We start from the raw sequence: 288358 nt of genomic DNA, 5'->3' as shown, positions 1-288358 counted from the left end.
GATATGGCCATGAGTTGGTTATTAGACAAAGGAAACAGAGCAGGAGAAAGCATGGCTCTCTCAGACAAGGCAAATAACTCCTGACATCTGGAGTATCACATGGAGGTAGACACTGAAACAAAGGAACACTAGGCATGGTGGCCAGGGACAGATCATGTAGGGCCGACGGCTCCCTACTAAGGGGCTGGATTTTATTGTAGTGTCAGTGATGCAGAGCCATGGAGGAGTCAGGCAAAAAAAAAAAATAAGACAATAAAAAGGGATGTCACCAAGTAGTAAGAGGTGGGGATAGAAGCAGTAGGGACAGCAGTGGCCCCCAGCTTGCCAGAAGCATGACGTAGCACAAGGTGCCCAAGCCTTTTATGTCTTGGTCTCATCATCAGCAAAACTGAAGATCAACGTTATAGAGAAGCTACGCGGGTTAATACAGAAAGTGCTTAGTGAGGGTTCAGTAGGAGGTAACTACTATTAGGAGGAGCGTCTGCACTGTAGCTTTAGTAGTTAGGGGACATCAGAGTTTTGTCACAAAGCAGATGGGATTTGAGCTGGCATTCCCACCAGTGAAGAAGAGCCTGTCTTTTCCATCAGCTTCTGAAGCAACAGTCGAAGCCTGGGCTGGTGTTGAATCTTGGCCTCCTACAGCATCAGCTGGGTTCTGTGAATCCTGTTTCTCCCCATTTCAGAGCCGTGGGAGGTGGCTCACTCTTTCTTTCTTTCTATCTTTCTTTCTTTCCTTCCTTCCTTTCTTTTCTTTTCTTTTTTTTTTTTTTTTTCTTAAGATTTTATTTGTTTATCTGACAGAGAAAGTCATGGCGAGAGGGAACACAAGCAGGGGGAGTGGGAGGGGAGAAGCAGGCTCCCCGTTGAGCAGGGAGCCCATTACAGGGCTCCATCCCAGGACCCTGGGATCATGAACTGAGCTGAAGGCAGACGCTTAATGACTGGGCCACTGAGGTGCCCATGGGAGGTGTTTCTAAAGCAGAGCCCCGTGAGGAATAGCATCTTCTTTTTGCCGTGCTGGGTCTTTGCTATGACCAGAGTCAGGAAATATGAATCCACGAAAGACCCTAGGCAAGTCAGTCATTTTACAGGTGGAGAAACTGAGTCATGGTCTTCCAAGTCTTCTCCTATGGTCACAGCTCCAGCTAATCTCAAGAGGATCTGGTCAGGAACCTGATGACTAGGTCGGTTTTCTTCGCAATGCTCCATGCTGGCTGGACCACGGAGGCTCCTTCCATCTTGGTTAGTATTTTATTGTTTTCTTCTGGGACATATCCACCTGGCCTAGTGAATGAATGCTCTTTGTATGATTCAGAATTAGAAAAAGACTTTTTTCCCAAGCCAAAGTCCTCCCAAGACACCTGTCTCTTCTAAGGAAAGGAAAAACAAACTTGTTCTTTTCTCAGAATCTTTGGATCCAAAGAATCCCTCAAATCCTTCCAGTAACCCCTTCAGAAGACATTCCGTCCTGCCTTTCCTACACTGATTGCTTTGGTTTTTATCTCTTCCTGTCCCAAACACTTGTTACCTCCACTGCTCTCTGTCTCCACCCCCCACCCCCAACGGCAGCCCTTTGAGAGTACACCCAACACCATCACCAAAGCAAGGCCCTCCGCTAGGAGGGGTAGGTACGGGGTGTCTTCTCACACACATGTTCTCCATGTACGGCACGTGGGAAGGATGCTTGGAAGAGAAGGGACGGATTGGTGGCCTTGAACAACCCCTAGTTTTCACACACATCAACAATGATACAGACTTTTTCCTTCTCCTCCAGAAAGATTGCTGACGATAACACTTCAGTATAATACCAGCAGGCCTAGCCCTGGTTTTATTGTCAAGCTGGATTCTGTTTGTACTGGAGCGCATTCCATTCTCAATTTAGTTTGGGACAAACCAGAAAGGGAATGCACCTCAAACATAATAAAATGTGACTCTCAGGAAAAAAGAGACTTAGTTTTAGGCCTCTGGCCAAATTAAACTCATTCTTTGCTACTACCACCTTTAGATTAGGCCTGACTCATTAACTGTTTGTTATGTTCAGCTTTAAAATGGTCAAAATAGGAAAAGTGGGAAACCAAGCTGTAATGTCAGGCAGCGTCTTGGTAACTTTCACATTCCCCTTGTTTGGCTGGGAATGATACAAGCCAAGTTCATTACCAAGAACATAGCCTTTTTTGTAAACCGTAAGAGAAATTATTAAATAATAGATAAGCATCATTATCATTAAACATATAAATAGATGTTTGTCTTGCTGTCTGACATTCCATGCACAGAGAACTTGAATTGCATTATGTGGCTAATTCTGTCTGAGAGTGTGGACAGCCTTATTAGGAAGAGGTAGTTCTTTGTTGTGAAGGGAGATGTCAGAGGAACACAGTTCTCTCTCTCTCTCTCTCCAAACCCCTCAGCAGAGAGAACTATGGTAAAGTGAAAAGGATGTTAACTAGTGAGCATTCCTTAACAGGCCAGCATGACAGTGGGGATACCATATTTTATGGTTCCTGAACCAGGCCCAGGTTTGAAATAACAAATAAAAGCTATGTGAGGTTATTTATTTATTATTATTATTATTATTATTATTATTATTTAGCTAGGGCCAGTCTTTTTAACAGTTGCAAACTCTTTTTCACAGTTGTCTGCTTAATTTCAAGGTTGAGCCCATCTTTGAAGACAGTGTTTTAAGTTTACCACCAAGAAAGAGGTTCACACAGAAGACCCTTTTCCAGGCTAGTTGGGCCAAAATAAAGCACAGAAAAAAAAAACCCCAAAAAACCAAAAAAAACAAGCCCCCAAAAAACAACAATAAAAAACCCCAAAATACAAAAAAACCTACAGATATTTTTTTCTAGTTCTTTACTATGTAAGACATACTTTTAAAAATATTTTTTAGATTTTGAAACAATCACAAACTTACAGAAAAGTTGCAAGTACAGTACAAATAACGTCTTCCCCCTAGATTATTTGAGAACAAATTCTTAATCTGATGCCCTATCTCCACTGAACAAGGACAAGAACATGCTTCTCCATAACCATTATATAACCATTCAAAGCAGGAAATCAAGTGATACATTGTTACCACCTAATCCTCAGACCCTATTAAATATTTGCCAATTTTTCTAATGTGTGGGATAGCAGAGGAAGTAAGTTCAGAAACACACACTGTTTTTTGTCATCATATCTCCTTAGTCTTCTTTAGTTTTGAATATCCCTCAGTCTGTTTTTGACTTTCATGGTCTTGATACCTTTGAAGATGACAGATCATTTATTTTATAAAAGATCCCTCAGTCTGGGTTTGTCTGGTGTTCTCTCATAATTCAATTCAGGTTATGTGTATTTGGCAAGAATATCACAGAAGCCATACTGTGTTCCCATCATGGCATCCTATCAATGGTCCATGATTTCAGTTTGTCCCATTACTGGGGATGTGTACTTTGATCATACGAGGAAGGCAATAACTGCCAGGCTTTTTCCTCTTTGTAATCAGTGAGTGTTTTAAGGGGAGTGACTTTAAATCTAAAGACATATTGTTTTTATGTTTGACAAAGAATCGGCATTTCAACTCAGCCAAGACTTTGGAGATAAAAGTTCCAGATCTGGTAGAAAAAAGAGGCAAAGGAGCTTTCCCCAAAGCAGAGTCCCATTGGGCAGGTGCTGGAATAATTTTTACCAGAAACTCCCAACAGTGGTGACAGGTTAACTCCTTTGGAGGTAAATAAAGCAGAGATTTTTTTAAAAAATTAATTTATTTTTTTCAGCGTAACAGTATTCATTGTTTTTGTACCACACCCAGTGCTCCATGCAATCCGTGCCCTCTCTAATACCCACCCTCTGGTTCCCCCAACCTCCCACCCCCCTGCCCCTTCAAAACCCTCTGATTTGTTTTTCAGAGTCCATAGTCTCTCATGGTTCATCTCCCCTTCCAATTTCCTTCAATTCCCTTCTCCTCTCCATCTCCTCTTGTCCTTCATGCTATTTGTTATGCTCCACAAATAAATGAAACCATATGATAATTGACTCTCTCTGCTTGACTTATTTCACTCAGCATAATCTCTTCCAGTCCCGTCCATGTTGCTACAAAAGTTGGGTATCCATCCTTTCTGATGGAGGCATAATATTCTTTAGTGAATATGGACCACATCTTCCTTATCCATTCGTCCGTTGAAGGGCATCTTGGTTCCTTCCACAGTTTGGCGACTGTGGCCATTGCTAATGCAGAGATTTTTGCAGGGGATGGAATCATTGGAAAACCTCTTCATCACTTTTAGTTTCTACCTGGACTTGTGGTACAATATGAGAGACTTTGTTTGATAGTGGAGTGCGACTAGTTTAAATGTGCCCTGTTCTTAGCTTACAACAGCCTTCTAGGAGTCAGAAACTGGACTTAAAGAATTTCAGGAGTATGTCTGAAATCAGAGGGCCAAGAATGGGTAAGTTTCTTGGCTAAGAATGACATAAAGAGCTCTATGTGGGTTATCTTTCTACTAGGAAGCAACTAGATACTGGATACAGTGCCATATCCTAGACAAGGGAGCCAGTGGTATAGGCTTTAATGTCCTATCATATATGGTATCCTAGATAAAGGTGATGCTAATATTATTTTCACTTCAGAAGTAAGGTCCACAGATGTTGAGTGACTAGCCCTTTAGCCCTAGAGTCAAAGCGTTGAAGCCAGCTCTTGGGAAAGGTCATGACTGTGGGAGTAAGAGAGCTAGGAGACCCACACTCACACCACCACCACTTTCCCTTGAGGAAAGAGTCCCTTGCTCTCTCTGAAATTGTCCCTATGTCCATAGTTGCTATAGTTCCTGATAGCAGAATTTCCTGCCTTGTTACTTAGTGTGTCATATATAATGGAGCTAAAACCCAAGCTTAGTCACCCCTGTGAATAAGACTAACTCTCAAAAAAACATACTGCATATGACTGATCAAATATATTAAATATAAGCCATCTTAGTTAATAAAATGCCTTTAAAACCAAGAACCATATTTCCCAGAATTTGTCTTATTTTGTTAGCTACTTTTTCTTACAAAAATATTTTGATAGGTCTATATTTCTAAAATTTTCAGGGGGTTCTTTATCTGCGATCTTATAATGAAAGTATAATGTTGAAACTTTCCCTGTTTTACCAGTCTCATTAGTCTTTAGGAACACTCGATACCTAACTTCGGGGTTCTGATAAGTCAGATCATTTCCTAAAGATCTTGAATAAATTGGAAGAGCTTTGCACATTTTCTGAGTTAAAATTATTTCTCCAATCTCCAGACCACTCTCAGGATTCTACCCTATAATGTGTGTGTGTGTGCGTGCGTGTGTGTGTGTGTGTGTGTGTATTCACACTGATATGTATATAAATATATGTTTACAATATTCAAGAGAATCTAGAAAGGCACCAACATTTGCCAGAAGGTATGATGGCCAAACAACCAAAATTGGGGGAGGTGAGAAGGAAACATCATGTTTCCTTGTCCTATCAGTTCAGGTTTTCCCCCCAGAAAATGTAATATTAAGCATAACATCAGACGGATGAAAAACATATGACAACCCCCTTTTTCTTTGAAACTGTAGTAACAATTAGGAAGAGAATTAGAACAAGTAAGGGCCAGTGGGGGTCGGGGTAAGCAGTCATGAAGAAAGGAAGACACAGTAGCTGACAAGTTGAAACAGATCAGACTAGGGATGGTGAGGAGGAGGGACTGGACAGGGAGGAGTCTAGAGAAACAGAAGTAGGTGCCAGAAAATCAGAGTTGGCCAAGCTGGAACTGGAAAAAAAATGAGCAGGGGCATCCTCTGGGCAGAATCCAGCTGGATTCCTGGCTGATCTTCCTGTTGACTTATTTATTCTCCCCTAAATTTTATCTTCTTACACACACACACACACACACACACACACACACACACACGGATTGTTCTTATCTTTTAGAGATACATACTGAAGTATTTGAGTAAAAATGAAATTATGCCTGGGATTTGCTTTAAAATACTCTAGCAGCAACTAAAAGAAGATGGAGAGGACAAGAGATGTAACAGGATTGGAGGAAATATTAATAATTATTCAACCTGAATGATAGGTATAAAAAGTTCATTATATGTTTCACTCTACCTCTGTGTATTTTTGAAATTTGACTTTAGAATTATTAAACAGGGACGCCTGGGTGGCTCAGTAGTTAAGCCTCTGCTTTCAGCTCAGGTCATGGTCTCAGGGTCCTTGGATGGAGCCCCACGTTAGGCTTTCTGCTCAGCAGGGAGGCTGCTTCTCCCCCCAACCCCACTTGTCTCTCTGCCTACTTGTGATCTCTCTCTCTATGTCAAATAATAAACAAAATCTTTAAAAAATAAAAAAAATAAAAATAAAGTTATTTAACAAATACTGATACATCGGATCCGAGGCAGACTAAATAAATTAGTACTCTGGTTGAGGAAGAAGGAGAAAACTCTTGGATTCGGTATTTTTAACCCACCCTCCAACCCCAGGTGATTCTAATATTGCAGTCAAGATTGAAAAACCACTCAATTATTAGGAATTATTTTTAATTCTACCAGAATATTTAATCAATGACACATATGGTGCCCATACATCTTATTTTGGGCTTTAAAAAAAACCTCCCTGAATAAAGCATCCCATAGAATTTTTACCTCCCCCTTACTCATATATGTTTTTTAATGAAAATTCTTATTTTGAGATAATTTTAGATTTACACACAGTTGTAAGAAGTGATACAAAGATTTCTCCTGTCCTCTTCACCCAGTTTCCTCTGATGGTAGCATCGTGCAAAACTATGGTACAATACCATAACTGAGATATTGATATTGATACAATCAAGATACAAAACATTTCCATCGCCACATGAAACCTTCACTTTGTTTCTTTCGTAGCCACACCCACTTCTCTCACATTCCCAGCCCTTCATTAACCTCAGGCAACCACTCACCTGTTTCTCATCTCTACAATTAGCTCATTTCAGGAATGTTACATGCATGGAATCATAAATCATGTAGCCCTTCTTGTTTGGTTTTTTAGAGAGAGTGCATGTGTGCGTGAGTGGTGGTGGGGAGAGGAGCAGAGGAAAGAGGGTGAATCCTGAGCAGGCTTCATGCCCAGAGAGGAGCAGGACTTGGGGGCTCAAGCTCACAACCCCGAAATCATGACCAGGGCCAAAATCAGGATTTGGATGCTCAACCGACTGACCCACCTAAGAGCGCCAAGCAGGTAACCCTTCTGATTGGCTTTTTCCCCCCACATGATGTAATTCTCTGGAAATTCATCCAGGTTATTGCATGTATCAATATTTCCTTTCTTTTTAGCGCTAAATAGTATTCCATGGTGTGGCTGTACTGGTTTCCTTAAGCTTTCATCTGTTGAAGGACAGCTGGATTGTTTCTGGGTTTGGGCTATTAGAAGTAAAGCAGCAATAACAATTTGTGTACAGGTTTTTGTGTGTGAACATAAGTTTGATCTCTCCAATATAAGTGTCCAGGAGTATAATTTCTACATAAATGATAGTTGCATGTTTAATTTTTTAAAAACAAACTGTAAAACTGTTTTCCACAGTAGCTATCCCATTTTACATTCTCATCAGGAAAATATCTGGGATCCAGTATTTTATATCCTTACCAACACTTGGTGTTGTCACTATTTTTTATTTTTACCCTTTTGATAGATGAATCTCTCACTGCGATTTCAGGTTGATTTCCTTGATGACTAATGATGTTAGACATCTTTTTAAGTGCTTATTTTCCCTCCGTGTGTACTCTGCAGTGAAATGTGTCTTCAGATATTTTGCCCGTTTTCTAAATGGATTGTTTGTTTTATGCTGTTAATTTACTAGACCTTTGTTGGCTATTTGGCTTGCAAATATTTTCTCTAAGTCTATAGCTTGTATTTTCCTTCTCATAATAGGCTGTCTCAAAAAGCAAAAGGTTTTAATTTTGAGGAAGTCCAATATATTGATATTTCTTTCTGTGGATCATGCTTTGGCTTGTATGGTCTAAGAACACTTTGCCAAGTCCTAAGTCCTAAAGATTTCTCCCATGTTTTCTTTTTTTTTTTTTTTTTAAAGATTTTATTTATTTACTTGAGAGAGAGACAGTGAGAGAGAGCATGAACGAGGAGAAGGTCAGAGAGAGAAGCAGACTCCCCATGGAGCTGGGAGTCCGATGCGGGACTCGATCCCGGGACTCCAGGATCATGACCTGAGCCGAAGGCAGTCATCCAACCAACTGAGCCACCCAGGCGTCCCTCTCCCATGTTTTCAAAAAGGTTTAGAAACTTTTTAAAACTCCCATGGTTTGGGGCACCTGGGTGGCTCAGTGGGTTAAGCCTCTGCCTTCGGCTCAGGTCATGATCCCAGGGTCCTGGGATCGAGCCCCTCATCTGGCTCTCTGCTCAGCGGGGAGCCTGCTTCCTCCTCTCTCTCTCTGCCTGCCTCTCTGCCTACTTGTGGTCTCTGTCTGTCAAATAAATAAATAAAATCTTTTAAAAAAAAAACCCCATGGTTTGACAGAATAGTAATTGTATGTTTCACATTAGAGTCCATTATCCTTTTGGAGTTTACTTTTGTGTAAGGTGTAAGACTTAGTTTGAAGTTCATCCTTTTGCTTTTGGATACCCAGTTGTTCCAGCATTGTTTGTAGAAAAGGCTAGTTCCCCGCCCCCCCCACCCCAATTGAATTGCTTTTGCACCTTTGTAAAAAAAAAAAAAAAAAGTATTTGTGTGAGCCTGTTTCTGCATACTCTACCATTGACCCACGTGTTTCACAGTCTTCATCTTTCTGCCTATATCACACAGTGTTCATCTTTCTGTTCCTATATGGTAAGTCTTGAAACCAGACAGATTGATTCCTCTTGCTATGTTCTTTTTTATTTTTCAAAATTATTTTAACTCATCTGTTTTTAGAATAATCTTTTCTATATTTACAAAAAAGACCCCTGTTGTTAGAAATCTGACAAGAATTTCATTAAACCTATATATTGGTTTGGGTAGAATTAACATTTTTATTGTGTTGAGTCTCCTAACTCAATACAGGATACATCTTTCCATTTAATTAGATCTTTGATTCATTTTATCAGCATGTGATAGTTTTCAGCATGCATATTCCATATGTATTTTAAATGTACATTAAATATACACCAAAGCATTTTGCCTTTTTTGAGCAATTGTAAATGATACTGTACTTTTAATATCAGTGTTCATGAATTCATTGGTAATATATTGAAAAATAATTGATTTTTTTAACTTTATCTTGTATCCTTAAGTCTTGGTGAACTCACTTATTAGTTCTAGCCAATATCATGTAGATTTTTTGTATTTTTCTGTATAGACAATTGTGTCATCTGAAATGGAAGCAGCGTTTTGTTTTTGCTTTGTTTTTGATCTGTATAACTTATACTTGATTTTCTTGTATTATTGCACTGGATAGAATGTCCAGCAATATACTGTATAAAAGTGATGAGAGTGGACATCCTTGCCTGGTTCTCAAACTTAGAGGGAAAATATCCAATCTTTCCTTATGAATATAATGGTATCGGCAGGTTTTTTTTTTTTAACAGATGTTCTATCAAGTTCAGAAAGTTCTCTATGTTTTCCTGAGCATTTTATCATGAATAGGTGTTGAATTTTGCCAAATATGTTTTTCTGTATCAGTTAATATGATCATGTGATTTTTATTCTTTACCCTGTTAATATTGCACATTACACTGATTGATTATTTTTAATTTATTTATTTATTAAAATATTTTATTTATTTATTTGACAGACAGAGATCACAAGTAGGTAGAGAGGCAGGCAGAGAGACGGGGGGATGCAGGCTCCCTGCCGAGCAGAGAGCCCGATGCGGGGCTCGATTCCAGGACCCAGAGATCATGACCCGAGCGGAAGGCAGAGGCTTTAACCCACTGAGCCACACAGGCTCCCCAACACTGATTTGAGTTTTGAATACTGAACCAGCTTTACATCACTGGGATAAACGTCATTTGATCATGTTGAATAAGTCTTTGTATATATTGCAGAATCCTATTTGGTAATGTTTGGTAAGGATTTTTGCATTTATATTCATGTGGGGTATTTGTCTGTGGATATCTTGTAATATCTTTTGTCTCATATCAAGATAATATTAGCTTCATAAAATACATTAGGAAGTGTTATTTTCTATTTTCTGAAATCAAGTTCATAGGATTGGGGTTAATTCTTCTTTAAACATTTGATCTAATTCTTATGGGAAATTCTCAAAGCCTAGAGGTATTTTTAAAAGAAGTTTTTAATTAAAAATTCAATTTCCTTAATAGTTTAGGGCTTTTCAAATCATCAATTTTATATTGGGTAAATTATGATAGCTTGTGTTTTTCAAGAAATTGATCCATTTAATCTAAGTTGTCAATTTTATGTATGTAGACTGGTTCATAGTTTTCCCTTATTATTATTCTTTTGATATCTGTAGGGTGTGGAGTGAGAACCTGTTTTAGTCCTAATATTATTAATCTGTGTCTTCTCACCTTTTTTTTTTTTTTTTTTTTGGTCAGTCTTACAAGAAGTTTGTCAGTTTTATTGATCTTCTCAAAGAACCAGTTCTTTCTTTCACTGATTTCCTCTATTGTTTTTCTTTTATTAATTTCTTTGCTATTTTCCTTTTTATTACTTTCTTCTGCTTTGGGTTTTTCTCTTTTTCTGCCAAGGTTCTTAACATCAAAGCTTAGGTTATTATCTGATATATTTACTATCTTTAAGGTTAACATTTAGTGTACTGTTCTAGCTATGTACAAATTTTTGTATATTTTATTTCCATATCTATTCAGTTTAATGTGTTTTTTTAATTTCCCTTGAGACCTCCTCTTAACCCATGCATTATTTAAAAATGTATTGTTTAGATTGTAAGCATTTGGAGATTTTTCTCTTATCTTTCTGTTATTGCTTTCTTGCTTGGTCCCATTGTGTTTGTAGGATACTTGGCATGACTTCAAATTTCTTAAATTTGTTAAGACTTGTTTTATGACCCAGGATATGGTCTTTGTGTATGTTCCTTGGGAACTTGAGAGAATGTGTATTAAACTGTTGGTGAGTGGAGTATTATTACCGTCTTGAGGGTCCCTCAAGATCTGTACATTTTGGGGACACCTGAGTGGTTCAGTCAGTTAAGGGCTGTCTTCAGCTCAGGTCATGGTCTCAGGGTCCTGGGATTGAGCCCCATGTTGGGCTCTCTGCTCAGTGGGGAGTCTGCTTCTCCTCCCACTGGTGCTGTCTCTCTCTCTTGTGCTTACTTTCCCTCTCTGTCTCAAATAAATAAATAAATAAATAAATAAATAAAATCTTTAAAAAAAAAAAAAGAAGAAGATCCATACATCTTTTCCTGTTTTCTCTCTGTTGTTCAGATTGCATAGTTTCTTTCCTTCTTTTTAAGATTTATTTATTTATTTGGGAGAGAGAGAGCACAACTGGGAAGGGAAGTGGGAGAGGGAGAAGGAACCTCAAGCAGACTCCATGCTGAGCACAGAGCCTGATACAGGGCTCAATCTCGTGACTCTGCGATCACCACCTAAGCTGAAACGAAGAATCGATGCTTAGCTGACTGTGCCTCCCAGGTGCCCAGACTGCGTAATTTCTATTCTCTCTTCAAATTCAATGAAACTCTTCTCTTTCCCTTCCATTCTGCTCTTGAGCCCAACCATTGACCTTTTGAATTTTAGGTCTTGTATTTTCTACCAAATTTTTTATGTGTTTTTTCTTTATATCTTTGACTTCTTTGCTGAGATGTTCTATTTCTTGTTAGACTTTCTATTTTTTTCATTTGTTTCAAGTGTGCATTTGCAATTACTTATTGAGGCACTTTTATGATGACTTCTTTAAAAAATCTTTGTTAAATAATTTGAACATCTCTCTTACCTTGGTGCTGATATCTGTTGATTGACTTTTCTCATTCATTTTACCATCTTCCTAGTTCTTGATACGAGAAGTAATGTTCTATTGAAATCTGGTTTTGGGGCCTATTTTGTTATGAACCTTATTTAACCCTTCTGTGTTCACTGACTTTTTCTGACATGTTCCTGGCAAGAGAATGGGTGAATGAATAATGCCTTATTAAGGCCAGCTGGGAGCTGAAGTCCAAGTTCTTCACTTGGCCTCTGTTGACACTGGAGTGCAGGTGTTTCTCACTACTGCTGGGTGGGTGTAAGTGTTCTGGCTTTCCACCAGGCCTCCCCTGATACCTCCCTGATGGGAGATGTAATAATCTTTCATTTCTTCTCCGCATGTGGCCTCCACTGATGCCACAGCTTCATTACCCCTGAGTAGTAGTAGCAGGGCTGACTCTCTGTTAAGTCTCCTCTGACACCTCCCCAGTGGGGTGGGGGGAGGGGCACCACATTATTACTGGGTAGAGTGTGAGGAGGAAAAATCCAGGCTCCTCACTCAAGACTTTGCTGTCCTGGGTATAAGTGGGACCACAATCTTTTCTGTGGGTTTGGCTATCATTGAGAGATTCTTGTCCAAAAGTTTTCTGTCTTCTAAGACTGTCTATTTCCCCATTGTTTGGCTGGAGAAAGCAGGCTCTGTTGAGGCTTTATTTTTGTTTATGCCTATTGTCGTTTTCAGATTGCCAGATGCTTCAGCTCCAAGTCTTGGAAATATGAAGGAGCAGACAACCCAGAGAATTTACTGATGTTTTATGCTTTGGGTCCTGAGCTTTCCAGCCTGTCTGCCTTCTTTCTACGTTTCAGGATCTTCTTTTATAGATTTTATATGTTATGTCCAGGGTTTTTAGTTGTACTTACTGGGAGGAATAGGAAACATACGGCTACTCTTAACTTCCCAGCACCTTATAATATTTTAATACAATATCTTATCCATACAAAAGAATGTGTGTAAGTATGTGTGTCTGTTATAAAGCATAATAGCATGGACACTAAATCTTTTAAATTTTAAATATACAATAGTGAATTGGACTTTTTCTTAGGGAAAAATGAAAACCACACTACTCATTCCCAAACTAACTCCCTTTGGCTGAGAATCTGTTAGACGTTTCTGTGCTCTGAAATGTCCTTTGGTTCTCAGAACCTGCTGAGGTTAGCATCTCGGCCTCATGACCTAGTTAGCATATCTCTGTTTTTGTTGTTATTTAAAAACTACCTTTCCTCTGTTCTGAAGTTTGGCCTCCCAGCCACATGTTGACATGGAGAGTGACACAGCCTTGCAGCTGGGACGCCTGTGCAGCTGATGACTCAGGATGACTAAAATAAACACACTTGGGAACTGAGGACTCCCCACTCACAGGCTACTCTGACCTTTTCTCCACTCCGTCCTGTGCCTTCTGCACTTTTGTCCTTCTCCTGGATCCTTTCTTACTCTCCAGTATAGCATGCTGTAGCTATCAGTCCAAAGCTGTCTGTAGTAACGAACATCAATTATCGAGGAGAAGCATGCCAACAGCTGTCTCATTCAAGAAGAACCAGAGCAGGCACACAAGGAAGGGATTATACAAACAGGGCTGGGGACCTTGACCAGGAGACAGGATCTCATAATTAATTGATGATGACTTGGGAGGGCTCCAGGTTGGCCACCACACTCTCCTTCTTCTCCAGGGAGAGGTTGGATAGCACATGGATTTTCCCTTCACTTCCCTCCATGACTTTTCTTCTTTCTCCTGGGAGCGCTCACCAAGCTTCAGGAAGGGATGCGGCACAGGAAGTGGACCCCCTACTATTATTGACCAGATGAGAGTCCCTGAGATCCGGAGAACACCACATGGAACCGTTCCCTCCCTGACAAGCAGTGTGAGCCTCCAAGCACCCCAACATACCGGAAGGCGAACCAGCAGGGGTTGTGTGTTCTGTCTACAATACGCTATTTGGGTTGATTCTGGGAAGAGATCTAAACAAATCTCACAAAGAACAAAGGATTGCAGCTGTAATATCTTACCTCCTGAGAAACAACAGCAGCTGGATCTTGCCTCTGAGGCTCGGTTTCTGCTTTCTACTTCTATTTCTCTGGCATGGGAGCTAGGGTGGAAAACACATTGGGCTTGTGGTCAGAGGACCTCGGTTTTGGTATAGAGCCCTTCCTTACAGCCACGTGACCTTGAACTAACCACTTTTGTCTTTGAGCCTCAGTGTTCTTGTGGATAAAAAAGAATAATGGGTAAGGATACTTATTCTCCAATCAATTATTTATTACTTGATGTAAAAGAACCATCTATACTTTTGTTGGATTGTGAAAATAATATCGTTGTCTTGGATTTGCTCTAGAATACTCCCATGAAAAAGAGAAGGAAGGTAGAGGACAAATGTAATAGGATTGGTAGAATGTGAATAATTGTTGAAGGAGAGTGTGGGGCTTGGGGACTGTTGGGGACAGTCAGCTCTCTACTTCCATGTTTGAAATTGTCCATAATTAAAAATTAAAAGAATAAAACTCAGCTTACATTCTAATAAGATCAATAAGGTAATGGACAGGAGCATCCTTTGGAAACAGATCTTACTATAGAAGAAGTTGTCTCTACTGGATACCCTTACCATGTGAACACCTGGTTTTCTCACCGTGTGAATGTCTGTGTGAGGGCGCACCTCTCTCACTGACAGAGTCTGACCGTAAGAGCTGTTAACATGTCAGGGCAGCAAACCCTTGGGGGATTCATTCTCACTGCCCCTGTCTCCCTCTGTCCAAGCGAAGAGATGATACTGAGAACCTCTTATGGGGCAGAAGGTAGAATAAGTTAATGGGTGTTAACTGCCTCTAACTGTTTTCCCTGTTTGGTGCATTTCCTGCTACAAGTTCATTGCTGCCCGTCACTTCCTGCTTAGGGGAGGTTTTTCCCATTTCCTCCTCTTCTGGATTCTCCTTGCCCTTGTCTTCAGATTCAAGAAGAAGCAGTGCAGGTGGAAAAGGAAGATACTCAGACATGGAGAGCTGAGTCAGCCCAAGGGTAGGGGCCAGTGGGCAAGTTGGTTGGCATCCCTATTCCTGGGATCTGGGATGGCTGCATGGTGGGTGCACAGATGACAAAGTCTGATTCATGTCCCAAGGACTCATGCCTAGTGGTGGAATAAGGCAGATGAGCAAATGGTTAGAAAACGAATTCAATTTCAGACATACATATGGAAGATTGTTAGAGTCTTAGAAAAGTTGTGCTAACCTTACGTTTGGGCATTTAGATGGTGGGCAGAGTGTATAGGGGAGCTATATAGTGATCAGGTAGCTTCCCAGAAAGGGTGACTCCTGAGCTCAGTGTTGAAGGATGAGCAGGTGGAAGGAAGAAGGAGTCACAACAAACCTATGGACGGATGCTCTTCTTCAACCTCCTGTTCCCTAGTCCTCCTCTTGGGAGAATTCTAAATCAAATTATATTTTTTAATTAGTTAAAAATTTAATTATAAAAAATAAAAATGAATTAAAAATTAAAAATTTTAATTTTTAAAATTCTTTATATAAATTCAGTTTAGTTAACATGTACTGTATTAGGAGTTTCAGGGGTAGAATTTAGTGATTCATGAGTTGCATAGAACACCCAGTGCTCATTTAATGAGAGCTTATTAACAAGTGACAAATGATTATAAAACCACAAAAAGGCCCAGGTGGATTTACAGAAGAATTTTGGCCACACTGAGCAGGAAGGAACCGGATAACCCTCAGACCATACCGTGGCTGGATGACTGAACTGTACCACCCCTCCAGGACAAAGGATATTTTCAAATATGTTTGATTCTTTTTGTTACTCTCTTCCACTAACAGGAAACTGAAACGGAAACTAGTGCCCATTACTTCTATTTCCTGTTTATTTGGGGTCATTGAGTCTTAGTTTATTATTCATAAGTTTTATAAAGGATAAGCTGAAGAGAGTCATCAAAAATATTAACACTTAATTATCAAATATGGCCCCTGCTTATTATCTGGCCCTGGGATAAGGTATGCTCACACAGAAGCTGTCTTTCCTTCCTGTTCCCTAGAAGCCTGTCCTTGGGCTTCCTCTCTATAGACACCCGACAAGAGTGGTCTCCTCTCCTCTCCTGACGCCATCTTGGTCCACGTCTCCCAGTGATAGGTCCTCAGTTTCCGCCTTTCTCCTCAACTCTAGACCTAGCTGTCCAACTGGCATTGGACATCTCCATCTGAATGTTCTAGGGACTCCCCAAATTTATGTTTCCTACCTCAGACTTGCTGCATTTATTTTATTTTCCAATACCAGGAATTCAGATATGTGGGAGCCATGCTGAGCTGCTTCCCTGCTGCTTGTCCCCCTCCCCCACTTCCAGTCCCTCACCAAGGCCATCCATTCGCTTCAGAATGGAGTGACTTTCTCTTGGGCAAAGACGGTTCTTACTTCTGCTTTTTGCCACTTGTTTCTCACCTCTTGACGTTATTGCTGCCACTATTTCCAACAATTCCTTAAAACTTTTGATATTACTCTTCTGCTTCAGATAAACCCATTGGCTTTCCATGGCTTCAGAATGAATCCAAATTCTTCACCACTATGCAAGGTCTTTCTCACGCAGGCACCATTCCAGTTCTCCAGGCTCACATCCCACCTTCCCACTTGGGAAGTCAGTCAATACTATCCTCACCTTCAACTCTCAAGTGTTCTCCAAGCTGCTCCGTTCTTTCTGACCCTCAGCTGTTACACACATTTCTCACTTCTTCCTAGAATGCCCTGTTCCTCTCAGTTTTGTCCCTTTGTAAGATAGATAATCCCAGGACTCCTGCCTATTTCATTCTTTCATTTATTCATAAATTCAACAAACCCTTACTGAGCATCTACCATGCCGGCTCGACGAAAAAACAAGCACAAAGAGCAAGTAACCCATTGGACTGTGATGAGTGTGGTGTGGGAGGGGAGGCAGAGGAAAGCAGTTTTATCATTTCTCCCCTTTCCACAACATGGGGACGTGTTCCCTTTTTCTGTTTGCACTAGTTGCATACTTTGGTGGCTTAAAGCCACAAAAATTTATTGTCTCACAGTTCTGGAGACTTGAAGTCCAAAATCAAGGTGTCTGCAGAGCCACACCCCCTCTGAAGGCTCGATGGAGGATACTTCCTTCCCTCTTCCAATTTTTGGTGGCGCCAGACATTCCTTGTCTTGTGGCAGATGGCACCACTCGGGTCTCTGCCATCGTCTTCCTATGGCTTTTCCCCACTTTGTCCCTCTGTCACCTCTCCTCTTCTAATAAGGACACCAGTCATTGGATTTAGGAATCAATTTCATCTTGGGGTCCTTAACTAATTATATCCACAAAGGAACTGCTCCAGATAAGGCCCCCATCTGAGACTCCAGGTGGACATAAATTCTGCAGACACTGTTCAACCCACTGTGCTGTCTAAACAGTGAGGGAGAAGTGGCTTCTTCTTAAGGACAATACCGAATTTAAAATGAAGCATAAACATGACCTGAGGTGATCCTGGTGTCAATCCAGACACTCCCCCAGCAGGCAGGAGCTGTTTCCTCTTTTCAACTACATTTTTGACCATGGAGGGAAAAAGGAGGGTAGAAACAGCTCAGTAGTTTAATAAGAGTGGCTGGTGGGACCTCAGCGTAGCTCTGGAAAGTATCTGAATTCATTCTCTTGCTTCCTCGAGCATGGCTGGGATGCCTCTTCCAACATCAACTCTTACAGAAGTGGTCAGAGAAAAGGGTTTGCAGGGATCACAAGCTGATTTTTAAAATATTTTATCCCTTCCATTTTTACTCCAAACACGAGAAAAAAATATCTTAGGTAATAATAGGTAACCAAACATAATGATTGACTGAGCACAGCACTGTATTTTATATGCCTTACCTTCTTTAATCCTCACAACTAATCTATGATGTAGATATTGTTATTATTCCCATTTAATAGGTGGAAAAAAATACTGAGACTCAGATAAGAGTTAGTTTAATCATTCCTACCATTGAACGCACGAGTCTGGGGGGAGATCACTGTGGTTACTAATTTATAAGCCGATGACAGAGGTGTACTGGTTCTTTAGAGGAAGTACTTATATTTTGAAGCATTTGTTTACTTCATGTCCTTTAATTTTAGGATTTTTACAACACCCATTTTCAACTTAATACAGCTCACGAAAGTGTTTATAACAGTTGCACTTGTTTCTGAGCCCTTATTTATGTAATTGGCAACTTTTACACATTTTTTTGAGTATGTGTTTGCTTAAAGGTTTAGAAGGTTTTTTTTTCCCTTTTCAACATAAACTTGGTTAAACAATGCACAAGACTCCGAAGAACCATAGAGGAAGTGCCTACGAAATAGTCGAGGATGATAAGATGGAGACCCAAACCAGCAGAGAACACGGAAGATTGAGAAGTAAAATGAGAAATGAGGCCAGGAGAGAAAACAATTTGAAATGATCACAGGCAAGTGTCACGGGAGACCAGACAATAAATAACCACCAGCCAGGAAAAGCCCTTGCTTAGGGATTATGGACTCTAAGTGTGAGATCACAGAGGGAAACACAGAGAACAGAGACGAGTAAGTTGCAGACGCTCATTGGAGGCTGTCACGTTGGTGAGCTTTCACCCACCCCTGGTTTGAGAACCATCGGAGAGCTGTTTATGCATCAAGCTATGAGAACAAAATCAATGATCATGCTCAGAAGTCCGCTTAGGACTGGCTTTCACATTGAAGACACCACGGTGGTCCTTAGATTCTTCCAATGTTTTATCTGAGAAATGTGTTTTTTGTGCTTGTGGCAAAATAAATGAACATCAGTTAGGTGCATTAATGCTGTTATAATGCCCGCTTGATCATCCTATGCTAATGTAGCATGGTCAGGAGTTTTCCACCTGCCCTTGACCAGGATGCCTTGAACTTGGGGATAAAGTCTGCTGGCACTGAGGTTGAGAGTCCTCTGCTAGTGTGTCTGTTTTCAATGTGTCTGCTAAGTCTGCTTTCCTCCCTAGTTAAATTTAGTTACCCTGATTGAATAATTTCCCACCTCCACAATTCAGATAACTGGCAAGACTAGTTAACTTCTTAAAGTATTTTTTGGGTAGGAATATTCTGGTACAGAAAAAAATGTCACAAATTTTCCAAAAGCAAAGCTTTCTCATTTTAGCTACCTACGTAGTAATCTATTTTTCTTTTTTGAAGTTCAATTTTGTAAAGAAGAAAGCATTCTACTTGATAGGATGCATGACAATGCATCTAAAAGTAGTTTAAAAATAAAGCATCCCCTTCCCAAAGAAAGAGACGCTTTATTAACAATATTAAGCATTTTAAAAAAATTTTAAACTACCGTAATAGCTGAAGGCGTGTGCTGAGTCATCTCACCCTGAGAGGTGACAAGGTAGCACAGATCAGCCATAGCTCCTTTGTGGGTGCCCTGCCCATACCTCCTTGTATTGCAAAGGCTTGACTTTTAGCTGTCAGCATCTGCAGGGATTTCTGCTGTCCTCCCACAAAACAGGCTATAATGTCTGAAGACTTAACAACCCTGGGAATAGACCTTGACCAGCCACTGATAGGAGGTGGTATATAAATACCCCAGCTCCCTCACCCCTGCGATGCTCTTACTCTGAGGAGTGTGTCTTGCACTGGCTCCCAGTGTCCCCAGTAGTATAATGTCCAGGGACTAATGGTCATGACCTGCCTGAAAACACATGCTTTCCCTCTTCTCTCACTTTCCTCTATTCCATTGGTCTCTCCTTCACCTTATAAACAAACTACCTGTCCTCAAATCCCTGTACTTCGGGTCAGTTTCTGGAGGAACCTAAACTTTGACAATATAGTATCTCTGGCTATTCAAGCTGAAATCTAAAAACTTCTAGTTCTTCTAAACCTGTACATCTAAGTGATTTTCAATCTCCTCAATTTTGGCAGAATTCTCAACTTAAATAGTCACTCTTAGCTCTTATTAAAATTTAACTGTGTGTGTTTAGACATTTCCATATTTTCTTCCTGACTGATTCCTTCATTAAATATCTCTGAGCACTGAAAACTCCCCTCATGCTACTTGATATCTTCACTGGTACTGTACCAATCAATAGAACAACAAAAAAAATCTGTGTGTAATTAAGTGGCTTCATAGTTAGAGGAAAATATAAAGATTGCACAGGACACAGACTTCTTGAGATTGGCTCACCTCTCTCTCTCTCTCTCTCTCTCTCCCTCTCCTTCCTACTCTTCCCTTTCCCCTCCCCATCCTCCTTCTCTCTCTCTCTCTCTCTCTCAATCTCTCTCTACCCCTCTCTGTTAGAATTAAGTCCTTTTCTTTCAGACTTGTACAAAACATCACATCACAGGGCCTGGAATCTGGCTTCTACAGTAACCACTGACACATGGGAAGTGTAGAGTATAAGCTCCCGGTGGATGAGATGATATCCAATGGGGGAAAAGAGGGAGAAGGGTGGACAGTCTCCTTCCCTGCCTCTCTTCCGTGGCCTGAGCCAGGGTGTGGTTTCTTTGCAGAGCCTTCCAGAAAATTCCAGAATGTTGGTGAGAGGGTTCCTATGCTACCTTCTTTCTCTGATTTGCTGTGCAACATCCCCCATATGATCCTGAATTCTTAGCTGTGTTGCTTCCCTTCTATCTCACCTCCCAAAGCTTTGGGTTTGCACTTCTCACATGTGTGTCAACACCTTAGTAATCCTACCTCAGGCTCTGCTTTCTAGAAGATCCAAAGGCTGTGGTCATGATCCATCCCCTTTGCATGGATTTTTTTCATGTCTGTTTTCAGTATGTTTTGTGTCCAGAGTTAATTTATATCATGCCTACTGCCTGTTTCTGCACTATATATATATATATATTTTTTTTTTTTGAGTCTATGTTTATTGGGGTTGAAGCATGGTTGGAAGGTGCTTTAAACACGTCTAGAAGGTTTACAGTGATGCTGATTTTTAGAAGTCCAGATTCATTTGGCCAAGTATTGTCTAGAAAGTTCAGATTCAGACCTATTGACCAGTTGACTATTGACAAATGTTTGGATGTTTGCGGATTCAATAGGAATCCTCACGGGAGCTTCTGATTCTCATGTAAGGTGAGAAATGGGATGATCAAATTTATCGTCAGGACCCCTATTCTTTCTGTGAGACTTAAAAGAATTAAATGGCACTTAAAAATATATAAACTGACTCTCATACACCCATGGGGTTGTTACTGGCATCATGCAATATATGCGGCATATCTTTTTGCAAATGCAGAGAAAATCTTTAATGTTTCATTACTACGTCTCAGCAACGCAAGATGTCAGAAGCATATTTGAAAATAATCATCTCCTGCTTTAAGCCTATAGATGAGTTTTTTATTTTTATTTATTTTTTTTAAAAGATTTTATTTATTTGACAGAGAGAGAGAGAGATCACAGGTAGGCAGAGAGGCAGGGGGAAGCAGGCTTCTTGCTGAGCAGAGAGCCCGATGTGGGCTCTATCCCAGGACCCTGAGATCATGACCTGAGCTGAAGGCAGAGGCTTAATCCACTGAGCCACCCAGGCGCCCCTATAGATGAGTTTTTACTCTGCTTTTTTGATGGCATTCTAATTGAGGCTGTTAACACCTTGATCCCCTCACCCATCTGGTCATCCTGCTGATCTAAGTCCTCTGTCCTCTTGCACTTTACCTTTATTCTCCAATTGTGCCCTTATTACTTGTTTGGAATGAAAGCATACCTCATTTCTTGAAACAATGGCAAAGAGCAGATGATAGGTTTTATTAATTTCTTTAATAAAAAATTCAACATTGCCAAACCTCTGCTGTCTTTCCTTTTTTTTTTTTAATGAATATTCTATTAGGTGTTAATGTCCAGGCATCACAGTTCAGGCTTTCTTCTTCGAACGGTGCCTTGGGTACTGGTTTCCACTGCTGTCAACCTGTTTGCCCATCCCTGTTAAGGTTTGTTAGCTTTGTGATAAGCAAGCTTCCCACAGCTGGTTAAAGATTCATTTTTAGGTGAGAGGCGCCGTGTGAATTTCTGCCACTCAGAATGGCTTGTTGTCTCTCATCAAGGACTCTGTTTGCCTTCAAGGTCCAATGATTTGAACTGTTCTGCCGTAAGACCTTCTTACCCCAAGGCTCTCTCTAGAGTCTGTATCTGTGCCTTAAAGACCTGCTATTGGAGTTCTTTCCTTAGATTGAATTATTCTGGCTCATGAAGTCTAAGTAGAAGATACAGGAACAATACAACATTCGATCTACTTCTTAAATCTTTGAGATGAGCTTGAATTCTGAAAATGAGCATAAAGTTTAGAATTCAGGATAGCTGAGCAAAGAGAAGAGGTTCCATACTGAAAACAAATAAAATTTGTCAGTTAATTCTCACATGATCCTATTTTCTACAGGGTGATATAGAAAAGAGGAGAGAATTGAGTCTTATATTCTATGCCAGGTGAGGACAGAAGGAAGAGAAAGGCCCAGATGGGAACCTTCAGAGTTTCAGTCCTCTTCGTCCAGCCTCAGGGGTGGGCTGCACACAACAAGACCATTCTCAATTCAAGAATGGGCATGAGAGGCCTCCTCCCTTCATGAGGATAGAAGCTTGCCCAAGCTTATGGTATGCTATCTCACGAAAGCCACCAAAGCTGTGTATAAGTGTCTGCGTCCATAAGCTCTCCTTCCCTCCCCAACTTTTTATTTATTTATGTATTTACTTATTTTTTTAAAAGATTTTATTTTTTTACCTGACAGATAGAGATCACAAGTAGGCAGAGAGGCAGGCAGAGAGAGAGGAGGAAGCAGGCTCCCTGCTGAGCAGAGAGCCCGATGCAGGGCTCGATCCCAGAATCCTGGGATCATGACCTGAGCCGAAGGCAGAGGCGTTAACCCACTGAACCACCCAGGCGCCCCCCTCCCTAACTTTTTATTTTATAATTTTTCAAACATACAGAAAGGTTGTAGAAAAAGTAGTACCAGTAACATCCAGGTAGCCTCTTCATAGACTCAACCTAGAACAACTTTCCACCTAGATTCAACAGTTAACACATTTGTTACAGTATTCTCTCTCTCTCACTCATATTCTCTCTCATCATTGGAAAATTGCCTCTATATATCATAATGCTTTACTCCTAATTACTTTGGCAGCAGATATTCCCTGGAAATAAGAACATGCTCCTGGTAACTGCAATGGCTTTATTGTGCCCAGAAAAATCAACAGGAATTACATAGTATCACTTAACAATCAGCCCCTCCCTCAATGTCTCCCATTGTCCCCAGATGTCTTTTATGGCTGGTCTCCTTTACTTTTTTGAACAAGGATCTAATTGAGGTTGTCACCTTGCTTTTGGGTTTATATCTCTTTAACCCTTTTCCATCTAGGACAGTGTCCCCTCTCTTCCTAGAATGTTGACTTTTTGAAGAATCCAGGCCAGTTTTCCTGCAGAATGTTTCATCATTAGGAAATTCTCCACTGTGAGCATCTTGGTGTACCTCACCTTCTTTGTCCTCTATATTTTCTATAGACTGTAAGTTGGGTCTGAGGCATAAGGTAAGCTTCAGTGCTATTGAACCTGTGCTTCTGGGAAGTTTCCTTCAGTCACATTCCCAGATTACATAACTCCTTTGAATTTACGATTTGTTATTTAACCAGATAACTAGATAACAACTACCCACACAGGGTAGTTATCTCTGTTCTTCACTGCCTCTGGGAGCAGATTAACTCTGCCCCCGATGGAAGGCACCCCATTAGAAAGAAATGATCTTGGGACTGGGGAACACGGCACAAATCACTGAAAAGCATTGTTGATTTCTGCTTCCTCTCCCTTATTACATGAACACAATTAATAACGAGCTTGGAAGCCAAGGGGAATATTGGATCCCAGGGGAAAATCTAATTCTTAAACTCAACCTGATCCTACCCAGGGAGCAGGGCATTCCCCCTGCTTCAGTTCCCACATCTGGACAGCATTTCCTCCGAGCTGCTTCATGAGTGTCACTGTCCCAAGTCCAGAACCACATTTGGTGGGCAGTATGGGAGAAACTGCTGCCGTGTGCAGTCAGTATTAGAACTCCATGATACTACTCAACTGAGTCTCATCACCTTTCCTCCTTGGTCCTGCTGCTAAAAGATGGAATACTTTACATGAAAAGTGATGACACAATAAACCAGATAAAGTAGGTCAAGAAAGACAAAGGGGTGGGGAGAAATATTCATCTTGTATGTGATTATCCCATTTGAAGCCATGTAGCCTCTGAGCTATGTGTGATAATCATCTGTAAATTTGAGGCACAGAGAGGTTAAGAAGTTTCTCTAAGACACACAGCAATTAATCAAATGAGCCGAGATTCAGACCCCAGCATATGAGATTCATGAACCTGACCATTAACTACTATGCGATGATTTTTCAATATGGCCCAAGAAAAGCATCTGGGAAAGAAAAGACTATTGCTGAGCCACTGTGTATCCAGGACCTACAAACCACCTCAAACACATCTGTTGTTTGGGGCACTGACCTGATGGACTTCTAAACTGTCCCAATATAGCTGGAGGCACATGGGGGAGCAAGCCCTTTGGAAGCAAATGACTTTTTGAAGATGACCAAGAGATGGGTCAAGCAGTTGGAAATCTGTGCACAGACTGACAGATTCATGTTCCTCCCCACTCATCCCTTCCCCTAGATCTGCTCCTTCTATACCTGCGATGGCACCCGCTAGGCTCACTCTGGGGGCAGGTGCAGTGAGATGCAAAAAATGAGCTCAATGTGAGTCCATGCTTTATTTATGAAACTCCAAACAAGCTGGTACCCCTTCCAGGCCCCCAGAAAGTGAAAACAAAGGGCTGCTTTAAGAGTGCATGCATCTGATGAAACTTGCTTTGCTCAGGTGCCAAGGTCAGGACAGTACTGGAGGCAGAGTGTTTCAGCCATCCACGACATCCGAGCAGTCAGCACCCCGCAGACCGGGTGAGAGGGCAGCAGGGTCACAAGTATGTCTGGACACTGGCATCAGCATTTCTGATTCGTTTATAAACAACCCATCTCTTACCCTGCCTTTGTGGATCTTGTCAAAAGTGACCTATTGAGTGAAAGTCTCTGGACGCTGGAAATAATTAGGCCAAAGGACACAAAACTCTGCTGAAAACAAACAAATCACCCCTTTTGCAGTTGCCATGATCTCTGCGTGACACCCTTTGCATTCTTTTTGCTAAAAGATTGAAATGGATATACTTAGGGAATAAATGCTAGTTGAAACAAAAAAGATATATTGTTTTTTTTTTGTTTTTTTCTTTTAATGTATCAGATTGGTAAATACTTAAAAGTTTAATAAAACCAGGGAAAGGTGAGGATGTAGGGAAAGAATCCCTTTCACACATTGTTAGCCAAATATAAGGACCTCTATGGAGGGCATGGTAATATCTGCAAAACTATTATGTACATGGCCCTTGACTTGGCAACCTCATTTCTAGGAATTTATCCTATAGCTACAGTTGCACAAGTATATAAAAAGCAAACAAATAAAAAATGTTCACTGCAACATTATAATTAAAAAAAATCTAGATATAACTTAAATGTCCATCAATAGATGACTGACATAGAAAGTATATCTTTAAAAATAATAATATATGACTATTAAAAAGAATAAAGCAAGCCTGTATGTATCAAAATAAAATTGCTGAGATATATTACTAAATATGTAAAAAAAATCACTTAAAAACCATGTCTCATAATAGTGCCTGCAAATGTTAAAATATGTATTTTCAGTGTTTGTGCATGCATGGAAAATTCTGGAAGGACATATAGGAAATTGGTTTTTTTCCCCCCTTTTGGAAAACAAGTCTAGTTTTTTTTTTATTAAGCAGTTTTACACAGCCAGCTGTTCACAATCTGCAGTTAAAACATTGTGCATTCACTGCTATTCAGTTACAAAATCTTCCAACAGGAGACATACAGGAAATTATTAGCATGGTTACCTTTAGGTAGAGGGGGTGTGTGAAGGAAATTTTTTTTTATTCCATCTTTCATATCCTTCCCTATTGTTGAAGTTTTTAAATGGGCATGTACTACATTTATAATTTATTAAATTGGCTTCCATTTTTTTAGACATAGGGACACTGTAAATTCCTGGGTCATGCTCAAAATTTCCACATTCCTCTTTTCTGTAGAACATACAGACCACATACACCACTCAAGGCTGAAGGAACACAGTTGCAAGAAAGAAAAAGGAACATAAGCTGTGTTATCCAAGAGCACCTGTTTTCCTACCATTCTCAAACATCTTTCTGTCCTTCTGGTTTTTCGATTTATTGCAGAAAGTTCTGCCATCCATTATGATCACCACCCCACTCCATCACCCTACCAATTCACCACCCAACCACCCACTAACACCCTACCACTACCATCCCAAGACCCGTCTTCCTTACCTTAGTAAACAGCACCACCATCCACTTAACTGCTCAAGCCAAAAATCCAGATTCCTTTATGTAGCAGAGAAAACATTGTTTCAGTGTATCCTACTGCAGTTTTTAAACTTAAAAAAAAAAAAGATTAATTATTTGAAAGAGAGAAAGAGTATGCACATACACATGTGTGAGAATGGGAGAGGGGCAGAGGGAGAGGAAGGGAATCTCAAGCAGGCTCCCCTCTATGCATGGAGCCCATCATAGGGCTTACCACGGGGCTTGACCCTACGACCCTGAGACCATGAACTGAGCCGAAACCAAGAGTTGGGACACTCAACCGACTGAGCCACCCAGCGTCCCTCCCAGCCATTTTTCAATTCCTGGGCACACAGAAAGATCATTTTTTCTAGCTTCTCTTGCAGTCAAGTGTGGGCCATGGAGTTATGGTGGGGGGGAACTATACTTCATATTTCTGCTTCTCCTGTGCTTTTGCAGACCCACCAACATTGTGTTGTGAATGCGAAAGCCACAAGATGAAGGAGGCTCTGTCTACTTTTGTCCCTGCTTGAGTGTATGCAACAGGGTGATCCTCTCCCTTCGACTTACCAACCAAAGTTGAGACATAATGTGAGCTAGAAATGAACTCTTGCTGTATTAAGTCACTGAGATTTGGGGTGTGGATACTACATGCCAGCCCAGCATTAAGTATTTAATATATTATCTTTTCTTCACCCCAGCCATTTAACTAATTCACAATCCTAGAGACTCTAACACATACCCTGAATGTTCCCTGCCCCCAGCAGGCCCAGTACCACCACCACAGCATGCTAGGTGACCCACTTACCAACAGCACTGGTGTCTTCCTTGTCATATAGTCCCACGTGTGGGATATCAATGTCTAAAAATCCTACTTTAAGGTGTGCTTTCTTGGATCATTTTTGCTGCCAATCCTCAGAGGCTGGGTTACCTGGGAAACTGATTCACAGACAGAAGTTGCTATACAGAAAGTATATTAGAGAGTGATCAAAGACTTGTATCTGTGGGTGAAGGGATTAGAATGGGATTGTGTGTTTAAGGGACCAGTAGTGTTCTGCTTCTTAAACTGAGTGATAGAGGGTGCCTGGGTGGCTCAGTGGGTTAAGTCTCTGCCTTCAGCTCAGGTCGTGATCTCAGGGTCGTGGAATGGAGCCCCACATAGCCTTCAGAAGGAACACAGAAAGCCCTGCTGAGCTCTCTGCTCAGCAGGGAGCCTACTCCCCACCCCCTTTTTCTGCCTGCCTCTCTGCCTACTTGTGATCTCTGTCTGTCAAATAAATAAATAAAATCTTTTTTAAAAAAACCTGAGTGATAGATAGGTATTCATTTTGTTGATATTCCTTAATCTGTACATTTATTTTCCATACACTATGGTAAATAAATGATATATTTCACAATTTTAAAAGTTGTGTTTTGTTTTTTAAGTTTTAAGAGAGGTGGATCACAGTGGGTACTCTGACAAAATGCTTTAACATCAGAATTCCTGGCATTTCTGGTATGTTTCTTTGGGCAACCATTTAAGTCCTCTATAATTTCTTCATGTATAAAATGGATATTGTAACAACACTTACTTCATATAATTGTGGTGAAAAGTAAATGAAATCATTCATGTATAGTGGGTTAAATAGCATCCCTCTAAAATTCACCTCCACCTGGAACCTCAGAATGTTACCTTATTTGGGGGCACCTGGGTGGCTCAGTAGGTTAAACATCTGCCTTCAGCTCAGGTCATGATCCCAGGGTCCTGGGATCAAGCCCTACCCTGGGCTCTCTGCTAGTGGGGAGCCTGCTTCTCCATCTCCCTCTGTCTCTCCCCTTACTTCTCCCCCTGCATGTGTTTGTGTTCTCTCTCATATAAATAAATAAACAAACAAATAAATAAATCTTTTTAATTAAAAAAAGAAAAGAATGTTACCTTATTTGGAAATAGAGCCTTAGCCGATGTAATCAATTAAGATGAGGTCCTACTAGATTAAGGCAGACCCTCAAGCCAACAACTGCTGCCACAAGAAAAGGAGGGGACACAGAGACCTGTACATACGCATAGGGAAGAGGGTCGTGTGATAGGGTCAGAGATGGGAGTAAAGCAGCTACAAGCCAAGGAACATGAGTAACTGCCAGAAACCACTGGAAGCTGGAAGCGAGAAGAGAGGAGTCTTCCCCATAGCCTTCAGAAGGAACACAGAAAGCCCTGCTGAAACCTTGATTGGGACTTCTAGCCTCCAGAACGGTGAGAGAATACATTTCTCTTGTTTCCAGCCACCCGGTTTGTCTCTATGTCACAGTAGCCCCAGGAAACTAATGCAACATGGACCAAACTGGTCTTCAGCCCGGGGAAAGTACTCACTAAAAATGAGCAAGTAGTAGATAAATTCAAACATCTGTACCAATTGTTGGACCTTCTCCCTTGCCACTCAATCCTGTTCAACATTTAAGCTAATATCTCACACTTTCCCTTGTATTACAGTTATGGGAGTGTTCAGCTGGCCTGCTGGCCGGCAAAGCTCCATGAGATAGAAGCCGAGCTTCCGCAGTATCTGTGTCCCTTACAGCACCAAGCACTGAGGTACTCATGACTTGAGTGCTTACTGTGGGTTAGGAGCAGTGCTTGGCACAGAAGGCATGAAAAATAAACATGCTGTTATCTCTGCCCTCGATAAGCTGGACATTTCTGTGGAGAGAGGGTCAGACAGTTGAGTCACTGCGGGATTGTGGTAGGTCCTATAACAGAGACAGGGAAAGAACTGAGCAAGGAGGCCGGCTGACTCAGGCTCACCTGAGTGCAGGCCAGAATTCACGCACGAGGGAACACTTCAGCTGAGGCTTGAAGTGTTACCAGGCAGATGAGGACAAGTGAGGGCGGGGACCTCAGATACAAAGACCAGGCTGTGATGGCCTGGTCGACAATGCTAAGGAGTTTGCACTCTACCTTGTAAAAGTAAGAACTAACCAAAAGTGCAATCACATTTAAATAGATTATTTGGGGGCAAATGGCTGACTGTTATGCCTCAAAGGAAGGTTTTACCGTGAAGTATCAACATGACAGGCATTGCCCTGATGGCTGCTGTCTCATGTGGGGCTATCCCATCCTTTTCTGAGTCCCTGGGTCACTCTGAAATCAAAGGGAAAGTCCTGATTCTTCTGTGCTACATCCCAGTGACATGGAGACGTGGAACCAAGGGATAGGAGCTAAGACCTGCAAAGACAGAGAGGTTTCAGCGGAATCCAATAGAAGTAGGATGCGATTTGGGGAAGTGGTGAGGGGAAGAGAAAAAAGGGCCAGTGAAGGCAAAAGTAGTTATATTGCCCCTCTCTGTGAAATTCGAAAAAAACCTTAGCTTCAGGTGAGAGTTGGTGGGGCAAGCATGAGTTTCTCCACTCGCTGGGAGCTCTGGGAAGATAGGAAACAAGAGACAGCAGCCTACAAAATCAGGCAGCAGACCAGAGCTAGGAAGAAGAGGTAAGATCCTTCAACCGAGTTCAGTCCCATGACTCAGTGCAAACAATGGGGTCTCGTGGTGGCCAAGATGCTGAACACCAGGTTAGGTGTTTGCCTATAGCCCGGAGGCAGATCCCACAAGCCCCTGGGGTCATCATCAAGATGAGGACCTTTTACAGGCTGGGGTTTCCCAGGAATTCTCTCTGTCTCTATGCAGGCTTCTCACAGCTCAATATTCGTGTAGCATAGTATCTTCTACTCACTAAATGTTTTTTTTTTTTTTCTGTTACGGCAACTTCACTGAGGCATAATTTTAATTCCATCAATGTACCTACTTAAAATGTACATTTTGATGAGTTCTGACATGTTTATACACCTAAGTAACCAGCGCTACCATCAAGATGCAGAACATTTGCCTCATCTCAGAAAATGCCCTGGGGAAACTTCCCAGTCAGCTCTTCAATCCCCAGCTCCAAGCAACCACTGATCTGCTTTCTGTTACTGTAGAGTAGATTTGTCTTTTCTGGAATTTCTTATAAATGGAACCATCCAGTATGTACTCCTTGGTGTGTCAGCGTAATGTTTTTGAGATCCAACCACGTCGCTGCATACAGGAAAAGTTCATCCTGGTTTCTGGCTGACCAGCATTCCAGCGTGTGACTATCCCTCATGTGTTTATCTACTCACCTATGGATGAAATTAGGGTCGTTTCCACTTTTTAACTGTTATGAATTAAGCTCCTATGAGCATTTGTCTACACGTCTTTCCGTGGACATATGTTTTCATTTCTCTTGGGTAAATATTAGGAATAGGATTTCTGGGTGTTATCCTTTAAAGTGTGTTTTTATAAGAAACTGCCAAACCCTTTTCCATAGTGGTTGCACAATTCTGCTTTCCCACCGGCAATGTATGAGTTCCACTGCTCCACATCCTTGCCAACACTGGCTTCCAAATTGGTATGTCTTTAATTTTAGAGATTCTAATGGGTGTGTAGCAGTTTTCTCTTGTGCCTTTAATTTGCATTTCCCTACTAATTAATGACAACGAGCATCTTTTCATGTGCTAATTGGCCATTCTTGTACAAAATGTCTCTTTAAATTTCTTTATCATTTTTAATCATTTCTTTATTGGATTGTTTTCCATTAATACGTTTGAAGAGTTCTTAAGTGTTCTGGCATAAGTACATTGTTGGATGCACTGCAAATACATATGTATGACTGGAACCCATACGAAATTACATTGACATTTTTGTTAAAAATCAATTGTGTATGTGTGGACCTATTTTTGGATTCTTGTCTGGTTTTTCAATCTCGATGTCTATTCATATACCAATACCAACTTGTCCTGATTCCAATATTTAAGATAAGTCTTGAAATTAGGTAGTGTAAGTCCTCCAACTTTACTCTTCTGTTTCAAAATTGTTTGAGGTATTACAGATCTCTTACATTTCTATCTAAAGGTTAAAATCAGCTAGTCAATATATATATATTTAAAATATATATTTTGGGGGATTTTTATTTTTATTTGTTGGAATTGCATTTTTATTGAGATTACATTAATTCCATAGGTCAATTTGGTAAAAGGCGAAAGATTTATGCGATCTGAAGAGAAACCAGAGTATAGGGCGCCTGGGTGGCTCGGTGGGTTAAGCCGCTGCCTTCGGCTCAGGTCATGATCTCAGGGTCCTGGGATCGAGTCCTGCATCGGGCTCTCTGCTCAGCAGGGAGCCTGCTTCCTCCTCTCTCTCTCTCTCTCTCTCTACCTGTCTCTCTGCCTACTTGTGATCTCTCTCTGTCAAATAAATAAATAAATAAAATCTTTAAAAAAAAAAAAAAAAAAAAAGAGAAACCAGAGTATATCCATAGGTCAATTTGGGAAGAACTAATATGAAAACAATATCTTCCAATTTGGGGACACAATATTTCTCTCCATTTATTTAGGTCTCCTTTATTTAGCCACAGCATGTAGCTTTCACTGATGTTACATATATTCCACTAAATTTGTGATGTTACATATATTTCACTAAATTTGTCCCTAAACTTATGGTTTTTGATGCCACTGTAAATGGTACTGTTGAGGACAGTTTCAAATACCAGTGGCTCATGGCTAGTTTAATAAATGTTCTAGTATGACTTTCTGCTAAAATTGTCCCATTTTGTAGTCATGGACAAAAGTACGGGGCAAAGGGTACATGCTATCTTCAAACTATCTCAAGAAATTCATGAAGAATGTGTATAGATGAAAATGCGGTCTAAGCCATGGTTTCCCCTAAGAGGTGGTCCTCAGACGGACGGTAGCCAAGATCACAAGGGGCTCCTGCATAGTAATTCAGTCATCCCGGAGAGCCAAATTCAGTTACTCTGACTCTGTAGAAAGAAGACTTAAGGGTTCTTGAGCAGTGGCTTACAAACCTGGGGGAAGAAGGAAGAAAAAAGTTCTTTCTCTAAGCTTCTCAATCCTTTTGGCAATTTTTCAGAATCACTGGAAGCTTTGGATACTTAAGCCTCAGGCATGTATCCTCCCTTCTATTCCCACTTTGATAACCACTGTGATCTCGAGCCAAGTTATTGATGGGAAGACAGTGTATCCCTCAGTGTGTGGGGGTGGAAAAGAGCTCTAAATGCCATGGGGTCATTTGCAATATGGGTACTTAGTGAGGGGCCCTGAAGAAAAGTCCTTCTGAACCTGTAATTCCTGCTACAAATCACAAGTCCCACAGTTTGCAACTGGTTCTGGTGGGACTGTTTCAATCCCTCATTACAATGGACATGACCCAGAGGTCATAACCCAAGTAAGTCATTATCAATCTGTCAACATCTGAACCAACAAGTAGTCACCTTGGAAACAGTCTATAGTGCCCTATCGTTTTGGAGTACTTTTGATGGGAGGAGCATTGCAGGAGAGAAAGAAGAACAACTCTGGAATGTTCATGCATTGCAGATAAAGTTCAAAATACACCCAATAAGGGAAAAGGGCAAAGAAAGACCATTTGGAGAACTGAAAATGCACTGCCTTCTTTCTGCTTGTAGAGCCCACGTAGTTGACCAACAACCACTGCCTGTTAGCAGGACTTGTAGGACTGACCTGGTTATCAGTTAAAGAGATATAAGAATATTCATGTAGATTGCCCTGGGGCGCCTGGGTGGCTCAGTGGGTTAAAGCCTCTGCCTTCGGCTTGGGTCATGATGCCAGGGTCCTGGGATCAAGCCCCACGTCGGGCTCTCTGCTCAGCAGGGAGCCTCCTTCCTCCTCTCTCTTTCCCTGCCTGTCTCTCTGCCAAGTTGTGATCTCTGTCTGTCAAATAAATAAATAAAATCTTAAAAAAAAAGAATATTCATGCAGATTGTCCAAAAATTCCTCTGCCCTAACCTAACAAACTCCTGCCCATCCTTCTAAGCTCATCTTGACAGCACTTTTTCTATGAAACCCATTCTCGGTTCCCCACATTAGTAGCTGCCCCTCCTTTCTGCTCATACAGGACTTTATTCATAACTCAAGTTTTGTACTTTCTAGGCTAAATCACAACTCTTCTGTTTGCCCGTCTCTCCCCCACTATTCTGGAGAATGATCATCATTCTGCTTCAATGATCATCATTTCTTTCCACCTCAGACTTTGCCTCCAAGCTTCATTCCCCTAAAATCCAAATGCCTTTTCTAACATCAACATTTGGGTCCATCAAAGGAAGCTCAGACTCAAGGTACCCAAGGCTGAGCTCACAACATCTCTACCCTTTTCAGTGTTTGCTCTCTCTTGGTGAATAACTTCTCTATTTCTCTGCTTGGGCAAGCCAGAAATGTACAGTCATTCTTAACACCCACGTCCTGGTCGATCTCCATACCCACATCTATTCATGACTACTTCCTAAATACCTCTAGACATAGTCATCCATTCTTGCTGTCACCACCGTAGACCAAGCTGGCAGCAGCCTCTCTCTTGTACGCTTGCAATATCTTTCTTACTGATCTCAGCATATATTCTAGGCTGCTGCTCACCCATTTATCCAACTGTAGCCGATATGGTCTCTCCCCTGCCTATAACCCTTCAGTGTGTTCCTTTGCTCTTGGGGCAAAGACTCAATCTCTAACGTCACCTAGAACATGAATTCCTGTGTAGTCTCAAGCTGCCCACCTCACCATCCACTTTTCACTTTCTGTGCTCTGGTGGCCCCAACCTTTTTCCTTTAGCTCCTTCTTTTTTTTTTTTTTAACTTTTTATTTTTAAATAATTTCAGACATACCAAAAAAAAAAAAAGGTTCAAAAACACTTACAAAGATTTTCCATGTACCTTTCACCCAGCTTCCCTAAATGTGAACATCTTACGTAACCAGAATATAATTATCAAAAACAGGAAATTAACGTTCATATGCAATACTAGGAACTAATCTATAGATTTTACTTGGATTTCCATGGTTGGTTCAGGATCTAGTCAATGACTCCTCACTGCATGGGAGTGTCCTGTCTCCTTTGTATCTGATCTGGAGAGGATCCCTATTCTTTCTTGTTGTTTATGACCTTGACAAGTCTTGAAGAACATAGGACAGTTATCTAGTAGCATAATTCTCAGTTTCGGTTTGTCTGATGTTTTCTCATGTTAGGATCAGGTGATACGTAATTTGGCAAGAATGTCATAGAGGCAATGTAGTCTTCTCAGTCTATTTTATCAGGAGGCGTGTGATGTTAATGTCTAACTATTGGTGATGTTAATTTCAAGCCCTTGTTAAGATAGTATCAGCCAAGTTTCTCCATTGTAAAGTTACTCTTCATTAAGGGGAAGGAGCGTGGGGAGAAGAGAAATTTTGAATCTATGTAAATATTCTGTTTCTCATTATAATTTTACTCACCAATTTTTTCATCAGTTGATGATTCTTGCATGCAATCATTATTACTGTGATTTTTTCAAATGGTGATGTTCTATTTTCATCCTCCCTTTAACATTTATAAGTTGGGAGTCTACTGTAAGGAAGAGCTTTTGTCCCCTGTTTATTTATTCAATTGCTGATTATCATTGTGGACTGACGGATATTTATTTTTTCTGTAAGTTATAATCTATTGCCATCATTATGTATTTTGTACCTCAAATTGTCCCCAATTTTAGACTTGACCCTTTTCATTGTCCTCAAAGTAGCAAGTATGCATGTGCTATAAGGGCTTTGATCATGCTGTTCTATTAGCCTGAAATAATCTTCTAGCTTTCCCCTGTCATCACTGTTCCATCCCCAATTTCTTTGTGCACTAAATCCCTTTAAAGCCTGAGAGTTCAGCTCCAATGCCCATCTTCAGGAAAGCCTTCCTCGAGCCTGCCAGAAGTGGTTAGGGTTGCCGTTATAAGTTTTCAAAGCACCATTTACTTTTTCTTCATAACGCCTAACATATTTCAAAATTAAACCCTTCTTGTGTGAATATTTCTAAGAGCAGGGATTGTATCTGTTTTAACCTAGGACATTAATAAGTCTTCAGTAAATTATTAAGATTGAATTAATAAATAAATGAACTAATACTAAAAGTCAGTGGGTTGAGATCTTTGCAGAAATGCCATACTGATGATTCATTTTTACTCCAAGATAAGTTTTTCTCCCGAATCTCATAGATCTGGATAAGATATGGCTGACAGTTTGACACAATGAAGATTCATTAAAAAAAAAAAATCATTGAAGTCTGACTCAATGACTTGGATCTTGGGTTTAAAGATTATTGCCTGTATGGTCTCAATTCCATGCACATTGTTTCATTTGTCTTTGTTTCTTGCAATGGTAAAAATACACTTGCACCATACTCCATGTATGACTTGTGATGTGAACTGTAGAGGAAAATGCATGACTTGGTGAAAAGAACTCTGTACACCCCATTGCTGTCTGACTCGTGATTGTCTGTCATAAGTTTGTTTCATTCATGACATGGTAGTTGACACATTTTAAGTTAGACGTTGAAGCTTAGACCAAACACTTAGAATCAGTTCCACTCTCTGTTCCAATAGGATTCTCACTGAGTGGATTTCATTTCTAATTTGGAAACCTGGGCAGTATCAGTCTCTTGATATTTGAAAACAGAAAGCAGGGACTACCAGAGTGGACCTTCATTTGGGCAATCTGAGAGTGATGCTCTGGGAAAGCATTCTGGTTTATTTTTACAAGCTGGTTACTTAGGTTCTCAGGTAGATGTGAAGATTCCAGAGAAAATTCTTCCAACAGGTGACAGCAGGTGAGAGTAATGGAGCACATCTGCAACCCAGCTCAAAGGCTGTACCTGACCTTGGGAGTTTGAATCATCTGAGTCTGCCAGGTTTAAGAAAGGAATATAAAGAAATTACTTGGAAAATGAATTTCTCTGGGCAAAGTCTTTGTAAACAAGGTTTCTCTCTAATGTCTATCTATATACTTAATTTGGAATGTTACCTATCCATAAACAACCACATATGTGATTTACCCCCATTTGCAAACTAGCAAGTTAGCCTATCACAGTTTTGTGAGTGCTTCCAGGGGACACAACACTCCTGGGTCAGAGACAGAGGGCACTCTGTTACCCATAGCTATAGCAGTAACTAGCATATCAGAATTTTTTTTTTTTTTTAAGATTTTATCTGACAGAGAGAGAGATCACAAGTAGGCAAAGAGGAAGGCACAGAGTAGGGGAAGTGCACTCCCTGCCAAGCAGAGAGCCCAATGTGGGGCTCAATCCTGGGACCCTGAGATCATGACCCAAGCCGAAGGCAGAGACTTAACCCACTGAGCCACCCAGGTGCCCTGTGTATCAGAATTTTTGCATCACAAGTATTAGTTCCCACAAAGTGATGACAGCTACATACAAAGAGGGTTGCATTCCAGGAGAGGAACCCTGTGCTTAAGGAAACTAACTCTTTTATAATGGGCACTTAAGCACACTCACTTTGCTGTGGAGGGAGATGTTATCTTTATTAAATTGGATTATAAATATACCTGCTTTTGCTTCGGGAAAAGATACTATCTCTACTTTTCAGGGTGGTGCTCTTTGCTCTAGGGAAGACATTATCTCTATCTTCCAAGCTGTTTGTATAAAAACATCCTCAAAGATAGTGGAATAAAATGTAGTCAGTGCATTGATTGTAAGATGTGCAGAAACAAAAGGTAATTTTATTCCAATAGCATATTTTCCCCTCTGGCCTCTTATTGAAGTCCCATCTTGTGTGTACACCCGAAGGTTCCTGATCTCTTTCTGAAGACCCCTAGACCACACACACACACACACACACACACACAAACTTGTTTTTTTTCTTCCCCCAAATCCCTAGAACAATCACCCATTGTATGGGGGGTAGGGAGCAATCCATACTTAGGTACAACCTAAGTAAGGGCCAGTTGGTACAAATGCTTAGGAATAGTTATTTTGGGGTTGTGGGTAAATGGTTGGTGCTCTACCCCTCCTGATGTCCCATCGCCATAGGAACTAGTGATAATGCCTTAATCACATGCCTAGAACACAGTAAACAGTGCATAGATGTTAGCTATTATATTGGTCAAAGTACGCAAGACTTTTGCGGTAGGAACAAACTAGCTCAAATATCTAAGCGTGTTTTTTTCTTTATCATGCCCCTTGTCCATTGCAAGTGGCCTGGAGGCTCTTCTCTGCCCTGTCGTGACTCCAGAGCACAGGCTAGTAGGGCAGCCATCATCTGAAGTGTTGCTGGTCCCTGGGGCAGAGGACAAGATCTATCGGTAGAAACTAGTTCAAAAGCCAAACATACCACTTCTGTTCTCAGGTCACTGGCCAGATCCAGTGACAGGACCCCACAAGAGGGTCAGGTTTTCCAATACTACCATGTGCTCGGAAGGCAAAGAGGCAGAAAATTTGGGGGCAGCATAACAATTACCACAGCTTTTATTACTGTCATTCAAAATTATAATAACAATATATCCTATGGCAGAGGACAGCGTAACTGCCTATTCAGCATTCTTTATTATTATTTTTTTATTTTTTATTTTTTTGGGTAATAGATCTCCAATTTTGTTTAGGCCTCTCTCCTTCCTCCCAGAGTCATGGAGCCCCATGGAGCCCTCGACACGAGGGCGAGGCCTAACTGGTTCAGGGGCATTGTCACCCTTCTTGCCAGTGACTGCCTTTGCAATGAGCACAAATAACTCAGGCCGTTGGTGTGCAAGGAGAGGTTTTAAATTTCCTGGTGGTTTAGGGGAAACTTACTTTTCAGTCTTCTCAAAAAGCTTCTAGAAAAGACTTCTCTTTCTTCTTTGGATATTGTCCAGCTCAGCTCTGAGGCCTGGGACCAGATGCAGCATCTTCTTGCCACCAACCTGAAGATGAAACTCACAAAAAGAACCCACAGGGCAGCAGAACTAGAGCCACTGGACAGAGTAAATCCTGAAGCCCTCTGGACTTCCCATAATGAAGCCCCATTCTGGAAGCTAAGAAAGAAAGGACTTTCTGTTACTTTTAGCTGAAAGCAACCTAACAGTACTGCTATCCTCCTGTTAACTTCAGGAAAGAAGGGCAGTGTGGAGTGAGGAAGGAACAGAGTCAGGACAGCTAGCACCGTGGGTGACAAGAAACTAGCAGTGGCAACAATCAGAAGATATACAGAATGTCTGAAGTCTGCCACCAAGCCTGTCTGCCACCCCCCAAAACCCTAGTTGGGAGCCCTGGCAACATAGGCATTTTGCTGTCCTGCTCTGCAATGGTAGCGTTCATTTCTTAGGAAAGATCTATTACACTGTCTGGAAGAAAGCACTAGTCTTAAGTCCTGTGTTAACTCCAGATTTTGATTTTCAGTGCAGATGAGCTGCTAGTTCTCTTTGAGCCCTTTGAAGGATGTGCCTTTGGATTCAACTACAATTTCTAAGACCAGGTTGTTAGACAGTCCTGTAGCTTGCCAGAAAGCCTCCCGACTGTATCCCTGACATATAGATGGTGTCAGATGTCATAAAAAAGATCTTTTGATCACCATAGGATCAAATCAGGTGTTTTTTGTTTGTTTGTTTTTTTAAAGATTTTATTTATTTATTTGACAGACAGAGATCACAAGTAGGCAGAGAGAGAGAGGAGGAAGCAGGCAGAGATCACAAGTAGGCAGAGAGAGAGGAGGAAGCAGAGCAGAAAGCCTGATGCGGGGCTCGATCCCAGGACCCTGGGATCATGACCTGAGCCAAAGGCAGAGGCTTTAACTCAGAGACACCCAGGCACCCCAAGTCCGGTGTTTTTATGGCTACGCAAGCCTCTTGGCTTTAATTTACTGGACTTTAGTTTCTTTATGTCTTTTCTCAGGTCATCTTCTCGAAGGCATATCAGGTTAGAGTCAGAAGGCATGTCTTAGATCAATATTCCCAGCAGGAAAAGGCTCTGTGAGCCTCTGACTGCGTGCCTAGTCTTTTATTTCCTGTGTTGTTCTAGTTCATCCTGAGGGGGAGAATTACTTGTTTTTTATCCTGCCATATTAAATAAAATTCTAGAGCTAGGCAAGGTTTTATAAGGAAGATAAAAGGGCTGTTTTTAATAAACAAGGTGGAATGATAAGAAATGCGTTCTCTCTGCAGCGGTTCAGGAACACAATAGAATCATGAGGACTCCAGCTCCGGGAAAGACTGTTGTCCACAGCGTGGCCTCATCCAGAAATAGAACTGGCGGGAACAGGCTTGAAGTGTGGCATATAGGCTTTGGGTGAGATCAGGTTTCAAAGAAGTTCAGGAAAATTTCCGAAACAACACGGGGTGTTGTTGGGTTGGGGTCTGTCCACGAGGCTTGCAGGGAGTGGCCTATCCCAGGGCGCTCATCTGTCTTGGGAAAGTAGAAACCATCCCCTGACCAAGGCTGCAGCAGGTAGAGATGATATTTCCAAGGTCACTCAGGTGGTTTTATGGTGGCATAAAAATGAATGTTGACTCTCTGAAGCAAACAGTTCGTGTAACAAGACTGTTCAAATACTAGCAGAATAGCTTCCCAAGGTTTTCTTTCTGTCATTTTTCACTGGCTAACTTCTAAGCAACTGTCATGATCTCACTTCTTTTTTATTATTATTATTTAAATTCAATTAGCCAACTTATAGTATATCAATAGTTTCAGATATAGAGTTCAGTAATTCATCTGTTGCATAAAACACCCAGTGCTTATCACATCACGTGCCCTCCTTAAGTCCCATCACCCATTTACTCTATCTCTCTACCCTCCCCCCCTCCAGCAACCCTCAGTTTGTTTCCTATAGTTAAGAGACTCTCATGGTTTTTTTCTCTCTCTGATGACTTCCCATTCAATTTTTCCTCCCCTACCCTATGATCCCCTGTGCTGTTTCTTATATTCCACATATGAGTGAAACAATATGATGATTTTCTTTCTCTGATTGACTTATTTCACTCAGCATAATACCCTCCAGTTCCATCCATGTTGATGTAAATGTAAATATTCATTCTTTCTGATGGTTGAGTAATATTCCATATATATATATATATATATGTATATATCTCACATCTTCTTTATCCATCAGTGGACCAATGATGGCTGAAGTTTTCACTTCCAAAAACTAAAAATAGTTGATTTAACACTTACCATGTTTGAAGTATCATCCAAAGTTCTTTACAACAGGCCTCAAAGGGAGGGGTTCTCTTATTATCTCCCTTTTGTAGGTGAGGAAGCTGAGGAACAGAGAGGTTAAATAACTAGCTCAAAGTAACACAGCTTTGAGTCCCATGGGGCTGGCTCTGCAACCTTCAGAGCCTGGAGAAGCAAGGAAACCGCAATGCTAGACTGGGAAACAGTCTGTAGCCAACAGGAGGCTAGAACGAGGAAGTGACCACGAGGCAGAGAGGAGACAAAATCAAGCAGGCAAAGGTTGAAGGTTCACTACTAATTTGAATCTTTAAAAAAGAGCTGCCAGTGTCCAAAGAGGCAACAGCATAAAGGAACTAAGCCCATGGTCCCCTAGAGCAGCTACTTTGAAGGAGGTGAGCAACTTCTGCTTAGTTCTGCCCCACCTCTACTTTCAATTTTTATTGGAAGGAAGGTCACATATTCCTCTGATAGTAACTACCAAAACTACTGCTGATTTTCAAGGTCTTAAATAGGGCTTTGTTAATGGTAAAATTACAAAAGATAAGGAAGGGCCGATTCAATATAGATAAAGAATCAATATAGATAAAGAATCTTCTCTGTATTTCAGGGAGAAAATTCGACTGGTGTCCAGTTGGACAGTTGAGAAATGACCAGTGTTATAAATAATATCAAAGAATACTTCAGCTCCAGAAACTTTTCTCTTTCTTTCTTTTTTTTTTTAAGAGTTTATTTATTTATTTATTTGACAGACAGAGATCACAAGTAGGCAGAGAGACAGGCAGAGAGCAAAGAGCCCGATGCAGGGCTCGATCCCAGGACCTGGGATCACGACCTGAGCTGAAGGCAGAGGCTTAACCCACTGAGTCACCCAGGTGCCCCTTCAGGAATTTTTCAAAGGCACATTTTCTTTTCCCCAATCCATCCTGCTGTGTTTATTTTGTTGTTTTGTTTTTTGTTTTTTCCCCAAGGCCAAAGAAGTAGAATTTGGAACTCATCTTAAAGTTTGGTTAAAACTCATGCTTGCCACAGTCTGATTCCTTTCGGATTTTTCCCATCTTCCGAATTCAAAATATAATTCTATAATGTTCATGGCCAAGTGTATTTCTACTTAGAAACGAGAGAGTAGAGAGTTGTCCTCTAGAATTTCTTCTTAATTATAATTTTGGCTTTCTCTGGTTTACCCTCTTTGTCTCTCCTTTTAAAAATCTTTTTGGGGTGCCTGGGTGGCTCAGTGGGTTAAGCCGCTGCCTTTGGCTCAGGTCATGATCTCAGGGTCCTGGGATCGAGTCCCGCATCGGGCTCTCTGCTCAGCAGGGAGCCTGCTTCCCTTTCTCTCTCTCTGCCTGCCTCTCCGACTACTTGTGATTTCTCTCTGTCAAATAAATAAATAAAATCTTTTAAAAAAAAAAAATAAAAATAAAAATCTTTTCTATCTTCCCCTGACCCAAATTTTTATTCTTCTATACTACTCGGGCTAGAATGACTTAAGCAATGAAAAAAAAAAAAAACTGAGTAGGAATATGTATTCTTTATTTACATGGCAACCTTCTTTTATAGATTCTAAACTTTAGACCAGGGAGTGAGAACATTGCCTTCTAAATATTTGTGGGCTGGATCTCGGTTCCTTGGTTAAAGGCATTCAAAATGGATGGAAATACTTGGCATAACTCTCAAGTTTATAGTTTTAGAAGGGCCATTTGTTATTTTCCTTTGTTACATAATCCTATCTCATTTCTGCCCTCTCTCAATAGGCTTTCTAGGCTAGTGGGCTATCAAGATGAGAAAATCTGACTCTTGAACTGAACACATTGCTTTGAGCCCCTGCAAATCACTCCAGGCTTCTTATATTTCCAACTCGAGCACAGAGAAATTGGTACTTTTATTTCAGCAAAGGCTCAGTTAATTACATACTTCTGATTTGGGAACATTCAGGATGGAAACCAGGTTAGGAAATCCCGTGTCATAGTACCTCTTGCTCATGTTTGGAAACCTCAGGGAACACCAGCAATGTCTGGCGACAAACCAGGCCTCTCCCCTCTTCTCTGTGACACTGATCTCATTTTTTCTTACTCCCTGTAAGACTCCAGCCAAAAGAACTTCCCACACACATCTTGCACGGTTTCGCCCATCTCCACGCATGCACCAGTCAATAAAAGCATTTAAGAGGCACCTACTGTGTGCAGAGGGAGGACAGTGTTTTGCTCTCCACTCTGCCAATTCCTTGATTAAAAGAGTGGCTCAGAATATCTTTCCAGAAAATGTTCTCTGCTTAACTCCACCTTCTCTAGTGTCTCCATAAATGTGTCCTCTGATGAACACAGATCCAACACTTCCTAAGGGAGTGTTCTACCAGTTTTTTTTTAATAAATTATGATACTACAACCACACACACACACACACACACACACACACACATGCACACACCTTGCAAATACAGTTAACCAAAATAAAAGTTTCATGAAAATAATATTTACTATATAGGATAAACTGGACTGTTTCAATTCTAATTTGATTTCATAAAACAAAGGTACTCATCTTTATCCACAAAACTGATCTCCTGACCAGCAGTTTGAAAAACCCTAGAGAATCCTAAGTATTAAGGAAGCATAGAAGTGGTGCATAAACAATGAATCTTGGAACACTGAAAAAATAAAATTAAATTAAAAAAAAAGGAAGCATAGAAGTTAATTTGAGATTCTAAAGGATAAATTAATAATTCAAACAGGGGATGACTTAAGAGTGTTCACCAAATATTATCAGAAAAGAGAAGATTGCTCTAGCTTAACAAACTTAACAAATGTTAAGTTTGACAGATCCTCTGAATTCCCAAGAATTAATTCATTGCTTAAAGCAAACTTTTTTTTTTTCCAAGCATCAAGTCCAATCTAGACTTCAAACCTACAAAAAATGGACGAGGTCTTGTCCTCCAGGAGCTCATGGTTTAATGGAGGACACAGAGAAGTGACCCAATAATCTTGCCCCAGTGTTCTAAGAGCTATGCCTGAACCCCACATGGGGTGCTGTGAGAGAAGCAAGGGGGCTCTTAATTCAGAGAGGGCTGAATGACATCTTCTCTCTAGACCAAGAATGTCCTACGTATTTGTGTTCCAAAAGCATAGGACCTCATGAAGCTGCAGGGCCCTGTGAGTGGTCCCTGGCTGCAGGAAAGGGCATCCATGGGCAAATGATTGAAGATGAACCTCTGGAGGGAGGTGAGCAAAGAAGCTTGAGTTTTCTCCTGAAACATAAAGGGAATCCATTGAGAAGTTTTAAGAAGGGCAGAGGATAATCAGGTTTCTGTTTTTGAAAGATGGTTGAAGACGGAGTAGAGAGGATGCTGGCTAAGAAGCCCAGTGGAGAAGAGAGTCAAACACCAGAAAAGAAATCGTTCAAAAGGGCTTGGCTGAGGCAATGGCGGTAGGAATGAATAGGGTTGGTCTCTTAAGAACATTAAGGACACAGTAGCAGATGGATTCAAGCAGGTCCCATCTTGGAGGGCTCCCAGGTTTCTGGATGGCATGAATGGCGTTGTGTTTGAGTCATTCACTCAGATGGCGAGTCCGTGCAGGAGGAGGACATGGCTGGGGGAAGAGTTCAATGATGGACATACTGAGTTTGGAGTGCTATGGTGTTCTAATAGCCATTTGGCTCTGGGGCTTGGGAAAGTCTGGCCTGGTGTTAGACAAAGCCACAAGGCAAAGATATGAAGTAGGGCAGAATCAGAAGAAGACTGGGGGGGGGGGCCTCCAAATTCAGGACAATTACTGATTTGCTGGAAATCAGTCTTTCCCATGACTCTGGTTAGTGTGGGAACAGTGCAGACAGCCCTTGTCTGTCCTTCCTTCCTTCCTTCCTTCCTGTCTTCTCCAGCTGTAAGTGCTGCCAGAGCTCTCACAGATAGCAGGAAGAATGAAGAGTCTTTAATATTTTTATTGAATACAGTCCTTCCTTCTGGAGACTTCTGGAGATGACACGGGTACTAGGTGGAAGTCACAGCCCCAACAAAGCAGAACAAAGATAAGGGTGACATGGACCTAGTCATGAGCAAAAAGTAAAGGGCTAATTCTGAAATGTTTGCTGGGTGGGGGTCCCAGATCCCTGATAGCTTCCCAATATTCATTTTGGAGTTTGGGTGTTATCTTCGGGAGGACCCTATGCTCTGCTGAGAGAATGGTTTCTTTACCAGGTTTTAAGTCCTTCCAGTTGTGTAGCACAGCACTCAGTTACGGCAATAGGAATCCACAGGCCAGCCTACATGGAGGGCACAGGGATAGAAGGCAGAAGCTCAGTTTCTGTTCTAGGCTCTTCGGGTCAGTGAAGCTCCCTGTTACCAGCTGAGTTGTATCCCCTCAAAATTCATCTGTTGAAGTCCTAACTCCCAGCACCTCAGAATGTGGCTATGTTTAGAGATGGGGTCTTTAAAGAAGAAAGTAAATTAAAATGGGGTCATCTAGGTGGGTCCAAAAATCCAACACAATTGGTGTCTTTATAAGAGATGATGGCCATCTACAAGCTAAGAAGAGAGGCTCCAGAAGCAATAATCATGCTGACATCTTGATTTTGGGCTTCTGGTCTCCAGAACTCTAAGTAAATAAATTTCTGTTGTTTAGGGCACCCAGACTGTGGTTGGTGTGTTGTTATGGCCCACCCAGCAAAGTAATATACTCGCCTTCTGCTTTTGTGATGGGGGCTGGGACACACAAAAGCTCAGTGCATACCCAAGAGGAAAAATAAGAATCTAGCATTTGGAGGGAAAGAAGTCAGGGTTGGAACGAAATGAAATGTGAGTGCTAGCTACTGAAACCGATAAATTGCACAAGTAGATTTAACAAGTATAAATGTGTCTATCTACTGCTTTGCTGATTACCATGTACTTGACAAACTTCAACTGACCTGATATTCACAACCGCCTCAGCATCACCTGGGAACCTGTTAGAAACGCAAATTCTCCGGTGCCTGTTAGACTAAAACAATCAGAGAAGGGAGGAGGAGGAGGAGTGAGGTGGGGGAGGCAACGACCAGCCCTGTTTTAACAAATCTCTGGGGACTGTGATTGGCTGAAGTGTAGAGTGTGAGAACCACTGAGATAGGGCATGGTCCCCTGTCCCGAGGAGCCTTTTGCGGGGGCGGGGTGGGGGTTGTGACAAGATTTCTGCACAGTTGTGCCTGGGCCACCAAGGGCGGTCTCCTTGACAACTGGCCCAGAGTTCTGGGGACAGCAACGTTCGCACGCGTTGGTGGGTTTTATACCGCGAACGGTTCAAACTCATAGCGACCGCTCCGGGTCTCTAAGGGTAAGCGGGGCCCCTCCGGGCCTCCGGGTAGCAGGGCTGGAGCCCAGCGAGAGTCCCGGGAGCCCCGGAGCCGCCAGGCGCGTGCGCGTGGGCGCGTCCCCGGGGCCGGGCCGGGGCGGGTACGCGCCGAGGGGGTGGGTGGTGCCGCCCAGCCGGCCTGGCTCGCCGTCCGAGCCACTCAGAGCGCCCGGCGGCCGACACCCGGGGGCCCTACAAGTAATACCCGGCGCCCGCTCGCCGCGCCGCGACTTGCGCGCCCACGCTCGGGAACAGAGGCTCCGGGTCGGCCCTGACCTGCCTCGCAACTTGCTCTGCTCCGGCTGCAGCGGCGAGTCGACTCGCCGGGCCCCTCGCGGAGAGCCAGCTGGTGTGGGGACGGTGCCGCCGTCCCCGAGGTCCCGCGCCGGTGTGCGCCTCCCCGCCCGGCGCTGCCGCGGAGCGACCGCCACCTTCGTCGCTGCCGAGAACTTTGTGCTGGGTGGGGGGGCCCGCCTGGCAGGTGGGCGACCGCGGCCGGCGAGCCGAACCGGTGAGTGGGCTTGGGAAGTTGGGGTGTGAGTGTGCAGGCGCCCCGTGGTGGGACGCGGGGCCCCGCGTGTAGTTTTCCTCTGCCCCTCCTCTTAGTCCCCCTGCAAAGTTTCACTCAGGACCGGGGGGAACAAAGGGAGGGAGAGAGGCTAACCTGCTGCGAGTGTGTTTACTCTGGCGAAAGCGCGAGTCATTGGGACAGCCACTCCTCCCGGCCGGGTGAATGACACGGCGGCGCCGGCCTCCAGCCCCAAGCCAGACCCAGGGCTCCACTGGCACCCAAGAACCCTGGTGGCCCGGGGCTGCGGATACGCCTGGAGCTCACGCCAAACCACTTCCTAGAACTAGGACCCTGGGGGTGTGACGGGCCACCGCCCTTCCCTCCGCCTCTTTAATTTGAGCAGGAGATGGCTACTGAGATACAAGACCCAAACTTTGTTTTCACTCGGTAAAACTGCCATTCCGGTGCTTTAAAACTAAATGTGCAGACGCTATTCATAGTGGTTTCTTAGGGACATCCCCGGGGGCGGGGCTGAACCGGCTGGCCGCAAGTGGGGGACTCTGGACGCGCCCAGTGGCCGGGGGGCTCGAGGACAGCTCTGGTCCTCTTCCCCCGGGGTCTGGCCTCAGCACTGCAACGGCGGCCAGGACTGCCCCGGCGCGCAGGCCAGTGCTCGGGACGCGATGTCCATCGGCGGTAGGTGCGGGGGCTCCTGTGCTCGAGTGGGCTTCAGGTTCCGACCCTCTGTCCTGCTCTTCGGTCCCTTTGGTTCCTCGGTGCTCCCGCTGGTGGCCCGGCAGAGGGCGCCAGCTCCCGATCGCTGCGCGGGCCGGCGGAGGGGAGGGGACTTGTTCGAGAGCCTCCAGGTAAGGAGCGTAGTGAATCATCCCGAGAGGGGGGACCCGATCCTCGCTCTATGAAAGGAAGCAGGGAGTGGCCGTGGCGCTTTTGAGAAGCGGGGGCTGCCGCGCCGCTGTCCGTCGGGAAGCGGCGATTCTGTCACCCAGAGGTCTGGGGGAGAGCTCGGGAAGGTGAGGAACTTCCCTCCGCGCGGTGGCCCCAGGGCAGGGAACGGCAGCGTAGACTAAGGCCGGCAGACCCTAGGACACGCAGCTGCGCGCCCTTCTCAGGGGCGGGAGGTGGGGCCAGTTTTACTCCAGGCGGTCCTGGGCGGTCCTGCTCCGGGCGGCGACGGGAACCTGGGAGCCGGCGGCCGATTGCCGGGCGGCTGCGACGGGGTGCTCCCGGCGGCCCGCGGGGTCCCGGAGCTGTAACAAAGGCGCGGCGCGGCGCGGCCACTGCTCCCACCCACTTCCGTCCCCGGCGCGCCCTGGCGCGCGCCCGCCCCGAGGTGCGGGCCGGGTCAGGATTTCCCTCTGTAGAGTTTCGGGAAGTTAGCTCCGCGGCCCGTTACGCTGGTAGGAGGGGCGGGGAAGGGGGTGACCCGCGGAGGTGCACGCCAGTGTTCAGAACTGCGACACTGCCTGTTTCCTCTCCGGACTGCACGGGCGAGTGGCAAGAGCTGCCGCGGCTCCCGCGCCCTTCCTCCGGTGCCAGGGTCGCGCCTCCGTAGGGCCCGCGCGGGTTTGAAGTCCCCGCGCGGCGCGCCCGGCCAGCCCGCCAGTCCACGCCCCTCCCTGCAGCCTCGGGTGGCGTGCGGGCTCCCGGAAGGGAGTGGTTTAGACCCCGGGGGACCGCCGGCACCCGCCGGCACCCTGAGCGGTGCTCCAGAAGGCGGTAATGGCATTACTGTGAGTTAGCGGCCGGGAGACTCTAGTCCAGGCCGCAGTCAGGGTCAGGTGCGGGGTGAAGCGCTTCTGGCGAAGGCATTACAGCTCTGGTGAAGTCTGACAGTTTATTGCACCAGGAAGTTCCTCGTGCGATAGGGGAGAAGGATGGCTGTGGGAATTAAGAGAGCTCCCTGTTTTCCCGGAGGTTGTGGGAACTTAGGCAAACCCAGTTTGCGCACAAGTCCGGTCACTGAAGTGGCCTGGGCAACATCTCCACCGCGCACAAGACGTTCAGGGCTCTGGATGCGAGACCAGAGGTGCTGCTAAGAAAAACCCAGGGCACTCTGCTCCGATGTGAAACCGTCCCCCAGTGATCAGTGGATAGAATCCATATGCTTTCTTATCTGCCTCCACTCCCTTCTGCGGCGAGGAAAGGGCAGGAACTGTTTTTTTTATAAAGTGCCTGGTTGGGGCGCCTGGGTGGCTCAGTGGGTTAAAGCCTCTGCCTTCGGCTCAGGTCATGATCTCAGGGTCCTGGGATCGAGCCCCGAGTCGGACTCTCTGCTCAGCGGGAAGCCTGCTTCTACCTCTCTCTCTGCCTGCCTCTCTGCCTACTTGTGATCTCTATCTGTCAAATGAATAAATAAAATCTTTAAAAAAAAAATAAAGTGCCTGGTGGATGAGAGACTCTTCACACACCCTTTGGAAGGATCTTCACCATTTCCCACCGAGGCGTTTTTTTTTTTTTTTTTTTTTTTTTTTTAACAGATGAGTAAACAAGCGTAGAGAGTCTGGCTTGCTCTAAAGAGTGCCGTTTGCTCATCCCTGTGTCTTTGACAAAGGCTGATACCTGATTCAAGAGTCACCGTATGTGCTCTAAGCCCAGGTTGGGATTTGGTGATGTTAGGCATTGGGGTTAGGCGGACTTTGTACAGCTTGCTGGCTTTTGTTAGGACCAAGTACCAAAATGAAACCAACTCTTCAAGTTGAAGGTGTATGGCGACAACCAAGGCTTCTTCCAAAGATGCTTAGAATTTTCTGGCAACTCCAAAGAGAGTCAGAAATAGCGGTCCTCTCTGTTGTGTCTCCTGAGGCAGGTGGGCCTGTGGTAGGAACTCTACATGGCATGAATCTCTGTTTGCCTTCCCCGTTGAAAGGAGCTGCAGTTCCTACTCTGTTTAAGTGGTGTGACTGGGTGGCGGTGCTGGCTACGTGTGTAACATCAAGTGTGCCTTGGAAATATGGCCAACCTTGATTAACTGCTTAATGAGTTGAAACTCAGATGCCTTTTCGGCATCTAACAACATGATTTTATCTGTGCACATGTATGCATCACTGAGCTCAAGTTTGTAATAGGGGCTATTGGTATTGTCTTGAACATACTTAAGATGGATTGCCTTTAAGAAAGATGTTGTTTTAAACTCTGGACTGACAGCCTGTGACTCAGAACATCCCAGGGCAGTGCCAGCTGTGGAGACAGGCACGATGGTTAAGGGCAAGCATCTGAAGTCACAATGGCAGGCTTGAAATGCCACCTCCACCATTTATAGCTCTGTAATATTGGGCAAGTTGCTCAGCCTCTCTGAACTTTGTTTTCCTCTTCTAGCACAGGGATAATAATAGCACCTCCTGATTTGAAGCTATAAGGGATAAATTTGATAATCCATAAAAAGTACTTAGTAGCACAGAGTCTAGCCTGTGGTAGCTATCCAACAAACACCGAGTATTAACCATGGTGTTTAAGAACAGATTCTTTCTTTCTTCCCTTGTCTCCTCCAAAGAGGTAAAATAGTTGGTTGTTCTTTGCCTTGAACTTGCTCTTCTTCTTAGTTAACACTGCTGTGCAATGCAGTGAGTGACTCCTCTTTTGGAATCAGTGGTTGGGGGGCAGGGCTGGTCGTGATGGAAAATTCTGTCTAGTTGCCCAAGGAATTTACCAGGGGCTCCGGAACTGTAGGGCTTTCTTCCTAATTTTACCGCTGTATAATTTTGTGGCCAGTCCTCTAGCCATTTATCTTTCCTTTAAATTTGAAGCCCGTAACCCTAATGGCCAGGATGACAGGACTTAAAGAAAAAAAAAAAAACACACTCAAAACCAGACACACTGGTGTGAAGAAGCAAGGATTCTCTTTGCTCATCCACTAGCTGTTTGTAACCCTGAAGAAAAATAAGAAAAATACCGCTTCTGTGGAACTTATGCTGGCCCAGCCTTGGCAAGAGCGAACATTTCTCTGGAAAACAGAATATTTTTCTGGAGTCTGTTTAAAGGTGAGCCACCAGATTGGTGGAAAGAGGAGGAGAGTTTGAGATACCATTTGATTGGAAAATGGCTAGACTGTAGCTTGAAAGTGGATACAAAGTCAGGCCATGCTCAGGCTCAATGACCAGTAGACAACCAGTAGAGCTAGTTCCTGTGTTGTAAAGCCAGAATGCTTTAAACTTAGCAGATACAAGTGGAGCAATCCTTTTTCATGCCAGCTTGTTTTGGAAAGACCTTTTTAACATTGCTAATTTGTAGCTGTGGATTTTTCTTGTGCATTTCTCTTTCAAACAATCAGTCATGGGGAAAAGCACAGAAACCCTATAATGTCATCAAACACCACCCTTTTGGGAAAGTTGTCAGCAAGAAGTGGCGCATGGGTCTGGAGTACAGGGAAGGGTTCCATTTAAAACATCAGAGAGGTTTTACATTTGGGTATAAAATGCAGCTTTCTCCCACACTGGAAAAAGAGCTGCACGCGTAACCCAGTGACAGCACGCAAAGGGTTAGGAGCAAGGTTTCCGCTTTTGTGCGTCTCACTCCATTTGTAGCCACTTGTTGGGCCCCTGCTGCAAAGAAAGAAGCAGCTGCAGGGCATGCGCCAGACCTGCCCTGGGCTGTCGCTTCCATTGTACGGGAAGATGAACAGGCTGGCGTTATTTTGGATCACATAGCAGCTTGTTCAAAAGCATCTTGCATTCCCCAGCTGTTTCACAACTTCTTCGCGTATGGAAGAGAACTTGCCAGCTGCTGGGGCAACTGTACTTACATTTGCTGCTTTTGTGCAGTAACCAAGGAAGGTAAAAATCCAGACGCCTTTGTTAAACTATAGCCATTGTCAATAGTCTTATCTGTTTCTGCAAAGTCAATGTTATTCTAGATACAGCCCTTCATGGGAGAAGGCTTAAAAGAAAATGTCAGAATTAACATTTTTTCTGAATAAATTTCTTCAGGGATCACCAGTATGTATAGTTTTTTCTTACTGAAAACCCACACAGCTTTTGTGTTTTGTTGATTAACAAAGGGATGGGTCTAATATTAAAAATGTTTTTTCAATTAGACATGTAAATCAGGTTTAACTACTTCCTTTTTTTTTTTTTTTTTTTTTTTGCATGAAGTATATAAAAAAGACTGTGTGTTCAGACAAGTGCTTTTTTTGTGTTCAGAAGATTGGGTTGTTTTGCACTGGCCAGAGATGGATGGTGTTTTGCCCACATCCCTTATCCATGACAAAACTTGAGTTTCGCACGTAGAAGCTGTTACTTATCCAAGACCTGGCTCTTTGGTTTAATTCAGCAAATCTTCTGTTGAGTGTTTACTGTGTGACAGGCCTGGAGAACACTTAAAGATGAGGAAGGGCTTGAGCCCAGCCCTGGCTGGATTCACAGTTCAGAAACCGCAGACTAGACCCATGCCGGGTGTGGGCTTTGGTGGGAGGCTGTACCTTTTTGTGTAATCCTGTTGGGAGTCAAGTGCCAGAGACACAAGGCCTTGTGTCTGTGCCCTGAACTTCTGTCCCGGCCTCAGAAGCCTTCTGCCCTCCTAATCACTGTGCACGGAAGTGGATGAATGCTCTCTAGGAGCAGCAGCATAAATCAGAGCCTTTTATTAGGATCGGTCAGCTGCAATCCCTTTGTTCTATAAAAGGTTATAAAATAGGCCATATTCACTTGGATGTGTATAAAACCCAGCCTGAAGCCCCTCTAACTCTTCGGGGCTTTTGCCCTGGAAACCACTGCTGCCTCAGATCCCCTGACGACCTGTAGTTGCTGAGTTAGACCCACGGTCCTAAGCCCTTAATCCCCTCTGCTCCATTTACACATCCGCGTGTCTCTTACTTGGTCTCTCACAGCCGTACTTGAACTGTGCAGTGTTTCAGCTTTCAGTGGGTTTTACTGTTGTTTGCATGGGCAATTCCAAGAGCTTGGTTTGGACCCGTTATCTGTCTTCTGCCAGGTCCACTCCTTTCAGAAGATGACAGTGCCCAAGTGGTTATTCCTGTTTAAGGGGGTGGAGTGCTACACTGGTCCCGGCAGATTCCAGATACAGATGGATGCTCAGAATTCACATGTCTGGTCTTTTCCACCGGGGGAACTATTGGAAGACGAGCCAGCAGCCTTGGTCACGGGGCCCATGTTTCCCCTTCACCACGGGGCTCCCTAGAGGTTAGAAATGACTCTCTCCCTGGAGGAGGAGAGGTGCTGGGCTGCCGAAGGCATCTCCTTTGGTCACAGGACTTCTCTAGTGTTTCTGCTGCCCCGGGCCTGTCCCCCACGCACATCCCCATAGCCGTCATCCAACCCCCAGACTTCGGCCCCTCTCTTCTCATCCTGGGACCCTGTGTTTCCTCTTTGACACGCTACCTCTCCTGCTCCTGCTCCTGGTGGCTGCCCAGCCATCTCCCCGCAGGCCTCGGTTTCAAGTGTCTTAGGGACACTTCGCCTTGGATGCCCTTATCTCCATCTGTCATTGGTGTTTAATTGCTTCCCCCACCAGCCAGCCTGCTCTTTGACACCGGGTAGGCTATCCCTTCTGATGACTTCTGTCAGCTTTTCATCCTGCTCATCAGGATGCCTTTTGTGTCTTCACTGCCCTGGACTTCTGATGCATGTCTTTGTCTCTCTGGGGGCGGCCCTGCTCTTTCTTGCTCTCTTCTCCTGGCCTCTCCCCCACCTCAGTTTTTTATTTAGGTATAATTGGCGTACAACACTACCTTACTTTCAGGTGTACGGCATAACGATTTGGTATTTGGATGGATTAAATGATGACCACAATAAGTCTAGTGAACCTTCATGACTGCATAGCTACAGAATTGCTTTCTCCTTGTGAGGAGACCTTTAAGGACTGACTCTCTAAGCAGTGTTCAGAGGTACAATTCTTCCTCCCCTTTTTTGATCGTGCTTCTTGAGTGGGCGATCCCTTCTTCCTCATTTGTTCTTGGCCATTCACAGGCTCTTTCTTCTGCCTTGTCGAGAGCCAGTCCCCTTTGGCTGTCACCTGCGTCAGGTGTAATAATCACATTAAATAGACTCAGTCACAGCTTTTTTTTTTTTTTTTAAAGATTTTATTTATTTGACACAGAGAGATCACAAGTCGGCAGAGAGAGAAGGGGGGAAGCAGGCTCCCTGCTGAGCAGAGAGCCCAATGAGGGACTCGATCCCAGGACCCTGAGATCATGATCTGAGCTGAAGGCAGAGGTTTAACCCACTGAGTCACCCAGGTGCCCTCAGTCACAGCTTTTTAGAGAAAACTTTCCCTTTAAGAAAAATGGTTCTTTGGAACTGAAACTTGGAAACACCAGTTTTGAAACTGGTCAGGTCAGGGCATTTCAAAGGCCAGAACTTTGGGGAAAATGGTTTGAAATTTATTTTGGCTTTTCTTACCCATGGCAGGACCTTGAAAGTAACTGAAACATGGGCTTGTTTTTGGATAACCTTTCCCTTGCAGATGGATATTGTTCCTACACAGAAAGAATTAATGTTTACTTTTTCCCCCCCAAAATTATATTTCTGAAGGATCTTGGAAGGTATTTTGGGCTTTGTGGCCAGAGTAGCTTATGTATAAGTCATGGGCGTATTAAGAATGTGCAGGGCCTCTTGTTCTAGAGGCTCCTCAGGGGTATTTCCAAGCAGTAATTCTGTGTCCATGAAAAGATACTGGAGAGGAAGTGTGAGGGGATCCTGGATTTGGGAATCTTTAGTTTTCTCTCTAAAGCTGTGAACGAGGAGGGGTATCTTCAGAGCAAGGAAAGGAGCGGGTTGGCTGTTGGGAGGCAGCCGGAAAGGATGTTCTTGCCCTGCCTTGAGCCAGAGCTTCAGGGATAACATCCCTGCCAGATGTTGCTCCTGCTTGATGGTGTTTGCTGTGAGTTCTGGAGTCCTTCCACCTGGTACTCACTGCAGGGAAATTGCTCTTTCTCTGAAATCGTGTGTGTGTGTGTGTGTGTGTGTGTGTGTGTGTGTGTGTATGCGAATGGCTTCATTTGCATTTATTCTTGCTCTCCTTTTTAAAAATTCCGAAAACAAGTGAAAGGATGCTTACCTGTGCCAAAATGGAGTTTGGTTCTAGAACTCCCCAATTAAAAAAGAGCACAGTTCTGGGAGTCCAGTCTACAGGAGTTAGATATGGGAATCTGTCTACAGCGCTGAGAGAGGAGCTTGTGCTAGTGCAGACTGTAGCTCACCCAGACGGAGGGATGCTGCTTTAGTTGGAATCCAGATGTGGTCAGTGGGTTCAGTTAACCTAGACAAGTTAACCGTCTCTGACAACATCTGGAGAAAAGGGTTTTAAAACTGGAATTACATAGAAATAAACAATGAAAGTAGCCCAACAGTCTGTTCATTCATTCACTTGTTTGTTCAGCAAACATTTGTTAACCTCGTAGTGGTGTGTGTGTGTGTGTGTGTGTGCGCACACACGCGGGGGGCATGTGCATGGAAACGTACGTGGGTATATGCACATGCTCATACTGAGAACACAGAATGAACCCTTACCCTCACAGCGCTTACAATCTGGAGACGCATTGTCAGCCCAAACACAAAGGAAAGCGTCAGAGGTGCTGTGTTGGGTGCATGGTCCAGGGGTAATGGAGACACAGAAGATGCAGTGGTGGGGGTGGGGCAGCTGCTGATGGGAGGATCATGGATTCGGTCCACCATGTGCCAGGCCCTGCGCTGAGGGCTTGACATGCCATGCCTCTCATCATTGGCACCGTCTTGTAAGTTAAAACCCTGGGGGTTAAGTACCTCAAATGACGTGAGACAGTAAGTGGTAGTATGTGGTTTTGAACTCCTATCCAAAGTCATAAACCTTCCACAATAAGTGAGAGGACATATCAGTATCTTCCTGGGTTTGCTGTCCCCTCTCCATCTGTCTCCATCACTGCTATACAAGAAGTAAGAAGGAAGCCTAGAGAGCCGTTTTGTTAAAGGATGTGCAGTGGGGGTCTAGTCTGCGCCACCGACATACAAACGACATACTATGGGGATCGAGTTTAGACAGTTACTCTAAGTCTGCAATTATGCAGTGTCTCAGAGTATCCTTTATATTCAGTGTTTTGCCAACTGTATTTCTAAAGAGGCTTTCTTTTCCCTCTGCCAAGCTCTGCAGAAACTGGTTGTCAGGCTTATTGTCACCCAGGAGGGACTGTGCCCCATGGCTCTCCTCCGTTTCTTGGTGCTGGGCATCGCAGCCAACAGCCTCTGGTTTCTGTCCTGCTGTTCTCAGCTGTGTCTGGGTGAGGGAAGTGGTTCGCTTTCAGGCCCGTTGAAGGAAAACGTAATTTCCTCACGAAGCAGCAGAAGCATATCTGCACAGTACAGGCTCTCAGGAGTCTCATCTTCCCATCCAGTGGGATGTGGGCTACCTGGCTTTATGTCCTCTTTTCCGCCTTTTAAGGATGACAAGTCTGTGTTTCTGATAAAACTCAAGTTTAATCGTAAAAATACCAGCTGGGCAGGTGGAGGAAACCTACCACTATTGAAGAAGAGGAGAAGCTCAAAGAAGAAGTTGGATCTGCCTTCTTCTAGAAAGAGTCTCTGAGGCCAATGGGCAGCCTTCTTTAGAGTGAATCACTCTGGGGCTCAAGAAGAACTGTTGACAAGCACACTCTGCTTTAGGGCTATGTCTGTATGTCCTGTTTCAGATGTAGCTCTTGATAGTGGAGCAAGTAGAAAGACAGAACTCTGTCCTTGAACTGTGTGCCGGAATGAGGAAATTCCATGGTTGAATATTTGGAAGTAAACATGCTTTTCCTTCCTTCCTTCCTTCCTTTCTTTCTTTCTTTCTTTCTTTCAAGACTGCAATTTTTGGATTTTAAGTCCAAAAGCTCTTAAGAAAAAAGTTAAGAACCTACATTCTTAGAAACATTGATAGACCATGAGCTCAAGTACAGAGACAATTTACTTCAAGCAATGCTAAGACTATTTCCATCCTGTTCCTAAAAATGAATTTGATATAAGACTTTTAAATAGGATTTATATATATATTTTTCATTCTGACCCCAGAATTATCCAATTATCTGTTGAAAAATGATCATCATTATCATAGACTTCTGACATTGAGTTTCCAGGAAAAAGAAAAATATATGCTTGACAAGAAAATTATATGGTAGAAAAATGTTTTGGTTGGTTATTTATGTAAACCCAACATGTGTGTGTGTGTTTTTTTTTTTTTTAAACTTCCTCATTACTTTATTTAAAAAAACTAAAAGTTTTCATCACATGGCATTTTTTGCCATACTTAATTCTCAGAGTGTTGGATGTAAACACAAGCTGGTTACAGCAGGCAGTGAAAGCGCTGTATTTTTTTTTTTTCCCATGGAAAAATTAGTTCTGTCTAGCGTTTAGGCTTCTTATACAGACACACACACACACACACACACACCTTAGAGGAAACTGCAAACGTACTATGGAAAACCCACTTTCACTCTGAGCACAGATACTGGTTCTAGGTTCAAATAATAGCATCTTATCTCCTTGTAGAACTAGTAACATTGATAAACCCACTCCTATTTCCTACCGGCATAACTGTGGTCTCCAGTACACATGTTCTTCTCGACTAATTCCCATTTCAGCTAGAAGCTGGCTTTCAGAATTCAGTGCTGTGTTTACATAATGATCACTCACACCTTTTTCTCCTCCAAGCTTTTTATCCTCTCTGATTGCCAAGTTCTCAGGGATTCCTGATAGTTCCTAAGAATGGTTTTTCTGTTTCATCTTGTATTTTCCAAATGGTATCCCCATTGTTATCAATTTTTAGGACAACGGGGGAGAATTGATGGGCTGTGGGAGAGTTGCCTCCATTGTGATTGGGCTTACCAAGTGTGGGAAATTGGAGGATGCCAGCCTGTGGATTTAATGTTTTAGTTTCAGTATAGACTGGAAAGTGGAGACAGTTTAAAAGATGAAAAGATTGCACAATATGACAGGATTTTTCCTTCTCAAGATTTTTGTTTTCTAGGATTGTTATGATTATGATTATTATTTCCTGAAGTACCATTCATAGTCTGGTAGAACATACAGCTCTTGCTAAGAGTAAAGTCTTCTTAACAGTGAATACTTGGAAGTTTCAGTTAAAGTACTACGAAAATGACTCATTGTGAATAATCGTCATTTAAATGTAAGAGATATCGCAGTTTATAAATATTTCTGAGCACTATTTTGGGCAGGACACTGTGCTAGGCACGTTCACGTAATTAATATCCACCATTAACACTACCACCATGTGTGGTAGGTAGTGTTACTTGGATTTTATGGAAGAGTTTCAAGGCTCATGGATGTACAATGACTGGGCAAAATCCTTTATCTAGTGGGTGATGGGATTGAGATTTCAATATCGATCTTCCAGCTCCAAGGTCACACTTACTTTCCAGTGCACTGAGCCAATAACTACATGGTAGTTAATCACAGTGAAGGTCACCCGTATAACAGAGGTTTCTGGAAGAGTAGCTTGATGCTAATGTAGTAACTTTTAAGGACTAATAATTAATTTAAGAATTAACTATCAGCTTCCTCTCTCTCTGCCTGCCTCTGCCTACTTGTGATCTCTGTCTGTCAAATAAATAAAAAAATCTTAAAAAAAAAAAAAAGAATTAACTATCAGTTTAGGGCTGGAGTTTTTAGTGCCCTTAGTCCATGTTGGGCTTGGAGAATCAGTTCAAGCATTTGCCTGCTTTTTGATGAAGACATTGATTGTTCCAGATTTGTGGCCAGCTCACTGTGAAAACACTGATTGTGGTTGTTGTTTTAATGCAGCATTGTCCAAAGGGCACAGCCACTATTTGTTTCTTTCTAGCATTATTAAGTATAATGTTGCCACTCTTTTCTTAACTTTCTAGTAAGGTTTCTTGGGGGGGGGGGGCAGTTTGGCCAGTGTAAGCCAAAATTTCTCAACTCCCGGGGCTTCATGATATAATCTTGGATAAGTTACTCAGACTTTTCTTGTTGCTACATTCCTTTATTACATGCAGAGAAAACTTCCAAGTAGTAATTTGGGAGATTATTGAATTTTAAAAACTCATGGTTGGTCACGCCATATTGAGTGCTTAAGTCTAAAAAGGAGAAAAAACTAGTAGCTTGGTGTTAAGCAGCTATCCCCCCTGCAATGACCTCCTAAGCTTCTATATTAATAGAAGGAACTGATGACAGTGAGCATTGGAAATAATACTTTGCATCTATGTACATGTTATGGTTTCACATGCATCTCCTTTTAAATTTCTTTATACTCTATAAGATGAACAGAGCTTGTCTTCTTATCCTTCTTGTATAGATGAGAAAATTAAGGCTCAGAAAGAAAAATGTTCTACTCAAGATGATAAAGGAAGCAGACAGCAGGGTTGGCTTGAAAGTCAGGTCTTCTGACTTCTCTCCCTGTTTTTACCATTCCCGATTTCAGTCAGTAACAAGTGATAGAGGTTTTGCAATAGGACTTAAAAAAAATATATATTAGTCATATTTACTCCTGATATAGTTGTCATAATTTGAAACTTTGTAATAAAGGTGTCCAACTCAACCTTTCTCTGTTAATCCATTCTGAGATGTAAGGCCACAGCTGTTGGAAGAACGTAAATTACCACCATAAATAAAGCTCTTCACTAAGATTAGAAGGAAAAGTATTGGCTAGATGAATGGTGTCTCAGAATTTTCAATGATCAGAATAGAGATACTGGTGTGCTTTGCTGGTGAAGATATTCCCTTCCCTATCCTTCCCGGGATGACTCCAGCAGATGTGCTGGAAAGCTTAGGTTTGCATCAGGAGTGTTCATACAGATTAGTCAGTGTGGTGGAAAAGGTAGGAAAAGCATGCGTTATTGTTCTGTGTTGGGCCACGTGCCAAGCATTGTCTACGTAATCCTTCAGAGTAGCTCTTAGTGTAGTCCTAGAGATGAGTCCCTTAAATCTCAAGGAGTTTAAATCCAAGTGGTGGGGCTGATATTTTTTCCAGCTCTTTAAGATGAAAACGTTAGGAGTTTTTCACCTCTACCATCTCAATTCTGTGGTTTGCTTTTCAAGATCAGCTTTCCTAGAAATACCTACTCTCACTCCTGTTTAGCCTAGAAGTCAGACACAAGAGCACCAGTTATGATATCAGAAGGAAGAAAAAAGAAAAATTTACCAGAAGTTGACCTGAATATGGACTGACTGTCCTTTGAGAGTAGTGTAGAACAGTGCTTCTCAGACTTTAGGATGCATTCTGATCACTGGAGGATCTCGTTCAGATCTCTTATGTATTCATTGATTTTTCTCTTTCTCTTATTAAATATTGACAGAGCAGTATTGAAGTATGTGAATGTGCTTGTGAATTTGTCCTTCTCCTTGCTGTTTGATCAGGTTTTGCTTCCTGTATTTGGAAGCATAGCTGTTAAAGTGAATAGATGTTTAGGGCTGTTATATCTTCCTGATGAACGAGTCACTTTATCATTGTGAAATGATCTTTTTTTTTTTTTAAGATTATTTATTTATTTATTTGACAGATCACAAGTAGGCAGAGAGGCAGGCAGAGAGAGAGGAAGGGAAGCAGGCTCCCTGCCAAGCAGAGAGCCCAATGTGGGGCTCAATCCCAGGACCCCGGGATCATGACTATCGCCCTCGCCCCGCAAGGACGACAAGACGCCCTGGTTCGGATGCATCTTCTTTCTCTTCTCTCTCTTTATTTCCACAAGTCTACACACTTATATACGCTTACATGACCAATCAGTGAGCAGGGTACAGGAGCGAGCGAATCAGGCTGTGCACCTAAATGAACAACTTCGCTAGCAACCAATGCTGTTTACTTCCTCTTTGGGCGTTCCGCTTAGTCTCACTAGGCAATCCTAACCTGGCAACTAGCCAGGCGCCATCTTTTAATGGCAGAGGCCCGCCCTGGCCAGGGGCCTGCCTCCAACACATGACCTGAGCCGAAGGCAGAGGCTTTAACCCACTGAGCCACCCAGGCGCCCCAAATGATCTTTTTTATACCAGGTGATGTTCTTTGCTCTAAAATCTCCTAATATTAATAAAACCTCTTCAGCTTTCTTTGGATGGGTGACATCATTGTATGTCATCTTCTATCCTTTTAATCTGTTTGTGTCTTTACGTTTCACTTCTTATAGGCAGTGTGTAATTGGCTCTTGCTTTTGTTTGCAATACAACAGTATCTGTTTTGTATTTATCCCATTCTCTATTCTCTTTGCCCGTTTGCTCCTTCTTTTGGATTATTTGAGTATTTATCATGTTTCCATTTCCTCTCCTTTGATGGGTTACCATACTGTATCTCTCTGTTCTGTTATTTTAATGGTGGCTTTAGGGTTTACAGTCTGCAGCTTTAACTTACCATAGTCTACACTTAATGAGGTTAAACCCCTTCGCATGTAAGAACCTTACAATAGTATGCTTCCATTTCGGCTGTATATTACCGTTGTCATGCACTTTACTTCTACATATTGTAATTAACTCCACATTAATTATTATTTTTGTTTTAAGAAGTTACTCCTATTTTAAAGATATTTAAATAATGAAAAATTTCAGTGTTAAGTAATTGCTATTTCCAGTGCTCTTCATGCCTTTCTTATCCATATTTGTATGAGATGTCTTTTTTTTCTGCTCAAAATGGCTTCCTTTAATATTTCTTTTTATGCAGGACTGCTGCTCATGAGCTCTTTTTGCTTTTATATATCTGATAAAGTCCTTATTTGCCTTTATATTTGAAAGCTGTTTTGCTGGATAGAGAATTCTAGATTGGCAGGGTTTTTTTTGGTTTTGTTTTGTTTTTTTTTTAATTCTTTAAAGATGTTGCTTCACTTTCTTGGCATTTGCACTATTTTTTTTCTTTTTTTTTTTAATTTTAAAATTTTATTTCTTATTTATTTTCAGCGTAACAGTATTCATTATTTTTGCACCACACCCAGTGCTCCATGCAATCCGTGCCCTCTATAATACCCACCACCTGGTTCCCCCAACCTCCCACCGCCCCGGCCCTGCCACTACACACCCCTCAGATTGTTTTTCAGAGTCCATAGTCTCTCGTGGTTCACCTCCCCTTCCAATTTCCCCCAACTCCCTTCTCCTCTCTAACTCCCCATGTCCTCCATGCCATTTGTTATGCTCCACAAATAAGTGAAGCCATATGATAATTGACTCTCTCTGCTTGACTTACTTCATTCAGCATAATCTCTTCCAGTCCCGTCCATGCTGCTATAAAAGTTGGGTATTCATCCTTTCTGATGGAGGCATAATACTCCATAGTGTATATGGACCACATCTTCCTTATCCATTCATCCGTTGAAGGGCATCTTGGTTCTTTCCACAGTTTGGTGACCATGGCCATTGCTGCTATAAACATTGGGGTACAGATGGCCCTTCTTTTCACTACATCTGTATCTTTGGGGTAAATACCCAGCAGTGCAATTGTAGGGTCATAGGGAAGTTCTATTTTTAATTTCTTGAGGAATCTCCACACTGTTCTCCAAAGAGGCTGCACCGACTTGCATTTCCACCAACAGTGTAAGAGGGTTCCCCATTCTTCACATCCCCTCCAACTCATGTTGTTTCCTGTATTGCTAATTTTGGCCATTCTAACTGGTGTAAGGTGATATCTCAATGTGGTTTTAATTTGAATCTCCCTTGCGCTGTTTTTGACAAAATCTGCTATCCTCTTTATTTTCATTCCTCTATAGTGTGTTCTTTTTCTCCATTTGCTTTTAAGATTTCTTTTTAACTGCTGGTTTTGAGCAATTTGATTATGCTGTGCCTTGGTATAGTTTTCTTCATGTTTCTTGTGCTTGGGTTAGTCAATCTCCCCTCCCTCTCCCTTTTTGGACTTTATATTTTTATTAGGTTTAGAAAATTTTTAGTAATTTTTTGCCCCTTCTCTGCCTAATGAATGCTACAGTTACATATATATTAAGTTGCTTTTGCTGTCTCCACAGCTCATTCATGTTCTAGTGAGGTTTTTTTGTTGTTTGTTTGATTGTTTTTTTAAATTCCTTTTTAATTTTTTTTATTTTGAATGTTTCTACTGCTATGTCTTCAAGTTCACTAATTTTTTTGTATGTGATGTCTACCTGTCATTAATTCCATCTAATATCTGTTCATCTCACACAATGGAGATTCATCTCTATTAACTGAATTTGTGTTTTTATATATTCATGTCTCTGCTAAAACTGTGAGTACCCATCCTTGTCTGCTCATTCTACTATCTGTCTTAATTCTGGGTCAGTTTCAATTGATTGTCATTTCTCCTCATTAGGGATTGAATTTTCCTGCCTGTGCCTGGAACTTTTTGACTGAATTGTAGATATTGTGATGTTATATTCTTGGGTGCTGGATATTTTTGTATTAATACAAATATTCTTAAGTTTTGTTTTGGGACATAGCTAAATTAGATGGAGACAGTTGATTCTTTTGTGTTTTGCTTTTTAAGTCTTATTAGGTGGGACTGAATTAATGCTCAGTGTGGGGCTAATTATTCCTCACTACAGAGGCAAGATCTTCCTGAGGACTGAATGCCTCTGAATTATGAGGTTTTCTAGTCTGTTTGGTAGAAACAGGTACTGTTCTTGGCCCTGTGTGAACACCAGTCAGTATTACCTCTAATCCTTTCAGGTATTTTTCCCCTAGCCACGGGTAGTTTACTCACACATGCACTGATCAGTACTCAGCTAAGTTCTCAGGGGTGACTGAGGATTCTGAAGTTCTCTCTGTGTACAGTTCCCTTCTGCCCTCCAAACTCTTTGTCTTCCAACTCTCTCAGTTCTGTATCCTCAACTCAGAAAGTCACTGGGCTCTTCCTCTGTTTTTCCTCCTATGTCATTGCCAGGAAATCTCTTAAGACAATAAGATGAGACAATCCTAGGTTTGCCTCATTTACTTTCTGATGTCCTGTTTCCTAAAAACCATTTTTTTACATACATTTTCTTCTTCCTTTCTTTCATTGTCTCAGACAAAAGCAAAAATCTGTTTTCTATTACTTCATCTTGGCCAAACATGGAATTTTTAATAAAATTTCGATTCTATTCAGTAGGTTTTGGTTGGGGCCTGAGAGTCTGCGTTTCTAAGAGATTTTCCAATGATATTGATGCTTCTGGGAATAGACTACTTGAGTAGTCAGTCTCTAACTATTCAACAGAAATATAATGTGAACCACATAGCCAATTTTACATTTTCTAGTAGTCACATTGAAAAAATTAAAAGAAACCAGGGGAAGTTAATTTCAACAATATATTTTCTTAACCCTTCAACCCCAAATGCTATCATTTCAACATGTAATCAAATAAAAATATTTGTGAGACTTTTTTTTATTGCACTGAGTCTTAAAATTTTGTGGGTATGTTAGAGTTATAGGAGATCTAAATTCAGATGCCACATTTTCATCTGAAATACTTGGTCTGTATTTAGATTTCATAAAATTCATAGTTGAAAAAGTAGATTTGTGTAACAAAGTTCCAAACATACTTAAGTTTTCCAGTAACTTAATCAGGTGCCAAAAACCATTTTCCTTTAATATTTGCCATTTTAATTGACTAATTAATGTTTTTTAGAAAAATTGATGTCATTTTTTGAAACAAAAGTTATCAGTTTTAAACCTGTGTCTATTTTTTTTTTAAGATTTTATTTTTATTTATTTGACAGACAGAGATCACAAGTAGGGCAGAGGCAGGCAGAGAGAGAGGAGGAAGCAGACTCCCTGCCGAGCAGAGAGCCTGATATGGGGTTCAATCCCAGGACCCTAAGACCATGACCTGAGCCGAAGGCAGAGGCCTTAACCCACTGAGCCACCCAGGTGCCCCAACCTGTGTCTGTTTAAGCTATATAAATTCATTAACTTTTATGCCAACTCAGAATTGTTAACATTAAATTCAAAGAGATATTGTAAAAATTAAAAATGAACTCTAAATTTAAAAATCTCCATAAAGTGTTCTTCAAGTTTTTCTTATGGATTTTGAAGACAATTTATATAACGCTTTTGCTTTCAATTAGATCTTCTGCATATTGATGCAAGTTAGAAAGATATATAAAAAATTATTTTTGATTTATGAAAAGTATCAATTTTGATTTACATTTTCATACTTCTTTGGCAAGGTCATAACTAAGCTTTTCCTTTTATTGGAGCTTCCAGTTTAGCTTGTTCATATGCAGTGTGATATCTCTTGAGAAAACAAAAATCACGCTGCCTTTTTATTTTCTTTGTTTTTATTGAGTGTTTGGCAAGATTCTTTTTGTTAAAAGAAAATCTTGAACTGGCATTAACTACAGGGTAAATCTTAGTAGAACTTTTCCATGACCCAACCAAAGATCTACTTGCAGAGAAAATATGATTATTGCATTAATTATTTTCCATTTCTTTCAGCAATTCTATAAACTGATGGTAATTCATTGCATTTTTGTGTATATACTAAACAACTTTACCAATGATATCCATGACAGTTTTCAGGCTGTGCTTTAGGAAACTAGCTACAAGTTAATATCAAATAGTAGAATGAAGCACTAAGAGAAAAACACCAGTCTGCTATTTTAAAAGATTAGTAAGTTTGGATTTTTGACTCAACATAGCTGGAGCACTTTTATGATAGAAGCTTTATGTTTTCATATCTAGTGAAAATTCTTCTTTGACAGATGGAAAAGATTCAAAAGTATCTATGCGATGAGTTCAGTTTTTTTCAGCTATGAATTGACAACATTTTTTATAAGTTGGAAGTCTTTTTGAGACAAAAATGTACCCAAAGTACTAATTTGGCAATGTCTCTTAAATTGTATGACTCATCCAAAGCTACAGAAAACTTCTTGTGATTTTTTAAATTTTGAATTTATTTATCTTTGATATTTTTAGAAAGATCTTGTTTTCTCTGGGCAGTTACTTGGTTGTTTAATTTAAAATCTTTCACTTTTTGTGCAGTATACTTTTTAAATTTTTTTCTCATAATTTTCCAACAGAATTTCCATATAAATTTTTTTACCATCTCTCCGTGTGTGTGTGTGTGTGTGTGTGTGTGTGTGTGTGTGTATGTATTTGTTGTTATTGTTTAAGAATCTGAGATGTTTTATAGCTGGCCAAAGTTATAAGCTCAGATTTTGTTAATCCTTTAAAATTTTTTTGTTGGTCATTTAATTCTGATTTCAGGAGACTAATTTCACTGCTCCCTTTTGATTATTGAAAGGAAATTTTGTATCACATTCACTGTGTCTTTGCTGAAATTGTCCTTTCTAACAATCTGCTTAATTATCTACTAAATTGTCTGCTTTATCATCTTTGATTGATAAAATTAACAGCCTTTTTCATTTTTCTCTGCTACAAAAAATTGCAGTTGGTATTGATCATGACATTTTTTATTTCTTCCAGTCCCTTTTTTCCCTTACTGTTCTAATTATAGTCCTAGCTTTTGTATCTCCACTTGGTTTTTTAATCAATAGAAAATTTGATTTAAATTGTTCTTGTCTTAAATTTGAAAATTTGATATTTACCTTATAAGCTAGAAAAGTAAATTATACATTTCATTAAAACACATTTTAATTTACTTACTAATTAGGAGTTACATAATTATCACTGTAACTTGTGCTGTCTGTATAAAATATTCACATAGACACATTACAGTGTATAGAAGTATATAGGGAAAAAAAATCATTTAAATGGAATCATCAGTTATCTTAACACCAGGTAGATCAGCAATGTGCTTATGGGTAGACTCACACAGGGCAATAGACCAATACCGTCTTAGGCAATAGAGCATTAAAAGTCAAATGAAATCTTATTAAGGTGATACATTTGTGCTTAATGCAGAAACGTTTTACACTACTTCAGTTTTTTAAAACAAAATTAATTAAAATGTTCAGTTCCTCAGTGGTTCTTGCCACATTTTAAACATTATGCAGAACAGTGCAGGCCAGGGGCTGGTTTGCATTTAAATCTAGAGACCTTGTAGCAACACCTAGATAGGCTCTCAACTTTCTTGCGCTGCAGCTGCTTCCTCCTTATCTGGCCCCATGGCACTGGGCATTTTAGGAGTGTAGCAAAGGAAGTCTTGGATAACTAGTGGTCTCCAAAGGATTTGATGACTATACTCCAAGGGTTGGATAGCCTCCCACCGTGTGAGGCTATTAGAACAAGTCTCAGAGCAGGAATTGTGACCTCAGGGACAGTCTGTGAGTTGTAATGTTGCGCCAGGGCCAGGGTGAGATTTGTAGGTCAGCTGAATTGGTCTTCCTCTTCCCGTGGGCTACTGACTGATGACCCCTGGAGCAATCTGACCTGGACGTGGTTGGACGGGAATTCTGTCAGCAGAGGTCGCTTTCCCATGGTTCTGGAAGGAACGGTTGCATTTTCCCACCATGAGTGAGAGTGGATAGGGGAAGCTTGCCCTTAGCTAAGTGGGCTAAGAATGTTTTCACAGCTCCATTCGCATGAGTGATCACGGGCTATGAAAGGACACCTGAAAAACATGAAGGAAATGGAATGGTTGATTCATGAATTAGAAGATGACGTAGGATGTTCTAAGAGTCAGAAACCACCTTGTGAACCAGGATGTTCTCAGAGCAGGTAGACCCGATGCTGCTGGAGGCCACCTTGCTAGCACCAACTGGCTAAATGCTGCAGTTCTCCTCTTTTTGTTTTTTGGGTTTTTTGTTTTGTTTTGTTTGGTTTTTGTTTTTGTTTTTGTTTTTGTTTTTCCAGTTTATATCCTGAACATCTCTGTTTGGGAGTGGGTTGGCTCTATTTTCTGTTTCAGTACTGTCATCACTGAAGTTAGGATTTCCCCACCCTCATCAGCTTGCTGTTACCTCCCACCTGCATGCTGTGTGCTTTGTATGGTGCTGTACATTGAGATAGGGCTTAATCAACAGGAACGTGTTACTTACATGACGTAACATGTATGCTCAGTACCACCAAATGACATGCTGGAATCACAAAAAAGTTGAGAGAAGAGTTTATTTTTATTTTCTATCATTTCTACTCCCCTCCCCCCATGTTAGAGATGAAGAAACAGATTCATAGTGAATGAAACTCATCATACACTTCAGCTCACCTCATGATGGTTCTAAAGAAAGTAATAAAATCTAGCCCAAAAGTCTTCAGCTTTTTGAGGTGTAAGTATTGTTGCATTGATGTGGTTACATTGTTTTGAAGTGTGTCCCCTGAAGTCACACAGGATAGAGATGTTACTAGCTTTGCGCTGATTTCTTCTGTAGGCACCCGATGGCCAGCCTTGTGGAGAGGCAGCAAGCACCCTGAGCTGGCTGGCCCCTGTCCCATTCTGACACCATCTGGTCACGTAGCCTTGGGCAAGTCACAGGCCACTTGCCCAGTCTTATTTGTTTATCAGGATAGGAATTAGATTATGACACTATTTCCTAGACCGTTCCCCTGAATATCCCTGGCCTTTGATGTTCCTCCAGTGTATTCCGATAAGTTGGAGGAATGTTGTGTACTCTAGATTACTTCCATGTTGGGTATTTAAAGCTCATCAGCACTTTTGGGGCTGTTGTTGTGGAGTAAAGAAGACTGATTAGGCTTATCTAACCTAGCATTTTCTAAAGTCTTTGATCATGGAATCTCTCTCCCTTTTTTTGGAGGAACACTCTTAAATATATTGGAGTTCCGTGTAGTATGTAGGTTGGGAAACAGTGGAATGAATCAGGGTTCGCAAACTATAGCCTGAAGGCGGAGGCTGGCTTGCCACCTGTTTGTATAAATAAAGTTTTATTGAAACAGTCCCACCTATTCATTTACAGATGGTTCACATTACAGTGGCAAAGTTAGAGAGCTGCCAGAGACCTCAGTGGCTCACAATATCTCAAATATTTGCCATCGGTTGCCACCTGCCAACTCTGGCACCAGATGATTATTTTCTAAACATCACAGTGATTGATGAATGTGGCTGAAACAAATCAGATGGTAGATAAGTGCTGATAATGAAAAAAAGAGTTTTGTTTTCCAGAGGCAACACATTTTTAATGGTTCCTGTTAATTCTGTTAGTGAGTATTACTTCTGTAACTCATTAATAGCATATTTGCTCAGCTGTTTTGATGTATCTACTTTGGGTTGACCCTGTCTGCTATATATAGATGAAGCGCACACACAAGGGGGCATGTGTAACTTCTTAATTTTATCACGGTATGAACTCTGTTCTTTACTATTGCAATTGTAACATTCATAAATCTCTATATTTTGTTCCACCTGCTTACCACCTTTTATCTCAAATTTTGTGACATGTGGATACTAAGTACTGCTACCCTTTTGTCTGCCTCTTTTTTTTCCACTTGTCCGTCTTTCAACTTTCTCAGCTATGTCTTTACTTTTTAAAGTGTTGACGTTGATAACATCTGCCTTCTCTGACTGGCACAATTTGCTTTTCTTATTTCCTAGGTTGAGTCTCAAGGTTACAAGCCAATGAGTGTGTTCATGTAAATACTGTTTGTGTCAGAGCCAAGTAGGGTACTATAATTGTACTTTCCACACTGTAATTCCAATATCACAACTATAGCATCACTCAAAGGAGGAAATTTCTAATGTTGATTTCAAATGGTTTCCTCTGATAAGTTTCACCAAGTGCTCAGAATCATGGCTCATTTGGATCACATCACATTTTGTTGTTGGCAGTTGTCCCGGAGTTTTTAATTGATCTGACTTTTTCCCCCTCCCTTTTGAGGGAAGACCCACGTTTCCTTTACTGTATCCCTAATAATCACTAGGTTTTAACTCATTTGTTTTTTGCTCAAAATAAATACATTTTTCTCAAAGATGCTTCCTAGATCTGCTCCTGCTCATTTTCCTGGAATGCTGGGCTTTGTTCTATCATTCTTGTATGCTATATTTCCCCTTGTTTTTTACTCTCATTTTGGTGGAATATAATCTCACATGACTTCCTCAGATTGGAGTAAATTTTCTGAGTCTTGTATGGTTGAAAATGCTCTTTACTATGATTGGTATGGACTTAGATATTTGAAATAATTTTTTTCTCTAAATGTCCAAAATTTTGCTGATGTGAAAAGCCCCGTGCTGGTCTGATTATTTTTTTTTTAAATCTTTTTTAATGATTCTTTTTTCCTTTTGGAAGCTCCTACAGTTCCTCTCTTTTTTTCTTCATTCCTTAATACTCTGGATTTCATAGTCTAGTATGAGCTTTTTCTCATTTATTGTATTTGTCTGGGTATGAGCTTTTTCTCATTTATTGTATTTGGTTGTCAGTGGTGTATCAGGTTCTTTTTGGGAGACAAAAATCAAACAGGAATTTGGGCAGGGGAAGTGTAAAGAAGTATTAATTAGTAGTGAGGGATTTACTACTAAGGGGTTAGCAGGGGATTAGCTACTAGGGGGAAAAGAGAATCAGTAAAGAATACAGGAGTGGCAGATACAGGGAACAGCTGCTCCCTCTAGGACTAATGCAAGATCAGATTGGCAAGTCACTGCCCCTTGCCTCTCCCCAAACAAAGCTGAGAGTCATCCCTTGGAGAGGGAGTGCCTCGTGGCCCACTGGTACCAGAGCAGGTAGATGAGGTCCAGGAAGTACCCCCAGGCCCCTGCCCCAGGGTGCCTACCAGCCTTGCTGGGTGCCTGCCTGCAAGTTCTCACTGGAACCCTCACAGGCATGCTGCTGTTACACCTCGTGGGAAGCCACCTGTGGGGTGCCTGCCAGACTCTGGAATCCACCTGCAAGGTGTTCAGACTGAGACTCATTGGTATGCATGTTCTAGGGCATTCTATGTGTTCTGGCCATTGGCACGGGAGGATCGTACCTAAGAGAAGTCCCTTCCTCCTGCCCGATGTCCACTGGCAAAGGAGAAACCTTTCCCATGTCCAGCTCCAGTATCATCAGGTAGGGAAATGGGGTGGACGGGTGGCTGAGTGGCAATGCAGGGACAACTGGCATGAGCTTGAAGTCCAAACACCCATCTGTCTTCCACTCTGGGAAGTGTTCTTATATTATTTCTTTGATCATTTCTTCTTTTCCTTTCTTTCTTTCTTTCTTTCTTTAAAGATTTTATTTATTTGACAGAGAGAGAAAAAGAGATCACAAGTAGGCAGGGAGGCAGGTGAAGGGGCGGGGGAGAAGGCTCCCCTCTGAGCAGAGAGGCTGATGCGGGACTTGATCCCAGGACCCTGAGATCATGACCTGAACCAAGGGCAGAGGCCTAACCCACTGAGCCACCCAGGCACCCCAGCTTCTTTTCCTTTCTTTCCTCACTTTCCTGTGGTCTTCAGAACTTCTCTTAGTCAGATGGTAAGCTTCTTGAATTAATCCTTCATCTTTTTAATCATGTCTTTCATTTTTTCATCTCTTTGTCCTTTTGCTCTGTGTTCTGAGAGATTTCCATAATTTTAACTTCTAACTCTCCTATTGCGGTTTCTACTTGGCAACAATATTTTTAAATACCAGTAGCTCTTTTTATTTGTTTGTTTTTGGATTGTGTATTTTTTAGGCATTCTGCATTCTGTTCTTTTTCTGGTTGCATGTTGTTCTGCTAATATTCATCCTCTCAAAATGTGTGCAAATCTTTTGTTTCCTGATGGCTGATTGCCTCTTTTCATGAATGTAAGTTTATACATTTGAGAAAGTTGGGTCAGACTACCTGAGTTCAAATCACAGCCCTGATAATATAGTAGTTATGTGACCGTTTTAAGCCTGAACTTCTGCATCTATAAGGAGGGAATTATGATAGTATCTATCTCAAGCATTAAGTGAGAAAAGACATGAAAAGAATTTAGCACAGTGGCTTTGGCTAGTATTATTTATAAATACGCCATGTTATTTTAAACTGGCCATAACCCATTTAATTATTGCTTTAAAATCACTTATGATCTGTAAAATACTCTTTCTTTTATTATTTTTTTTAAATAATTTTTTAAAAAGATTTTATTTATTTATTTGACAGAGAGAAATCACAAGTAGATGGAGAGGCAGGCAGAGAGAGAGGGAGAGGGAAGCAGGCTCCCTGCCGAGCAGAGAGCCCGATGCGGGACTCGATCCCAGGACCCTGAGATCATGACCTGAGCTGAAGGCAGCGGCTTAACCCACTGAGCCACCCAGGCGCCCCATTTCTTTTATTATTTTTTAAAAAAAGACTTTATTTATTTACTATAGAGAGAGAGAGAGCATGCGAATGTGAGTTGGGGGAGGGGCACAAGGAAGAGGGAGTGAGAGAATCAAGCAGACTCCCCACTGAGTGTGGAGCCTGGCAGTGGGACTAGACTTGCAACCCTGAGATCATGACCTGAGCTGATCAGACTGTTCCACCCAGGAGCCCCACTTTCTTTGATTCTTTAATACAGCTACTGTTGCTGCTACTGCCACCATAGATATCTTCAAGCAGACATAGTAATTAGCAGAAATCAATTTAGGACAAAATAATGACATGGGGTTTTGAAGGCATTTAAAATTCCCATTCCTTGGATTTTTTTCCCAACTTTTAAAATTTTGATAATGGGTAAGCTGACAGAAAAATGGGAAGAACAGTTCAGTGAATTGTACGCTTCCTTTTCATTCACCTAGATTGACTCTCCATTATTACATACAGTTTTTCCCATGTAGAGCCATTTCAATGTAAGTTGCAGATACCATGAAATTTATCCCTAAACATGTCAGGCATTTCCTAAGAATAAAGACAGTCCCCTCTTAACCACAATGCCAGTATCACCCTGCTGAAAATTGACATTTATTCAACAATATTATCTAACATACAGTCCCTTTACAAATTTTTCCAGTTGTCCAAAAATATTTTTTGTGCTCTCCCTGTCCATTTAGTGTTCATGCATTTCTTTTGGTTAATGCTTCTTCAGTCTCTGCTGCTCAAGAATAGTGCTTTTGCAGCTTTCTGTTTTTCAGGAAACTGTCCTTTCTTTCCAAACTCTGGACGAGTAGTCATGACCTATATCCCACATTCTGGGTTTGTCTCCTTGTCTCCTAATGATTAGATTCAGGTTGAATACCTTTGTTCAGAAGTGATGTTGTACACATAGTTAATCGCATCAGGAAGCAGGTATAATTAGGTCATTCCTCCTTGGGTACCTCCAAGTTTGGTCACTTGGGTGAAAATCTTAATATCTCTCTATTTTTTTTTAAGATTTTATTTATTTATTTGACAGAGAGAGAGAGCTCACAAGAAGGCAGAGAGAGAGGGGGAAGCAGGCTCCCCGCTGAGCAGAGAGCCCGATGCAGGGCTCGATCCCAGGACCCTGAGATAATGACCTGAGCCAAAGGCAGAGGCCTAACCCGCTGAGCCACCCAGGTGCCCCAACATCTCTCTATTTTTAAAGGGGCTTTATAATTTCCAGATTCATGGGCTTTCCTTGCCACAAATTTGGAACCCGGCATTTCTTCTGGACCCTAGTTCCTTTTTGTGGAACGGTGCTTAGATATCAGGATCTGGGTACCATGTGTGCTCTTTGCTGATGTGGTGTCCTCGTTTCGAGGCCTTTTCTGTAGACAGGTCTAGGAGATGAATTTAAGAAAAAAGTTACTAATTCATACCCATACTATCCCATTCAAATCCACCTTCACCGGGCCCTTCCTCATGTTTCCCTAATACTGCATTTATATCTCCCTTTCCCATGTTGAAAACCTGGGTTGCCAAGAGGACGTGAATGTTCAGGCATTTGCTTTACGCTACCTACAGACACATAAAAGAGCATCTGAATCTCAACACCAGTGGTGCCACCACCAGCAGACTAGGAAGTACGTGTAACCATTTCTTGTAGTTTTTTAATAATCGCTAGATCTACTCAAGGTGTATAATCCAAAAGCACTCTGCTACAAAGTTACTTGAATTTATTCTCTCTTTTCTTTCTTAGAATTTCAAGTTGTCACATATTATTCTGATTAAGCAAACATGGGGCTATTCTCTTTAGCTTTTTTATTACTCTTTTTGTAATTGCTTTGGATATTTTTAGGATAAATCACAGTTTAAGGTCCTGGGTAAGTTGGGGGAGCTAATGTGTTTACTCATTCTCTCAATTGATCAAACATCTCTTTATTGATCAAACATTGGTTTTTTATTACTGAAACAGTTTCTAGAAGTGGAGAGAAAGCAATGGGTATACAGTTAATAAAGTTAATTAACTTTGAGTTCTCCTTCAGACTTAAGCGTATATTAATCAGCTAACAAATACAGCCCGAGGCACAGAGTAGATCATAGACAAAATGTGTTCTTTAAAGTTTGGTGTGATGAATTGCTGTGTTTTTTATTCCTATTTTAAAATTAGAGTGGAGTCAATTCTGAAAGATTTATTTTTTTTAAGATTTATTTATTTGAGAGACAGCAAGAGCATACATGTGGGCGGGGGAAGAGGGAGAGACACTCAAGCCGACTCTTGGTTGAGCTGGGAGCGCAGTGAGGGGTCAAGCTCAGGACCTGAGATCATGACCTGAGCTGAAATCAAGAGTCAGATGTTTAATTGACTGAGCCACCCAGGCACCCCCCAAAAGATATTTTGAATCCTAATATGTAATAAGAATTATATCTATGAACTAAACACACTATAAGATTCAAGAAAACATGCTTTTATAATAGAATAAAAGTAAAATATAGATTTCCATTCCATCTTGAATATAATAATGACAGGAGGGTCTTGGGCTGAAATGGAACCAGAGCTCTAGCTTTCACAGAGAGAAAAGACACACAGCACACATTAGGTCAGACTTAGAAGTTTACATGTTTGAGTATGAGAATTTATAATTACTCATTTTTTAAAAAAGATTTTATTTATTTATTTGACAGAGAGATCACAAGTAGGCAGAGAGGGAGGGGGGAAGCAGGCTCCCTGCTGAGCAGAGAGCCCAATGTGGGGCTGAATCCCAGAACCCTGAGATCATGACCTGAGCTGAAGGCAGAAGCTTAACCCACTGAGCCACCCAGGTGCCCCTATAATTACTCATTTTCAACTAGCTGTATGACCAAGCAATTTAATCAAACCCTCATACTACAGTTTATGGTTGTCATTGTAACAAATTGCTATAGACTCAAATAGTTTTCATCTCTTACAGTCCTGGAAATCAGAAGTCCAAAATGAATTTCAGGGGGACTGAAATCAAGATGCCAGCCAGGCCCATTCCTCCTGGAGGCTCCTAGGAGGAATGTTTCCTTGTCTTCAGCTTCTAGTGTCTGCCTGCATTCCTTGGCTTGTGTTCCATTTTCAAAACATGTCACTTCAGTGTCTGTTCTCACCCTCACCCCACCTTTTCCTCTGGAGTCAGTCTCCCTTGGCCTCCCTCCTTTAAGGACACTGGAGATAATGTTGGGTTCATCCAAATAATGCAGGATCACTTCTCCATCTCAAGATCCTCAAGTTTATGACATTGGTGAAGTCCTTGCCATATTAGATGACGTTCACAGGTACCAGGGATGGAGACATGAATATCTTTGAGGGGACATTTGTAGCCTGCCATGCATCCCTTTTTCCTTTTGACCATGAATATTTATGCAGATTATGTTATCTTTGACTGTACTGCAAAATCTCTTTGGGAGAGTTGCAAATTGAAGGAGAAAATTCCCTCCTACCCCCCCCCCCATTTTCCTTCAATTACCAATATCCAGGGATAAAGAACTTCCAGCATTTTGTGATTTGTGATTTTGTGATTTGTATCAAAAATAAAATTGTGGGGTTGTCATTTCTACTCCCTTTGCATTTCAAAAGATAATAATACATTAAAAATCAGCACCACATTTACATGGTTTAAACAGATCCATAGCAGGTATCTCTGTTCAAGTATTAAATCTGTGCATAAGTGAGTGGTAATATTTTTAAAAAAATGTATTACACCCTACTCCCGCCCCAGGACTCCAGAGAGGTGCTTATGCATGTCTTTCGTTTTTGGAAGTTAGGTCTTAAATTCCTCTGGATTTTTCTCCCTGATGGAGGAAATGATGATGAATTGATGAACAGAGCAGTGAAATGGAATAATTACTTGAATGGCCGGTGGGAGGTTAAGTGTGGAACGCACCACAGCTCCCTGTTCTGCCCTGATCTGGTGTAAGCTGGAGCTTACATTCTGTTCATGGACTCCCCCTCCCTCCTTTCCTGCCACCCCCGCTCCCTCTGTTCCCACCCTCCTCGGTGACCTGGGCCCATTGGATTGTGCTGAGGAGGATTTTATGCTTCTCATGTGTCTGTTCTCTAGCTCACCTGGCTCAAGAGGAGAGGGGAGGAGGTGGTGGTAATTGCTCAGGCACTGAGTACCAGGCACCGTACTAGGACATTGACAGTGACCCCGTCCAGTGGCAGCTCTCCGTATTTTATGCAAGTGAAAGGAGGGAGCAGGATGAACCACTGGGGTGGGGCTGACTCTTCTTCTGTCCCTCTGGGTGGCTGTTTGCTCCCACGAACTTCCTTTGATGTAGGACAGCTTTTCTGCCTTCATCCACCTCCGACCATGGTGGTAGGACTGGCCCTCTTGGCATTGATTGGTTCACACACACGTTCTGTGCAGGACACTTAGCTATAAAGGGGAACAGAGAATAGGCCTGTTTCATGGAGCTTCTGTTCTAGAAAGACAGACATGAGCAGGGAACCAAGAAACTCAGGATCACGAATGCTCAGAAGTGTGCTGCGCGGAAAGGGGGAGGTGCTGGGAGAGATGCCTGCTTAAAGCTGAATTTGACATTGGCCGAGTGGCGCCACCAGCCGTGTGTGTGGGAGCCCACGTGGTTTTACATCCACAGCTCGCCTGGGACTTCAGTTCTGCCTTTCTGTTCATGCATTCTCTCTCCTCGGTTTATTGCGAGTCCTTGGGGACAGAGGTGATGCTTCGTCATTGTCCCTCCAAAGCGGAGTGTGTTTTGTGACCGCAGGATGAAATGTTAAGTTCTTGCACCTTCTCCTGGCATTCTCATTTGAAGAGCTTTGTTCGAGGATCATCCTTCCCACAGTCCCTCACGTGAAAGTAATCAGCAGTTCACTTTTCGGTTTTGCCAGTATATGACTGTCTTGGTCGCGAAGAAGGGGACAATGGAGGGAAATGAGCAATAACCTGAGCAATTAAACTTGAAAAGGAATTTGGGGGACGGATAATGGAGAACCTGCTACATGAGGACCTATGTCAGATGCTTTGGGATGCTTTGGGAGATTAAAAAAAAAAAAAAAAAAAAGAGGATGTGAGAAAATGGAATCTCTGCTATTGAAAGAGACATGGGGTGAGCGCTTCAAAAGTATTGTAGGACAGTCTGTTCACGTTACAGGTCCAGCGCGTGCTTTGCTGCGACGTGAACACACACGCGGGAAATGCTGTGCATGGAGGGACGAGTGTCGGCTCCTTGGAAACCTCGTGGGGAATTTCAAGTTTGGCCTTGGAAGAGTGGTTGGGATTTTGGGGGTGCTGGGAAGGATACACCAGCGCGCTTTAAAGGGTGACAAACATCTTAAGTCTGTTCTGGCGGCTCTAACGCGATCCTAGCGACTATACAGGTTTAAATAACAAACCTCGATTTCGTGCAGTTCTGGAGGCTGGAAGTCCCGGATCCAGGCGCAGGCCCACTTCCTCCTGGTCCTAAGCGGTTGTCTTGCTGCTGTGCCCTCACCTGGCGCAAGTGGGGAAGGAGCTCTCTGGCGTCTCTTTTTTTAAGGGAACGAAGCGCCTTCATGAGGGTTCTACCTTATGAATGAATTTCCTCTACAGGCCCCATCTCTGAATACAGTCACACTGGGGATTAGGCTGCAACACATGGATGTGGGATGACACGAACACTCAGGAAACAGCAGTAAATACACAGTACTTGAACACGCCTGACGGTTCCCTCGGGTGGGGGAGGGGTGCTCTGCCTTTTCTGGATTTCTTGGGGTCCTGGGGAATCCTGGTGGGACGAGAAAGCCAGTGTTGCAGGGTTTTCCCACTGTGTTTCCTCACCAGTTGGAGACCACTGACTTAGCAGAAGTCGCCTGCCTGGCTGCCCGGCTCATGTGTCTGCCCCCACAGGCCCCGAGCTGGGGTCTTTGTTCTGAGCCCAGAGCCCCAGGGGCTGCTGGAGTGCGGGTGGAGGACTGGCTGACAGAGGGGCCTGTGTTCTGTCCTCCTGCTCGTTCCCCGCTTCACTTGTCATGAATGAACAGCGCATGAGTGGAGAAAAGGAATGCGTTTGGGCTTGAAGATGTGATTTTTAAGAGGCGGGTTTCTGACAACAGGTGGCAGAGATGGCCGGAGGGTGACAGCTCCCTCTCAGCGAGGCCAGCCTGTGGGGAGGAAGAGCAGACAGGCTCCCTATCTGGTATTTGACCCCGAACTGACCCGAGTTACCTGACTTACCTTCATATTCAGTGTTAGGAGGGAACCTCCAATAACTGAACCCAGAGCAGTTTTTAAAATACCGATTAAAAACCATGAAGATGGGGGGAGAATCAGGATGGGTTAAAGTTAGAACTGTTTTCCTTCTATCAAAAACTAAGCTCTCTCTTTCTCTTGTATCAAGAACGAATGCCTAGATTATTTCATATTGCCCCTCAGCCTACCTTAGGCTCCCTCACATTTTTAGAATGTCTTTCTTGAGATCCTAGTAGGCAAGGACTTTTTTTTTTTAAATCATTTTCTTCCTTTTGCTTGTTTTTACAACAAAGTGACAGGAAATATGATTTATCCATTGAACGAATATTTATTTGTTCAGCAACCTGTCACGTTCCATTAGAATCCAGGCCAGGAATTGAGGCCAGTAAGGTTCCATTCCTGTTCTTCTAGAATTTGAGGCCACCCTAGGAGGCAGATTTGCAGAAAGGAAGGCGTCGAGTGGTCAGGCGGAAGGTGGGGGGTTTGTACCAGGAAGTGGAGCAGCCCAGAGGTAGCTCCATGAGGAGTTGAGGCGATGTGGGGAGCAGATTAGCTTCAGGCAATAGGTTTGAAAGTCAGGAGAGATCAAAGGTCTGTGAGCTTTGTTGGTTTAAGGATGTATTTTCTCTGTCTCCACTATACGTTTTGAACTGATCCCTGTCCGGGTTGCCATATTTATGAATGGCATAACCTCATTGATCATTTCTTCCACAGCTGATGAACCTCAGCTGTGTGGCCTGAGCTCACTTGCTGGTTCTGGCTGCGGCTGCACGAATGGCCCCCAGGGAGCAGGTGCAGAAGGCCCCTGCCTGCAGTGGCGGGGCGGGGTTGGGGGGGGGTGGTTGGTTGCTGCTTGTTGGACCGGGGCAGAGCTTAGCTCAGTGTAGAAGCCAGCAGGGAAGTTAGCATCCTGGTGGCTGGTCTCCAGAGAGGGTTTTGGCTTCCATCCCCCCAGGGACACGTAAATGCTTCATTTGGACTTTTGGTTGTGCAGTTGGGTGTGGAGTTTACGCTTTAAGTAGCTTTTCTTATTCTGATGGAACATTTATTCAGAGTTGGACCTCCTCTGTCCTTTCTACAAGTCTTTATGAGGCTTAAGCCTCGGAACAGATTGCTGTGAAGCACTTTTGGTGGTTATCATTATTATTTTTTTAATGCTACCATGTCCTGTCTGACAGGGTGTAATTCTTTAATAAGTATTTGATGTGATCCTTCAGAGACATTGAAGCATTACAGTATATAAAAGGATACCTTGGAACTTTATAATTAAACCATTTACTTATAAGATTTTAAGTATCAAGTTAGAATAGTTTTCTGCAAAACATAAGTGGCTGTTTTATGAATATATTTGTGACCAATTCCTGTCCAAAGAGGAATCTGTTTTTTTACTGGAAATGGTATCTGAGTACATTATTAGATGTAAAGTTTTTCTTACTTCTGTTTTAAAAAAAGAAACAGTTTTCTTGAAGAAAATTGGGGCTTGGTCATCTCCCCCCCAGCCCCCCAACTCAAAGTAGTTTGAGCCAAACATGGGATTTGTTGACTTACATAGTAGGGAATCCAAGGGGAAAGCTGGCTTCTGTGGGGACTTGAGTGTGCTCTGTATATTGGCCTCATTTTCTTTTGGGTCTGAAAGATGGCTACAGCAGCCCTTATAGTGTGGACCCAGCCCGAAAGGAGACCCTCTTTTTCCTGTTGTTGCTAAATCAGGTCTTAGGCATTCCTTTGGCCTGGGTCACGTGCTCAGTGCTGTGGACAGGGGAGTGGGCACCATGCTGGGCCTCTTCTTCCGGAGAAAGTGTGGGCCAAGCTGATGGGCCTTCTGTTGTTGGGGGAGGGGCCTTATGTTCAGGCTGAGGCCAGCGTATAGTAAGCACAACAGGAAGTCATGGTACCAACAGTGTCCCCTGCTTGTCTCCTTCCTCCTCTTGGTGGTATTCAAATGTGCCTTGAGGTTATGGGTTAAACTCAGCACTTCTCAAACTTGGTTTTATTCAAGTACCTCGTGGCCAAGAAGAATGAACTTAGGCTGGGGTTGTGGGGGCAGGGGTGAGCCATCAGCGCCCCACACAAATAATGGAGAGGAAATGACTTTCTTCACTACTTCCTAAGCTGTGGGAGGGGATTCACCAAGAGAGAAGGGGGAGCCCAGGATTCTTCCTGTGACATTTTCAGGCTCTTGATGGTGGAAAGATTTTGTAAGTGTGTCTTCTTGGTGAGAGGGTGACCCTGGGATTGCGTGGTAGCTTAGAGTGTTTTCGGGGAAATACTCATCAAAGGACTTTCTCAGTGAACAACTGGCTAATGACGATCTTGGTTTTATCTTGAGTTTCCATCACACACGAACAAAGCTAGAATCTCAGCATTCTCGCGAGCACTATCTTCATCTCACTCTCAAGCTCCCCCTCTTTGATCTCAACAGTTTTGTCTTAGGCACGGAACAGATCTGTATGGCCCAAATATCTGCTGAAGAAGCCTGCCTTTGGAGTCCCTATTTTATTTTATTTTTAAAGATTTTATTTATTTATTTGGCAGAGAGAGATACAGCGAGAGAACACAAGTAGAGAGAGTGGGAGAGGGTGAAGCAGGTCCCCTGCTGAGCAAGGAGCCAGACCTGGGGCTCTATCCCAGGACCCTGGGATCATGACCCGAGCTAAAGGCAGACGCTTAACAACTGAGCCACTGAGGCGCCCCTCCTCTTTATTTTAGGTGAATTCATTTACTTTATCTATATTTCTACTCTTCGTTGCATCATCTTTCTTCTTTTTGAAGGAAAATAGCAAATTCCACCATGAGTTTGGAAACCTCCTCTCCTTCCTTCATCTTCCCTTGGTAAGCCAGAGCCCAGTGGTGTTGATTAAGCCTTGAAAAATCATTTTCCAGTTCCTCACACATTTGTCTAAAGGGAGGGTTTAGAATCCAAACCAGGTTTGCTTTGTTTTTCCCAGAACTTAACATTTTCACCAGCCCGTAGTGCCCTGATGACATGGCCTGCGGGGACCCTCAGGGGAGCTGGAGCCTGGACCTGAGCCGCCTCCCACTGCCTGCCTGGAGATGTCCAAAGAGTGGACACTTCACATCCAGGGTCCCCCTAAGCTCCCCAGTACCACCCCCTAAAAAATTTAGCAAATCTTGCTGAAAAAAATCTGTCAGTTTGGCCTCAGCATGTCCTGAGCTATCATGAAAAATATAGTGACTGAACAGCAGTGGTTCAATTATTAAAATCCATTCTTTTATTCAGCTATCAGACAAAGAGAAAGGGCCGAGTTAAATCCAGCCTGTCGACCAGTTGTTCAAATTTGTCTTTCCGGCACATTAAAATACAGAGTTTTACGGTGTCATTTGATGAGAGCGCTTTCCCAGCCGGCCTGTCTGTCTCTTCTTTGCTTGAACAGGTGCGGCCACATCACATGGAGTTTTACCACCTTGTCGCCCCTTAAGCCGTTTCTTGATTCTGAAACAGAGCTTGAAGAAAACTTTAAGCAATTTTTAATTTGTTTGGATGAATGAGCTTCCCACTATTTACATCTAGCCACCTAGACTTTTTTAAAAAATACAAAATATGGGATTTATTTTTCTTCAAAATTTATTTTCCTTCAAAACTCCCTTTTTGAAGTAATGTGATCGAGGCCGCAGGGTTTTTTCACGGGAGACGTCAAGATTATTCACCTTCCCGAGTTACAAATTGGTTAGCATGTCAATTTTTCACATCCAGGTTTTCCACAGATTCCAAATTCTTCTTCAGTTTTCCCTTTTTCTTTGGGTTATAGGAAGAAAGCATTAAATTGTGTTTTGTGGGGGGCGCCTGGGTGTCTCCCAGGTTAAGCGTCTATCTTCAGCTCAGGTTGTGATCTCGGGGTTCTGAGATCCAGCCCCGCATCCGTCATCTGGCTCCTTGCTCTCTGGGGAGACTGCTTCCCCCTCTGCCCCTTCCCCTGTTCCTCCCTGTGCTTGTCTCTCTTGCACACGTGCTCTTTCTTTCATGAATAAATAAAATCTTAAAAAAAAAATTAAAAAATTATGTTTTGGGAACCACTTCCAAAACAGCTGCAATGTAACCACAACAGTAAATACATTAATATTCGTTATTCCCATCCTTGTGTACACAGGTATGCGTCTTCCTGCCTGGGTGCAGTGGTCACCCATCACAACTCTCAGGGGTCTCTCTACGCAACAGGGGAGATGAATGTCTTTCAGGGACCTCACTGGACTCCTTAACCTATCATAACATCTAGAAACTGGAATTTCAATTATATAATAAATTCAATTATATAATTCTGTGGCTTGGGGCAAAGCACTCTGTGTCTTAGACTTGCCTCTGAAAAGGGCATAGTATGGAGTGATGAATGAGGATTTGATGAATGTTGGTAATGAACTTGTGCAGCCCAAGCGCATGCATCTCGGTATGCGCTTCCATAGCCGCCCCTGCTCTTCTGGCTTTCCTCACGAGTGAAGATGTATTGAAGAAGAATACTTTGGGGATGGTTCGTACAGAGGGCGCTAAGTCTGGAATTCACAGGGTCTAGACTGCAGCAAGGTCTAGACCGCCCTTCTCTCCAAAGACAGCTCTGCCTAGTCTCATCTTTCTTTGCTACTGCATGACGACGCCATTCTCGTTTGGTGCCCAGGCTCCTCTTGTCCCCTACTTCTCCAAGTAGCTCTAGATAAAGACTGCCCTTTTAATAAGAAATTGAACATTTTTATTTGAAGAACCAGCCAGTGAGAATGGACTTGTTGATGTGTTCACAACTGAAATTTTCTTCCAAGTGTATGTGTGTGTGGGCTGGCAGACTCCTAGGAGGTTTGTGTGTGTGTGTGTGTGTGTGTGTGTGTGTGTGTGTGTGTGTGTTTCCCCCTTTCTACCTTCTCTGCATTTCCTCTCCCCATCTCCCAAATAAATTCACAAAACGGAGGTCCCATGTGGGCTCTGGAGCCTCCCTGCCTTACCTGAATCCTGACTTGACTCTGATGCCTGGACAAGTTGCTAAACGGCTCTGTGTTTCAGTTTCCTGATGTGTAAAATGCAGATAAGGACAGTTCTACCTCAGAGGGTTATTACGAATTTTAAATGCATTAACATACAGAAAACACTTCAGGTGCCTGGGACTATGTCTGTGTTAGTAATCATTAAACCCAAACCTGATGGGTGGTATCTATTCTGGATAACTGTTAGGAAAAAGGACTTTGGAAAGCTACATTCTGAAGTATTATGTTTTCTATATTTTCACAGAAAAACAATTCCTCATCACAGTTCTAGGTGGAAAAGATCAGCTGTAATTAGGGAAAACATCTAATGCAGCTTCCCTGAAATTTCAGCAAAAGTAGAAAGTTATTATACTCTGTACGTAGCAGGAAAATATGGTAACTAACCATCTGGATGTTTTGTTTCTGACAAGCGCTGTGCTGCATGCTTGACGCTTAATGCTGTGAGAATTGTATGAGTTTGTTCCTATACCCTTTTTACAAAAGAATAAAGTGGTTTGGAGAGGTGAGTGATTTGTCCTGGTTGGGAAGCGGCTGAGGATGTCTGGCAGATTCCTGAGCCCACCTGCTACCATGGCCGGGAAGGCTCTGTCTCCCTTGTGTCTTGGAACACTGCCCAGCAGAGCAGGGGATAGGGAGTCTGGTTTCTTCTCATCTTAATCACATCATCTCTTAGGGCTGATAGTAAGTCTAATAATACACTTCCTTTTAAAGGCAGCCTTCATGTTGATGAACATCTGGCTCCAAGTGAGCTGGCAAAATTAAGGAGCCAAATTCCTGTTTTCTTGTTTGCTGTGATTTGATCAAGCCCTCCCTGCACAAGCCACCCCCCCACCCCTGCACAAGCTGCCCTCCCCCTCCCCCCCATTAGACCCATAGAACAACTGAAGTTCTTCCCAACCGTTGATGGTAACTTGCCCGAGGGCAAGTTACTATAGAGCAAGGACTCCTCTGGCCCCTCAATTTCCAGTTGTACATTGGCCAACACACTTCCCACTGTCCGCTCCCTCCATTCCTGGCAGGGAACCCCTGCCAAAGGTTCATCTGATGTGTGACATGGGAGTCTCAATATCAGAGGTGATTTTGAGCTTATGCTTCACATTCTTAGATCACAGTCGTGACGTAATTCCTGTGTCTCCAGTAGAGCGTGGCAGGCTTTCCACAGCTTGCCTCTTCAGCCGCGGTGGCATTGGGAGCTGGGACTTTGTTGTTCTTCCCGGAAGGAACTTTAGTTGCAATCTTAACCTGAGCTGTTCATTTGTGCTCATTTGAGAGATAAGCACATTTAAGGAGTTGATAATCTTGGTCTTGACCTTTGAGACAAGATTAGTAAACAAACTGAATCATAAATTGTTTATTGTTTTGGTCACAGAAGCTGGAAAGTCCCTAGTAAGTGAATTTTGAACTTATCATCGCGCGTATTTTAAGTTGTTCCTCATCGATTATTTAGATTGTACTATTGTTACAGATTTAAAAAGTAAAAGAAAAAAATACTTTTCTGTTAAAGAATGTTGCAATTTTATTTAATGGGAGAAATATTCTCTTACTTTTCTTATTCTTCTAGAAGAAAATGTTCCACTGAATAATTGATGCTTCTAAAATAAAGCCTTGTGTTTTTATGAGACCAGAATAGCTTTCATTATCTAAGTGAATGTTAGACAGCCCTGAATATTAACTATTTTCATGTAATAAATATTTTGAACATAGGAAAACTCAACTAACTTGATTGTTCTCGGGTGAAGTTTGGACCACAAATTATGCAGCCCTACAGATAATTGCAGGTGATAGAACTAATCACAATATGCAAATCAGCTGCTATTAAGAAACTTGTGAAGGTTTTTCCATGGTTTTGTTCAAGTAAAATAAGATGTAAAACTAGAAACTTAATTATTAATTCAGGATGGTAAATACATCGTTGTATTTTCACACATTTTAGGAGAATTGTGATGGACGTAGTCATCACTCATTGGTGATTTTGTAACTTTTGTTTTTATTTTGTATAAAATAAGATATGAAATACTTTATTTTTGATGAGAGGGGGCAAAGTAAAAACACAGTGACCCCTAGTAGTTCATATTCTGGATCTGAACTTCTTGCTTCTAAAATGTAAAGCTTGGCTTGAAATGATATAAATATCCTTCACATTACCAATTTATATTTAAGAAATTCTTTCTGAAGATTCTACAGCAGGTTCTTGTTATCCAAGGATAATTAGAACCAGAAAAAGACCATTTAAAGTGAATCCAGTTAAGTGGGGACCAATATTTCATAATTTAATGAAAAGAAGCTTTGGGATTTTATTTTACAAAAACAAAAACCCTGAAAAATATGAAAATAGATTTATTTCAGTTTATATTTAACAAAATTTAGATTATCATTTTGACCACGGCTATCTCTTAGAATGAACAATGCAAAACTCAAATATTGAGTGTTTTGAGAGGAGTAAATTCTTGGACAGAATTGTATGACTGCATATTGTGGTACTTTTAAATCACATTTGACACTTACATCACATCTTCAAGATGGCTAGTTTTACAAAAATACTTGAGGTCTTAGTCATTTTCCTTTGGGCCTTTTAGACTCTTTAATATTAAACTCCCTCTGTATTAAAATTCCTATCTTACCAGCAACTTAAAAATTTTTCTCTGAAATGACTGTTTCCTCATCGAACGCTCAGTCGCCACTTGCCATTGTTTTACGTGTTACTGCAGAAGTTCTCTGATGTCATTTGGATTAACCTCATGAAATTCTGGATTTGTGGGGCAAGATTTGCAAACTTTGCAGCAGACGCATTTCCTTCGGTGGCAGGTACAAGATGCTCACTCACAGGCAGGACCAGGCATAGACACTGGCTGTGGACAAGGATGGAATTCTGAATGGGAACTCAAGTCATGAAATGGTTATTAGGAAGTATTTTAGTGTCTGGAAAGCATGCTTCCCTAAAAGAGCTCATGACCTCGTAGGGATTTGGATGGTGACTACTCAGAGAAGGAGGATCCCTGATTCATTTGCATGAGCCCCTTGCAATGTGCTGGGTAGAAAAGAGGACAGATTCATGAGTGAATCACGGGTCCCCGGGCTCATCTCCGTCCTGCCGATGAATGCACAAGTCACTCAATTACTTTTGTTATGAATTTACTAATCTGTAAAATCAGAAGGTTGGGTGAAGCTTCCTTCTAGTGACAACATTATGTGATTCTAAAGTGTCAGTTTTGTTTTTTTTTTTTCAGATTTATTTATTTATTTTAGAGAGAGAGTGTGTGTGCACCTGAGTTGGGGGAGGGGCAGAGGGAGAAGGAGAGAGAAGGTCTCCAGCAGACTCCCTGCTGAGCTTGGAGTCCCCAGTGTGGAGCTCCATCCCAGGACCCTGAGAACATGACCTGAGCTGAAATCAAGAGTCAGTTGCTTAACCGACTGAGCCACTCAGGCACCCCTAAAGTGTCAGGCGTTTTCAGGTTGGCAAGAGCTTTGCCACTGTTCTCATAGACTCCTAGAATGTAATAGTCAATGATAATCTTCCTTCAGTTTATTTGCACTATATACGTATGTATGTTCTGCTTTCAGAATTTCCACACCCACATCCATATGTAGAGATACTTCGGGTAAAGTTGTGATCAGCAACTCTGTAATCAGCAACAATGTGAAATTCTGTTCCTTTCAGTAGTTTTCTCTCTTCTCAGCTTTCATGTATATATTGGAATCTTAATATTTCTCTTTTTCATATTTTCCTGTTCTGATGGCTGCCTGATAGTCCATGGTTTAAAAATGTGTTAATATACTTAGGTATATCCTGACCGTTGGGCTCAATTGAGCATCTCCAGAGGCTAGAGTTTGGTGGGAGAGGGGGAGTGTTTGGGGCCATGTCACCATGGACATCTCTGTAGCCTAGTGAAAAGGGCTTCTCTCACGTGTAGCACATCTGTGTGCATTTCCGTATCTGAGCGCCCTTTGCTGCTGCTGTGAATGGGAAGAAACAAACTAAGGCAAAGCATCTGGCTTACGTGAAGCAGGATCTGGTGTGAAATGAGGAACACCGGGAAAGCATTGTCTTCTGCCGCTGCCAAGCAGGGCAAACGGAGATCCTGGGGAGTCTGGCATCAGATAAAGGAAGCAGGTAGAAGACACAGAAACCCGGGTTCTGAATAGCATCTTCAGATTCCAGGCTGCGGCAGGGGCAGCCATCCCACACTACATCTAGTGTTGGATCACCTGGGAAGGCTGGTGATTTCTGGCTTCTTGAAGCTGCTCTCTTTCTGGTCCAGAGAACAGGGCTGTCCAGTTGTCAGCAGTGGGGACACAGTCTCTAGGGGCAGATGTGCTCACAACAGTAAAGCACTCACAAATGGAACTAGCTAATCCCACAGTATTAAAAATCACAGCACTTTTCATTTTACAAGATCTTAGAAATTTTCAGTGCATCCTTGGATGGTAATAGCTTGTTTGTCTGTTATAATTTGATTTGCTGCCTTCTTATCAAGATAAAGGAGGCATAATTGGCACTGGAAAGATCTGCTTTGGTCTGGGGATGTTGTCGCTTCCTCTGCAGATGTGGGTGAACTGTTTGCAATGCTTGTGTGACGTAACTTTGCAACAGTACTGAGCTGGTTATTGGGCAAGAAAGGAAACTGTGTGCTGTAATTGGGGTTACCTTGGTTGCTGGCGGTAGCTCTTTGCAAATATTTCAAGTTAAGTCAGCTTAAAGTAGGTTCAATCAAGACAATTTTGGTCATGATTGAAATTACCAAGGTAAAAAAAAAACAGAGGATTATAGAAACTTGTGTGTCAATTTCAAGTTCTTCTGTGCAAGGTCACATGGGAATGAGGGATATTGGTAAAGTAGGGTGTGGTCCAGTATTTTCAGAGGTTAATATGAATGTAAACTGGCTTATTCGATCTCTCATGTGTATATGTTTCTCAGTTTTGGAAGTTGCATCCTATAATTTTTTTTAAAGATTTTATTTATTTGACAGACAGAGACCACAAGTAGGCAGAGAGGCAGGCAGAGAGAGAGGAGGAAGCAGGCTCCCTGCTGAGAAGAGAGCCCGATGCGGGGCTCGATCCCAGGACCCTGAGATCACGACCTGAGCGGAAGGCAGAGGCTTAAATTAACCCACTGAGCCACCCAGGCGCCCCCTGCATCCTATAATTTTTTAAACTACCCACCCCCTAGCCTTAGTGTAAGTTCACCGGAGACCAGAAGAAATGGTGAATTCTTTTTGAGTTTCGAGTACCACAATAAAAGGTCATTATTGATCATTTCAGAATGTGTTTGCAGTACTGGTTAGTACTGTGCAGGTCAGCAGCAAAAGCAGCAAAAAACCCCCAGAATTGTGAGTATTTTCTCTCACACGCAAAAAATAACTGGTACTGTACTAAGGTAGATACGTGATTAAAAAAAAAAAAAAACTCAGCATAATCTTTTTGGATCTGCTTTTCCAGATGGCCATACTTGTGGACGAATGTGTGAACCCGCTAAGCATTTACTCCTTCTTTTCTTGGACCGCCTGTGTGTTCCTTGGCCATTCTGTGCGACAACCCCACGTGTAGAGAGAGAACGTTGGAATTTTCAAGATGTGTTACAAATGCTTGCGAAAGTACAGGGACTGCTTTTAATCACACATAAATTTGATAAAACATAATAATCAGCTACCTTAGCCCCTTTCCTGGTCCTGACTCCTTGGAAGCCCCAGGACAAGCGATGGCCTCACCCCGATGAGACTCGTTTACTCTGAGGCTCTTTTCTCATTTACTGTTTTCCTACAGATTATCTTTCCAAAGTCCATTCACCATATTTTGTTCTTAGGGACAGTCACAATTCCTGCTTGCCAATTCTCATTTTATGTATCCTATCTTCTCAAAATTATTGGATTTACAGTTGAAAAGGAGGCATGTTTAAATTCATACTGATGTACTTTTTAAGTCCTATCAGTCCTAGGGCCAACGTGCTGAGGATATAAAGAAACATCTGGAGGGACGCCTGGGTGGCTCATTGGATTAATAATCTGACTCTGTTTTCGACTCAGGTCATGATCTCAGGGTTGTGAGCTCAAGCCCCACATTGGGCTCTGCGCTGGATGTGAGCCTGCCTAAGATTCTCTCCCTCTGCCCCACCCATTGCTCTCTGTAAGAAGAGGTAGAGAGAAAACATCTGGAGAATTGTTGAAACCCCTGACTGTCTAATGAATAGGTTGCTGGCCTTGAGGAAGATCTTCACTGATGGAGATATTTCAGTAGAAACTGCTCACCTGTCTGACAAGGACATTTTGGAAGGGGAGCCTGGCTGAACCGGGAAGAAGGTTTTCTAGGTTCATACATTCAAACCAAAAAGGGATTGATGCTACAATCTTGCAGTTGATGTCCCAAAGGAAGTGAAGTGTTTATTTTGCTTATTTTCTTTACACACATTTAAAAAATTAAGCAAAGATATTCAGCTTGATTATTGCACCTGGAATTTGGGGTGCATTTGTTATGCTTTGGGGGGTAACTTTCTTTAAACTCTCATTCTCAAACCGGTTTCCTAAATGGCTCACTCTTAGCCCTCCTGCTCTTGGGGGGTGCTCTGGAGAGCTGAGGGTTTTGTGGTTTTGTGCTTTCCATGGTGGTGAGGTGCTCAGGGTGCTTTCAGAGTGGTGGGCCTTGGACGGAGAGGGCCTGACAAGGCAAACAACACTCCGCCTTTGGCTCCCAGGGGAGGTCTTAGAGCAGGTGAATCAGGGATTTCACCTGATAACTGGGAGTGACCCAGGGGGACAGTGTGATAAAAAGCTGTCTGAAGTGGGCGGTATGTGTTTTACTAGGTTGGGAGGGATAAGATAACCATGAGTTGATTATAAACCCGAGTGTTAGGGATCTCAACAAGAATTTTGGACCCCACGTTCTCTGGCACTCTTGAAGCCCTAGTGTCTACCTCCCATAGCCAAGCTTCCTCACCATACCTTGGGGACAGAATTGGAGATAGTCATCAAACATGAGATAAAACACAATGTGGGGACCTTCTTTGAAAAATATCTGAATGGCCCAAGACCATACCTGGACATAATAATACATACAAGCCTGTAAAGGCATATTGAGTTTTAATGAAGTTTTTAGGCTCCTGTTTCCTCTTGAAACCTCCCTCACTCCAGCAAGAAACATTTCCTCCTCCCTTTTTCTAAAGGCAGCATCATGTTGTCCCTACCTTAGGCCACTGGTTTAGTTCCTTTTATTAATTATGTGTTGAAAAGTTGTGTCCTCACTTAGCACTGGAATGTTGGCTCCATGAGGCAAAGGATTTATTTTTGTTTCATTGGCTACTTACTGCTGAGAGCCTAGAACAGTGCCTAGTACACAGTAGGTGTTCCATAAACGTTGACTTAATAATATGATAAATGCATCTCCCTGACCGAAGCAGAAGTTCCTTGGTGATAGGACTAGTCTCTGGTGTACTGACTTAGCGGTTGTGTTCCCTGACTAGTGGTTTGTGGGCTGTCATACCCCAGTCTTGGAAGGTGAGACAGGGTGTGTTGTATGGTCACTAGCGAGGACCACAGGTTAAGCTATCTACTTAAAGATTCAGAGATTCTTTCTAAATAAACATGGAAGAAATGCAAAAGCCAAGACCATTGTTCGTGTCCATGGCAAGAGTTTTTTACTTGCTGGGTTCACCCGCCCCTCCCAGGAAACATCTCTGATAGGTTGTGGGGTGGGTGTGGTGGTGGGGGGGGACAGCAGGAAGGGTGTGTGCTGGTTGTCACCAGAGTCTTCCCCTCTGGTCAAGTCTGAGAGGAAGTGTGCGGTAAGTCATGTGGAGGCAGAACATCTGGCTTAGGGAGCCTGCCTCTTTTGAAATAAATGGATGAACTCAAAGGAGCACAGAGAGGAGAAGCTTTATTGCAAAGCGTCCAGTTTGATTTATAGCAGCCACGGAGTCTGGCTGATGGGAGAATCAAATCCAATTCCAGTGATCTAATAATATCTTTGAGTAGGTGCCCTGAGGGTAAGTTTTGGTTTTGTGGCTTTCCCCACCCAAGGTGATCCTAGGGAAGAAGGAGGTAGGCAGACTTTTCCAGAGCCGTGATGCTGAGGGAAATGATCCAGAAAGGAAATTTTAGGTACAAGGGTTTTAACTTTGAAGCACAGTTGTAGTTAACCTTTTGGTCAACTGATGAATGATTTTGAGACAATTGTGAGATATTCATTTAACGAAACTGTGTACTTAGGCTCCCTATCTTCTTTTCTGTCTGTCTTTCTCTTTCTCTCTCTCATGTAAGCATGCATGGACACCATTCTGACTTTAGAAATTGTCCTGCTTTTGCCTGTCAGATTTTTTTGTGCTGAAGCAGCTAGAGTCTACCTCCCCATCACGAAGTGCTTAGGAAGCTGTCATTCTGTGTCACACACTTGCTGCCAACTGTCTTCCCTGCCTTCCCGCACGTGCCTGAAGCCCGCCTCCCCCGCCCAACAGCCTGTCCTCTTGCAGCCATGCTGGTGGATTCCACCAGTTCCATTCTTCCCATGCCATCCCCTTTCTGGTTTTACCACCACCTGCTTCCGGCCCCGTGGTCCTCTCAGCCCTGCCTCCTGCCCTGTGACAGCTCCGGTGAGGGAACCGGCAGGTGATGTCTTAGCATCCTAGCCCAGTCAGGGGCCTCTAACCTCTTTTCCTTGCCTTGCTGTTCTTGATCTGGAAATGCATCACCCGTCTGAAAGGCCTCGGGTATTTGATAGAGTTGAAATCTTTGGCTGTAACCTCAGGGCTAACGTCTAGAGGCCCAGCGTGGGATAGAGGGCCTCGGGATGCGGGCTTCCATCTCCCGCCTGGTTGTACCATGTTCTAGTGATGCCTAATTACTCTCAGGCTTCTGGAAATCCCAGGCTCAGTTTCAACCTCGTGGCTTCGTACATGCCGTTCCTGCTATCTGGGATGCATTTCCCCTTCCTTTCCAATGGGATAACCCTGATTGGTCACTGAAGGGGTCCTTCAGGTGCCTCCTCCAAGAAGCCAGCTGGGTCAGGTGCACTTGCTAGAGTGGGAGAGGGCTTCTGGGCCCCACTGGACAAAATCCGTGTTCCAGCGTGTGTCAGACTGTGTATTTTAGAAGCTGGTCTCTCCTCAGGTAGCAGACTTCTAGATTAATGGGTCTGGACTCCTGGCCTGCAGCACTGCACCCAACACACAGTTGTCTAGAAAATGTCTGGTTTTCTCCTCATGTGTCCTTAGACCTTCCCACCTATACTCAACCCTTCTTATTTGAGGTTATTGTTTTTCTAACAAAATATTTAGTGAAAAATCCCATCTTTTTTAGGAATGCAGAGAGGAACAGAGCACATAGATTGTGGTCGCCACTCTTTCTTAAAGCATGGCTTCAGCGGCCTTAATAGCTGGTCCTATGCTCAATGAGGGTATCTATTCACCGCTATGTTTGAGAATCCCGTAAAAGTCAGCCCAGCAAGAGAATCCCCCCATTGCCTACAAACAGCGGTAAACCCAGGGTTTCTGATTTCACGCGTGGGCCGCTGCACGGAAACCACAGGCAGGAGATGGCCCGCATTCAGCCTCAGTCAACTCACAGTCCCTTCGTCCCAAGATGCAGAAGGAGAACCGCAGGAGAAACCGAGGAGGGCAAAGAGCGCGCTGGGGTTTCCACATTCACCAAGCTCTTGAGGCTTCTACTACATTCAGTTATTTCTGTTTGGACAAAAGCTCGTTGTCTGTACTCCGGGTTAGTGTGCTACATTGTGCTGCCCGGAACTCCTCTAGCTTCCCCGCACCGTGCGACTGTCACGCACAAATGCAGGTCTCCAGCAAGATCCCAGACCTGTGGTCTTCCATACGGGGTAGGCTCTGGCTTCCGATGGGGCATCTGTCCCGTAAGGACGACTAAATAAAGCCTTTCCAGGGCGTTAACCTGTTTCTCAGAAGCACGTCTTCTCCCATAGACTGAGGGGTCCAGGCGGGATGATCTCCGGGGTGTCTTCTTGTTGTGCATTTGGGGGTTCTCCAGATTGAAGGTAGAGCATTAAGAAATGAAGGTGGGCGCGGGCAGCCGGCATGACTGAGCTTCTGGCGGATTTCACCCGAGGGCACAGGTAACAACAGGAATGTTGTCGGAACGGGAAGCGCCGTTCTTTTCCCTCTGTCTTCATGGAATCTGGGCAGTTGACCATAAATTCCTAATGAAACTGTGTCCCAGGTGTTGCTCGGTGTAAGGGGCTGGGCAAGCATGGTTCGCCTGATAGAATTTTCTTTTCTTTGGTTTGGGGATTTTGCGGTGCATGGCAGAGAAAAGGAGCAAGAGAAATGGACATCTTATGGTAGTTTTCACTTCTTGTGCCTAGAAGAGTGCCGAGGGGCTGGAAAGTGAACATATTTTTTGACATCTGTGTCCTCAGGGTGGCAGCTGAGCTGAGGGGCGAAAGGGAGAGGGAGAATTTGTGGAACAGGATGCTGGGTATCTGAGACACATAGAGAGGGTCAGTACAGTTCGGTCTCTCAAGCTCACATTGGTTAGCTCTGATATTGTCAAAATGATCACAGTTAAATAGCAATTGTTAAACACTCCATTGATCAAGTATTCTATAACCCTTTGTTCAGAAGTATTCTTAAGGTAAGCGATCTCTAGCCTAGTGGACAAACGGGTTCCGATGACCTGGGATGAACTCCTGTGCAAGTAGCTCAATCTGATTCTCAGTAGATGCTTCCAATACCCGAAGGTCACAACCGTGTGCCGATAGGAAAACACGGAGTTGGAAAATCTGCTCCATACAGCCAAATGGGCACTCCGTCCTAGGGGGATGCCAATTGGATTGGAGCCTCCTGTGTGGCCAGATGCTGTTGTCAAAAACAGAAGAGCTGGCTCTGACTCTCCCCAGCCAGAAGGCAGCTCGGTATCCGAAGAGCCAGCTGCTGTGGCCCCCTAAGGTAACATCTCAGGGCCCAGAATGACCTCCCTTGCCCTACTTGAGCCAGCCACACCGCCCAGTTCTTTCCACTTACCTTCTATGACAGGAAATCTCTGCAGGATGCCAGGAACATGTCTTTGTTTTACTGTCATGGTCAAAGACTGCTCAGTCTTTGCTTAGCTGATGAGTGTCTACTAAGCATTTGTGTTTAGCAGGTGAGGCAGTCTTTGCTCTCAAGGGGTTTCTGATATGCACACGGACGCATACATCCACACGCACACACCCCTCTGTCCTTTGAACTTTAAACTTTATTTTAAAAATATTTATTTGACACAGAGAGAGAGAGTGAGCACAAGCAGGGGGAGCAGCAGGCAGAGGGAGAAGGAGAAGCAGGCTCCCCACTGAGCAGGGAGCCCAATGCGGTGCTCGATCCCAGGACCCTGGGATCATGACCTGAGCCAAAGGCAGAGGCTTAACTGACTAAGCCACCCAGGTGCCCCCACTGTTCTTTGGACTTTAAAAACAGTGAATGAATGTATGTATGTTGAGGTAACAGAAGTAACACAGCAACAGGACATAGATGAACACGTCTTTACTGTAATTAAGAAATCTTAGGGTAATGTGTGGGCAAAGGAGGGTTTTTATTCCTCACTAGAATAGAGGGATGGAAGACAGGGCATGGCTTTCTCTCCATTTGGGGGAGCGCGAGGCAGACCAGAGAAAGCTCATTAGCTTTATTATTAAAACAATCGAGGGGGTACCTGGAACCTAGTTTGATGAGTGGGAATGACAACTTTGTACAGTGGCTCATGTGGAGGGACAGAGGCCATGTGCTTCTGGGAGCTGCCGGAAGAAGCCACATTCCAGCAGGTGGGAGGACCGGTGTCTAGGAGTGATGGTGCTCCAGGTTTCACACGGGGTCCTACAGGTGAGCTGGCTTCATTGACCTGATTGCTAAAAAGCAGCGTGTGGTGGGAAGAATCTCATGGCTCCCTCAAGAATCATGTCCGAATCCCCGGAAGCCGTGACGGTGTTAGGTGACATCGCAAATAGGAATTAGGCTGCTGGTCAACTGATGTTGAGAGGGGAAGATTACCGTGGTGATCAAGGTGGGTCCGATGTAATCACAGGGTCCTCTGAAGTGAAGGAGGAAGGCAGGAGAATCAGTGTCAGAGTAATGTCATGTGGTAAATTCTGCAGTGTCTTTGCTGCTTTAAAGATGGAGGAAGGGGCCACAAGCCAAAGAATGCAGGTGAGCAAAGAAATGGATTCTGTCCATAGAGCCCCCAGAGGAATACGGGCCTGCCAATGCCTTGATTTTAGCTGACTGAGACCCACTTTAGGTTTCTAACCTCTAGAACTATAAGGTAATAAATTTGTGTTGTCTCAAGTCACCAGATAAGTAGTAATCTGTTGTAGCAGCACCAGGAAACCATCCAATATGGAAACCTGTCTGTATTTTGGAAACCCTTTTAGTTATTTATGGAATATAATATAATGGAAAACAAGTTACTCAAAGAAGAATCTTGTCAAAATTCTAAGATCTCTTTAAGCTCATTTTGTTTTATTAGAGTGAGGGCCAAAACTTTAGCTCATTCCTGTTCTATCTTCACTGCCTAGTTCAGGGCCTGACTCATAAATCTTCAAATGAGTGGATATTTTTTAACTAAATGCACGAAAAACCAAATGACTATCTTTTCAAAGACATCATTTTATGCTAAAGTATGTTACTAATATTAGAAATCTAAATTCAGGCTCTTGTTATAGACAAAGAAAATCATACTTTACATTGCCATTTAAAGATGAGAGGCTGGAGGGGCGCCTGGGTGGCTCAGTGGGTTAAGTGTCTGCCTTCAGCTCAGGTCATGATCTCCAGGTCCTGGAATTGAGCCCCAAGTTAGGCTCCCTGCTCAGTGGGGAGCCTGCATCTCCTTCTCCCTGTGCCCCTCCCCCACCACTTGTGCACTCTTTCTCAAATAAATAAAATCTTAAAAACCAAATGAGATGCTTGAGTAGCAATATATATTTTTAAGTTGTTGGATTTAAGCAAGATTCATTATTTCTTTCTTGGCTTCTAGGACTTCTTTGTACCTATACATGGTTGGAGTGTTAATTGTTACATATTCGGTAAAACTGCTGTAATATGTAGCATGTTGGGACCTTAAGTTGATGCCTCCCCCAAAATGTGCTCATTTTTTATAAAGCTCAGTTTGGAGAATTTGGTGTTATTATTATTATTTTTTAAAAAATACTTTATTTATTTATTTGACAGAGAGAGACACAAAGCAAGAGAGAAGTAGGGGGAATGAGAGAGGGAGAAGCAGGCTTCCTGAGGACCAGGGAGCCCAATGTGGGGCTCGATCCCAGGATCCTGGAATCATGACATGAGCAGAAGGCAGACACCTGACAACTAAGCCACCCAGGTGCCCCAGAGTACGGTTTTATTTACTAATGATACCATTAATGATCTTTGCATGGCATCTTTTAGAATTAAGACTATTTCTAGTGTTGATTTTGCTATTCCTTTACCCACTGTTTGAAAAAAATCTTTGCTAGGATTTTGCCAGGCCCCAGAGAAACAAAGGTAAATAAGATACGATGATTCATATTCTAGAATGGGAGGAAAGGCAAGTGAGTAATGAGCATATGGGATATTTGGTGTTAAAATAACTTACGGTGCTAAGAGGAGGGAACTCTCAACTCTGAAGGAGAATACCACAGCGAGGAGGAGGCATTTGAACCAGGAACTGAAGGACTGGGAGATGGTTGGTCAGTAGAAGAAGGGGACATATATTATTTGCCTACTGAATCTCAGGCACTGTAACAGGCACTTTTGCATGTAACTCTGTCATTTTAACTGAGGAAAATGATAATCTAGATAAGTAACTTTGCAACACCACACAGGTAGGATTTACATGCATTGTCTTCAAAGTCATTGGTTTTAAAAGCTGAGGTGGACAAACTTTCTGTACACAACCAGAAATAAACATTTCAGGCTCTATGGGTTCCTGTCAAAAATATTCAACTTTACACGGTAGCATGGAAACAGCTATCGATAATAGGGAAATGAATGAGCAGGGCTGTGTTCCAAGAAAACTTTGCCTAGAAAAATAGGCCGTGGTCCCCAGCTAGTCCATGGGCTGCTGTTTGTGGACTCATGTTCTAGAAAGGCAATTATAGCCACCATTTTGTTTTGCAATATTTCTAGAGAGGGAGCTTCTAAGTTCCATTAGTTTCTCAAGTGGGTCAGTGACAGTTTCAGAACGTGTTAATAGAATCTCACCAAGAAGTGATAGCAGACTGGATTAATAATGGAGGTACAGACTGACCCAGTTTTCTAACATTTCACATCATTGTGGTTAATACTTAGCAGACCTCTGAGAGTCCAGATATGATACATCTTTAGGTCATTACAGATGAATCCAAAGAGAAAACCACACTAATTCATTCTTGGCAGAGGATTTGACATTGTGTGGGTATGTGTGTGTTTTAGCTCTGAGATTTTTAAAAAACAGAGATAGAGAAGATATGTCTGGAACCATCGGGAAGAAATAAGGTGCATATCTGAATGGATGACCTGGGGTTAGGGTTAGGGTTAGGCTAAAGGCTCACTGCTGCTGTCTTCTGGAAAGAGGCAGAAACATCTGTTTATTGTAACAGTGAGGGGCTTTGTGAAGGAAGTCCTAAGTCAAGATTAGAAAAGCAGAATACATCTTGACATCTTAAAGCAACAAGCCAGGAAAAAATTTGTCTTAAGAGCTGATACTGTGGGAAAAGTCACTAAATTCAGAGATTTGAGTAAAAAAAATCTTGTAGAGCAAAACAGTGGATTGTTTTAGAACAGATCTTTCCAAGGATATATCTGAAGAGATATAAGGATCTAGGAAGACATCTGGAAAACCATGAAAGGACTTTCCAGAGGACTTTCCAGTGTCTACCAAGAGGAGACACTAGGGAGCTATGAAGTCCCTTGTCTGGCTCCTGTGTGTCCTGGGCCCTCCAGAAAGGACGTTTTTCTCTTGGCTGCTGATGAAGCTGAAGAGGTTATGGTGACTTTCGGGAGCTCATTTCTTTTTAGTAAAACCTTTAAAAAACCAAAAGCAGACTATGTTTATAAGATGGTTTCAAACTCAGATGGTTCCAATGGACTGAAACATTTTCTCACCAACAGCAACAGATTGAAAGTGAAGTCTATGCCTGGTGTCTGCAGAGGTTCCTGTGCTTGGCGTCCCTAAGTGTGTTTTGATCTGGTTTCTCATCAGGCTCTGTGCTGTTGAATTAGGGGTAAGAAGGAGGAAAAGATGGAAAATATGGGAGTGATATCTTCCTGGAAGGCCTTGTGTATATTAGCAGGCTACAGTTAGGCCAATCAAAACAATTTAAACTTTTCCTTGTGTTTTGGATCCCGGGCAGGAACCTCGTGTTGGATGAAACAGATGTGATCTGAGACGTGCGCAGGGTCCCGTAACATGGGAGCTGAGCCTCATGGGTCTTCCTGCCACGGCACCTCACTCCGGCTTGTGGACACCAACCTTGATCCCGTTGTGCATTTCTGTTCCTGGCCTCTTCCTAGGTTAGATCCAGTTTTGGCAAACTCAGCAAGAGCTTCCAAAACATAGAGCTCTTAGGGCAGGGTGTGTCTGGGTGGCTCAGGCCATTAAGTGTCTGCCTTCGGCTCCGGTCGTGATCCCAGGGTCCTGGGATTGAGCCCTGCATCTGGCTCCCTGCTCGGTGGTGGTGGTGGGGGCGGGGGTCGGTCCACCGCTCTCCCCTGCTCATGTTCTCTCTCTCTCTCAAATAAATACATAATCGTAGAAAAAAAAAATCTTGGGGCAGCTGAAGAACATAATCGGTGAAGCAGATAAATGCTTTGATGTGGGTTATGTCAAACAAACAGTGTTTATATAAAGGGCCTTAACATGTAAACTAATTAGAGTCTTCTAATTTGACTTCTGCTTCCCATCCGACGGAGGTCTTTTATACTGTGAGTGTGGTAAAGAATAACCATATTCTTCAATCTGGCCGACATTCTTTTCTTTTAGCGAGGATTAGATACAGGGGCTCTTCAAAGCGTTGTGGATATGTTTGGTAAAGCTTTGAAGTTTTTATTAGCTTCGCTGGAAATCTTTGTTTCCTGGAAAGTTCACTAATGGAATATATAGTCTCTTACAGAAATCCATTTCTTAGCTGTGTATAGTAAATAACCTCATCAGTGGGGATGCTATTGCAAGATAAAATTAATATCTAAACTGGTCCTGAGTCCATTCTTTTTTTCTTTTAAGATTTTTTATTTATTCATTTGACAGAGAGAGATCACAAGTAGGCAGAGAGGCAGGCAGAGAGGAAGGGAAGCAGACTCCCTGCTGAGCAGAGAGCCCGATGCGGGACTCGATCCCAGGACCCCAGGACCATAACCTGAGCCAAAGGCAGAGGCTTTAATCCACTGAGCCACCCAGGCGTCCCTCCTGAGTCCATTCTTAACCCAATAAAGCTTTTAACGTCTTAGGGACTAATGAGGTTTGGGTTAAAGTCACCTTTCCTTTGTCTGAATTTGCCTCTCTCACTCCCTGGTAGGAATGTCATATACATTTTCTATGGACTCGCTTGGCTGCTACTGAGGATACCGTCTTGGCACCTTGCGTCTCGGTCAGTGGCAGGTCATGCTCCTGGTTGCTCATGTGGTTTCTTCTCACCTCCTCCACTGTCCTCCCCTTGTCCACCCCTGCCTGGGTGGCTGGGGTGGCCTCCTATCAGTTTCTCCCATCTCCTTCTTTGGTCCACTTCCCCATCTGCCTGCCCCTAGAGCCCATTTTCCTTAGTGTAACTACAGTTAATCTTTAAAACTAAATCAAGCTCATGTCATTCCTTTCCCACACCCAACGGTGGCCTATGGTAACTCTGAACAAACCCAAAGTCCTTCTCTGGCACAGAGCCTGTCTGATCGGCACCGACTGTCTCTGACCAGCATTTCCTGCCGCCGCGCCCCCTCTCCTCACTCCCCTCCAGCCATACCAGACACCTACCTCACTTGTCTCTTGGACACCCACACACACTCCATCTCAAAACTCGAGGGTTTGCACTGTTTTCTCCTCTCCCCTGCCTGGCCATTCTCCTTTCCCAGGCTCACCATCTTGCTTCGCCCAGTTCTTCTAGGTCTCCCTAGAGACACCTCCTCAACTAAAGTAGAAGTCGCCCTTTCTCTTACCCTGCTCCCCGCAAGTGTTTATAAACCTATAGTCTATTATCAACTGATCGGGTGGTCTGTTTGTCCATTCATGTCCTTATAATTTGTCTATTACTCCTGAGTGAACGTGAGCTGCTTAATGACGGGGGTGTTTGTTTGTCATTGTATCTGTTGTGTCTAGCACACATGGACGGTCACCATGTATGTGCTGGGTATTGAATGAAGGAAAGAACCAGAATCGTGCATACTGTTTTTAGTCTGCGTATGTAGTACAGTGACATAGTTCATAGGACTGTGATGTTTGTGATTTTCCTACCTTGCTAAAGGTTTGCCGTGAAAGTCAAGATGTATTTTAGATTTGCTTCTTGCCTAAAGACTTTAGCAGAAACCTTGGTTTACCTTCAGTATAGTTCAGTGTGTAAGGGACGTAGTACTTGAACTTCCTGGCGATTTAATGCTTTTATATTGACCATCTGTGTAGATGGACAGAACCATTGGAGTCTTACCTGCCTATTTTCCCTCGGTGATCAGCAGACACATATTTAGCATGAGGACAAAGAGGCACTTACCCAAGTCTATTTTTTTTTTAAGATTTTATTTATTTATTTGACAGAGAGAGATCACAAGTAGGCAGAGAGGCAGGCAGAGAGAGAGAGGAGGAAGCAGGCTCCCCGCTGAGCAGAGAGCCCGACGCGGGACTCGATCCCAGGACCCTGAGATCATGACCTGAGCCGAAGGCAGCGGCTTAACCCACTGAGCCACCCAGGCGCCCCCAAGTCTATTTTTAATACAGGAGAGTTCCCATAATTTACCTAAAGACTCAGAGGTTACTTTAAGATATTTTATATGCCGAAAGGAGCTTTTTCTCCTACAGATGAACAACCAATAATCTTCTTATAAATGAGAAGAAATTGGGAAGGGAGTTAATAGAGGACGTTCAATAAGTGATTTGTAGAACTTTGTAGAAGATAATAAATAGCCCCATTCCATGAGAAAATGTTGTTGGCGTAATTGCTGAGTGCTGTTTTTTTTTTTTTTTTTTTTTTTTTAAAGATTTTATTTATTTATTTGACAGAGAGAGATCACAGGTAGGTAGAGAGACTAGCAGAGAGAGAGAGAGCGGGAAGCAGGCTCCCTGCTGAGCAGAGAGCCCGATGTGGGACTCGATCCCAGGACCCTGAGATCATGACCTGAGCCGAAGGCAGCGGCTTAACCCACTGAGCCACCCAGGTGCCCCTGTTTTTTTTTTTTTTTTAAAGTTAGACTTATTGATGTATAAAATACACACACTAATTTTCAGTCTTTTATGAGACTGATGCGCTACCTACTGCGCTAACGAGGCACCTTTTTCAGTCTTTTAAAAAGCATACAGCGATGTGTCTTGATAAGTACAAAGTTGTGTAACCACCACAATATAAATTTCCATCACCCTAAATTTCCATTGTGTCCCCCCCCACCCACCCACGTAATCAGTCTCTCCACTCAGTTCTCACCCCTGGCAACCCTTGGTCTGTTTTCTGTCCTTACAGTTCTGGCTTTTCCAAATGTCATAGAAATGGAATCATTCAGTCTATAGCTTTGTGAGTCTGGCTTCTCCCACTTAGCTTAAGGCACCTGAAATACAGTCTTGTCGATCAGTGATTTGTTTCTTCGTTGCTGACTAGTATTCCCTTGTGTAGAGAGTTTGCTTCTCCATGCACCAATTAAAGGCACGTGGGTCGTGTCCAGTTTGGGTTAATTATGAATAAAACTCCCATAACATTCACATACGGGTTTTTATGGGATCGTAAGTTTCCATTTTCTCTTGGATCAGTACCTCGGACTGGGATTACTGGGTCAGATGGTAAAGTATATGTTTAAACTTTCTAAGGAAAGCAACCAAACTGATCTCCAGAGTGGCTGGACTGTTTTCTAGTCCCACCACTAGGGTAGGCGGGTTTCATGAGCTGCTTTTTCAGCCTCAGGTGCTGATGCCGGAGTAGTTTTTCTTTCTTGAAGAGGGACCTCAGGTTTTATCCTTTCCCTTTATGCCCTTTCAATTTTATATTCCAATCTCTTCTACTTGGACCTTTAAATTACTTTTATTTAACAGTCTTTCAGTTCTTCACTGTTGCCTGAGTTTCTTTTTTTTTTTTTTTTTCCTTCACTGCACATGTCACAGGGCCTTATATCCAGTAGATGCTAAGTTCACGTCTGTCTGATTTGGTTGCCGTAAACCAAATTAAACTGATCTCAAAGGTAAGGAGTGCCCATTGTGGGACCTTGGTGCAAGTGTGGAGGGGTTGCAGGGTATCTGCAGGACAGATGGTACAGGACAGGCAGAACCCTATCCCAAGATCTGGGGAGAGGGTCCTTTCGTGTCTATTTTGGCAATAAGGCACCACTATCAGGTGTGGGATACAGACGTGCATCTGGACCACTTGTAGTGGTGAAGATCCATTTTGCCATAGGTAGAGAAGTCAGAAACTAATCTGTGTTATTCAAGTTTTTAGAATATTTATATTATATTTCTAGTAATTTCTACTAACCCTTGTTAGATTTATCATGGAGGTACTGACTATAAAGTGGGCAGAATCTTGTGAAAGGTTTTTAATCTCTCTTAAAGCTTTTAAATTACTTTCTGATCAGGGATGCAGCAAAGCCTGGTGAGTAAGAGTAAGGACTCAATAAGTGACTTCCTTGGTTAAAATTAAAAAAAAAGAGTGAACTCTGGAGCCCAAAATGCTACTAGCCACCTGTGTGACCTTGGATGACTTTTCTACTCCTTAGTTTCTTGATTTGTAGAATGGGGGCACTACTAGCACTCAGAATCTAGTAGTGGTGATGAAGTGGTTGGTATAGAGATAGTGCTCAGAACAGTGCCTAGTAAGTACTGAGCGCTCTGTGAGTATTAGTTGCTGTTGTCATTGTTATTAACTAAACTCCCCCCCAGTACTCTGAAAATGGGTATTTTTGACATATTTTTCATACTTCCACAGGTGTTAGATATGGGATACTGTTCAAAGAATGCTTAAAATTCTGTTAACAGTGAGGACCAGAGTTTTCTGACGTCGTGCTGAGTAATACCCAGTCATTGATTATCCTCACATGTGGGATTTATACGTGTGTATGTTGACTCAGGTCACACTTTAAAGCAAGTCTAGCTTGTTTATTTTACCTTTGGAGGCTCAGGAAGAAGTTGTGATTTCCCAAGTACACTGTCCTCCTCCATCAGACAGGACGTCCCTGCTTCCACCGTTGGAAGGGTTGAGCCCACCGTAGTTAGGTCAGTTAGAAGTTCCAGTACAAGATAGTCCTCTCTCTCTTCCTATTTCCTTTGGTTGCTATCTCCATTCAAAAATGGTTTCTCTCAGAGGTGCCTGGGTGGTGCAGTCATTAAGCAACTGACTCTTGATTTCTGCTCAGGTCCTGATCTCAGGGTCATGAGATCGAGCCCTGCATTGGGCTCTGCCCGCTCAGTGCAGTCTGTTTGAGATTCTCTCTCCCTCTCCTGCTCATGCTCTCTCTCTCTAAAGTAAATACATAACTGTTTTTTTTTTTTTTTTAAGGTTTCTTTTAGCACTGCTGAGCAACATCTCCCCTGATGTTTCCTAATAGTGGACATTTCTCCCAAGGAGCAGACCTGACCTGGTTTTCCCATTTAGGACCTGGGGTTTGTGGGAATCCACTACATTACCTCTGTGTTTGGGGGCCACACCGCAGGGCCAGAGCATGTGGTCCTGGGAGCCAGTGAGCTTGCACACAGCCAGCAAGCAGGTCCATCCGTGCCCACTCAGGGATGGGTTAGGTCTGCCCAGGTGTGCGCCCGGCTCTGACAGAGCCCTGCTTTTTTGCTCATGAACTTCAGACTTACCATGGGGGGGGGTGAAGGAATTTATGTCATTGTAAGCATTGTCTGCAGGCTACGTCATGCCTCACACATGTACTCTTAATTGACGTATGTATGTATCTATGTATTTATTTATATTTTAAATCCCCGTATGGTTAACATGCATTGTTATATTGGTTTCAGGTATATGGTATAGTAATTCAACAATTCTATATGTTAATCAGTGCTTGTCAGTTAAGGTAATTGTGATTATAATCCCCATCACCTGTTTCACCCATCCTCCTACCCACCTCCCCTCAGGGTCACTTTGTTCTCCATAGTTAAGAGTCTGTTTTTTGGTTGCTCCTTTCTCTCTCTCTCTTTCTTTCTTTCTTTTTATCTTTCCTTTGTTTTGTTTCCTAAAATCCACATATGGGTAAAATCATATGGTATGTCTTTCTCTGACTTATTTCACTCAGCATTAAACTCTAGAGCTATCCATGTTGTTGCAAATGGCAATTTTTCATTCATTTTTTATGGCTGAGTAATATTCCTCTGTGTGTGTGTGTGTGTGTGTGTGTGTGTGTGTGTGTGTGTGCGCGCCACATTGTCTCATTGTTTTTATCCATTTATCTATCGTTGGACACTTGGGCTGCTTCCATATCTTGCATATTGTCAGTAATGCTGCAATAAACATAGGGGAGCACATGTCTTTTCAAATTAGTGTTTTTGTATTCTTTGGACAAATACCAAGTAGTGGAGTTACTGGATCATGTGGTAGTTCTAATTTTAATTTTTTGAGGAACCTCTGTACTATTTCCCACAGTAGCTGCACCCATTTGCATTCCCATCAACAGAAACACCATTACTTTAAATGCTCCTAAGTGGCTGTGACTTATAAGATATAAGTCTGTGAGACATATTCATAGTAGCCTTTTGACATTGTCTTATTAGCCGTGCAACTGATGGCAGGGGGCGGGTACAAGAAAAAGGGGCTTCTTATCCGTGAAGTTCTGAGACCCACCGCGGTGACATGCACCCAGGATGAGGCTGTGACCCAGGGTAAGTTGGGACTGATCACTTCCCTCCCTATTACGAGGGGTTATAAGCCAAGTATCCAGACAGTGAACTCCAGCCCATAGTGCATATTTTTCTTATCAGATGCAGCTTGCATATCAGTACGCTTTTTATTTGGGAAAAAAGAGCAAAGCCTAGCATAATAATCTCTTTTTGTGAAGACATGCACGTATGAAGTCAGTGGAGAGCAATAGGAAAAATTTGTCTTCACCAAGTGCTGAATCATACAGATCAACTGTGAGTGTCTAGGAGTCCAAAGGAGGGTCATGATAATGTGGTTGCTTTGAGCCCACTACAATCCGCTGGGAAGCCCCATGTACCCCTGACAGGAGAAACAGTGATGCTTGGTTCTGTGAAGGGTCTTAGTACCTCTAGAGTGCCTCCTGGAACAGCCTATGGAAATATACCCAGGTGATGGTTTTCAGACTGTTCACGTTGAAGGACTTGGACACCTTGGAGAAAGTCATGGTGCTTTTTGAAGCAAACTTTGAAATGTTGACATGTTGCATCCTTTTTTTCTGTTTTGCAATTTAGCACATTATGTGTTTTGTCATTATATACACAATTATATAGTGTATATGTATACATAGGTGTACACACATATATATTTAATTACTAGATTTAAAGCTGGCTCTTACTATATATCTTAGTTTGCACTCTTGCAACAAGAGTACTATAGACTGGTTGTCTTAAATGATAGACACTTATCTCTCACAGTTCTGGAGGCTAGCAAGATCAAGGTGGTGGCAGGTTCAGTGCCTTGTGTGGGCCCTCTTCCTGGTTTGCAGACAGCCACCTTCTTGCTGTGTCCTCATAGGGTGGAGAGCAGAGAGAAGAAGCGAGCTCTCTCTGTTTGTTCTTATAAAAGCACTTATCCCATTATGAAGGCTCCACCTTCATGACCTAATCACCTCCCAAAAGGCCCCAACAGCAAATACCATCACCTTAGGGACTAGAACTTCAATGTATTCACTTCAGGGGACACAAACATGTGGTCCACAGGACTATATTTGGGAACTACAAACAGCATAAGATCATATTCACAAGTACATGTGTCCATCAAATAGCAAGCTGAACTTTTCTTTAATGTTTGTTTGCTACTTGTTTATGCATTTTGTGGTTGCTACAAGGCAAGTAGTAGAAGGCACCAGTGAGTTTGAAAAAAATACATGACAGAAGGTAAAATTGAGAATTGTGCCCCTTAACTTAATTTTTGTACGGGTGATTTTAGGTAATACCCACATCCTTTGGATTTTGAAGCATAACACCTCCCAAGGTTTTGTAGGAGCGTGTTTGAAAACATAAGTGGACCGGATGCTCTCTTTTAAGATCTGTTGCTATAATGGGATGTATGGCGTAATAGGAAACCTACTGAAGTAGCAGCAGAAAGCCCATCAAGTGGGAAATGTGTCCCCCTAGGAAGAGAGCCCCAAGGACAGGAGGGTGGTGGAGTTTCTGGATCTCACCGGAGAGGATTGAGATGCTTATTTTAACTCCCTCTCTTTCATGTGTCCCTGCGTCAGTTGCTATTTTGATGGTGAGCATCCTTCTGCAGCTGGTGGCGTGCTGACTGCCAGAGCGCTTGCAGGGGAATGAGCTGCCCTGTGTGCACTGGCCCTCCCGTCACTCTTTCAGAATCTATTGTTTGAGCACTGGCTTCATGCCTATGAAATACTAATGGGATGAGCCTTCATAATGGGATGAGTATTTCATGCCCATGAAATACTAAAAACATGTAAGATAAAAACCCACAGTCTCATTTTAGAGGGAAAAAGTGAATAAACATATGAAAGACATCTCTCTTGATCAAGAGGAGTACAAAAGATATCTACAGTTGAATTATACTTTAGGATGCATTTAGTATGCCATTACTCAGCAAAGACTACCAGCGTTTAGTTCTTGAAGGATCCAGTATTTAGGAAAACTTTCACCATTCTGTGGCTATTATCCTAATGTGCAAAAGTAGTACAAGCATAATAGTTCAGGATGACAAACTCTCCTATAAATTACTTGACAAATAAAAGGGGCCTTTAACCAAGATTTTTGTACGCCTTCCCCTATATTAAATGGAAACCTAGATGGACCAAGTGTGTCTTCAATACTTGTCCTTTCTTCTTTCTAATGTCATGTCAGTGGGCCCAGTGATCTTTGAAGCGAATCCCCCTCCCCCCGCAGTGTCCCTGCTGCCCTCTCTCCTGTGTCACCTTTCTCCTGTTGTCATTGCTCAATTGCCTCTAACCTTGGCTCCTGTGCATGACCAGTTCAGTCACTTACTAATGGTTTTTTCCATGAACTTGTGTGGTCCTGGAATTAATGCTGGCAGAATGACACCTCAGACACCAATATAGTAAGTACATATCTGTGAGGTGATGGAATGGGACTGTCCCCACACAGCTATAGACCCATGGTGAAGTCTACAGGTTATTGTGTAGTTCCAGTCAGTGGGTGCCTTCTAATAAGTACACGGTTTTGTTGATTTGGAGATATTTTATTATTTATAATGTTCTAATAATAACAATGATTATTATTATTATTTTGTTATATTATTGCTGCTCTGGCTAATCAAATCCTAGGTGGTTTAGAATTCACTATAGTGGTCATCTATAATTAGATAATTGACAGGAAGTGAAGAGACAGGAAGCTTACTGACGAAGGAGTAAGACAGTCGGAGAAGGGTCTCATGGAAATGGAGGCATTGAAGCTGAATCCTGAAAGGTATCTTGAGATTTGTATGGGGGTAAGGAGGAAATGCCCATGGTTCCTGAAAATATCTTTTTTTTTAAAGATTTTATTTATTTGAGAGAGGGAGAGAGAAAGAAAGAGAGAGTGAGCAGGAAGGAGAGGGAGAGAGAATCTGAAGCAGACTCCAGACGCCCTGCTCCTGAAAAGATCTTAAAGAGCCTCCTTCCCTTGCTGTAGGCATCCAGGAAAAGAAAGATGGGAGAAAGTAACCAGGGCGGAAGTGGGTCTCATGGAAGCCTCATCCCTAGGATCCGTAATTAGGGAGCCACTGTTGGATGCCTGCTGGAGGGGGAAGGGAGGAAGACCGAGATAAATTCTCTGGACCTTGAGGCACCTGACACTGTAGTAAAGTAGTACGTGAATAAAACTCACCAGAAGTGTCCCTTCACTGTGGACACCTCCATCGGCATGTTCTGTCTAACCTCTCTTTTGAAACGTAAGATAAAAGTATGGTTTTCTCTGGTATGTCTTCCCTCTAGACACAGGTGGTTGAGAATTGGTCACAAAGTCATGTGAGGAGTTTTGCACAGGGGTTGATACTCGTCCAAAAGCCAGGCGAAAGTTGGTTTTTGACCGGGAAGGAATACTTTAGAAGGATGGAGCGAGCCCTGGCAAGATGAGCTAAGACCTTGACTTGGGTTCCTCTGCCTGCTGCACACTGATTCTCCTTTCCCCATTGCCCTGTTTTCCTCTGGAAGTTTTGCTGCTGTTCTGCAGGTTTGACTAGTTTACTAAACATGAGCCTGTCACTTAATTTGGATCCTTTCCTGATTGTGGTTTTTCTTTCCCCAAGTTATCTCGAGTGCATGAAAGCTGATTTCTTGTTTCGTCTTCCTGTCAGTTGCTATATTACGAAGCTTAAGTACCTAGTGACTGTCCCTTGGTCTTTGGGCGAACCAGATTCCTGAAACTAGTGATGCAGGTCCATGCCTTTCAGACTCCTTCTTGGTCCTCGGGTTCATGATCTCCATGTAGAGTCTCTTTCTTCTTGAACTGCAGGTGTAGATTTCCAAGGGGACCCTTTTGCCCTCTCAAGCTTGAGAACCCCTGCTCTATAGAGTGCTTGAGGGACATGAGCCGAGGGCAGAACAGACATGGGAGTCTGGGGAGAGAGTTGGGCTCTCTAAGATTGAGAGATGAGGATTTATTCTCCTGTCCTTACCTCTTGGCTTCTTTTGGTTCTCTCGGCCCTTTTCCTTTGGAATAATTTCATTTTTCATTCTCTGTGGCCAGGACAGAAAGTGGGTCTCCTTTTCTGAAGCAGGCAAATTCCTCCTCAGTTTAGTATACTAAGGAGGGGCCCCCCGGGGAAAGGCAGGCTTAAATTGGTCTAGCCCAGTTCACAAGGCTCCAGAGCTTTTTAGTAATAAACAGATTTGTGGGGGAGAAGGGAAAAAGATTTTTTTTTTTTTTTTTGGCATGAAAAACAGTCTACTTAAACCCCATAGTTTGTCTGTGTTTACCACAACCGTCTTTGTGGCTTTAAGTAATGAGTTCATAGCTGTCTGAATTTTACTGGGCAGGGGTGACAGTAATGTTTTTTTTGCTTTGGGGGAACTTCACATGAGTTGGCTCCCCTGTGCCCCTTCGTCACTACAAGATGATTGCCTTACAAGTTGTCTCAGCATGAGCTTCTGGAGATGATCCCCATTCTCTCTACATGAGATAAGTAAGATAGGATCAGACACCATGTCTCCCCTGTGTTTCTAAAAACTGAGGACTGATGCCAGGTCTGGTCCTTTACAATGCTGGTGTGTCATTGTCTCCTGTCCCATCTGGTGCCTTCCGTGCTTGAGTGAATTCTTTGCTAAGATGACTTTTTCAGAATGTAGTACAAAGAAGTGCTGAACAGACATTGGGAGGAGCTAGGAGGAAGTGCCTTAGTAGTCCGAAACAAAAGGTTTTCCGAAGTCAATGCTGTTTTACCACTAACTCTGACCACTAAAAAACTAATGCATCTAGGGGCTTTCCTCTTTAGTCTGGGATCTCAGGGCTGAAGTCTTGCTTGTGTTTGGTATCCCTCTCCCAGGCTGAGTCATTGGGATGCCACACAGGCAGTCAGCCATTTTGAGTGTAAGGAATGAACCAAGCGAGTTATCTTGTATGCAGCTAGGAGAATCAGATGGAAAAATGTGCATATGCCGCAGTTCTCCTCTGTTGTACTTCCAGTGTGAGTGGGGTTTTTGCTCATTCCCAAGCCTGTGAGGAAAACAGATGTAGAAGATTTTCCCTGCTTGGATTAATGGCCATAGACCAAGTTCTAGCCCAGTCATTCACTCTGGATGCCCTAGAAGGGTTACACTAGTCTCTAGCTTCTTTATTCAGTATCTCTTTTTCTAAGAATTGGCCTTTGTCAGTTCCTTCAGGCTCTACATATCCAACTCCTTGATGAATTCCAACCCATCCTTCTCTGTTTTCTCAAGTCTCCCTTTGTTACAAGACTTCTTTCCCAAATCCCCTCATTAGGAGCTGTTGTAAATTTGTATTTTAGAAAGTGCTCGTGTTTACTCAAGATAATTCTTGTTGTTAGACCAAATGCATAAAATTTCAGTCTCTTTGGAAAAATTAGGGCTTTGGAGAACCATTGCATAGAAATGACTTTATTCACCAGGTTTAAGATGAAGGAAAACAGATTTTTATTGAGTATTTCTTATAAGAGGTTTTGAAGGATACTCTAACCTCTGCCTGTGATTTGTTGTAGCTGATGTAGATGACTAATTGAAAGAGTCAAAGCTCTTTAGAAGCAGAAAATGAATCACAGCAGTATATCCTGCTTTGCTCCTACGTGTGGTGTTTGCTATTTTCTTCCGTAGTTTCAACATTGAAATTTTTCTTTCTTTCCTCCTTTTCAGAGAGAGTTTGAATAGAAGACTTTGAAGACTTACAGAGCTGAGATACAAAGATTTTGAAGTCATTCTACATCTGAAGCTATGATTTAAATATCAGCATTACAGTAAGTATTTAGGAAAGAAATACAGAAACACATCATTGGCTTTGCTTACATCCTGAGAATGTAGATTAAAGTACATCATGCAGGGTGAATTTGTTTGAATCACATTCGAGAAACCAGAGCTCTGAGAAAATTAAAACTCTCTCTGTGGTAAATTACAGAACCACAAATATACACAGGAGATGAGCCTTTTTGATAGTTGGAAAAATCTTTATTTCTCCTTAGTGTCCTATGGGCCCTTTAGGAGTGGCAGGAAAGACAAGGAAAACTTAATTTTGGGGTTTTCTTTTTGTGTTGAGCTGAGGCTATGGCAGAGACATTTTAGACGACAGTGGAGCTGGACACAGGAAGGGGAACAGAAGCACCCTTCTGGGAACTGTACTTTCTAGACTGCCTCTCTGGGGCAATGGTTCTCGAATGGTTCCGTGGAACACAGTTCCCTATACTGTTAATGCAGTGGGGACAGAGGTGGTGAGAAGATGGGTCTGTGCTAAACACTGAATTAAAGTTAAGCAACCTTTCTTACTGAAGGATCTCAAAAACAAAGGAGCCTTGTGAATCTCCTGGGTGTGTATAGTCAGCAGTACTTACCAGAGTCCTCTCTTGTGGAGCATCTTGAGACCAGGGTTCCGTTTGTTCCTTAAATAGTTAATGAAAACCAGTCATGCATGGTATTAGATACTAAAAATATATCAATAAATGAGATTGGCAAATAAGGTAAGAAATAAGTAAGAGCAGTTACTGCTAGATAGGATAGCAAATGATAGCAAATGTTTAAGAGAATGATCTTAGGAGCTAGGGGACCTGGGTTTACAACCTGACTCGGCCACTTAAAAACTGTATAACCTTGAACAAGACACTTAAACTCTTCTTTCAACTTCCACGTGTACAAAATGGTGATAATAACATCTACCTAGTAAGGATTGTTGTGAGGATTAAGATGATAAACACATGCTGGCAAACACCGAACTTTATACGAGGGTTATCAGAATTTGCACTTATAATAATAATGGCTGAGTGCTTTGAGGTTTATATGATAGACAGGAGAAGAGATAGTGATGGATAGAGACTTTTGAATAGGATGGTCTAGGACTTCCTGAAGCAGACACCTGTAAAGATGAGAAATACTGAGCCTTGGAGATGGTGTACAGAGTGTATACGGCAGGAAACCTAAGTGTGAAAAGGTATGTCTTATGGAGAGAAAGCATTTGAAATTCTAACACCCCTTTAAGATGAAAACAACAACAACAACAACAAAGAATAACAGCAAAGTAGGAGTTGAAGGGATGTCCTTCAACCTGAAAAGGGCATCTATGAGAAACCCACAGTTAACATCACGCTTAATATGAAGTACTGAAAGCTTTCCCCCTAAGACCAGGAACAAGGCAAAGATGGCCACTCTCATCGAATTTCTATGCAGTATTGTACTGAAGTTCTAGCCAGGGCATCTAGGAAAGGATGTGGAATAAAAGGCTCCTGGATTGGAGAGGAAGAAGTGAAACTAACTCTGTTTGTAATGACATGATCATGGATATGGAAACAGCTAAGTGATGCACTACACTATCAGAACTAATAAACAAGTTCAAAAAATACTTCCTCCTCTAATAGTATGAAAAAAAGTAAAATACTTAGGAATAAATGTAATCAGAAGTATAAAATTTACTCTTAAAACTACAAAACATTATTGAGAAAAATTAAAGAAAATTTAAACAAATGATAAAACATCTCATGTCCATGGATTGGAAGATTTACTATTGTTAAAATAGCAGTACTCCCTAAATTGGTCCGTAGATTCAATGCAATCCCTATTAAAATCTCAGATGGATTCTTTGCAGAAATTGACAGACAGACCCTAAAATTCACATAGGCTTTTAAGGGATCTGGAATAGCCAAAATATCTTAGAAGAATTGAAATTCTTCTAAGAAGAATTGGAATTCTTCTAAGAAGAATTGGAATTCCTGATTTCAAAACTTAATATAAAGCCACAATAATCAGGCCAGTGTGGAACTGGCATAAGGATGGACATACAGATTTTTGTAATAGAATTTATAGATCAGAAATAAACCCATACATTTATGGTAACTGATATTTGACAGTTGTGCCAAGACAATTCTTTGGGAAATACTCTCTTCGACAAATGGTCTGGGACACTGGATATCAACATGAAAAGGAATAAAGTTGGATCACTACCTCACACAGTATACAAAAATTAATTCAAAGTGGATCAATGGCCTTAATGTAAGACCTAAAACTATAACACTCTTAGAAGACAACATGGGTATTAATCTTCATGACCTTGTTTTAGGCAATTTTTTTTTTTTTTTTTGAGATACAACACCAAAAGCACAAGTGAAAAAGAAAAACAGATAACTTGGACATCAACAAAATTAATCAAAAGATGCTATTAAGACAATGAAAAGACAACCCACAGAATGGGAAGAAGTGTTTGCAGATCATATCATGTGATATGGGACTTGTATGTCGCGTATATAAAGAACTCTTACACCTCAGTAATAAAAAGATAACCAAATTCAAAAATAGGCACAGATCTGAGTAGACATTTCTCCAAAGAAGATAGGCAAATGGCTAGTAAGCACATGAGAAGATTCTCAACGTCACTAGCCATTGGTGAAATGCAATCAAAACCATAATGTGACATTACTTCATGGCCACTATGAAAGACAGTAACAAGTGTTGGTGAAGATGTGGAGAAATTGGAACTCTCCTACACTCTTGGTGAGAATGCAAAATCTTTCCAAAGCAGCTGCTTTGGAAAACAGTCTGGCAATTCTTTGTCCAGTTAAACAGAGTTGTCTTATGATCCTGCATATATTTTTAAGGTAAATGAAAACATATATCTGCATAAAAACAAATATTCATGGCAGTATCATTCATAATTGCTGAAGAATGGAAAAAACCCAATGTCTGTCAACTGACAGATAAAATATTGTATATCCATGTGATAAGATGTTATTTAACTGTAAAAGATTATGAAGTACTGATACATGCTGCAATATGGATGAATCTTGAAAATATGCTCAGTCGAAAAAGCCAGACACAAAGACCATAATGCATAATTCCATTTATATGAAAGTTCTAGAAAGTTCTAGAGAGACAGAAAGATTAATAGTTGCCCAGCACTGGAGTATCTAGGGGAAAATTGAAAATGACTGCTAATGGAAACATGTTCTTTTTGGGGTGATGAAAATATCTAAAATTGCTTTGATAGTGGTCATACAGGTCTATAAATATTCTAAAACCATTAACTGATACACTTTAAATGGGTGGATTGTATGGTACATGAATGATATATCAATAAAGCTGTTGTATATATAAAAAGGGATAGCTTAGAGGTGTAACCATCAGCACTTGGTGGTAGCTGAGATAGGGAGTGAGGCCAAGGGAGGAATTAAGAATGATTCCCAGATTCTGGCCCTGGCGATGTCTGAAGGGAGTAAAAACTGGGGAGGAGGTTTTGTTTTGTTTTGTTCGAATGGGGAGGGCCAGCTTTGAGAGTCAAGAGTTCTGCTACAGTTGTACTAAGTTTGAGGTACTTGGTAAATATCCTGGTAGAGACCTTAGGTAGATAATTGAACTTGAGTCTGGAACTCAGAGGAGCAATCCTGAATGTAGGTAGCATTTAGATGATAGGTACATCCGTAAGAAAGGATGAAAACTCTGTGTGCGCACGTGCGCATTTGTATGTGTGTGTGTGTGTGTGTACACAAATGAGGCCCAGAATGAGATGGAAGATAGCCAGAAAGAAACCTGAGAAGGGGTCAGCAGGGAGGAAGGAAAGTGGAGGCGTAGAAGGTCCTGAAGCTCAGGTGAATGTAAGGAGGGTGGTGTCCACAGAGCTGGTGCTACTGGATAATCAGGAAGAGGAGGACGGAGGTGTCCATTGGAATTGCCAAGATGGATGCTGTCGATGACCTTGGCAAGAGTAGCTCAGTAGGGGTGACTCCAGAAAGTGGGTTGAAGAGGGAATGTGAAATGCTAGAGTTAAGAGAGGTGGGGCAACTGTTCTTAGAAGCTTGGCTGGAACTGCACTCTGGTGAAAATTGCTCTGGGATCCTTTCCTGCTCCACTGAATCGCCGGAGTGCTGGTAGGGTTTGAAGGCCATCTCTTCCCTTGGAGCCAGTAACTTCAGGTGTAAATCCTGCATCCAGGAAGCTGCCAACGTGTAGGTTGGGGTGGGGCAGGAGAGTAGAGCTAGGCTGGGGTCCAGGGAAGAGTGTCATTCTTTGCTTTGTTCTCTGATGGTTTTGATTTTCTTTTATTTCGATTGGGAGAAATCTGAGAGAAGAATTTCACGAATAATGGACTTTTTTTGAAGTTTGGAGTGAATCATTTAAAAATCATCATTTGACGTCAGAATAGAGAGAAAAGGCAGTCCATGGTTTTAGATGCAGCGAAGGTTCGGGCTCTCTATACATTGCTGCTTTGTGTGTCTTCAGACGTGGGGGAACTCAGTGCTGGGACCACTGAGACTATGCAAGGTGGGGAGAAACATGGGAACTTTCTCAAAAGGTCCCCATACCAGTGCCTGAGGAAGTTGTGCTTTGTAAACCTCAAAAGTGCATTGACTTTAGCATGTTCTTCCTCCATGCCTCTTTACTAGTCAAGATTGTGGAAAAGCACTTTTGAAAGATACATGTTCCATAACATGTTATAGAGCAACAACCCAGTCTTCACCTTCTCTTGAGAAAACCAGTTGCTACTTAGGCAATAAAGTCCATTTAATGTTTTGAGCAAACACATGTTTTAAGCACATGACTTTTTTTTTTTTTAAAGATTTTGTTTATTTATTTGACAGACAGAGATCCCAAGTAGGCAGAGAGGCAGGGAGAGAGAGAGGAGGGAAGCAGGCTCCCTGCTGAGCAGAGAGCCGGATTCGAAGCTCGATCCCAGGATCCTGAGATCATGACCTGAGCTGAAGGCAGAGGCTTAAACCACTGAGCCACCCAGGCGCATTTTGGATGAGACCAAATGGTGCTGTTTGTTTTTCTTTCACAAGATGTGCGCGCGTGTGTGTATGTGTGTGTGTGTGCGTGCCTGTGGAGTGCGTGTGCAAGTGTTCTTAGTTCACTTTCTGTCTTTTCTTATGTGGAATATAAATGATCTAACAGAAAACTATATATTTGAAATCCAGTGTGTTCTAACTGGCTTGGCATGAAATTAGAAACTTTTCAGGGCGCCTGGGTGGTTCAGTTGTTAAGCATCTACCTTCGGCTCAGGTCATGATCCCAGGGTCCTGGAATCAAGCCCCACATCGGTATCCTTGCTCAGTGGGGAGCCTGCTTCTCCCTCTCTCACTCCCCCTGCTTATGTTCCCTCTCTCGCTCTTTCTTTCTCTATCAAACAAACAAACAAAAAAAACCTTTTCAACTCTGCCCCCAGCAGGGAGCCTGTTGCGGGGTTTGATCTGATAACCCTGAGATCGTGACCCAAGAAGAAACCAAGAGTTGGTCACTCAACTGACTGAGCCTCTCAGACACTTCTGTGTGTGTGTGTGTGTGTGTGTGTGTGTGTGTGTGTGTTTTAAAGAAACTTTAATATGGTCCTTCTTGTTTGGTTGTGTTTCATTCTATTTGTAGGTGACAGGCTCTGGGAGATTTTGAAGGCAGAACATTTCAGTATTACTTTCATTCAAACATTCTTGTTCTGAAAGAAACATCTTTTTTTTTTTTTTTTTAAGATTTTATTTATTTGACAGAGACACAGCAAGAAAGGGAACACAAGCAGGGGGAGTGAGGGAGGGTGAAGCAGGCTTCCTGCTGAGCAGGGAGCCCGATGCGGGACGATTCTAGCAGGACCCTAGGATCATGATATGACGAAGGCAGATGCTTACAACTGAGCCACCCAGGCGCCCCAGAAAGAAACATCTTAATTTATTCCGGAGCACAGGGTTTTTCCATCAAGATTACAAGAAAACAACATAGTGGTGTGGGTCCTACTTGGTTAGAAGTGGATTTTCCTCCATGAGGAAATCAGCAGCTTCAGAGAAACCCTGACTTTACAAGCCTGTCTTTTCAGCGGCTCCCCACCCAGGTGTAGAGATTTTACTGACTTGCGGCAACTTCCAATCACCTCGAGAATTAGAGTGCTTATCTGAGACGAATCATTTGAACTTCAACCTATACTTTTGCCTGTAGGGCCATGCTAACAGAAGCTTTTTTTTTCCTTTGAGATGTATTTATTCATTTTAGAGAGGGAGAGAATGCGCGGGTGCGCAGCTGGGAGAGGCAGAAAGAGGGAGAGAGTTTTACACACAGACTCCCTGCTCAGCACAGAGCCCGACTTAGGGCTTAATCCTGTGACCCCGAGATCAGGACCTGGGCTGAAACCAAGAGTTGGATGCTTAACTGACTGCGTCAACCAGGTGCCCCTACCAGGTGCTTTGATAATCTTGATTTTAAAAAGAGCAGGAGAGAGTGACTGCAAATAGAGGGTTTGGTCTCTCCTCCCGACTGCTTCTTGAGAGAAGTTGGCCTTGTGTGATCACCATGACTCGGGGCAGACAGGTCAGATGACTGTGTTTTTAATGGTTTTTGGAGAATTGGACTGTATTAAGCAGGTGCTGCTGACCACGTTTCAGATCCTTTTACGGAGGGGGACTGATTCCGTTTCTTCCTGCTCGGGGTGGATCTGTGCACATTACTTTGTTTCTCAAAAACGTCTTGTTTGTCTTGGGAGGCGGCCAGGCCTCTAATGTGGGTGGTGTGGGCTGTGTCACCAACCTCAGGCCCCAAAGCCTGAATTTGGCTTTGTCAGATCAGACGAGTGTATGAAGCAGACGACTAGCCTTTGAGAGACGCAGGGAGGCAAACATAAAAGTGATGTTTGTGATCCGATGTAGACAGAGACTTGGGGCAGTTTTCTTTGAGATGTGGGAATGGAGGTGACAGGAAGAGAGAAGAACAGAAGAAGACAGGTAAGGGACTTCTGGATTTTCCGAAATAACCTTATATGGCTGCATTCAGAAACCTAGTTAGCATTTCATGGGCTGGGGAGGGCCTTATGCTCTCTTTTGGGGCATGCTGGGGAGCAATGATTTTTGAATGTTGATAATGTACTTAGCTTAGAGTATTACAGTGATGAATGCCACTGGTTTGACTCTTTTTTTTTTTTTAAGGATTATTTATTTATTTGACAGATCACAAGTAGGCAGAGAGGCAGGGGGAGGGGGGAAGCAGGCTCCCTGCTGAGCAGAGAGACCTATGTGGGGCTCGATCTTAGGACCCCGGGATCATGACCTGAGCCAAAGGCAGAGGCTTTAACCCACTGAGCCACCCACGCACCCCGGTTTGACTTTTTAAGTAAAAATATGTAAGTTCTTAAAAAACTGTTGTCCGACTTCCCAAAACTAGGAGGTATACAGCTCTCCAAATAGGAAAAACAAACAAGCACATAAAAATCCTAAAGGAATCTTTTTTGTGATCTTTTCTTAAACCCAGTGTAAGTAAGATGTAGGCCTTATTAAAAATAAAATTTGCCATAAAATAGGAAACAGAAACGGGGGGAATGTAAATACACCTTTGGTCTTCTGTTTCTTACTCACAGACACATGCACACCTATATTTGCATGAGAAATCTAGCAAACGTCTTGAAGGACAAACAGAAGGTATGATAGGATTAAGTAAGAGGTTGAATGTAAATTGGAAAGAGTCCTAACTTTTTATTTCACTTTCATTTGGATCCTTTTACTAATTCACTTTGCTGGGTTTAGGCTTTTCAAACATTCTTTGGCCCTGGGAGGGAGTTGTATAACCATAAAACTTGAGAATCCTGGCCCTAGAAGAAATGTTCCTTTAAAACCCCAAGGACAGAAAATTGAACACAGCTGTGCAAAAGAAAAAAGCGAGAACGCCAGTGATGGTTCAGGCCTGCGGGCACGCTGACCAGCTTCCCCAGTGCCCTGGGGCTGTGGTTTCTTGATGGTAGAGGGAGACCTTCCTTGATCTTTTTTTTTTTGCAAGTTTCAGGAAACGGCCAAGACCTTCCTTCAAAACTGTAGTTTCTTCTGTTGTCATCAGAAGAGTGTTCTGTGAGGCATTGTGACCTGTCGCTGTGCTTGTCCTATGTGCATCCTGTTGCTATCCCCTGGGGACGATGGGGGTTTCTGATAACTTTTGAGGTGCCGTGATTCTGCAGGCCTTTCGGTTCCTACCTAGAAGGAAACCCCAGAGCTTGAGAAGTTTACACCAGAGTCAGAAGACAGAATACACAAGGTCCCAGAGTCCCTCTCCTCTGCCTCTGAGAATAAAAAGCTTTGAAGTGTGGTCCTGGGAACCTAGCTCTGTCGTTCCTTGCTTTTCCGCCTTTGGGATGAAAACTGCCATGTTGCCTGTCTGATGTTGGCCTGGTGGGTCCCGCTGTTTGGTTTTAGCCCCTCCAAGGAGCTGTGGCCTTGGCCCCTAACCTCTGGTCCAGCCTGGGGTTGATCATTTTGCTCTTTGTCAGACCGTGTAATGATGATTCATACTTCTTCCTCTACAAGATTAGATTACCGTAATTTTCATATCCTGGACTGTTCACTAGGGATTTGAATTAATCCTCGTTGGTAGAGAAAGCAGTATCGTGTTTCTGGGGAGAAAGGACTGAACTTGCCTACTTGGCCACCATCAGAAAACATTCAGGGAGGGCCTGTTGTGAGTCTCACTCTGGAAGGTAATCCCAGTTTCAGGACTCATTACCATATCAATTAGTTCACCATAAAGGCCTGCAAGTGGGGCATTGGCATGCCCTTGGCCCAGGTGCAGTGGATTTGCATGCATGACGGACGCCTTGCCTCAAGGATCAGAATGTACGGAGAGCTTTGCAAAGAATCCTCTACGGACACCAGGCACTGCTTCATGAGGCAAAATCTTGCCCAGAGAAATGTTTGGGAAGGAGGTAGACTCATTCAGGTTTGTGGAATAGTCTACCCAAAGCCAGCAGGGATCACGATCACGGACTGCAGAGGGTAGAGGGGGTGGTGGTGGGAGCAATGAGGGGTAAACTAACCTTTGGGAATAACTCTGTTTTGGCAGTCTCCCTGTCACATACTTGTGATTCTGTCCCTTCAACAAATATTTATTGAGCACTTACTGTATATTAGGCACAACCGTGGGCACCCAGGGTCAATAGTAGTCTACAAAACAGACAAAAGTCTCGGACTTGGTAGAGGTCACGTTCTCAAGGCCATGACCCGCGGTGGGTTGGGGGGGCGCAGGTAGGAATGTGAGCGGAAGAATGCTGTAGCCAGGCCTTAGGAGCTCCTGCTACAACTAAACAAGCAAGGTGGTTTGGAGATGTGTTTGCATGTATATGCTCTCTTCTCTTCCCTCTGTGGACATTGTGCCCTCTGTCCCACTAAAAGGCTGCACCATCTTTAGCGGAGTCCCTGATGGGACTTCATGCATGCTAACACGCGGTCTGCTCTGGTCTAATGAGGCCAGCACATGACCGGCTGGGGACCGTCTGCTGCAGACTGAGCTTCTGCTGGAGGGGAGCTGCCTTGTGATCAAATATCTTTGTTTCTAAATCCTACTATGGAGTGACCCTGACTTCAGAATGCCTTGTGTTGACATGTGTTCTCTCTCCCTGGATCTCCTTCCTTTGGTCCCTCTTTTCTCTCTTAATCCTCTCCATTCTTCTTTGGCAACTCTGAGATGGCGCTTTGCCTCAGAATTGTAGAATCTGTTTTTCTGGAACTGGACGGGACCCTGGGAGTCTTTGTCTAAACTAGCGATTTTTGGTCCCCGGCCTAAAAACAAGGTCACCCGATGCAGTGACATGAGAAATCTAAGAAAATGAACTAAAGGTTTCATGAAGCTAAGCTTCAGTGTTCGATTCCTGTATCTTTCTATCACATTCCCTCGGACTTTTTGGTTTTTAGTATTTTCCACTTATCCTGGAAATTCTTCATCATCCTGAACTCTGCCCCTGTCCATCCGTTGACTCCTTCTCCCTACCCTCTTCTTTCACACTCTGGTTTTCAGCTGGTGTCACCTTCAATTTTGTAGCTCCTGACCCTAAAATCAGAGTCCGTGCCTAAACCTTAGGGTAGGAAGTCACCATTTGGATTGCCAGGGAGCTGGGTTTTAGGATCCCCCATTGGAAACACGGATACATTTTAAGCTACAACACGCAGTGGTTCAGTTTTATGGGATTATTGGTACTGTGGTTCTACTTGATTACCGGTTTATCAGACATGTTTGGGTTGGCCAAGGGTGCAGCCATCCCTTATAACCGTTTCTGGAGGAACATGAGAACGTACTTCTACAATATGAAGCTTACTGAGCTGGAGATGCAGACACACTTGCGCTTCCAATCAGGGGGTGTGGGGTCTCATGGTTTGTGGAGGCTGGAGGTCATCATGGGTGCAGAGAAAGGGGACCAAGTGCTCCCCATCCCCAGGGCGTCTCTGGCACCTGGGTGTTCTCCTTTGTAACACGGTATGGATGTTTGAATTTTCACAGTGCACCTTAAGGAGAAACGTGAGTTCTTTGTGTTTGTCATTCAAGAGGAACAATTGTCCATTCTCTCTTGGTGTTTGGCATCAGCAGAGGAAAGCACTTATAGCCCTAGGCTTTGTGATGCCCACAGGAACACGAAAAGGAACAAGCCCCCGGAGTCTTCTCTGGCTCTGGTATAGGAGGTCCTAACTGTGTCAGCTGTACAACTCTGGGCTCATGTTTCCACTTGAGAAGTGACTCCTGGGGTTCTGCCATGAATACATGGACCAAGATCCCATAGTTTTAGATAGATGTTGGCCAGAAGGAGTCTGTCCCAGTTTGTAGATCTCTGAATGCCCTCAGGAGTCAAGCCTGGTGTCCAGGAATGTGGTGTTGGTCCCGCCACGTGAGAGGCTGTGTCCCTGGAGCCAAAATTCAGAAGACCCGGTCCAGGTTTCCCCCCCACCCCCAACCCCAGGCAAACTCACATTTCATTTTGACCAGGAGGCCAGCAGCTCTGTGCACGCTGAGCATTACTCCACGCCCTTTGCTCTTGAAGCAGCAGCCTGGGAGAGAAGAGTTGGCTCGCTCATCTGTTGTTCAAGCCAGTGACCTACACTTGACCTTGGAGCTTGAAAGACTGTCAGCGAAAGCTGGCAAAGTCTCCATAGGCTTTGAGGGAGTGAGACAGAGAGACAGATATTCAGTTATTGATTGATTTAGGTCATCTGGGAGAGGGAGATAGGGTTGTTGAAAGACAAATGTTACCCCAAAATAATTTCCCCCTTTAAAAAAATCTACACCAAAACAAAATTATTTGTCCATGTTACAGAAGGCCACAATCTGAGACTCCTAGCAGTGTATCAGTGGAGATGTTAGGAAACTAAGGCACCACCCTGTCTTCGCTCACTGATGTCAAAATTCTAAGATTACTGCAAACATGGGCAAAAAAAATGAAATAGTTCCATATCTGGTCCTATTAGAGTAGAAATTACGACAGAATCCGAATCTGGTTGCCTTCTATTCATGCCCTGGAAATGAGCAGCTTGAAAAAGTGCTTCTCCTGATCCTTCAAGTTCATTGCCATTTAGAAAGCAGACCCTTTCAGAAGGCAGACACTGTTAGACGGAGAGCTCTGTTAACCTTGCTCTCTGCGCACACACGGTTTTGCTAACGACCTGATATCATCCTTCCTTCAGAAATAGGTGCTTCGTGGAAGGGAGAGTGGCCAGCAAGGTGCTCGTGCTGGCTTGCTATTTTATTTGCTGCCTATAAACTGAGGAGCCAACGTGTTCCTCTTGTCATTCTCCTGCTTCAGAGGGACATTAGGCATTGACTAGTCAATCCTGAATAAAGGAGGAGAATGTTGTCCCTGCATTGAAGTGAGAGAAATAAAAAATATCTAAGATATTTTGATTGTGGTTTTCAGTCTTCATATCACAAACATTTTTTCCATTTATAGAGTTCTAGCAATACAGAGAGAGACAGAGTCCCTGCCTTTTAGACCATGTCTGGAAGGGGTTCACAGGAGAAATGAAGTCAACGGAGTCTTGAAGGATGCTGAGGGGTCTTCTAAATCAGAAGGAAAAAGGCATTCTGAGCATAGGGAACAGCCTGGACACAGCAACGATGGTCAGTGTGGTTTCTCGTGGTTACCTACTCGGCGGTAAGGTGGTGGAACTTACGGCTCATGAGGTAGGGAAGGGCCTGGTTGCAGAAGCTGGGGACTTGGGAATGTATCCACCAGGCCAGCCAGTCTTGACCTTCCATGTTCCTCTAGCACATGTATGCTGGAATATATCTACATGGGTCACCTCCTGGGTGTGCCCAGATAGGATGTTTGTAATGAAGCAAGACATTAACGTCCCCTGTAATCACCAGGCGACTGTTAGCAGTATATTCCTTAAAGCGCATCCCGCAGATCTTGGTTTCTATGAGATCCTCTTAGGGTTAAATGTGGTTTCCAAAGTATTTATGTGTGCCTTGATTCCTTTTTCCTCCTACTGATGAATCCCTAAATGCAGGAGGGTGAAAGTGATGATTGGGCAAGGACAGCTTTACATGTATTCCTCAAGAACATTTCATTGAACAAATTGTTGCACGAGCTCCCATCAATGAGCGGTCACTAGCTGCCCAGGAGAAGGGCTGCCGGAGCCAGTGCGGAGGTGATGGCTGGGCGAGAAGTGGCCTGTAAGCAGGGGAGAGGTTGGGTTTGGGGAGGGGTCGGTGGGGGAGGGAAGAAGACTTTGGAGGCGCTTGTAGTGGCAGTCCTGCCAAGAGGCAGTGAGAGCACCTACAAGGGAAGTGGCTGCAGAGAGGGAGGCTGAGGGGCTGAGGAGGAGCCGGTGTGAGCCTGTCCACTGGGGAACCCCAGGAGCAGATGTCGTGATGGTAGAGGACGAGTGCACAATGCCTTGGGCGTCTTGTTCCTGTGAGCTAGCCTGGTATTCTGGTCTCAGGGACACCCCCCCGCCCCTGACCATGTCCTGAATTCTGCTGCAGGTACAGTGGGAGCAGGGAGGCACAGGACTCCTGGGTCAGTCCGGGGGCCACACGCAGATGGTTGTGGGGCAGGAAGGAAGAGGGGCAGTGAAGGGACAGAAGAGCGTCATTGTCAAGGCATGGAAAGGACCAGACCGTGATGTCAAAGACATTCCTAAGAGAAGGATGCTCTGTGGAGGTGGAAGTGGGCAGAAAGTGTCTGACAACAGAGAGGTCAAGTCCAGATGGGGCACTGGGAGGGTCCTGTGTGGCGGGGGGAAGCCAGCCGTTCCTAGAGTGTGGAAGGAGCAGACCCCAGCTGCACAACGATGGGGGAGCCATGTGGGAGGGGGGAAACTTGGTTGTGGAGGGACAAGAGGAATCAGATGGGCAAGGGAACTCGGGGGGTAGGAGACAGAAGCCACAGCATGCTCACGGGCTAACAACACACTCCTTCCATGAACTGAGAAGAAATTCCACCTCCCATCATCTGTGCATTACATGGCCTGCCTCGGAGCTAACCTTTCCTGGAATCAAAGTCCGGGGGAACGTAGTTTGGCCCTCAGGAGGAATTGTTCCCGATGTTTGTGTCTAGGTGTGATGTCACCGAGTCTGAGAGGGTGAGGGACATGGTGCATTCTCCGTCTGCCCACCCTGTCACTTGTGTCTTGCCTTTTTATTTTTAAGAAAGAAACTTCAAGACTGTAGAACCCTGGAGTTTGAAAACTTGTTTCCTATGATAGTTATAGTTGCATTAGATTTTTTTTTTAAAGATTTTATTTATTTGACACACACAGAGAGAGATTACAAGTAAGCAGAGAGGCAGGAAAAGAAATAGGGGGAAGCCGACTCCCTGCCAAGCAGAGAACCTGATGCGGGGCTCAATCCCAGGACCCTGAGATCATGACCTGGGCCGAAGGTAGAGGCTTTAACCCACTGAGCCACCCAGGTGCCCCAGTAGCATTAGATTTTTGAGAGGACTCCGTCTCCTCCTTTTCTAAAATGTTTTCTTGCTATTTCTCCAGTATATACAGGTTTCGAAAAGAAATCATCTTGGGCAGTGGCTTGAAATTCTGAAAATTATGAGGCGGTATCCTGTTTTATTATTGGGGAGCCCCTAGGTATTAGAGATTGTCTTGAAGTATTCATACAACCTGCCAAAGATGCGTATTTAATTGAAAAGCAGTGCTTTCCTTTACTTCTGTATCCAGTATTTTACTTTGGATCAATGACTTCCATTCTTGTAGGGAAAAAGAAACTTTTCCAATTCAAATTTCTTCTGTCTCTCTCTCTCTCTCTTAAAAGATTTATTTATTTATTTATTTGAGAGAGAGAGAGAGAGAGAGAGAGAGAGAGAAGGCCCACAGAGGGGAGGGGGAGAGAGAGAGAGAAAGAATCCAGAAGTGGATTCCCCACTGAGCATGGACCACCCCCTTCCCAACATATGGCTCAATCCCAGGACCCTGAGATCATGAGCTGAGCTGAAACCAAGAGTTGGAGGCTCAACCAACAGAGTGACCCCCGTGCCCCACCAATTTGAATTTCTTAAGATGGCACCGATGACTGGCAAATCTGTATAGATTTATGTAAATTACAATTCTAGTCAGTAGCTCACTTATATAAACAGGATGCATTTGGAAATTTTATTTGAAGTTTTTTTTTTTTTAAGATTTTTAAAAAAATTTTATTTATTTGACAGACAGAGATCACAAATAGGTAGAGAGGCAGGCAGAGAGAGAGAGAGAGAGGAGGAAGCAGGCTCCCTGCTGAGCAGAGAGCCCGATGTGGGACTTGATCCCAGAACCCTGAGATCATGACCTGAGCTGAAGGCAGCGGCTTAACCCACTGAGCCACCCAGGTGCCCTGAAGTTGTTTTTTTTTTTTTTTTTTTTTTTAATGTTAAAAAATATTTAATTTGACTTTTAATTTGGAGATAGAGATTTGATTGCAGTTTTAAGAAATAATACAGAGGGGCACCTGAGTGGTGCAGTTATCTGACTCTTGTTTCAACTCTGGTTATGATCTCAGGGTCATGGGATCGAGCCCTGGATCAGGCTCTGTGCTCAGTGTGGAATCAGCTTGGGATTCTCCCTCCTTCTCCCCCTGTGCATGTTCTCTCTCTTTCTCTAAAATAAATAAATCTTTAAAAAAAAAAAAGAAAAAAAAAGAGAAATGATACAGAGAGATCCTTTATACTTTTTATGCAGTTTTCCCTAGTGGTTAACATCTTGTGAAACTATGAATACCATAACCAGGATATTGGCACTGATAGAGTCCATAGAACAGTGGAAGGGTCCATAACAAGGATCCCTTTATAGCCACTCCCCCACCCCACTGCCCCATCCCTGATGTCTGAGAACCACTAGTCCATTCTCCCTTTCTACAATGTTATCATTTGGGGAATTTATATAAATGGAATCCTATAGCTTGTAAGCTTTGGGGATTGGTTTTCTTTTACTCAGCATAATTTCCTAGACATGCATCCAGGTTTTTGCATGTGTCAGTAGTTGGTTCCTGTGTTTTTATAGTTTTATATTTTACATTTAACTTTGTGATCCATTTTAGTTCATTTTTTGTATGAGAATTTTTTTTCCCTTTTCTCCCCCCCCAACCTCTCTCCCTTTCCTCCCCCCTGCATCCCCCCTCCCCTCCTCTCTATACTTTCTTTTTGCCAGTGGGTGTCCACTTGCTCCAACATGATTGTGGAAGAGGTAACTTTTGTCAAAAATCTGTTGGCTGTATTTGTGTGGGACTGTTTCGGGGTTGTCTATTCTATTCCTGTAGTTATATAGTCAAACTTAATATGGGATAGCTTGATTATTCTAACTTTATTCTTTTTGAAGATTGTTTAAACTCTTCTAAGCTCTATGTTTCTGTATATAAATTTTAGAATAAGCTTGTCTGTATCAAAAATCTTTGCTGGATGTTGATAGGAATTGCATTAAATGTGTACATCGTTTTAGGGAGAACTGACATTTACTGTGTTGACCCATGAATAGAGTATATGTATATTTATTTACATTGCTCTTTGAGTGTTTTTTTTTAAATCAGCATTTTGTCATTTTTAGCATATAGCTCCTGTATATGTTTAGTTAAGTTTATATCTAAATAGTTTACCTTTTTTGGAATGATTGTAAATGTTGTGGTGTTTCTCATTTCTGTTTCCACATGGTGATTGTTATAAAATAGGTGTTAGAGAGATACAGTATCATCTTTCTTAGAAGTGGTATCATAAATAGATAGGGCTCCTGGATTAACACACAAAAGTCAGATTAAAATGCATAAGAAAGCCGGATTTAATGGACAATTTCTAGAAACAAGGGTAGACCTCCACATTGCTTATAATACTAGCATTAAATAGTAGCTGTATGAAATAGCTCATCTTGGAAATGTCTAGTATAAGTGTAGTTTCTATTTTAGATCATAACATGATTTTCCTTTTTCTCTATGGATAGATCATGAAATCTACTCTCACACACATCAGATCTACTACTGTCACTTTTTGGAAAAATGCGCATGTCACAGGGGTTTCCTGAGTTCAGATAGCAAAAATATTTAAGAACATATTTAAACAGATTGCTCAGGTAGAATTAAGTGGGGTTTGAACAAAGACAAAAACGGTGGCTAGAAGAGGGGGCTGGGAGGAATTATTCGGTTAGATTCCATTGTATTCATCTAGGCCGGTTTGGTGGCTACAGGAAGCAGGGAGCCACGATTTAGGAAACATTCAAAAGTTAAATGTTTGTTTTGTGGGAGAGCATCTTTTTTAGGAGAAGGAAAAAACAAAACAAAACTGCATGATTGTGGTAACAGTGATTCATTGTCTCCTCCTATCCTTTCTTGAAAGACCCAGATAGTCGACTATTTTACGTAAGTTTTTATTTATTTTTACCCTGCTTTGCTCCAGGAGGAGTTTAAAGCAGCCTATGTGAAGATATAAAACTAGATGAAGTAAAATGTTAAGTGGAGGAAAAGCAAAACTGGTTAAAGGGAAAAATAAGATGAGGGCCATGATCATGACTGGGATTTGGAAGCAGAAGTCAAGTGGTGAGGTTTTGTTTGTCATCTTGAAATGAGTAAACAATCTGGTTTGCACAGATTATTTTTAACCCTTGCGTACATAGTCCCGAAGCTGGTATTGAATTATTACTCTGTCCAGCCTTATCTGCCACCTTCTCATGGGCCCCCCGGGGACTGTTCCGGGGGAGGCATTGCCCTGCAGGGTTAAGTAATAACAGGAATTCACATCCCACTCCGGAGGCCTCTGCTGGCTGTTGCAGCTGATGGTCCGAGAGCCCACACCCCAAGAGGCTCACCGCCCAGGGCCTGGCAGCCGGCAGCCTTTGCTCCAGCCCTATTGCTGGTTTTCTGATTCATATGGAAGTTAGGATGAACAATTAAGACTTTGTTCTTTTGGGGAACAGCAAGGACACCTACAATTGTAAGTATTTTTGTAAGCTGGGTGGTCATACTTAATTTTAATATCTTTAAAATGTAAAAAGACTTTTAAGAAGTGATTCTGTGTGGTAGTTTTTGTTTTGTTTTGTTGTTTTTTTGTTTTTGTTTTTGTTTTTTCTAGAAGTTAGGGTTCCTCTGGTTTGCCAGATGAGTGACCTGTAGTCCCTCGGAAGGCAAATCTTGCTAGTTGGGAGCTCTGTCTTTGATTTTAAGACAAAATCTTGGTGTGTTTTAGAGAAAGTATTTGCAGCACCATCCTTTCTTCCAATGGCTCCTTTTCTACAATTAGCAGATGTGGGAAGAAATCCACAGATGTCCACACAAATTGTGAACCGGTAACTAGACCTGTGCCATCGTAACGTGCCATTTAACGTCTATACGTGTGTCAGCCTGCCCCTTACTTTCTGGCGTTCGGTATCGGAGCTTTATCAGCGTTTGTGTGCCCTTTCGGAAGGCAAACACCAGAATCCAAGAAACGTTTGCCCACTCAATTCTCTATGGTTGCAGCCTGTTGAGTAGACCGCTGTTGCATTTTTAATTTCTGCATAAAACAAGCTGAGAGACAATGCGAATGATCTAATTGCTTTTGAAGGAGCTGCTGGCCAGGCTTGTTGCAACAGCTGATGGGCTCCTCTGAGTTTCAAGAGCTATTTATGGTAGATTAGCTGGGATCAGGGCTCTCCAGTTCAGGCCATAAAAGGCCCGTCCCATGTGGAGTTGCCCCACTGCTCCCGACAACGCGCTCCGAGGCTGAAGCGTCCTCAGGTTTCACGTGGATTTACCCAGTAATGGATGGCCACACCAAGGGCAGATCGGGGAAGTTCAGCGTCAAGGACACCAGGGCACTGAAAACTTCGAGAAGAAGACTCTTTTTAATATTTTGGCGATCTTTTTTCCGAGAAACTTTTGGGATGTAGCCTTCACCCTTTATTGCTTTTGCCATCCAAACGCCTTTTGGAAAGCCCCGTTCTAAATTTATCCTGTTCTGAATCATCACTCCTGATAGATGCCATTGCCTGGTGTGCGCTGTGATACTTGATTTTGTACAGTGTTCCTTGGGCTAACTTTTGATATTTTGCTTTTTGTTTAGAATTTGAAAGTAGCGTTCATTGAAAGGAGACGCAGAGAAATTACGTGAGGACATCCAGAGCCGTGTTTTATTTTTTATTTAGAAAAATAAGGAATCACAGTGTGATTTTTGCCCCCCCCTTTAACTTAGCGGAACAACGATTAAACAGAAATTTGAAGTAAGTGAAAAATCTTCCTATAAATGTAAATGTGTAAATGTAGTTGTTTGTGAAGTGCCATCTGTCTGAGCATGCTTCCTGAGGTTTGCTGACTTCAAGCTCTGGAATGTTCCTGCCCCTATATGTTAGTTACTACTGTTACTCTTCTGTGTATCCTTGGGCATGTTTTTTGGTTTGGGAATGATGGGATTTCTTTTCCTTAAAAACAAAAGAACTTTGTGGTACAGAGAAGCTTGTACTAACAATATTATTAAGTAAATACATTCGGTCCGAATGTGAGCTCTTGAAGCCTTGGAATTAAAAGCCTATCCACAATACAGAGTACTTCCATACTGGTATCACAAGTCTGGGTTAGAATTCAGAAGGGCACGTTTTATTTCACTCTTGTTATGAATACATGCGGAAATGTAAACTGGCGGTGATCCTTTTGTATAATCTTTGTTTTGAAGGATCTTTACCTTGGTGCTCTGATTCTTCAACTCTGGTGTTGCAGAATTAAGAAAACAAAAACCCGCAAGCTTTAGTTCCTAGGATTTTGAACTGTATTTCATTTTTAAATCATCCAAGAAGAAAATGCTGTATTAGCCTTTTTAAGTACTAGATTTGCTCCTGCTAAAAAGTAGCAAAGAACTAGAGAACACTGATGGTTTACTTGACATACTGGTCCTTTAAAAAAAAAAAAAAAAGACAAGACAACTTTTTTTTTAATACCGTATCAGATGGACCAGTAGGAGCAGTAATTATTTTTACCAGGTAGAAAAACAGAATATTTATAGAGATAAGCTTCATCGATGAATACTGCTGTGGTTTGCAAACCAGAAGTAGTACCACAGTTTTAGCGGGCATTTGGAAATGCTTGGGGGCATTTCTGGTTCTCCTGATAATTGTGGCTGGCGTTTGGGGCAATGTGGTTAAGATTTAGAAATGCCCTGTAATGTGGGACAGTCCCATCAGGTGAAGCATGGCTCTGGCCAAAATGTGGGTGGTATTCCCTGCTGAGAAAAGCTGCAAGGCATACATTCTCTCCCTGTTCCAGAGAGGAGTGACAACGGGCTGTGCATACCGGCTGCCTCTTCTCCACAAACCAGGGGAACTCGTGAGGCACCAAGCAGCTGGGTGTCCTGCCAGGAGTGGCTCATCGGTGCTGCTGCTCCTGGGGTAGGGGGCGCAGGGAGGTGACCGTGTCTCCTGCTCACCAAGCTTCCTTCTGTTGAGAGTGGGGCGACGCTTGTTAGCCCTCAAGGAAATGCTTTTTTGAAATCAACCAACTCTGGTGCCAGGAGCTTAACTTTCCAAGTGAAATTTGGTTAAAGCATCGCTTTCATTCAACAAACCCAGCTATCTTTGTACTCTGGACACCTGCTTTTTCTTGGTAACCCCGCTTCTGGAAGATTGGGAATTTCAGTTTGGAATGAACCTCTTTGTTAACACCTGGGGTCATTTAAAATCATCCACTTGAGGATTTGAATCCAAAGAAAAGGGCCACTGGCCTTTCCAGGGATGTCCCGAGAGCGGCTGTTCAAGGCTCACAGGCTGTGAGGAGAGCTGTTTGGGGGGCGGGGAGTGGGGGGGGGGGAACCTCCATAGGCTTGTTTTTATTTTGGGGCACAAAGGAAGCCCTCTCCTCCCTGTAGGGCTTCCTGAGCGGTGCCTTGGGACACTCGTTACAGTGGCAGTCACCATGGCCTCCCTAGGACCAGGAGAATTCCCAGTCTAGAGCTTTCCTGTAGTTCTGGGTTTCATTAATTTGTAACTCTGAACCAGAAGCCATGTGGTCACCCTTGACTCCTCTCCCTAGAGGTCACCAAGGCCCCTATGTCTGACTCTGAAATGATGTTTGTGCCCATTACTTCCTCCTAAGCCTCCTGGTCCCATACCTGGATAAGTGCATTGCCCTTAACTTGTCCCTTTGCCCCCAAGTTCCCTGCTGCCCATTCCCTTCTCAGAATGAGCCCCCGCACACACACACACACACACACACAAGATGTGATCCTGTCACTTTTCAAAAGTCAAACTTTTCATGGTTTCTCACCGATTAAAGGTGAGAGCCTGACTCCTTCGCTTCCCCTTCAGGGTCTTTCACTCTCTTGCTGGCACCCATCCCTGAAACGGTCTGCCTTCCTTTACATGCCAGGGAAGTGGTATCAAATGAAATCTTTCCAGAAGCTTCCACTGATCTGCCTCTGGGCTCCAGGGCCTTGACTCCTGCCTGTAGTGTGGGTTCCTGGCTCTGTGTCCTTGTGCCCCCTTCCTCTGTAGGGGGTTACCCAACAAGGCACCTGGGTCCTAGCTCTCTTGCCCCCCAGGATCTAGCCCAGTGCCCATTGTATAGTGGGTGCGTTAACTGAACTGAATGCATTGGGGTGACTTGTGGATTCTTCACATCAAAATTTAACTGTTGATGAAATGCTTTTGCCATTGTTATTTAGTGTTATTCCCTACAGAAGTAGGTGTTCTGTGTAATAAGTTCTGGGTTTTTTTCTTCTATATCTAATAATGCAAGCAGATTTATCTTACCTAGTACAAGTGTGATGGGGTTTATGTACGTATGCTTTTGCCAACACAGGAAATTACGGTGCATTCGATGAAGTCAGCCACCTCATTATTGGAGCCTTGCCTAAAATGAAGAAACTCCTCTAGGGGTGTGATTTGACTCATGTACTCTTCTTACATACATCAAACTTTATCCCTTAAATGCAGCATCTCGGGGTGGTTTGCCCTGCTGACCTTGGACCAGAATGTAGCACCCTAGTGCCTGGTTCAGAGACTCACTGTCTTGTATCCACCTCCTAGTTGCAGGAGGTTTTGAAAGAAGAATTTGCTTATTTTCTTCTGAAATTTGACCCTTTAATCCCAAACAAGTTCATAGCCCATTTCAAATTGGCTTTTGTACGAATACGGTCAAAGAAAGAGCTTTAATATTTGTCTTGGGACAGTTGGTTCGCCCATGCCACGGTGCTGGATTCATTTCTGCACAAATATACTGAACGTTTCACTTCCATATGACACGTCTGGGTACGGGTCTCGGGGTCGGATGCTGTGGGTGAAGATAATGAAGCTCATTCCCTTCCTTAGTGAAGTCCTTTCCTAGAGCGGTTCAGACAGGGGCTTAACGAAGCTGTTACACAAGTAGGGCTGGAAGGGGGGGGCCCTGGGGGGCTCAGTCCATTATGCATCTGCCTTCGTCTCAGGTCATGATCCCAAGGTCCTGGGATTGAGTCCTGCTTTGGGCTCCCTGCTCAGTGAGGAGCCTGCTTCTCCCTCTGCCTGCTCTGCCTGCCGCGCTCCCTGCTTGTGCTCTCTCACTGTCTCTGACAAATAAAAATTAAAACCTCTTAAAAAAAAAAATGGGCTGGGAGGGACGAACACTAATAACATGCCATCCATGCTCACTTAGCCTACATTATCTCATTTAATTTGTACAGTGGTCCCCAAGAAATATTACTATCATTGTCCTTATTCTACAGGGGGAGAAAAATGAGGTTTCAAGAGGCTTGCCCGAGGGCACATACCACTGGGTCAAGGTAGAACTGGATTTGAACAGGTCTTTTTTGGATTTTGATGCCTGGCTCCATAACCCCTGCTTGAAACCAGTGCTTCTCCGCTGTAATAAGCATCCCATGAGGTCCTGTTAATGCACCGATTCTGATTCAGTAGGTCTGGGGTAGGGCCACCAAGAAGATCCTGATGCCTCTGGCCAGCACCGATGTCGAGTAGCATGGTCTTAAAGTACGTTGCTTTCTTGGGAAACCAGAGAAGGAAGCAGTCAGGTTGGAGGACATGCAGGGGCTTCCCGCAGGAGAAGTGGTCTTCCAGGTTAATCTGCTCCTGTGCGTTTTTGATGTCAGCCCTTCCCACTGTTTGCTCACCCGTTGTCCCCCACTTCTCTTCTGACGGCTGCCTTTCTCCTGGCTCCTCCTCCTCACGTTGCAAACATACTCAAGTTTCCTCCATCCTAAATAAAGCTCCCCTTGACCTCCAGCAATGGGCTGTTTCTTTCACCGCCGTTCACTTCTCAGCACCCAGGGCTCTGTGGAGCTCCCAAGCCCACGTGATCTCTGGATTGCATTACCTCTGAGTACCTCTTAGGAGGATCCTGCCTCTGGTCTACACTGACGGCTGTATTCTTGAGTTCTCCTAACACCTGTATTTTCTAAATCCTGCTCCGTCTCCTCACTGCCCTGGCTTACCTTCTTAGGGTTAGGGTAAAAACTTGTGCTGCTCTCTCTATGGTGAATTACATGATCTGTCCATTCCAGGTGAAATATATTCATTTGGGTTTTATGGTCTATTTTCTGTCTTTAATGAAGAGTTGTTCACTTCCAATCAGCAAGGTTACCATCTGTATCCTAAATAACCAGCATTGATAGAATTAATGTATTAAGAAAGAACAGTTCGTTTCTGAGTGAAGACTCGAAGGGCTTTCATACGTAATGCGCCTATAATTTGCGAACTATTTTCGTTAATCAAAGGCCTCATGTTTCTGGATTTTCAGTTATGTTCTGAGTACTGAAAGTTGCCAAATAACTTTGGACGTAGAGCTGTCATTGGACGGAAAAATCCTATTGGTACTTTCAGATTTTTTGAGATATCGGATATTTTAAATATTTTAAGCCCTAGGCTTTTCATATGTTCTAAAAACACTACCTAATTATACCCCATTTAACCAAAAATTTTTTTAAATATACACATGCACTTGCACACATATTACATGTTCAACAAAATAGCCACTCCATCAAAACAGGCTTAGGAAAGCAGTAGCATTTCTCCTTAAAAGATGTTGAATTAAAAAGTAGGCAGTGGGGGCGCCTGAGTGGCTCTGTTGTTAAGCATCTGCCCTCGGCTCAGGTCATCATCCCTGGATCCTGGAATCGAGCCCCTCAGTGGGAAGCCTGCTTCTCTCTCTCCCTCTGTCTGCCCTTGCTTGTGTTCCCTTTCTCACTGCGTCTCTCTGTCAAATAAATAAAATATTTTTTAAAAAAGTAAGCAATTAGGGGGCGCCTGAGTGGCTCAGTGGGTTAAAGCCTCTGCCTTCAGCTCAGGTCATGCTCCCAGGGTGCTGGGATTGAGCCCCGCATCAGACTCTCTGCTCAGCAGGGAGCCTGCTTCCTCCTCTCTCTGCCTGCCTCTCTGCCTACTTGTGATCTCTGTCTGTCAAATAAATAAAATCTTTAAAAAAAAAGTAGGCAATTAAAGGTAAAATAGCCTTTGAAAATTTTAGTATTTCATGTAGATTTTCTTAGAAAAGTATTTTTAATTTAAGCTGCGATTTCAGATTCCTATGGACAGGATGGTCACAAGATTAGCAATATTTGTTTATTTTGCAATTACTTCATGCCTGTAACAGTTGCTGTTATGAAAGCCAAGAACAAATGACATTTTAATGTCTATGATTCGTTTGCAAGTCTCCCTTCTGGTACCTTACACAGCTAATGGCTCTATAGGTTTGAGCCAGGTTAGAAAAATAAACTCAGCCTTGCTGTTCAGAGGTACATGGCTCTCCAAAATCATGCTCATGGTCTTAATTTCCACCAGATGTTCATTTTAGCCAGATGCACATAATCATTTGGCTTTCTTATTTCATGCATTTTTGATTGAAAGTGTTGAATATTTTAAAATTCTGTGACTCGATAAATATTGTCATGATGCGGTTGTAGGGAATGAGTAAGCTTCGTGCAATGTCTTCTGCCCCAACATGGGATCCTCCCATTTAAGATGGAATTTATTTAGTTGGATTTGTATCAGTTCTTCTCTCTAGAGGCTTCAGAGAGCTTGCAGACATCTAACAGTCCTTAAATATTTCAAAAGCAAATTTCAGTAAGAAGGTGGAATGGGGAGCAATAGGGAGGAAAATAATGTGAAAGCTATGATAGTAAATAAGCTTTGTGCCCCACTCACCTTGGCCCCCCTCCCAAAGCTCCCAAGAAAGAACGGTTTCCCTTGCTCTTGGGGGAGGAAGAAAATTTCATTTGGAAATTGAGGGTGTTTAATCCTGAGGAATACTTGGAGCAATGGCAGAGTAAGTGGGAGCAGCCCTGGTCTTAATAACCAGCTGTGTGACTTTGGGTGAATTCTTACCCTCTCTGAGCCTCATTCATTAAATTGAGCATTGGAATGGAGGATTTCTAAGGTCCCTTCTACCTATTAGGATTCAAAGACTTCAGAACTTGAAAATATTCTTGCCTCTCCTGGAAAGGAGACCCTGCATCTAAAAGATGTGGTTCAAGACAGCAGAGCAGGACCAAGTTAGAAGTGTCTTAAGCAAGAATACATAAATATTTTAAAATGTTTTCTCATTGTACTGACCTGCTTCTGTTGAAATGTGCAGCCTGTTCTTCCTTCTTGGTTGACTTGGTCTCTTCTTTCTCTTTGGAAAGTTCTTTGTCTTCTGGAAGTTTCTGCCCTCTCTTCAGACTGAACTCCCATTGTTTCATTTGTGTTCATTCAAATACTTAAATTTTCTTTCCTGTAGCCTAATTTATTCTTCTCCTGCACTTTGGCTTTTTCTCCTGATGTGAAACCCCAGGGTGGTCACGGCGGACCCGAGGAGGGTCTGAGACAAAATTTTCCTGTTCAGAAGTGGAGTAGGGTGTGCTTGACTTTCTTTGTCTTTCTCTTCCCTCGTCCCTTCCCTTCCTTTCCCTCTCTCCTCCCTTCTTCCTTTCATCCCTTCCTGTTGGCTGCCAGACAGTCATTCTTTATCAACAGTTATTTTCTGAGCACTGGCTGTGTACCCAGGACCAGTATTCCTTCTGGGGAAAGATCCGTGATCAAATCCCTGCCCCCCGTGGTGTTTGACCTCTAATGCACTCAAGAATGATTCTTCTTTTTTAACCGTATGTCTCTTTAATGTGCTTAAATGACAGAATTTAAAATAGCTGTCATGGTTCCTAACCCAAAGGAGGTGCTTGTCATTGTTTACTGTCTATCAACAGTTGGCATTATTTTCCGAAACACTCTCTTCCCCTATTATTAATACTGATAAAGATCATAAGGTTTTTTTGAAACAAAAAAAAATTCTCTTTGAGTTAGGCAAGTTGAGGTCAGATACCCATCTCCCTCAAATTTTTATTTTTTAAGATTTTATTTATTTATTTGACAAAGAGATCACAAGTAGGCAGAGAGACAGGCAGAGAGAGAGGGAGAGGCAGGTTCCCAACTGAGCAGAGAGCCCGATGTGGGGCTGGATCCCAGGACCCTGAGATCATGACCTGAGCCAAAGGCAGCAGCTTAACCCACTGAGCCTCCCAGGTGCCCTCCTCAAATATCTTTTTAAAGATTTTATTTTTAAGTATTCTCTACACCCAACATGGGGCTCAAACCTGCAACCCTGAGATCAAAATTCACTTGTGCCACTGACTGAGCCAGCCTGGTGCCTTTCCCTCAGTTTTTTGATTCATGTTCTCTTAGTTCTCACAAAGTGCTATCTATAAAATATTGATCCATTGTCAAGGTGAAGGTTGACATTTATATCATTCAATCAAGATACTCTAGAAATAATTCATTGAATCAACTTCTTTCTTACTCTCAGACTTTATCTGTTTTGAAAATATTTTTAAACTTAGCAAACGTTTAAAAATAAAGGCAGTTTTACCTGAAGACTTTGAAGTGAGTGAGAAGACCGGAATCCCATCGGTTAAACTATTGCGTATCACTTGAAGTGCCAGAGAAGTGTCTTAGGACAGAAACTTTGGACTCCATAATCTGTCATTCTGTGTATTTTTTCTTTTGAAGATTATTTGCCTAGTCACCTTTATTACCAGGGAAAGCTGGTTTTATACTAAGTAAAACATTAGCTGCTATCCTGCCTCTAGTGTATGTTAGTTTTTTATGTTTAATTTTGCACAAGTTGTAAAGGGCATTCTTGGTTCATGGGGCTGTAAACATTTCAACCTTTGTCCTTCACAAAGTAATTATTTCATTAAAAATAAATTACAGTGTGTTAAGTAGCTCCAGATAAAAATGCTCATCACCTGGTAAATGGATGCGCTAAGATTTAAGGAGAACAAATTACCTTGGTGTTTTAACAGAGTTTTCTAAGCTAATTTTTATTCATAGCATCTCTCTGGCTAATGTGAGGGCTGATGATGATCTCTGTAATTAATGAGCTCAAGTTTGGGGGAAAAAAAAAAGACTAACAGGTAGATAACTTCGGGCAGCATGAAGTCAGAACTGTTATTGCAGGGGAGTTGTGTTTAGACAATCACTGTGAAAGGTGCCCTTGTTGAGCGTATTTTGTTGTTGTTATTGAAGATTTTGTTTATTTACTTGAGAGAGAGAGAAAAAAAAAAGCTGGGGGACAAGCAGATTCCCTACTGAGCAAGGAGCCAGATGCGGGGCTCGATCCAGGGACCCTGAGTCATGACCAGAGCTGAGGAACTGTCAAGGGAGCCACCCAAGTGCCCTGAGGATATGTTTTAAACAGGTCCATGAACAGTCTGTAGAAAGGCGACAATATCTCCCAAAAGCTGTATGAAAAAGGTGCCCTTTTTTGAAAGCTCATTTAACAGAAAAGAGCCATTGTTTTCCATTTTTTGCTAAAGGGGCTGTGGCTCCCATGAGAAGCTCAAGTTCTAATTATTTGTATAGAAGCCAGTGTCTAGGGAGTGCCTGGAGGTCTGGGTGACCTCAGCGGGGCACACCCCCCTGGACTGTGTTATGTTTCAGCATCCACCTGCTGAGACCGAGTCGGGGCAGCCAGCTGGTCGGGGTCATCGCTGCCCAGTAGGACCTCCTGCGCTGGTGGACAAGCTCTCAGGTCCGTGCTGTGCTCTCAGGCGCCCACCAGCCATGGCTGTTAGCGCTTGAAAACATGGCAAGTGCCACTGAGGAACTGAACTTTTAAATTACTTCTGCTTAGTCTAAACTGCATTAGCTTTCTGTTGTTGGAAGTTGCAGGTCCAGGGGAAATGGCTTTGTGCTTTCTGCATATGCCGATAGGAGCTGGGACCTGTTGCCACAGTCACATCAGGGATGATGCTCAGATGGCTGGGGGAGAGTAGCACCTACTGTGGTTTTCAAAAAAAGTTGAAAATGTACCGAATCTTAGCGAGTGGGATTCCCCCTTCCTCTCACTGGTGCACAGATATCCCCAGTACAAGCACACGTGCGCACACACACGTAGTATGCCATTCTGTAGATTCTCTGTGGTCCCGAACACAGTCTGTTCATTTCTGCATTTTGATTGTGTATCTAAAGATAGGGGCTTTCTAGTCTCACCACCGCTAGTCCCGTGAGCTGGAGCCTTCAGTCCGGTATCATGGCCAGCGCCTGCCTAATGGTCAGCAGGGAGGGAAGCAAAGTGGTCTGGGCCGGTGGGGGGCTGGGGTCCTAATCCGATAGGTTACCAGCTCGTCTGTTAACCACTTTATTGTTTTTTCCTAAATTTGTGTCTTGACGTCAAGCGATGCAGTTTTGTGAGACATTCGTTTATGTGATTTTTCACTTATTTTTGTGCTTAGTTTTCTGACACTTAGGGCTACAAACTAAAGCTGTCCTTTGGGAACCTGGGCTGGAAACGAGGAGACTTTCCTGTGATGGGGCTTACGTGACGGGCTCGGCTTCACAAGCATACGGAACACCCATTCCTTCATCCTGGTTATTTTTGGGTACTTGCTGGGGTGACTAACGATCCTGCAGATTTCCCCCAAGTGTCCGTGGCTGGCGAACCTCGGAGAGTGGAGAAGGCAGTGTCGGGCAGTGTGCTGGGGGGCATAGGGAGAGCCCTGCCAACCTGCCCCAGTCACTTTTCACATCGAAATGATGAGGTGTTGACCCACTCTGTCTCCGGTGGCTTCTCTCAAGCCTCTGGGGCTTGTGTGTGTGTGTGTGTGTGTGTGTGCAGCTTTTCCTCAGATTCTTTACTATTAAAATGAGCCCAAAAGCAGAGGAGAACAGGAAGTGGTGGGCACTGAAGGAAACGCAGGGCGATGGGATGTGTTAGGGTTGAGAAGGGGCCCGCTGACATCCAGGGTCGTGGCCCTCACCCCTGCCTGGGAGCCCACAGTCCAGGGGGGGTGCTGGGGGGTGTCCTTTGGAGGCCCCATGAATTACTCCGGAGACCGTGACCCTTCCTTCTGCACCCCGGGCTCAGACTGCGGGGATATCCCCCCTGTTCCCGGGGGTCTATTCTTCACCCTGTGCTTCTGCACACCCCGCTCCCAAGGGTGGAAGTCTTCTCCTCGACAGCCCTCTGAGCCTTCCAGCTCCCGGGAGCTTACTGCCTTCCCCCCGGAGACTCTCCTCGGGGCACCTTTCAGCTCCCCACAGCCACCGACTGGGCTAGGCAAGCCCAGAGAAGGACTTGGTGTCCTCACGCACAGAATGACACCAGCTGGTCAGATCATTGCGCGCGCCACTGCTCTCCGTCTATAGTCTAGACTAGAGAGATGCTTTCCTCGACCGGTGCAGCTCACCGAAAACTTAACTTTCTGCCCAAAAAGAATGCAGCGATCCTTTATTAAATACCCAGAATGCAGAGGCTGGGACAGTTCGCACAGCCCCAGTAACCCTTGCCTCCAGTGTGCATGAATAAATGTGGCTAATTAGATTAGGTGACCATATAGCAAAAACAATGCAGCTCAGCTGTTGAGCTGAATAGATGTTTTTAAAATAACCAACAGAGTTGACGCTCCTCGTTACCAAACCTTTTTTGGTTTGTTACAGGGGTGGGGGCGTATTTAGGGGTAATATAAGGCGAGTCAGCCTTCTCTGCTTCCTCCTCTGTCTTCCTCTTCTCTTCTCCCCTTCCTCATCCTTTTCCTCCCCCTCCTCTTCTTTCTCTCCCTCTTCCCTTCCTTTCTTTTCCTCTTTCTGCTTCCTGTTTTTCTTCTGTTTTCTTTTCTCTTGCTGCTTCTCTTATCTTCAGCTAAGTCAAGACCTAAGCAACATGGCCGTGGATATCTGTAAGTTTATATATAGGACATATTTATAGAGACCTAAAATCTCCCTTTATACAGTTCTGATACCCTTTGTCATGCGAGTAATACTATAAATGATCTTTTAAAATGATCCTTTAATTAAAAGATTTTAATTTTTTTTTTTTTTTAATTTTATTTGTTTGACAGACAGATTACAAGTAGGCACAGAGGCAGGCAGAGAGAAAGAGGAGGGAGCAGGCTCCCTGCTGAGCTGGGAGCCCAATGTGGGGCTCGATCCCAGGACCCTGGGATCATGACCTGAGCTGAAGTCAGAGGCTTTAACCCACTGAGCCACCCAGGTGCCCCAAGATTTTAATTTTTTAAAAATTACTATATTCTGCAACATGGCATCTGATCTTTAGGCATTCTTCTCTTTTGTGGAAAGAGACTTGTTTCTTGCTAGAGCAAACTGGTTATCTCTCCTTCACGCAATCTTTGCTTGTGCGTATCTTATACGTCTACATGTGGATATGTGTGAATAACAACCAAAAAATATCTGCTTACATTTTTTTTTTTCCTACTTACCTGTTTCAGTATGTAATATGCCGCTAGCAATAAGGAGAAAGTGAGTGCTGGACATTGTAGTTTAATTTTAGTAGAGCAAAAGTGAAAAATCAGATCTCCATTTCTGCTTCTGTGTTTGTGAACTCAAATGTAAAATTAGAAATGTGGTCATTATTTGGCAGTTTTGACTTTCTAAGGGAAACCATATCATAGCGTATGTGTCAATGTGCTGGCCTTTAAAAATAGATCTCATCCCGCAAGGAGATGAGCCCACTTGGCTGCAGTCATGGTGAGGCCTGTGGATTAACCGGTGGGCTCTGTCAGCAGTTCACTGGGAGTTCTCGACTCTTCCCAGGAGCATTAAATCTCCCGGCTTCGGCTGCATTCGGTTCATCTTTGGTCAAAGCTCTGGTGTTTTAAAAGCTAACTGCTGACGAGTAAACACTCTTGACCCTGATTGTAAACATTTGTCATACGTCTGGTTAGTTTTCGTTTTCACTGACCAAAATCATTCTGGCAGCAGAGTCCTTAAGTCTGACAGCCTGACAATTTCTACAGAATCCCTTGTTTTTCTCACACAGGCTTTGACTGTGACTCACCGTCCCTTTGAAAACATTTCTTCTCTGGTATTGCAGATCTCCATAAATATACATCCTTGAGCAAATGAGGTGTAGGAAAGAACTTAAACATTGGATAACTGAAAAAAAAAAAAGTATGTTTTGCAGCTTCATGTCTTCTGTCTGTCCTCCTGAGGAGATCAAAGAGGATCATTCTTCGAGGTTCTGTTTAGATTCTGGAGGCCATGGCCATTGCTCCTCCTCTGTTTCTCTTTCTGCTGGGGGATTTGACCGTTGTCATTGTGGGCTACTCAGGTGACGGCAAGGCCATGTGGATCTTGAGTGGCCGCCTTGGGCACAGGTCCACTGCCATGTGCTTCTGGAGTCTTCAGGAGCTTGAAAGCCACACCAGTGCTCTGCACTTCAGGGTCTGCTGAAAGGCCACTCCTCTACCTGGGAAATAGGGGCAGAGGGGGTTTGAGGCAGAGACCTGTGGCCTCTGAAAGCACCTGGAGATTCTCATGGACAGTCACACATGAGTAAAATGAAGACATTTGGGTTTTGTCAGTGGTTGAGAAGCTCCAGACTGCACCAAGTATGGGGTCTGTGTGAGAAGTGGAGCTGAGGAAGGCTTGGGTCTGACTGTGCTCTGATTTTGGCTTTGTGCGGCCACTAATCCAGAAGCATTCCGCCTGAGGCCCCAGAGGCCAGGTCTCTCTCTACAGCAGGGTCTTGTTTTGTTAAGGAGTTGCAAACAGCCTGTTGTAGTAAGAAAGAAACAGCGTTTTCTTTTCCACAGCAGTATGGACATGAAGGAAAACTTGATGTTGACAAACTCTACCATAAATCTTCCCCTCCTAAGAATCCTGTGTTGAGGTCTTGATTCTTAAAATGAACTGTGTGCAGCTGTTGGGCTTTTGGCTGATTGTAGAGCTTTGTGTAAAATCAAATTTATTTAGCATCCTCCCACCCCGAAGAGGACTGGGTTCACCAGCCTCTTGTAAGAACACACCTCTCCCTTCTGCTCGTGCGAGATGCTTGGAAGTGGTCTTACCCCACAGTTACTGGGTCATGCGATTAGCTGTTCCTAGGACAGTTCCTTAGGGCCCATGACATTGGCTGCGTTTTAGGACTTGAAAACCTCAACATAGCCCCACTGTGGAATACTCAAGGAGGCATCTGTCTTCTAAATCTTCCCTCCTTGTCCAAGAAGGGCTGCACAGAGATGAACTTGAGAAAAGTCTAATCCTTCTTTGAAGTATAAAACCACCAGCAATAAGTAGACTGTATACCTTGGAGGGTACACAGAAGCCTGTCATGGTCACCTGAGAGGATCCTTCCAAGGACCTTCTCCAGACGTGGTTTCCTTTCATATACTTTATGGAGTTTTTTAATGAAGTGGACAGAATTTCTTAATGTGATTTGCTGGTTTTCTAGTTGACTTAGATTTAAATAATCATAGCATGAAGAACACCCCCCCACACACACCCGGCCCTACCTGTAGGAAACTTGGGCACTCAAGAGAATATTCTAGAACCACCCAGCACTGGCCTCTGTGTGGACCTGGGCCCGGGCAGAACAGCTTTGCTGGAGTGGACTCTGGCTACAGTCTCTACTCTGTCCCGTTAGGATTGGGCAAAAGAATTCATATATTTTTGAAATTGAAACCTGTTGTTGTTAAGATAATGACCAGCCATATACTTTACCTAGAAAATATGGATGCAGTATAGTAAATCCTAATGTCAAATTAACAAGTTTTCTGTGTGAGGTATTATTTATCTGGGTTTTGTCCTCCATGTCATTTTATTGTCGATTTTATTTGATTTTGGAACAACTTGCATGTCTGTATCCTAATTGCCCGAGTGCCAGAGTTACAGAACAGGTTTACAGGTTTTTATCCCAAAGCTAGAAATAGAATTTCCTCCAGGAGCAATGATTTTATAAGCCACTCAGTTATATGTTGAAAGAAACTTGAGTTGATAAGTATTTAAAAACTAAATTTGGTCTTCTTTACATGTATGTTATTTAGGTGGGGTATTATGTGAGTTCTTGTAATTGTGTAGGAAAAGCATCAACTTCAGTTCAGAGTTGTAGAAATGAAGGTGAGGAAGTTTGAAGCATGGTGAACTCTTAATTATTCTGAAAATTGGATATTTCAAGGTGGTAGATATTTTTAAGTGTATCTAACCAGGAGTTTTTTCAAATACTATTTTTATGCATTTTTTTCTTATCTCCCTTACTCATTTCTTCTTCTTTTTAAAAAAGATTTTATTTATTTATTTGTCAGAGAGAGAGAGAGCAAGCAGGGGGAACGGCAGACAGAGGGAGAGGCAGGCTCCCCACTGAGCAAGGACCCTGATTTGGGACTGGATCCCAGGACCCCTCATGACCTGGGGCGAAGGCAGATGCTTAGCTGACTGAGCCACCCACATGCCCCTAAACAGGATTTCGGAAGTATTTTTGTACTGCTACTTATATTGGTATGTGTGATATTTAGGACTTGTAACCATCACTGCTCCAGTAATTGGTACATAACCAGTGTTCAGTAAATAGTTGTGCAAAGAAGAAATTGACGAATTGAAGGAACATACATATGCACACACACCCAGACACACCCACAGACACACCCAAACACAGGAAGTAGCCAAAAGCAGTAGGAGCTGAAAGCCTGTTTGATGTTCTCATCTGCCAAGCTCCTTGGTGAAAATTTGCTTTGTAACACTTCTGATTCATTCAAGCCTTCTCCCGAAGGAAAGTAATTAAGTGTTTTGTTTTAAGCAGTTCCATTTTTGTACTGCAGGTGACAAGTGAGGGGCAACCAGGTTTTAGCTTTTAATGAAATGGGTAATTAAACACAGAAGGCACTGCCAATAAAATTGAAGTAAAATCCGTCATGAGTCCAGTTCTGTGTTGAATTTGCTTTGTATATTGATGGGAAACTATGTTAAAAACCGGCGAGGTTTGGGGTTTTTGTTTTTGTTTTTGTTTTTTTAAATAACTGAGAGAATTAGGATGTTTCTAAAAGGTTTAAAAACAAGGTAGCAAATGTCTGGAAAACTGTTTAATTAAATCTAAAGCAAATGAGGAAAGATCATTGGGATATCGTTTTCATAGTAGCAATTGAAAATTATTGTGTTTCTTACAGAGACGTTGTCTTTTTGCCTTAAAGGATTTGCTACTGTGATTCACTTATTTAAGTTCAAACTTGGTGTGTGACTTCAGGCTTTCCCTGGGGACCCTGGAGCTGGACTCAGTGGGTTCAAATTCTAACACTGTCTGTTACTACTTGTGTTAGCACAGGCAGGAAACTCCACTTCTGTCTCCATTTCCTTATCTGTAAAATGGGCACAATAATAGTACATAGAATTGTTCTGAGGACTAAATGGGCCGATACATGTAAACCGTCAAACCTCTTAAAGCAACATTTGCTGGGGGCAGTGTTGTTTCAGAGATTATTATTATTAACCCTCACTGGGGCTTTGTGGACATTGTTCTAATGAGCTCTACAGTCAGGACATATGTGACCAGGAAAAGAATACTTGGGAGGGGGCGCCTGGGTGGCTCAGTGGGTTGAGCCGCTGCCTTCGGCTCAGGTCATGATCTCAGGGTCCTGGGATCGAGTCCCGCATCGGGCTCTCTGCTTGGCAGGGAGCCTGCTTCCCTCTCTCTCTCTCTCTCTGCCTGCCTCTCCATCTACTTGTGATTTCTCTCTGTCAAATAAATAAAAATAAAAATAAATTAAAAAAAAAAAGAATACTTGGGAGGATCTAAGGATATTTTGAAAATCGAATTTACATTTGCTAAGTTTCTATGCTTTTTAAACAATGTTAACATTTCTTAGAAAAATCATATTTAAGATCAAGAGAACTCATGATATCCTCTTATTTTTACCAGATCCAAAGCTCCAGAGCTGTTTCATTTTGTTTTCTTTTCTTTCTTTATATTTTATTTATGTGAGAGAGAGAGCCAGAGAGAGAGCACGAACAGGTGGGAGCAGCAGAGGGAGAGGGAGAAGCAGGCTCCCCACCGAGCAGGGAGCCTGATGCAGGCCTCAATCCCAGGACCCTAAGATCATGACCTAAGGTGAAGGCAGATGCCTAACCGATTGATGCCTCCAGAGCTATTTCTTTGAAGTATAAATCATTTGTTAATATTTATAATAATAATAGTAATAATAATAATAATAATAATAATAATTTATTAATGTTAACTGCAGTGTACATGGGCAGAACACTTAGGGGAAGACGGCACTACTCTGAAACCCTGAGTTCTAACAGTAAGGAGATCAAGTATCAGTTTGTAAATGATTCAACTATCATTCTGCCCAGCCCAGAGTAGAGATCAGTGCCAGTCCCATCACTGCCATCATGCGTGGATGTAAAGAATGCTTAGTCATTCTGTCACTTGATGTCATTTGCAACACCCGAGAAGCTAGAAGAGGGGTAAAAGGACAGCAGAACACTCTAAAAAGTTTACCCTGAGAGTAACTAGAATGAGCGGATTAAATTTCCATTGGTCATTAAGAACCTGTGGCCAGTTGTAACTGCCCAGGTTTCTCCGGATTCCCAGGACCTTTGCTCGGATGACCTCAGCACCCTGCTGGCACACACATGCCTACCAAGTCCAGACACATTCTCTTCTTACTTGTAATGGGAATAGGGCTGAGAATTGATATTTCCTGAGATAGCTGGGGAGGTGAGTCCCACCAACATCTGGGCCGTCCCCTCGGGCAGATAGAGTATTTCTATGAAAAACGAGGCAACATTTTGCTAACGGGTTTGACACCATTCCACAGCTCACCCCTCCCACTCTGGCATTCTGTATCTCCTGTAGCTTCATGTCTGGAATAATAGATTCTCTCTCTTGTTGCTGGCATGGCCCCTTTTTCCATAATCTTGAACACCAAGGCTACTCCACTGTTGGGGTCCCAGGGAACCAGCTGGCTCTAGTCACCTTGAAGAATCCACTGAGCTCTGGGTGATTGAGACTAGGTGTTCTCCAGGTCGTTGCTGTCCTTCGAGATCCTTCTCTCCCACAGCTGTGGGATACTGCAGAGCTGGGGACCTGTCCACTTTGTAGCCACATCTAACAGTAGTCAGCCCCACCTCCTGGGTGCCTCTTGAATTCAAGAACTTCTCTACCTTTGGCATTGGTCTGTTCCCCATTCCCCTCCAGAATATCCCAGGATGTTGTAAAATGTCAAGTAATTTTTATCTTAAACAAGGGGTGGCATTTGAGCCCCATCATATGTCATTGGGACACGCCTGCCAGAGCTAAAAAGAGGCACTTATCACATCCTGTCCTGGCTCGGGAGGAGCTGGGGATGAGTAAACCACTTGTCACTTTACGGGTGGTTCTCCCGGCTGTCGTTCCTATCTGAGATGAACCAGGGCCATGCCTGTACCACGGTCGGTCCTGTGCATTTGAAACGGTGAAGGCTTTTAAAAAGAGGGGCTTCTGAGCGCTTTGGGACAATAAAAATTTGGAGGCACAATGTGCTCAAGACTGCGAACCAGGTCTCTTCCCATCAAACAAAAGTAAACCAAGAATTATATTAAGAGGGACTTAGGAGAGGCATTGGGGGGGTCCTTTGAATGGTAAAGATTGCAATCAGCGCAGACGCTGACCTGAGGAAGGAAAAGGCAGCACTCCTCTCAGGCATGTTGTGGGTATTGTAGAAGCATTACTATTATCCATGAAGGCAAAAAGAAAGCCAACATGTTACCTGTTGAAAGGGCAGAGTAGAGTAGATCGATGCGCATAGCAAATCTAAAATAGTCTATCGCTCTGGTCATGGACGTAACTAGGAAATGGGGAAAAGCAAGCAGTGCTTTGGGTGCTGCAGAGCCCAGGCAGCCCAGAAGCTCGGAGGTGAGTACACACACAGACGTTCACAGTTTGGTGGAGCGCGTCATCAGATATCGGAGTTGAGGAGCAAGAAGGAGTCTGGGAGACTGGACAGGAGTAAAAGATGGTTGGGATATTGATAAGTGGAAGGATGGGGGTGGGTGGGCAGGAGGGAAGGGCAGACAAAGGTGGAATGAACGGACGTCTTTCAGGCAAGGAGAGCCTTGAAGGACAGCTAGATGGTGTGAGTTTCTTGGCCACAGGAAACTTGAGGGGGTTCGGGATGGAGCAGGAGGCATGAGGTAGTGAAGAAGCTGGGATTATACAAGTCTTGAAGCCCACTGACTGCCGTAGGAAGAGAAGGAAAGGGGCCAGAGTGGTGTGGGCAGAATCACCGGAGGGGTGGATTGGACGTAGGCATGTGTCAGAGTGGAGGAGACACAGTGGGAGCACTCACTGCCATCCACTAGGGGCCGCAGGGAGGAAATGAGAGCGGGGGAGGCTTGCCACCACTTCGTAGCGCTGAGCTTGCTTTGTCCTCACTGGTTCATCATGCTGAAGGTCAGGAGGGTCAGCAGGAACGTGGGCACAGCACGGTGTCCCCAGTGAGAGAGGGATTTGCAGCAGAGGTGATGGCGGTCCTCCCCTTGGCGATCTCCAGGTCTCTCTCCCGGTAGAGAGCCAGTCCTGCTGGGCTGCAAGGCGTAATCACCGAGGGCCTTTTATGATCTTCCTTAGAAATCCAAACCTCTCTTGCAGTACAGTCACAAATTATTTGTTCTATAAAAGCTTGACAAAAGTCCAGGAGTCCCACAGGTCCCAAAATGTGCTTTGTCACATCTTCTTGCTGTTCCAAATCTCCAGCTCCTTGAGCCTAGTGCATGAATGGGGTGGGAAGGTAGCTCAGGAAGGCTGGGGTCTGATTTTGCTTGCTCCCAGCTCTGCTTCAGGGATGCGGCCTGGAGCACGGCACAGGTGAACGTGGGCCACTGCGCATCTTTTGAGGTGGGGGGCGGAAAGTTGACAGTGTTAAAAGCTGAACCTTCAAACAGCCTACTGAAAGACTTAGGGAAAGAGAAGACCACGTTTACTAAAGTAATAAAATGGATAAAGTAGCAAGAAATAATTTAACATGAAATATGTGGAATCTATGTGTAGAAACCTCTTAAACGTCCCTAAAGAATTTGAAAAAAAAAAAAAAAAAGGAAAAAAGAAAAGAATACCTCATGTTCTAAAATGGAAAAATTCAAGATCATGAATATATCAATTCTTCCTCAGTTTAACATTACCAGTAAAATACCCACTGATAATATTTTTAAAAAAGTAGATAAGTGGATTCTAAATTTCATGTGGATAAATAAATAAGATCTAGCACTTAGTACATTGTAAAGCCTTAGTAATGAAAACGTTGTCCTAAAGTATGAATAAACAGAACAGTGGAACAGATTAGAAGTCTAGAAATAGTCCAAAAGATATATGGAAATAAATGGGGAGAAGTGTGATTTAAAATTAATGGGGAAAATTAGACCACTAAATGTTCAGGCAACTGTATAACCAAGTAGAAAAATAAGTAAGTTGTATCATATACCAGGATAAATTTTTAATAGATCACATAGTTAAATAGCTACATATTTAAAGAAAAACTAAACCACAAATACATCCTGATTCTAACAAACCAACTCTATAAAGACATTATTGAGTCAACTGGAGAAAATTAAATGTCGATCAAGTATTAGATGATATCAAATAGCTTGTTAATTTTGTTACATATGACAGTAGCATGGTAGCTATGAAAAAAAAGACCTATGCTGTTTTTCTAAATTTTTTAATTTTTAAAAAGATTTTCTTTATTTATTTGACAGAAGGAGACAGTGAGAGAGGTAACAAGCAGGGGGAAGTGGGGAAGGGAGAAGCAGGCTCCCCACTGAGCAGGGAGCCCGATGTAGGGCTCATTCCCAGGACCCTGGGGTCATGACCTGAGCCAAAGGCAGACAGATACTTAACAACTGAGCCACCAGGCACTCCTCTATGCTATTTTTAAATACATATTGAAGTATACAGAGGTAAAATGATTTGAGATCTTGGGTTTGCTTTAAAGTAATGTTGTAAGAGAGAGAAGGACTAGAAGCAGCAAGTATGGCAAAAACTTTATAATTGAATCTAGTGGTGGGCATGGGGGAGTTCCTTGTAGCATTGTCTCTACTTTCTATAGGTGTACATTTAAAAAAAATTAAGTACCAGAATGAAACAGGAAAAATTTCTTCAGAGCTCTGTGTTTGGCAGACATTTCCTGCTGACTGACTGTGCAGAACCCATGAAATAAAAGATTGATAAAAATTAACTGTATTTACAGAACACTATCACTTTCCCACTGGGGGAGGAAAAAAAAATGCCATGAAAGAGAAAGGAAAAACTAAAAACCTACCTGTGACTCATATCCCAGGATACATGGTTAATATATTAATATGTAAACTTCTAGAAATCCTAGAAAACAAAACACAAAACAAAAATCACTGTAGGAAAATTGGCAAACTATCTAAATGGATTGCACACCCAAAAGAGAAAGGACATTTAAATCGATCTTACACATGTGAAAAAATGCTCCAGTGCATTCAGAGTAAGGGAAATCAAAATGTGCTGTGAGCAGGAGGCCTCAGAAGAGGGAGAATCCAGAAGTCCATTGTGAGCTGGGAGCTGAGAACCATTGCTGGAGGGAATGACAATGGCAGCATAACTGAGGGGAGCAATGTGGCCGTTGCGGCCACCTTCAGATAGACCTACCACTCCCATGGTAGCTTTGTACACTGCACCTTTGTGTCCCATAGCAGACTAGAAACTTGCCCATCACCAGGAGGCTGGGGATAAATTAAGGAATACTGTGACAGATGAGGGCCATGGGGGAAGGTGCTGTCTGTGTCCCCGTAGGGACCGATGTCCAGGGAACAGCGCTCAAGGTACTCCGCATTGGGCTATAAAAGGGAAGAGAGGCATTCATTGAGGTTTTCTTGCATAAAGAGACTCTGTAAGGACAGACAAAACATTAATGGCTGGCCACTAGGAAACAAGGGAGAGGGCTGGAATGGTTCCCTGCGAACCTTCTCCTACTTTGGAGGATTCACATGAATCAAGAAATCACACAAGTAAGCTGGGTCTTAAAAGACTGTATTGTGGGCTCAGTACCTAAGTCACCTTTGCAGATCAAGTTCTGGCTTTATGTATTATGTCTATTAGCAGTGTAATTTTTATATGCATTGAGTAAAAATCCAAAAATAACAGTTAGGTCATTTGAAAACATATGCCCCAGGTGCCCATTAAATGTGCCTTTCAATATACGTTTTGTTCAAAATGTGGCCTGACCAGCCTTAGGTGGGCACTTGGATTAAGTAAGGTCTTTCGAGTATGGTGAGGAGGAAGGCTCCCTTCGGCCATCCTCTGTCATTCCACTGCCTTCCTCCTGCTCCAGCCATCTGCACTGTTAAATGTGAATATGTAGTATGTTTCAAACCTACAGGTGAAGAAATTACATGAACTGTCTAGCCATAAATTACGTTTTTAGTCTGGAGCCAGAGCTGCTTTACTTGTGTTTGGGATTTCAAGCATTTGCTTGCTGGATGATTTTTCTTTTCTTTTTTGTCAATTTTTACTTTATTATTATTTTTTAGAGCATGCAAGTGGTGGGGGGGGTTGGTGTGCATGTGAGGAAGAGAGAGAATCTTAAGCAAGCTCCACGCTCAGCACAGAGCCTGGTGGGGTTCATCCCGTGACCCTGAGATCATGACCCGAGCCAAAATCTAAGAGTTGGGCGCCCAACTGACTGAGCCACCCTGGCGTCCCTCATGTTTTTGTTCTTTTTTTTGGTTAAGATTTTATTTATTTGACAGAGAGATCACAAGTAGGCAGAGAGGCAGGCAGAGAGAGGAAGTTAAGCAGGCTCCCCACTGAGCAGAGAGCCCGATGTGGGTCTCGATCCCAGGACCTGAGATCATGACCTGAGCTGAAGACAGAGGCTTAACCCCCTGAGCTACCCCGGTCCCCCCACCCCGCTTTTTTTTGTTCTAAAAGCTGCGTGTTTGCTTCACACCGTGTACCACAGAACTCTTTCTGTGAAGGATAAATTGCTATGTTTCAAATGTCTTTCAGGAAGCAGAAGTGCTCACTTGTCTCCTCCACTCTTAGGTTCTTTAAAGGAAGAAAGAAGGATTCTTTGCATTTCCACTGTGTGTATTGGGTAAGAGGGTGAGTTTGTGGGGCTCCCAGCATTACGCCCTCACCTGGGACCAAGTGCTCTTCAGGGCATCAGCTGTGTCCTGTTCCACACTTGCTTTCATTTAACTCCAAAAACAGAGGGTGCATCCGTGGAGGGGAAGAAGGCACTCTGAACCTCCAGGGCTTCAGAAGTCCTTCCTCATCATCTTAGTGGGGATGGAATGATTTTAAAGAGGTTTTTTGTATTTCTCCCCTCTTTCTTTTTTAACATTAGATTTAGTCGTCTTTTGAACTTGACAGTTTTCAACTTTAAACATGACATTGCAAAGCCATGAAAAACACAGTTCACAAGTTCACACAGTGTACAGGTATTTGCTCAGGAGTTAGGAGCCAACACACATTTATATTGTATTCTGAATGGAGATGTTTGTGAGTTCTTCCAAAAATCTTTCTGCTGAGGAGCACTTACGTTGCACCAGCCCCTTGGTGGGAGAGTATAGTCTTTCTGGCTTGTGGAGCCCAGAACGTGCCTGCCCTGGGGCAGCGAGCGGAGGGTGTGGGGGGACAGGCAGGCCAGTGACTGAAAGATGGACCACAGCAGGGGGAAATTCATGAAACATCCCAACACATTCTTCTTGCCTGTGAATTACTGCAAAAGAGTCAAACCGCATTGGCATGGATACTGGTTTAGGTTGGCTAATAGCAAAAAGATCGAAATATAACCTAATCACCCAGGGCGTGGTGTTTTGAAAGAATGCTACCCAATCGCCCACAAAGATAGTGAACACGCAATGATTTGATCGAAGGGGAATTTACAGGGATCCTAGCAGGCAGCAGACTGGTCAAAAGAGAAACAGTCAGGAGAGCAAAACTGGAGGATGATCCAAGAGCGCAGAACAGTCAGGTGATGAGTTTGGAAGGGATCTGTGTGTATGTGTGCTGGGAGGGGGTGCCAGGCAGACGAACAGACGGAGAGCAAAGCAAGAGGGGAGTGGGTGTGGTGGGGACCCACAGGTGATGGGCCAATGAGTGGAATCTATAGAAGCCTGCTTGAGGGGCGCCTGGGGGTCTCAGTCGGTTAAGGGTCTGTCTTTGGCTCAGGTCACGATCTCGGGGTTTGGGTCCTGGGATTGAGCTCTGTGTCAAGTTCCCTGCTCAGTGCAGAGCCTGCTTCTCCCTCTCCCTCTGCTGCCCCCCCTGCTTGTGCTTTCTCACTCCCTCTCTCTCAAATAAAGGAATAAAATCTTAAAACAAACAAACAAAAACCTGCTGGAGCAGAGAGCTTTATTATAGATGGGAGTGTCCTCGGACTTAGAATGATCTTCTAACCTCCATTTTGTTTTTGGCTGACTATTTTATTTTATTATTATTTTTTAAATTTTATTAAGTGGGGCATAATTGGCCTCAGAGCCACAGAGCTAAAAAACCCAGTGCTGGGGTTTGAACTTGTGTCTCTCTGAAGAGCCCCAGCCACTGACCTCTGGGCAGCTGTTTGTGTTAAGTATAGTCTAGGGCCGGTCATTAGTTGTCTGCGAGGGTATCAGAGCTGAAAGCCACAGTTCGATCCTGAAATGGGCCTAAGGCAAGACCTGCATGATTTAGCTGTAGCTGGTACCTCGGGCTTCACCCCTCCCGAAACTGGGGCCCGATGTTGCGGGGCGCTGGGCTGAAGGGGGCATAGCTCACCCGCCTGAACACATTTCCTCTTTCAGAGAAATACATTAGATCGAAGTGCTCCCGGGTACCGATTAGGAAGCATCTTTCTCACAAGTGAAAGAGGATGTTTCTATCTTCATCATCCTTTTCAGCTCTAACTCTGGGCTTCAGTGAATTTGATGAGCGCATGTGTTTTTAGATTAAAACATGGCGGGTGGTATTTTGGAAAACAAAGTGAACAGTTAAAACTCCGGGTTTTTTTTTTTTTACTGTCTTTTCTCTGGAAACTTGTTTACGCTGGTATTGTGAGCTGTTTTCCTTGGATGACAAGCTGGTATAATTGTAGAAACATGTTTCAGAGATACAGAGGATGAGAAGCACAACAGAATATCAAACTTTCAAGTTAGCACATGAATAATGGAGATGAATGACCAAGAGCTTTGGAAGCCAGGAAAGAGGGTTTTGAAGAAAGAACGCTGGAGGGTGTATGGGGGGAGTGCCTGAGTCCCGTGGTTGTATCTGATTTCTAGACAGGCGCTGCTTGCCCTGCGAATGGTAGAAGTGAACTGTCACTTAATCATAGTATCTACCAATATAGCTTGGGTCCCGCCGTCCTTCTAACTACCTTCTCCTACCAAAGGGATCCCCTAGCATGGGGCCTTGGGCGGGCTCTCTAGTGCAACAGAGGGACTTGAGTGACAATGACCTTTCATTGTCTCCTTTCCTCCTTTCCCTGGTTCACTGAGAACTTTCTTGGCCGGCTTTTTATCCCGATTCTATTCGTGAGTTTGAGTGGAATCCTTTCTGCCCCAAGGTCAGGGACTGGTAACGTTTGAATTACATGTTCTCTAGTAATGGTTATTTAAATACACCACTTTGCCACGTGTTTAGGAAAGAAACAGCTGAGTTCTCACAGTCTTGCCTTTCTGCTGCTGCCGCCACCTTGGCCCATCTGCGTGTTCCTTCTTCAGGTAGGAAGGTGCAGAGAGCTGTGGTTCTCGCCTCGGACTGCCCCCTGAATCCTCACTCTGGGGAAGCTCTTGCAAGATCCCCTAGGATGGGAGTTGGATCCTGGTGCCCATGGTCTGGGGTATGGCTGGGGCACAGAGAGGGTTTCAGGCTCCTTGAGAGAGGCTGACACTTGACTACAACGGAAAACTGCTAAACCAGAGGATTTCCAAAGCCCTTTCCAACCCTAAAGATGACTAATTCTACTGCAAGGTCCCCAGTGAACTTGGCCTCCAAATTCCCAGTCTGTGTCATATATAACTAATGATGAGAATCCCATTAGATTTTTTGTAATCTTATCTCGCCCAAAGTGCTAAATACTAGGGCATCTTTTTCTTTGCTACTTGTAGTGTATTTTCTCCATTCGTTAGTGGGCTACATGGACATGATACTATCTCTCTATGTGCATGTTGTCCGTTCGGAAGGATTGGCATTCGGAATAGCGAACCACACAGACTAGGGCAAAACTCTAGTTAATATACATAGCCTCACGGGCATCGTTCATGTTTTCTGTAAATTGCATTTGCCCCATCGGCTTTGGTTCTCGCAACTCATGAGGAGCCCAGATCTGGTTTATGTGACCATCTAGGAACTGATTCTGGTTTTTGTGCTTCCCACTGGAAGACTACAAAAAAACTTTAAAACATATGAGAAAGAGCAGACAAAAACTGGAGAAAAAAATTAAAGAAAAAGTGTCTCGTGACTCAGAACCTGTGCTAAATTTTCCAGGCCACAGGAAGCAGCAGCTGTTAGCCTGTGAATTTGCCTGAAGGCCAAAGTCCGGCTCAGGAGTCCAGTATTAAGCCCCAGGGTCAGGATCAGCCTCTCATTCCCCCTGAGACTCGCCTTCTGTCCCCGTCTCAAACTAGTTACTGACTTGCTTAAACTAGTTACTACAGAGATGAACTATTATGCTAGAGAGCGCTTCTTTTTCTTTGCCAAATCAGCATGATCAAGTATTTCTAAAGCTAAACCAAATGATATATTGGCTTACAAAGATTATCCACACCCTTGCATCAGTTTAAAAAAAAAAAACAAATTGGAGCTGCCCCCGGAGGGAGTGGGGAGAGGCTCTTTGGTGATCAGAAAGATGCCCCAGGGCAGCTGTAGATAGCATTGTTTTTGTTCCGCTTTGGCTGGGCTGGTGTATGCATTAGCTCTGTTCCAAATTTGTCACCCGAAGAATGTAGCGAGAATCTTGTTTGAATCTTTTCTTCCTCACTCTTCACGCTTAGGCAGAGTCCAGAATAGCCAGGATCGCCAAGACTTAAGAAGAGCAGTTTTGAATAAAACCTCACAGGCTTTTTACATGATTCGTAAGAAGAAATATATAAATTGGAGGCACTTCTCCCAATAGCCCCAGACACACATCTCCTGTTCCCAACTCACTCGAGAGGTAGTTGCTGCTGAGTTTTACAACACGGGATAATCCTTTTCATAATATCTGCAAGTCTCCACTGAAATTAGAGAGCAGAGAAGGAGGGAGGAAAAGGGAACCAGAACTGGGATCAGCCAGGACTGTGCACTTGAATTTGTGGTTTAGGATGATCACATTTGCCTTCAAAGCCTCCAGCAGGAATCCAGGGCTTTGTGTAGCTTTCTGACAGAGAGCCCTTCCTAGGTCTCACACCCTTGTAAGGGACCCACAGGTTAACTGTGTGCTTTCCTCACCTCTCCCTAACTCTGCTTTAGCCCCGTTGGAGGTCAGTTTCCTCATCTGTGAGACGGGGACTGGGATTCTCCCCTGCATGCCAGCAGGACCCCGTGATGCCACGTTGCCTAAATTGCTTTATAGGTTATAAAACACTTCCTACAATGTCTGTGTTTGTGAAGTGAAGATTAAATGAGATACTGAAAGCATGTTGTATGCCATTAAGGACTGTAGATCTGGAAAGACCTAGTGTTGATTCATGTTTGGTTTGGAAAACTTCTGCCTATACTTGGCACTGGGCCAGAACTTGGTCTGCACAGTAAGAGGGCAGGAAAGGGGAGAGTGCAACAGAGGGTGGGCTGACCCCTCTGGCTGGATGCCTTGTGGGCTGTATACCCCATGCCTCACTAATTATGGGCATCATTTCCCAAACCTGGGTCTGCCTGGCACAGCCGAGCTCTCACTGGATGGGGAGGTCCCCCAAGGGGAAGGGGCATGGGGCACAGTGTTCTCAGATGCTCAGATGTGAGAACCAGGGAAGGCACCACTGCAGGAAAGAGATTCTGGAATGGTCTCGGAGCCCGGCCTGGGGAGTGAGGAGCCCAGAGGCTAGAAGGACAGCAGCTCTTCCCCCAAGAGGCCACAAACCCCAGTGGGGTGAGGACAGCTTCCTGAACGGGTCGCTTCCTCTATGCACCATGATTGGTGGCCTGGTTCCCCTGGGTGCGTGACGAGGGCCACAGATAATGAAGCAAGATCACGGGCAAGAGGGCATTTGAAGAAAGTGTGTGACAGTAGGTGTGGAGCCAGCCCGTGGGGTAGAAACAGGTAGAAATCAAGAACAAGGATGAGCTGTAGACTTCTTCTCTATAATATATATTTATGTCTTGCAAACTGGGTTTAAAAGATTTGCCTGCCCAAAGTGTGTTTTGTTCTGTGTTTATCTTATTAGTTCTTTTCCCGTCAAGAAACGAATTAGCAGGATGAATGAAATGACTTTTCTTAGCTACTCAACCAAAGAGCTGACCCAATGTAAAAAGTGTCGTTGCTGTCAGGACACTTGGCCCCCAGTGTGCACAGGGCTGGAATCCAGTGCGCTCTCCACGCTGTGTCCCGTGGGGCCCTGCACCTGGGCTTTGGCAGGCTTGCTGGGAACACAGCTCTCCAGGTGAACCTCCTTTTGCTGCTCCCCGAGGTGGCTGTGCACACCTGTGCCATCCTGGAAACACAGAGGTGGCCACTTCCAGGGCCCCATCTGCAAGAACCCCGAATTCCATGAAGGAGGCCAGTCTAGCTTGGACTTTTGCTTCCCCGCTTAACAGATGTCAGGTAGCAAAGGCAGACCTAAGGATATGTCCTCCACCCCCTAAGGAGTCCTTCACCCCCAGACCAGCTCTTCCTCCTCTCTTTTCTTAGCATTCTTAACCTTCTGGAAGCTTCTGGGCATCTTGTCAAGGGCTTGGGAATCAGACAATCAAACTCTTCAGAACTGGGTAAATAGAATAAAAGGGCTTATTGAATCTCCAAGAATAGGAGTTGGAGTCTGTACATTTAACAACATACTGTCTTGGGGTGCCTGTGGGGCTCTGCCTTCAGCTCAGCTCATGATCTCAGGGTCCTGGGATCGAGTGAGCCCCACACTGGGCTCCCAGCTTAGTGGGGAGTTTGCTTGTCCCTCTACCCCCAACTTGTGTTCTCTCTTGCACTCTCTCTCAAATGAAAACCAAAATCTTGAAAAAACAAAGCTGCATTTTTAAAAAAAATTATGAGATTTGTGTATTGACTATAGCTTAATATGTATATAGTGTTAAATTTTCTTAATAAAATCTGACACGTTCAAAATATGCTATATTATGTATATTTATAATTATAGAAATTCTGTTTTTGTAATTATAAAATGTATTGCTAATTTGGGGACTTCTATAATAATATCATTCTTTTCCTTAGAGGGTGTGGGCTAGAGGTAAACTGCCCAAAAACCGTGAATTCCTGTGTGCGATAATGGAGGAGCAGGCAAGTCAGGAGTAGCAGGTATTTTGACATTTTTGGATTTTGATAACCAACCTGGTCAGAGTTTAGTGAAAACGACCTGGTTTCTGAGGACCCGAGACTGATGGAAAGCTAACCAGGTCCCTTGGCTTAGAATCTTCCTGGACAACAGATGGAGAATGAGAATTGGCCCCTTCTAGTTCTCAGCTGCAGTATTCTGGGAACTTCAGGGACACTGGCTTATATCCTTATGAGAATATTCTTCTATCCTTCATGTGAAGGTTTTAGGGCAAGCTTCAGGCACTTACCCACTTACTTCCAAAGGTCTGCTCCTGTTGGAGTCTGCAAAGGACTCTGGGACAATTTGTGTCTTGTTTGCACTATGAAAGTAGTGTGAAATTTGTATAAAACATTGTATGAATTTTAATAAAACATGACTGTACAGTTTGGGTGTAAAATTATAGACCCCCTCTTCTTTTCACAGGTGCCCTCTAACTCTCCAAATATTAACAAGACTGCTGTCAAAAGTTTTAAGAGTAAGCCAGAGATTAGGGCCATGACCTCTGAGGTGTGTTCAGCCTGGGGCACCATTGTTGGTGACTTTTGAAATTAAACATATCGCCACCGCCCTTTCTCTGGCCCTAAAAAACGAGGTGGAACAGGAGTGGATAGAAACATGTGGGGAAAATTATTTGAATTTTCTTTATACTTAACAGCGACCAGTCCCACTGATTCTGCTTAAAAATCAGTGAGGCTTTCTTTTCCAATTTAACCTTTCCCCTCACAAAGCTCACTTCGCATATTTTAACAGAAGTTGTTTGTGTGTGTTGTGCGTTTGGATCACACAATACGCGTTGTAATGTGCTGCCTCCCCTTTCCTCCATAACTAGCGGACACCTGTGGCTGCGGTCATTTAAGTCTCCCTCATGGAGCGCTCACCTTGGAGTGGAAAAATCTCAGCAACAAGAGACTGAACAGCACCTGGGCAGGCGAGGTGCCGTTTTAAGCAGAAATGAGAACCTGCGTGTGTTCAGTTTTTGTGTTTGTGCTTCTGAAATGTTCTCCCGAGAGGCGCTCTTGTCCTTTGTCTTGTGAACGATCCCAACCGCTGTCCTTCCTTGGTCTGAGCCCAGAGCAGACAGCAACCACCCAGGGCACTTGGGCTTCCCCAAGAGGGGTGGGTCAGAGCCCCGCTGGGCACGGAGCATCCCGCAGCTGAGGCTGGTGCTCTGAGCTGGCGTCACGGGGCTGTGTGCTGCCTGGTGCTTCTAGCACCTGACGTCCCGTAAGGACTCACACAGGAATGATCCCGGTTGCACCACTGCCAGCCTTGAAAACAGATGGGGAACGGGAGTGTAAGACAATAGCGTTCTATGGCTGTGGAATTTATGATGGCGTCGTCAGATGTGAGCTTCTGAATAAAACGTTCACAGCACTGTAATGTTTATACACGAAAGAATATAGTATTGTGGTGTGTTCTTGCGTCAGTGTATATGGCTAAAGAGAGACCTGTTCCTTTTTTATGAGACTGCCTGACTTTGATAACTCTTGGTATTTTAGTTCAGAATACGGAGGGTTGAAAACCACCAAAGCCCTTTTATGTAGCTGATACTAAAAATCTCATTAGTTTGGATTTCATGGGTCACTTTATTTAGCGGATTGCTTGCTGGGGGCACTGGCAGCCAGCTCTGGGGTCTGCCCAGAGGAAGGGAAAGGGAGGGGACAGTGACAGACCAGGTGTTGAGGAGCGAGACCAGCAATACAAAATCACTCCTGCTTCCAGAGTATCTATACTTAACCCCTGTGACATACGTTTAAAAGCCACTGGGCATGTGGGACATTACATTATACTTGGTCGTTGATTACCGGAATGGAATTTTCTCTTAAACCTTTACTGATTCTGTTTCCCAAGTCCCAGGACAGGGACATGTAGTGCATATTTGTGGAGTAAATGAATGCAGTCATTTGCTAACATTTCGGCTCCTGTATATATCTCAGAGATACTAAAGCTATCTGCCTAAGCACAAAGGTCCTGACTTCAGGCTTTCCGTTTAAGACGGTGTTCCTAAAATCGACTTTGGAAGATGCATCAACTCCTTTCTGCCACTAGGGGACGACATAGTGCAGTTTAGGATTGGCGTTTTTAATTCTTTTTGAAAGAAAAGGTGGGTTCTTGAGCTAATACCCTTTAGACGTGGAGAGCTGGAACTAAGTTAAATCAGTATTACAGGAGGCAGTTTCAAGCTGTATCAGCATATTTTAAGCTTAACACAGGGTAAGCATGTGTCCGGGTTAAAAATATATCCATAAAATTAGCCTGACAACATGCTTAAAAACAAAGGATTCTATAAATAGGTAGCAAATGAAAATTTAGTCCTTAATACCATTAAAGTCACTTTCTGCCACCCAGTCCAATAGCTTCTAGGGCCAAAGAGCCAAAAAAGGTAGAATGTACTTATTAAAGAGAACACTCCTCTTTGGAACAGGCAAAGATCTGATAAAACCCACTGTTTGCATGCACATGGCAGAGTTCTGATTTCAGGGGGACAGTGGAGTGGGTCTAGCTCTGCTGACTGGATGTTGACGACATGCATATACCTTCAGACGGATGGGCAGCTGCTGGTTTGCTATGATCAGGTCCATGAATACATCTCTTGTCCTGGAAACCTGTTGGACAACCTTGCTTAAGATGGAAATGCCAGTGGGAGGGTGAGCACAGCTCTATCTTTATTGTTAAGGAGAGAGTCACAGGGACTGAAAGAGAGAACTTTTTTTTTTTTTTTTAACAACATTTAATTAGAATAAATTTAATATTAGCTCAGTAGTTACTGACGATTATTGGAGAAATGAACTTATTCTTCTTTTTCCTGTCTTCAGTCTCTAGAATCCTGAGGTTTGGCCACATAGGAATTCCAAGGTAGATCCAGGTCACCATGTGATGCCAGGCCTTTCCTTCCTTTTTTTTTTTTTTTTAATAAAGATTTTATTTATTTATCAGAGGGAGAGAGGGGGAGAGAGTGAGCACAGGCAGACAGAATGGCAGGCAGAGGCAGAGGGAGAAGCAGGCTCCCTGCTGAGCAGAGAGCCCGATGTGGGACTCGATCCCAGGACCCTGGGATCATGACCTGAGCCGAAGGCAGCTGCTTAACCAACTGAGCCACCCAGGCGTCCCGGCCTTTCCTTCCCTTTGGCAGCTGCTGCCTCCTCCTCCTGCTCAGGCGATCCTGGTTGCTCTGGCTGGGGTTGGTAGCCAGGAGCTCTGGGTCTTCTCTCCTTTTCCTGGCCTAGGCTACCTGGCCCTGCTAATTAGGAATCAAACAGCCACCTGGAGCTGGCTGGCCGTTGGAGAAAGGGGAATAATAATGCTTCAGTGCTCTCTAACTTGGCCTTGAACAATGGGAAATTAGCTGTTTGGAAGTAAAATAAACACAGAAGCCAGCCAGGCTGGTGGGTGCCTGCCAGGGAGGGCCTGGGAACTCCCCTGCCTGCTGAGGGGCCACAGGGACCCAGAGCAGCTCCATACTCCTCCCCACCGCCCTCTGGGACTCTGCCCACCCCCACACCCCACCGTGCCCACCCCACACCCCTGTGGTTCCTCTCCTGCTTTGCCTAATTTAGAGGCCATAAAGGAGAGAGCAAGCCCATTCCTGTAGGGTTGAAGCTGTGAGTGCAAAGCCCTGTTAGGATAATATGGGGGTTGGTGTTTGTTTTTTAAACTCAGTTTTCCAAGGCAGCTTTCCACGAAGCTAAAGGACAAGCTTTTGGTTTTGAGGGTCCCACATCCCTTGTTCTCTCTGTTATGAATATCTAGACAGGAATTTCTGAATGCCTCTTGGGAGATTCCCCTAGGGACTGAATAGGTAAACTCTGGATTCCCCAACCTATCAGCAAAGCGTAGGCATCTGTTTTTCCTGACAGTTGTTTCAGATCCTCTAAACTCCTTTCCTCTGAGAAGAAAGGAAGGCTGCTTCATGGTAGCTGTTAGGGCTCTGAGAGATTCTGAAGGAAGCCTGTGTTTACACAAAAAAGTTAACACTGGGTGCTAGCACAGGGGGAAGGGAAGAGGGGTGGACGGGGCCTCCAGATTGGTTTCCATTGGCCATAAGTACAGATTTGGGCTGTGTACTGGACTTCACAGGCGACTGACACTTTTGCTGAATGCCTTCCTCAGGGTTGGCCCTCTCGTGCTCCCTGACCCTTCCTGGTCTTGCTCCGGGTCAGCCTCTCGCCAACAGCTCGCCGCTGACACTTGATATAGTGCTCCGAGTTCTGCTGGGACGTACCCAGTTTGGTGGACGGGGGGCGGGATGGCTTCTGAAGGACACCGAGACTGATGGCAAAGAGCTGAAGGAAATCTGTGCCGTGATGAACGGGCCGCAGTTCATCACGGGTGTATCCTTGCCCTTATATGTAGCGGAGAAGTCTCAGGAGCCGGGGGTGGGAAGAGTCTGAGCCCAGACCTTAACAGCAGGAAAAATAATGGGTGTTTGTGTTCAGGCACGGTCTGGCCCACAGCGCAGCCTCCTTATTTGAAAAGATAGAAGTTTGGTTTTTGCCGGCGCATATTTTGTGGAATGCTAAGGATCCTTCCCGCACTTGACCCGGTGACTCCCTTTTAAGTACCCAGGACATGCCATCTATTTGGAGACCGTTGGTGGCTATTTTTGAAGATGGGCGCCTCAAGGAGTCAGGATGCATGCTGAATAAGTTGCTCCGAGGATTGAGTGTGAGTTCTCTGAGGGATGTGGGAAGGGGGATTGGGGGAGGCCAAGGCAGGGAAGTTTCTCCTGAAGCCTAACTACTCCAGCCTGCTGGAGGTACGGTCCTTTAACTCAGCAGCCACCCTGGGTTTTAGAGTCCCGGTTTGCAGACCAGTATGTATTATTATGTAAATGGACCAACAGTGCTGCCTTTTAAGAGGTTTTGGCAAAGGGTAACCCTTTGTCTGCCAAAAGGTAGGCGCTCCTTTTGCTTGTGAGCCCAGAGTTTGCACAGTAAACAGTGCCTGACCTACAAGCCAGCCAGTCAACTTGCATGTTGCCTTATTAGGTAGGCTGGCGGGCCAAGAGGGCTGGCATCTGGGGACAGGCTGGCAGAGCTGGGGGCAGCGGGCTGGTGTTCTGCAAGGAGCCAGAGAGCCCAGACCCTGGAGACATGGCCTAGTACTGCTCAATTAATTCTAGTCCACTGTGATGACAGGAATATACACTGTCCTTGGCAGACATACTTTATGCTATGGGTGGAAAACAGGAGGTGGCTTCCCAAAGGATCTCCTTTTGCTAGGGTTTTACTCACTGTGTAGCTTGTACTGTGTTAGGACTTACTCTGTGGAGTGTGGACTCAATCAGGAAATGTTGGTTTCCTGTTAACCCAAGCTATTTTGGAGACTCTTGGTATCTTCATTGGGTTTTCTAGTAGAGTCTTGCTGGTGGTGAGGTCCTGTGTGTGGTAGGGAGGAAATGTCACCAGATGGCAAGGTGGGACAGTGGAGAGAACAGAGTCCAGGAGCCAGGGGACCCGGGCTCAAAGGCTGTCATGGATGGGCTAAGTGACCTTGGGCAAGTCACTTCCATTGTTTTCTCTAAAATGTAGGGTAAAATGACCTCTCCATTTTAAACTTCTCTTCTTCCTCTTTTTTTTTTTTTTTGAAGATTTTATTTATTTACTTGACAGAGATCACAAGAAGTCAGAGAGGCAGGCAGAGAGAGAGGAGGAAGTAGGCTCCCCGCTGAGCAGAGAGCCTGATGCGGGGCTCGATCCCAGGACCCTGAGATCATGACCTGAGCCGAAGGCAGAGGCTTTAACCCATTGAGCCTCCCAGGCGCCCCTAAACTTCTCTTCTGAAATTACATTTATTACATTATGGCATCTGCTTTATTGTTCTCTTCAGCAATAAGGTCTCCTCGGTGTTGGTGGTTAATAGTCAAAAACCTTGCATCTGAGGGAAGTATCTTTGCGAGTGAAACATTAAGGCAGAATTCCTCTTTTCTTGTCTGTGTTTTTTCAAAATTGATGCAGTGGCTGGAAACTAGGGAGGATGGCACTTCTCTGGACCAAAATTTTTGTTTGGACTTCTCAAATTCTTGCAATGATCAGTCATGGCTCATGAATCAAAGCCGCACGTGAGACACAGAGCACACGGAGAAGGAGCCTGAATTAATTCCATAGCACGGGGACACTTCAAGTTCATGTCACTTCTCTAAGTGATTCCTTCCTCCCTCCCTCCCTTCCAAAATTTATTTATTTATTAGTGTGCAGGGGCAGAGGGAGAGAGAATTTCAGACTTCTGCCGACCATGGAGGCTGACATAGGGCTCAATCCTAGGACCCTGAGACCTGACCTGAGTTGAGATCAAGAGCTGGCTGCCCGACTGACTAAGCTACCCTGGCACCCCCTTGTCTAAGTGATTTCTTCTTCATTTCTGGTGCAGGCTCTGGACAGCCTACTGAGATGGAAAGAGCAAGTGGCAGCTCCTTCCAAGTGCCAGGTCACCGTGAGGCTCTCCTCTTACCCCAGAAATCTCCTAGCAGCAAAGCTATCCAACTCTTTTTGCCACCAGACAGGCCCCCATCCCCAGGGTTAGGGTGGACCCTAGGGGAGTGGACAGGTGCCCTCCTGCTGGGCCCTGTTTTCACCTCATTGTCTTCCTTTGATTGACTCCTGTCGGCTGCTTATCTATCATTCAGGGAAAGGGCGGGTCTTACCCCTCCTGTTAAAGAAATCCTTTTTTTGTTTGTTTTAAATATCTGTTTCCATCTTCGTTGACCAGCTTGGCTAATGGCACCCCATGGCATGGGCTGTAATTTGGGGTTACTGGTTCTTAACACATGTACCTTTGACCTGTACAAAAAAGAATTTGCTAGCTCGGTGCCGAGCTCCCCTAGGACTTTAGAAAACTCCTGAAACTCTGTGCAAAGTATGTTGGCTGGAGGGAACATTGCTGCACGTCGAATTATAAAGAGAAAAATACTGTGTGCAGGACAGGAAAGAGCAGAGAACTCTCTGGAGGCGGGGTACATTTTCTTTATGCATCACAAAGACGTCAGGGGATGGAAGAGGCTTCTTGTTAGAATAAACTTGGAGTCCTGGAATGAGAAGATGCAAAGTCTACCGCATTGTAAATTCCAAAACTATTGCTTGAATTTTTTACTTTGAGGTGTCTGGAATGAGGAAGTTAGGATTCTATTAGGTGGGCACTGAGTTTTCCAGTTTGGTTTTTAAATAATAAATATAAATATAAATATAAATATAAATATAAATATAAATAAATAAATATATATGTATATATATATATATATGTATATAAAACTTTACTGATAAGCAGTGATTTGGTTTAAAGGTATAGTCCCTGTTCCTGGGAAGTTAAAAGAGTTTCCTTTTTAAAGGGGAAGGGTCACAGACTCCCATGAATTACATGGTTTTCATCAGTTGTTTTGATGATTCCATAATTACTTTAATGAGTGATTAGCTACAATGGAGCAATGATGACTGCTTGACTCCAGATCAATATGAGTGTAAAACATCACATGATTTACATGACTAGGACTCCACAGTTTACATACTTAACTTCCACATTGTCACAGTTAAAATGCCTCCGCTGCTGTTGCTGGGTGTTTGAAGGTCTGAATGTGAAGGAAGCACGGCGTGTTCTCTGTTCTGGGAAGTGGGGACTTGCGGTTGTCCCGACTGTTTGCCCCGCGCTGCTGGGCCCTTGGTCGTTCTGGGGCTGGAGGGCACAGTCTCTCATGATCCCCGGGTAGAACCGATTGTGTATGGGGAAGACAAACAGATGCACTTGACAGGAATAACGGAAGAGGTAGGGAAACTTCAAAAGGGTCAGGGAGAACAAGGTATAAGAGGACCGAAGGGGTCAAAACCAGTTCTGCATCCTTTAGTCAGTCTCTTCAACTAGACTGTGAACTCCTCAGCTTTCAGATGACATCTTACTCTTAACACTGAACTGCCCTGTAACTTACATCCCGGGCAGTCAGTCTGTCTCACTGGCTTCGGGTGTCTGATGTGCTGGTCAGCCAGTCGTGTCTGGTGACAGAGACCAAAGCCCAGCAGCGATGTGGCCAGCCGTGGCTGGGGCTGTGACCTGTGGAGGGATCACAGTAATGAGTTTATCAAAGAGGCTGCCCTTTTAAAGCTTTTTTATTTTGCTGTCTGCCATCCTGTTTAAGGGTAAGAGGCATGCAAGCCATATAGAGAAAGCAACTGGGCTAGTACATCTGTGCTCCTGAAAACTTTTCTCGCCGCCTAAAAACCATACAGTACACTGTTTGAGTGTGATGTCAAGGCATGAGAGAATCTGAAATTCCTTCTTCTGTTTAGACTTCAGTACTGGGTTTCATTTTCTTCATAGCAGGTGAATCTCCATGTTCTGGTAGATACCTGCCTTCCCACTTTTGCATGGCCTGGCCTCTCCCATTTCTCCTGAATGTGGACCCCCGTTCCAGCTCACACCTCCTTTAGTAAAGCATTGCTCTCCTCCAATCTGTCACACTCACATGACCCTTTCTTCCTACCCATCCTTTCCTCCATTCCCCACTAGGCTCACCATCACCTCCTCCAGGAAGCCTTCCTTCATTAAACTCATCCATTTGGTTTGATTTTCCTGCTTCTTCCCAGACATCATCTTAAATGGCTTATACTCATGATTTCTTACTTTTGGGAGCATATCCTTATCTGGGGTAGGGGGACCTTCATTTTTAACAAGCACCCCACGTGACTCTGAGGGGCACCAAACTTTGCTATCATTTGCCTTTTTATCAGATGTTAAAATGACTCATAAGTGTGCGTTTATCTTTTGTCATTTCAAGTAGAGTAGAATGTATCTTCAACTTCCATGTCATAACCTTCCTGTGCTATTCGGTCTTTGCGTACAGACTGCTTTCCTGGAGATCCCTGCACATGGAGAAAGCTCTTGAGAACATTTCTAATCTTAGCAACATCCATCCCCCAACCCCTCATCAGTCAGCAAATGCACGGGGGACCAGCTCTGAGACTCTAGTGAAGGTCCTGGGTACCAGCTAACCTACATCTCTCACAAACAGTGGAGATGCTGGGGAGGCAGGTTGCTGGATTTTTCTTAAGTTTCCGTACAAATTAGTTTTGTGAGGTGGTGGTGGTTGTTTTTATGAAGATGCTTTTCTGAGGACAAGGAAGGCCAGAAATTATTTTATTCAAAGCCCTTTCCAATCGTTCAAGCATAGCTGTGGAAAGGCTATAATCTATGAGGTATCAACAGTAATAGTATACATTTACTGGTCTACCATCTGGATTTTTAGACTCATAAAACATTCTCATATCTGATGATTCAGTATTTCCTTGCTTTCTGTTCATGTTAAAACCATCAAATAGTGAGTATTGAATGACTGGAGTTGGCAGAAGCCTTGTGCACGCTCCCTGGACAAGTGGAATTATGCTAGCCCCCTTCTCCTCAGCTGGGGTTCTGCCCTCTGTGAACGAGCCCAGTGGGGCTTGGACCCCTGCAGCTCTCAAGAACAGTGTTCAGCACCCCATGCTGTTTCAGATTTTACACACTAAATATCTAAGTATATTACTTATTTGTCAGATCATTGTTGAAGGACCCTTAGTGTATTGGTCATCGAATAGGTCAGAAATGTTCTTGGCGCCTCCTTGACCTGGAAGGGAGTAGTGGGCGCGTGCAAGCCAGCATCTGCCTTTGGTCCAGCGCCTGTCAGGAGACCTGTGCCCGGATTCCCAGCACATGCCTGTAACTTGAGTCACTTTGTGCTTTACCTTTAGTGTACTTTATTTTTTTTAAAATGTGCTAAAATATAATACCATTGTAACCATTTTTAAATGCATTAAGTACATTTACATTAGTTTCCAACCGACCTCAACATCCATCTCTAGAACATTCTCATGTCCTCCAACTAAAACTCTGTTCCCATTCCGCAGTAGCTCCCCATTCCCCCTGCTCCCCAGCTCCTGGTAACTACTGTTCTGCTTTCTGTCGCTGTGAATTTCACTCCTCAACATACCTCCTATATGTGAAACCATGCAATATTTGTCCTTTGTGTCTGGCTTAGTCATTGAACATAATGTCTTCAGGGTTCATCCATATTGTTGTAAGTGTCAGAATGCCAATCCTTAAGGCTGAATAGTAGTCCATTGTAGGTATATTTCAGTGTATATTTTAACGTGAAAGTGACCTTTGTTTTGTTGTTTTTTTTTTTTTTTCCTGCTCTGAGAAATGGTTGACTGTCCTCTCCTTCTGCAAGCTACCTGGGTTATATTCCCCAAGAATCATTAGCTACAGATTCAGAACTGGCCAGAAGCTAAAATGATTAGCTATAATTTTCACTTCATATGTTAACATTCTTCTTTTGGACATTTAAAGACATGAATAAGTCCTTAGGGTTTGCAGTAAGCCTTTTTTTTTTTTTTTAAAGATCTTTCCTATGGCAAGATGGGCATGGTTCTTTCAACACATCTGGTAGAGAAATGTCTGAGTTATAATATTTCTTATCATTGAAAGTACTTACGTCTTTTCATGGCTACATACTTGGCCTGTTTAAAATTACCATAACAAATCCTGTAACACAAAATTTTATTTGAGACTTCTAATTATTACCACAAACCCAAATTCACAAAACATTTACAATGCACACGGGAGGAGAATTACTCTAAATAAGGAATCTGGAATATCTGAATAAACCAGTTTGTGATAAAAGGGAAGCAAAAAGGACTCACCAGGCTTCCTACTGGTGGGACTCCCTCCCGTCAGGCAGTTCTGCCCACATTCAGAGTCTGCACACAGAAATAAAATCCACCCCAGAAAATGTGAATACCATTTCCAGCTGCTTCTAGCATACAAAATACCCCTACTTTACTAGGCTATAAAAACACAGCCCTTGCTTTGGAATTTTCAGTCTTGGCCTGTAGTAGCTTATAGTAGATTTCATTACAATGGTTCTGCAGCACTTGTTAAAATCATTGAAATGTATCAGTAACTCACAACAGGATGTAGTCAGGTGTTGCACGTGTCAATGTCCTCTCTCTTTCCTATGGACTGGGAGGCTTCAGGCACTATCCAGGGAGCCCAGTGAGGAGGCGGCAGGCCTGGGAGGAGTGTCACACACACCCGCATCTCTTTCCCATATGAAGATCCACGCAGGGATCGGAGGATGCCCTCCGGTTCTCAGAGCTGTTCCCCACACAGTTGGCCCTCGAACAACACGGGTTTCAACAAGAGCAGGTTGATGTCTCTGTGGATTTTTTTTTTCTAATAAATACAGGACGGCACTTGTAAATGTATTTTTTATTTTCCTTAAGATTTTAAGAGCATTGTCTTTACTTAGTTGATTATAAGAATACAGGTTATAATACACATACTAAATATCGTTAATCGACTGTATGCTCTTGGTAAGGCTTTCGATCAATGGGCTATTTTCAGTTCAGCTTTGGGAGAGTCAAAATTCTACTCCGATTTTCAACGGTGCCCCAGCCCCTGCGTGGTTCAACGGTCAGCTATATATTCCTGATTTAATCATGGCCTCACCTTCATATTTACCTCTTTGATTTCATTTTAATTGACCAGGAAGTGGTCTTTCTGCCTTTAGAGCTACATGTTAAGCAGCCCAAGGATTTATCCTAGAACACCCAGTATCTCTGTTTTCCCATCTGCCAATGGGGATAGTAGCAGCATCTCTCTGAAGATGCTGGAGAGAACTGAATGAATTTAATGCTCCAGAGCACTTAGCATTGTGTCCCCCCTCTTGGTGAAAGATCAGTAAGGGACCCAGTTCTATGCTATTCTTTAAATCATCACAGTAGATGTGGTAGAAAATGTGCAGGTATTAGGCTGTTTTCCTTTTCATTTGGCTTTGTTCCCATTTTCTCCTCTATGATGATGACTCCCAGAGGACAGCTTCCTCTCACGTGGCATGGGTACATAAATGTCAGCCAGACAGCAGACAGGAGTCGGGTCACAGACAGTGGCCCCTCCATAAAGCCTCAGTGTAATCCTGTGAACAGCTGTGAACCACAGCCCCTGAGGAGTTAATACCTTGACCCTTTGTCATCTGATGCCTTACCTGTTGACCTTGCCCCTTTAGGAGGTGACCCTTCTTACCTGGACTCACACTGACATTGTCCACAGCTGGACTGCAGAAATCCACTACCATTTTTCCCATTAATTCATACCCCTGGCACATCTTTAGCATTTCTTCCTGTTTCTCCCTCCACACAAATACTTAGGTGCCATATCCTTGCTTCACCTTGTAGGAAAGACAAGAAAACATTCCTAGGATCCTGTGTCAAGTTCAGGAAGGAGTGGTAGTACTTCTGCTTTATGCCTCCTAGAAAAGAAATAGAGTTGGCTGAGAATGAGCCAGAATCTAGGAATGAGGAAGAGCAGAAGTGAGCCCACTGCTGGTCTGCTTGCTTGCTTCTTTCACTCATTCCTCCAGTATTTAATAGTTCATTGTTCTGAGCCAGGCACTGTGCTAGGAATCTGTCTCAGGTGTTGCCCCACAAGCTTGGTAGTTCCAAAAGACATGGCTTTTGAGCAGGAAAAGTGTACTTGGTAATAGAGAGATGCTGAGAGAGAAGAAAATCTATGGAGGGGATTTAACAGGTGAGTTCACTCTTGGTTGGCAGGGGAAGTTAGCCCAGAACTTCCAGGTGATTGTGGCCCATGCGGGGTGGAGTTTGAGAAACACTGGATTGCACGTTATCATGAGCTTTGGTGATTTTCTGGGCCAATGCCCCTATAGCCAAGAAATGCATACGTTCAGGGGAGAAAGGCTGGTTGATGTTGTGCATAGGCCCACAGACACAATTCCATTCATGGTTTTCTCCTGGATGTTTAGGCCAAATCTAAACCTTGGGATTTTAAAAGAATCTATTATCTTTGTCTTTATTTGTAGTTAACTGTTTTGGTAACCGTAGAAGTAATTCATGCTTATTGTTGGAACTTTGAATAAAGGAGGAAAAACATGAACAGAGTTATGTATGGATAGCGAGATAATAATGTTTTGGTCTGTTTACTGTCTTTCTGATAAGGTGGGTGTCTAATACATCATGAAAATTTTTTCAAATCATCAAGTAAGTTTCCAACCTGGTTTTCATGTATAATTTTCCCATTCTTCTGTATGTTTCTTCATGTAGACTCTTTCCATTTTTATACATTTATAAACAAAACTGTGGTAAACATCCTTGTACTCATTCAAAGTAATTTCCTTAGTACCTTTCTAGAAGTGGAATTACTGAGTCATTGCTTTATACATTCTTAAAAGTTGATAGTAACATCCTTATCTTGTCTATCTCCGATAAGGTGGAGACCTTGGAAAGGGAAGGAAGAATTATAAGTTGCTTTCCTTTTTCCATAATTCCCCTCCCCCACCAAAAGGCCCCGATTTCTGTCTTTGCCTGAGGACCTTAGATATGTCCTATTCACTTCTGTCTAAAGTCACTGAAGGTTTGAGGAACATGTAGAACCATCTTTGGTTTGAGGAGCATCTCGGGAACAAAAACCAGACGAAGGAGTCCTATGAGATTTGTAAGAAGTTGACTTGACTCCTCCCAGGGCCAGATTGTCCCCTTTACCGATGAAAGCAACACAGGCCAGAGGGCTGGGGACCCTATGACAACAAGCCAGGACACATATACAGCAATGGCCCCTGTTAGTTTGTGTCCAGACTGATCAGGAATGTGGGAGTTGTCCTGGGGAGAGCGAGAGAATGTGAGTTTATTTCTAGCCTGGCACTGCCACGCCATATGCTCTGTGACCTTGTTGGGGGAGGTTGTCCAACTCTTAGTGAAATGAAGACCAGGTGATCAGAAAGGCCCCTTCCTCTCGTTTTCCCAAAGTCCATGGCTTTGGATTTACCACGACCTGATGCGGTTGTCCGAGTGATTTCACTTTGGGATGTCAGCATCTCTGTGGTCCATTCATAGATCCTTCTTGGTCATCTACCACCCACAGATCATGACATTGACATGCCCATGACAGTGACCTTCCTCTTGCCCTTCCATTCACACATTTATGTTCCTTCCACTGAAGCATTTTTTTGTGTGCCCATCTAGAGGAAATGTAAACCTTTGCTTTCTTTTTAATTTCAAGATCGAAAGTTCAAAAACATTCCATAAAATACTTCCATAAAACATTAATTCTGAGCATTGAGAAGGCTATGGTGCTTTGAAAATGGAAAAGATCTGTGTTTCTAACTGGACACAGTAGCAGAGAATTTTGTGCCTCTAGTGTATCTCCTTTCTTTGCACTGAGCTGGTGGTTAAGTGATGTTGGACAGCGAGTACGACAGTATCTCTGCTTTAAATTGAACTATCTTCTCCCTGAAATTTAAGAACATCACAACCACAACTTAGAATTTTCTCTGCAGAGAAATAAAACATGCGTAACCTACAGAACGATGTGAGGAAATGTCTGTCTGTTTTGGTCACTCTTCAGTGTGAATGAGCCACCTTAAAATAAGAAAATTATTTATTGTTATTATTTCTAATTATTGGAGAGTAGACTTAAAAGCCTCATACTTTCTACTGATAAAATACAGATTTCTTTCATCTTTATGATCTCATGGGGATGGGATAATTAAATAGGAAATTAACTTATATATCCGTAATTTAATAAAGAACGCTGTGCTTTTTCAACAGTGAAGCCATATTTAAATCTGTTTGCTTTTTTTCCATAATGGGTGAGCAAAGCAAATAGTTCTGGTTAGATTCCATTACCAGCTTATAGAGAATATCCAAATTCTTTTTAGTTGCCATCAGAATTTCATTTTAAAAACTCCAACTAGAGATGTTTCTCAGTAACAATTAAAAATAAACATTTAGATATACTTAGGATAATTCTATTGAACTATTCTCCAAGAAGAGTAGTTTTCAGGAATATCAATGGTTATGAGCAGGTGGCACTGTGTTTTATAAACTAAATTCTTTATAAAGATTATTTATAAATATAAATATTATTTCATCTCCTGTAATTATTCATTTCCAGAATCAGTTGCTTGGGCAATTTCCTCCCTTTCTCTTCGCCTTCTGACACTTCCTTCTTCTTTCCCAGTTAGTCTGAACCTGACAATAAAATGTCCACTACAGTTGCCAACAGCTACATATGTTGTTCCTTGCTGAGTTTTTTTAAACTGCCCCATTTGCCCTGTTTCTCCCCAGCTTCATCAGAGTTGTAGTGACCAGCTGTATAGAGAGAACGTCAGATGCCATCGCGGACCCACGGAGTAACCAGTGCTGGGGTACCTTCTGTGGGCACACTTTGGTTAATTTCTTCCTTTTCAAGTTATGTTTGTAGTTTGGAGATCCGTTTAAGTCCATCTGGTTTGAAATCAGGATGTAAAGTCAATGAAAGTCATTTCAGAGTGTGACCTCGAGCCTTCAGGAAAGATTATTGCATGATTTCATATGGGCACTCAGCACACATTCTCTGGGAGCCTGCTGTGCCCCAGCTCAAAGATGGACATACTCACAGTCCCTGCCTCCCTGTGGGTGAATGGGGCGAATCATGGTCTGGAGCCCACCACCTTCCCCAGATCCTATGGCTCCATCACGAACCGAGTGTCTGCACATGAGCGAGTTACTCCTCTAGCCCTGTTTCCTCATCTTGTAAATGAGACCATTTTCTTAGGTTCCCTTTAATGCTCCTTTTAGCTGTAAAATTGCCGACCTCCAATCATTGCATATTTTTCTTGGAATTACATTGTTACTGCTTGGTCTCACTGCCTTCATGTTGTAGTTAAACATAAACGGGGGGACTCCAGGGTTTCCAGTCTTGCATGTAAAAAGCTTGCGAGTCCCCACTTTATCCCAACAACAAGAAAGAAGCTGCAAGGACCGAGATCAACAACTCTTCTTGGATCCTTAGGCGGTCCCAGGGCAAACCACCGCTCCAGAGATGAGAGACACAGACAGGCCAGTATAGGGAGTCGGGCTCTCTATAGGGAGTAGAGACCCTCAGGCAATGCAAGGGAGCAAAGATAGTCTCTTCCACAAATGCTGCCGGAACAACTGGATGGCTACATGAAAAAAAAAATGAATCTAGACACAGACCTTATACCCTTCACAAAACTTAGTTCCAAATGGATCCTAAACCTGAATGTAAAACACAAAACTGTACACTACCTAGGTGAGGACATAGGATAAGGCCCAGATGACCTTGGGAATGGCAATGCCTCTTTATTTTTATTTATTTACTTTTTAGAGAGAAAGAGCATGAGCAGGGAGAGGGGGTGAAGTGATGGAGAGAGAGGGAGAGAGAATTTCAAGCAGGATCTACACTCAGCATGGAGCTCAACGTGGTGCTTGATCTCACAGCCCTGAGATCATGACCTGAGCGGAAATCGAGAGTCAGACTCTTAACAGACTGAGCCACCCAAGCGCCCCCAGTGATGCCTTTTTAGGTAAGACACCAAAGGCACAATCCATGGAAGAAAGAAATGACAAGTTGGTTCCTTCTTAAAATTATAAAACTCCTGCAAAAGACGATTTCAAGAGAATTAGAAAACCCACAGGCTGGGCTAAAATATTTGCAAAAGACACATCTGATAAAGGACTATTATCCAAAATATACAAAGAATTCTTAAAACTCAACAATGGAAACAACGGAGTAAAAAAATGGGCCAAAGCTCTTAGCAGACACCTCACCAGAGAAGATACACAGATGGCAAATAAGCGTAAGACAAGATGTTCCATGTCATAAGTCATCAGGGAAACTCAGAACCGTAAAGTACCACTGTGCATCTATCAGAATGACAAAAGTCCCCAACATGGACGTCACCAAATGCTGGCAAAGATGTGGAACAGCATGAACTTTCATACATTGCTGGTGAGAATGCAAAATGATACAGCCACTTTCCAAGACCGTTTCGCCCTTCCTTGCATAACTAAACTTATTTGCCATATGATGCGGCTGTCACGCATCCTGACTTGACCCAAAGGAGCTGGTCTTTACCCAGAGGAGCTGAAGACTTCTGTCCCTGCAGAAACCTGCATGTGGATGTTTATGGCGGCTTCCTTCATAGTTGCCCAAACAAGGAAGCAAGCATTCGGCAGTGGAATGGGTAAACAGACTATGGTCCGCGCAGACAATGGAATATTATTCACCACTGACAAGGCATGAGCTGTCAAGCCAGGAAAAGACATGGAGGACCCTTTGGTGCATATTACCAGTGAAAGAAGCCCATCGGAAAAGGCCACATGCTATGTGACTCCAGCTATGTGACATTCTAGGAAAGGCGCAACAAGGGAGATGGAAGAAGAGCAGTAGTTGTGGGGGGAGCAGGTGGGGGGGCGAGTAGGCAGAGCACAGAGGATTTTTAGGGAGCCTTCCCCTCCATCTTGTAGTAAACCCAGACCTGCTTTATAAAAATGAAGTCCCTCTAAGAAATAACGGAATAAAAAGGGGGCAACCCAAGAGGTAAGGCCTAACCGGAGAGCCTCTGTCTCAAATTAAAATTTTTGAGCCTCCAGTAATATCTGCCTTTTCTTTTCCCACAATTTTGCTCATATGTTGTTCATAAATCTTAACTCTTAACGATGGGGTTTTGGCTCCCCGTTAGGTGAAATATTTCATTTAACTTCGCCAAAGCCAGACTCGGAGCAGCCTGGGAATCGTTAGGCGGCTTCCCCGCTTCCCAGTACATCAGGAGTCTCTGTATGGCTCCTTTTTGTTTATTTTTAGGGCGAGGAGGAGTTGTTTTGGACTCCCCCATGGTGGGGGTTAGGCTGCAGTATTGTGTGTGTGGCGGGAGCATAAGCTGGGCTTCGGCCCCTGCTTTGAAGTGGCAACATCAGGAATGGCCCATCGGTGGAGAGCAGCCTGGTTCGGCAGCCACAGGCCTGATTTCTGCCTGTAATCTGATTACGGGGTCTGAGCTGTTCCAGCCTGCAGCCTCCTGCTCTGCGTTTACTATACTTTCAAGGACACGAGGGCCTGATTGCTCCAGCCCTGTGCTGTGAAAAATCTCAACCCAGTTTTGCTTAGACGGGCGGCAGGCCGCGGCTGGTTGCACTGGGCTCTGGATCGCACTGTGTGACTAAACGTTCTGTGTGCAACATGTTCAGAAACCCAGAGCTTGCCGGCTGCCTGGGAGCTCTCAGGTTCCCTGAGAAACAAGGTAAGGCAGGAAAAATAGGAATTGCACTTGTGGGTTTATTTTGTAACAGGATGAATGCCTCGTATCCTCCGTTTCTTTCCTTGTATTCTCCTGTGTCCCATTATTGTATCCTCAAAGGACACTTGAAAGATCTAATTGCTTTTATAAATTAGCTTATTTTGTGGCTGAAATATGTGAGGTGGTTTTTGTTTGGTTGTTGTTGTTGCTTTTTGTTTTTTCTTTCTTTCCTTTTTTTTTTTTCCCCTATTGTAATTTAGAGATACTGCTGAACCACAAAAGCCTTTATGCAGGAAAAATTGCAGATTCGGTTCCAATGCCCAAACTTTGAATCCTGTTCTGGATGTGCTGTGCATTAGCTAAAATAGTTTTCTAAAGCGAGGGCTATATATACTAAATTATTTCCAGTAGACAGGGGTGTTTGTCTTTTTTATGAAATCTTCGTGTGATACTGTTTGGAACAAAATGTTGTTTTTGTAGTGGCTTCCTTTGAGTGCAGAGGAAAATGCATGCTTTCCATGGAACCCCCGGAGTGGCCCCACAGATTCCGATCACTGATTGAATAGGGCTGAAATGCTGAAGTTATTTTGACTGTCCCATGTGAAATTCTGGCACTCTGTGTCAGTCTTTTTCAGCACAGATGCACTCTTAGGAGGTGATTCGAATAGGCCTTAGCTTCGCGAATTTTCTTCTACAACATTTGCTAGCTTTTTGAACTGAGTTCTCTCTCTCTCTCTCTCTCTTTTTTTTAATTTTAATATATAACACGATATTTGTATAATTAGGAAAAAAGCTCAGGTCTTTAATTGGATGTATACCTTTCATTTTACTGTATTTCTCTAGTTGGTCAGAATTTCCAAATGCCAGGAGGCTCCTGGATGGGTTTTGCTGGCTAATGACATGTCAGCATCCGGTGCATTTTGTACCTCCTTTTTCTCAGGCTTCTGCCCCCAAGTATTAAACAGTAAAAGGCACTTGCTTAGAAGTCCGTGTAAGTGGTCTGCTTGTGGTTTTCTTGGTGGACAAACGATTACTGTGCCAAAAGTTGTAAAACCTTACTTGCCATCAGACTGGTATAAATTTGTCTCTGCCTGGTTTTGATTAACTGGTCCAGCCGGATGTGTCTTTTTGCTGCATGGGATTGTTACCACCTGTCTTTACATAATACATATCCCATCTTCAAAAATAAAGAAAGAAATAGTTAATTTGATGATTTGTTATTATTTAGATTTTAAGGAAGGCAATAAAAACAGTGGACCTGTTCCCTGGCTCTTCACCAACCCCTCCATGCACACATTCTTTTAAAAGCATCTTGAATATATCAGGCAGTGATGAGTTTCATCGTTTCTGTTTATCTGGACTGAAATTGTTTAATTTTTTTTTGTCTTCTTTTCCCCTGAGTACATAACTGTGCTATTCAGTATTTAATTGCTTTGAGTATTCTTATAGCTATAACAAATTTCAATGATAGCATTGAACTATGTCCGATTCCCCCCTCCCCACCTGCAGAGCTATGTTGGCTAAATTTCAGAGGGGAGGAAACTTTGCCTGTGTAAAATGCATGTTGTGGAATTTGATTCCTAAAAGGTGTCGTTTTTGTATTCTTATGTCTTGTCTGGTTAATGGTGGTTTCCTTTTCCTTAAGTGATATGTTCAAAGGGGCTTTGGAGAATTTTGTTTTCCATTGGAGGTTTTTTTTTTTTTTTTTTTTTAAACTTACTGTATAGCTATTTCAATGCTACATCATTTCTTTCCCCTTAGATTTCAACCAGAAAAACTTAAGCTTCGTTGGATTACCAAGTCAAAGAAGAGTTTCAAGGTAAAGTGATCTTTGCTCAAGGAATCTTAAATTTTGAAGATCTGTGGTAGCTTTTAGAATTATTCTCCTAAATTCCTAATTCATGAGTTTGAATGTTTGGCGGTATGTTTTCTCCCCAGAGTTTGATTTATTAAAATGTCTGAAGCAAACTGACCTAATAGTACGTTCAGCCAAAAAAGATTCTTTTTGTATTCATTAATGCTGTTTATGGGAACATGATCTATTTGCAGATCAGATAAAATTTTGAACCTGTGAAGGGCTATTATCTTTTCTTTCTTGTACCTGACTCTAAGTGTGGGATGTTCTTTTGCAGTCTGTCCATCGGGTGAGAGAGCTTTTGATTTTTTAAGAGAAACTTTAGCCTTGTTCTTTCTTTCCATCCTCCCTTTTTCCCTCCTTCTCTCCCCACCACCAACCAATCCATCTGTCCAGTGAGGTCTTTTTTTTTTTTTTCCTTAAGATTTAAAAAAATTTTTTTAATTGGACAGAGCCAGTGACGGTAAGCAGGGGGAGCAGCAGGCAGAGGCAGAGGGAGAAGGGGGAGGGAGAGTAGGTTTTCCACAGAGCAGGGGGACCCCCAATGCAGGACTCGATCCCAGGACCCTGAGATCATGACCCAAGTCAAAGGTAGACGCTTAACCGACTGAGCCACCCAGGTGTCCCCCAGTGAGGGCTTTTAATCATTTTGCATTTCATTTCCCTTGACTGTAAGGTGTTATGGGCACTGATTCAATATACCTAACATGCTGAGACGCTGTGGTACATAATCATTCATTTAAGCTCTCGTAAAAATTAAAGTTTGTGCCAAATCAGATAGCTGTGTCCCAGATGTTTCTTAGTCGATCACTGTCCCTGATAGAATTTGAGATTTTCAAATGGAGACACAAAGTTATTGTCCCTAAGACATGTAGGCATCAATCCCAGTCTACACTTGGTGATGGTAGAAGGACCCAACCCTGATTTACCCTTCATTCCACTCAGACGCTTTCGTTCCTAATGTATCATGTATGACATTGTTTCTTTGCTATAAAGGGTTTGCATTTCAATGGCATTGAAAAAACAACTGTTCTCATCAGGCTGAGCCTGGTCCTGCCCTGCCCTGAAAATGGCAAAATCGATCTTGTGAGCACATTAGATGAGATAAAGCCTTGGTGGATTTGATCCATGTCTTAGTATTAGGCCATCTAGAGCAGTAATGAGCCAGGGTCATCGGTAAGGTTGTCTGTCTTATTGAACTCAGGAAATCTTATATTTCTGGGGCTTCACACAGCTTCCCATATTTCTCATCTTTGCCATGTTTTTGATAGAATCTAAGGCTTATACTTTTCGTGAGTTCCAGCTACTATAGCAAAATACTCTAGACTGGATGGCTTATAAACAGCACAAATTTCTTTCTCACAGTTCTGGAGACTGGAAGTCTGAGATCAGAGGGCCAGCATAATGGGATGAAGGCCCTCTTTAAGGTTGGAGACAGCCAACTTCTTGTGTCCTCATTTGGTGGAATGGGCTAGAGAGATCGCTGGGTCTCTCAGAAGAGTTGTTTTATTTTAATTGAAGTACAGTTGATCTCTGAGTCTCTTTTTATAAGATAAAGACACTGTTCTCATTCATGAAGTCTTTATCTCATGACCTATCGCCTTCCAAAGTTCCCACCTCCTCATCGAATCACATTTGGGGGTTAGGATAGCAACATCTAAATTTGGGGGAATACAGATGTTCAGACCAGAGTAGCTTAGTTCCCAGTATGTTCCTGACAGGTTGGTAGAGCTGTAGTAGAACTAGTAAGTGGCTGTGCAAGAGGAAGAAGAGGAAAGCGTTGCTTATTTAAGAATAGCAGCAGCATGAACTAGAAGGTCAGACGTTTCAGTGAAAGCAGATTCAGAGGGACACAGCCGCTCTAAAATGGTGGGCGGTAGGTCCTCTGGATCCATGCAAATGACGACCTCCTGCCCACGGAACTAGAGTAAAATCGGCTGGAGATGGAGGCACTTGCCTCCTTCAGAGCATTCAGATCAACTAGATGCTGAAGTACAAAGAGGAGGTAGTAGACTTTGATCTCTTGTGTATTGTAATGTGAACAACAGTAAAAGAGTGAACAGATCGGAGGGAGCCTTTCCCAGCATGGGTGCTGACTGATCAGTCATGGTGTAGCCCCATTTTGTCAAAGACAGACGCTAGTAACCACAGAAAATCCTGTCCTCACTCTCCTGAAGTTTCCCCTTGTTTCTACTGTTGGCATTTAAGTAGGTTAATGGGACACATTAAAAAAAAAATGTGGAGGCAGGGAGCAATGTCTTCTTAGATTATTGAAGCAGGGGGAAGGAGGCAGGGTATGAAAAATTTAGTCCTGAGAGAGCACTATTTCAGAGGAGATGAAGATATATAAAAAATACAAAAGGTGCAGCTTAATGGCAAAAGTCAAAAGTCAAGACTGTAGCATTTACGTTAGCTATATATGGAGGATTATATATTTTATTCTGAAATACAGACTTATGCTTTTGGTTGAGCTGTGGCAACCCACCCGTGCCTACAGAGCTTGTCAGGCAGAGAGCCCGTGTCCCAGGGGTGATGGTCCACGAAGAGAGCGCCACAGAGCGCGTGGAGCTCAGTGCTTTGGAGGCTCCCATTGTGTGAGGTAGGATTGGGCTCCACCAGTCACACTGCTTGGTGCCTCTGACTCAAAAAAATTAAAGGAGGGTGATGTTTGGGCTCTTTGGGGGTATTTGTGGGTTTTTTTTTTTAAATTTTATTTATTTATTTGACAGAGAGCAGGAACATAAGCAGGGTGAGTGAGAGAGGGAAAGCAGGCTTCCTGCTGAGCAGGCAGCCCATGTGGGGCTTGATTCCAGAACCCTGGGATCATGACCTGAGCTGAAGGCAGATGCTTAAGGACTGAGCCACCCAGGTGCCCCAGGGTATTTGTGTTTTATTAGCCATTAGAAGATGATGGGAAGGGATTATTCATTCACAAATGTTCCAGAGTCTTTTTTTTTTTTTTTTTTTTTGAGAGAGTGAGTATGGGCTCTCATGTGGTAGACCCTGAGATCATGATCTGAGCTGAAACCAAGAGTCAGAGGCTTAACTGACTGAGCTACCCAGGCACCCCTATAAATCAATAATTTGAAATAAGATGCTTGCCACATGTTCTACAAGTAAGAAACCAGGATACCATGAGAGAAAACAACAGAGGTGCATAATATAGATTTGGTGTGCGGTGGGACAGGCACGGGGTCAAGGACTTTCTTCCGTGAGGAACTGACCTTGAACAGAGCAGGACTCAGGTAGGCTGGAGAGGAGGGAACCTGGGTAGATTAAATCGCATTTACAGTAAGCCGTGTTAGGAGCCATGAGAGCTTTTCCTGCCAGTGCTTGGGTTTCCCACTGGTTTCTGACCAACTGGGAAAAGGCTGCCCTTCTTATGGGTACTGACACTCGCAAAGCTTGTTTGAAGAAGGTAAGTACAGGAGCTGTCAGGGGCTGACTTGGAAACCCCACTGTAGAAGTTCAGAAAAACGTTTAACTGGGGAGGAGTTTCTCAGTCTTCATTAGTGGCTTTTTGATAAGCATTAAAAAAAGGGGGGTAAATAGAAGCATGCAGATATTTATGTTTGAAAATACGAGATAGTCTTTGTCCCCTAAGATCAGTGGCCTGAGAAACTGAATATTTCCATGATTGGACCATTTTTGTTTTTGTAGAGAATTCTTTTCCTGAGATTTTAGTTTCCCGAAGAAAGTACAGAACTTTATCCAGATGTTTACACAAGTAGCTGAATAACCGGTGACAATAGCATGCCATTCTTTCAGTGGGCTATACTTCTACAGTTATATGATTCTGTTGGTTTATACTAAGTCGTAAATCCGAATAAAACACTGAAAAAAAAATATCACTGCATCATGATCGCTGTTTAGAAGTCAGTGCCAAGTCCACATTTCTGACCTAAGCAGGTGTCCTAGAATCTTTAAACCATTTGGAGTGTGATTTATAATGACTACTTATTCTCAAGACTTTTTATGAAATAATATGAATATATGGCAGACATATTTATGAATATAAGCCCTACCACATTTATCAGCAATAAGAAAGATTTCAGATGAACTTGGTTCTAGAAGATAGATCTGTCCCCTATCTTGGATCTTGCGCCAGCTACTTGAAATTGAATTGATGGGTGGGGTGTAGATGATTTGTGTGTCCCACTTACCTGGTGTGCACAGAACTTTCCTCAGTCCAGTCCCCCTGGGACCCCTATGGACAGGCATCCCTGCAGAGCGGAAATGTAAATGGAGGACAAGCCCTTCAGGAGGGTCAACTTTGCACTGATGTTCAGCCTTTGCAAGGCTGTCGTTCACCTTTCTGGAGGTGATCCTATCACTGAAGAAAATTAGTTCTCCTGTTTTCATGCTAAGTTTTCTTTCTGTTGCGTGGCGGCAGCTCTGTGGTCTTGCACAACCCCAGACATGCTCCCACGGAGGCCTGTGGTGTTGGTGCATGCCGCCTGGGGCCCGCTAGATTGGTGTGTCATCTTTGGGCAAACCATGTAACAGCTTCCTAATCTGCAAACTAGGGATGATGATAGTGCCAGTGTGCCAGGGCTGGCTTGCACTGCCTTGTGAGAGCGAGTGCATGTGTCTCTTTCCAGAAAGTCTTATGCGAAGCTTGCAGATCGGCCATAGTATTGACATCATCAGCAGAGACTGCAAAACACATGCTCAGGGGTAGCAGGTGGGAGAGCAAGAGGAAGGAGCCCACTGTTAAACCTTTCCCAGCACAGCCCTGAGCAGCTCAGGCCTCACCGAGTCTTATGAAGATAATTAAGATTATACCCACAATATGCCTCATTAGAGAAGAAAAGTACATAGAGCTTAATTCCGTATTCTTTCCCCCTTCATTTCCTCCTGTATCCCAAGACAGGTCTTCATGAGCCTTTCAGACCTACTCACCATGCTTTGATTTCTTAGTTGTTTGAAGGCATTTGTTACTTTACCGTAATTTCAGCCCTGGAGGAAAGCATGTATATATCCTAGACAAGTTGCTGATTTTCTGAGGAAGAGATGAACACAGAAAGGTTGAGCAATTAATCCAAGCTTCCCCAGCTCTTGGTGAGTGGCTGTAGAAGAGAGTGGCTGTCCCAACCCAGGCGTCCAACTCGTGGCTCTGCCATGTTGTTACCCCTGACACCATGCCACCTGCCTGTGCTGATGTAATTCTTCTGTTACACAAAAAAGTTTTAGTGACATGACTATAAATAAATGAAAAAAGCTAGCATTTAACTCTCAGAAATGGGAGTTAAATTTACTTGTAATCCACATACATGTATTTCACTATGTATAACAGTCACCTAACTCTTGTTTTGCTTTTTTTTTTTCACTTAACATCATATATCTTGATTCACATTGACTTTAAACATTATTAATGGCATAATTTAATTTTTAGCTTTCAGAAAGAGTTCTGGCTTGAAGAGAAAGAACAGCTTGCTAACCACAGAAGAAGAATTGATGCTAAGATTTTAACTGCACTTCCGAAAGGTGAGACTTTCTCCAAATGGTTGACCAGTGTCCCGGGCACATAAGTATTGTGTCACCTGATTTTCTCTGAGGGGAATTCATTCCAAAGCTCCAGTGTATACCCTCCTTTGTGTTCCTTTCTGCCTGTTGCAAGAATTAACCTTAATGAAGCTACCTCTCTTCTTCCGTGTTTCATCTGCACCTTTCTCTGTGTCCGTCCTTGTCATTTTAGCCGTCTTCGGGAATTCCCTGGAGGCCGGGTGGGGAGGGTGACAGAAAGAGCCAGCATAGAATCCACCCATGTCATCACTCCTACCTCTCACCTTCTCCAGGGGCAGTGAGTGTTGTTCATAAGCCCTTATCTACTCCGTCCACTCTGTCCACTCCCTCTGCCTCTTGGTGCTTTGCTGGTGCCTTTGCACTGAGTATCTTAGAGCTCCCTGCCAGGCAGCACACTGGGTTTCCAGGACACTCCATAGCTCCTGCATCTCTTTCCCCAGGTAGGCACTCACGTGTTCTGTGAATTCGTTTTTTCATTGGTAAAGATACAAGCGCAGTAAAACATTCGCAGCTGCCATGAGCCCACTACTCCCTGTGTTTTGCCTGAGAAATGATGTAAATGTTAACCAGATCTTTGTGTCCCCCAACTCTAATACTGGAAGAGGGGCATACCAGCTCTCAAACTGCTTTCATGCTAAATCCACTGTGTAACCATTACTTCAGAAGAAACAGGTTTTGGTGGAAGGTCAGATTTTTTTTTTTTCTATTTTGTCCTCCGAAAGAAACAAACAAACAAACATGAGATCAAACCCAAAAGAGATAAGACCAGGAAAAATATTCTTTTAATAGAAACTAAATCTAGTTTAAAAGGCCCACTGATACATGGGTATACAGCCTGAAGAATTGAATAGGTGATGTGCTTAGACATAGTCTGACGAGGATGGGTATTTGAAGCACCCCAGAGATTTGGCCTTGTGGAGACAATTTAAACAGAGACATTTTGCAATTTTCAAGCACTTAGAAAACTGTCAACTGAAATACAGACTTACTCCATGTTGTCCCGGAGGCCCCGGACGAGAATACTTTGTTGAATTACACAGAAGTAGATGAGATGTCATAGGAGAGAGACTGTTCTGATAGTTCATGGGACCTGCTGGGCTGCATTGCCATCTCATTCACTCCCATTGGCTGTTCAAGGAAGGTCATGGGCTTCCATGGGAAGGAGACATGCTGCGGGTTCCCACCTGGATGGTGTGACATGGAAAGGGCCTTCCAATTTTTTAGACTCTTCGTGAAAGACAAAGCAGCTCTGGTGAATCTGAGCCAAGCTTACAGTCTGGGAAGATGGTCCAAGCAAAGTTCAAGGGTGAACAGATTGATTTGAGCAGGAACTTAGAAGATTGGACTGATTAGGCAAAGTTCTGTAGCAAAAGCTGTTTCACTCATCCTCTTTGTCTGCCGTGGTCCTTTCCTTGATGAGCAACAGCACGTGCAATATTAGGGTCAGAAAAATTAGAAACGGTATATGAGATGCAAGGTACCTTTCAGGTTCAACAGCTTGTAACTCCATATGTGCCAAAATTTAAGAACAACTTAAGTTGATTTACCAGTTTCATTAGAAAATGTTTCATAGGGGCACCTGGGTGGCTCAGCCAATTAAGCGGCTACCTTTGGCTCAGGTCATGATCCTGGGATCCTGGGATCAAGACCCATATTGGGCTCCCCCCGCTCAGCAGGGAGCCTGCTTCTCCTTCTCCCTCTGCCTCTTCCCCTGCTTGTGCTCTCTCACTCCCTCTCTCTCTCTCAAATAAATAAATAAAATCGTAAAAAAAAAATGTATCATAATTGGTGATGAAAATGTACTTTTTCACAAATCAGAGATAATACCATGTATTAATGAGATTTATGTTTCTAAATTCAAAAGATCTTCAAAATGTGCTTAAAAAGTATCCGAACCCCTCCCCTCCTGAATTTCATGTAAATTCTGCAGAGTCTTCTTTTACGTTCTGTAATTGATGAATTCGGGAAAGACCCTAATTTGGAAAGACCCACGTATGACCTCTAATCTCACTTCTCCATCTTAAATATTTTAATGATTCTGTCAGCTCTTGGCGATATAATGGTGAAAGTAGGAGTTGATTACAACCATTTTCATGGCATAGTGTTTTATGTCTGTTTATGCATTTATAGAAGTTTCTGGTCATTTAGTGAGGAATTCTTGCTTTTGTGAAATTGAGCATTAAAATGATCATTGACTTTTTCTGTAAGGGGGCTTCCTTTAACTGTATATCACAAACAAGTTATCCAAGGGTTAAAAATCTTTACCTCTGTAAAGATGATGATATTAAAATAGTTTTTCCACTTATGCATTATGAAATGGACCAAATATGTTAGTCTACTTTCTTAATAGCTTTCTTGAAATATAATTCAAACAATCTATAATCCATCCATCCAAAGTATACAGGTCAGTGGCTTTTAGCATATCCACAGAGCTGTGCACCCATCACCATAGTCCGCTTTGGAACACTGTCCTTATCCCCAAAAAGAAATCCCACACTTCTCAGCCCTCACCGCCCCCCTTAGTCCTCTAGTTTTGTAATCTCTGATTTTATAAGCTGCTTGTCTTTGTATTAGTGGCTGCCATCCAAGTGTGAAAATTAAAGTGCGGGAAGTCCGATTCCTTTTCAGGACTTTCTGGGTCTGGGCTGTGCTCTTAGCTTGTCGAGTGCAGGGTGGGAGGGAGGTGTTCTTGGAAGTCCTCTGCCACTTATATTTCTTTGGAAGATTCTACTGTACTTGGGTTTGGATGCCTGAACGGAACAATAATTTTACCAGAAAGCCTGTTTCTCAGGGCTAATTAAAGAAACAGTGTTGCCCAAGAAAACTACCCAGTAGACCACATTATGCTGGGTATTGGCATTATATATTATGATAAAGCAAGTTAAATAACTTTGTAAAGTATGATAGCCCTGATGTCAATTGCCTTTCAGTTACCTGACTCAGAAAATGACTGTCTGATTCCCTTCAAAAGTCTATTTCTAAAGAAATAGACCAATAGAATCTTTGTTGGCACAGAAGCACTGTTTGGAATTACTTAGAGGAGGGCAGCAGGCTAAGATAGCAGGTGTGATGAGGAATAATTTAGTATATGTCACAGTTTTAATGTACTTGAATGTACTTGAAGGCAAGTAGAAAATTCGTTACAATGGAAGTTAGATCAACAGCACCTATTTCGATCTGTATTATACAATGATTGCTATTACTGTTACCTGAACCATTTATGAGTGGTATGCATTATACCACAGTGTACAATCAGCTGAATTATAGCTGCTTAATCCAATTTTGTTTTTTTTTTAATGTTTTATTTATTTATTTGACAGCACGAGCAGGGGGAGTGGCAGAAGGAGAGGGAGAAGCAGGCTTCCCACTGAGCAAGGAGCCCCATGCAGAGCTCGATCCTAGCACCTCGGAATCACGACCCGAGCTGAAGACAGCTGCTTATAATGGAGCCACCCAGGCGTCTCAGCTTTATCCAATTAAAAAAACATTCTTATTTCCTGTTTTTAGGAAATATACACTGATAAATTTAGAGATAAAGGGATATCGTGCTGCAACTTACTCTTGAATAGTTCAGAAAAATTAATATGTGGGTGGGCCTGGGTAGCTCAGTCGGTTGAGCATCTGACGCTTGGATTTGGCTCGGGTCATGATCTCAGAGTCATGGGATGGAGTCTCATGGCCAGCTCTGCACAGGGTGTGGAGCCTGATTGGGATTCTCTCTCTCTATCTCCCTCCAGCCCCGCCCCCCGACTCGTACCCTCATACTTTCTCTAAAATAAATAAGTCTTTAAAAAATTGTATGCACATATGTGTACGTTCATGCATGTCTATAGACACATAACACATGTAAATATGCCTATGGAAAAGGATAAAAATAAATTTAGTAAACTGTAAACACGTTATGAAGCATGTGTCGATTTTTCTATAAGTCTGAAATTATATAATCATAGTAAAGACAAGACTGCTTTTGGTAGATCATGAACAGTAACCAATTGTATTCAACACTATCTTCCAGACCATAACTGTGGTAGTGCTTTATGACTGAAAGAATGGAGGGCAACATAGATTTCCACACCTGGGATGACTTCTGTGATTTCTTAGTATCAGCCCCTTTTATGCTTTATGATAAACCTGACCAAAACTTCCAACCAAAGGGCCTAAGGAAGACTGTAAGAGCCCAGAAGAGGTGGTTGTTTTTGTTTTGTTTTCCTGGAAAGGGTCCAAAAAAATATGCACACATCAGCAATTCAAATAAAACCTATTCTATTTCACACAACTGAAGTGTTTTCCCATGGACTGGAGATGCTAGAGTAATTATATTGCATGTTTGTTTTCCTAATTTTACTTTTAAATTATAGACTTGGGAAAGGAAGCTTCTCTATGACTTCTTTTGTCTTCCACATCATTTTTTCCCCTGTAATCTTATGTCTATAGGAATGAAGCAAATCTTGGTAACTGAAAAATAGATTGGTTACAAAAGAATTGACTGAGAGGTAATTTGTTTAGGGATTTTTTTTTTCCCCTGAAAGATTCACTGTGGGTCTCCACTAAGAATGAATAAACTTGCTGGTACATTTATTTATTTAATTTTAAAGTAATCTCTACACCCGGCGTGGGGCCGAACTCCCCATCCCAAGCACCCTACCTTTCAGAGCACTTGGAATTTGGTTCCAGTAGCTTCTGGCACACTCTTAGGAAAAATATGACCTCTTGCTCTTCTTGGGGTTTAAATAGTTAATTGATACTCTTTGGTTTATCTCATTCTTGGAAATATTTTCAAAATATGTACTACCAGTCATTAAATTTTTATCACCATAATCTTGCTGGAGCTAATTTGATTAACTGGGAAGCTAATATTAGTCAAGCTTCCTTGAAAGGTAACATGGCAGATGCACCATTACCATTATACCCTTGTCTTCCAAATAGAGCTGTAATTGACAGTACAGAGCAAGTATACCTCTGCCTCCAGCTACTCTGGTTCCTGGGAAAGCCACCTGAGGGAGAGACTTTTTTAAAGCCAACTATCTTTTTTTTTTTTTTTTTAATTCGACTCGCCACCATATAGTACATTATTAGTTTTTGGTGTAGTGTTCAATGATTCATTAGTTGCGTGTAACTATCTCAACAGAAGTCAAACTAAAATTGTAAGGCAGCTATCAATTAAAAATAAATAAAAACAAGGCTTGTGTCTCCAAAGATGGACAAAGGGCAATATAAAAGGGGAGTGTGTGTGTATGTATGTATGTGTGTGTGGTTCTGACTCATTACTAAATATGACAGCTTTAAAAAAATAAAATAGAAATGAAAGCAGTTGGAAGTTGAATTCCAGAATTGAGGGGCACCTAGCTGGCTTAGTCAGAAGAGCATGTGACACTCGATCTCAAGGCCATGAGTTTGAGCCCCACGTTGGACACAGAGTTAACTTTATTTTATTGTTATTATTTTAGAGAGTTGGGGAGAGGAAGGGCAGAGAGAGAGGGAGAATCTTAAGCAGGTTCTATGTCTAGTGTGGAGCTCGACCTAGGGCCGGATCTTACAACCCTGAGATCATGACCTAAGCCAAAGTCAAGAGTGGGACTCTTAGCTAATTGAGTCACCCAGGTGGCCCAAGATGTAGAATTTACTTTAAAATAAAAAAGAAAATTGAAAAAGGGACACCTGGGTGGCTCAATTAATCGTCAGCCTTCAGCTTAGGTCATGATCCCAGAGTCCTGGGATCAAGTCCCTCATCGGGCTCCCTGCTGGATGGGGAGCCTGCTGCTTTGCCTCTGCCTGCTACTCCCCCTGCTTGTGTTCTTCTCTCTCTTTCTCTCTCAAATAAACAAATAAATCTTAAAAAAAAAAAATATTCCAGCATTCTTGTATGCCTCCATTGAGTTTCTTCTTTGACTCAACCTTTCAAAGTTCCTTGGACCCCCAGGGCTGTTAATGACACTTCTGCCTGGTATTCCCGGGTCCCCAACAGGAGCCACTCAGATGAGCCTTTGAGAATTCACGTGGTTGAGGAGGATGTGAGAAGAGAGACCTTTATTCTCCACCAAATTGGGCCATTTCTCCAAAGAAACAGTTATTTGGCATCAGTATCACATGAGACCCTCCCAGCGTCAGCCAGACATTTGTCCATCCATCCTGTGTTACCAGGAGAATTAGGGTTGTTAGTTTATCTATCCAACCAAATTAGAGCGGGGAAACAAATGTTAACATTTCCTGGCAGCGAAAGCCGGTAAGGGGATGCTTAGAACTGTGTTAACCTAAACTGCGGTAAATGTCCATAAAGCTCCATTAGGGATGGCTGGAAACACGATCAGCTAGTCACAGATTTTTACAGGTTCAATGATAGGGTGAAATAGGAGTGTGGGGAAACATGGGGGTTGTGGCTTGTTGATGGGCGTGTGGGGGCTCTAGTACTGGTCTCTGCTTCTGCCAACGTTAGAAGTTTCCTATAGCAGAAAAACTCGGAATACTTTGTTGAACGTAGGAAGAATCAAAGACAGATAGTGAGATATCTGCTTGCTGGAGAGATCTTGATGTTCAGGCCTTCTCTGACTCCCCTGGATGAAACAGAACTCATGGTTTTACTTCTTAGCGCAGCCTGTGATGTGTGTGTGTGTGTGTGTGTGTGTGTGTGTTTACACATCCCTTGTGGCATCTGCCCTTTCACACTAGAAGACTGTCTCCAGGAAAACACTGCATGGGATCTAAGAACAGAAACATAAGTTCAAGAATATATGTTATTGAACATACTATAATATAAGTTATATACATAAGTTCAATAATACGTAATATGTAAGTTCAATATAAACATATAAGTTCGATAATATAGAAGTTCAATAGATACATGTCTCATGAATGAATGAATGAACGCATGATACTGAACACTGAAGTATCTTTTTATTCTTCTGTTTTATTTTAGTTGCAGAATTAAGAAAAATCTTTGAACCAAAGAGGAAAGAATTTTTAGAAATGAAAAGGTAAGAAATTGATTGCACCTCGTTAGAAAGTAGAAGAACTTGGTGAAGCAGTATTCACTTTCCCTGAGAACCGCTTTCCATGGCTCACGAGGCCTGTCTTTGGTGCCCTGCACAGAAAAGAAAGAATTGCCCGGCGCCTCGAAGGAATCGAAACGGACACGCAGCCCATCCTGCTGCAGAGCTGCACGGGCTTAGTGACTCATCGCCTGCTGGAGGAAGACACGCCCAGATACATGCGCGCCACAGACCCGGCCAGCCCCCACACTGGTGAGCGTGCTTGTCTGGTGGCCTGCCGTGGTGCAGGCTGCCGGAGATGGTTCATGCTGCCTTCTTTACCCAGTGGCATTGGAAGGAAAATGAGATAGTCCACAAAAGTGAATTGTGGAGGTGTACTTATTAAATACACGTTATTTGTGAAACCTACAATGACACATATGTCAACTCTGCCCCATCTCATAGGTGTGGTCCTCTGGGATCACAGCAGGAAGAAATGGTTCCTCTTGGCACACTGTGGGAAATTGATGACATCATTTCACTCCTCCTACCCGCCTGGGACCCCTAGAGGGCAGGAACAGCATCTCCCTGCTGGCCCTCTCAGGGTGCTGGCACAGGACCTGCTGGCCTCTTCTCAGTAAGAGTTCTTAGAGGACTGAATGAGACTCCTTTAAATAGAATACCCAGGTGCCCAGCACAGAGCCTGGTCGCTTGCAGCAGGGAGCAATTTAAAATGAACCTGGACCTTTGAGTGGTTAGGGTTCTTAGTCTATGTGTTAATGCAACAAACATTCTACTTAAATTATTTTAATGTAAATAATTTACATGTCATTTTAAATGTATTGCATGTGTATTTCATATTAAACCATATTTCAAATGTGACTTAACTTTTTTTGGTAACTGTCAACGTTAGAAATAGGAAATATTCAACTTGGGCTTGGAAGTGGATGACCCATACGGGGCTGTTCTTCTCAACCCGTCCCTGGCTCTGCAGCTCCATGCTGCTGCTTTTTATGGCCAGTGTTTTCTGGTTTCTTCCTTACGGCTGTTGATCTCACTTTGTGATGTGATCATGTCACTTACCTAGAGTTCCTGATCTTCTATGGCCAGAAAGCTAGAGAAGTAAGATTTTTAAAAATTACTTGAGAATCAAGAATAGAGTATCAAAATTTGTAGCCAGAAATAAACCCTCATGTGTGTAAAATGTGAATCTATGTATTATAATTTAAGCATCACATATTCATGAGAAAGGGAAGACTTGTTTAATAAAATGGTACTGGGAAGATAGGTTATTGTGCAGTAGGGAAGGGGTCATAGACCTCTTCTCACTTACACGAAACACAAAAATAAGTCCCAATTAATCACATGATTAACTTTAAGAAAATAATTAAAAACATGAAAACAGTTGAATATTTCATGCACATTGAATGGGAAAGGACACAGAAACAGCTTGAGAAATCACAAATGACCAGGTCAGTTGACACCAAAGAAAATCTTCCATGTGGATGTCACAGAATATTAAACAAGTTTGAAATACTCATGAATGAGATTAAGGTTCATGGTGTCAAAAAAAAAAAAATGCATGCAAACCAATAAAAGTGACACTATGAATTAATAGTATATAGAGCTTAAATAAGCTTCATCAGATATTCCAGAAAAGAAAAAAGTAATACAAATGCTAATAATTGAAAAAAGCACAAATTCTCTTTTTCTAATAATCAAAGGAAATTTTTAAAATGAACATTTAATGTTTGCAAGCGAACATATAGTGCAGGTTCAAGTATAAATTGACGCAAACTTTATAGAAATCAACTTGACAGTCTAGCAAGTCTCTTAAAATGATACACTTTTTGATAAAGCAATTAACCATTATCTGTTGTGATAGTAGTCAGAAAATCAGACTGATTAAAAGTTAGAAACAATGAAAAAAATATTGGCAACAATGCAAATGCCCAGGAATATGAGAAGGGTTAAATTAGCTATGGAATGCCTGTTGAATAGAATATTACAAAGCTTTAAAGAATGTCTTCAAAAAAAGACTTCCAAATATAAGAAAATGTTTTATACAGTACATCAGTGGTATATGAAACATAAATTATTTTATGTGGGAGAAAAAAAATCAATTTTATAAAAGACTAGAAGGAATATATAGAAATGTTTGGCAAATTATCAACTTATTATTATGTATTAATGATTATTGGTGATTCGGAGTTTTACCTTCCTATGTTTTCAATGTTAGACATTTTCTGTACCACGCATGTGGCTGCAGTTGGAAAAATTCACTTCTGTGCACAGAAAAGAGTGCAGTCAATGCGCCTCTGTTCTTGAACTCTGTTCGTGTCCCCCGTGTGGTCCCTTGTAGGCCGGTCCAATGAAGAGGAGGACACTTCAGATTCCTCGGTGGAAAAACAGACCCGTTCCAAACTTTGCACCGAAACCTCGGGCATCCATGCTCAGCCCTCCTGTGGTTCAGGTCTCATGGACACCCAGGCTCTGGAGTCCAAAGCAGAGAGAATCGCACGGTACAAAGCGGAAAGGAGACGGCAGCTGGCCGAGAAGTACGGGATAGCGCTGGATTCCGAAGCGGACTCGGAATCGCCGTCCCGATACACCAAGTCCAGGAAGGACGCCGATGCTGCTGACAAGAGGGGAGGGAAAGGTGACAGACAGCCCGAGCCAGGCAAAGAGTCATGCTCTCTGTACTCCAAGGACTATGCTCTCTCGGGGGGCGATGGGCTTTCGGACACCGAGGTGCTGCTCAACGTGGAAAACCAAAGACGGGGTCAGGAGCCCAGCACCACCGGGCAGGCCCGTGACCTGGCCCCCACGGTTGAGAGTTCCTCATCCTTCCCGTTCCCTGGGCGAGACTGTGCCTTTAGTGAAGTGCCAAGGTCCCCAAAGCAAATGCACAGCGTGTCCCTCTCCTCGCCTCGGCCACCGGCCTCCCCGAGCCACTCTGCTGGTGACCCGCCACTCCCTCCTGAGGCCCGAAGCAGGTAAGCATTGAGCCCGCTCTGGGCTGTGTTATCATCTTTGCTTTGCCTCTCCTGGGGCAGGGTCTGGGTGTTCTTGGTCTTCTATTGAGGGTTTCGCTGGTGGCAGAAATAGGTAAGATAGGGTTTTCTAAATTTCTGCAGTATCAAAACAGGTTCTGCCCAAGCAAGAAGCTTCAGTTCTTTTTTACAAAAATGATCAACTGAACAGGTGTCATAGGGACACTTTCGTGGGAGTCTTACTTACGGATCCTTCTTTTTATGGGTTTCTTACATGCTTTTAATAATTTTCTTTTCCTTCATGTGTTTCTCTAGAATTATATCGAAAACCTTTTTTTTTTTAAAGGTTTTATTTGACAGAGAGAGACACAATGAGGGAACACAAGCAGGGGGAGTGGGAGAGGAAGAAGCAGGCTTCCTACCAAGGGGGGTGCCCGATGCCAGGCTCGATCCCAGGACCCTGGGATCATGACCTGAGCCAAAGGCAGACGCTTAACGACTGAGCCACCCAGGTGCCCCATTATACCCCAGACTTCTTAGTGATTGTTTTTGTTGCTGTCATGTAAAATCACAAAGCAAAAGGACCACCACTAACACAGTGGAAGGGTCTCAGTTTAGGGTATGACGAATGACTACAGTATAGCTTGAATATAATCGTCTCCTATAGCTATGCAAGTATATCAACATGCTGAGAAACAGCTGTTTTGAAGAGCACTTCATTAAAAAGATCAGTCATTAAGAGTAATTGTCATACACAAAGACAACAGCGCCCATTTGGGAAAATCAGAAAAAGGGTAAAATCAGAAAATCAAATGCCAGAAGAGAATATTTGTTCCTAAACTTAAATTTCCAAATTTAAATTAAATTTGATTTAAGTTTCCAAATTTAAATCAAATTGAAATTTCTAAATTTGAGTAAGATTTAAATATTTAAATTGAAGTAAAATACAAATATTTAAATCTAAGTAAAATTTAAATATTCAAATTTAAGCAAAATTTAAATATTTAAATTCAGTAAGTGTGATGACCATATTCAAAAGGCACTTTACTTAAACATCCTAGTTTAAAGTTTGGGACAATTTTCTAGGTAGACTTTTATGTGTGTTTTTCGGTTCAAATAGGCATTAGCTTCCCAGGTAAATTGAGGAGAGGTGAGGATCAAGCAAATTTATTTTGAGGGGAAAAAAAGGGGTGGGGGAGGAAGAAGTATTGGGAAATACTCCTATATATTTCACACTGGGACAGAGCAGTAAATGTGGTCCTCTCTAAGTGGCAATAATACAGCTAAAACAGATCATTTTACTTATTGATGTTTATGGAGTCAAAGAACTTCCCCTACGTAGTTGATCATTCACACTAAAATATTTAGAGAAGTTAACTTCTTAGAGAAGTCAGTACTGTAAAAACTGATACGGGGTTTTAGCCTTTGGGCTTATTTATTTATTTATTTATTTGACAGAGAGAGAGAGAGAGAGAGAGAGAGAGAGATCACAAGTAGGTAGAAAGACAGGCAGAGAGAGAAAGGGAAGCAGGCTCCCTGCTAAGCAGAGAGCCCGATGTGGGGCTCCATCCCAGGACTCTGAGATCATGACCTGGGCTGAAGGCAGAGGCTTAATCCACTGAGCCACCCAGATACCCCATAGCCTTTGGGCTTTTTGAAATTTTGGGACTGTGACCTGTTTTCTCTTATTTTGAAATGAAAGTCTGTTGTTTGAGAAACCTTCATTTAGTAGCAGAAAATGTGTTCTTGCCTTAGTGTCTATCAAAGTGAACTCTTCATGTGCTTTGTAAACGGGTCAAAGCAATTTAACGGTCATTTAAAAAGGAAATTCGAGATTTACGCTTACATGGGTTTGGAGAAAATTCAGAGCCAAATTTCTGATTGCTATTTTATGAAAACTTGGGTTGTTAACATGGCATCTGGGTTAGTCGTCTAGATCTCATATGATAGATCCTCAGTGAGATCCTGAATCAGTTGTAATAATAACTAAACCTTGGTTGTGTGCTCCAGGTCAAAAGCTAGGATATTTAATTGTTTTGTGTTAAAATCTTAGTATTAAAAAAGTCTATAATGTAAAATCTTAAGAGGTATTTCTTTCTCAATTATTTGAAGAGGCATATTACTTGGAAGTTTCCATAAGCCTAACCCCAGCCTCTTAGCACTTACTTGACCTTCACAAAGAGAGGATTAAAAGGATTAAGAAATTATAAAGGAATTCTTGAGGCACATGCTTTGTTTATGTATTTTTCAATTTTAAAAAAAAGTAATGCTTTATATATTTTCTTAAATTAAAAAGGGCATATGCTTTTTTAAAAGCCATTCAAGACTTAAAATTCTGTGATTTAGAGGCAGAGAAGCACAAATCATTTCATATATATATATATATATATATATATGGAAAATACTGAGATATATTTACATTAAAAGGGATGGAACATAATGTACGACAAGTATGACAGTAAAAGATAAACAAAGATACAAGAAACAGCATGGAGGTTCTTCAGAAAGTTACAAATACTCTACAGTCCTGTAATTGCACTACTGGATATTTACCCCCCAAAATACAAAAACACTAACTCAGAGGAATGTGTATATCCCTACATTTATAGCAGCATTATTTATAATAGCCAGATTATGGAAGCAGCCCAAGTGTCTATTGATAGAAGAATGGATAAAGAAAATGTGATCGATCGATCAATCGATCTATCTATGCTATTCAGCCATAAAAAAGGAACGAAATCTTACCATTTGCAACAACACGGATGGAGCTAGGGAGTATAATGCTAAGTGAAATAAGTCAGAGAAAGGCAAATATCTTATGATTTCACTCATATGTGGAACTTAAAACAAAAGAGCAAAGGAAAAAAGAGAGGGGATGGTCAAACCAAGAAAACAGAGTCTTTAACTGTAGAAATGATAAGAGAATAAACTGATGTTTACCAGAGGGGAGGGCGTGGGGGGATGGGTGAAACAGGTGAAGGAGATTAAGAGTACACTTACCATGATGAGCACTGAGTCATGTATGGAACCGTTGAATCATGGTATTGTATAGCCGAAACTAATATAGCACTGTATGTTTTTTTTAAAAGGATTTATTTTGTAATGACTATAGCAATTCATCTTGCAAAGATGGATTTAAATGAATTAATATTCTGCTTAGATATCCTTTCTCTAGAGCCCGGATATTTGGGTGTCAGAAAACCATTGTTGTCTGATTTCCATTTGGGGAGAAGAAAGACAAAAAATACTTTGTGAATTATAACAATAACCAAGGAAATCTCAGTGTCTTAATAACCATAAATGAAAATGCTTGTCATCCAGTATGGAAATAAGTAACAGAAATGTTGAGGGAGATGAAGGGGTAACTAAGAAAACCATCTACAGATAATGAAATTATTTTATTCCGCATGTTTTTGTGGATATATCCTAGCATTGAGATGCACTATTTTTCTCACTGCTGTACTATACTCTCTCATCACCTAGCTCTGCCAAGTATTGGGGCTATTAATGTCTGAATTAACTCATTCCCATGTCATCATTTTATTTTGTGCTCACTAGCAAGAGGCTGTTTTTTTATCATTAATTAAATACAAATGTCACTCATGAATATACCATCAAAGACTTCCTATGGTATCCTAAAAATCCACCTCTGAGCCAGACATCAAATGCACAGTTTTTGTGTGTGTTCATATACACGAACACATGTACAGATGGAACCATTAAGAGCATTCTAAGCTCCTAACAGTCTTGAGGGCTGAACAGTACATTTAAATTTATTAGAATTTGTTAATGTTTACTTGAACATTTGTATGATTAAGAAAATACATATGTCACAGGGTCTTTAGCTCAAGAAATCCTGTAGCTGCTTGGAAGTTCAGGAGAACACGTCCTTCTGAAAGAAATGGAGAATATAGATAGAAGAGAGACTAAGATACCTCTTAATCCCAACTCCCAATTTCTGCCAAGCCCCTTCAATTTAGAATTTCAGAATTGTGTTTTCTGAAGTTTCTGGAGTTTTGCTGATAGGAACCATTCTTTGTTAATTAAGCCATTGTGAATTTTAGGATAAAATTCAAAGAGATCTGGGGCCTGTGGGTTATTCAGATTTTTAAAAATCTGAGCTGTTACTAATGGAAATCCTGAATGCAGAATTTGTATTTCTTAGTTAATTAAAAAAAAAAAAAGAAAGAAAGAAAGAAAGAAGAGAAAATGCAGCATATTTGTTACTTCTGTGAGTGGAGAATCTCAGGACCTGAGTTACACCTGCTGTTTTCCTGAGTGTCCACTGTGACTCCCTGTTCTCAGTGACCTGTGTATTGGGCAGAGGAAAATTTCCCAGTGGTGATCCACTCTAGAACATGCCCTCTTGTTTCATCTCTCCACTTCTGTCCCCGCCCCTCCAACTCCCACTTAGCAAATTGTATCATTAGAAAATGATTATGGTATATAGAGCCCTCCCTGAAATTTGAGCGAGGGAGAGCTACCATTGGTCAGTCAAGCTTCGGACAGGGCTCTGGTGACATCAGACCTATGGACTGGATCTTCCCGGGGCACCCTCCACAGTGAACCTTCTCGGAGACATGGTGACAAGCAGACCCAGCCAACTGAGAAGGAAGGGAGCTTAGACTATGTTCTTGTAGTTTGTCTCTGATGATACTTACTCAGCTCCTAGGGAGAGGTTAAGTCTAAAAGCTGTCTTCAGAGCCTCAGGCTCATTGTTTTTCTTGTTAAAGGTCTGTTAACCTGCCTGAAACAAATGTCCACAGGGGAGTGATAAGGAGAGAGAAAGCTGCCTCTGGTCATAGGCATTCCTGTTTCAGTCCCTGTTCCCCCAGGGCAGGAGTGTCCTAACACAGGCTCGGGTCAGGGCAGGTGTCCTGGAAAACCTAGGTCTCTAAAGAAGAGACTTCCCTGTACGCTCACAGATCTTGTAATGGGACGGAACTCTTTTCACCTTTTAGCCCCTGTACCCCCAAATATCTTGTCACCCGCTCTACTAGCTTTTGCCTGTTAAAATATGGTTAGTTCATTCCCATGTTTTTTTTTTTTTCCTTTTTCTTCTGTTCTCACTGGCAAGTTAACAATTTCTGTTCACTGAACTAAATATGAATAGATCACCAAGAACCCTAGCTAGTATGTCCAAAAATTTAAACACCTGCCAGATTGTAAGGAACTGAGCGGTGTGTGCGTGCCCTCGCATGTTCGCACGCCTGCACGGACCCACAAGGCAATCCTTAGCACGTTTTCCAAACAAGCAACTTGAAGCATATAAACTGTTCATTTTAATAGGATGCCTAGTTAATAAACATTCTTCTTCAGCTGAATACTGTTTTATAATTAGAAGCTGTTACATAATTAGAGCTGGGCACCCACAGGGTGAAACTGATTCTCCTGGGCTGGATTTGACTTCACTGTGACAGCAGGAGGCACTTTTAAGTCTGTTGACTCTTAGGAGTTACAGGGAGTTAAAGCCCATCATTACAGACTTAGGGATAGAGACCAAGAGCAGCTCCTGACCTCTGTGATGACTTAGGGTTGAGTTCTTGTTTCCTGGTAACATAATTCTCTGCTAGCCAATTGCCACATCGTTAGAAAGTTCTATTATACCCAAGGGTCAGCCTCTCACTGTTCTCTTGTCCCCAGTGACCCTGTGGTCCTCTCCCAGGGGAGTGACCTCTGCCTCATGGAGAGCTGGCTCTCCCCAACCCCTCACAAGAACAGATCTCAATGTTAAAGAATGTTAAATTCTTAGAAACAAAAATAATCCTGGAGATTATTTTAAAATGGATTTTATATGTGAAAAAACTAAAGATTAAAGAATTGATTTAAGACCATAAGGCTGCTTTGACAACATTGAGGCCATCATCCATCACCCATTCATTCATTCAGTCAAGTTCCCTTGCATCTGCCCGTTCTTTCTGTTGTGCTCTGCTCCTCTTACTTACGTCAGTTCTATTATCCAACACTGAAAAAGAGGGTTTGCTGGTTTTGCCCTTTGAAGATTAGAGATCTTTAGGAAAGAAGACTAGAGGTATTAGAGAAACAGCATATGTGGATTTATATAAGGTCCTTAACAACTTGGCCCTTATAAGCAAAATGAAAACTTGTAATTTAGGAGAGTTCGAATACAGTAGGCATCCATATATCTATGCATACCTCATAGGTATTGATTTATGGGTTAGTTTCAGCTCTGAGATAGTTTAGCTAATCACTGAAGAAAATTATATTGGGTCTCTGGTCTGCGAGGCACTGTGCTTGTAGCTGGGTATAAAAAAAAAAGTGTAGGAAATAACTATAACATGATAGGATAAATAAGTTTCTAGAGATCAAGGTTGGGTGCCAGGGGAATACCAAGATGGAGTATTAACCTTTCCTCCATGGAGAAATGGTCACAGTGGAACCAAGTCCTTAAGGATGTGGTGGTACCTCCTCCCAACACGAAGGCACCAATGCCCAGTGAAGACTGAGGAGGAGGTGGGATGAGGCTGAGTGCCGGAGGGAGTCGTAGAGCCGAGCAGTCGTAGAGTGCCTCAGATGACATATCAAGGCATTTAGCCTTTGCCTTGTGGACAACGGGAAGTCTCTGAATTTTATTTATTTATTTATTTTGTAAAGATTTTATTTATTTATTTGAGAGAGAGTGAGAGAGAGCATGAGAGGCGAGAAGGTCAGAGGGAGACAGGGATCACTAGCAGGCAGAGAGAGAGGAGGAAGCAGGCTCCCTGCTGAGCAGAGACCAGGACCAGGACCCTGGGATCATGACCTGAGCCGGAGGCAAAGGCTTTAACTCACTGATCCACCCATGCACCCCGAGAAAGTCAGAGGGAGTAGCAGACCCCCCATGGAGCGGGGAGCCCGATGTGGGACTCGATCCCGGAACTCTGGGATCATGACCTGAACTGAAGGCAGTTGCTTAACCAACTGAGCCACCCAGCTTGCCCTCTGAAACATTTTAAAGCAAGGATGGTTGATTCTGTGTTTTAGAAAGATTGCTCTGGAGGAGTGTGGAAGGTTGATCGGAAGGTGAGTTGATTCCAATCAGGAAGACCATGGACATGTTGGCAGCGGTTACCCAGCCTGAGATAGTGAAGTCTGTGCTTCCAAGTTGGCCTTCATCATTAACTTGGTCCTGTTTGGCATTTCATTAGAGAGGATATTAGTTATAGGTTGATCAGTTTGGTGATGGTGAGGTAGAGGGTGGGAGGAGGGTTGGAGCAGGAAGGGAGATGAGAGAGAAGAAAGCACATGTACCTGCACTAGGGTTAGAAACTAACAAGATGAAATTTAATAACGTCTTCTACCTAGATGGGGGAGAAAATCTGTGTACAAGTTCAGGATTGGGGAAACCTGATTTAACAGCAGTTCATGGGAAACAGACCTAGCAGTTTTAGTTGATAGCAAATTCTTTATGTGACTGCCAACATGACTGGTCCAATCTTGGGGTACAGGACTGAAAGTGAACTGTTAATAGCCAAATAGTACTGGTCTAGCCCTGTTCTGCAATGCTCAGATAACATCTGGGTATTTTCTTCTAACTGAGCTGTTGACCAATGAGAACCTATCCAGAGGGTCTACTTTCCTGTCCACCCTGCTTTCTTGACCTTTTCAAGGTCAAGGAAACCACCCCCCCCCACCCCGTCTTGAGAGAAACTAGAATCATTTTTGGTCTCTTGCACATTCTCTGGTGCTTAGTCTGTCACACCAATCCGTTCTTCTCATTATCAGATGGTTTTTTTCCCCTACGCAGTTATAAGGCTAAAGTTTGGCTTGGGATAGGGAGCCCTAAGCTTACCAACCTGGCCTCTCATTGATGAGGATTCTGCTTGAAGGGGAGAGGGGAAAGAGATCATGAGTTCATGAGGTGTGTCACACATGCCGTTTCACCTGTACCTCCTGTCTTGGGAAGAGGGACATTCAAATACCTTCCTACCTGCACATGGGGCTGACCTCCCCAGATGTAGGGATGCTGGTCAAGGTGGCCGAACACGGCGACGTGGATTTGGTGTTATGCCAACGTGTGAGACTGGGAAGGATGATCCCAATGATAGCATTTCTTCAGTACAGGCCTTCTGCAGAGGGTACTTGCCTTGGGTCATTTTCTGTTTCCTTCCCCACTCCCACCAGTATCTAGTGCATACCGAGTAGCTCAGTCAGTCATTTTTGGGTGAATGTTCTGTTGTTTTCTGGATTTTCTTGGAAGTGTTACCAAAATGTAACAGTGCTACTTGAAAGAGCTGGTCTGCAAACAGTTTATCAGCCCATTGCCCGTGAGGGTTGTAGCTGAATGTGAATCATGGGTCCTTTCCTTCATCAATAATATCTTGCTATGAGCAAAATGTCAGCTGAACTCAACAGTGGGCTTAGGGACATTGTTCATCTCCACTCTGGTGTGGGTCTTTGATCTCATCATGGGCCAGGGACACCGGTCAGCAGAACACACTCTGATTGGCACGTACGTGTGGCGAGTCTCTTTCCACTCTGTCTGAAGTTAGAGTGCTTGGATGTGAGCCTGAGTCCATGTGCTCATAAATATTATGAAACTATGAATGAGCATCCTGGTTGAGGGGGGGCTGCTTTTGGGATCTTGTGAACTCGGTCTCCAGTCCTGAATGGCTGAGTCTAGGTTAGTCTCACGACTAATGCAGCCAAGTTCCCGGATCACTTTGTTCTAGTGGGGCTGGTTAACATCCAAGCCGGAGATGGGGAGATCCAAATCCAGCTGGGACCTAGAAGCTGGAGCCACTTTGGGAGGGCCCCTATGGCACCTTCCTGAGACTCCAGTACTTTTCTAGACAGTTCTATCTGTATACACACACTTTCTGTCTTTGTGCTTTCTCATCTGAGGCTTAGCATTTAGCCATTCAGTACTGAGATTAGTTCAGAGGGAACCTGGAAGAAATTGGTTATTTCACATGTTTATCCTGCTTCCGCTCCAAGAAGACTGTATTTCTAGACTTTCGTTACTCAAGAAGTCCTCATTATTTGTGTCCCTCTCTCCCTTTTTATTTCTTTCTTTCCTTCCTTCCTCTCTCTCTCTGTCTGTCTCTCTCTTCCTGCCTGCCTGCCTGCTTCCCTTGGGTGGGGAGAGGGAGAAGGAGAGAGAATCCCAAGCACCTCCATACCCAGAGTGTGAGCCCAACACGGGGCTGGATCTCCCGACGCTGAGATCGTGACTTGAGCTGAAATCAAAAGTCAGACACTTAACTGACTGAGCTACACAGGCGCCCCAAGAAATCCTCACTTTAATCCAGCAGTGGTATATTTGTTAATTGAGGTATAATTCACATCAAAATGCACGTATTTTAAGAATGCAGGTTAGGGAGTTTTGTGAAACATGTAACCATTGCTCTAGCTGAGAGAAAGGGTTTATATCCCTGCTGTGCCGCTGTCCACCATCAATCATTGACTCTTTGCAAGGACCTAATTTATCTGCCATAGCCCTATGGTATCAGGCACTCAACTTGTTCTGTCGTACCAAACCAACCCTTCCCACTTGGTTCTTTTTTTTTTTTTTTTTTTTTTTTTTAATATTTTATTTATTTATTTGACAGACAGAGATCACAAGTAGGCAGAGAGGCAGGCAGAGAGAGGAAGGAAAGCAGGCTCCCTGCTGAGCAGAGAGCCCGATGTGGGGCTCGATCCCAGGACCGTGGGATCATGACCTGAGCTGAAGGCAGAGGCTTAACTGATTGAGACACCCAGGTGCCCCTGGTTCTTTTTTTTTTTTCTTTTTTTTTTTTCTTTTTTTTTTTTTTAAAGATTTTATTTATTTACTTGAGAGAGAGACAGTGAGAGAGAGCATGAACAAGGAGAAGGTCAGAGAGAGAAGCAGACTCCCCATGGAGCTGGGAAGCTGGGAGTCCGATGCGGGACTCGATCCCAGGACTCCAGGATCATGACCTGAGCCGAAGGCAGTCGTCCAACCTGAGCCACCCAGGCATCCCTGGTTCTTTTTTTTTAAACTAAGTTTTAATTATTAAAAATAGTTATGCATAACAGTAAGGCACGCTGCAATAAATAGCAGCATCAATTTAATATTTAAAGAAAGAAAATGAACCCAAGGCATTATTTGCCATTATTCAGATGTGATCTCTTTTTTAAGAGCTCTGTTTTTAAAAGCTTACCTGCTATTATACTGTTTCTCCAAAAAGAATGGCTCCTAGGCCCCAGAAATAAATTTTGTACTCTTACAAAATGATAGATGTTTTAATCGGACTTTGGACATCCCTTAGCCACCTATCAGTCTCAGAGTCAGAGTGTATGGAGAACTTGGTCCACAAAGTTCCATTATATCCCACTGTTTTGGAGTGCCTGTGAATTGGCGAGATCATTTTTAGACCTTGACCCACCATTTGGGGACCCATGCATTTAATACAAAAGATAGAATTTGGTTTCTCACCCATGTCAACACTTAAGAGCGACCTCTCTGGGTTGTTTTCTGCTCTCTCCTTGGGTTTTTCAGTGTCTTTGGGCTTTGGGGGGAGAATTTGAAGGAGAGAAAGAAAAAGATTCAAATGGATTTTATGGCATTGACTGTGTTTGACCCACATTTTCGTTTGTTATTTATGTATTTTTACGAGTTTTTGCTTTTAAAGAGTGAAAAGAGATACTTGAATTTAAAAATTTCATTAACTGCACTAAACATCTATGTCCAAGTAAATCCCTTAGTGTGACTGTTGTCTAGATCAGTTATGAAGGTACACTGAATTACAATTTTTAAAAAAGGTTTTCTTTTTTTATTTAACAGAGAGAGAGAGATCACAAGTAGGCAGAGAGGCAGGCAGAGAGAGAAGGGGAAGCAGGCTCCCGGCTGAGCAGAGAGCCCGATGCGGGGCTCGATCCCAGGAACCTGAGATCATGACCTGAGCCAAAGGCAGAGGCTTAACCCACTGAGCCACCCATGTGCCCCCAGAATTACAATTTTTAGAAGTCTTAAGTTTTTAAGATATTTATATTGAAGTATAACTTATGCACAGTACAGTTCACCTGTGCTAGTGAAATTCTGTGAATTCTGTCAAATACATCAAGTTATGTAGCTATCACTACAGTCAAGATACACACCTGTTCCATCAGCCCAAAGATTCCTTTGTATTCCTTTGTGGTCAACCCTTGCTGCCGCCACCAGGTCCCGCCAACCAATCATCTATCTTCTGCACTACAGGTTTAGATTTTTGAATATATAAAAATCAAATTCCTTGAGTATTTTGTTTTTGTCGATTTCAAACAAGTCCTATAAGAGTTTGATGACGTTATTTTTTTTTAAATCATAGGAGAAATGTTCATAATGTCAACCATTTAAAATACCATCTTAGAAAACAAATCCCTCTTACTTGGTTGAGATTTAAACGTATAAGATAATTCATACAGAGCTGATTTTATTTTAAATTTTTATTTATTTATTTATTTGACAGAGAGAGAGAGATCACAAGTAGGCAGAGAGGCAGGCAGAGAGAGAGGGGGAAGCAGGCTTCCTGCTGAGCAGAGAGCCCAATATGGGGCTCAATCCCAGAACCCTGAGATCATGACCTGAGCTGAAGGCAGAGGCTTTAACCCACTGAGCCCCCGCATTTGAATCTTAAAATAATTTTGTGAGGTGGGCATATTCGTTATATGAACTGGGTGGTTTTCAGTAGCAAGTACCTCTCCTTCCACTGTATGCCGGGCGAGAGGAATCCCCTCCTTTCTTAGCCGCTGATGGCAGGCTAACTAGTCCTAGGCTGAAATGGGTGTTGAGAAATTAGACTTTTTATGGTTGGAAATAAAACGGCTTTCCGTCCATCTGAATTTTTTGTTCACCAGACTGAATTGCTGTGATGCTGGGGTAGGGAGGTGGGCGGACAGTTCCCGTGTAGAAAGGCGGGTGGATGACCAAGGCTAGAATGTGACGGATTTCAGTGGTCACAGCAAAAGGTAGGGCAGTGGTTACAGACTGGCTCTTACCTATCAGCTTCAGCTAAAACTTGAACTAAAATGATTTTTAGAAAATTCAGATTATTTTATTGCAGTTATCGTTCTATTTTTTTTTTTTTGGATACTGCTTTGAGCTAAAATGTGTTTCTAGCCTTATATTGAAAAACTCTTACAAATAAGGTGGTATGGTTCTGAGCTGGTAAACATTCTCTTTTTGCATTGTAAAATGATACACATTAGTGGGTTGTTTCTCCTGTGTCCTGCTTTATGTGGTTGCCACAGGCTTTTTCTGGCCCGTTCTAAAATATCTTCAGCCTAGCATAATTGCTTCCTCACATCCAACTTTGCGTAATATCCGATCGTGTGTGGAGGGATGAATGTATAAATCCTATGTTATCTGGCCTGCCATAGTATAAGTTTTTTAATGGCTGGGGTGATGCCCGAGTCCCCTTTGTTACTTCTTAGAGTCTAGTTCAGGGTTTCATACATAGTAGGAACTCAACATTTATCGAATTGCCCTGAATTGGTATTGGTTATGTCATTGTTATGTTGGTTGCGTTATTCAGCGACAAATGGAAAAGGAAAATGTATAAGAGCAATTAAAGATATGATCTAATTGAATTTCTTTTTATTGATTTCCTTTATTTGGTATGTGTTGTTTTGCACAGACGCTATCTTTGTATTTGGTTATTTACCAATGTCCCTTGGCAAAAGTTAATAGAGGATGAGTTGACATTTAATCCAACTTCTTACAAGAAAATTGTCTGGTACTTGTGGGGAGAGTGTGAGTATAACAGACTCCTAATACTTTCAGGTTACTTGGAAAACACTTTATGTGGTGGCTTTGGATAGATTTATTTCTATCTCTTAAGTTTAGTAACGGGCCACATGTCCTTGTGAGTTTCGTGACATGAATGTAAGCCCTGTGACAAAACGCGCTTATACATTTTCCAAAAGCCAGGATTAGTCTTGGCTTAACGGAAATCAGCCTTTGGGCTTCAGATTATAATTGTCTGTACCTGTGTTGACGTTCAAGTAGAAATTATCTGAAGTTTTGTCTTTTGTACACAATAGTACAGGGAAACCCAAACATGAGTGGTTTCTCCAGAAAGATTCCGAAGGGGACACACCTTCTCTTATCAACTGGCCTTCCAGGTATATGCCGAGCTGAACCTCTTGGCTTCCTCGTAGTCAGTGCTTCTTCCCTGCTGACTTGCCTTGCTGTCCCACACATTACCCAACGCTAACTCTCTTCTTGCCCTCTGTTTGTGGCAGTGCGTTTGACAATGATGTGTTCACAGGGGCTGCTGGAAGTTTCTTTCTGACCGTTTGCTTTTCTCCTCCTGTTGCCCTAATCCCTGCTAATCGTATTTCCCCCTCCTCATTTTTTCCTCTTTTTGAAAATCTTCTTGATGACGCTTCTTGCTTTTCTCCTTTCTCACCAACCTGCATGCCGCCAAGTGGGGGCAGTAGTGAGGCTCCTCCTGGTTTCTCTCCTCTTGATTCTCACTAACTAACCAGGGAGTGTCCCATCTGGGCAAGTGCTTCCAGCCTCCTCCTTTTCACATCTCCTGGCCTCTAAACCAATAGTTAATTTTTATCAGCTTCCCTTAGGGCATGTGCTTTTAAAGGCAGACAAAAACCCCCCTATCATTTCATTTTTAAGGTTGGGGGCAGGGAGAGGCGGAAGGAGGGAGAATGAATAAGTCTCTGGCAGGACAAAGCACCCATATACTGAGTTTCTAACAGTCACTTTGTTCTCAGCGGAGGACAACATTCAGATTGTCTCTGATTAGAAGGACACATTCCACAGGAGAACTTGAACCACATTTCAGTCTTCTTTTGATGAACAAAGCTTATAAATATGAAAACCTCCAACACTGGCTAGTCTCTGGGGAAAAAAAAAAATTACTTAGAATGCTTTTTTTTTTCCCTTCCTGGATTGTTCATGGTAACTGCCTTTTGTGTGTGTTTAATTTTTTGTTAACGAAATATATGTAGATATCCTGCATCTGTTGTCGAAATACACGTAGGAGTTGATATCAAATTTAGCAGGGTACGTTTGTCATTTAAGGAAATATTCTCTTCCAAAAGTATAAATAAGTATTTTTGCTGACTGATCTTCAGTACATGAGTGTTTATAGTCCCTCAGGAAATCACTTTTCCCGCTCCAAAAATGTGTTTTACTTTCTAAGGATTATTGCCAGTTAATAATCCATTCTTGAACAGCTTCCGTGGTTTCTCCTCTCTCGCTATGTGGCATTTCAGAAAACAGAGAGAAGTACTAGCTAACACTATTAAATGGTTACTCTTCGCTAAGAGTACTTAGTACTAAGCTATCCAAGTGCTTTGCCAACATCACATTACATTTTGTCACTAGGATTTCCATTTAAAAGCAAAGAACTGAGCCAGGTAAGTTGCCTCAGACCACACAGCTAGAACTGGCTGAGCCAGTTTTGAACCGAGGTTTCCTAGGTGCCCCAGCCAGAGTTGTTGGCTACTTTGCTTCTGCAGCAATAGAATAAGATTTTGTAGTTTTTCAACTGGATTTCACTTTAGCTCTCAGATACTTAAATAGCTCTAGAAAGGACAGCGAACTCTTTTCACTTTAGTTTTTAGCTAAGGGCCTACTAGCAATTCCAAAGGGGAGAAAACGTTCAGTCTGTTCTCTCAACAAATATCTTTTCTCTAACAGTCTTCTTGGTGCTACAATGCTTAGTGGTAATGATGTCCAAACTGGTCACATGTCTTAGGAATGAATGAATACAGTCTGCATTGCATGAAAACGCTTGGGAATGTTTAGCTGAGTGCTTGAAAGGGGTGATTGTGTGTTGTGTCTTGAGCTCCATTTAAAAAATTTTTTAAAATCACAAATGTTCTTACATTTCCAGGAGACAGTGAAATTATTCCATTTGGTCCATAGGTGTATGCATACTTGGAAACTCCCCCTGCCCAGAGTCCACACACTGGGCCTGTATGTGTAGTGTTCACAGATTCCCACCAACAGCCTCAATGTGCCCTCATGCATACTGCTGGTGTATATTAATGGATTTTTCTGTGGCTTCTGGTCATTTGTTTAGTCAGAAGGCAGCCATTCTCCCCCAGGACGGCATCTGAGCCGTCTCAGCTTTATGGAGAGCAGAGTGAGTTTGGTGCCACACTGGCCTACTCACATCTAGAAACTCGAAATCCTTCACCGGGCCGGCAGTGAGTTTCTGACGTGAACCACCAGAAGTTCATTGTCACTGGGGGTTCTGCCTTTGGGTGGATTTCCACTCACGGGTAGTCTGGGATCCACGCATGCTTTCTCCCCATGAAGCGGTTACTGCACTTTGCAAACTTAAATCCTTTTTCTTTCTTAAAGAGTTAAGGTTAGAGAAAAAATGGTGAAAGAGGAGAGTGCTCGCAGCAGCCCTGAGGTGGCCTCCGAGCCCTTCACTCAGAGGAGACATCAGCCAGTGCCCATCCATTGCTCATCCTTTCAGTCAGAAAATTCGGCCTTTGATAGGGTCTTGAGCAAGGCAGCCAGCTCCGCGGGACAGCCGATCCGAGGCTACGTCCAGCCGGCGGACCCCATTCACACGGCCACGCTGGTGACCTCAGAGATCCCAGAAAACGTGTCTGAATGCAGCTGGGGGGGGTCCGCCGCCCAGAATGTCAGAAAGCCTCCCACCTTGAAGGTTCTAGAAAGCGAGAGAAGGGACACCCCCGTTCTCCATATTTGTGAATCAAAAGCCGAGGAAGATATGCTCTTCACCGAAGCTCTTGAGAAAAGCAGGAAATCACGTTTGGCGTTGGAGGACCACGGGCTTACGCGAAGCCACGAAGACCCCTCTGGAAACGATGATGTCAGCAAGCCTGCTGGGAGCCCAGTGCCCTCAGAACATCAGAAGGAACCAGAGAGCCTGTCACACCCTCCTCTCTCTCAGCAACCGCCCGCTGAGAGGATAAGCAGACAGGAGATGGTCTTGTACGTTCAGAGCCAGCCCGTGTCACAAGATGCCAGGGCGACAGGCCACAGACAGGAAGCCTTGGTGAAGAAACGCAAGGTCCTCACCCGCTCCCTGTCTGACTACACGGGCCCCCCTCCGCTGCAGGCCCTGAAGGGTAAGGACCCCGCGTCCAGGCAAGAACCGGAGCCACAGAGTTCCAAAGCTGAAGGGCCCCCCCCAGAAGTCGGCGTGCTGGACACGAAGGTCTCTGTCGCCCAGCTCCGAAATGCGTTTCTGGAGTCTGTCCATGCCAGCAAGAAACCCGAACTGTAGGTGACGTTTCACGCGCCCTCCCGATGTGTCACTTGCACGCCCTTGGCAGAATTATTCACTTTGCCACTTGCGGTGTGTCCCCGCATTGGGTCCTATTAGCTTAGCTCACCAGGGTGCAGGGCAGACCGTACAGGAAATGGCTTGAAAACTACCATTCTGCTTCTGGCTACTAATAGGGAGCTACAATACTGGGTCGCTGGACTGCTCCCCCTCCTTCAAGTGCATGGTTGGGGCATGCGGCGGGATTTGGCGGTGTCTGGGCCTTGCCTCACTGAGATGCATAAACCTTTGCTTTATTCTCTCTCTCTGTCTCTCGTTTCCCTTCTGTGCACTCCCTCCCAATGATTCTAAAAGCCAACCCCGGGTGGAGAGGTCAACCGAAGGCGTTGGCTTGCCTACCGGTGTGGAACGGGAAAGAGGGTCCCGGAAACCAAGACGCTATTTTTCTCCTGGTGAAAGTAGAAAAACTTCTGAGAGATTTAGAACTCAACCTATAACCTCAGCCGAACGAAAGGAATCGGATAGGTAGGCACGCGGGATGTGTAGTTTTGTAGTCCAGGAACGTAAAAGCCATCGTACGGGATCTGCCCGCAGGGACGGTCCTGGCGATGTTTAAATGGGTTGTGGTGATTCCATCATTCCTCCATCTAATCTATAAGGAATATTTATGTGGCTTGTATACATGTATTTTTAAAGAATGCTGCCTGTGGCAACAGTATCGCAGTACAGTTTTACGTTGGGTTCGGATGGTAAGAAGTGAGACATGTTATTTTTCTTCATTTACTGTTTTTCATTTCTTATGCCCTCGTTAAATTAGAAACCACAGTGAGTATTCCCCAGATTATCCCGAGCAAAGAACTAGGGATTTTACACTCACTTTCTAAATGTCTGTCTGCTTGTCGTATCTGAGTTTTACACGGTCCTATGCCTCTACGTAGAGAGGATGATGTTTGTGTACAAACTGACCAATTGTGTTTAATGAGTCACACTCGGTTCTCCTTTGTCTCCACGAGGTGTGCACCAGGCTGGGTTGTGTGCACACACACTGCACTGTGTCCGTTAACACCTGTATCTGTGTATTCACAATGAGGATTGCTAGCAGGATGATATTCTTTAAGAGAGTTCGATTGAATTTTTACTTTTGCTTTAACTTTTCATCTGATGTTTTATTTGGATCTTCTATTCCCACCAGCTAATTTTTTGTTATTATTATTTGCCCAATGTCTTTCCTAGGTCTGCTTCGCATTCAGAAATGCCGGCCGCGGAGGGCAAGTATCTGTTTTCCTTTTGTCACTTCTCTGTCATCTCACCCAGATTAGGTTTCTGTAAGATTCTGCTTTTTTTTTTAGAGGATGGGGTTTGGGAGTCTGCGGATTTCTTTGCTGCAGGTTTTCTTTCTGTGACTCTAAAAACCTAGTTAAGATTCTCGGGTGAGCTTTTCCTTCCTTTTAAGAGCGTTAGAACTGTGGAATGAATAATACCAAAATAACTGACTTACTAAAGCAGCAGCTTTTTGTTGTTAATTACTTGTTACTGTGTAACAATAAAGAATTCCTTTCATAAAATCTATTCTTTTTTTTTTTAAGATTTTATTTATTTATTTGACAGAGAAAGAGAGATCACAAGTAGGCAGAGAGGCAGGCAGAGAGGGAGAGGGGGAAGCAGGCTCCCTGCTGAGAGAGAGCCCGATGCGGGGCTCGATCCCAGGACCCTGAGATCATGACCTGAGCTGAAGGCAGAGGCTCTAACCCACTGAGCCACCCAGGCGCCCCGTCATAAAATCTATTCTTTTTTTTTTTTTTTAAAGATTTTATTTATTCATTTGACAGAGAGAGATCACAAGTAGACGGAGAGGCAGGCAGAGAGAGAGAGAGAGGGGGAAGCAGGCTCCCTGCCAAGCAGAGAGCCTGATGCGGGACTTGATCCCAGGACCCTGAGATTGTGACCCGAGCCGAAGGCAGTGGCTTAACCCACTGAGCCACCCAGGCGCCCATAAAATCTATTCTTAAACCTCAATTTTTCAAATATTGTCATAGAGAATTCCTGTCCAGACCGAGTTTTGTCTGGTTAATTGCAAAGGAAATTAGCACCTTTTCACTGAGCAGAAGAATGGGATCGCTCCAGGGGGAAAATATTGCCAATTATAATCTTTGGTACATCCAGTCTTATATTCAAAGGATTTCCAGGGTCAGGCTTGGGAAACTTTTCAGAGACTTCACCTACATATTTCTAATAATGTTCAGTTTTTATTTTGTGGCCTCTTACAGATGAAGAGAAGGTAGACGAACGAGCCAAGTTGAGTGTCGCTGCCAAGAGGCTGCTTTTCAGGGTAAGGTGTACTGAGGTGCCTGAAGTGAAACCATCCCCTGCTCCCTGCACGGGGCCCTCTGGCCCGCCTGGCCCGCCTGGCCTGGCCCACATGCCTCTCAGCCCCTGGCTGGTGAGACCTCCCTACCCCCCGCCACACACACACACTGCATAGGTGCACTCTCCCGAGAATGACACCTGCCTCACAGGGGGTCCCTCCCGGGGTGCCCTGTCAGGGAACAGAGCAGAGACCCTGCAGCCCCAGTGCCCTTTCCACAAACATTTAAGGATTCCACATCGTTTCTGATCTCAGGAAATGGAAAAATCATTTGATGAGAAAAACGTTCCTAAGCGACGCTCCAGAAATGCGGCAGTGGAGCAAAGGCTGCGGCGGCTCCAGGACCGATCCCACACCCAGCCCGTTACCACCGAGGAGGTGGCCATTGCAGCCACGTAAGTACCCGCTCCTGACCTCTGGGCCTTGGCTGAAAAGTTTTCTTGGAAAAAAAAAAAAAAAGAGAGAGAGAGAGAGAGAAAGAAAAAGATTTAAAGACTTTTAAGTAAAAATGAAGCGATCAGGAGATGGTTCGGTTAGACTCCACAGAGATGTTCACCCTCCGGGATTTTCCTTCCTGTGGTGTCTCTGAGCTTTGTAACAGGGTGTGTTGCCTGTTGTATCTCCTAGAAAAACCTTAAGACAAATTTTAATTTATTTGGTCTGTGCCTTTCTCTTAATCTTTTTCACAGTGGAAGACTTAAACCATGAGATTAACATAATGAACCTGACTGTACTGACCACCGAGTTTCAACAGTCAGCAGCCCGACCAGTCTTGGCTCTCCCAAAACTCCATCCACTTCACCTGTCCTCCTGCCTCATTTTCAGGCAAACCCCAGATATCATTTCAGCAGCTGTCTCAAAAAGATAAGGGGTTGGAGGGTTTTTTGTTTTGTTTTTTAAATTTGTTTTCAAATAGTCACCAAAAAACCGTAAACAATTCCTTGGAAGTTTGAGGACTTTCCAGTACTTGAGCAGTCCACTCCAATATGTTCAGAATGAATTTCCCAAACTAATTCATTCAGAGATAATTGTTTCAATCAAGCGAAAACTTTTATTGGGTTTTTAGAAATGGTTTTCATGCTTCTGCCCCGGACCCACATGCAGCCTTCCTGAAGAAAGCATGTTCATCTCATTCAGGGCATGGGCACCCCAAGAGGCAGAGTCTGTGTTGCAGCCCACACCTGTGGGCCTGCTGTTAGAGCAGCTGCTCACGTCCTTACCCAGCTGTTCCTCAGCTTCCTGGTGTGTCTGTGGAGGAGCACTTCTTGTGTTCATTAGGAACTCTGAGCAGATCAGCTCTTTTGGTTTTTTATTTTTTCTTATTTTTTTAAATTTTAAAATTTAAAAAAAATTTTTTTAAAAGGATTTATTTATTTGACAGAGAAAGACACAGCGAGAGAGGGAACACAAGCAGGAGGAGTGGGAGAGGGAGAAGCAGGCTTCCCACCGAACAGGGAGCCCCATGTGGGGCTCGATGCGGGGCTTGATCCCAGGACTCTGGGATCATGACCTGAGCCAAAGGCAGATACTTAGTGACTGAGCCACTCAGGTGCCCTAGTTCTTTTGTTTTTTAATGTTACCCTGAAGTCAGGGTAAATCCTTTCCAAGCTTTAAAAACCCGATCTTATTCCATTTACTTTGCATCATCTCTGTCTCTTAGTTCCTCAGTTTATAATTGCTTTTCAAGTTCTTTGGTAATTTCCCCCAGAGGACTTATAAATAAATAATTTTGTTAAAATATTTATTTACAGTTTCTGAAATTTAAAACTGTGTTTTCCTTTAACGCTTCTTTTCTTCTCTCTCCTCATGAATGTTCCTTCTTTGGCAATTGCCTTTAAAGTGAACCTATCCCTGCTTCGTGCTCTGGGGCCACCCAGCCTGTAATGGCGAGACTTCCTAGTCCCAGTGTAGCTAAGAGCACTGTGCAGCCTGCCAGGTACTGGATGGAAGTAGCTGCATGCGGCCCTCAGGCCAAAGGTCCTAGACAGCAGATGCATCTCATTATCCTGAATGTCTTTCATGTGTTTGAGAAACGAGTCAATGCAAGGAGTTGCCTTTGGGGATGGGCGCCATTTTGTTTTGTCGTAGTGCTAGACGCTGCTAACTTCCTGTAGGCCTGCATGAGGAAACCTTTCATCTCCCTGCTTACATCATGTATTGGAACTAGGATCACACTAACTCACTCATCCATTTGTTTTGTTTCTGTTTTTCATAATCACAGTCTTTTCTAAGAAATTTCATCCTCCATCTAAATTACTAGCACTTAATAAAGGTTAATACAAAAATGAGGACTCGACATGAATGTTGAAATTCTAGTAATACCCTGGTTTTTGTAAACACTTGTCATGAATACACGCTAGAAACAACTATATCTCTTTCTAATGTACAGACAGACAAGGTAATAACTTTTTGGGATTGAGACAATAATCATCTATGGAGTCTGAGCTTAGATGTTTTACTACTAAGCTTTGAATTGTGTTTGGAAAGTATGTCTTTATGGCACATAGGTGTCCCCTGTTTTGCTGTGAGGGACCAAAACACAAGGGCCAAAAATAAGTTTAAAGGAAGTCAGATGACAGTGCAGAAATAGGTCTGGCCCCACCCAGAGGCAAGGGTCTACTGCTCTTTAGTCTGGGGCAGCTTATGAACTGGTGATTCACTGGTGTTCAGAGAGAATATGCTGTCCACTGGGTTTGAGAATTGGATTTGCCAGTGGCCTCAACATATGTTGTCATAAACCTTCCAAGATTCACCACGACCAGGTAATAGGAGGCCTTCTCCCCCACCCAGAAGCTGGAGGGATTTTGAAATGTCCTTTTTCAAGTTGCTGTGAGTTACAGATCTCTATACCTTTCAGAAAACTGGTAGGAAGCTATGAGAGAAAATGATGCACTGAGGAGAGAAGGAATCTTTAAAATGGATCTATTTATGTTTAGCAAGTGAAAATCGAAACTCCTTGTTCCAGATATATTATTGACAGAATGACTGGATTATTTCCTAGTCCTATAAAAAGAAAAGAATACCTCTGAACTACATGTTTATTTTTTAAAAAAGATTAATTGAGAGGAAGAGAGAGAGAACAGGGGTAGAGGGGAGGAGGCAGAGGGAGACGGAGAAAGAGAGTCTCAGGCAGACTCTGGGCTGAGTGCGGATCCCAACTCGGGGTTCAATCTCACCATCCTGAGGTCATGACCTGAGTCGGAACCAAGAGTCGGATGCTCAACGGACTGAGCCACTGAGTCACCCCCGAACCACATATTTAGATAGTGTCTAGACATGCCATAGATAATGCCTTGGGATTCTCTTTTAGCCTTATTTGTTGTTGATACCACTGATACGCCGTCTCTCTAAGATAAGGTATATCCAAGCTGACTTCAGTCTCTTAAAGAGGAAATACACTTTTTAAAAATAATTTAGAGATAAAGTTCTGCCTTCATGACATTGGTAACAGCCAATTGGTAACAGCCTCTGCTATTTGCGGGCTTGTTAATAGCTAAACAGTGCCTACACCTGTATTCAACTTCTGTAGGGAGAAATCAGTCCTTTTCAAAATTAAGTGACGCTTGGAAGAGAGTTAATATTCAAAATTTAGGGTCTTTTGTCTGTGTTGACCTCTGTTACTGATTTTTTTTTTTTTTTAATGTTTATCCCTTTCAGATTACAGGCATCTGCTCACCACAAAGCTTTAGCCAGAGACCAGGCAAATGAGGGCAAAGATTCTGCTGAACAAGGTGAACCTGACTCCTCCACTCTAAGCTTAGCAGAGAAGTTGGCCTTGTTTAACAAATTGTCTCAGCCAGTCTCAAAAGCTATTTCTACCCGAAACAGAATAGACATGAGACAGAGGAGAATGAACGCTCGCTATCAGACTCAGCCGGTCACACTCGGGGAGGTGGAACAGGTGGGTGCACTATAAATCTAATCCAGTGTGTGGGTATGTTCTTAAAATACAGGATCGTGCTGTTGGCTCCTATATGGAATTAAGTTGATAAACTATTACCTGTCGGGAGTCTGGTAATAACTTCTTTCCTCAGAAGGATAGCCATGCTGAGTACCTTTTCTTTTCATGATTTGCTTGCCGAAATCATCTGGAATGAATCCATTATGGAGAAAAGAATAGGATGAGAAATCTGCTTTTCACCCAGATGATTTTGATTAATGATTAATTTTGATTAAGAAAATACATCTTCCTGGGGCACCTGGGTGGCTCAGTGGGTTAAAGCCTCTGCCTTCGGCTCAAGTCATGATCTCAGGGTCCTGGGATCGAGCCCCACGTCAGGCTCTCTACTTAGCAGGGAGACTGCTTCCTTCCTCTCTCTCTGCCTGCCCCTCTGCTTGCTTGTGGTCTCTCTCTGTCAAATAAATAAATAAAATATTTTTTTAAAAAAAGGAAAATACATCTTCCTGCTAAGACAAGCCATGAAACTGCCCCCAATGTAGTCATTCATTCTATGCCAATCCCTACTGAGGTTCATATAGATAGTATTTTTGAATCCGCTTTTTTGCACTTTAACTATGTCCTTCCAGGTGCAAAGTGGAAAGCTCATTCCTTTCTCACCGACTGTTAACACCTCCGTGTCCACTGTGGCATCTATGGTCACGCCGATGTACGCGGGGGATCTTCGGACAAAGCTGTCTGTGGACGACAACACGAGTGCCACTGACTATAAGTTTCCTTCTTCGATAGAAAATTCAGATTCTCCGGTTAGAAGCATCCTGAAGTCCCAAGCCTGGCAGCCTTCAGCAGAGAGTAGTGGGAGCAGAGGAATGTTGAGAGAGTTTGGAGAGGCCGAAAGCAAGAGAGTTTTGACAGGTGGAGATGGTGGTAAAAAGTACGGGTCCTTAGAGGAAGCAGAGCCACCCTGCCCTACCTTTAACAGAGTCCGGGAAGGAGACAGCCATAAGGAGCCCAAATATGCCGTTCCGAGAAAGGGCAGCCTGGAACTAGGTCATCCTCCCGTTGCCCACCTTGGTGACGAGCTGAAGGAATTCTCCATGGGTAAAAGCCTTGCACAGGGGAGCCCAGACTTGAAGGACAGGCAGCACTTTGAAGAGAAGGTCGACATGGAGAACGTTCCAAGAAGGAAGTTTTCACTAAGAGGTAGGTTACTGCTCCGGAAGTTTTAGAAACCACCTGGGTTTTTGGTATTGGCTTGATTGGTTGTGTGTGTCTGTGATTATTTTTATTTAAAGTAGGAGGACAGTTTATAACTCGTGTTGATGACAAATCACAAGTGAACCCACTCTTCTCCAGACCTCTCTTCCCCTTGAATATGACCTGTTTAGTGGATTGATCAGTTTCCAACAATAGGAATGCCGGAGCTCTCACACATGAGGATTCACTCACATAAGTCTTGTGAAATGCTAGCCCTGTTGGCCCCTTTTGTGACTTGGTGACCCCAAAGGGCTGCACTAAGCACAGGGAATGAGGACTTGAACCCAGGACCGTGGATTTCCAGACTCCTTCCACGGTCCTGGTACGCAGACTGGTAAGCTCCGCTACTTGGGGCTTTCATTTTCCTTATGCATTTATAGAAAATGATGGCATGTACGTTACGTTGGTGGTTTTAGCATGTGATTCAGGCCACTGGCAATGTGAAAAGGATTGTTTTGGAGGAGGAGAAGCATTCCATAGTGTGTAGTGAAAGCTCTCTTCCTGTGTCTTGCACACAGGAAAAGACCAGTTGTCACAAAACCTGCTGTGTGCAGTAACCTCCCGGACAGATTGGTTTCCTCGCAGAGGATGGCGTGCTACAGATTGGCGTGAATCCATGCGGATTGAGTGACACCCCCCACACCCCCACATCTCACTCCGCGTGTGGGGCCGCTCGGGGTAGATAGCTGGAGGAATGTCTGCCTGGAGAAGGGAATGCTGACGTGGCTCCTCTCTTCCCAGCGGCGGAGTTCGGGGAGCCCCCTTCTGAGCAGACGGGTCTGGCTGCCGGGAAGACTGTGGCCCCCACTGCAGCCCCCGTGTCCTGGAGGCAGCAAGATCCTGCAGAACCAGGGCAGGAGAAATACTCCAGGAGTCCGTGTGCGATGTTCGCTGCCGGAGAGATCAAAGTGCCTGCGGTGGAGGGCATCCTCGATTCAGCCGGCAAAACCATGTCCATTAAAGAGAGGTAACGTGATTGAATGATGGCAGAGTAATTCTCCTGGGGGCGGAGCTTGCATGTTGCTGGTAGGAAAAGCTCCAAGTGATGGGCAGAGATGACGGCATGACCACACAGGGGGCGGTGACGCTGGAGGAGTGCCAGTTTTGGACTCAGGTACGGGCACGAGCGGATGCTGACTTGTGCTTACTTATTTGTTTGGGGTTCTGTTTTCTCTCTTTCCTATGAAATTCTTGCACTGTCCCGTGATGGAAGCAATGATCTTGGTTCTTTCCCCATCAGACATGTGGCTTCAGATTGAATGCACTTAAGCCTTCATGACTGTCTGTGTAACGTGTACGTCGCTGGAATGAGGATAAATCCATATTTGGGGCAGATGTCTTTGGGATTAGAACCTAAGTTTTATTTATCCTACAGAAAGGGAGACGGAGGACTCTTGCGAACTGGGTTTAGAAGTTTTATGTCAGGTCATAGCTGTGAAAGATGACATTGGAATATCCAGTAACACTGTAACCTCATTTCCAAAAATCGAATGGAGAATTGAGAGGGTATATTTAAATGGGACAGGGACAAGGAACCAGGGCTAAATATTTCAGGCTGTGTTTTCCTTGTTAGCCTTTAGCCACTGTGGAATTAAACAGCAAAAGATGTCATAGCGATAAAAAGACTAGATGCAGAAAGATCTCTATACTTTTCTAGGGTGACCAGCACAGCTGTGTCTGCCATCTGCTCTGCCGGTCCCCTTCCTTCGCACGTCCCGCCATTCGGAAGCTTTCTTCCTCTGCCAGACAGTGGCCACTCTGATGTTTCTGGATACATTTTGCACTGCCTAAGACTATACATCAAACCACGATCAAAATTCCTCATTCTGCTTTCCAAGTCCAAGTTTTTTGAGCCCCATGCTTAAAGGGGTTAGATAGATGGGGACTTTCTCAACCGACAAATTAGTAAGGTTGTTAAATCTTAACGTACTTTTGCCTTCACTTGTTTTCAAATTCACAGTAGATGAGACTGCCGGGGGCTTAGATGAAGGGGAAGATAATACCCCATCAGCTAAATGGGAGTGAGGTCTTGAATCAGAGACACTGGCCTGTGCTGGTGTGAATTCCTCCTCCACCAAAACCTGGCCCAGGGAGAGTTTGATCCCAGAGATCCTACTCCTCATCATCGGTTGGATGAGAAGGAAGACACATCATTTAAGGGAATTAATGACTAATACCACTTACATACAAGTTCAGGTGTTTCATTGGTAAAATATTTCACTGGGGTTAAAAAAAAGTATGCCCCCTTCTTTCGCAGGCTCTTAAAGGAGAATCCTCATCTTTGGGTATAATCTGTCTGTTAGGACTTTGAACCTTCAAGGAAGAAGTTTTGTGTCTCTCCACTCTGCAGTAATTCTTGGTTTACCTGCCTGTTTATGGTAAATTTGGTATATTTTCTATTAGCATAATTTATGACGAGCTTAGCTGCTAATAAAAGATGAGAGACACTTCTCTTAGAAAATATATCACCAGCTATCTCCCCCCCCCCTTATGTTGATAGTATTTTTATTTGTACTTTGCTGAAAACACAAATGGTGTTATCTTTACAGTCCATCTGTGGTAGATTTTCCTGAAGCAGGGCTCTGATCCCTCCCTTCTGTTCAGAAAGAAAGAATGAAGCTTGACCTATTTAAAATAAGAATGCTCTTTGTATATTATTTGGCCTTTTTTTTTTTCTCTTTTGTGATGTAACATATCACGTGGAACTTTCAAACTTTATTTTAACTTCTGACTGCCCTGTTTCACCAAAGAAGGAGTTCGGTTCCAAGGGCCACTAAGGCCCAATGGGGGCGAAGGGACCGACCCCAGGGGCTGGCCTCCGACCTCCCCTGGGTAGCTGGTGAGATTGTCATATGCTCATGCTGCTGGCTTAGCCACTCACCTGTGTTCCAACTAGGAAACTGAACGGAGGACTGAAATGTCAGCGAGACAGGGGTGGGAAAAAGATTCGCCCTCCTCCTGAACGGATTTTCTCAATTCATGTGTTCTTTGCATGGCTTATTTCCAATTCCACGTTCACATCTGACTCTTAGTAAGAGGTGGAGACTGGACTTCGCAGATTTCCTTCATTGTTTTTAGAAAGCTGCAGCTTTCGCTTCCTTAGCCTTGTGCATCCATCTCTTTCCTGCTTGGGAGGTGGGCCTGTTGAGTCCTGTTGAGTCCTGAGGGACACCAGGGGTCATCCACCATCCCCCCGCTTGGAATTTCTTATGGACCACCTCACTTAGTACTGAAGGCAGCCCGTACAGGGAGGCAATGCTGTCCCCATTTTATACTCTGATAACTGGGACTTGGAAGAGTGTCAGAGTGTAACTCAGAGTGTAACTACGAAATCACAGGAAAGCTTCAGTATGCTCCTCTTTTGGGGGAAGCTGGTCGTTCAAGGAGATGTCCCTAAAGGCTCCTTTTTTTTCTTCCTCTTTTCTAATGTCTGCAATGTCAAGTTTGAACCATAACTAGCACCACTCAGGCTACCCACTGGCTTTTTGCACTGGATTAGTAGAATCAACTGTTTCATAACTGCCTAAATGATTTGGGTTTAAATTGGCCCTGTTTGGGGTACTTCTTTTTATTTATTTATTTGACAGACAGAGATTACAAGCAGGCAGAGAGGCAGGCAGAGAGAGGGGGAGAAGCAGGCTCCCTGCTGAGCAGAGAGCCTGATGCAGGGCTTGATCCCAGGACCCTGGGATCATGACCTGAGCCAAAGGCAGAGGCTTAAACCCACTGAGTCACCCAGGCACCCCTGTTTGGGTACTTCTTATTCTAAGTCAAATAAATTGTGTGTTCTTTAGGGGTAAGACCCTTGAGACCCCTTTAGAAGTATACTAGGCTATTAGGAACCTTATCCACAGTTACCAAAGCAACTGTAGCTGTGCTTTGGGATTCAGGAAAAGATTTTTAAACAAGGCAACAAAGAAAGCCATCTTCTCATTGGGAACTGGTGGAGTGTGAGGGCTTAGGTGAACTCCCAGAATGGCAAAGAATGTGATCCTTGGCCCTCACCAGCCTAGCAGTCCGCCCTGCAGAGGCCTGCTCTGGCCCCTGCATTCCCCCCCATTCCCCTGCTTCCCACCCCACCAGACTGCATCCATGCTCCCCCCACAGGGACTGGAAGCTCTTGCTCAAGATTTCAAGATTTCAGCCACCAGAGGGGCCCCCAGATTTACGTAAGAATTCGGGCCCCAGGAGTCTTCTCTGATCTTTGATGTGTCCTCATTTAAAAGACACAGGAGCTTACTCCAGCAGCCTGCAAACCAGCCAAGACCAAGATCTGATAGGAGTACTGATCTGTGCTGGTCTGTCCTATCTGAAATCTGTGGGGTGCCAGTGATTCAAAGGGGGAAGAAAAAAAAAACCATACTTAAGATTAGGGGCACATGGTTTGCCTGTCCCACATTTGACCCAGCCCCAACGGCAGGGAGCCTGCAAAACCCGTTCTAATCAGGCTGGCCTCTTAGACGGGGCTGAACACAGGCCTGTCAGGCCAGCATTCCCTGCTGAGAAAGTGTGGGCCTTGGCGAGAGAGGCAGACATTTCCCCGGGCGGCCTTGGAAGCACACAGCGCCTGTGGCCCCCAGCCAGGCCTTGGGGTTAATAGGCTAACCCAGTGCCACTCACAGGCCTCCCCGCCTCAGACCAAGCAGATGCCCAGGCTGTCAGCATCACAGACCTGTAAATAGCGCTCGGACTTGGCGGATGTGAAAAGCGCTGACAGTTGTTTGAATTGCATAGGCAGTAATTTATGTCGTGTGTGGGAGCAGACCTTTCGCTCCTTGGCCCCCACCAGCGGGTCATGGAATCACAGGAGGAGGGTTTGGAAAGGTCTCCTGCCCTTCCCAGCCTGTGGATCACCAAGTAGGAAAACCATAATGCATGTAAGTTTCAGCGCGTGTTATTCGTTAAGTTAGCCGTCATTGGCACTCGGTAAGCCAGGGCAGGGTCCCAGTACTGTGTGGCCTAAGTTAAAATACCAGTTGTTCCACGTGATTCTGCTGACCCTGTAGTCCTTGGAAGTGCCTGATGAGACCCTGCCAGCACATCCAGAAGCAAGATTTCAGGGTTGGGGCCTGAAATGAAGGCCATTACAGGGGAGAAAAAAGCCAACATTATAAGAAACCCAGAATACTATGCAGTCTCTAAAACATTCAGACACAAATGGGTCTGGTCAGCTAACACACTAATGGAGACAGACAAGCCATGCTCTGGGAGGCAGGGCACCCCTCCCTGGGCACAGCATCTCCCTGCCCCTCCCCTCTAACTGCAACCCCCCCCCCCCCCGCTACCTGACATGCAGTGTGACCTCAGTCAGTGAAATCCTTCATCTGTGTGTGCACTCATGCCTCATCTGTCGCCTCAGAATAATCTCCAGTTTCTTTGGAACCGGTAGAGCATGAGGTGGGCCATAAAGTGATTGTAGAGTCCACAGTTTGTTTTTTCTAAGTCAGGTTTATGTGCACTCAGGGCTGCCATCAAGGAAACCGTATGGTTATTTGGGTTATGTTTTCATTGCTCCAGACACCCAGGAGCTTTGTTTCAAGAATGTCCTCAAAGACTGTAGCACAGGATTTCCCATAAGCTCAGCTCACGGGGATGAATTTGACTTTTTAGATTCTCAGCTCACTTGGGATCAAATCCGATTAAAAAGGTAGACGGTCAAGATGAAGAACTACCGTCTGTGTCAAAGGGGAAGTAAGAGATAGAAGCCGGCCCCAAGACCAGTTTGCAAGGAGAATATCGGGGAGATGAATGTCTCTCATGAGATGGCATGTTGGAAGTACTTCTTCATTCGGGTGTAAAAATACCGGCATACTCACTTTCTTAAAATTTCACTTGTAGATGCTTGGAAATACTCTGTGCAAGTACATAGATACTTTGAAAGCTCTATGCAAATACTAGTTGTTTTTTCATGATCTGATTTTATTTGGTTATTTTTCCTTATTAGCATAAAGCTGATTCATTCAAAATAATTAGAGAAAAGAGAAATCATTGTGTAGTCTGATGAAAACACCTGAAGGCACTGAGCATTTATTTTCAAGTACATGAACTGGCCCTGGTAGCATGCAGAGTACTGTCAAACATCACAGGCTTTAGAATGCAGGGCTAAATGGCACTTTCAGCCAAATGGGGTCTTTCTTAGGATTTTGACTCTAATTGCCAACGTGGGTTATTTTCCTCTACCACCAAGCATGTCTCTGACCCCAGCTGGGAGTCCTGCAATTCAGCAAATTCTGACACTGTCTACTTGGAGATGGCTTCAGATGTCACAGGTTAAGGGCTCTGTTGCATAAGGATGCCCCCTTAACACACACTGTCATATCAGATGCTAGAGGAAGGTTCAGGTTGTCTCCTGGACTTTTGACCCTATAGGCTACAGATTAGAGATTCCAATGACCCCCTCCTTGGGTTTGATTTACTAGAGCATCCTTACTAGATCTCATCCTCCTTGTAGAAGGTTATAACACAGGAATAGCTGGATGGAAGAGATGCATAGGGTAAGGTATAAAGAAAGGGCACTGAGCTTCCAATCCTCTCTGAGCCCCATCCTTTTGGGTATTTATGGAGACCTCATTCCATAGGCATGGTTGATTGGATCATTGGCCATTGGTGACTGATTCAACCACCAGCCACTCCGCAGAAGTCAGGGAATAGGACTGTAAGTCCCACTCCTCTAATCACAAACCACATGATTGGTTCTCCTGGCAACCAGTCCCCATCCTTAAGGGCTTCCCTAAGGTCACCTGATTAATATAAAGACACCTCTGTCATTCTCATCACTTAGGAAATTTCAAGGGGTTTAGCAGCTCTAGACCCAGAAGGGTGATGAAATCCAAGAACAAATTTCTTATTGTAAATCACAATATCACAATAAGGTGGCATTGTATCAGTTTTATAGAATGGTCATATGAGGTCTTATGTGCTCCAACATAGCGGAAAGGAAAGAAAGGAAAAGGAAGAGAAGGGAATAGGTCCAGAGCTTGAAACTCCTTCCCTTTTAGGGGACTCCTTTTCTTCGTGCTTACTTTCCATTCCTTGAATGAATAGACAAGGTATGATTATGTACAAATTTTTAGATGGAAGTAGATTCTTATTTAAGTACTGCAACATTTGTTTTTCTTATTTGCACAGGAAAACTTTCATTAGTGGAGTCAGGAAGATGAGTAGAAGGGACCTAAGAGACCATTGAGTCCAGTTCCCAGAATTACCAACAAGGAAAGGATGCCAGGCTACTGGGCCAGAGTTCACGGCCAGGCTAGAGCTGATGTGCTTTCAAGTATGCCATTTATGGACATGCACTAGGATGTTCAAAAGACCCCACCCAGCAGGCTCGGCAGAGAAGAACGGCGGGGGCCGTCTAATGCCTTTCCCCCCAATCTTTACATTATTTGAACAGCAGCTGAAATGAGTTTAGTGATCACTTTTTTTCCTTTCATCTTTCCTATGTCTGGCCAACTTCAGTGCCTGAGACAGCTTCATTCATCATAGGAGAGCAAGCTGAAGAAACCTTATGCTCATGGAAACAGCCTTTTCCCAGGCTGTAGCATCCAGGCAGCTTGGTACCAGGTCACATCAGATTGAGCTAAAGTAGGTTAGGTAAAAAACCCCAATTAATTAGATTCTTTTTTTGTATGTGGCTTTCCCCAGGAGGAAAGTTGGAGTCATTTTAAAACATTTAAAACAGGTTTGTAGAGAATAGTTTCCATATTAAGATAGATTGGAGAGACCACGTACCTTTGGAGGAAAAGAACGGGGCTTAGAGTACAGAGAGGTGAAAATCTTAAACATCTTCTTTTGCCTTTTCTTGAAAGATATGAAGTGATTGTCAGTTCCTTATAGCTTTAAGTTTTCAAAGCCATTTCTGCTAAATTTTCTGCAAAGGAGTACTGTCCATCCAGCTGTAGCTGTTAAATGTTATTCCACAAAGTGACCAGAAGGGGTCACTAGAAAACATTTTTTCTCTGGGGATGGTTTACCTTCATCTCCTTGTTCTCAGCCCAAGGGCAAGGAAAAAAACGCAAAGGTAATTCCTCTGGTGGAATGCTGATACTAAGATTTGGGGGAAAGGACATCTTAGAAAAGGGGATGCTTGTATTAATTTTCCAGAATAAATGAAACTCAAAAAGATTGAAAGTTGGTAGCTGTGGTCATGTTTTGGCCAAAGACTAACTTACCCATACTATGCTTCTGTTACAAGGTAGAGTTTGGTGCTGAACCCCTTTTGGTTGGCTTATTTTCCCCCCAGGTTAGCACTGTTGAAGAAGAGTGGGGAAGAAGATTGGAAAAACAGACTCATCAGAAAGCAGGAGTATGGCAAGGCGTCTGTCACCAGCAGCCTGCACATACAAGAAACGGAACAGTCCCTCAAGAAGAAGGTAACGTTCTCTATGTTCAGAAAAAGCATTCAACTAACATCACGCTTGGAAGTGTATCAGCTAGGCAAGCATGCCCTAACTAATGCCCACTCTGGGAAGCGCTGTCTTGCCTCGGGTACACACTGCACATCTGCCTCACAGCAGCTGAAACTGATCAAAAGGTCAAGCCTTGAGATGCTATCAAAGTGTGAACAGCACTGTGTACATAGTGCGTGAAGCAAGCAAGTTCCTATATTTTGAAGTGTGTACTTTCACTTCGGTTTAAAACCTTCCAAAGCGAAGTCATTTTGGCATTACGGTGTTATTAAAATCTTTAGAGTAACAATCTTTAGTTGACCACAAGCCATTTATAAGATGCATTTACAATGCGGTCTTGAATGTCCTGTGCTAAGATTTAAAAACTGAAAAATACAAAACAAGGACATATGTGTGGTCAGTGAGTACTTACTTTCTTATTACTTATTATTGTGAGCGTGTTTTACAAGGAGCCAGGTGTGCCTCATGTTGAAAATGTATAGCAAAATTCGTTACAAATTAAAATCAGGTAATAAAAACAAAAAAACAAAAAAACAAAAAAACAAGTAATGCTCTGTGATCGATACTGGCAAGTGTTTGGATACTGACAAGTTATTAAATTACTAATGTGATGATGACGAGCTTTGGACCAGTCAGTGCGCACTCTCAGAGCTGATGGTGAGTTTCCTGTCGCTTGGCCCTACGCTTGCAAATGCATGTCCTGGCTAGGGACAAGGAGGCCACCTGTCACGTGTCCACTGGCCAACTTCTAGGATCAAAAATCTTCAAACAGAAACAAACAAACAAAAAACCCCAAAAAACCAACAGTTCCACCAGGATGATCCCCTGTACCTCTTTTAGTTCTAAAACAACTTAACATCTATGGAAGAGAGGAACTGTGAATGTGACCAGTAGCCATTCAGAAACTTCCATGGAAGGGAGGTGCCCGTGTAGGATGCTAAGGCGGGAATTCTGGTGTTATTTGATATGGTCCTTGTGAGTCCTCTTAGGTTGAATTGAAACAACAATTTGAATTTTCTTGTTTGAGACATATAAGATATTAAAGGTAGTGGCTGAAAACATCATTTCAGCCGCGAGAATTCTGGTGCTATTTGATATGGTCCTTGTGTGTTCTCTTAGGTTGAATTGAAACAACAATTTGTATTTTCTTGTTTGAGACATATAAGATATTAAAGATAATGACTGAAAACATCATTTCAGCTATTTGTAAAGTTCTCTAATACAGCTGACTTAAAAGCATGTGGGCGAAATCTGGATTTCCAGAATGCGATCTTGAAGTGGAGAAAAAACAAAAACAAAAACCGGGCTCCCTCGATGTATCCCTGTTGCCCACACACTTTATTTAAAAGGGTCTTGAAATCATCGGTTCAACAATAACTTTAACACTCACTTCTTTTTTTTTTTTTTTTTAAAGATTTTATTTATTTATTTGACAGAGAGAAATCACAAGTAGATGGAGAGGCAGGCAGAGAGAGAGAGAGGAGGAAGCAGGCTCCCTGCTGAGCAGAGAGCCCGATGCGGGACTTGATCCCAGGACCCTGAGATCATGACCTGAGCCGAAGGCAGCGGCTTAACCCACTGAGCCACCCAGGCGCCCCAACACTCATTTCTTGTTGGTCATTTTGGAAGATGCAGAGAAGCCATAGGAGCTGACAGGCCCATATGGGGTTGGCGAAAATTCAGATACAGCTCTCATGCAGAAAGGTAGCTGGGCTCCTCGGGAACAGTGAATGGGATAGGTGCCCGACCCCTTAAAAGGTGAGGGGGGAATCATTTGAGCTGTGAGTAGAGGATGAGGATGAGATCTGAACTTCGCCCCACTTAGGTTTTCAGCAGGCGGGGGTGCTGAGGTGGTGACTGTCGTTGCCCACGGGGAGAGCACAGCCCATGGGAGCGCCGGGGCTCTAAGCATGCCTGGGACCCAAGTGTGCAGATTTGTCTATGTGCTCCCGGACATTGCAGATGCCGCAGCCATCGTGAATGCACTCTGCCTCCTCCTCCTCTTCTTCCTCCTCCTCCTCAGTGACCTAGTTCGCCAGGGCCTGAGACAGTAAGCTCTTTGAAGTTAAAATAAGCCGATCTATTTTGGGCTTTTGTAATAGACATTGGGAAATCTCAGGTTCTGTTGAGGTCAAGTGGTTTTCACATGGCCCCTGATAAGCCCTCGGCTTCTTTTCATCCTAAGGGCTGGCAATATTTTTCGGTCACACCTTCGCTGGGCTCAGATGTGAGGTGCCTTAAACCTAATCTGTCTTCATACGGTCCCCCCACAGCCGAATGGTGCTCGAGAGACGCCTCTGCTCCTGGGTGTCTGAATGCTGCCCGGAGAAAGAAAGATATTCATGCCATGTGGTGCATGCAGATGGGATCTGACTGCCTGGGTTGGATCTAGACTTGCTGATGGAGAGCTCTGCTAAGGGGAGCAAGTTCTAGAACCTTCCATTTTTTCCACCCAGAGAAGAAGAGAGCTGGTTATACAGTCAGAGCTTCACTTCCAGCATAGTTTGTGAATTCATCAAAGGCACAGAACTGTGGTGGCCCGTCCGCCCTCCTCCTGCTTTTGTATGTTGTAAGCACAACCCTGTGAGCTGCAGCCTGGGGAAATGCAGAGGAGGCAGGAAATAGAGACGGGACTCCCTATAAATCACGCCTGTGGCCCCTATGAAAATCCTCGCTGTCCAGTAAAAATAAAATGTGAGCAGCACAAGTAATTTTAGATTGTCTAGTGGCCGCATTAGAAACCAATGAACGATGCCTTGAAAAATCTATAAGGGTCTTGTTTCTGTCAGAGAGTTGGTCCCCAGACAAAACAAATTCCTGATGCTCTAGCCGGCATCCCGTTCTGGATCCTTCCTGGGAAGAAAATCTCTCTTGGCCCATGAATAGATGTGGGGAACTAAGAGCTTCCCATTCCCTATAAAAAGACTGGTTGTGTTTCAGAGAACACCTCACTTAACAGCAGTTCCCTGCTTTCCAGATTTATTCTGCCCCCCCCCCCCCCCCCCCCCGCATTGGAGCTTCAGAGCACAAATCATTTGTTTACTGGACTCCCTCCTTTCCTGTAATCACCATTCTGGGTTCCTCCTCTCTCCTCTCTCTCTCTCTTTCTCTCCCGTTGCTGCTCTTCTTTTCTTCTCTCTTCTTTCTCCTCTTCTTGGCTCAGTCCAGGGCAGGGCTAACCTGACTTAAGCATGTCTGCTTTGATAGCAAGTATAATTAGTTCTGAAGATGGGAAAGCCATGTGGTTTGTGGATTTGGCCAGGTCCACACTGTCCGGAATGTGTGCACTTGAGTGTTATCCGTAGACCGGTCCCTCCAGGCTAACTTGTTCCATCCAAAGAGCGAGAAAAATGAAGCAAAGTTTTCAAAGCGGGAGTCTCTCCGTTACCACTCAATTGCATTTATTTATTTATTTATTTATTTTATTTTTTTAACCAAGTGATTATTTAAAATTTCCACCTCATTTTGGCATGTTTGACATCAAGGTATATCATGACTCCCCTACAGTTTAAGATAATCATCCAATATATCAGACTTTTTTCCAGGAAATAAAATCCCTTTATAGAACATGCCATTACAAGTTCTGTGTCTGAGTCACAGATGTGGAGTTAATATCCAGCTGTGCTCAATAGTATCCGGTCAGTGAATCAAGCTAAGATCTGTGATGTCCCGAAGCATGTTCTTGAAAATTGAATGAAGGTAAATCTGCCACATTCATGGTCTAATTGTCTGCTGACATTGAAATTCCAAATTACAGTTCAGGAGAAAGAAGTCGCCTCAAAGAGCTAAGGAAGGAGGGAGAGAAAGGCGGAGGGTATGATCTGCAAATGCAAGATTATCATCTCACTGATGGGATAGGAGTTTCCCTGGTGTTTGTGTCACCGACTGTGTGAGCATGTTTGTGCATGCGTCCAAGTGAGCCCAGGCACCAATTCCTTGAGAGTGCTTGTGACACCCTAACCCTACCCTACTCTTCCAGCACTCTGCAATGTTTCCTGTTTGTTTTAACCTGTAGGAAGAAGGAGGATTTGCAGATGGTAGTGCCATTTCTAATCTGCTTTGGGTAAGCCTGACTCTAATGTAGGTGTCCTCTAGATTCTAGCCACAATTCGACCTCGCCATGTATAATTTTCATCACTGGTGTTTCCTTTTTAAGCTCTCGCTGTTTGGCTTCTTGCTCCCAGGGAAGATGCCACCTCTATCCAGAGAACACAGCTATCCTATTTCTTTAAATTTTTTTTTTAACCGTATAATGACAAACCTTAAAGACTTTAAGTAAGAGATTTTATGGTAAATGCTGAACCTGTCGATGCACTTTGGGGTTCCCCTCTCTGTAACCGAATATGGTAGAGACTGCAGTAATCTTGTCATTAACTTACGTGATTACTGCACAGAACTGACTCGATTGTATTTACTGTGCTGGTATGGGTTTCTGTTAGCCCTCTAAGAAAACAAACAAATAGAAGGGACTGTCTTGAAAAGAGAACTGAAATTGCAATGAGTAAATTAACATCCTGGTTGAGATACTTCGGTTCTGTGTCTACTCCTCCCCTCCCAGCTCCGATAAACCTTCTCTTTTCACCTCTGATCCTCTTGCTTTGCTCTATAGGAACCTGTATATGCTTCTGCTTACTCTCCTACTATACCTGCTGCCCATAAACACCTGTCTTTTGTATCTGTTAATCAGGTGAGGAAAAGCCTATGCATTTTAAGCCTCATTGCAATTTCTGAGCAGTAGGGAAGAACTTGTTTCATTTGGGGACGGAACTTCTTCACTGCATTTCAGTGTGTGTGTGTGAGTGAGTGAGAGAGAGAGAGAGAGAGAGAGAGATCAGTTCTTGTATAATTAGAGTTAGTCACACACATCACATCCATGGGTCAGACTTTTAGGCAGACTCGATGGCATTCTTTGACCTTGGAATTGTGAAACCGGTTTAAGAGAAGAATTTCCCCTTTTAATGTCCAAGGTGAGTCAGAAGCCCAAGGACTGTGCCGAAGCTTTCTGCTCCCAGTTGGGAACAGTGCTATCTTGCTAGGTAGGCCTGGTAAAGGAAGACACGGAGTTGCGGTGGAAGTAGGTGGGTGTGGACGGGCCAGAGGGGAAGGTAGAGCAGGGAAGAGGCTGGGCTGCCAGGACCTCCTCGCAGTGATTTACTGAGATAAGAGCCCACAGCCCTCTTGCTCCATCTCCACTGTACCTCCTCTGAAACCCACCCCAGAAAGGAGATCTGACTTGGGTGGAATCGTTCTGTTCGTGCAAAACACACGATCACTGTTAAAGCCCAGAGTACCAGAGATTGTTTTTTATTCCCTTTGGAATGTCCCTGGGGTCAGAGTGTCTGGGAGAAGTGCCTGCATCCACACTGTCATGAATCCCAGATTCTATCCTCCCTCCGTCTTAAGGGCCTTAACCTAGTCATTTCCCTCGGAGGGCCTTTGTCTTCTCATCAGAACTGGGTTTTCTTTTTTTTTTTCTTTTTTTTTTTTTAGATTTTATTTATTTATGAGAGAAAGATCACAAGTAGGCAGAGAGGGAGGCAGAGGGAGAAGCAGAATTCCCACTGAGCAGAGAGCCTGATGTGGGGCTCGATCCCAGGATCATGACCCAAGCCGAAGGCAGAGGCTTAGGTGACTGAGCCACCCAGGTGCCCCAGAACTGGGTCTTTCTTACCTCTAAGGTGTGTTCTAACTAAAAATTTCATGATTCTAGTGTTCTGTTAGGACGAGTGGTGACAAAATAGGTCTTTGACAAAGAGGCAGTGAGACCTTATATCAGATATGAAATTGACAGAGTGCTGTCCCAGCGAGGTATCTGCTGGGTCCTCCTGCTTCATCTTTTATCTTCGCAGTGGAAATCCCCCTAAGGCAGCCTCTTCCTCACTCCTGGGTTCCTCTGAAGTTAAGAATGCTGGTCTGTGAGATCCCAGCCCCACACAGACAGCAGTGTCCACCCCCAAAAAACAGGATGAAATCTGGAGCAAACCTGCTGTTCTATGATTGGGACAAGGGAGAGGGGTTGTTTCTTTTAAATAAGTCATATTAAGCTGGAAAAGAAAAGATACATTATTGAACTCTTTAAATACAAATTATATTTATTATATATAGACACATATACATACTTTTAAAAATCAACTTTATTTTTTTAAACATTTTTATTTATTTATTTGACAGAGAGAGATCACAAGTAGGCAGAGAGACCGGCGGAGAGAGAGGGGAAGCAGGCTCCCTGCTGAGCAGAGAGCCTGATGTGGGACTTGATCCCAGGACCCTGAGATCATGACCTGAGCTGAAGGCAGAGGCTTTAACCTACTGAACCACCCACGTGCCCCTAAATCAACTTTATTTTTTAAAGTAGTTTTAGGTTCACAGCAAACATGAGCCAAAAGTATAGAGATTTCCCATATACCTTCTGTGCCCCCGTCGGCACATACACGCACGCGCGCGCCTGCACACATACACACACACACACACACACAGAGCTTTCCCCATCATCAAGTTCCCACACCAGAGTGGTGTGTTTATTAAATATGTTGAACCTGCACTGACACATCATTAGAGCCCAATGTCCATAGTTCACACTTGGGCTCCCTCCCGGTGCATGTTCTCTGGATTTTGACAAACATATGATAATACTTATCCATCATTATAGTATCATATAGACTAGTTTCACTGCCCTAAAAACCCCCTGCCCTCCATCTATTTATACCTCCCTCCCTCGAATCCTTGGCAATCTTTTTTTCTTAATTTAATTTTATTTTTTCAGTGTTCCAAGATTCATTTTTTATGCACCATGCCCAGTGCTTCATGCAATACATGCCCTCCTTAATACCCACCACCAGGCTCACCCAACCCCCCACCATCTCCCCTCCAAAACCCTCAGTTTGTTCCTCAGAGTCCACAGTCTCTCATGGTTCATCTCCCCCTCTGATTTCTCCCAAATCACTTCTCCTCTCCTTCTCCCAATGCCCTCTGTGTAATTCCTTATGCTCCACAAGTAAGTGAAACCCTATGATAATTGACTCTCTCTGCTTGACTTATTTCACTCAGCATAATCTCTTCCAGTCCCATCCAAGTTGATAAAAAAGTTGGGTATTCGGGAGGGGTAATTATGAGGGAGGCATAATTATTTTTTTCCAGAAAGTTGTAGAGTTGGGATCACGCAGCATGTAGCCTTTTCAGATCGGCTTCTTTCACTGTGTCCTGTGCCGTTAAGGTTCCTCCATGCCTTTTCACGGCTTGATAGCGTCTTTCTTTTTAGTGCTGAATAATATTCTCTTTCTGGTTATATCAGTTTGTTTGTGTGTGTGCATTTGTTTTAAAAATATGGAACACTTGGAGCACCTGGGTGGCTCAGTGGGTTAAAGCCTCTGCGTTTGGCTCAGTTCATGATCCCAGGGTGCTGGGATGGAGCCCCGCATTGGGCTCTCTGCTCAGCAGGGAGCCTGCTTCCTCTTCTGTCTCTGCCTGCTTCCTCTTCTCTCTCTGCCTGCTTCCTCTTCTCTCTCTGCCTGCTTTTCTGCCTACTTGTGATCTCTGTCTGTCAAATAAATAAATAGGATCTTTAAAAAAATATATATGGAACACTCCATGAATATGCATGTCATTCTCGTGCAAGGGGCCATGCTGATCTTCTCTGTATCATTCCAATTAGTTGATTTATCCATTTGCTTACTGAAGGGCATCTCAGTTGCTTCCAAGTTTTAGCAGTTATACCTAAAGTTGCTATAATACCCATATGCAGGTTTTTGTGTAAACATTTTCAACTCATTTGGGGATCAAGCAGCACAGTTCTGGACCACATGCTAAGGGTATGTTTAGTTTTGTAAGAAACTGCCAAACTGTCTTGCGAAGTGGCTGCACCAAAAGTTTGCGTTCCCACCAGCAAAAAATAAGACTGCCTGTTGTTGAACAGCCTCACCAGCATTTGGTGTTGTCAGTGTTCTGGATTTTGGCTATTCTAATGGGTGTATAGTGATAATCTCATTGTTGTCAGAATTTGCAATTCTCTAATGACATACAATGTGGACCACCTGTTCATGTGCTTGTTATTAAATATAAATAAAATTATGTTATTAAATTAAAATCTTTGGTAAGATGTCCATTCAGATCTTAGCCCATTTTTCAATTGGTTGTTTCTTTTCTTTTTCTTTTTCTTTTTTTTTTTTTTTAAAGATTTTATTTATTTATTTGACAGACAGAGACCACAAGTAGGAAGAGAGGCAGGCAGAGGGAGGAGGAAACAGGTTCCCTGAAGAGCAGAGAGCCCGATGTGGGGCTCGATCCCAGAGCGATCCCAGAACTCTGGGATCATGACCCAAGCCGAAGGCAGAAGCCTTAACCCACAGAGCCACCTAGGCGCCCCAGTTGTTTATTTTCTTATTGTTGAGTTTTAAGGGTTCTTTATATATTTTGGATAACATTTCTCTCTCAGATGTGTCTTTGGCAAATATTTTCTCTCAGTCTGGGGCTTGTCTTCTCATTCTCTTGACAGTGCTTTCATAGAACAAAGGCTTTTTTTATTTCAATGAATTTCAGTTTATTGGTTCTTTCTCTCATTAGTGTTGTATCTAAAAAGTTATTGCATTCAAGGTAATCTAGATTTTTATGCCATGCTATCTTCTATAAATTCTACTTTGGCATTTTACATTTAGACTTATGATCCATCTTGAGTTAATTTTTAGGGGAAGGTGTAAATTTTATGTCTAGATTCTTTTTTTTTTTTCCCTTGGCAAATGGGTATCTAGTTGTTCCAGCACCATTTGTTGAAAAGACTTTCTGATGTTCACTGTATTGCCCTGGACCTTTCAAAGTTAGTTGAGTTTATTTGTATGAGTGTATTTCTGGGCTCTCTGTTTTGTTCTATTGAAGCAATTAAATATAAATTACTTCTGGTGAGTGGTATTTTTCTTTAAACTTAAATATGTATGGAGAGGTAGTCCATGTTCATGGATTGGAAACTATAACATTGTCAAGATGCCAGTTCTTTCCAACTCTATCTACAGATCTGATGCAATTTCAACCAACTGTTTTTTTTTTTTTTTTTTCCTTCCCAGTAATACCACACTGTCTTGATTATTATAGCTCTGTAGTAAGTCTTAAAGTCGGGTAGTGCCAGTCCTCCAATTTCATTCTTCTCCTTCAATATTATATTGGCTATTCTGGGTCTTTCCCCCTCTCCATATAAACTTTAGAATTAGTTCATCAATATCTGCAAAGTAGCTTGCTGAGATTTTGGTTGAAATTGCATCAGATCTGTAGATAGAGTTGGAAAGAACTGGCATCTTGACAATGTTATAGTTTCCAATCCATGAACATGGACTACCTCTCCATACATATTTAAGTTTAAAGAAAAATACCACTCACCAGAAGTAATTTATATTTAATTGCTTCAAAATTAAAATAGCCCTAAAATTCTGTATTTTTGTATCATGACACTTTCCCCGATAAACATTTTATGTACCAGCCTTTGTAGTTGGAGTTCATCAGTGTCTCAGAGACTCCTTACCTCCTGCGGTCCTGGTATCTGTGTTCACTTATGCAGAGGCTCAGAAAAGAAAACAGAGCATTACAACAGCACACACATTCTTTCTAAATGGACCATTTGTCTCTTTGTTGGGCTTTAACACACATTTCCTTCTTCCTCACATGCCTCACAACTGCACCAGAAGAATATTTCCCTGTATTCTCCTCCCTTTATCTTAGCTGCTGGTAGATGGTAGCAAGACCATGGTTAGTTTGAGGCTTAAGCCTAGTTGAGATCTTTCTCCATGTTTTGTTCAGGCCATCGAAGGCTGTGTGTACTGATGAGGGACTAAAATCACTGGCAGGGTCAGGGGGAGCTGGTGCAAAGCCACAATTCTTTAACAGTACATAGAATTCTTACACACAAAAAAAGCTAACAGTACTGATTTGTCACTTTATTTTTACTACTTAATCTGTGCTCTTATAATTTCTTTAGCCTAACTAGATGTGAATAAGATAAAAATTTAAAAGCTAGATCACAGTATTTTCTATTCATGAAGCCCTCTAGTTTAAATTTGTACTAATCCTAGTAGAACATGTTAGATTTGCTCTCTCTTCTTGTATCAGCTCTCTGTGTCAACAACGTGTGGGAAGATTTACGTTGTGTATTCCCAGTAGGTGTACAGAGGCAAATGCATCTGTAACAATGCAGTAAGCTGAAAACATTCTTGCAGATTGACCCTTTGCCTAATTTCAAACTGTGTTCTATTAATTCTCTGTCTGTCCCTAAGACCTGCCTTCTTCCCCAGCTACTTCACTTGTTTCACTGCCTTCTACACACTCACACACACACACACACACACACACACACACACGTGCATGCACACACTTGTTATTCTCTCCCCTCCCTGTTTCCATCTCTCTGCCACATTCATGGGATCTGCATTTGAAAGAATGGAGGACAGATGGGGTAGGGCTTCCATTCACATTCTGCCCTAACTCTCTTACTATTCCAGTCAATCCTAAACCATCACCAGCTAAATCTAGACGAGCCTGGAAAATGGCACAATACTTACTATAATGTATACCATGTCCTTCTCGAAACAAGGAAAGAACAACTTAGAAAGGAAAAACAAGACAATAATGAAATTTAAATATGTATCTTGTGAGAAATTGTATTAATCGTCTCTGTGGATTGAAAGCTGTATATTTCTTACCCACATTATAGATCCATCTGAAGTCAGCAATTAAGGGCTCTAAGCCAACTTCACTAAGTAGCCATGTTAAGAAAGAGAGGCAAAAAGTTTTATGTTCAATAGTATCATTGAGAGAGGAGTTTAAAAAAAAAAAACACTCCTTGACAAAGATCTGGCAAACTACTGGAAGCTTTAAAGCCTCTAACAGCTGTATCATTCCTGGGCTGGTAGCTTCCATGTTCTTGTAGGAGCTCCAGGGATATCTGATTGCTTTGGGAAATGGAGTTGTGGACTCGGGGATGCCATTTTTTTGAGTCATGAACCACACCCCACCGCCACACCCGGGACTTTGGAGCCATGTTCCCAAGTTCAGCAGAATGATGATGTCTGGCTCTTCGGAGGAGCAAACTTTCTTGGCACTTCATATGTTTTTTCAGAATATTTTAAGCCAAGTGCTACATTGATTTGATTAAAATTCCCTCCTGAAACTTCATTTTCAAAGAAAACGTATTATCCTTTTTGAATTTTGATGAGGTCTTCCTGGCAAGTCAACCTCGGAGTTTATTTAATAAGGGTATTGGATTCGGAGAGTTACTTGGAATGAGGGTCATCTCACCAGCCATATGTGGAAAAGTACAGGGAAAGGGTTTTTAACCTTGGGATAATATTGTATTTTGATAAAATTTAAGACTTACAAAAAAGGCGCCATGATAGGGCTCTCTCATATCGCCTTTACCAGGGCCACCAACTGTTGGCATTTGCTCGCCACCCCTGCCCCATCTCATCTCTTCCCTCCACCTGTCCCCTCCTGTCTCATGTACACATACATGATCTACAAAATTGGGGCTCCCTAATAGAACGCTATAGACTGAGTGGCTTATAAACCATAGAAATTGCTTTCTCACGGTTCTGGAGGCCGGAAATTCGAGATCAGGGTGCCAGTGTGTTCCCTGTCTGCTGAGAGCCCACTTGCTGTTTGTAGAGGACCATCTCTTCGCTGCAGCCTCACATGGTGACCCTCCTCCCACGGTAGGACGGGCACAGGGGCTCTCTGAGGTGTCCTTTATAAGGGTGTCAGTCCTCTTCAGGAGGGTTCCACCTTCCTGACTGAACGCCTCCCAAAGGCCTCACCTCCTAAGACATCACCCTGGGGATGAAGTTTCAGCATAGGAAATCTGGGGCACACAAATGTTCGGTCTCATCACAATACAGTGATGGAGATGAGGAAATGTAACCTTGATGCAGTGTTCAATCTACAGCCCATTTCCAGCTGTGCCCGTTCCCCTCCAGCCATGCCCCTTCTAGCCCCCGCTGTCTCTTCAGGAAAAGGGTTTTTACTTAAATTAATTTAATCACCAAAGATCTCAAAATCCATTCTGGCTGTGACTGCTCTGTAGAAGAATTCTGTAAAGGATTCATGAACTAGATGAGGGAGAAGTCCTTGTTCATGGCCGAACCTGAACGTGGCCGTTGCAGATACGGTTTTATGCACATCTCTCTTGGAAATGAGGGAAGGACCCCTCTCCTGTATTACCCTCCATCGTGGATGAACCTTGCTGATCTCTGCTTTCTTGCTGAATGAATCTAGAAGTTGTTTGTTTGTTTGTTTGTTTGTTTGTTTTTCCTATTGGTCAGTTAGGGGAAGTATCCTCAGGGCTCTCCTGGTTTTCTGACTTCAGTCCGTGGAAGGTCTATGATCATCTTGACCTTGTTGCTTCTTATCCAAGGAAAAACTAACAAGAGAATAAGAGCTGGGGAACCTGCCAAAAGAGGTTAAGGCAAGGTCATCCATAGTTTGAAAGCAAAGCCCCAGCAGGAACAGTGCACCTCAGGTCTTAGAAGGGGCTGAGGTTCAAGCCGAAGCACATAGCCAGGAGGCCACACCAGCGTTGGAGCCCCTGTCACAGGAGCAGCCTAGACAGTGGACCACAGAGCGAGCGAGGGAAGCTCGTGCTCCGGAGGGAGGCTTTTTCCTCTCTTCCTTCCCCCACACTCGCTCCCACAGCTCCTGCCCCTGCATCTCTCCCTGTCCTGTGCTCCCTGCCACTTGGCAAATCTTAAATTTTACCAAAACAAAAAAATGGCCCCCAAATTAAAAAGCCCTTCTCTTTCATTTCCCCCTCATGATCTGTGCCTACTTTGACCCTAATTCCAAGTTAACTCTGAGAGGGGTCAGTAGTGAGAGGAGAGACAGCATGGAGGCCGAGGGAAGGCAAACTGTCCTACCAGCATTGAGGACCGCCCGCCCTGGTGTCACCCACCACCGTTATCCACACTCTGTCCCTGGCACGCTCCTTCCCCTCTGCCACCTCTTCTTCTTCTTCGTCTTTTTTTTTTTTTCCAGTTTTTTAAATTAACATATAATGTATTATTAACTCCAGGGGTACAGGTCTGTGAATCACCAGGTTTACACACTTCACGGCACTTACCATAGCACATACCCTCCCCAATGTCCATAACGCAGCCACACTATCCCTCCGTCCAGCAACCCTCAGTTTGTTTTGTGAGACTGAGAGTCTCTTATGGTTTGTCTCCCTTCCGATCCCATCTTGTTTCATTTATTCTTTTCCTACCCTCCAAACCCCCCATGTTGCCTCTCAACTTCCTCATATCAGAGGGATCATGTGGTAATTGTCTTTCTCTGATTGACTTATTTCGCTAAGCCTGATACCCTCTAGTTCCATCCACATCATCGCAAATGGCAAGATTTCATTTCTTTTGATGGCTGCATAGTATTCCATTGTGTGTGTGTGTGTGTGTGTGTGTGTGTGTGTGTGTGTGTATGCACCACATCTTTATCCATGCATCTGTTGATGGACATCTAGGTTCTTTCCGTAGTTTTCTACCACCTCTTCTTGTTCCTCCTCCTCTCACCTCAGCCCAGTCCTGTCCTCTTTCCTCCCCTCTCCCGGCCCCCCTCAGTTCCCTACGACTTTTTCTCTCAGGCCAAATGAGTTCACCAAGGCCTTAGCAACTGAAGAAGCAGGTATCTCCAGAACCCCAATTAGAAGCTTTTGAAAGTAGTTTTTAGGTGGAAATGTTGGTCTGAATGTAGGTTATGTCCATAGCACCATTCATCCTCTGTCATCAGACACGTTGGGACCCAGAAGTCCCTTTTGGGGGCTGACCTGCTTCCCTGACGGCCCACCTATCAGAGTTGTCTAGGAAACATGCTGAGTTCCAGAAAACCTTTTTGTAGCACACCTGATTCCTGCTCAACTTTCTCTCTTTTATACTTGGCTGTGATCCTTGTGAACTGAAGTGAGTAAGATTTTTCTGGATTGACCGTGTCTTTTGTGAGAACAGATGGATGAAATTTCCTAATCAATGGAGTTTAGCTAACTCAGTACAGTTGAGCAACTTTTAAATTGATGGCCTGGAAGAGAGTCTCTGTTTTTGTTTATTTTTACAGGGTGTCATTTGCGTGGTCCAGTAGTCCAAACGAATAAGTGGGAAAAAAAAATCAAAGTTTTAACCTAAAGTTTCAGTGTTGCTCTTGGTGATCTCTCACCCAAGCCGGGAGTAAGGGCGCCCCAACTACTTCCGCTAGAACAGTTACATTTTTTGGGCAGTGTAGCCCTCCTGTTTGTTTGCCTGCTCTTCGGCTCACAATATGCTACATGCTGAAATTCACAGCTCTGTCATTTCCCTGTCCTCTTTTCTCCCTGGCATGCTTTGTAAACAGCGGGTCACAGAAAGTCGAGAGAGCCAGATGACGATCGAAGAGAGGAAGCATCTCATCTCTGTGAGAGAAGAAGCCTGGAAGACAAAAGGCAAAGGGGCGGCCAATGACTCCACCCAGTTTACAGTGGCTGGCAGGATGGTGAAGAGAGGTCAGAGTGTGTGTGTGTGTGTGTGTGTGTGTGTGTGTGTGTGTGCATGTGTGCATGCCGGGGGGTGGGGGGACACACACACAGACTCAGTTGCCCATGGAAGGGAGGATGGCCTGTGATAACCCAATTTAAAAAATCAAGCCATGGTCTCTTTTAGTTTTTACTCTTATTGAAGTTGTACAGATTTTTGGGGGTGTAGATTGGGGAGCTCTTCCTACTGAAAACCCTTTCTTCCTAAATGGCATCATCTTCATGTAAGAAGTATAATTCAATTAGTCACATTTCAGAATTTAGCCAGTTGGCGCTTTTTTTTTTTTTTAAGATTTTATTTATTTGAGAGCGAGAGAATGAGAGAGCACATGAGAAGGGGGAAGGTCAGAGGGAGAAGTAGGCTCCCCACGGAGCAGAGAGCCTGAGGAGGAACTTGATCCCAGGACTCCAGGATCACGACCTGAGCCGAAAGCAGTCGCTTAACCAACTGAGCCACCCAGAGTTTAGCCATTTGGAAGTTGAGCACAGGTTTCAAAAGCAATGGCAAATCTTCTAAAAAATCTTAGTCCTTTCCCATAATTGCTTTAAAATTACTTTCATTTTCTTGCCACCTGGCAGTCAGTTGACCCAAATAAGCCTTGGTCAGTGAAGAAGGAGTTTGCATCTTCTCTTTTTAGAGGAGTTCCTAGGTCCCTTTCCATCGAACTAGAGTTTGTTGGCTTACAAAACCCTATTTCCGGAGAGGTTTTAATAGATCTTTAAAAGATGTATGCCATCCTGAGGAAGTAGGATTCCCTGCAGACGGTCACTTCTTTGCTGCTGAGCTCTTAAAACTGATTTGAAGTCGGTATTGAAAGATTTATGAAATTGACCAATGCCTCACACGGTCAGTGAAGTCACTTTTTGCCTCACGTGATCAGTAAAGCTTTGAGCCTCCATATCCTGTGGGAAATGCTTAAAATCTGGGGTCTGCTCATCACCTATATGCCTATACTTTCATTTCCTAAGGTATTGTTTGAAAACAAATTTCCTGACTTCGTGATATAAGTGCTCACACGCACTTAGAGTTAATGTATGTTGTCATCAGCTTGCTTAGTTCATGCTTCTCTTCCCTGGAAAACTTCCAGGATCCTCACTTATAAATAGTGCCTAACTCATTGTAGGCACATAATAAATATTTGCAGAAGGAAGGGCGGGGAAACCCTGAATTGTGATTAACTCAAATCTTGGTGTAGAAAAACAGAAGGTAATTTGCTCCCACTGAATGAGGTGGTAACTGCGTATTTTCTTCCTCAGATCAGAGACCTGTATACGCATGTTAAACAACTTTGGCCCGAGCCCTGTTCCTGTGTTAACAAAAGCAGACCCTGAGGCCCATGCTGGTTAAGAACTCAGGCTGGGAACTTGAACCAGAGTTCCCATCTTCCAACTTTTAGCCTGGACTTTTATCCCAATAACTTTGAACTTTGGTTTCTTTCTTCTTCTTCCATCTTAAAAATTACCATTTATTTGTAACCAGGCCCTTATTACCAAATACACTGTCCTTGTCCACAGGGATGTCAGAGGAAGTAGATTTGGAGAACAAGGTCAGAGACGTTCGTATCCCTTAGTGCAGGAGTTTGCTTTCACATTTCTTGAACAAATCCAGGGTCTTCATTTAACAGGTGCTATATGGCTGGCTCAGGAAATAAGTGTCTTGTACTTTTCATGTAAGGAAAAAAACTGTATCCTGTTTTTCTAATATTTTTACCATCTGCTGTTACATGTTTCACTGGAATCATCAGCTCTTTCTGATTTGCAGTAATATCCTCACTGCAGGATAACATAGTCCCTACGCCACAGCCACAGAGACTTCTCAGCTCAGCGTGTTGCTACATATTAACCCTGATTTTCCTTCCCTTCTCTTACTTCGTTAAGATGTTTTGATGTTCCTAGACTATACCGAAGGATTAGTGCTCTAGTTCTTGTGGCATTTGACAATTCTCCTGAAAGTTCTCAAAATATGCCTTTGAATAAGAGAGCTGGGAAGATGTCTCTGAAGAGAGTAGGTGGCTGGTTATTGCAGGTAGAATTCACTGAGAAGGGATGCGGGGAGTGCTTTGTTTAACAGTGTTGAGTTAGGGAGAAACCCTTGCCAGTAGTTGGGAAAGGGAACGTCCCACCTCTGGGAGCTCTTGTACATGCTGCTGGCTGGATGGGCAGCAGGGGGCGCCCCTACAGTCCCGAGGGCCAAGTTCTCTGCGCTTCAGAGCTTGGAAACTCTTCTGTTGTCTCCCTTGCATCCTTTTAGTAGGTGATGGTTTACGGCACCTGTACAGGCTGTGTTACCAAATTTTACTTTATTATCTTTCAAGAAAGTTTGCTCTCTCACATAAACCTTTTTCAGGCTTGGTCATTGAAACAAATGTTTGGATTTTTATGGACATCATCAAGCAAATGTATGTACCTATTAAGAAGTACTTCTAGAATATCACCTAAAACTGAAGTTTTAAGCCACATTTCTGTATTTTTTCTTTAAAAGTTTTATGTTATTATACATCCCTCTCCAGCGAACAGGAGGAGAGCAATTCATTCATTTATTTTTCCTAGTCAGCGATAGTGAGTTACATATTCCTCAAATGCTGTTCTTTGAGGGATGCTTAAAGGGACAGTGTCATCTAATGATTTCACATTTATTACAAATGAATACAAAGAACATTAACATCTCATTTTGTTCTTTGTAAATGCACTAATTACTTTCCTTTGCAATCCCTTTACTTAGGTGAGGAAAAAGGTACTCATCTTTGTCCTTATTAAGGTTTCTTGTTCCAACCAGAAACCCTCTCTATGCTGAATGCCTTTCTTTCATATGTCCCTAACACTTACACTTTAAAAAAAAAATTCCCCACGCTGCTTTTTTTTTTTTTAATATTTTATTTATTAGAGAGAGACAGGCAGAGAGAGTATGCAAGCAGTGGGAGCAGCAGGCAGAGGGAGAAGCAGGTTCCTTACTGAGCAAGGAACCTGACTCGGGATTTGATTCCAATACCCTGGGATCATGACCTGACCCGAAAGGCAGACTCTTAACCGACTGCATTGCCCAGGCATATCCCCCACCCCCGCCTCTGCTCCTTGATAAAGGCATGTGAAAGCATTTAGCTAGTTCCAGCCACACCCGAGATAGAAATGACCCTTCAGCGGTCATAAATCAATTTAAATGTATCCTCTTCTGTGTCTTTCTTCTAAAAGGTTTGTACTCCTTAGGTTATTGTTCAGTAAAATCACTCTCTGACTGATGCCCCCAAAGGCCAAACTGCCCTACCTTGGGTCATCCTGCAGGAAGACCCCAGTGCCAGGGGCCGCTTGGCAGCTGGTATGACACGGCCCATTCTCCGCTGCCTCTGGGGGATGTGGTGCAAATATACTTTCTCTTGAACTACCTCCACCACCTAAAGGGCCTTCAGGACTCACAGCTCCTTGTGTTTTAGTATACTCTGATGCCTTATGTACTCTTCTATTCCACTTAGTGTTCCGGGCACGTTTTCCCACCTGTCTTCATTGTTCCTTTTAGAGTGGCAGCTTCTCAGCTACTGTAGGGCTTAGAAACTATAAAACTCTGTTCACATCTGCAGCTGTCCTACGTAGCAATAATACCTGCTGAATGTACGTACGTGTGCACATGTGTGTCTGTGTGTGAGGTCTGTAAGTTGTAAAGCCTACAATGCGACTATTGGAGATCCGGCAGGGTCCCTGGAATTTCCAGAAATGATCCTGAGATACTAACTAGCTTCTTTGATGTTCTGCAGGTTTGGCATCACCCACGGCCATAACCCCAGTGGCGTCTCCCCTCTGCAGTAAAACAAGGGGCACCACACCAGTTTCTAAGCCCTTGGAAGGTAAGTCACCAAAGCACCTGATATGCCCATGGGTCTAAGACCAGAAGAGTCCCCATGGCGCTGTCTCATGGATGGTTTCCGCCTACCTAGATATCGAAGCCAGACCAGACATGCAGTTGGAATCGGACCTGAAGCTTGACAGGCTGGAAACCTTTCTGAGGAGGCTGAATAACAAAGGTACATACTGGAAGCCAGAGCGAGGCTTTGGGTTTTGAGCTTGTAGCTCGGCTGTGATTCTTAGTCCAATGAGTAGCTAAGGGAACCTAAACAGAAAACCCCGCTTCTCTCTCAGTCTCTAAATCGTGATTCTGATTGCTTTTTCTCCTCAGCTAAATTGTCTCCTTTCTGTTTGACTTCACCAAGTCATAGTGAAAGTATTATCTTCATTACCATTGGTTTGAAAAAGGAAGTCAGGAATGATTGGATTACCTGGGTCTGATTTACTTCTTACTCTACTAGTTCGGGGATCTCCAGTAAGATGGGTTCCTGAGTCCCACTCAGTCCTTGGGATGTCACCCAGTCAGGACTGGGAACACAGTAATTTTGCTTTTATGCTTGAAAGCAGATATTACAAAAAATTGACATGATCACACACTGGATGAAGTTTAAATTGTATATGTCAGGTTTTTTTTTTTTTTGAGGATTTTATTTATTTATTTGAGATAGAGAGTAAGGAAGAGAGCATGAGCCAGGGAAGAGATAGAGGCAGAAGCACGGAGCCCAATGCAGGGCTCTATCTCAAGACCCTGGGCTCATGACCTGAGCCACACAGGCACCCCTATCTGTCAGTTTCTAATAAGGTAGCAGATGACATATTGCAAGTGATTTCTGAATACATGTTGAAATATATATGTCAGTATAAAAGTCCTTAAAGTATATGAAGTAAAGGAATAATATGCAGAACTAGCGTCATCTCAATAAAAATGTCCAGTACTTGAAACCAATCACATACTAAGCACTGGGAGTCGCTACTGTTGACCGTGACCTCCTAACAGGTTGGGGATAATGTAGACAAATGCTTTATACCAGCAACATCAAAGTGTAAGGTCATAACGAAACTGGCAAGGCAAGTTGTTCAAACAATTTGAAGCCTATTACATCTGTATAACGGTGATCTAGCTCAGGGGATCAGGAAACGAATCCAGCTCTTTGCCTGTCTTTGTTAATGACATTTAGAATGAAGTCATGCTCCCTTGTTAATGTATTGTGAAGAGTCCCTTTTGCCCAGTAGCAGAGGTGAGTGCTTGCCATACAGGCCCTATGACCTGCCACGCACAGCCTATAGTGTTTGCCATGTGACCTTTTCCTGAAAAAGTTTTTACTGATTTCTGATCTAGAATGAGGCCGAGGCCATTTCTGCCTCCCGTGGTTCAGAAATGCTCGATGGGCTTTTATCGCCACCTCTCCTAACACCTGCCGGGTGCAAGGTTTTTGCAACGGACAGTCCTTCCATGAGACGTCAGGAAGGCCCAGAAACTACCACGTTCTCTCTGCTCTTGGCATTCGGGGGAAATATTTTGAAGACCTCGTGAAGCGTAGTTGGGGTAGTGTTTTGACACCAGTCCAAGGTCATGTATTCGCTTCGTCTGTCATAGTTGGCGGAGAGACCGTACTCACGGTCACTGGGAAATCTGTGAAGGAGGTCATGAAGCTGGACGATGACGAGACCTTTGCCAGATTTTACCGCAGCATGGATGACACCGTCCCGCGAAGCCCTGTGGAGCTGGATGAGGATTTCGATGTCATTTTTGATCCTTATGCCCCTAAGTGAGTGATTTCTGTTTCTTTCACCCACGGAGAAGGGATGATTCTGTCGTCAGCCTTCGCACGGTACCTCCATGAGGATCTTCTCTCACTGCCACCTCCTTCTGCCGCAGACCTTCCTCACAGACACAGGGTTATTCTCTAGAGCCAGACACTTAGAGTAGGTGACATGCGCGCTCCAGAACGGATATGCGCTCGGGCAGGAGGTCGGTGAAGACCGTGTGTGCCGCGGGTGTTTGCCCCCGCCCATAAAAGTAAGGTCACTGAGTTTCTCACATAATTGAATATTGTTTTGCAGATTTTTAGACAAACATAAATTTGGCCAGCAATCTCGATGTTGTCTTTCATTTGACATTGAACTCATACTCGTAATCTTGAAAAATATTTGGATCACACGGGCTCAGACTCACAGAATGGACTAGAAAATAAATAAAGCAGGTTTCTTACCCTTTAATAATCTATGAAGTGAATAGATCTGAGAGTCTTCTCAGGGATGACCAAGGGTCGCTCTTCACACAGGATCATGACTAAACCACCTCAGGAAAGCCATTGTGGTTTTGGGATTTCTTTGGTTGCAGGTGCCAGAAGGAAATCCAAGTCAAATGGACTTTGACAAAAGAAAGGTGTGGAGGGATTTATAGGCCCACTTACTGGAAAGTGTGAGTGTGAACAAGGTTCCAGAGGCTCCTCAGAACAAGGTCTCTCTCTTGCTGGTGTTTCTTGGGGCTGCTTTGCTGTTGCCAAGCTGTAACCACGTGGCAGACGATGGCCACCTCCTGGTGTGGCTGTTTCAGCCACTGGCTTGGCCACTCTAGTATGGCAGCTTCTCTCCTCAGCGGTTCCCTCCAACCCAAGTTCCAGGCTGGATTTTCTAGGGTCCGAGCCCTGTCCTAAAGCAATCATAGCCAAGGGGATGGAAGGTGAGGATTGGCCAGAGCTGGTTTCTGGACGCCTGCCCCTCAGAGCCAGAGCCAGTGTCAAGGTTTTTTTACTGGAAGCCAGGGAGAATATATGCTGGGCAGGCTACGCCCACAGCCACAGACCACATTTTTTTCCTCCCCACAAATTTATCTGAGTGACTCCCTCTTCCAGAAGACTGTGGGGTCATCATACATTTTCCTGTAAGCTGCTCCAAATACATTTTTTGCGTATTTCGGGGGGGGGGGGTGTTCGGTTTTTCTCAATTTTCTATCTTAAAAAATGAGCAGTTTTCCATTTCCCAACTTTTTAAATGAAATTTTATGTATTTGCACATTTGTCCTCTTCTCCCAACCCAAATGTCATTGCTTAAATCGTTGTATCTATCTCGGTATAGCTATAGCTGTGTTTATACACACACTGTCACACAGAGGACAGAATTATGTATCAGAGCACAGAGGATGTGCAGTTGGAAACTGAGGGTAGGAGTGGAATCTGTCAGGAGACCGTGTGACCGGATCGCCCCCCTCCCCGTGTCTGGTCTGCCCCCAGAGAGTCGTGTGAGTGCGTGGCCGTTGTTGCTGGCTTCTTGGGCCTGTCTTATTTCAATAGAGTCTTCAAAGGGTGGTTACTTTTCAGAGAGGCGCAAAGAGTTGAGAGGAGGCTGGTTGTGGGGGAGTTCCGAAGGCAGCTGAAAACCAGTTGTGTGAAAACAAAGTTTAGTCTGGAGGAAAGAGAAATCGAGAAGCAGTGACTGGCTGTAAATTCCTGAAGGGCTCACCAGTGACAGGAGTAGATGTGCCTAATACTCCAGTCCATGGGTGTGATCAGGGTAGGAACGAACTTGCTACCCTTCAGAGCATTCTAGTAGTGGAATGAGCTGCCCCACAAAGCTTCAGATGCACGGCCAGGCAGAGACCACAGGGTGTGCTGTGGTGTGTGGGGCCCGGAGCCTCCAGGATCTTGGACTAAATGGGCCTGAATCCCCCATCTCCAAGATTCTATGTGTACATGTCCTGGAGTGACGGGCAGGAGGAGGACTTGTAAGACAATGAAATCAGAAAATAAAATGATAAGAGACTTATTTCACGTTGGAGAGCCCCAGATAACCCAGGCGTGGACAATAAGCAGACTAAGGCCACAACTCCACTTTGCTTCCCAGGTTGACCTCCTCTGTGGCCGAGCACAAGCGTGCAGTGAGGCCCAAGCGTCGGGTCCAGGCTTCCAAAAACCCCTTGAAAATGCTGGCAGCCAGAGAAGACCTCCTTCAGGAATACACGGAGCAGAGACTAAACGTTGCCTTCATGGAGTCGAAGCGCATGAAAGTAGAAAAAAGTGAGTATGTGGAACCACTGCTCCACCTCTCTGTGGGCGTCTGGCGATTAGGTGATTTTAATCTTTTTCTGCCTTGCTGGGGTCAGTCATGTGCTCAAAAGACACTCATCAAATAAAAATGATTGCACAGATGTACGTGCACACCTGCCTCAAAATGGAAAGGCTTTTTGCAGAACTTCTTAGAGCGTGGAGTGTCTGTTCACTACATTAACTCATTTTCTTATTTTTTAAAAAAGTTTTTATTTATTTATGGGACAGAGAGAGTACTCTGGCAGAGGGAGAGAGAAAAGCAGGCTCCCCGCTGAGCAGGGAGCTCGGTGTGGGGCTCGATCCCAGGACCCTGAGATCATGACCTGAGCCAAAGGTGGATGCTTAACCCACTGAGCCACCCAGGCGCCCTGTATTTAAGTTATCCTGTTTTGCTGAGTTTTCTGTTCAAGAGATTGGAGGGAAAGGCTTTTGTAGTTCAACCCATTTTCAGCTCCGCAGAGCCCAAACACAGTAATTCCCCACTTAATCTTGTTTGAGAGCAAATCATTAGATCTCTCATGAGAAAATGAGAAAATTTCTCATGAGAAAATGTCCCAAATGGCTGCTTTTCTTAATCCTAGATTTTCATATTACTAATTAATGCATAAACCAATGCTTTCCAAATTTCATTTAATAGGAGCCTTGGAAATTGGGGATGTGGATTGGGTACTGTTGGGGCTTTGGGGTAGAGGTGGTGAATATGAGTGAGGCAGTAGCTCTGTGCCCTGTGTCCCACTTCTGGCTCAGCTGCTCTGCTCTCCTCAGCCTGATGAGGTAGGGTCCCTTGTTCTGAAACAGTGGTTTTCTTAGTGGACGTAATTTGGGTATACACCGTTTGCAGATTGAATAGTCTGGCTATAATTTGTATTTTCCTTTAGCACTTGTAAACCTACTTCTGAAAGTTTTTCTTAGAAATACAGTATTTACATGAAGTATTTGGTCTTTTCATTATAACTGATTGACTAAGAAGATATTTCAAAACCTCTGTGCCATACGAATTGTCAAGTAGTATAAGACCTTAATCCCGGCAAAATAATTTTCTCAATTTCTTTCAGCCTAGACATTTTTTAAAAAACAATCAGTTGAAGAAATAAAGGCTTCTTGGCACAAATTTTAGGTATTTTTCCTCTATCTCCACTTTTGGGGGCTTGGAGATGGCTTTGTGATGACTGACATGTACACATTTGTTAGTGTACATGGAAAACCCAGCATCTTCTTACAATGGTCTTAATTCTGAGGGCAGAAGACCTTAAGGGATTATCTAGTTGATCACTTTGCCTCCAGGAAAAAGATTAGGACTAACCCATCCCTACAAGAGTGCCTGCTTTTCTACATGTAAAGACTTTGTTGAAAGATACCTCATAGCCTTCCTTGTGAGTGTGTTGACGTTAACATCCAAACGTTGTTAGGGATTATATTCACTTTCAGTGGAATTGGGACATATGAGTCCAGCTCCTGATTTTGTAGCAAAAGAGCTGGTCCACACTGTCCCTCGATTCTTGTCCCCCCGGCAAGGTGAGATGTGATGTGTGTCCACAAGCAGCTGGTACTTTGAGGACAGAGTTGAATCCTGAGTACAGGAGTTCAGCCCTGTACCGCCTCGTCACCTAAACCTGAGGATGGTCTCCCCCTCAGGATTAACCTTCTGAGAAAAAGCTAGTTGATGATGAATCTCTGGTGGCAAATGTCATTTCACCGGCCCGTCTTGCTCCCCCTTCCCCACTGTTTCCTTATTCAACCCTCCCAGTGTCTGCCAACTCCAACTTCTCCGAAGTCACTCTGGCAGGTTTAGCCAGTAAAGAAAACTTCAGCAACATCAGCCTACGGAGCGTCAATCTGACCGAACAGAATTCCAACAACAGTGCGGTGCCCTACAAGAAGCTGATGCTCCTACAGATTAAAGGTACTTAGGAGCCGTGAGGAGGAACCATGCATAGAGCAGGGGTTTGAGTCTGATAACACCGAGAGGCCTGACCTTCAGGGGGAGGGAGTGCATGCTCTTTGAGAACCTACTGTGGGCAGAGCCCTGTGCTACCTCCAGTCATCCAAGCTTCACAAAATCCCATGAGGTGGCAGATGTGATGCCCACTGAGGCTTGGTGTGGTTAGTGATGCACCTGAGGTCACAGCGGCTGTTTGAGTGGCAGAGGTGGATTTGCACCCAGGTCTCTCCCATTCCAGAAGCTCAGCTTCTGCGGCCGCCTCCCCTTGCCCTCTGAGCCCCGTCACCACGCTGTCCTGTAGTTCCAGCAGTCCCCGAAGTCTTCGTGGGGGCTGTCTCCACTCAGTTCTCCTCGCTGAGGTGAGCAAGGTTAGTGTGGGCCAGAGGCAGAGATGCAAGTTCTTGGAGAGGGAATCCAGGGAAAGCAGAGGCAACTGAAGCCGACCTAGTTTTCCACTCCAGCACCCCCTTTGTCAAGAGCAAGGGAGACGACCAGAGAGACCATGGGCTGTGAGGAGAGCCTTGGCTGCCTCCGAGTGGCAATCCTAGAGTAATAATGAAGAGGAGGCTGGTGGAATATCCTTCACGGAGGGTGTCCCGTGTGTTTCTTCGTGACCACTGGCCTTTTTAGTGCATTCGGAGGACTAGTGACAAGCACAAATAACCAATGTCTAGTCCCCAAGTTCTGACCCAGAGATGACACTATCAGTGTGACCATGGAAAGGCCTAAATCAATAGTCTTTTAGGAGAAGCTGTGGAAAGCAGCACAAAGCAGTTCTTCCCTCCAAGCTGATTGCCTCTAAGACTGCCCTGGGTTTAGCGTGCAAACCTCAGGAAGATGATGCTTGGGAAGGCAGGCCCTCGCCTGCAGTGTGGCTGGCAGGGGCTATGAAATGCAGGAGGTGGGCTGGGCACAGAGAAAGGGGTCAGGGGAGGAGTTGAACGGGAAAAAGGAGCACGTTTACTAACTTTCCTGGACGAAGGAACTTAATGAATCCACACACATGCTGTAAAAGGACCCCAGTGGCAGTCCTAAGACACATGATGACATGTAAGAAAGCACTAACACGGGAGAGTAATCTAGAAGGCCTTCACTAGAAACCCCCTTCTATCACTGTTTGTCATGGAGCCCGTGTTGGTAGACGAGAATCTTTAGAACTGTAAGAGTCTGTAGCAGGGGTGCTTCCTGGCCCTTCCTGTGGCTTGGAGAGTTCTCCTCTCTGGCAAGATGGTGACTCTTTGCCTCCTGCCTTACAGGAAGAAGACATGTGCAGACCAGACTGGTGGAACCTCGAGCTTCGTCCCTCAACAGTGGGGACTGCTTCCTCCTGCTCTCTCCCCATTACTGTTTTGTGTGGGTAGGAGAGTTTGCAAATGTCATAGAAAAGGCAAAGGTTGGTATCTGAAAAATAAGAAATGTTGAGTTAAACCCCTCCTTTACGCACTGATAGAATGTTCTACCAGTTGCTAGGTCTTTACAGGGCTTCTCAAATGCCAAATGTTTCATGCAAGTGAGAAGGGAGAGAGGCAGTATTTCTTTTGCTGAATGTCTCTCAAACACGCATTCCTTAGGTGCTTGAGTGGGAAGTTTTAGAAGGATTATGACCTATCCCACCAGTTTTTAACTCCTATTCCACTCCTGTGTGAAAAAGGAATGGCACATCCCTTCAAAGCTGTTTATCCCAGGTACCTATGAAATGGGGCTACCGGCTTATTGAATAAAAAACCTCATGGGCAAAAGCCCAGAGAATGGGTATTTTTCCAAAACTTCATGAGTGACCTATTGTATTTAAAAATAAAGAGTGGTTGCTCTAGAGAGTTGTGCCCCCTGGTCCTTGAGTTCCATTCTCCTGACCTTGCTGAAAATACCCAAGACCCCATGCCTTCAGCCCCTGTGGTCACATGGTCTCCCCTGCAGACGTGCCATTTTTGCCTCCAGCTTCAGTATGCACCACTCTGCCTCACCACAGGCTTGTCTCTCTAGGTAATTGTGCTCCTCCCTTTTTCCAGGCCTCAGAACTGGCAAGTTTAATTCAGACGAAGAGGGAACTTGGTTGTAGAGCTACTTACGTCCAGACTATTGAAGAAGGAATTAATACACACACTCATGCGGCCAAAGACTTCTGGAAGCTTCTGGGCGGCCAAACCAGTTACCAGTGTGAGAATTTACTGTATTTTCAGAGCCTTGTGAGGCTTTTCTAATCCCCTACTTCCTTCTTCTAAAAGTGTAAAATGTCATCCTGTCTTCTTGTTCTCATCCCAAAGCTGCTGGAGACCCAAAAGAAGATGAACTTTATGAAACAGCCATAATTGAAACAAACTGCATTTACCGTCTGATGGATGACAAACTTGTCCCTGATGACGACTACTGGGGGAAGATTCCCAAGTGCTCCCTTCTGCAGTCCAAAGAGGTACAGTGCGTGGGCACCGTCCTCGCCAAGAGAGCACTTGGCACGGGGTTGCCCAGTAACCCACGTGCCAGAGAAACGCTGGCCGGCGTTCGTGCCTGGTGTGGAACAGTGACGTATTTTTATAGGATATTTACTTGTGAATGCAAACCATCACTCCATCTTAAATATGAGAATAGAATTCAAAAAATATTTTTTTAAGATTTTTTTTTAAGATTTTTAAAAGATTTTATTTATTTATTTGACATAGAATGACACAGTGAGAGAGGAACACAAGCAGGGGCAGAGGGAGAGGGAGAAACGGGCTTCCCGCCGAGCAGGGAGCCCGATGCGGGACTTGATCCCAGAATGCTGGGATCACGAGCTGAGCTGACACTCAATGACTGAGCCACCCAGGTGCCCCCAGAATTCAGAACATTGTTCAGAGGAGTCATGGGTTATTGAATGCCTTCTGTTTTAGGCAAAATGTAAATTTTTTTTTTATTTTTTGGGAGGATTTTTATTGTATTCTTTTCCTTATCTGTATGAGGTAGTGGATGTCAACTGAACTAAATTGTGGTAATCATTTCACAGTACATGTAAATCAAGTCATTGTGCCTTCTGTCTTACACTTATATGGCACTGTGTGCAAGTATTTATCAGTATAACCAGGGAATAAGATATAAATACTCCTTAGTCCTATCTCTTGATTTTCTATAAACAAAGTTTCAGGAATAATAGCTGCATGTTTATATAATTTGGGTTTACCAAGTAATATACTAGCTTTTTTCTCCTATATCAGTAAGTATTTACTAATCACATACGCTGTCATTACCATCGTCTTGTGAAAAAAGTGGAAGACATGAAAGATCCTTAAACTTCATTGGGTAGAGGAGTATTAGAAAGAAGGTCTTCCAGAGCTAGGTCAATTGTATGACACCTGTGGGCATTTAAATGGAAAAGCAAAATCACAGAGAAGAAATAATCAGGAGTAATTTTAAAGGGAAGGTGCAGTTGAGCCTCTCTGGGAGCTGAGTAGGATTTGGATTGCCGGACAGGAAGGAAGAAATTATTCTAGGATGAAAGAGTCAGATAAACCAGAGGTACGGAAATAAGAAATGGCATTACATTCATGTATTCACTCAGCAAACACTTCCTAAGGTACTGTAAATGTCAGTACGGTATGGTCTCTGCCCTGGAGGGAGTCCGCCTCACTGGTCCTCAGGGCCTGGCATTTAAGAAGTGGCCACTGTATATGCTCAGGGAATGAAAGAGCAGGGGGACAGGGAAGAAAGAAGGGAAAGAAGGCAGGTAGGAAAATGCAGTTAAATAACTTGCCATGGAAGCTGGTGAGTTCAGCACAAGACGGAAATCAGAGCCACAGGCCAGGGGCCAGCGTGGCAGGGCAGTGCCAGCTGTCGCCCCATCAGACTTGGTCAGTGCACACATCATTCAACCGGAGCAGGGCCCTGAAGTTAACCTGTTGCTCTCTGCGGCCTTTCCAGGTACTGGTGTTCGACTTCGGTAGTGAAGTGTACGTGTGGCACGGAAAAGAAGTCACATTAGCACAACGGAAAATAGCTTTTCAGCTGGCAAAGCACTTATGGAACGGAACCTTTGACTATGAGAACTGTGACATCAACCCGTTGGATCCTGGAGAATGCAACCCGCTTATTCCCAGGTATTTCCGTCAGCCGCCAGTGGTGTGGGAGATCAAGCAGGTTCCCTCAGCGGGCCTGAGTTCCCCCCATGCTCACCTGCTGTCACTCTTCCTAGCGTTTCCTTTTCATCACTGACTGCAGGCAGTACCCTGAATACTCACAAAAAGAATATTTCTTTAGCTTTTGCCTAACTGATGTGGAAATACGGATGCCGTCATCTTCCCGATGCTGTGTTCAGTCTCTCCTTTCTTGAGGTGAACAAATTGTTCCCACCTGCGGCCTCCCAGGGGCTGTCCTGGCAAATGAGTAGCAATTGTTGAAACAAATTACATGCGGATCTGAAAAGGCTCCAGGACCTGAAATAACGCCATCGATCCGAAGGGGCAAAAGCGACATATTTTCTTCTCATTTCACGCCTCCTCAGCCTAGCTCTCAAAGTCCAGGATTTACCATTTCTTTGGCAGTAGATGACGTCTGTGCCTTTTGGGGGACAGGGAGTGAGAGGGAGGATACTGTATTGAAATCATTGTAACTTTAATATTTCCGACTGGGAGTAGATGAGCGAGCACCTAACCCGGGGCTTCTCAGCACATCCCAGAGCAGAATCACCTGAGAAGCTTTCCAAAAAATGCATGTGCCAGGCCCAGCCCCAGCGCCGGCCCCTGGGATGTATTCTCAATTCATGTGGGGTAGGGCTTGTGAGTCCGTGTGTCTTAAGAGCCTCCTTGCGGCCTCTTCTAAGGGGCAGCCAAGAGTAAGCCCAGAGCCCCTCCTACCCGATGAGGGGCCTGAAGCACTGAGGTGTCCAGACTTAGCCCACTTCGAACATGGAAGTCAGCACGGAGGAAAGTGCTCGCGCGCTCCTGCCCCCCTGCCACCACTGCCTCTCATGCTTGCTTGACTCCCAGCATAAAAAAATCATGGTCTAAAGCTGAAAGCAAGCGCTCTGCCGATAGGCATCCTAGTGAACTCTGCAGAGTAAAATTTATATGAAGGATGATCATTCAGACATTTGCCGTGAAAGACCCCAGCCTCATAAGGGAGCCCTGCATTTTCCAGAGTTGCTGGTACCTGGTTCCCAGAGTCCTGCGAGAGTACGCGGTGGGAGCATGTGTGTACCGTGCTGTCCCCCAGCAGCCTCCCTAGGGGCCGGCAGCCTCCTTGATGGGCCCTAGCTGTGACGTCAGAAGCCGAGTCCTGACGAAACAGGAAGTGACGGAGCACGGGCCCCAGTGAGCACTGCTCGGCAGTCTCGTGGGGTGTAGCGTCCCAGTCTCTGTTCACAACCAAAGACTGATGTGGAAGGATGAACAGTGCTCTCCTGAGCCCTCTTCAGCCACCATGTCCTTGACTTTGTTTCTGAGTTACCAGTGTTTGGAGCCGTTTCAAGCTCTGTGTTCCTAGGTAGGACCAGGCCTCCAGGTTGGGCTGTGCCACTTCCTTTTCTGTGCACTTATGCTCCCCCGGGGCCACTGTCTTGTCTGGTGGCTTAGAAATAAATATGCAGAAATTCTTTTAATGATCTATGAAAGTATGCTCCTTTTAGTAATGGGAGAATTTCATCTGTTCCTGGACGCCAGAGAGCTTCATCGTAACATGACTTAATAGAGAATTCAGGGCCTCCCTCCCATCTACCCATTAAAGTGACAGACACATGGTGAGCATCTGCCGGGGACTCTGGGGGCATGTGGCTCTTGCCTTCTCCTGGCTCCCAGGCTAGTGCACCGCCCTCAGCGGGTCCCAGATACAATTTGCTAGAAAAGTCCACTCCTGACGGGGTTCACATCCCACTCAGGCACCTCAACTCCACGCACACAAAGTTTTGCCAGGCCTCAGGCTGAAATACTAAAATATCACTTACCTGACCACACGAAACCACTCATTCTCCATAACACTAATGTATTCTGAGTTGTTTTCGGTAGCCACGTGTATCTGTTTTCAGTCTCTTTCCTTTGTTTACACGTGGCTTAATCTCTGTTCTTTTCCTGTCTCCTCCCCCTCCCACCCACCCTTGCAGGAAAGGACAGGGGCGACCTGATTGGGCAATATTCGGGAGACTTACAGAACACAATGAGACAATTTTGTTCAAAGAGAAGTTCCTTGACTGGACCGAACTGAAGAGACCTAATGAGAAGAGTGCCAGCGAACTTGCCCAGCCAAAGGTAGTTTTGGGAAGCAAGTCTCAAACCTCGGGCTTTGTTCGAGGTCCCAGCAGAAGAGGCCTGGATGCTAAAAGCCTTCCTACGGTTTCTGGGAGATCAGAGAACGGGTTTCCCATTATAGTCTATCTCCCCGAGGCGGAGTAGGCCTGCCTGTGCCTCCGGGGTTTCCAGGCGACCCATTCAGTGTTGTGGGGGGCTATTTAGGACTCCCTAGCCCTACCCTAAAACACAGTGAAATGCCGAGACAGAGCTGGAAAGCCTTTTCCGCTGTCCCAGTGAGTGTCACAAGAAGTGGCTTTAGAAACAGGCCGCTGAACCAGCATCCTTCCGTTCCCTCGTAGGAAGATCCTAGGGCCGAAGCCAAGCCGTATGATGTGGCGCTGATGGTGCCGGTGCCCCAGGCGACAGCGGGCACGGTGCTGGACGGGGTGAACGTGGGTCGTGGCTATGGCCTGGTGGAAGGGGACGACAGGAGGCAGTTTGAGATCGCCAGCGTGTCTGTGGATGTCTGGCACATCCTGGAGTTCGACTACAGCAGGCTTCCCAAACAGAGCATCGGGCAGTTCCACGAGGGGGACGCCTATGTGGTCAAGTGGAAGTACATGGTGAGCACCGCAGGTTAGTGAGCACTTCCGTTTTCTCTGCGCCGACCTGGGGAGCTTGGGGGTGGCAGCAAGCCTGTCTTCGAGCCCCGTCCCCGTGTGCGCTGCCTTTCCCTCAGCCACGCGGACAGTGCGCCAGCCTGATGGTTTGCTCTGAGGACCATTTGGTCAACGTTGAAGATGGGTCCCAATGAGCCAGTGTTGCTAGTGAATGTCATGGTTCCCTCGAGAAGTTCAATGTGCACGTTAAGGTTTTTCTGCTCCCCTTACTCCCTCCCCAGCTCTGTCCCCAGATGTTCTCTAGGAAAGTGGTGATTTGCCTCCAAATGATACTTACCATGTGGCTGTCTGCTGCCTAAAGTCTTGTGAAGCATATCCGGATGGCTTAGAACTAGAACCACATGGTGTGGTAACGCACCAGAGATTGATGAGAACTAAAAGGAGCTATTTCCTCCGAGGCTGAGCGCACCAGCGCACTCTGGGGATCTGGTAGAAGAAATACGTAGTCCAGCTGCTCACGGTTCCTGTCAGTGAAACACTCGAGGAAAACACTCAGTCGTATGCTTCGCACGAGACCAGTGAGCGGGGAGAGCCAGTGGACTTTGGAGGGAGAATCCCTATTCCCTGCCAAGAAGTAGCCCATTCTCGGTACCATTTAGGAGTTTGTCACAGCTTTGTGGTCTTGAGATTCAGCTCTCGAGAGTTCACTCACCTCTCAGACAGCCTCTCTGCTGTCCAGATGTGGCTCCCCTAGGGCCCCAGAGGGGTGGAGGCCGTGGTCTGCTGATCAGACCCCCGTAGACTCAAAACCCATTTATTTCTTTCCTAATTCAGTCTGTGAATCGCTGATGGCATTTACTGAGCACCTAATCTCTCTTCTGGGTATAAGACATACATTTTAAGGGGAAGTAAAGACGTCAGGCCCTACCTTCTAAATGCATATGGCATAAATAACTGTAAGGCCAGTGTGGGGAGAAGCAGCTGTGCCATGCCATGGGAGGAGAGCTGGGTTCCCCGAGGCCAGCTCTGTGGGAGGCCCGTGGCTGGGCATCGCCTGGTGGGACAGGAAGTCGTGCCCAGAGCTGTCTGGGTATGCCCCGGTCCTGGAGGCCCACCCGGTTCACGAGGCACAGCACTGGTGGCTTTGCTGCGCACCCTGGCTGAGTGCCTCCCCAGGCTTCATGCGATGTACCCTGTTGTTATGCCGATCGCTCAGTGAGAAAGAGGACACACGCTTAAGTCATCTGCCCAAAGTCACACAGCAAGTCGAGAGCAGGTTAGGACCCTAAGACTGCCTTTCCCATGTGTAAGGAGGCCCTGGGGCTTGGAAGAAAGGCCACAGGCCCAGGGGCCACACAGCCCAGCTCCGCATCTTCTCTCAGGCCCCACATACCAGCTCTGCAAGGTGGGTAAAGAGACTTAGCCTGTCCGAGCATCGGTGTTCTCACCTAGAAAACAGAGGTGGTACCCAGCTCACAGATTATTATAACCTGGCACAGATGATGTTTAGCATGGGCCCGGCACAGAAATAATCATCACCGATGTCCTGAGCAACAAAAGCAAGATCATTGTGAATCAGGTGAATCTAAGAGTTAGGAGGCCTTCACAGCCTATTCTCTTGGAGGCCCCTAAGAAATAATGACTTGGCGCAGGCAGATACTTTCTTCTGTATTTCCTCCCGGTATACTCCACGCACATCTCACAGCCAGCTCCGGCAGCATCTCCACAGCCACAACTCTGAACAAGTCCAGCTGCAGAGCATTAAGTCAGAACAGGGAGCATTCAGATTTCCAGATGGCCCCTCTGGGAGCAGAGAAGCATAGCCCAGTGACATTAACAGTGGCCCCTGGGGGACTGCGGTCCAGCCCCTCATCACTCGTACCCCACAAGGGCCACACCTGCAAACAGGACTGAACTTGGAGCTTGGGAAGCTCTTCTGGGGCAGGGTCAGAAGAAGCCAGAGGCTGTAGAGGCAGGACAGCCGTCCTCTTCGCGGACGCCAGCCAGCCTGCACGGGCCCACAGAGAATCTCCTTGGGGGAGTGAACTGTGTGCTCCAGGGAAGGGAGACCGAAGGCTTTGGTGGGGTTGGTCCTAACCCGGAACCAGGTCAGGCAACTCGGGATACAGGCCGAGCTACTGTAAGTAGGTGAGCAGTAAATAGGACTCTGCCTCAAGACCACCTGATCAGGAGAAGTCCTTGATGTTCTTTGTGTCTTCCATTACTCCTAAATGAAACTCCTGGTCACAAATTGATTCTGGGAAGTATTTTGAGGCATGAGACAGTGAACACTTTAAATCAGCCATCTGATCAAGGCTATAAAGGTTACAGTCCGTCATGTCTTACTGATGAAAGCTGAGTCTCTACTTGGCTAAAACTAAAAATAAATGAACTAAAAATTAAGTTGCGTGTATGATGAAATTTGGGTATTTTGACAAAAACTCCAAGGAAAAGTACTGAACACTATTATGAACCATTTTAAGAAAATACTTCTGCTTTAGGTGTGGATACTGCAGTCCACAATAAGATGGTAGGTGGTAAAACACTGATTCTTCCTGAAACTGAGTATATACTTACACAATGTATTTAAGTGGTAACAAATTTCAAGATATGTCTCAAGTTCTGTGACTTGTTTTAAGCATATCTTTCCCCAGCTGACAGGACTAATTTTCACTGCTTTGAAGGGTGAGATTGCTAATCAAAGGCAAAGTTTTGTTCCTGTCTAAAGTAGCAGAAATTTCAAAGGAGTGCCTTCCAAACTAACTGTGAAAATGCCTGACCTGTTCATTGATAGTTTCTCTTTTATTTTGTCCACTTAGAAATACATGGGCTTATCCATTCGTCCGTTGAAGGGCATTTTGGTTCTTTCCACAGTTTGGCGACTGTGGCCATTGCTGCTATAAACATTGGGGTACAGATGGCCCTTCTTTTCACTACATCTGTATCTATGGGGTAAATGCCCAGTAGTGCAATTGCAGGGTCATAGGGAAGTTCTATTTTTAATTTCTTGAGGAATCTCCACACTGTTTTTCAAAGTGACTGCACCAGCTTGCATTCCCACCAACAGTGTAAGAGGGTTCCCCTTTCTCCACAGCCTCTCCAACACACGTTTCCTGTCTTGCTAATTTTGGCCATTCTAACTGGTGTAAGGTGCTATTTCAATGTGGTTTTAATTTGAATCTCCCTGAGGGCTAGTGATGATGAACATTTTTTCACGTGTCTGATAGCCATTTGTATGTCTTCATTGGAGAAGTGTCTGTTCATATCTTCTGCCCATTTTTTTATATGATTTTCTGTTTTGTGTGTGTTGAGTTTCAGGAGTTCTTTATAGATCCTGGATATCAGCCTTTTGTCTGTACTGTCATTTGCAAATATCTTCTCCCATTCCGTGGGTTGTCTGTTTTGTTGACTGTTTCCTTTGCTGTGCAGAAGCTTTTTGATCTTGATGAAGTCCCAAAAGTTCATCTTCACTTTTGTTTCCTTTGCCTTTGGAGACATATCTTGATAGAAGTTGCTCTGGCTGATATCGAAGAGGTTACTGCCTACGTTCTCCTCTAGGATTCTGATGGATTCCTGTCTCACGTTGAGGTCTTTTATCCATTTTGAGTTTATCTTTGTGAATGGTGTAAGAGAATGGTCAAGTTTCATTCTTCTGCATATAGCTGTCCAGTTTTCCCAGCACCATTTATTGAAGAAACTGTCTTTTTTCCACTGTATATTTTTTCCTGTTTTGTCGAAGATTATTTGACCATAGAGTTGAGGGTCCATATCTGGGCTCTCTACTCTGTTCCACTGGTCTGTGTGTCTGTTTTTATGCCAGTACCATGCTGTCTTGGTAATCACAGCTTTGTAGTAAAGCTTGAAATCAGGTAACGTGATGCTGCCAGTTTTATTTTTGTTTTTCAACATTTCCTTAGCAATTCAGGGTCTCTTCTAATTCCATACAAATTTTAGGATTATTTGCTCCAGCTCTTTGAAAAATACTGGTGGAATTTTGATCGGAATGGCATTAAAAGTATAGATTGCTAAAGTATAGATTAAAAGTATAGATTGCAGTATAGATAAGGAAGATGTGGTCCATATACACTATGGAGTATTATGCCTCCATTAGAAAGGATGAATACCCAACTTTTGTTGCTACATGGACGGGGCTGGAAGAGATTATACTGAGTGAAATAAGTCAAGCAGAGAGAGTCAATTATCATATGGTTTCACTTATTTGTGGAGCATAACAAATAGCATGGAGGACAAGGGGAGATGGAGAGGAGAAGGGAGTTGGGGGAAATTGGAAGGGGAGGTGAACCATGAGAGACTATGGACTCTGAAGAACAATCTGAGGGTTTTGAAGGGGTGGGGGGGTGGGAGGTTGAGGGAACCAGTGGTGGGTATTAGAGAGGGCACGGATTGCATGAAGGACTGGGTCTGGTGCAAAAACAGTGAATACTGTTACGCTGAAAAAAAAAAAAGAATCATGAACAATTCGAATTTCAAAAAAAAAAAGAAAAAGAAATACATGGGCTTGACCAGTTCAGGTCCACAAAAGATGGCACTAAAGGCCATGCTTAGGCAAAGTGCTATAAGGAGTATTATAATCATTTATGAAAACGGTTTATAGAGTGCTTTGCTCAAGGACCAAAAAAATCAAATAAATATGGCCCTGGTCTCTTAAGAACTTAAGATAAATGAGCTTTCTTCTTACCTTCAAACTCCAAGACAGCTGTGATGTTATAAATGGGTTCAGAGGTGAGAAAAATTGAGTTCATACAGAAACAGAGAATCCAGTTATCATCTTTAATTTTCAACAAGCGTGGGGGCTATAACTATTTTCTCCCCTGTGGACCACCACTATCTGGGACCACCCAGGCAGGCATTTTGAGGTAACAGCTTAGTCTCCTGACCTCATTCATTCCAGAATGGTCTGCCTGCAGGTCCTGTCATCTTGTCATCGGTCACCTTCTCAGAGAGGCCTTCCTCAATAGGGAATCCCATCTGTATTCACCCTGCCATGGATCACGTACCCTTGTCTGTCTTCTTCAGAGCACTTGGGACTCTCTGAAACTGTCTTGCTCATCTGTTGGTCAGAATGAAAGCAGGGGGTTGGTGTGTCTTGCTTATCCTGGTATTGTGAAGAGGCCCCGGCCCTCTGTAGGTGCTCAGTGACTATCTGCTGAATGAATGAATGAGAGGAGTCTGGAGTGCAGTATAAACCTAAAAGTAGTGAGGCGAGCTCTGAAATATGGCCATTTTAAAATGACCACTTGACCAGTGAACTTTCCACACCTGCTCTTTCATGAGATCTGTGTCCTGGGTGCTGGTAATGTTGACCAATGTGCCTGGGAGGTGCCGGACAGTAAGGACAGCAGGCACTCCATCCTGGCTGCCATCCTGGGGACAGATACAATTGAAATCCCAGATTCGTTTATGGAAGTGATATGTCAGCAATAGAGCTCTTCCATTTCTGACAGAACTTGGAAACTTCAGAGTGGTTTTTTTTTTTAACTTGAATCATTTTCACAGACTAAATTTTTCCCTTTGTGCTTAAAGCTGGCCCAGCTGTTGTTTTTAATATCTTTTCTCTACTGGCTAATCTTATGCCAAAAAAATGGCATGATATGGAAAACGCATTTGTGTCTTTGGGAGGCCTGCTCTGGCAGCCGCCATTTTTTTCTGTCACACACTTGGAGCGATCTGCCTTCCTGTAGGATGACAGGTGTTTTTCTCAGGGTATCAAGAAGGCAAGATCATTTTTTTCTCCAGTTTGGAGGTTTGGGATCAGTTAACTAGAAGAAAGATGGTTTTTCTCCTCAGCCCCGTGGCCAAAAGCTATTTCTTCACAGTTTGTCCTCACGGAGCCTGGAGAAGAAAGCCATATATTTGCTCTTCTTTTGGCTTCTCAGCTGTTTACCTCACCCTCTTGGTTTCTGTATGTTTGCAGTGGGAAGTCGACAAAAGGGAGAACACTCAGTGCGGGTGGCTGGCAAGGAGAAATGTGTCTACTTCTTCTGGCAAGGCCGGCAGTCGACCGTGAGTGAGAAGGGCACGTCGGCTCTGATGACTGTGGAGCTGGATGAGGAGAGGGGTGCCCAGGTAAGTTCTAGAAAGTGGCTGCTCCCATGGAGGAGAGTCTTGGCCTTCCTGGGGAGCTCCAGGGGGCGTGGTCTGGCCCCCTGAAGAGCCAGTCCAGTGAACAAAGACAGCATCACACAAGCGACGTTTAGTCCTGGCCAGCTCCCCTAGATTCCAGTCTGGGCTTCCGTAATCATGTCTCCACCGCCTGGCCAGCAGTCATGTGCTCTTATACGAGATCTATCTGCAAACAGTAAATCCACAAATCAAGTACAGAGTGCCAGTGAGTGGTGGGTTTGTTTTTTTTTTAAGTTTCCACTTAACTAATACTCAAGGAATTGTAAACAGAACAAAGAGATACTATTTTCCACTTCTAAAACTGGTAGAGATTTTGTGAAGAATGGATCCAGGGCAGGTAAGGATTTAGCAGGATGCTTCCATTGGGAAGGATAGCTTGAAACAGCCATCCTGAAAGCAGGTTGGCTCAGGGACCTTAAAATTCTCATAAACTTTGATCACTTTTTCCACTTACACAGATCTATCCTAAGGAAATATCAGAGATTAACATGAAAATTAGTATTGCCATCATCTGCATTCCTCACAGCAGCCTGAGTGATTCAGATCATGTCATTCCCTTTTCCTCCATCACAAATGGACTGCAGTCAAAGCATTCTCCTGGTGGTTTGCTAGCACCTTCGTGTCTGGTCCTACACTCCTCTCCCACATCACCCCTCACCCTCACCATGGCCAGGGCTGCTCTAGCCTTTTTTTGCCATTCCCTACCCCAGGGCCTTTGCACAGTTTCCCCTTCCCACAATCTCCTCTATATCCATAGTAACTTTCAACCTCAGAAGATTGAGATCTGTTCAGATGTCACCTATTTTATCCAAATCCCTTCCTATTCTCTGTCCTGTTACTATGTTTTATAGCACTTGTATTATTACCACTACTTAAAACCACATAATCAATTTGTCATTTCGTTTACATTTTGAACACACTGTGTTTACTTATTTATTATCTGCCTTTTCCTACAAGCATGGAAGAGACAGTGCCTGCTGTTCTTCCCCACCATTATAGCCTCAGGGCCTGTGTAATACCAGTGCCAAGACTTTGTAAACAGTTCTTTTTGATGTTCAGATTATCTTTGCATCAGGTCCCATCCTTTAGGAATTAAGAGTTGACTATGGGGTCTTGAGAGAACATGATACCATGTACAAATATCTTCACGGTCTTAAATGAGTAGTTAATGATAGCACAAGGGAAGAGAAAGATGAAGTTTTATCAACTTGGCTGGGACTGGAGAAGATTATGCTGAGTGAAATAAGTCAAGCACAGAGAGTCAATTATCATATGGTTTCACTTACTTGTGGAACATAAGGAATAACATGGAGGACATTAGGAGAAGGAAAGGAAAAGTGAATTGGGGGAATCGGCGGGCAGGGTTGGGGGGACGAAGCACTAGAGTCTGTGGACTCTGAGAAATAAACCGAGGGTTTTGGAGGGGAGGAGTGGGGGGTTGGGTGAGCCTGTGGTGGGTATTAAGGAGGGCATGTATTGCATGGAACACTGGGTGTGGTACATAAACAATGCATCTTGGAACACTAAACAAATAAAAATTCAAAAAAAAAAAAAAAAAAGGGAAGAGAACAGGAATTTTCTCCAAAATAGATTAACACTCACTTACCTTTTCCTAAGAGTCACTTCTCTTCCCTAAAAGATATACCTTTCCTCCTGTAGACCATATAATAATTGTAAATAATTGTTAGAGACCACTGTATTTTAATTTATTCTTAATTATGGATCATCTCAACTGCCTTTTTAATTTTCGTCAAGGCCAGGTTTTAATCATGCCTTTAAAATCCCCTTTAGGGGACACCTGGGTGGCTCAGTTGGTTAAGCAGCTGCTTTCGGCTCAGGTCATGATCCCAGCATCCTGGGATCGAGTCCCACATCAGGCTCCTTGCTCAGTGGGGAGCCTGCTTCTCCCTCTGCCTCTGCCTGCCATTCTGTCTGCCTGTGCTCCCTCTCTCCCCCTCTCTCTCTCTGATAAATAAATAAAATCTTAAAAAAAAAATAAAAAATAAATAAAATCCCCTTTAGAATTTTGAGCCTTAACCTCTCGAGTTTGAGCATCGCTTTTTTTTTTTTTTTTTTTTTTGGGGTCAAGCCAGTTGATATAAGAACATTTTGGACCTATGAAACACTGCTGCAAAATGGCACTTAATTACGCAGAACAGGCCCTGAGATTTGCAGGTTAACAGTTGGTGGGGAAATGCTTCCTACCTTTCAGTGTGCCCCAACTGCCAGGCTCAGCCAGCAGTCTCCCATTAAAGGAAACTGTCTAGCAGAAGTGAGAGTGGGTGGAGTCAACCCACACGTTTACTAAGCAGCTACCACCTGCTGGAACATGGTGGTTCACAGGCAAGGGGCAGGCTGTGGTCTGGGGTCAGCAGGCACATGGCTCCGTGAGTGGACTCTGGGCACAGTGGCAAAAGAGACTGTTCTTTCCCCTCCGAATTTCTAAGTGATCAGTCGTTTTCCTTACTGAGAAGCAGATTTTGTTCAAAATGTGTTAAATCAGTCATGTTACACCTCCACCATGGAATACCATTAAAACGTCAAAACTCACGTTTCAAGAGCCTTTGGTGACCGAAAAACATCAAGCGAAGAAAATCAATATAAAGTGATAAAACAACAGTCCTATTTTTGCTTGGGAAAAACATATACCTGAAAAATACTTGGAAAGGAAAGCTAGGCTGTAGAATTTTTATGGTGGTTATCTGGAGATAGATAATAGTATTATCACTGGCTTTTGTTTGCACTTCTTGATATTTTCCAGATTTTCTACCATAGGCCTGTATTATTTTTAAGACTCTGAAAACCCTGTACGTGTTACTTATTGGAGTATGTTTACCTTGGAAGGTCCAGGTTCTGCAGGGAAAGGAGCCCCCCTGCTTTCTGCAGTGTTTCCAAGGGGGGATGGTCGTGCACTCCGGGAGACGGGAGGAGGAGGAAGAAAATGCACAAAGTAAGTCACTTTACTGTAGGAATTAGTATTTTCTCCCTCTCCTGAAAGATACTTTTATATAAAAGTGGGGCCAGAGTTAATTTCCTTTTATATAGGTGTGTCTTTACTCCTGAAAGCCTCCTAACGTTGGCCTTGCAAATGAGCTGTATGGGGAGCTCATAGTGGAAACCCAACTCTCCCCACCCCCCCCCACCCCCCACCCCCAGTCCTGTGGAGTTTCATCAGGATACGGCTTTGCATGTAGGAGGCTGGAAGATGATTCCACCTTAAACTGAATTCTCACAATGACTCTGTCTCTTCTTGAGAAGAAAGTTAAGTGGGTTGTCCATTATAAGCTGAGATTTTTGTTAGCCAACATCCCTGCCCCTCCCACAAAGAAAGGGCTTAGTGTCGATGCCGGTTATAGGATTTACTTGGATATTTACAAATTTTGTAAAAATGGTCTTTCTACATCATAAACCGCTTCTAACTCCAAAAAGTTGTACCTTCTGGGCCACCAGGAGGCTGGCTGCTGCTCCCCCCAGGCTGGGCCAGACTGGGGGGTTGTGTTGGCTGGTGACTGCGGAAGGAGGGCAGCTTCCCGGCAGCACCGGGCCTAACTCTGTGCCGCTGGTGCCCCCTGCAGGCGAGTGGAGGCTGTACTGTGTGCGAGGAGAAGTGCCCATGGAAGGAAACTTGCTGGAAGTGGCCTGTCACTGTAGTAGCCTGAGGTCCAGGACTTCCATGGTTGTCCTCAACGTAAACAAAGCCCTCATTTACTTGTGGCACGGATGCAAAGCCCAAGCCCACACGAAGGAGGTTGGAAGGACTGCAGCAAATAAAATCAAAGAACAGTGAGTGTTGTGCATGAGGGCCTCTCCAGAAGGGGCTTCCCTGTGGGACATGGGCTGAGGCCGGAGGGGAGACCCACCCAGTAGAAGCCCCTAGATGCCCCGGTATACTTAAAGGGACTTCAGCAGGGGGTAGTTATGAACCTTGTCAGCTGCCTCTGACGTTCCAAACAGATGTGACTCACGACTCCCGTAATACTGCCAACGTGAGGGCTTCCCCAGCGTTCTGAGGCTTCCCCTGCCTCCAGAAAAAGCAGAGGGAGGAGCGAGGGAAATGACCCCAATGAGGGCTTTAGTTTCTTTGTAGGTACAACTGAGCTTTTGAATGAAAAGCCTGGAATCCTTTGTCACTTAAAAACGAATTTCAAACACCTTTTAGGGGTTCAGAGTTTTAGTTCTGTCAGAGCCGTGGAAAGTTCGAAAGCATGGAGCTGAAAAAGAGTTTGGGAGACCGCAACCATGCCCGACTCTCAAATGCCCCCCTTTGAGAGGACGACGGCATTTCTGCCTTCTGTAAGGCAGCCACCTTCCAGGGAGTGGTCGGCCCGCCCGGGCCAGTTGTGGAGCACAGCACAGCAGGGTCTGGGTTTGGTTCCTGTCCCAGGCAGGCACCCACACTTGGGCAGCTGGCCGAGGAAGCTGGGGAAGAGGGCCGCTGGGGAAGGGGGAAAACCAAAGCAGGAAGAGAAGGCCTGCAAGGGAGCGGGCCGTACTGTGCAGTCACCATCTAGAGGAGGTGCAGCCCGTGCTCGGTGGGCTCCACAGACAACCAGCGAGAGCCCAGCCTCGCCCCGGCATTCGGGGGTTGCCTAGTACTCCCTCAGGCTGAGCCCCGGGAGGACGGTGGTAGCATCTGAACAGTAAAAGTGAAAAGTTTCCAGGGCCACAGTATGCCACCGAAGTGTCATCGGGTCCAGTCCATGCTCTGGGCCCCAGGGCAGTATGGCATGTGGGGTGGGGAGGGCAGGTTTCCCTTGGGACTGCTCACAAAGCCAGCACCCCGGGGAGCAGGTGGAGAGGAGCACGCAGGCCAGTGCCCTTGCAACGGGCAGCCTATTGGGAAACCACGCCTCTCCTCTCCAGACCCCGTTGTGTGCACTGGGGAGAAGGGAGGGGCGGTAACCAACCTTCAGTGAGGTAGTCAGAGTCCTCCCTGGTCCATCGGCTTTTCCCTCTTGGGCCCCTGAGAAAAAACAAAACAATGAACTCCCTCACTCATTCACTCAGTAGGTGCCATTAAGCACGTACTTGGTGCCCAGCCCAGATTTAGGGACCAGGGACTTGGCTAGTGAACAAACGTAAGTCTCCGTCCCCATGAAGCTTATCATAAGCTAGCAGGAGAGGACAAGGAATAGTAAGCCTGTATGTTATATATCAAAATGTGTATCACTTTCATTACATCTTATGTGTAATCATACATTCTTCTCTGAGGGCCCAGCCAGTCCTCCTCATTGCTCCCCAAGCCCCCCCCCCCCACTCATAAACCACAAAGCCCGTTTTCATTCGTTAGGAAGAAATGTTTTAAGTTAGAAAGAAGAAGAGAGACAGTGAACTTGTCTGTAGATTTAGTCTTGAATAATTTTGCACTGCCAATACTTCAGGGCTTATTTAAACCAAAACAAAACAGGCGCGCCTGGGTGGCTCAGTGGGTTAAAGCCTCTGCCTTCGGCTCAGGTCATGATCCCAGGGTCCTGGGATCGAGCCCCGCATGGGGCACTCTGCTCAGCAAGGAGCCTGCTTCCTCCTCTCTCTCTGCCTGCCTCTTTGCCTACCTGTGAGCTCTGTCTGTCAAATAAATAAATAAAATCTTAAAAGAAAAAATAAGACAAAATAAAAAAAAATAAAATAAACCTATTGGATTTTCTCCACGCAGATGTCCCCTGGAAGCAGGACTGCATAGTAGCAGCAAAGTGACAATACATGAGTGTGACGAGGGATCTGAGCCCCTGGGCTTCTGGGATGCTTTAGGAAGGAGAGATAGGAAAGCCTACGACTGCATGCTTCAAGGTAATAGAACGTTCCATTGCCTTCTGTCACTAATTTAGTCAATACATGTTTATTGAGCCTGTACTATGTACAACACCCAATGAATCAGACCTAGGCTAGGTCCTCACAGGCCTACAACAGTAAGGATGCTAAATAATATGCAAGACAGGTATAATGCCAAATAAAACTTTCTGTCACAAAAGAGGTACAAATGAAGGAGGCTGAGGGTTGAAAAAAGAGGTTCCGCCCAGAAAATTATGCGTGGCCCCATAGAAAACGCAGCATTTAAACAGAGCCTTGAAGGTTAAGTGTGACTTGAAGAGAGGGCAGAAGATTCCAAAAAACCAGTTGAGCAATGACACACCATAACCCTGTGGAGCCAGATGCTTTTGATTTGGCCAGCGTCCTCAGCACTGGGACGTAATGGAGTTCAGCAGAGAGAAGCTGAAAAAGAAACTAGGTCCCTTATAATCACCTCTTTCAAAGAGAACCAGAATTAACATTTCTCTGTGTGATCCATACATATCTGTATTGAAGAAAATTTTGGGTAGCACTATACAGTTTTATACCCTGATTTTCCCCTTTATTATAAACAATTTCTCAAGGTGTTCATTAGACTTCTGTGGCCACAGGGTATTCCATGAAAATGGTATATTGCCATTTTCTACTTAACCTCTTTTAGTTTGATTTTAGATTAGAGAGCTGTTTCCAATTTTTCCTCATTATACAATAAATGTGAATAAATTTAAAATAAGTATCTGCATTTATTTCTAGTTAATTTCCTAGATACAGAACTGCTATGGTAAAGGTAGAAAAGATTTAGAGTACATATCAACAGGGTGCCCCAGGACATTGGCACCAAGTGTCCTTCACACCAGCAATATTATACATACAATATACATATACAAGGACTGTGCATTTCCCAGTAGAGTCAGAGACTCGATAGGTCACCTTTTCCTCTTGGCCAAATTCAGTGGGGCAAAGTGATATCTAAGCACTGTTTTAACTTAGTGTTTTAAGTTGGAAATACTGTGAAACACTTTAATTTTTTTTAGTCATTTGTATTTCTACTTTGGCGAATGTTTTAGTTTTGCCTTTTGCACAATTTATTGAGATATTTATCTTTATTATATTCCTTTATATACTAAAGGTAGTAGCAGGTTTCTGTATTTCTCATGTTGTCACCTGCCTTTTCATTTTGTTTGGGTTTTTTTTTTTCTGGCAATGAAAATTTTCATTTTTGTACTGTCAACACATAACTCCCTTCTCCTTTCATTATTTCCTTTAGAATTATGATTAAAAAGGCCTTCCCACCTCCAAGTTCAGACAAATCTTACCATCCTCACACTAATTTTTGGATTATTTTATGTTTTATGTTAATTCTCCAATCCATCTAGGATGTACTTCTGTGCATATTTTGTCTTCAGCTTTGTTCTCTTTTCTTTTCAAAGATCCTGGAAATTTTAACTTCACACCTCGCCTGTTCATCCTCAGCAGTTCCTCTGGTGATTTCGCAGCCACGGAATTCATATACCCTGCCCGAGACCCCTCCGTGGTCAATTCGATGCCCTTCCTACAGGAAGATCTTTATAGTGCCCCACAGCCAGGTATGGCCGTGGAAGGGGACATAGTGCCCTGAGCCGCAGAAGATGCACCTTCCAAAGGGCCTTTTTATTTGAAGCTCATATTTAGTAAACAGTTTTTATTTGCCAAGTACACTGGCAAGAAACTTTGTTACCTCATTTCATCCTCACACCTACCCCCAAAGGAAGGGCACATCAACCGTACATTACAGCCTAAGAAACTGAGACCCTAACTTACCCAAATAGGTAGGTTAAGAATAAGCTGAGAGGTCGGGAATCCATGCTGTTCTTCCAGGCTCCCCTCAGTCTTGTTGCTTTATGGTCTGCAATTGGCTATCAAGTTTTCGTTCAAGACAGGACGAAGGGGTAGGGAAAAGGGCAGGGATGGCCATGTCTCTCCCTTTTATCAGATAAAGCAAAAGCTTTCCCAGAAGCCCCGGCTGTCTTCTGCTTACATCCCATTGGCCAGAGCTCTGTCACATGACCACCCTCTGCTGCAAGGGAGCCTGGGAAAGTGAGTGGCGGGGGAGCAAGGGAGTCTGAGCACCAGCTGAGTCAGCCAAAGAACTGTGCCTGCCAAGGCTGGAGGGTAGGGCTGAGGTTCCCGCCCATGTCTTCTGATCCCGAGGTCAGGGCTGTTTCCGCTTGACCTCAACCTCAAGACAGAACCTCTGTGCTCTTGTTCTGGTTGGGACAGTCAAAGTACAGTCACCAGAGAGTGGGCTACATGCATGGACCCTCCAGCCCTCCTGCAGTCAAGTCTTGGGGCTTTTCACATGCGTCGTGTGCACAGCATCCTGAAACGCACATTAGGGAGGGACTTAGGTCAGGCAGACCTGGCAAGTGCGAGAGCTCCTTGGCCATATGGAGTAAGAGTGTGACCACTGGATGAGAAGAAGCGAGGAGGAAGAGGCAGAACACATCTACTTACAGCCCGCTTTTCTCACAAAGAACCCTGAACTTGGTCGCCTACGATGCAGTCACATTGGGGCCTGGACATCAGTGACCTATAGAGCAAGGGAGATGCACTCTCCAGTTTGTAAACTGCTCTCAGGAGATACACAGTGCTCACAAACCCCCGAGGGGCACGTGCGCTGCTCCTCTGCTCAGCTCGCTGCCAGTTCCAGAAGGGCCGCTGGCAGGCCGACCACTGAAGAGGGACAGGAGGAGAGAGGAAGCAGGGAGAGGGAAGGGAAGAGGCCAGCGTCGCAGATGCCACCTCTGTGCCCAGAGGCTTGTTCTGATCAAATGTTCAAAGGGCTGAGGCATCACAAACACCCTTTGGCCCGTGCCAAAGGTATTCTGCTCCCCTGACGAAAGCAGTAGGGAGGGAAGACCTCCACTGGGTTTGGGGAAGAGTGAACTGGAAACATCCGAGGAGGTCCTGATTGTCTGCTCTGTCCTTCCCTCGCAGCTCTGTTCCTTGTTGACAATCACCACGAGGTGTACCTCTGGCAAGGCTGGTGGCCCATTGAGAACAAGATCACCGGTTCAGCCCGCATTCGCTGGGCCTCCGACCGGAAGAGCGCCATGGAGACGGTTCTCCGGTACTGCAAAGGTGAAGGTCACGGCGCAAGCTTGAACCACCGTGTGGGGGTCTTGATACGGCCTGGCAGACAGTGATGAAGCCAAGTAATTTTGGAAGGCTTCTTGATTTTGAGATTAGTGTGTTCTTGGCTATCAGCCTGAATGAGAATTCATTTTTCTCTTTTAGATAACTGGGCCATCTAAGTCGCTACCCTCAAGGTCAAAGACTACATTATAGAATACCCTGGACTGGTTAAAACCCTTTTGCCCTGGGAATGAACCATGCTGAGGACATGAGGGCCTCCTCCTACCCCTACCCCCCACACACCACAGAGCGTCACACTGTCTGAGAGTGGAAAGCTCCCCCGCACAGGCTGGAGAGCCAATGGCAACCTTTTTATCATTCACTATTATTTTTAGTGTTCTATCTTAAAGAAATCTGTAGTGAACTTTTTACTATACCATCCACCTAAAATTTATAGCATTTTTTATGAAGAGAAAAATGCCCTTAGTTTCTTATCTTAATTTTTCAGGTTTCATGGATTAGTTTCACTGAGTTTGTACAGTTGATTCTCTCTTGAAGAGCTTGTCAGTAAATAAGTAACACATTTCCACCCAATGTTTAAGTTAGAGTGGCTTATAAAATGCTGTCATTAGCTGTTTAACTGTCATTGAACCTAAGGCTGCATCAGGAAGGCAGAGGCATTCTTTATAAGTGAGCACAAGAGAAAGAAAATGTCTTACCCAAAAGCCATGGAGAGAGGCTTTCTCCCATGCAGAGTTCTAGAAGCATTTTGTCAGACTCAGGTCAATTACCTGCAGTTTTATGCATCATTATATGCATGAAATTGACATTTTGTATAAACATCATCCATGTGTTATTATGAACTGCTCATAACTTGCATTTTAACCATAAGGGAGCCAAACAAGAAAAGCTTTCAAAGAAAATCAAAGAAAGCCCATTTCTTCAGACCAAACCCTGGGTGTCCTGACCTTGCCTTCTGTGTACCTACAGGAAAAAATATCAAGAGGCCACCCCCCAAGTCTTACCTTATCCATGCTGGTCTGGAGCCCCTGACCTTCACCAACATGTTCCCCAGCTGGGAGCACAGAGAGGACATCGCTGAGATCACAGAACTGGTGAGCGCGCTTTCTCTCTCCGTGAAGGTAGCTCCCCGCTGTTCAGGTTGTAGGTTGACTCTACCTTGGGGAAAAGCATCAATTGCATTTTCGAAATGGGAAAACATTTTTTCTTTTACAACACATTAGCGAGTCTACATAGAATTTGCTCAGGAATAGAAGAAATCATTTGAACTATTTTGCTTAATTTTCTATACTTGGTGCTCAAGTTAAAAGAACTTAAAAGCAAAGGTGGGGGCGCCTGGGTGGCTCAGTGGGTTAAAACCTTTGCCTTTGGTTCAGGTCATGGTCTCAGGGTCCTGAGATCGAGCCCCACATTGGGCTCTGCTCAGCAGGGAGCCTGCTCCCCCCTCTCTTTCTGCCTGCCTCTCTGCCTACTTGTGATCTCTGTCAAATAAATAAATAAAATCTTAAAGAAAAAAAAAGCAAAGGTGAACTTAATTACTGTGCAGAATATACATAAGTAAAAGCTGCCATCTTTTCCTTCTATTAGCTAAAAATCTGTCACTTTTCAAGGTCTGTATAAGGCACAACAAAATCCTCTTGTTTCAGACATTAACCTTGTGTTAGAGGAGACATGAAATAAACCCGTGATGGATTAACCTGCTCAAATAACAGAGTGAATGAATGTATTGCGAGTCATTCCTGATAAGCAGTGTTAATAGCCCATTAATAGTCTTTAATGACACCAACTGGTGTTAGCACATGAAGCATTTATCATAACCTTTATTTGCTAAAACATACTATTAACTATAACGTCGTAATTTCCAACCACATAGGGAAAAAAAAAAGCTTAGTACAGCTTTGTCGAAATTAAGTTACGAGTTTTTTACATTGCCAGCAGTAGGAATTCCAAGGGTTTTTTTTGTTGTTGTTGTTGTTTGTTTTGTTTTGCTTTGGTAAGGAAATAGGTTTGTTCCATTTCAGTTTCCTTACTGTGTAGGAGAGCTGCTGTTCCAGGGGAGAGGTCATGGTATTTTATGGGAGGTCTGAACAGGTTTAAAGAAAGAGAATTCACTGCTGTTTAACAATGGATATTTAGTGCAAGGGCATGTTTGTTCAAGCAGCCCTGCTGAGCCTCATCGCTCTCTGGAACCAAGTGGACTGGGTCCGCACGGGGAGGAGCCTGACAGTTCTGGCAGAGGGCTCCATTCACCATAAACGTGCAGTCCACACGAGGGAGGACGTGTACAGTCATGGCCTCCTGCAGTCTGCGTTGAAGGCAGTAATCCCCCTGTTGCCTGCATCTGCTGGAGGTCGTGGGCTTGGAGCATGGTGTGCAGACACCAACCTGTAGTAATAACCTGACTGCCAGATGCCTGCTGTGCGCCAGACATGGCTCCAAGCTCTTGACGTGTATTTTCTCATTTATTTTCACAGTAGTCTATTACGATGCATCTTCGTGTTATCCCTGTTTTTCCAGAGAAGGAGCGAGGCACAGAAACCTGCCATAGCTTGTCCCTGGTCTCAGATGCAGGCTTGCTCCAAAACCCCCTCCGTGATCACTGGTCTATGCCGTCATCAGTGAATCTGGCAGCACCGTTAGTCATTCATTCCCCCCACTTAGAAGGAGGGCAGCCAATCTGGGATTCCAGGTTTAACACCAGAAGATCATTTACATGGAATAACCTGTTCAGATTATATGCACAGAGCGATTTTTGTTGTTGTTGTTTTTAATCTAGATTCAACAGCATATTCTAGATGCATTTTCTTACCTTTTTCTATTCCAGATTGAGAAATCGGGCTGATAGGAGAGGATATGATTCCTTTTAAGGTTATTTTTTAAAGACTTTTAAACAAATTCCATTATTTGAATGTTTCTAGTGTTCATAGAGTTCAAACTGAATAATCTTATGCCATAATTCACTCATGTGATTGGTCCCTAAACGTTTTTCCGAGGCAGCCCCAAGGCAGGATTTATTTGGTAGGGGTGGGGAGACATCTAAAAGTCAGGAGGACTGTGACGCTTTGGGCAAGTCCTTTCCATATCAGAGCCTGCTTCCGCCCCTGCGAGCCCCTGGGGCTGGGGCGCAGAGCAGCCAACGGGGCTGTGTGTGCACAGGTGCGCGGGAACATCTATGCACAGGCAGGGCATGAAGTTCTCTCTGCTTCCTCCTCCTCTTCTCTAGGATACGGAAGTTTCCAATCAAATCACCCTTGTGGAAGATGTGTTAGCCAAGCTCTGTAAAACCATTTACCCCCTGGCTGATCTGCTGGCCAGGCCACTGCCCGAGGGAGTTGATCCTCTGAAGCTTGAGATTTATCTCACGGATGAAGACTTCGAGGTAAGCTGGTCTTCCCGGGGGCTGGCATTTAAGCACTCCCAGGGTTTGGCTGGGAGTGCTTGTCCTCACCCACAGGGCGTTTCTCCCCATTTTGCAGTTTGCACTAGACATGACGAGAGAGGAGTACAACACACTGCCTGCCTGGAAGCAGGTGAACCTGAAGAAAGCAAAGGGTCTGTTCTGAGCGGGAGAGATGCTGGAGGGACCTCTGTCGTCACTTTCAATACCGCTGGACCAGGGAAATGGGTATTTTTTTTTTCTTGGACTGGTATTTTTTAAAAAAAAAAACAACAAAGATTTTTTAAATCAGAGTTTTCCAAAACCTGAAGTGATCAGCTCTACTGCTTGTCCCGGATTTGTGCATTTTGTAAATGTTTAAGCGAGCCCTTTGGAAACGTTCTTTCCATGATTCAGCAGGTGATGTTAATAAAGGCGTCCCCCATATGCACATGCGCGGCGGTTCCCGCGCTGCCCGCCGCGTCCTGTGGGCTGCCTACCTTGTTTTGGAAGGAATTCTCTTTCTAAAGCGTTATTTTGATAGTTTGTGGGTTCTAAAATATATATATTTATATAAACACCATTTAAATCAAATACATATTTAACAAAGCAGTATGTATTCATTCACTCTTAAGATTTGTTTTTCTTTTGGTGTCAAAATAATTTTAAAGGTAGATGGAGTCGCTTCTGTGGCGTTAGCTCGGGCACCTCTCCGTATTTTCACACACGTTCAGAAACGTCTCCTTCAGCATTAGGTCTGACTTGTTCTGAGTGCTGCTTCTGGTGCTAAAATGAACAAATGAATTTGTACTTCCTGGCATGGGCTCTGAAGACTCTGTGCAAATCCACCTCTCTACCTTAATATCTCCCCGAAATGTATAGTGCCTTGTTTTTATGTACAGTTTATATACAGAAAAGTTTGCTCTGCATTTTTTGATGATGGTTTGGAACACTTATCTCCAATTTTACTCTCAAATGTAGAAAGGAAAAAAAAATCTCAAATTTCTAACACCTGTTGTAAACATGAAACATGTCATTTTGCGATACAGAACTCCAAAATAAAAGCTTCAAGAATAAATACAGTAATTGATTGATTCACATTGGATCCCAGGCATGGTCCTTTCTGAACAATGTGGGGTTTTTTTTTGTAAATGTTAACCTAGCATCAGTATTTTTTTTTTTTTTAATTTGACAGAGAGAGAGAGATCACAGGTAGCCAGAGAAGCAGGCAGAGAGAGAGGAGGAAGCAGGCTCCCTGCTGAGCAGAGAGCCTGATGTGGGGCTCAATCTCAGGACCCTGAGATCATGACCTGGAGCTGAAGGCAGAGGCTTTAACCCACTGAGCCATCCAGGCGTCCCAGTATTTTTCTATGAAATATTAACCACTATAACTTTTCATTTAGTTTAGGGCCAGATTTTTTTTAATAGGGTTATATAACTGAATAGATTTTGGACCTGTAACATTTGTTCTGAGTAGTAGACTGAAGACAGGTTTTTGCAAATCATCCCTCAACTGAAGCTTTTTACCATGAAACTGTTTTTGCATTTCTTACTTAGGATCTCAGTGTCTTTTTAAGAATGGGAAATCTAAAAATGAGAAAACTCCCCACAGGCTCCTGTATTCATAAAATCCCACAACTGTGGTTTTGAATGAATACCAGAGACCTGCTGTGAATTGTTGTCCTACCCACCCAGCCCTGTTTTGGTCTCAGTCTTAACACATCACATAACAGCACATTGGCTTTACACATTGTCACTTAACGTTGCTTTGTGTCCTAACCCTGGGACTCCAGGTCAGCAGCCTATTACCCGCTCTCTGGCCCACCACTTTGAGACTGTGGGATGTTGGACAGTCACTGAACTTTCCCACCTTGATTGCCTCAGTTTGGGGGAAAAAAAAGAAAAAGAGTCAATACTAACTATCCTGCCCACTTCTGAGGATTGGTTCTTGGGGAGGATCAAGCAGAAGCTCTTTGGATATTTCAAGTGCTGATGCCTGCCGGTGTTGATGTTTCCATTACAGGAGCTGAAATAGGAAAGCTTTGGTGGTGAAGTATAGTAGTGTAGTCACACACCGCGGAATTACATATTAAACCAGAATGAGTAGAACCTTCCAAAGAAATCAAAGTAGAGGGGAAAGGAGACGGGGGCATTCAGAATTAGTGTCCCGTAGGCGGAATGCAAAGAGGAATAGGGGCTCAGAGCAGGTAAGCCAACCGGGCGAGTTTCCAAAGGACAGAGGCAGGGCGACAGTTCAGAGTCACCCAGATCCCTGCATATACAGACGGGAGCTCGGGTTGCTGGGAGGGCTTCAGTGGACAGCCTGCTGAGGCAGCAGATAAGATCGGTGTCATCAGCGGTGTAGACAGGGTGCCGGCAGTCGGCTTCCTGCCTCTTCTCTGTAAAGGAGGTGCCCATCTCGTATACCTACTGACTTCCTGTTTGCCTCTCTTCATCTGAGTCATTTCCTGCATCTCTTTCCTGCTTACAGACCTGGATCCTCTCTTCCTTGGTTTTTCTACTGCTTTTCCCTTCACAGCGGCAACTTTGGAACTTTGCATACAGCAGGAAGGACCCAGCCTAAAAACTGGAATTGCTGAATCTGAGCAACTCAGCCGATGAGTTGCTCCAGCGTTCCAGGCCTTTCTCTATAGCCGCTCCAGAAGCAAACCACCCTGGGGTCCGTGTATTAAACATGGCAGAGTCGTGTAGCTGTCTTAATTTTTGATTTTTGAACCAAAGGACTTCAGAAAAGAGGAGTGCTTGTTTGGTTTAGGATTGCTGTCAGAGCTGCAGTGGGACACATGACTACCACGTGTGTTCCGAGGCGATGGAGGAACTACACGAATGCCATCAGTTTCCAGAGGACAGAGACCACTGTCCCTGTTCCTCTTAGGCCATGCACAGGTCAGGGTCAGGGAAATCTGGCTCAAAGACCCACATCTTTCCCTTCTTATTTTAAAACTTTGGCCCTACGTTTAGAGCTCCCATTTTGCTAAAAGAAGATGCAGTCCAGAAACAGCTTGACAATCTATATCCATGTTGGTCTTTAGTTTTGTCATTTTTCTTTTTTCCTGATTATAAAAGTAACACTTCTGTCCATACAGAGACTTACACATGAACGTTCATAGCATTATTCATAATAGCACAAGCCCACAAACCCAGTTGTCCACTGACTAGAAATGGATAAATATGGTGTGTGTGTGCAAAGGAATATTCTCTAACGACGTGGAGAGCAAACTAATACACACTTCCACATGGTAAACCTCAAAAACACCGTCAAGCCAAAGAAACCGGTACGGAAGGCCACCTGTTGCTTAATTCCACGTATATGAAATTTCAGAAAATCCATTCAGAGAGGAGATCTGTGGTGGCTGGGGAAGGAGATGGGAGGGAAGGTTGCCTGCAAAGGAGCACAGGGATCTTTTGGGGGAGCGTGATGGAAACGTCTCGAACTGGACTTTGGCGATGGTCCCACAACTCTATAAATGAAGTCCTAGGACTTTATTGTACACCTTATACAGGTGGGTTTTCTGCCATGTACAGGTCAAGGAGACTGTTTGATCAGTCTTGATCAATGTGAAAAATGCGAACATGAAAGTATGATGCAAATAACAGGATGCAAACGTAATATATAATTTAGGAATTGAGAGTCACAGGTGTCCCCATGGCTAAATAATCACTCATGCTGCTCGTGAAGGCAGTAAGGCAGACTAATTGGGACTATCACAATAGGTATAGGGATCCTGGCGATGAGGTGTAGGGGAGAGAGATTGGGCTCAACTCCAGATACAAGGAAGAGTGGGAATTTATAGCCAAAGTCAGTGGAGAGAAGACGACTAAGAGGAAACACGAGGGAAAGGGGAGATCTGGCTACACTGACCTCACCGGATTCTTGCTGAAGCCAGACTGGGGTGACCAGACAGCACCAGGGGATGGTGGAGAATGACGAACCCCATCAGGTCCCGAGAGCAATGGGATAATGAGGAGAGGGCAGGGGATCTGACTAAACGTATCTGACAGGATTTGTGCTAAAACTGTGCTCTTGGAGGACACGCTCAGGGACAGGACCTAGTTGGGCTCAGAGAAGGCTGACTAAAGTTTGGTCAAGGAGAGTATCTTCATCCCCACTTCTCAAATCCAAGTACTTCAATAATTTGGCTTATGTTCTTCTAGATTTTTCTTTGCATCTATTAACAGAGATGTATGCTCATATTTTTTTTTTTTTTTAGAAAAAAGTCACATTTGTTCTCTGCCATCGTATTTTTCTGTTAACAATAGGGCTCCCACGTTGATTCTTTGATGTCTGTCTGAGCGTGTGTGAGGCTGAGGCCACCTGGGCCACACTGCAAAGGCCTAAGCCAGCAATCGTGGGGGCCCAGCTCCACCACCCCACAAGCATTCTCCAGTCCTCGCCGAGGATGGGCGGCATAAAACTGGGGCCCAGGAAATGATCTAGGGATTTGTTTTCATGGGCCTTCCTCAATCCCCAGTCCAGAGTAAGGGCCAGAAGCTTCCAAATGGGCCTCTGTACAGAGCCTCGCTGAACAGCAATGACTAGTGAGTGACTAGGAAGTGTCAAGGGGACAACAGAAAATCACAGATCAAGGTAATGATTCAAACGCAAATGATGGGAAATCGAATATATACAATATGGCATTGGACCCAAAGAAAAATTCGTACCTTACTTCTAAAGAATAAATGCATTGCAAATACTTGCTCTTTCTGCACCAGAAAAGGAAGGCTGGGCTGCTCCAGACGATGCAATTAGAGGTAACCCAAGAGTTAGATCAGAAAGATGCACTTGTAAGGGGAGAACATTGGAGGTTCTCAGTTCCTGTACGCGCACCACGGATGTGCTGAAACGCCACCCCCCATGCTCACCGCTCGAATGCACATGGCATGACCTTGATCCTTAAGGATTGGGGGGAAGAAAGAGGAACAGATCAGGATCCCTTGTTTCTATCAACAAACTTGTCCCCTACTGAGCTTTTCCCTCATGCTGAGTTTGAGAAAAAGGCTACAGAAGTAGAAGCGAATGCAAGCTGAAGCGCAGGCAGGCAGTGTCCACACTGCCTCAGCCCCAAAACACCTGCACAGCCTTGCCGCACCGGCGGGACATGTTTCTGTCACCAAATGCCACAGAGCTCTGCAAGTCTCTTAACGGGTAGATTGGAACTGACTTGCAGTATCTGGAAATTGACATCAATTGCCTGTTATTAAATCTCACTGAATTGTTAAGCCCAACCTTGCCATCCGAACACCATTTTAGCATTCACTCTGAGATGGTTCTAACTGGCTGTGTTATCTCCGTCCAGGTAAAGAAATACCAAACCGCCACTGAGCAAGGAGCCTTCTGTGTAAGTGGAAGCAAAGAAAAAGGAAAGGGGGCAGGTGGACAGACAAGCCTAAGCGGTCCTTTTTGGTTAGTGGTTTCTCCATATTAAAAACAAAACAAAAAACCCAAGCAACTAAACAATGCATTTGAGGACTGTTGGACATGCTTAGTGCCCGAGCCCATCTGCAGGGAAGATTATAAAACAGGTACCCTGTCTCCCGTCCGGCCGGGAATAATCAAGTTCCCTTCTGGACACTTGTGCATCCTGAAGGAGGTGGCCATTCTGGTTTTTGAATCACAAAGAGTGAGCATGGAGCCCTCACTTGTCAATGATGACATCTTGGGATCCCAGGGGGGAAGCACTGTTTCTCCTTGTAGGCGGGGGTCTTCCCACAGGTCGGAGCTGACTGCAGGGGCAGCCACGTCATCTGCCGAGGTGCGTTTCTAGGCTCACATACTGGCTACTCCAGACCTGTCGTCTTTGGCAGCGGTCCATATTCCCCCAGGAGCACATGTGTTTACTGCTCGCTCACTCAAGTATTTATGGAGTGTGTGCACCACAAGGGGCTCAACAGAGAAGAGAAATATGAGCTACAGCAAGGCTTAGATCCCACAAGGGGCCTTCCAGAGAAGGGGAGAATGATGATAACTCAACACAAATTATCAATAATGATGAAATGGGAGTCTTGCAGGGGTTGTACTGTGCACCCTTTCCCCCCAAAAGAAAGGTACGCAGGGTCCTAACTCCCAGGATCTCAGCATGTGACCTTCTTGGGAGACAGTCTATAAGTAATCAAGTTAAATGAGATTATTAGGGTGAGCCCCACGCTGATGTGACTAGTGTCCTTATATGAAGAGGAAATTTGGATGGAGAGATAGAGGGAAGACAGCCGTCTGCAAGCCAAGGAGAACAGCCTCAGAAGAAACCAGGCCGAAGTGCTGACACCTTGACCTCAGACTCCTAGCTTCCCGAACTGTGAGACATTAAGTTTCTGTTGTTTGAGCCACTCAGCCGGTGTCATAGCCGGCCTAGGGAATGGACACAGAGCGCACACTGGATCTTCCCGTTGGAGGGAAGGGGGAGGGGAGGAATCAGGGTAGCTTCATGGAGGAAGTCCCATGGGGTAGGACTGGAAGGGCGGGTAGGATTTCTCACAGCAGCTGGGCATGAACCCATCAGGCAGCAGCTCCAGAGGGGAAGATTCGGAAAGGGAGAGGTAGAGAGAGAGGGCCCACAAGTCTCCCCGCTACGGCATGGGCAGGCTGGGAGAATATCAGGGTCTCATGGATGCAGCGACAGGCGACGAAGGGAGATGGATGCTGGAAATGAACAAGCTGACTGACCCAGCAAAGGACATGTTCAGATGTGGGGAGGATCTGGTCACACCACCTGGGACTGACTCCTCTGGTCTCTAGGAGGTGTTAGGCCAAGCGGGCAGCGTCCCTTTCTCACAGTGACCTGGTGTACTTGTTTCCAGGGCTTGTTGGACTCTCCGTACTGTCTTGTCTTACACCGTGTGCTAGCACTTCTATCTTGTACCTTTACATTCTCACAATCAAAGGTGTTGACTCTGCTCAATCCCCTTCTAGTCTAATCTCATAAAGGTATTTCTGAAATCTCTGGCAGACAACACAGTATGTGGGAAATGCTGGCATAGGGTTTTTACACAATAGTGTGTCTTTTAGAGTTATCCCGCGACCATGAAGGAGCTCTTAGAAGAGCTTTAGTCTTAGAAGCTACTCAAGAAGACAAGACATGATCCTGTTGCACCAAAAATATTTAAGTTTCTGAATCTTGCACTTCTATTGCTTTTTTTTTTTTAAAGATTTTATTTATTTGACAGACAGAGATCACAAGTAGGCAGGGAGACAGACAGAGAGAGAGGAGGAAGCAAGCTCTCCACGGAGCAGAGAGCCCGATGCGGGACTCGATCCCAGAACCCTGGGATCATGACCAAGCCGAAGGCAGAGGCTTTAACCCACTGAGCCACCCAGGTGCCCCTTATATTGCTATTTGAAGTGTTAAATGTAAGCACTGTTTAAATATTGGTTCTTTTTTTTTTTTTTTTTTTTTTTTTTGCTTTAAGATCCATTAACTTTTATTCCATCAAAACAAACTCTTTATCAAAGTGTGCATGACGTCTAGGCACCTTACAACAATCATAAAATTGCTACTAGGAAACCAACTATATAATTTTTATAGCAACATTACAATATAGCAACACTTCACTTGGTACTTTAAAAAATAGACCTCCCAGGTGCCTGGGTGGCTCAGTGGGTTAAGCCACTGCCTTCGGCTCAGGTCATGACCTCAGGGTCCTGGGATCGAGTCCCTCATTGGGCTCTCTGCTCGGCAGGGAGCCTGCTTCTCCCCTGCTCCTGCCTGCCTCTCCATCTACTTGTGATCTCTCTCTCTCTCTGTCAAATAAATAAATAAATCTTAAAAAAAAAATAGATCTCCCTCTCTCTCTCTCTCATATATATGAGATACACACACACACACACACACACAAACACACACACACACATATCAAACCCTGGAAGATTGACTGGGCATAATATAGATAAAAGACTAAGGCATGGAAAACTTCAGGGGTCCAGCGGAGAAGGAAGACCTGGCTACAGCAAAGGCAAAGCAAGACCAGACCTACATGAGGTTGTCTGTGCTCCATCCCTGTCTGATTGTGTTGAATAATCAAGACCAATGAAAGTCCATTATCATCTCCATTAGGAGGCACTCAGGAGAGCAATCACATGCTCAGTCTTATACCAGGTGATTTCATCCCATCCTGGGAAGCAGCCCCGTGAGGTGCTCACCATCCCTATGGTACAGAGAAGTAACTCGGAAGCCAAGTTCCTGCCTGTCTTCCCGTTGCCGGGAAATGGTAGAGGGTGAATTTGACTCTGCCTGATTCCACTGTACTCCCTGCCTCCACACGACCAGAAGAAAGCAGCTACCCGTTCTCACAATCTCTGACCCACCGTTTGACTCAAGTATTAGAAAGTGCCTCAGTTTGCCCACCTGCTCCCTCCTCCCCCGTTGCCATGGCCATTGGGAGCGAAGATAACTGGAGGGGCTGCCGATGCCACAAACAACAACACGGGAGGGAGGACCAGTCACACAGTGAGGAGCACAGGCTCCCAGATTTGCAACCCCAGCCCCATCTCTTCCAGCCCATGAGCCTGTACAAGTTTCTTAACCTCCCTGCGCCTCAGATTCACGGGCTTGATGAACCTGGCACCGCCCTCCACAAGGCTGCCTGGAGTAACAATGTGTGCAAAGTGCCGTCCGGCCACCAGACATGTCGATGACAGGGGAAAGTTGCCATGTTGTAAAGCCATCACCCATGCCAGCCAGAGCATCCAATGGGAAAGGTTCATTAGAGAAGTAAGCCAGGGAACCCACTGATACTTGCACGACCTCGACATTCAGGCTCCCCCGGGGCTTAGGCTGGGCCCAGGACTCCCCCAGGAGGAATTGGGGGACCATCACTGCATAGGAACTCCACTGGGGACATGGCATTACGCGGCTCAGCCCACATCCAACACTGCCCTTGCTTGAGGGATGGCAGACACATCTTGGAAATTGAAAGCTGCATCACGGATAGTTTTAATGTCATCTTCAGTAGGACCCCAGCCAGGGTTGGGGATGGGGAGAGAAACAGGCCAGCTTCAGGGGCCATGCAGGTGGGCCCTTCCAGCCCAGGCAGGACTCTGTATGCAGGGCTCCCCTCTAAAAGCTGGGTGGGGCAAGGGAGGCTTCCTCGTCTCCATGTGCTGAACTCTGCCACTTCCCAAGTTGTGGGAGAAAGACTGGGGCCCTCTTGCCCTGATTCCAGCTGCAGCAGGGTTTTGCCTCACTTCACTCTGGGATTCTGATGGCCATAGGCGCCTGTGGACAGGCTTCCTGAGCATGATCCCACTCAGCGATTCTTGTTTGGGGTCCCCAGGGGGGCAGCAGGTGGGAAAGGAGAAGCCGAATCACCCTGTACTCTAGGAGAAAGGATGGGTAGGCCTGGAAAGTAACTCAGAACTTGTTTCCATTATCCGGGAGAACAGATGGAGATTATTTTTTTTTCATCTCTGTTCTCTCGGAGAGAGTAAAATATTCAGATGGCACCCCCACCACTGTTTTGGGGACCCGGGTGGGTGCCACGGCAGGTAACAAGATGCCTTACGTGGGTTGTCATGAAGCCAGGCTTCGTGGCTGCACCAGACCTGGCTGCACCAGACCCCCCCCCACCGGCCCCCACCACCCCCAAGCACGTGCACTGCCTCAGGGAGAACAGTGCTTACTACACAAACAACTTCTAGACAAGTGTCCAGAAACCCACCCCTGGTGGAGCGTTTCCCTTAGCCCCACCCACCCAGGCAGGAAATTTCTTCAATAACACAGATTTTCACCCCAGTGAGACGTTTGCTGTTTATATACAAATGGTCCTTTGACTGATATTGATTCTGAAATTTATATAGATTTATATTGATTCCAAAATAACCTGTCAGCTGCATTCCTCCCGCTGAAGAAGCCAGGACTGGGAGCTGGGACTGGCCAGGGAAGGAAATGGGGAAATGACAGAGGCACAAAGCCGGCGACAGGCCCAGACTGGGACGAGCTGTATCACCAGCAGGTGGCGCTGTTGCTCACCATCAGCCTCAGAGGAGCCCGGGGAGCGCCCCTGGCGCCCTTCCCCTGGCAGCTAGAGCCAGTCCTGACCCACCGGGGTGGGATAAGACCTTCCCAAGACCCTAGTGGACCCTGAGGAACCCCCCCTTCCCTCACGGGCGTGTTTATACCCCAAAGAACTTGAGTCCGGTGACCTGGAAAGAGGAGTCCCTATCCTGTCTCTCTTCTCAACCTGTCTCCGACTGGGGCTCCAGGAACATTTCCAGAAGCAAATCCAGAGAGGCCATCATTGCAGGAATACAAGCAGTGAGCAGCGAAAAATCGCAAACACGAAACTTCCCAAAGACAGGGGCTTCTGGGGGCCGGGACAGCCTGGCTCTAAGGACCTCTCCCCCGTATACACATTTTTTTTTTTTTCGTCTTTAAATGTCTTCCCTTCCCCGCTTCTGTCATCTGTAGGATGAAGGTGATACCTTTCTTAGACTCAATTAGTTAATGTCAGGAAAGCTCTCTGCTGATGAAAAGTGCTAAATTCTATTTATCAAATATTTAATTAGCCACCATTGGGGGATGATCTGTAATCATCTATTCAATGTGCTGAATAACCAGAGAAAATGGCACGAACAGAAAAATGATTCTAAATACAGGTTTTCATAGATTCTGTGCCTGTCGGGACAACGAGAGAGACTTTTCAAATTAGCTCTCCATTTCCGCCCTGGCTCTCGGGGTCCTGAGGAGACAGTCTCCCTTTCCATTCGCCTGGTGCATACGACCGCCCCTCCACCCGCCACGCTTGGCCCTGGGCGTGTACTGGGCCCACCTCCCTTTCCAGTCCGGAGCTCCTCTCTGTCCTGGCACGTCCCCTTCTCTGTCCTACTCAGGGTACTTCCCTCACGTCCTGTCTGTCACATGCCTTTCCCCTTGCTGCCCTGGCAGGGGCTCTGTGAGGAGGAATTAGGTCACACAGGAGATGTGGGCAAGTTCAAAGGAAAGACAGCAAACCGGCTGAGAGTGAAGGTGACTCAGAGGCATTTCCAACTGCTTTGCAGCAACATGGCCCAGTTACTTTCAGATCAGGGCTCCCAGGCCACCAAGACCATGCTGTTCTACTTGGGCACGCAAGCCTCTAAAAGCAAAATCCCCGCCCCCACCCACATTCATTCATCCTGCACATCTGGACTGAGCACCTGCTGCTAGAATAAAGACTCTCCCAGACACACACTTGAAATGGTACCAGTGATGGCCTTGGACTTACTGCTAAAGCGAAATATTCAGAAAACTAAAAACAAAACCCTCAGCCAGATACATGGTGAACATGGGTGACATTTGGGGGCCTCCAGGAAGCAGTCACCAAGGCAGGGTGAGACATGCAAGACATTTACTGGGAGGAACATTTATTGGGGACATGCAAAGAGGGGGAGCAAGAGGAGGCAGAGGGAGCCTCCTGATGGTGATGGAGGCTGGACAGCCAGGAAGGGGGGAGGGTGGGAGGATATGGGAGAGTCAGCTTCAGCCTGAAAGACAGTGCTGAGAGATTTTTGGCCAGCCCGTGGGCAGCCCTAGAACCGAGGCTGCTCTTTTGAGGACATCGGCAGAAAGGGCCAGGCCCTGAAACCACCTGGGCTGGGTCGCTGGCCAGACCTGATCATGGCCTGAAGGCCTAGAAGCCTGGAAGCTGAGCGGGGGAAGGGGGGGGAGGAGGGCCACTGAACCAAATGCTTAACTACAATCATTAAATGGTTAATGATGGAACCACCAGACAAGACAGTAACGTCCGTTTGGGAAAAACAAGGAGAAAAAATAGAGAACAGCTACATATATGCAGACACGTGTCTGTTCCTGTCTATGCAGAGGGGGGAGACGGTGGGGAAAGGAGGGGGTGAATCAGACTCAAATGGGCTCCTGTCCCAGGCAGTAAAACTGTTACCACTGGCGATTCCTTTTTTGTATCAGTCAGAAGTCACTGGCACCTCCAGTGGACAAAAATCATTCTCAGCTTATCCATTTCCTACAGGCTAACATGTACCATTAGAGTCTGGGTCCTAATCAATAGGAAGCTGTGATCAGACAGGGTGGCACTGCCTCAAGTGGCCCCGTGGCTGGTGGCTTTACCGGGGGCCAGTCCGGCTGCCAGTAGCCAGGAAGTCATCTTTGCACGTTACTTCCAAGTTTTGGCTAATCATTACTTCCTTGGGAAGCTTACATTCTAGTGGGACAAAGACATAAGGAAACATTATTACATGTAAAACATTCCATGGCGAATGCCAGCCCCCAAGAGGGGTACTGGACTCAGCCTGGACTGTGGGGACACAGGGCTTTCCCAGGAAATGGTGCATGATGGGAGCCAGACGGCTGAATGAGTTAACCGGGTGCCAGGGGCTGGGTGGGAAGGAAGAAGCAGGAGAAATCAGCACCAAGACTCTGAGCGGGGGGTGTGTTGGAGAATTACAAATTGTTCATTGGGCTGAGGGTGACCAGGGGATGGTTCTGGGACTGGAGCAAGCAGGAGAGCTAGCGGGGACACAGGTACAACGATGAATTGTCTTGTGTGCCAGGCTCAGGAGTTGGGGTTTTTATCCTGAATGAGAGGAGGAGACACTGAAACACCTGAAGGGTCAAGGTTACTGATAAAGCCCACTCTGGCTGGAGTATAGAAAGGGAGTTGGAGGGCACTGAAGCTTTAATAGCAGGTAGGACAGGGGCTGTCATGATCTAGGTAGGACGTGATGGTGGTCCAAACTGGGGTGACCCTAGGGGTACCTACTGGATCCTGGGTCACACACCCAGGCTATGGGGACACTTGGTGAGCTGGGCTGACCTGGACCTCCACCCATGCAGGTTACCATCGCTCTTCAGAAGGCCTCTTGGTCAGCTAAATGAAGGATGCCAGGGCTGAGAAAGAGACACCTGGGCCTCAAAGTCCTGTGCAGCTATGGAAACTGTGCACGGGCACGCGATCAAAATTAGTCTGACCACCCTACCACCATTCAGTAAATATTTACTGCTCACCTACTGTGTGTCAGGCCCTGTCTGGACTCTAGAGATACAAAGAAGAATAAGAACAGATGCTCTCAGGAGCTTGCCCGCCAGTGGGGGGCACACGACAATCCATAAATGCAAAGTGACTTCGTGTAATTTCATGAGCTTTCTGCATCTGTGGTTTGCTGTGCCTCATTAATCTTGGGAAGGTTGTCTGCCATTATTACTTCAAATATTTGTTCTGCTCCCTGTTCTCCCTTTTCTCCTTCTGGTATTCTGATCATGCATCTGTTACATCATTTGTAATTGTCCCATGGTTTTTGGCTGTTCTGGATTATTTTTTCCCCTTTAGAGTTATATTGATAGATCTTCAAACTCACTGATTCCACACTCAGCTACATTGAGTCTACTGATGAACTCATTAAAGGCGTTCTCCAATGTCCAGCGTTTCCTCTGAGGCTTTCTTATCTCTCTGCTTACATTCCCCAGCTGTTCCAGCATGTGGGTCGACTTTTTCCAGCAGAGCCCTTCACAAATTAATCATCGTTACTTTAAATTCCCGCAGTGAGCATTCTTAACATCTGTGCTATATCTGAGTCTCGTTTTGATGCTTGCTTTGTCTCTGCAGACTGTGTGCTTTCTTGGGTTTTGGTGGGGTTGGTTATTCTTTGGTTGTTGAAGGCAGGAGATGCTATACTGGGTAATGAGAACCAAGGTCAATTGTCCTCTTACAAATTTCTAATAATTCTGCCAGGAGTCGGCAGATTTGGCTAATGTTTTCTATGTCTATAGGTGCTGGGGACTCTAAGGTTCTTTTCTTTTTTTATATTTTATTTATTTATTTATTTGACAGACAGAGATCACAAGTAGGCAGAGAGGCAGGCAGAGAGAGAGGAAGAGAAGCAGGCTCCCGGCTGAGCAGAGAGCCCAACGTGGGGCTCAATCACAGGACCCTGAGATCGTGACCGGAGCCGAAGGCAGAGGCTTTAACCCACTGAGCCACCCAGGCGCCCGGACTCTAGGGTTCTTGTGTTTGCTTTTTTGTCTTTCCTCTTGACTTTGGGCTTCCCTAAGTACTCCTCCTGAGAGGAGGAGGTTAAGATATGGTTGTTAAGATAAGGTTGTTATACTACCATTCCTATAGGGAGCCTATTAGCCCTGTGGGTGTAGAGAAGGGGGAGGGAGCTCTAATCTTCCAACCAATCTCGGGCCTACAGTGGGCCTGTGCTTCCAGTCCAAGGCTTGGCTTTCGGGAATGGTGAGGCAGGAAGGTAGAGCAGGTGGGGTGGGAGGGCTGCTGTTCCCCCCGGAGGCAGGCCTTTGTTATGGAGAATGCTCTGGTACATTCACCAGGATGGCTCTTCCTTGACCCCAGCCAGAGCCAGGGACCTTTCCCAGGCCT

At 43.9% G+C, this 288358-nt stretch overlaps 1 protein-coding gene, 2 long non-coding RNA genes and 1 other non-coding gene across 15 annotated transcripts; 2 read left to right on the top strand and 2 right to left on the bottom strand.

Annotated features, from left to right (window-relative positions):
* Positions 1-21659: 21659 nt before the first annotated feature.
* Positions 21660-40963, bottom strand: LOC116594241. Its single transcript, XR_004287122.1, has 5 exons — positions 40236-40963; positions 37884-38104; positions 27080-27210; positions 26257-26363; positions 21660-22129 (listed from the first exon to the last, which is right to left on the bottom strand). It is a non-coding gene; the product is annotated as an uncharacterized LOC116594241 (long non-coding RNA).
* Positions 40964-73832: 32869 nt separating this feature from the next.
* LOC116594242 lies at positions 73833-76069 on the top strand. The gene is made up of 2 exons (XR_004287123.1): positions 73833-73874; positions 74003-76069. It is a non-coding gene; the product is annotated as an uncharacterized LOC116594242 (long non-coding RNA).
* An 80807-nt stretch (positions 76070-156876) lies between these two features.
* On the top strand, positions 156877-275113 carry SVIL (supervillin). Of its 12 annotated transcripts, none has more exons than XM_032349384.1 (40): positions 156877-156900; positions 176736-176793; positions 182225-182316; positions 189269-189326; positions 189442-189593; positions 191683-192316; positions 205298-205378; positions 207588-208484; positions 208843-209013; positions 209722-209756; positions 210756-210817; positions 211109-211248; positions 212694-212789; positions 214511-214754; positions 215381-215954; positions 216750-216975; positions 224251-224380; positions 228432-228479; positions 229026-229103; positions 238760-238907; positions 242684-242773; positions 242864-242950; positions 244369-244540; positions 246618-246790; positions 248568-248723; positions 250019-250155; positions 250772-250919; positions 251027-251172; positions 252654-252829; positions 254827-254971; positions 255313-255589; positions 261509-261660; positions 264562-264667; positions 265293-265500; positions 267371-267504; positions 268935-269090; positions 270481-270624; positions 271609-271733; positions 273863-274018; positions 274116-275113. In XM_032349384.1, exons 4-40 carry the CDS (start codon positions 189319-189321, stop codon positions 274200-274202), a joined length of 6699 nt encoding a protein of 2232 aa, XP_032205275.1. In that variant the 5' UTR covers positions 156877-156900; positions 176736-176793; positions 182225-182316; positions 189269-189318; the 3' UTR covers positions 274203-275113. The 12 variants fall into 12 exon arrangements, with proteins under 12 accessions (XP_032205275.1, XP_032205266.1, XP_032205268.1 ...); XM_032349375.1 differs by lacking the exon at positions 156877-156900 and adding an exon at positions 174870-174977; XM_032349377.1 differs by lacking the exons at positions 156877-156900; positions 205298-205378 and adding an exon at positions 174871-174977.
* On the bottom strand, positions 231986-232093 carry LOC116594598. Its single transcript, XR_004287310.1, has one exon. It is a non-coding gene; the product is annotated as a U6 spliceosomal RNA (small nuclear RNA).
* Positions 275114-288358: the final 13245 nt, after the last annotated feature.

The sequence above is a fragment of the Mustela erminea genome, chromosome 6 (assembly GCF_009829155.1).
Source record: "Mustela erminea isolate mMusErm1 chromosome 6, mMusErm1.Pri, whole genome shotgun sequence".
Taxonomy (NCBI): Eukaryota; Metazoa; Chordata; class Mammalia; order Carnivora; family Mustelidae; genus Mustela; species Mustela erminea.
The sequence above is the reverse complement of the archived record's forward strand: the minus strand, read 5'-3'. Positions and strand labels throughout refer to the sequence as shown.

Bases quoted from the DNA above. Each gene is read 5' to 3' on its own strand.
- SVIL (XM_032349375.1), top strand. From the start codon at position 174,917: ATGTTCAGAAACCCAGAGCTTGCCGGCTGCCTGGGAGCTCTCAGGTTC. The intron at 209,757-210,755 runs GCAAGTATCTGT...GGCCTCTTACAG, and splicing joins AGAAATGCCGGCCGCGGAGG to ATGAAGAGAAGGTAGACGAA. The intron at 242,774-242,863 runs GTAAGTCACCAA...CCGCCTACCTAG, and splicing joins AGTTTCTAAGCCCTTGGAAG to ATATCGAAGCCAGACCAGAC.